The sequence below is a fragment of the Felis catus genome, chromosome D4 (assembly GCF_018350175.1).
Source record: "Felis catus isolate Fca126 chromosome D4, F.catus_Fca126_mat1.0, whole genome shotgun sequence".
Classification (NCBI taxonomy): Eukaryota; Metazoa; Chordata; class Mammalia; order Carnivora; family Felidae; genus Felis; species Felis catus.
The window spans coordinates 6,533,714-6,809,486 of NC_058380.1; the positions used below are offsets into that span (position 1 = coordinate 6,533,714).

Genomic DNA, 275,773 nt, shown 5'->3' on the forward strand with positions numbered 1-275,773 from the left:
TCAGACAAACTAGACTGATACAAACTTAAAACAAAGACTGTAACAAGAGATGAAGAAGGGCAATACATCACAATTAATGATATCAAGAAAAGCTAACAATTATAAATGTTTATGCCCCCAACAGGAAAGAATCCAAATATATAAACCAATTAATCACAAACATAAACAAATGTACAGATAACAATACCAAGATTGTAGAGGACTTAAATACCCCACTTATAGCAATGGACAGATCATCTAAGAAGAAAACCAATAAGGAAACAATGGCTCAGAATGACACATTGGACCAGATGGACTTAACACCCAAACTTCAGAACTTTTCACCCTAATGCAGCAGAATACACATTCTTCTGAAGTGTACATGCAACGTTCTCCATTTGTGGGTCACAAAACAGTCCTCAACAAGTATAAAAGGATTGAGATCATACCATGCATATTTTCAGATCACAACACTATGAAACTTGAAATCAACCACAGGAAAAATCTGGAAAGCCCCAAATACAGGGAGGTTAAAGAACATCCTACTAAAGAATGAATGGCTTAACCAGGAAATCAAAGAAGAAATTTAAAAATACATGGACGCAAATGAAAATGAAAACATGACAGCCCAAACCCTTTGGGATGCAGCAAAGGCAGTCCTAAGAGGAAAATGCATTGCATTTCAGACCTATCTCAAAAAGCAAGAAAGGTCCCAAACATACAACCTAACATCACACCTAAAGGAGTTAGAAGCTCCGAAAGGAGCAAAAAAAGCCCAAAGCCAGCAGAAGAAGGGAAATAATAAAGTAGAGCAGAAATAAACAATATAGAATTAAAAAAAATCAGTGGAACAGATCAATGAATCTAAGGGCTGGTTTTTTGAAAGATTGTACAAAATTGATAAACTCCTAGCCAGACTTCTCAAAAAGAAAAGAGGACCCAGATAGATAAAATAATGAATGAAAGAGGAGAGATCATAATCAACACCACAGAAATACAAACAATTATTAGAGAATACTATGAAAAATTATATGCCAACAAACTGGGCAATCTAGAAGAAATGGACAAATTCCTAGACACTCACACACTATCAAAACTCAAACGGGAGGAAACAGACAATTTGAACAGACCCATAACTGCAAAGAAATGGAATTGGTTATCAAAAATCTTCCAACAAATAAGAGTCCTGGACCAGATGGCTTCCCAGGGGAATTCTACCAGGTATTTAAAACAGAGTTAATACCTATTCTTCTCAAGCTATTCCAAAAAATAGAAATGAAAGGAAAGCTTCCAGACTCATTCAATGAAGCCAGAATTACCTTGATTCCAAAACCAGATAAAGACCCCATTAAAAAGGAGAATTATAGTCCAAGATCCCTGATGAACATGGATGCAGAAATTCTCAACAAGATACTAGCAACTCAAATTCAACAGTATATTAAGAGAATTATTCACCATGATCAAGTGGGATTCATTCCTGGGTTGCAGGTCTGGTTCAAATCAATCAGTGTGATACATCACATATGTGATACAACACAAATATTCTCAAATCAATCAGTGTGATACATCACATAGAAGAAAGGATAAGAACCATATGATCCTGTCATTAGATGCAGAAAAAACATTTGACAAAATACAGCATCCTTTCTTAATAAAAACGCTCAAGAAAGCTGGGATAGAAGGAACATACTTTAACATAATAAAAATCATACATGAAAGTTCCACAGCTAATCTCATCCTCCATGGGAAAAAAAATAACAGCTTTCCCCCTGAGATTAGGAACATGACAGGGATGTCCCCTCTCACCACTGTTATTCAACATAGTGTTGGAAGTCCTAGCCTCAGCAATCAAACAAAACAAAATAAAAGGGATAATCCTGTGAAGAAATGGGCAGAAGACATGAATAGACACTTTTCCAAAGAAGACATCCAGATGGCTAACAGACACATGAAAAGATGCTCATCATCAGGGAAATACAAGTCAAAACCACATTGAGACACCACTTCACATCAAATCAGAGTGGCTAAAATTAACTCAGGAAACAACAGATGTTGGCGAGGATGTGGAGAAACAGGATCCCTCTTGTGCTGTTGGTGGGAATGCAAACTGGTGCAGCCACTCTGGAAAATAGTGTGGCGCTTCCTCTAAAATTATAAAAATAGAATTACTCTAAGACCCAGCAATTGCACCACTATGAATTTATCCAAAAGAAACAGGAGTGCTGATTCGAAGGGGCACATGCACCCAATGTTTATAGCAGCACTATCAATAATAGCCAAATTATGGAAAGAACCCAAATGCCCATCAACTGATGAATGGATATATACATATACTAGAATACTACTTGGTGATGAAAAAGAATGAAATCTTGCCATTTGCAACAACGTGGATGGAACTGGAGGGTATTAAAAGTAATACTTTTAATAGTATTATTAACTAGCAAAGTAGCAAAGTAAATCAGTAAGGGAAAGAAAAATATCACGTATTTACTCATATGTGGAATTTGAGAAACTTAACAGATGACCTTAGGGGAAACGAAGGAAAAATAAGATAAAAAGAGAGGGGGAAAACCATAAGAGACTCTCAAATACAGAGAACAAAGTGAGGGTTGCTAGAGGGTGTTGGGGCAGGGGGTGGGTGATGGGCATTGAGGAGAGCACTTGTTGGGATGAGCACTGGGTGTTGCATATAAGTGATGAATCACTGGAATCTACTCCTGAAGCTAGATTCAAGCTAGTTAGAAGTTAGCTACCTTGAGAACAATAAAAAGAATAAAAGTACAGTTTATTAGCATACTGTTATACACACATGAAAAGTCTGAATTAGAAAAGTATGAGATTAATAACCAAGTGTGTTATTTGCATAGCTGTATATGTCCCTACTCACTTTAATATTTTGTATGTTAGAATGATTTAAATTTGTTCTTTGGTTTAATGTCTACCTTGTAATATTTATAATTGTGCTAGCAATGATTTTGTGCATTTGGAAGCAATACTCACATTTTTCTTACAGACTCCTTAGAACAATCTTGAAGCAGGAAAAAATGAATGGAAGCTGTGATACTTTGAGAGTAAGCAACTTTTTGAGGCTCCTTTATGTTATTTCCTAGTTAGTAGAGCTGGGTCAAGATTTTGATCCCAGCATCTTGTTCAATAACCCTCGGGTCAATAAAATCATGAGCTGAAATCATTCACACATATTTGTTTGGTGTTCATTGATTTGGTTTCTGCTTTGATTTCTACTTTGATTTGTTGGCTAGTAATTGTTGGCTCTCAGCCCTAAATCTCCTGTATTTTTCTGTGACGTTGTTACTCGGATCCTGTACACCACATTTTGCCTTTACTAGCTGGCTTCCTGTTAGATTCTGCCAGTGGGGCACTAGAGGGAACCCTTTCCTCTCTTGCTCCCTATTTCTTTCAAAATCACCCAGCAGCATTTCTACCCATTAGCAGTGACAGCTTTTTTCATTTTATCCTCAACTCCCACAACCAGCATCATCACCTTCCCTGAGAGATACCAATGCCAGCTGACTGCCACCCCTTCCTCAAAACTGTGAGCCCCATCTCTGTGGGGGCCCTTCCCCAAGCCCCTGTAGTACCAGCACCAGCTGGGCAGACAATACATTCTCCTCAGAGATCTGGGTCCCCACTCCATGGGTGCCCTTCCTCTAAGCTTCCATGTTCTGATAACCTTAAAGTCTTTCCTTTGTGTAGGCATGGTAGCTGCCTCCTAAAGTTTGTTTTATGTGTTTTTTTGTTTTGTTTTGTTTTGTTTTGTTTTCTAATCTCTGTGTTACTTTGCTATTTGACTTCTTTTTTGGTCTTCTAATACAAATCTAACTCTTTGTGTTAAATTTACTGTTCAAATACCTGATGTGATTCATGTTTTCTTGGGTGGGCTTGAGTGATAAAGCCCCTGAAATTGGTTTAGAAAGTGGTTTTGAATTGTTTTAAGGCAAGGATGGTAGTAAACGGATTTCATCTCAAATGGAAATTCCAAATGCTTAGTAGTGGCTTGCCCATTTGTAAGTCAATCCTGGCCCAGATTACCATTACCAGTATGGATGTCTTTCCTTTTGTAGAATATAAATGGAGTCATACAGTACATACTCATGCTGGGTTAATTTCACTCAGCATAAGGTTTCTCAGATACATCTGTGTTGTTGCACGAATCAGTAATTTGTTCCTTTCAATTTGGTGTAGCATTCCATTACATTAGGAATAAAGCTGCCATGAAATTCATGTACAAGTTTTACTGTGAACGTGTTTTTATTTCTCTTGGGTAAATCTGTGGGAGTGGCAATGCTGTGGCATATGATAAATGTATATTCAACTTCATAAGAAATTGTCAAGTGATTTTCCAAAGTGAGCTCCAGTTGTCCCACCTTTTCACCAACACTTAGTATTATCAGTCTTTCAAATTTTTACGTTTATATCTTTTACAAACCTGAGTTTTGAATATATTTAGCCATAAAGTGCAAAAGACTGGATCCTGACTTACATATGTCTTGACATTGTCTTTTCAATTTTAGCTACTGTAGTGAGGATGTTGTGCTATCTTACTGTGGTTTTAATTTGCATTTCTTCATGAGTAATGGTGTTGAGCCTCCTTTCATATGCTTATTGGCCATTCACACATCTCCTTTTATAAGGTGTTTGTACAAATATTTTGTGTCGTTTTAGTTTTTTTTTATGAATGAATTGTAAGAGGTCTTCATAAATTTTGTTTGCTTTGTTTCAGGAGTAGAATTTAGTGATTCATCCCTTACCTAGAATACCCAGGGCTCACGCCAACAAGTGCCCTCCCTAATGCCCATCACCCCACTCAACACCCCTCCAGCAACCCTCAGTCTGTTCTCTGTATTTAAGAGTCTCTTAATGGTTTGCCTCCCCATCTTATTTTTCCTTCCTTTCTCCTATGTTCATCCGTTTTGTTTCTTAAATTCCATGAGTGAAATCATACATTTATCTTTCTCTGAATTATTTCGCTTAGCATAATACATTCTAGTCCCATCCATTTGTTGCAAATGTCAAGATTTCATTCTTTTTGATCACCAAGTAATATTCCATCGTGTGTGTATGTGTGTGTGTACACACACACACCATATCTTCTTTATCTGCTCATCAGTTGATGAACATTTGGGCTCTTACCATAACTTGGCTATTGTTGATAGTGCTGCTATATAAACATTGGGGTGCATGTGCCCCTTTGAATTAGCATTTTTGTATCCTTTGGACAAATTCCTAGTAGTGCAATTGCTGGGTCTATTTTTAATATACTATTTTACATACTGTTTTTCAGAGTGGCTGCACCAGCTTGCATTCCCACCAGCAATGCAAAAGGGTTCCCTTTCTATGCATTCTCACCAACATCTGTTGTTTCCTGAGTTGTTAATTTTAGCCATTCTGACAGGTGTGGGGTGGTATCTCATTGTGATTTTGATTTGTATTTCCCTGATGATAAGTGATGTTGCACATCTTTCCATGTGCCTGTCAGCCTCTGGAGGTCTTCTTTGTGAAAGTGTCTGTTCACATCTTTTGCCCATTTTTTCACTGGATTAGGTGTGGTTTTTTGGGTGTTGAGTTAGATAAGTTCTTTATAGATTTTGGATACTAACCCTTTTTCTGATAACTTCATTTGCAAATAACTTCTCCCATTCTGTAGGTTGCATTTTAGTTTTGTTAATTGTTTTCTTTGCTGTGCAGAAACTTTTATCTTGATGAGGTTCCAATAGTTCATTTTTGCTTTTATTTCCCTTGCCTTTGGAGACATGTCCAGTAACAAGTTCCTGCAGCTGAGTCAAAGAGGTTGTTGCCTGTTCATAAATTCTTCATACAAGTCCTTTGTCAGCTATAGGAAAAGCAAATATTTTCTCCCACTCTGTGATTTGCTTTTCATTTCCTTGAAGTATCTTTAAAAGAGAAATTTTAAATTATGATGTTCAATTTATCAATTTTTCTCCTATAACTGGGGTACTCTGCATTTTGTAGCTAGCAAATCTTTGCAATTTTTTTTACAATATTCTAAATTTTCCTCTAGAAGTTTTATAGTTTTAGCTTTTATGTTAGGTCTATAACCCATTTGAGTTCATTTTTGTGTATGGTGAAAATAGAGGCCAAGGTTCATTTTTTCCAAGTGGCTAACCAGTAGTTCCAGCACATTAATTTTAAGACTGTTCTGTCATCCAGTAACCGTGGCATATCTTACAAAAATCAAATGACCATACGTATGAGTGGGTTTATTTATGATACGGTATTCCATTTCATTAATCTCTACATTTATTCTTATATTGACATTACACTGTCTTATTACTATGGCCTTATTTTAAGTCTTAAAATCAGGTAGTCTAAGTCCTCCCACCTTTGTTTGCTTTTTTAAAAATTGTATTGCCAGGGTGCCTTCTGTTTGGCTCAGTTGGTTAAGTGTCTGACTCCTGATCTCAGATCAGGTCTTGAGCTCAGGTCTTGCTTGAACTCAGGGTTGTGAGTTCAGGCCCCTTGCTGGGCTCTGCATTGGGCAAGGAGAGTACTTTAAATAAATAAATAAATAAATAAATAAATAAATAAATAAATAAATAAATAAATAAATAAATAAATAAAATTGTATTGGCTATTCTTGGTCCTTGCTATTTCCATATAAATTTTAGATTTGTTCATTTGTATAACTTTCTGCTGAGATTATGATTGGTACTGCATTGAACCTACAGATCATTTCGAGAATTGAGTTTTCTGATGTATGAACATGGTATGTCTTTCCATTTAGAAATAAAATACTTAGGGATACACTTAACAGGATATTTGTAAGTACTGTACACTAAAAGTTACAAAATAGCGTAGACCATTTTTTGGCCTTCAATTTCAACATGATTTTGTAGTTTTTAATGTACAGTACTTACAAATATCTTGTTAAATGTATCCCTAAGTATTTTATTTCTATGTTATTTTAAGTGGTATTTTGAATAATGTTACTTTTTAATTGTTGCTAGTATATAAAAATAGTAAATTTTTGTATTTTGGTCATCCTACAATATAATAAATTCACTTAGTAGGTCTAGTAGGTTTTTTGTTTTGTTTTGTTTTTGTTTTGTAAATTGCTTAGGATTTTCTACATAAATAATGTCATCTATGGGTAGAGGCAATTTTATTTCTTCCTTTCCAACATGAGGTCTTCTATTTCTGTTTTCTTCCTCATTGCATTGCCTAGGACCTCCAGTACAATGTAGACTAAGGAGTGAACATCCTTGCCTTGTTCCAGTCCCAGGGGGAAAGCATTCATTCTTTTACCACTAAGTGTGATATTAGCTTCATTTTTGCAGATGCACTTTATCCAATTGAAAAAGTTCCCTTCTATTCCCAGTTTGCTGAGGGTTTTTTATCATGAGTATTGAATTTGTTTACTGCTCTCTCTGCATAGGAGATGATTATATAGGTTTTCTTCTTTATCTTGTCAATATGGTGTATATTTCATTGATTTTTTTTTGAAGGTTAAACTAACTTTGTATTCCTCAGATAAAATCTAAAGTATCTGTGGTGACATATTCATATCATATTTTTTCCCTTTTTCCTGGATCTTTTTGCTACCCATTAAGGGTTTTTGTGTCAATACTCATAAGAAATACTGGTGTATAGTTTTCTTTTATCTTTTTGTTTCTGGTATTAGAGTAATGGGGGCCTCGTGAAGGTAGTAGGGAAGTGTTGGCTTTTATTTTCATAAAGAATCTGTGTAGGATTATCGTATTTCTTCTTTAATTCCTGAAATTTACAGAGACTTTGGATTCAAGTTTTTAACTATAATTTTTTTAATGTTTGTTTTTTGTTTATTTATAGAGACTGTGAGTAGGGAAGGGGCAGAGAGAGTGGGGGGAGAAAGAATCCCAAGCAGGTTCTGTGCTGTCAGCATGGAGCCTGAGGTGGGTCTCAATGTCACCGTGAGATCATGACCTGAGCTGAAATCAAGAGTTGGCCACTTAAACACTGAGCCACCCAGGCATCCTTTTAAGTTAAAAATTTTTTAGTCTATTTGGCATTTTTTCTTTCAAGAAATCAGTTGTGTCTAAGTCCTTAGTCATATTTATTGGCATAAAGTTCATATTTCCTTCATGATCCTTTAAATGTTAGTAGGGTATGAATGATAACCTCTTTAATTACCGATTTTGGTCATCTATGTCCTTTTAAACTTTTTCTCTTGATAATTCTACCTGAAGTTTATCAACTGTAGTGATATTTTCAAAGTAGCAGCTTTTGCTCTCACTTGTATTCCTTCATTTTTTTTTTTTTTTTTGTTTTGTTTTGTTGAATTATACTTCTAGCTTTAGTTCTTCCTCTTTACTTACTTGAATTTAATTTCTGGTGCAATTGGTGTCTCAGTTGGTTAAGCCCCTGACTCTTGATTTCAGCTCATGTCATGAACTCACATTGGTGGGATCAAGCCCCACATTGTGCTAGGCATGGAGTCTTCTTGGGGTTCTCTCTCTCTCTGCTCCTCCCCCACTTGTGCTCTCACTCTCAAAATAAATGAAAGACATTTAAAAAATGTCCTTTGTTTTCTTGTTTCTGATGTTATTTATACTTTTCTTCCTTATTAATAGAGGAATCTAAAGCTATAAATGTCACTTATCACAGCTTACCTGCATACGTATTTTTATGTTTTCATTACAATTATTTTGAAAGTAGGTTTTATGCCCAACATGAGGCTTGAACTCATGAACGTGAGATTAAGAGTCATGTGCTCTACCAACTGAGTCAGCCAGGTGCACCTACAAAATATTTTTTATTTTCTCTTGTATTTTTTCTTTGACTCAGTTTAAGTGTCCTGTGTTTCACAGCATGTACTGAATATCTTCCTTTTATTGATTTGTTATGTTGTTGACAGAGAAGAATATTAATCTTTCAAGATTTGTTGAGAATTGTTGTATGGCTCAGCAAATGCTTCATCTTGATGATTATTCTATGTGTACTTGATATGAATGTGTATTCTGCTCTCGTTGGGTGGAGTGTTCTATAAATGTCATTTAGGTCAAGTTGGCTGATTTGCATTGTGTTCGATGTTCTATATATTTACTGATCTTGCTCTCATCTTACTGTTTTGTCAATTATAAGTGTTGAAATTTCTAGAACTGTGTATTTGTTGATTTGTCCTTTTAGATTACTTATATTTCATGTCTTTCAAAATGCTGATAATACTAGGCGCATGCCATGTCTTCCTGACAAATTGCTTTTGGTTATTATGTCTCCCTTTATCATATTCCTGATATTCATATAGTCACTCCCAACTTGATTAGCATTTACATTGTATATAATTCTTCCATCTTTTTTGTTTGTTTGTTTTTGAAGTAGGCTCCACACCCAGTGCAGAGCCCACTGCAGGACTTGAACTCACAATGTTGGGATTGAGAACGGAGCTGAGATCAAGAGTCCAATGCTTAACCAACTGAGTCACCCAGGTACCCCTCCACCTGTTTACTTCTTACGTATCTTCATCTTTAACATTGGTCCCTTGTGAACAGCATGTAATTGGTTTTTGCCTTCTCACTGAATTTGACAATATGATTTGTATTTGGAATGTTTAGATCATTGATTAATTTAATTATCAATATGATTCGGGTTTAAATCTACGCTCCTGCCATTTTGTATTTGTCTCATTTGATCTTTATTTTTCTCTCCTTGCATTCTATTGGGGTGATTTTTTTTAATAATTCCATTTTATCTCCTATATTACTTAGCTATTTCTCTTAATTTTTGATATTTAGTAGATAATTTTGATATTTAGTAGTTGCTCTAGAGCTTACAATATACATCTTTATCACAGATTACCTTCAAATAATAATATATCACTTCACAGGCAGTTTAAGACTTTTTCAGCAATATATTTAATTTCTCCCTCCTGTCTTTTCTATTTGTTATATCTTTTACTCTACATCTATTACAAATTGCATAATAAATTTTCATTACTTTGTTTTAAATAATTTTTATTCATACATTTTTCATCATTATTGCCATCGCATACATACATCTATAACTGATTATTACATTAAGCCAATGTGTCATGTAGCCATCAAAAATCTCCAATCCAATTGATACTTTAGCTTCTTGGAATTCAGGTTTGTAGTCCAACCTAGACTTTAGCTACTCAAAACCAGCTACTTCTGATTGCTTCCATGAAGTCTTTCTATACTACTAACTCATGATCGGCATGAATTATAAATATGCCTGCTTCAGTGCAAACATTTTTCAGGTCTGCTCCATTACAGCCATCTGAAAACCTCATAAATGTTTCTAATAATCTATTTTATCATGCTTTGTAATGGTACCTCCGTAGATTTGGGGGATATCTAACCTTGCTTATAAATAAATGTATATTTTTTCTATTTATCTGGAGACAGCAAAGCAGAATCCACTGTACTTGTTGATAGCCGTGATCATTTTAACTATGCAGAGTATCACATCCATCCATTTGAGGAACTCATAAAGTCCTCTCAACCTATCAGCTGAAGTACTTCCAGGAGACCAGTATCCACCAATGGCATTTTTTTAAATCCATAAAAATGATGCATGTCTGATGATTCCTAATGTAAACATTTCTTTGATCAAATGGGCGCTTTCACCAGTGTACTTGTCTACAGTACAACTGTATACTACGATTAAGATATTGCATTCCAGTTGGCTAACAGCAGCTCTTGCCATTAGTGTTTTTCCTGTTGGCCCAGATAACAACCAGCCTTTTGGAGATATTATTCCTATACTGGAATAATTCTAGGTTTGTAAGAGGTACTTGTATTGCCTCTGAATTCTCTGATCTGTTCAGATAATCCCTCCACCTCAGAAAAAGAAATATTCCTTACATCCTTATGAGACATGCTGTAAGATCAGTGAATCTTGGCAAATATCGATGTAATCATATCCAAAGCAACTCTTGTTCCTGGATGCCGCTTTTTTCAAGCTAACCATGACAACTGACAATATATTTTGGCTTTTTTAACAACAAATTTTTCAATTAACTTCTAAGTACTTGACGCAGTTTGACCCGACTTGGGTGATTGTAGGTCCTTTCGGTCATTTTCAGACTTTTCATACTGATCGGTAAGTTCTTTCAATTGCTCCCTTAACTGTTTAAGACTGTTGTTGATCTTCTTGTGCTCCACCATCTTTTTTGCGACAGCACTGAAGCTCGGGATCTCTATGGTCTGCCCTGATGAGATGTCATCACTCATAGGGGATGCCAAGAATGGCCATGGCCATTGGGGTGGAAGAAGTGGAATGAAGGAGGAGAGCAGCACTGGAAAGTGGGGGATGGATGGCTCCGCTCAATCCAATTCTCTTTCATGGAAATCAGAAATAAAACATTTTATATTTGCCCTCATATTCACCAAAGGCTCTCTTTATTTCTTTGTTGTAGGATCAAGTTCCCATGTGGTGTAATTTTCTGTCTGAAGAATATCCTTTATTATTTCTGGGAGTACAAGTAAGTGGATAGATCTTCTCACCTTTGATTTTCTTTACATTTTATTTATTTTTGAGACAGAGAGAGAGAGAGAGAGAGAGAGAGCACAAGTGGGGGACAGGCAAAGAGACAGGGAGACACAGGATCCGAAGCAGGCTCCAGGCTCTGAGCTGTCAGCAGAGAGCCCGATGCAGGGCTTGAACCCACGAACCGTGAGATCATGACCTGAGCCGAACTCAGTTGCTTAACCGACTGAGCCACACAGGCGCCCCTAATTTTCTTAAAAAATCTTTAAGGATTTTTAAAATATAATTCTAAGTTAACAGTTTATAACGTGCCCTGATGTATTATGTTCATTCTGCTTAAGATTCATGATCTTCTTGACTTTGTAGGCTTATTGTTTGGAATTTAGAAAATTTCATTCTTTAAATCATTTTTAAATTTCCCTTCCCCTTTTATTTTGGGACTCCAGGGCACAGATGTTATACTGCCTGATAGTAACCCACAGGACAGTGAGACTGGTTTGTTGTTGTTGTTTTTCTCATTGTGCTTCAGTCTAGATACCTTCTATTGCTGAAACTATCGTAAGGCTCACATCATTTATTTCCCTTCCCTTAGGGATCACAGTTGAGCCAATTATCCAATGTCTGTATTTAGATGTTTCCTATTTGACCAGTTTTCTAGTTGCTTATAGGGGAAGGGCACATCTGGTTCAAGATCCTCCATCATGCCAAAAGCAGAAATTTTAGCTACATTAAAAAAAAAAAAAAGGTAATCAAACCAGACATGGGTGTACCATCAAATTACCAGTTTTGGCTAGTAATTTCACTTTAAACTTCAGTGAGAATAGAGTTAATCAGAGGAAAATGCTCTCGTGTTTCTACTACCAAATCTAAAACCTACTTGTATTTACCCCATTTTACCATCTTCCCTCTAGTTACAAATGGAGACGTGTCCTTGATGTATTAAAGACTCATTTTTCTCTTGTGCTCTGGATCCCATTCAAAATTTCACTCCTTTTAAAATTCTCACTCCATCGGTCTCTTTCTTCATGGCTCACCCCATCAGCATATAAACTTGATGTACTATCTCTCAAATAAAAATCAAGAATTTTCTCTTCTTGCCCACTATCACTTTATTTTCCCGTTCCCCTTCATGTAGAAACTTCTCAAAGAGTGATCTACAGTTACTGTCTTTACTTCCTTACCAACCTCATAACCTCTTCAACCTGATCCAGTCTGGAAGCTGTCTTCCAACTATACTGAATTTACCCATCAGTTCACTGTGGCCAATTCACAAAGCTCCTATTACTTGATGCTTCAGTAAACGCATTTAAAATGCCGGACCACTTTTTCCCACTTAAACCCATTCCTCTTGCTTTCATGAAATTCGACCCTGCTTGTTTTCCTCTTATTTCACTGACCACTCTTTGTCTTTCTTTGCTGACTCATCCTCAACCTAACCTCTAAATATTAGATTGTCTCAGGTCCCGATCCTCTATTCATTTCCTTTCTGTAACAACACTTCCTTATGTTACCTTAACTACATCCATTATTTTAAATGGTTACCTACATGACATCTCTACTTGGAAAAATAATAGACATCTTAACATGTCCCAAATGGAATTCTGTCCAAATTCCCTCCTCCTCCACATAAATAAATAGCTCATCCATAAACCAAAACCAAGGAAACATTCTTGATTTGTTCCTGTCATTTCTTCCATCCAATCCATCAGTTGGACCCATTTCTACTTTTTTCCATTTCTTTCCACACCTCCCTAGTCCTGAAAGTACAAGATACTTTCAGGGAATGAATGGTGAATAAACCAGTTTGGCTGGATTGGAAATTACTGTTGAGGAGTATTAAGAGATAAATCTAGGTAAGTCAGTTTGGGACTCATGTTGGAGGACTTGGAATGACAGAAGCCTAGTTTCTGGGAGAACAGAGGGAGTTATCCCTCCTGGGCATAATTCTCCTGAAAAGTGGTACTTTTTCAGTAATTTAAAGTATGTTGACATAACGGTTGTTAAGATTATGATTAAAAGATGCTAGTGAAAGCAGTGTGAAAGTAATATCAGGAGCCAAGTGGAAAAGGTGGTCAAAGGATTGTGTCTTTTAAAAAGGGGGGAAACACTTTCTTCCTCTCCGACCCACAGGGCAAGCCCTACACCTATTGATGCTAAACTATGGCTTGCCTCTAGTGACAGTCTGGGGTGCTGGACTTCATGCTCTAAGAAATGGGAAGAGGTGTAAAGCCTGAGCAGAAAAGGGATATGGTTAAAACTGTGCTATGGGAAGAAAGACCTGACAGTGATGTGCAGGACTGAGAATGTAGGAAGACTAATTAGGTTATTACGATAGTCCAGGTATGAAGTTACAGGGGACTGGTGAAGAAGACAGTGAGAAGAAAGAATGAAAAGAGAGTGCAAGAGATAAAAACCATAGTCAAAGGTTTTTACTCGGGGGTTCTGAGCTCTGATGACTTAAGAGAATTGTGTTGTCATTGTTAAGACTAAGTTAAGACTTAGGAAAAGAAACTCTTGGGGAGAAAATAGGATGAGTTCTGAGAGTTTTGAACTGCTAGGTGTGAACAGTTCGTAGTATGGCTTTAGCTGGTGTAATTCTCTGGGTCATTCAACATCATACAAAATAGATTTGCAATCTTGGTTCTAGGTTAACATTTCCCAGATTATTGATTTGATTCAAATATATTAAATACCCACCTGCTATATTATATGCATAACTGATGCTGCTTCATTTTTTACCTACCACTTATTTTCCTGTACTGTTCATCACAAGTAACATTGTTTTAGAGGTGTGTTGCTGCTTCATGTTCTGCTTTATTCCCCTGGATATATTTGCAAGTTGTCTTTTCAAAGCTAAGGATACAGGGGCACCTGGGTGGCTCAGTCGCTTAAGTGTCTGACTTCAACTCAGGTTGTGACCTCATGGCTTGTAAGTTTGAGCCCCGTGTCGGGCTCTGTGCTGACAGCTCGGAGCCTGGAGCCTGTTTCAGATTCTGTGTCTCCCTCTCTCTCTCTGCCCCTCCCCCCTGCTCATGCTCTGTCTCTATCAAAAATAAACATCAAAAAAAAAATTTAAAGCTAAGGATACTTCTTGGTCCCTCCTCAATTTAAAATCCCATATATCTGAACATATTTGTTCACCAACAATGTTTAGCATACGTCTCCATGGTAGGTCCTCAAAAAAAGGTTTGTTAAAAGATTAAATAAGTTTATGGTTTGCTTACAATCCTGGCTCACTTCTTTAAAAATAAGGTAATGTAGCATGTTGAGTATAAAAAGCATTAAATCAGAGGCGCCTAGGTGGCTCAAATCGGTTAAATGTTCAACTTTTGATTTTAGTTCAGGTCGGGATTCTCACGGTGCATGAGTTCAAGCCCCATGCTGAGCTCTGTGCTGACAGTGAAGAGCCTGCTTGGGATTCTCTCTCTCTTCCCCTCTCCCACTCACTCATGTGCATGTGTGTGCACTTTCTCTCTCTCTCTCAAAATAAATAAATAAACATTAAAAAAAATTTTTTTAAAGCATCAGTCAGAGCCAGAAGACCTGGGCTCTAGCCTGGCTCTGCTCCTGACCAAATCTGTGACATTTGCAAGTTAAGGTAATTTCCTTGGATTTGGCTTCTACAGCCATAATACGGTTTCATCTAAATGTTGGATTCTCTTACCACATTTCAGTAATACTTCTTCATGTAGCAATTATGGTCACTTTGGAAAATATGGTTCAGTTCTTCAAGCAACCAAAGATATGTCTTGACTTGAGAATGTACTATTTATTTACTTAATTTTTTTTCCCCTAAGTTTATTTCTTTTGAGAGAGAGAGAGAGAGAGAGAGAGAGCAAGGGAGGAGCAGAGAGAGAATCCCAAGCAGGCACTCAATCTCACAAACCATGAGATCATGACCTGAGCTGAAAGCAAGAGTCAGATGCTTAATGGAGTGAGGCACCCAAGTGCCCCAAGAGTGTTCAATTTAAATAATGCTTCCTTGTATTTTGGCAGAGTACTCTCACAGACAAAGGTCGCCTAGTCCAAACTTTTTAAAAATCCATTTACTTTCTTTCTTTCTTTAATTTATCCATTTGAGTGAGACAGAGACAGCATGAGTGCGGGAGGGGCAGAGAGAGAAGGAGAGAGAGAGAATCCTAAGCAAGCTCTGAGCTGCCAGCACAGAGCCCAACGCAGGGCTCGAACTCATGAAACCATGAGACCGTGACCTGGGCCGAAACCAAGAGTTGGATGCTTAACTGACTGACCCATGCAGGTGCCCCCCAAATTCACTTACTTTCAACTCTTTCATCATCCAGCAAAAAGTAGTATTATCCCTTATACTGCTCCTTCTGTAAAGACTTACTTTCTACAGCTTATCAAATTGTTGTCCACTTAAATTCCTTTGTTTGGAGCATGGGATGTGCAGTAATACAACTAAAAATATATTCAAATAACATCCACTGGGAACTGAAATGATTTTGTCCTGCTACCTGGGCTGTAGAACCATGGGTCACTGCAGAAAGCTTATCTATTTTTTTTTTAATGTTTATTTATTTTTGACAGAGAGAGACAGAGCAAGAGCAGGGGAGGGGCAAAGAGAGAGGGAGACACAGAATCTGAAGCAGGCTCCAGGCCCTGAGCTGTCAGCACAGAGCCCAACGCGGGGCTTGAACTCACAGACCGCGAGATCATGACCTGAACCAAAGTCGGACGCTCAACCGACTGAGCCACCCAGGCGCCCCAGAAAGCTTATCTATTTTATTGCTGCTTTATATGTATGCTACCAAAGCTGCGAAAGGCAACAGAGTGAAACGGTTCTAAACCCTGGCATTGGAGTCAGACTGCCTGTGTTCAAAATGCAGCACCTCTTCCTTCTACATGTGGGACTTGGAATTTATTGTATATTGCTAAACTTAAGTTTCCACACACTTAAAATGAGAAAAATAATAGTGCCTGCCTAAGAATTGTATGGATAAAATGAGATAATCAATGTAAGAGGATCCTAACTGTTCCCCAAGTGATACACAGATTTAATGCAATCCCTATCAAAATCCCAACATATGCGAAAATCTATTTTTTTTTTGCAGAAATAGAATAACCTAAAATTCATATGGAATTTCAAGGGACATCAAAAAGCCAAAATAATTTTGAAAAAGAACAACAAAGTTGGAAGTCTCACACTTCCTGGTTTCAAACTTACTACAGAAGCTACTGGTCATCAATACAGTATGGTACTGGCATCAGGGCAAATAGACTAAATGGAATAAAACAGAAATAAACTCTCACATATATGATCAAATGATTTTCAACAAGGGTGCCCCAAGATTACTCAGTGGGAAAGGACACTCTTCAACAAATGCTGCTGGGAAAACTGGAAATCTGTATGCAGAAAGATGAAGTCAGACCCTTACCTTACACCATGTGGAAAAATTAACTCAAACTGGATTGAAGACATAAATGTAAGAGCCAAAGCTATAAAACACTTAGAAGAAAACATAGGGAAAAAGTTTCCTGACACTGGGTTTGGCAATGATTTCATAGGTATGACACCAAAAGAAGAGATAAATTGGAATACAATGAAATTGAAAACTTGTGCTTCACAGGACACAATCAAGAGAGTAAAATGGCAACCCACAGAATGAGAAAAAGTACTTGCAAATTACAGATCTCATGAGGGGTTAATATCCAGAATATAAAAAGAACTCCTACAACTTAAAAAAGTTCAATTTTAAAACGAGCAAAGGACTTAAACAGACATTTCCCCAAAGAAGATGCACAAATGGCCAAAAAAGTGCACATTAAAAGATGCTCAACATCATCCATCATTAGTGAAATGCAAATCAAAACCACATTGCTGTAACACTTCAGACCACACCCTATGGCTACCAAACGAAACCAAACAAAAAGTGTAGTGTTTTTTTAATCAAAAATGAGTACTTTGACTTCTGGGTCAATTTCACAGCATACATACGATCTTTATTTGGCCTCGCTTCTTTCCTTTTCCCCTGTGGAAATTTCATTTTGGCTTTATATACAGTTACATGACATGGCTTTAATATCAAAAAGTACTTTCTTATTATCTCCGTGTATAACTAAGAAGCAAAACTGTTAATGCTGCATATGATCAAAATCTGCTATGTTAAATTAAGTTTTTAACAGGATTATTATATCTGATTGACTTATTGTGAGATGTAAAAGACAAGACAACAAAATGATACTCAGGGATTTATCTCCAACTGAAGAAGACCAAAGTTCTGTATCTGTTAAGGAAAATCTTTCAACTCAGGTTAAAATCACACGACTTTTTAGAAAGATCACATGCCAGCTAATTGTTAGTTCAGATACACTATTTGGAATATTTCTCCCTCATCTTCTCCACCATGAAATTTTAAAAGCACTGCATATGTTTATGTGCTGCATGTATCTTCTAAACTTAAAAAGAGTAAGACTTTTCATCTTCCAATACCAATATTCACCCTCTTAGAGGTGACAGCTCTTGAAAAAGCATGTTCTAAAGAGAAGCAGTATATGAAACCTTAACTCTCATACTAAATCCAGGCCCAAGATACCTTCTTATGGTTTCTTGCTATCTGAGATTGGGGCCACATCAAACTGGGTTCCCTGAAAACACCATGATTACGGATAATATCCTCAGAGCTTCAGCATCACTAAATTTTTTTTATCTCAGCTTTGTTTGAATGTTTATTTAACAGAGAATTCTAAGTTGATATACCATTGTGATTCATCTTCACATAAGGCTATCCAGGATTCCTTTGCCCATATCCATATTTTATTCTTTACTCTCAATACATGAGTGGGATTTAGGATTTTATCAAGTCACTTAAGAGGTGATGGCTTCACTACTACGACTATTAACATGAATTACTTGACGCAACTTGAAAGTTGTAGGTAGCTTGCAGTGTTAGTACTGATAAGTGAGTACATAGGTAGGGAGATCTGAAGTGATATACATGCTCACGCTCTGTGTCTCTCTGTCTCTCAGTAATAAATAAACGTTTAAAAAAATTAAAAAAAAAAAAAAAGAAATTTCTTCCTCTGTAATAGTAGTTTGGGAAAGACACGGGGCCTCTTTTAGGAATTACAATGGTATACTCAGAGTTTTGGAATCTAACATTCAATCCAAGTCCTTTAATTTTTTTTTTTTAATGTTTGCTTATTTTAGAGACAGACAGAGTGAGTGGGGGAGGGGCAGAGAGAGAGGCAGACACAGAATCCAGATCAGGCTCCAGGCTCTGAGCTGTCAGCACAGAGCCCGACACGGGGCTCAAACTCATGAGCCATGAGACCATGACCTAGCTGAAGTCGGATGCTCAATCAACTAAGCCACCCAGGCGCCCCAATCCAAGTCCTTTAATAAAAAGGCAGGATTCAGCTTCAGTTTTCCCTGTCAACAATACCTTTACTCATATTATCAGTAACTCCTACTCAACAAGTTGCAATGCACTTAACCAATAACAGAAAGGAAAAGAAGTGATACCAGCAGATTCATACTATCCTCAAAATTCCTGATTGAAACATGGATTTAAAACATTTTTTAAAGAGAGAGAGGCAGGGTGCCTGGGTGGCTTAGTCACTTAAGTGTCCGACTTCAGCTCAGGTCATGATCTCATGGTTTGTGGGTTCAAGCCCTGCATTGGGCTCTGTGCTGACAGCTCAGAGCCTGTAGCCTGCTTCGGATTCTGTGTCTCCCTCTCTCTCTGCCCCTCCCCTGCTCACACTCTGTCTCTCCCTCAGAAATAAATAAACATTTAAAAAAATTTTCTTTTAAAAGAGAGAGTCTGGGATAGTTTTCCTGGGTTTCTCCCATGTTTACAGGAGGTATACATGTTATTAAACTGTTGTTTTTCTCCTGTTAACCTTTTTTTTTTTTTAATAGTGGTGGGATCTCACCCAAGAACATAGAAAGGGAGAGGGAAATTCTTTTTCCTTCCCTACAGTTTAGTGACTCATGATGGGACATGCCCTCTGGAGCCTGCAGATAAGTATCCTGGAAAACTGGCAGAAGCTGTTAAAGGAAATGCTTCTTCTTATTTAAATACCTGCTTGCACCATGGAGGCCTGAGATTTCACCTGCGCCACCTCCTCCTGAAATGAGACCCAACTTTTTAACCAATCTAATCTATTCTCAAGACTGAGGAAAGCACTGCTGTTTGTAGCAGGCATCATGGCTTCAAGGTGCCGCCCAGGCCCTCAGGACTTGTGGTCCCAAGGGAGTCACCACAGTGTGCTTCGTGGCATCTGGAGGTGTTCCTACAGATGATGAGCAGGCTTCTAGGCTAGAGAGGGAGGTCATGATGGCTGCACAGAAGGCACTGGACCCATACAATATACTAGCCCCAAAGGCAGCTTCAGGCACCAAGGAACACCCTAATTTAGTCCCATCTATCACCAACAAGCATCTGTGAAGAGGACAACAGTGCCCTCATCTGGTTCTGGCTGCACAGAGGCAAAGCCCAGCAAATGCCCTGGCTGTGGAACCCCTTATAAGCACTAACTTATAGGTGTGTGCTGTGAACTTTTTTCTTTCCAATCAAGACTGGCCATTGCATTGACTCCTTCTCCCCCCGCCCCCGCCAAAAAAAGACTGAGACTAGTTCAGTGAAACTATAGAGCAATCTATCAATCAACTCAGCTTCTGGACTATAAAATGAATCTGAAATTTCAAAGGCAGACCCGAAAGGAAGCAGACTATGGCACCGCAAAATACGCTTCTTTGGCATAAGGATTATTTTGAGCTGATCATTTTTAAGAAACAGGATATACAGCAAAAGCTCTGGAAATCTAGTGAAAGCTCTTTTATATGGGAAATCTCCATTAGTAAGGGTATTTTCCTTACCAGAAAGACGAAGATGACTCTACTTCATAACAACCTTACTCCTGTTTAGCTGAAGAAGGTACTCAAGTGAGAGCCTGGCCTATTTGGGAAGTTACTCAGTTCTTTTGGGTATCTCACGTATACAGGAGGCATACATGTTATTAAACTTCTGGTTTTTTCCTGTTTTAAAAAAAAAAAGAAACGTTCTGGCAGGATTTCTAGGAAATAGTGACTGTTATTTTGTTCTTAAAGTGTTTTCTGAACAGTAGTCAGTAAGTGCAGTCATTTAACACAAACCACTTCCCATTCGGCATTTAGCTTTGGGCCACCAGCAGCTTGCAGATCAAGGGCTTGGACACCTTGGTTATGCAAATTAAAAGTGTTAGAGAGTTCAGTTATTTGTTCCTAAGAATCAAAATGAAGTCTTTGATTCCGTAAACAATCTTCCTTTTCTCTCCAACCAAACATTGAGGGGTCTTAAAAGTTACTAAGGACATAAAATAATAAACTTTGTTTTAATGTACTTAAAATTTGAGATAGCTATAAAGATTCACTGTTATAGCAACCTTCAACAAAACTATTATGCAGAGGAAGAAAGTATCATCTGTGTATTTCAAGTAGTCAAAAAAGAAAATTTCAAGTACATATTTTCACAACTGAGTGCCTTAAGGATTAGATTTATCTTTCTCATTTTATTTTCTTTACTACAATTTCCTTAATCTCTAATATTTTTAATTCTAGTGAATAAATTCTGACTCACAATATTATACATGCTACTGGAAAATTCACATTCAGAGATTCATATACACTCCAAGCATTTAAAAGAACCTAAGCCTTTTCATTAAAAATACTATCCACCTAATTATCTTTTGTGTGTGAAAAGCATCTAAACATTTTCATCTGTGTATACAGCTGTACTTGAAAGGGCCATTGACCAAAAAATGTTTCTACTGTATACTTTTCATTTGTCTTTCTAGCACTTGTTCTGATGATGTCTTCTCACGTGTGCTGACGATCTGCATTCTCACCTGCCTGCTGTCTCGGTAATATCCTGCTATATAGCATCTTTACCTTGTGACCTCGCTCTGTTTACTGTTATTTACCAAGAGTCATATCTAAAAGCTATGCTTCTGTTCACATTGCTCAAAACCGACCTGCTTGACCCCAGTAAATAGCATCTATCGGCGTGCTTCCTAGGCAAGTATTAAAATTAAAACCATTAACGCAATCTAAGAATATGGATAACTGGAACAGGCCCTCTTAAAGCTCTTCTAATGCTTATTTTATGAACCTGCTATAGTTACATTAAAAAAACAGGATGTTAAGCAATCTGTCCTGCAAAGAAAGGACTTATGATGGAATAATGATCATTAACAACTTTTAAAACCATATTAATAAAGACTGGTGTTTCAGTTAGAAATAAGGCATTTCCTTATAGATTTGGAAGACTGAAAAAGAACAGTATTCTAGGGCCTGCACCACCCAAGCAATCCCATATGGCATAAATACAATAGAAATTAACTTCTTAACCTAAAAAATAATACACAGTAATAAAGTAAAACAAAATTGATAAATCACAAAATTAGGTAATTTAATATTTAGGCTATAATGTGCATTTTACTAAAAATTTGATTCATATGAAGAGTTAAAGGCTATATGATATGCATATTACATAAATTTGATTAATATGAAAGTTTTAAAATTCTCTTCTCTGTCATTCTGAAATCTCTCTGAATGTTACTGTCAGCATCATAAAACACTTAGTGCTAGTTATCTTGAAATTAAGTACAACCAACCCAAATCTGGGAGTAAACGCCAAGTATTTTCTCAGATCCGTACTGTGATATTTTTCTCAAATAGAATGAAGCATGTCACATATAACCCACCCTTTTGTTTGGCTAATCCTGCTGACTTATACTTACTGTTATTACTTATTCTAATACAGAAAACCCAAAGGTCTGTAATAAGTGGTACTGAAACATTAGAAAAACTTTCATTGGAAATAATTTAAATACCAGAACTGGAGTGGATACAGAAATGGTCATAAAGAGCACAGAGTAGTTGATAGCAGTCTTAGGAAGTGCTTCTTAAAAAATTGAAAGATATGTTTACTATGATGAAAGGCTTTCTCTGCATATCCCTAAATCAGGGTGTGCGCCCCACTTCCTTGGTTAGGTGACAATACAAAAGAAAATAACTTCGGAATATTTATTACGTCGGTATTTCAGTTTTGTAGAAACATGCTAAACGCACGATGAAGAAAATAACACAGTCTCAATAAAGTGACCACGTAATGCCACCCCATGGAGAATGGCTCCCCAGGTATAGAACTGTAGGTGTAGGTATTTCCTTATGTCTACTCCATAATAAAACTATTTAAATAAAATTTAAACATCAGAAGTTATAGTTGTGATAAAAATTTCACTTGACTTTGAAGCAGAAGTCTTGAGTCATGAGAAAGCACTCTTTCACAGCAAGTTATAGTATTATGGCAGCATATACATAGGTGACGTGAAACAATCACTATTTCCCAAAGTAAGGAGCCATGGACACATCGAATGATTTATATAAAGACTACATAACTTAATATACTGCAATATTTACAGAATTGTAGAAATCTAAGAAAACCTTTATCCTAATTTCTTAAGAATATTCATTTGAAGAAACATTTTGGCATTAATTGGTACGATAATTACTTACCTATTTCTTGTGCAGAACCAACTGAACAGGTGCAGGTTAATTTCTCTTTATGTATAACCAGAATAAAAATTTAAACACTGCAAATCCTCAGTGAATAATAATTCTCTTGCAAACTCAGAATTTTATAATAAGGTAGTCATCCCACTCTAAAAAGTTCAGAATGTTTATATGGGATTACTCTCCCTAAAACTAAAAAAAGTGAAACATTAAGAAAGAAAAATTTAAAACAATCTAGTTAATACCTTTGTTTCTAAAAACAAACAAAATGTTATAAACCTTTAAAAATCCACTTTTCAGCACTTAAGTTTCCGAAATCAAGCATATTATACGATGTGCTACTTGTGACTTGTAAAGTAGCAGCATGGGGGATCTCTTAATTGCATTATGTACACAGGTCCTTGAGGAGTCTACAAATAAAAATCATATTCAACTTTCATCACGATATCAGAAATCTTTTAAAATCTAATATACTATCATTTTAGATGTTTTCTGCATTTGGTTACCACTAAAATGCTTTAAAGATCATGTAAAAAGCATTTCTTCCCTTTTCTTCCTTCCCACCAAAAAATTTCAAACTTTATGTATGAGGCATTTTCTTATATAATTTGCATTTCAAAGCCAGCTCCAAAAAATAGATAATCCAAAGCCTTAAGTACAAGTTTAAAAAAAAATAGCGTATACCACTGAAAATGAAGAAACTATTTTCTTTTTAACTGAAATACTAAGTATTTTAAACTTTGTATAAATAACACACACAGACTGCCCCTCTACCATACCACACTCCTTAGGTACAGCGTCTAAAGAGGAGTAGCGCTAAAACAAAGGACGACAACAACCAACACTTACATGTATACTCTCATTCTTCTTAGACACATACATTATGAATTTTCTACTGGCATTCTTGAATAAAGTTAACAAGCATACTTTTTCACCAATTTATTCTCATTTCTCCCTTGTATATAAGAATCTCTAACAAAAGGAAATGTCTTCAAGGATTTCTGAAATCCCTAAAATATTCTTTAGCAAAAAAAAAAAAAAAAAAAAAAAAAAAAAAAAAAAAAATCCTAACCTATCAGGCATCTCAATAAGCATATACATTTAAAAAACAATCTATTTTATGGCTTATGCTTCACTTTAATGCATGACCAAAGTCCCAGGGATTGAAGAATCTTATTAGCAGCCAAGAGCTAAATGGATGACAATATTCCTCACATTGTAATCTCAAAATTTTTAAAGAAAACTATTCACTATAGTCTTAGAAAAACTTGGAGATAATTCTATTTTAAAAACATACTTACCACAAACAAATACAAGGGAGACAAATAAGAAAATAGATTGTGTTGTATCTTTGTAAACTTGTTCCATTTCAAAATGTATTCTTTAGGGTCGGGGAAATTTCCTATACAAGTGAAACTAAATATTTGTTCCCTTTGCTTTGAAAAATATTTACAGTACATAGAACTACAAGCTAAAAGTGTACATCTGCTTATATTGCGGGCCAGTGATATAAATGAACAAGAACACAAGGTGCTTATTCAATTATCTGAGCATTATAATTTGTATAGTGATGTTATTGTAGGTCAACTATGGAAAAATTAGAAAACATTAATGAACACCAGCCCTTGTGTAAAACACCACACAAGATGCCAAGGTATTATACATTCACTGTGGTAAAAACTGTACATATGTATTCTGTGCATCTTCAGCATTGCAAAATTTACATTACAATTTTTTCATCTTTCAAAATTCTGAGTTCAAAAAAGTCTATTTTTTTCTTTTGCCAGAGAAAAGTGATGTTAACTGATTGATTGGGTCTGTGAAACTGCTTATAAAATTCTTTGCTAAGGTCTTTTCATCAATGTCTTTTACTGATGTCCTCGTGAAGAAAAACTAAATTTTGCAAGTTTTGAACGATATTTCCACATCTTTGCTGGCTAGCATCATGATGTACATAATAATTGTATATGTAATAATAGTCCACAGTAATGTGAAATACAAAACTTTGTTCTGTTAAGTCTATTTTGGTCTCAGAGCGAAGTTCATTTCTTTCATCCAGCCATGTTGTCCCTTATTTGATCAACTCGAAGAGCTAGGTCTCTAAAAGAGGGGCGCTGATTTACATTATTGTTCCAGCATTCAGTCATAATCAAATAAATCTATAAAAGAGAAAATAAACCAAAATTATAATGAACACAAGGTGCCATCTTTTAATTGATGAAGACATGAACGGAGAACTAACTTAATTTTCCTATGTAGGCTTATGTCATGGCTATGCCTAGATCCACAGTCATATGATTATCCAAAAGCTTAGCAAATTAAAGGTCATCAAGTGACGTGAAATCCTTGTGAAAAGGGAATGAAAACATCTGATGAATGTGGATAAAAAATGTTTTGTGGGGGGCATCTGGGTGGCTCAGTCAGTTAAGCATCCAACTCTTGATTTTGGTGTGGGTTATGATCCCGGGGTGTGGGACTGAGGCTGACTTCAGGCTCCAGGCTGAGTGCAGCCTGCTTAAGATTCCCTCTCCCTCTCCCCCTCCGCCTCTTGAAAACACGGGCTCTTCTCTCTCTCAAAAAAAAATGTTTGTTTTTTTTTTGTTACCTCATCTGGGCATCCATCTGGTCTTGGTAATCTTCCATTATTCTTTAGGAGTTCTATCAAATGAAACACAATCATCTGTCCTTGTTTGTCATTGCCAATCATACGCATAAATTCCTGCAATATAAATCCACTTTTCAATAAATTTTTTTTTTTGGTATATTTAATTTGAACCAGAATTCTTTCTCAACTTCTAGTAAATGTGAAAAATTCTGTATATGTATGTTTTCCTATATGCTTGAAACCTTTTAAAAACAGACTATTTTGAAGATCAAACCTTCCTTTTAGTCATATTTCAGAAAAGACAGTGCCATTTCCATAACTATAATATATTTGACACAAATTCCCTGAGAAGAGCCCAAAAGAAGTGAACTAAAAGATGTTTACTTTGGTTTTTTGATAGTTGTCTTAACACATCATATTATATTTCAGCTGAAATAAAATTTAGATTGTAAAAGAGAACATAATAAAAAGAACACAGAATGAATATTTAAGCATAAATGCAATGGAGATAAAATGCTCGTATGTACAAAATTCCTAAAATTAAAGTCTGAACTATGAGCTAGAGAAACATTTACAACAAACGCATCACTTATTTAAATACAGAGAATTCTTACAAGCTGGTAAGAAAAATTACTAACATAATAAAGGGCAAAAGCACATGAGATAATGCACACACACATACACTGATTTCAAATACCCAAAAACTATGTACTCAATCACACTAATGGGAGAAATGCAAATTAAAATCAAATAACTATAACTTCTATCAATTTGACAAAACTGCATAAAACACTAGCAAATGATAAAATGTATGCTCTTATGCACTGTTATTCGGAGTACAATCTGGTATAGCTTTTCTGAAAAACATTTCAAAATAATCAAAAACGTTTGAAAGAGTTCCTAATCTTTTACTTATAATTACACTTTTATTCTAAGGTGATAAGAGATAAATATTTATATATGACAATGTTCACTATGTTCATTGAAGTATTACTTAAAAGACTGAAAAATGGAAAAGAACTGAAAAATGGAAAAATGGAAAAATGGAAAGGAAGTATAGCATGGATATTTACTTGTATTAGTAAATATTTACCACAAATACAATTTCGAACTTTTGGATAGCATTTTATTGTAAGGATATAGTTTCTGATATTTTCCTTTTTTAATTATCCTTTCTTAAAAAAATATAGAATAGACAGAGAAAACTATTTTTAAACGTTTAACTTTTTCAATAACTTCTGGAATGAATCAATTAATTAGGTTTACTAAAAACATTTTGAAAATGCAAGTTAATTTAATGAACAAGTTTAGGGTTATTTTGTTGGATGTTGTCTTCAAATCACCAATAAGAGGGTATAAAATGAGTCCTAAGCTTCCTATTATTCTCTGGGAGAAGCTTTTCCCATGTTAAAAAAAGCCGACGGTAAATAAAAAGCACACTGACCGCTGGTGGACTTTTACTCTTCTCGATGTATGTGAAAAGTTCATACAGAACCACTCCAAAGCTCCAAACATCTGAAGCCACAGAAAACTTGCTCTCTGTCAGTGATTCTGGAGCATACCTATAATGTATGGAAAGCATTTGTAAGATGGTTTCTTGAATTATAATAGCACTGTATGGTGACAGATGGTAGCTATACTTGTGAGCACAGTGTCACACAGACTTGTCGAATCACTACGCTGTACGACGAATGTAATGAACTAGACTTCATTAAAGAAAAAAAAAATTATGTGATATGCCAACTCTTAATTTAACCTGAAAATCGTTGGATTAAAAAGGGTATAAAGAAAAGTTAACATAAGTAGGTCTAAAGCTGCCATCCTCAAAAACGCTCGCTTGCAAGGTTGACAAGTGACTGGCGCCTGGGAACTAGATTTCTGAAGGGCTGCCACAGCTCCTAAATGGCAAGGGAGGCTCACTGTGCCTGAAATGTTTCTGCAAACAATATGGTTTACAATGAACACCTGTCTTCCTTCTGGCAGTCTGGAATTGTGGTACATGCCAGGCAGAGATTTTGTTGGTGGAATTACATGTGTCCCGTGTGACTTTTCTGGGACAGGACCCTTGAAAGTTTGTGTTTTCCTCCAGGTGTTGCCTCAGATGGCTTTTCCCTTCACTGATTTTACTTTATAGCTGTTCTCTGAAACGCATCACAGCCATGAATATGACTGTATGCTGAGTCCTAGGAGTCCTCCTAGTGAATCATCAAGCCTGCGGATGGTCTTGGGAAACTGCCAAACAAAGACAACTAAGTACCTTCCTGGAACTCTAAAGTATCTGCAAAGTACCTTCCAGGTACTGAAATTTAAAAAAAAAATAAAATAAGCTGCTCTTTGCAAGCTAAAACTTGAAATGAATCGAGATAAGATTCTAACTGGAAAAAAAAAAAAAAGGCCCTAAACTGGAACAAGACTAAAAGCTATTAATATAAGCACCTGTTAATCAGAAGGGGGTAGGGAGGAGTGCCTGGGTGGCACAGTCAGTTGAACATCCAGCTTCTGCTCTGGTCATGATAAGATCAGATCATGATCTCACGGTTCCTGAGATTGAGCCCTGCATCAGGCTCTCTGCTCTTGGCACAGAGCCCGCTTTGGATCCTCTGTCTCCTTCTCTCCCCCTCTCCCCTGCTCACGCTCTCTCTCTCTCTCTCAAAATAAATAAACTTAAAAAAGTGGTGGGAGAAGGAAGCAAAGTCACTGGGGAAAACAGTGTCATTGTCCACTCAAGTCTCAACACTATCCAAGTATTTGGGCTAATGGAATGTGAATATCATGGTTCCATTGTTAAGTTATCCTTATTATAGAAGATAGTGACAAAGATCTGTTTTAGACTGGTGAGATTAACTATATGAATTATGCAAATTTAATACCTCCTTCAAAATCCGATTTAAGCTTCCTCACTTCCACAGATCCTTCTCTGACTACTCAAGGTCTTAATGAGCTCATGTTACTCAGTTTCTATAGTATTTATTGTCGATACTATAGAATTAACCATGCTTTTTATATATATATTAAGTTTTAAAAAAATTCTTATCTTTAAATGTATGTTAGTTTTATCCCACAAATGGAATAAAACATTCTTGAAGACATTCTATTTCCCCAACATTTGCGAAACAGTCTCTTCCTTGGTTTCATGAAAGCACTGTCTACAATTTCCTCCCTCCTCTCCAAGGCTGTTTTCCTCTCTCCCATCACTTACGTAAGGATAAATACAAATCACAAAGGAAAAAAAATCAATTCTCCCTGTGGAAAATGAGGGAAAAGACTCTTTCTCCTCTTAGAGCATTTACTTTAGAAAATTTCTCATTGTAAATTCTTTGTGTCTTTTGAAATATAGGTAATTTTTTTTTTTTTAAAGCTTTTGCTTAAAAGCCTCTTGCCAGCTGTATGATCCAAAAATGTTTCTCAAGAACCTGGGAACCACCTCTCCGGAACGTAATCATCAAAGAAATAGCACCCAACCTCCCAGTTTTTGTGGGACAGTAAGAGTTTAACTTCCGGCAGGTGCCTCCTTCCAAGTTGCAAAACTATCTCCTCCCATAAAAATATGAGAAGTCTATCTGTCCTGTGGGTGATGACAATTAGTTAACACAGACAGTCACTTAAGATAAACTATGTGTGATGTCAAGTTCTCTTACTTGAGGACTAGCTATTGTTTATCTTGACAACATGTACGTAATGGGTTGAATCTGCTCGGCCACAGAAGGAGGTGAGATTTCTTTCTTGTCTTTACAGTCTCTTAGCAGATCACTTGTGTGATGCACATGACGCTCAGGGTTAAAGCTTATTCAGTAATAAAACTTCTTTCTTTTCTATCTTTGTGCAGAGGTTTACTGAATTGGGAGGAGATTTCATTTCTAATTATATTTCCCCAACACTTTCCTTCTCCATTTTCTAAGTTAGGGTTTCCCAAGGTTCTATCATCAAACCTTTTTGTCAAAACTTTCCATTAGAAATATTCATCCACCTATATACTAATGTCTCCTAAATTTATAACCATATTTTTGAACTTTCTTTTGTGTTTCGACTTACTGAACATTTCCATATTAAATAAGATTCTTTAGGCAAAGAGAACTCCATTCCCACTTTTCCAAAACCTGCTGGTTATTTTACGTTCCTTATGCATTGAATGCCATCAACAATCTAGCTTACTTCCCAGGTGGAAATCTTAAGATTTTTTTTTTTCTTTTGATTTGAGAGCGAGAAAGAGAATGCACTCATATGAATGGGGGAGAGGGGCAGGGGGAGAGTGAAAGAATTTTTTTTTAATGTTTACTTATTCTGAGAGAGAGAGAGAGGGGGGGGGGAGAGGGGGAGAGGGGCAGGGGGAGAGTGAAAGAATTTTTTTTTAATGTTTACTTATTCTGAGAGAGAGAGAGAGAGAGAGAGAGAGAGAGAGAGACCAAGCAGGGGAGGGGCAAAGAGAGAGGGAGAAAGAGAATCCCAAGTAGGCTCTAAGCTGTCAACACAGAGCACAATGCACAGTTCAATCTCATGACCATGAGATCACAACCCGAGCCAATGTTAAGAGACGCTTAACGGACTGAGCCATCCAGGCACACCCCAGGAGAAAGAGAGAATCTTAAGCATGCTCCAGCTCAGCGTGGATCCTCCATGAATCCAAAAGCCTGCTTCAACAGAAAAATATTCTAGCAGGAGCATTTTTCCTTTATTTTTTTTAAATTTTTAATGTTTATTTATTTTTGAGAGAGACAGACAGAGAGACAGAAGTGAGCAAGGTAGGGGCACAGAGAGAGAAACAGAACCTAAAGTAGGCTCCAGGCCCTGAGCTGTCAGCACAGAGCCTGATGCGGGGCTCAAACTCACAAACCGTGAGATCATGACCCGAGCAGAAGTCGGATGCTTAACCGACTGAGCCATACAGGTGCCCCTCCTTCAGTTCTTAACACCAACACTTAGGACAAGCTAAAATTTGTTGTTAGCTTAAAACAAAGAGCACTTTTGAATAACAAAAGCAATGTAGATAGCAAGATTACATGAAATTATAACTGTTTAAAAGATATGATGGCTATATCTCATGTATAAAAACTGTATGAGTTCTCTTTAATACTTCAGATTTAGTGTTCATTACTCAATAAATTAGTTAAAACCTATTTTATCAACTCATACATCTGAAATATTTATACAAAATTTAGCCTCATTTCATTATATAAAACATTTAACACTTGCTAATATAAAAATAAAACTATTCCAACGGCCTAATTAGTTTTTGGCAGTATATAGCTTTCCATTCCATTAAATACACAGGAAAATTTTGATCATGATAAAAATGATGTTATTTCTGATTTTTACACTAACTTATTTAATGTTTCTCCAAAGTCAAACATCAGTTTGATACATACGTCTCCCCAACACAATTACTAAAGGAATAATAAACATTTTGCCGTATACATTACTTCATACATTCTAATCTTAGCTACATTTTATTCTGTATTATTTATTGCAAACTAAGTAATAAGAAAGGACTTATCTTATTTTCATAACAGTATAAGGTTAATTACACAAGATATGTATCATCTTAAGCTTATCTTGGCTGCCCTTGTGATTTATTTTTCCAGACATGCAGGGAGAAATAGAGGGCCCAAAGCTTACATAATTTGGGACCTTTCTTTATAACAAAAAATACAAAATTAAGTATGAAACTGAATATTTAAAATTAGAAAAGAAGGAATTTTGAAAGGAAGGTGCTCTGGTGAATATGCTTTATTATAAACATGCCTCCACACGTGTCCTGCAATTTATTTTTTTAAATAATATTTCACAGTTTTTTCTTTTTAATGTTTTATTTTATTTTTGAGAGAAGACAGAGCCAGAATGCGAAGCAGGATCCAGGCTCTGAACTGTCAGCACACAGCCTGACGTGGGGCTCGAACTCACGAGCTATGAGATCATGACCTGAGCTGAAGTCGGATGCTCAACAGACTAAGCCACCCAGGAGCCCCTAATATTTCACAGTTTTAACACACTTACTTCTAGAGTTGAACAATAAAGTCAGATTTTTAAAAAACTTTTAGTATACTTCCCAGAAATTGAGAAAAGGAATGACTTTAATGATTTCACTTTTGAAAATCAAGTGGTTTAATTCTTTACTTTCAATAAAATTCAAAAAAAGAATGGATTTAATGAAGTTGCCAGGTAAGAGATAAATTTTAATGGTACTTCATTGTATACTTTTTTGCTCCTTGTCTCAGAAAGAGTCACAGAAACGAATATTGCTATAACAAAACTCTTCCCATTCCTATATACTTATTTACACAACTTTTCTCAGTGTTCACATCTACAAAAAGGCAAAATAAACAGAATTTAAACTGAATCTGGTCCCATGATAGAAATTAATATTCATACAGGGATATATGAACTAATCGGAGGGGAAAATAGCTCCATTTATCTTATTAAGAAATACCTCCAGGGGCACCTGGGGCGCTCAGTCGGTTAAGCGTCTGACTTCAGCTCAGGACAGTTCCTGAGTTCAAGCTCCACATAGGGCTCTGTGCTGACAGCTTTCGGAGCCTGGAGCTTGCTTGGGACTCTCTGTCTCCCTCTCTCTCTGCCCCTCCCTCGCTCGTGCTCGCTTGCTCTCTCTCTCTCTCTCTCTCTCTCTCTCTCTCTCAAAAATATACATAAAAAAAAGAAATGCTTCCAATAAAAAACTTTAAACAATTATCCAATTTGTAATTTATTTATATTGCATTGGAACGCTGTATCCTGATAATAACTTCAATGATAACCCAACCCAGAAGAAAAATGTGAATACTTCTGAGTTTTGTGGTCACAGGAAATTTAAAAGTTAATTTCAGTTTACAGTAGCTCCCCCCCTCATCCACAGTTTTGCTTTCTTGGGTCTCAGTAACTAGTGGTTAACCACAGCCCAGATGCAGATGATCCTAACACCACGTCACAAGGCTTACGCCATCCACCTCACTTCATCTCATCATACAGGCACTTTATAACTCACAAAGAAAGGTGAGTTCAGTACAAAAAGATACTTTGAGAGAAAACAAGAGAGAACAATTTCACATAACTTTATATTGTTATAATTATTCTACATTATTAGTTGAAACAATGAGAGTGAAAACACAAATAACCTCTTAGTGTTATTATGAAAATACTTTTGACTTCCTGGACCCCCTAAAACGAGAACCTGGTGTCCCCACACTTTGAGAATTTCTGTTCTCCACCAAAAGTAGATCTCTCTTCCTAAAATATGAATCTCAACATGATATTCCCTTGGATGAGGAAGAATATAATTTCCTACCTACACACGGTCTACTGAATGAGGCTTGAACTCATCAACACGGCATACCAGGCTCAATCCCTTTCCGGCCGCCATCACTCCCCGTTTGCTCTGGGACTGTGCCACTCACTTCCAAGTCCCTGCCCCTCTAGTTCTGGTCTTCCTCCTCAGGGAACACCTTTGCTCTTCTCTACCTGGTAAACTATTAATCAATAATTGAAATGTCACTTCCTGGTTGTAGTTTTCTCTGATTAATTTAAACCCTCACGGGAAATATCCACATTCTTATGTTTTCCCATTATATTCTTCATTATTGCACTTACGATATAATGATTGCAATGACTGGCCACACTGCAATGACTGACCACACATTTGATTTTTTTTTTTTTTTTTTTATCTTATCTATGAGCTCTGAAAGGGAAGGGATAATACGTAGTGGACCTGTCGGCTGAATATGCCTGCCACATCAAACATTTCCTTTTTAGTTCGGTTTTCTTAGTAACCAGGCACAGTTGTTTGTTGTTGTTGTTGTTGTTGTTGCTTTTCTGATGCTGACCCTATCTTCATATCCCAAGCTCCTTGTATGGTGTTTGGAACAGTAGAAACTTAATAAATGTTTATCAGATTGTATTTATTAAGTATGCCCAAACTGCTTAAAATCCATATAACTAATCTTTATGGATTTCTAGTTAATTCCATTTAACTTCTTTAATTTCTCATCCTGGAAAAAAAGAATTAAATTCATGTATCAATGGACATGTCCAAAGCAGATAAGTATAGATGAGTCTTATTTTCTAGTTTCCTTATACTCTAAAAATAATTAGATGATGATATCACCAGGATATTCCTTAAAACTGTTATTATTATGAAAAATTTCAAACATACACAAATAGAGAACAATAGACATTCATTTCCTGCCTTGTTTTATTAGCCACCCCCCCATCTCTACCCCATTGAATTGATATGAAGTGAATTATGGACATGAGAGTATTTCAGTCATAATTATTTCAGTATGCATTTCTAAAAGATAAGGGCTTTTCTTTAAAATACTCACAATGTCATTAAATATTACTCTTCTGTATAGTAAGATTTTATTTTAATACCAGTTAATTAACTTACAGAGTAATACTAGTTTCAAGTGTAAAATATGGTGACTCAACATTTATATATAACACCCACTGCTCATCACAAGTGCACTCCTTAATCCCCATCACCCATTTAACAACCCCCACATCCCCCTCTGATAACCATTTGTGTGTTCTCTGTATATAAGAATATGTTTCTTGGTTTGTCTCTTTTTTTTCTCCCTTTGTTCATTTGTTTTGTTTCTCAAATTTCACATGAATGAAATCATATGGTATATGTTTTTCTCTGAGTTATTTACTTAGCATAATAATCTCTAGCTCCATCCACGTCTTGCAAACGGCAAGATTTCATTGATTTTATGGCTGATACTCCATTGTACATATATAATATATACCACATCCTTTTTTATGCACATTAATTTTATTTCCAATGACACTGGGGTGTATAAAGTGAAATGTGAAGTCTCTCCTAATCACATTCCTCAGCAGTAATCAGTATTTCTAGTTTCCATTCTTTTTTTTTTTTTTCTTTAGAAAGAGAGAGTGTGCCAGCAGAGGAGAGGCAGAGAGAGAGAGAGGATCTCAAGTAGGTTCCACACTCAGCAATAATTCATTTGTTCTAAATCACTTGTGTTTTCTTACCTAATTTCCTTCCAGACTAACAATTTGTAATAGCTGAGGTAAGTTGTAAAATTTACAGATACAAAATAAATGAAGATAACTAACAGATATGGATGGGCAATGAACTTAGCAGTAGCTAACTAACTAATCTATATATTTCTAATAAGTCTGATGAATCTCAAATTTTCATAAATGGACAGTTTTAGTGTTTATATTAGTAATTCTAACTTGCAAGTCAGAAACCCAAAATGTAAATAAAACATAAAAATGCAAATAAAACCAAAACAAAACCCATCCCTTAACAGAAACATCCGATTTAAACAACATAATCTTAATAGTATTATTTTAGCAGATAAATAAACCAGAATTAAAGTCTATTTAGATTTTATCACAAATCAAAACATTTAAATACATTTTCAGCGATTCATCCCTATAAAACAAAATGCACCATTAATGAACTAAGACATAAAAAAAGACCTTGCATCGAGGCACAAATCAATAAAAACAACAATGTACTCCACATAAAAAATCAGGTTTGTATGCTCCTCACAATTCACAATTTTAAGTGAAGATCAAAAATTACCTTTAGCTTTGGGGCACCTAGGTGACTCAGTCGGATAAGCATCTGACTCTTGGTCTCGGCTCAAGGTCATGATCTCACAGTTTGAGTTGGAGCCCTGCATTGGGCTCTGTACTGACAGCGTGGAGGCTGCTTGGGATTCTCTCTCTCCCTCTCTCTGCCCCTCCCTCGCTCACTTTCTGTCTGTATCTCTCAAAATACATAAACTTAAAAAAACTACCTTTAGCTTCAAATTGCTATAAAATGTTCAGTTAATGCTGGATTAAACACCATCATGGTTAAGAACGCTTAGGGGAGCCTGGGTGCCTCAGTCAGTTAAGTGTCTGACTTCAGCTCAGGTCAGGATCTCCCGGTTCATGAGTTCCAGCCCCACAATGGGCTCTGTGCTGACAGCACAGAGCCTGGAGCCTGCTTCAGATTCTCTCTCTCTCTCTCTCTCTCTCTCTCTCTCTCTCTCTCTCTCCCTCTCTCTCTGCCCCTCCCCCACTCACACTCTCTCTGTCTCAAAAATAAACACTAAAAAAATAAAAAAATAAAAAAAAAAGAAAACTTAAAAGCACAAATTCTGAGAACAGACTATTTGGGTTTTGAATCCTAATTCTGCCATTTGTCGGTCTTTTGACCTTGAGCAAGCTACTTAATCTGTCTACACTTCAGATATGCTTAAGATGGACAGAATACATATTCTCCAAGGGTTGTCGTAGAGATTAGATGAGATAATCCATGAAATGTATTTAGCCCAATGTAAGCATGATAAATTTTTGCTATTATTATAAATCTATAAATGATAAACTATGAATAATAGTAAATTTTCGCTAAAATATACTCACCAGAATATGGGACTTTCACCAGGTTCTTTCACTTTGTAGTATTCTTTGTCTTGTGGCAAGACTTTGGTTAAACCAAAATCTCCAATTTTAACCCTGTTTTCATTCTCCACCAATATATTCCTTGTTGCCAGATCCCTGTGGATATACCTTTTTGTACCAAGATACTCCATGCCCTATGGATGAAATAACATTTTTATTTCAGCTAAGTTTTACAAAGATAAATAATTTAAATGGTCTTTCCTCTATATGTTTCCTTAATTATCAAAGAAAAACTCTAGAGGACTTTGTAACAATTACTTTAGCATGTTCTCTTTACTTACAACAAATAGGCAGGATATTAAGTACCTTGCATATCTGAGATGTATACTGCAGAAGTTTTTTATGATCTATCCGTTCTTTATGTTTTTGGAGATAATCTCGTAAACTTCCATATGGTAAATATTCCATAATTAATCTTAAATTACGCCGGCCTTTTAACATACAAAGGGGAACACAATATTTTACTTTGTCACATTTTATTGTTAAATAATAGAAAACAAACATACATAAAAATGACTTAAAAATATATAAACTCTGAGTCTAAGGTGACAAAACTTGATTATAAATTAAGTGATGTAATAGTTAAGAACACAAGCTTTTTGAATCAAAAAGTTTTGAGTAAATTCCTATCAGTGCTATTGCTGGGTCATAGGGTAGATCTATTTTTAATTTGTTGAGGAACTGAGGAGGGCACCTGTTGGGATGAGCACTGGGTGTTGTATGGAAACCAATCTGACAATAAATTTCATATTTAAATAAATAAATAAATAAATAAATAAATAAATAAATAAATAAATAAAGTTTTGAAAACAAGCTTTAAAATAGTTATGGTTTAATCTTATGTAACCCTTTCTGCAAACCCAAATAGGCTGATGAAAATTTCCTTTCTCCTCATCTGTAATGAGCAAAAAGTATCTAATTTAAAAAAATATTTTCATAGAAGGGTGCCTGGTTGGCTCAGTCAGTTAAGCCTCCAACTCTTAATTTTGGCTCAGGCCCTGATCTCACGGTTTATGAGTTCGAGCCTGTCATCAGGCTCTGCACGGACAGGTCAGAGCATGCTTGAGATTCTCTCTTTCTCTCTCTGCCTTCCCCACACCCTCAAAAATAAACAAACATTTAGCCCACAATCACCAAGCACAATGTGCAGTGACATAAACACTTCTCTCCTTGGTCACTGGCATATTAGAAGTCCAGACCTTGAGACATTATAGGTTTCTATTACCCAGGATGCCAAGGACATACCTTGAGTTCAAAATAGGTTTCAATGGGCAACATACCAGCACTGTAGCACACTCCCTTGTACTTGACAATGTTGTCATGCTGCAGGGATTTAAGGATTTCAATTTCTCTTTCAAAGTCTCTCAGGTGCTCCTCAGTACTGTGCTGGAGCTTCTTCACGGCCACCACCTCCCCAGTGTTGTCTTGTAGAGGGTCATACCGGCACATCTCCACACTGCCAAAATTGCCCTAAATGGCACATCACAAGAGGACAGAAATCTCAAGTTTTCCAGAGAAATTACTAATAAAGTTTAATTAGGCGAAATTCCAGTAGCTAGAATTAGCAGACATATCTCTAAGCTTACATTAGGCAACTTTCAGAATAAGAAAAGGAAATAATATTTCAACAGGTAGGTAGTAAATCTATAAATTTGATTTCTTCAAAAGGAATTATAGGCTGAAACATAAACAACTTCAAACAAGCATTTAAGCAAATCATGAACATGATTTATTAAGATAAGCCAAGATAATTCCTAAATCTCTATCACTAATTTCCAGGATGATCTTTGCTTCTTCACAATATACCCTTTGATATCACTGTCAGTGAGCTGGATGGAACAAGGAAGGGTCTGTTACGGACTGAGTGTCTGTGTTTCCCCCAAATTCCTATGATAAGGCCCTAACTACCAGTGGGAGTGTACTTGAAGACAGGGCCTGTGAAGAGGTGATCATAAAGTAAGGCCTTACTCCGATATGGCTGGTGCCTTTGTAAGAAGAGGAAAAGACACCAGAGCTCTCTACCACATGAAGACACAGCCAGGAAGGTGGCCATATGGAGGGAGGCCAAGAAGAGAGTATGCAATAGAAACTGAACCCTGCCAGCACCTTAACCTTAGACTTTCAGCCTCCAGAACTATGAGAAATAAATATCTGTTGTTTAGCCCCCAATGTATGGTATTTTGTTACAGCAGCCTGAGCAGACTAATACAAGGTTGATTTATTTGCTAAAAGTGGAACTCGCAGTTGAAAGGATATGGACATTTCAAAGGTCCTTCATACACGCCGCAGCAGACACTTTTGAAGGGGTCACCTTCACTAGATTTAAGCTCTAATAAGCAGTGGAAAAAATGTCAATTTTATCGTATTCCTGCCAACACTAACCATTGTTAATATTTCTAAATCTTTGTCAATTTGATAGGCACAAATCAATCTCACTGTTTAAATTTGGAATGCCTCTACTTTCTTTCGGAAGAAGAAGGTAAAGGCAAACACTGTGTGGAAAGAAAGATTTAGGACAGGAAACCAGAAGAGAATGAAAACGTTTGGAATGGGCAGGCACCGCAGAAGAAATCAAATAAGGGAGAATAAAAGAACTATCAATTAAAACAGTCCTAAGTACCAGCTAATGTTGGAAATCAATTTGCAATGGAAACAATAAACATTTATATCTGATTTCTTTCTTAACAGTGTTCGAGAGTTGAAAACACAAATAGAAAAAAATAATTCAGGTTTTATTGTTCCTGCACCAGGAAATGACAGGGAAAGTTAAAACAGACAATCATGGGAGGGAAGGTGACAGCACTGTGGATAGCAGCGGAAGCAGAGTGTAACTGCTTACCAGGAGGTCTACCTCCTCTGGAAAACCAGAGTTGGATCTAGAAGGTGGCTCACAGGCTTCAGGAACAAGAAAGGGTCAAAGACACTGGCAATGACAAAGACACCAAAGGAGGATGTATGTGTTGGGAAGAGTCTAAAGATACAAAGTTATAGTCAAGAGGGAGATTTCAGGGTCTGAATTCCATAAGTAAGATTATTATAAGGGATTACAGAATTCAAAGTGCACTCATTAACATGTTCACAGATTGAGATTGGGAAATTTAAAAAGGTATTCAAATAATAGGAGGAGTAAGGTGAAGTAAGGTGAAGATGAAAACAAGGAGTACCAAAAGTACTTGAAATGTGGATTACCAACCAAGATGTTGGCCAATGATGAGGAGAGACTAACCATATTCACAAAGGACTATATATGATGCTGGAGATTTTAACTTTGGAAAAGTAGCAGCAAGGTCCAGATCTGTGTGTCCCAGATCTGCATCAGAGAGTAACAGGTAATAAAGAGGATTTCCAAAAAGCTAGGTTTTAACTGAGGTGACGAGTAAAGAATATAAGTATATGAGGACGTGAGTATAAAAGATCACAAAAATACTCATTTTAGAATTCTGATAGCAGAAGAAAGTTTTCACAGTATTTTCTTAACTCTTTTTATGAATATTAAAATATACCATTATTTCTGTTGGTTTAAAAAATATGGAAATAATCTTGAGTAAAATCCCTCCTTTGAATATTTTTACCATGCTGCTAATTGAAAAGAATAAAAGAATGAAGTACACCAAAAATTGTGCTTTTATAAAATGAAAAAGTGATACACACTTTTGTAGAGATGGTGTTTTAGATTGCTTCAATAAGGCAATACAAATAGCTAGACCACTGAACAATCAATTCTTTCAAATAAGCAAAGATGAAATTAATATTATATTGTCAAATGCAGCTAGAAAATATCTACATTAAAAAACTACCACTAGGGGAGTCTGGGTGGCTCAGTCGGGTAAGTGTCCAACTCTTGGTTTCTTCAGGTCACGATCTCAGGGTTCTGGTTCCTTGGCTTTGAGCCTGCCTGGGACTCCGTGCGGTCATTATGGAGCCTGCTTGGGATTCTCTCTCTCCTTACTCTCTGCTCCTCCTCCATTCACTTGCACACACGTGCTCGCTTTCTCTCTCTCTCCTCCTCTCTCAAAATAAACAAATAAATAAATAAACAAACTTTAAAACTGAAAAAAAAAATGCTACCACTAAGGACCATACCATTTTCCTTTAACTTCCTACAAACTAAATTACTGAGAAATACATACGGTTGTAAATATATTTTGAAAATGTCACCCTTACAGTCTCCTCAATTTACATTATGTTTAAAATAATGTTAAATCCAAAGAACTGTGTAAAAAACTAAAAATGTTATAAAAAACAGGGAGGGGGACAAAAGAGAAGAGACTCATAAATATGGACAACAAACTGAGGGTTGCTAGAGGGGTTGTGGGAGGGGGAATGGGCTAAGTGGGTAAGGGGCATTAAGGAATCTACTCCTGAAATCATTGTGTCACTATATGCTAACTAATTTGGATGTAAATTTTAAAAAATAAAAAATTAAATTAAAAAAAAAAACTAAAAATGTTAAAAATCAAAAGGAAAAAAACTCTAAGCTGCAATAATGGGGAATGTTGTAAATATATTACAGTATATTCACTTACAAAATTATGTTTCAAAAGAATATTAAAAATGGGAAAATCCTGATATAACATGAAAAATAACGAGAATTATATATATATATACATATATATATATTTTTTTTTTTAATTTTTAAAGTTTATGTATTTGAGAGAGACAGCATGAGCAAGCAGGGATGGGGCAGAAAGAGGGAGAGAGACAGAGAATCCCAAACAGGCCCTGCACTGTCAGTATGGAGCCCAATACAGGGCTCAAACCCACACAGCAAGACATCATGACCTGGGCCAAGATCAAGAGTAGGATGCTCAGCTGACTGAGCCACCCAGACACCCTGAGAAAATTGTATATATAGAATGATCTCCCTTCTGAAGCAAAGTTTGTGTGTATGTGTACAGAGACTGAAGAGAAAGAAATGCATCTGTGTTTTCCAATTACTCTGCAACAAATACATGTCGCTTTCATAACCGGAAAAAAGTCACTCTAAGAAAGAAAATATACTTTATAATTCTATAGTCTGATCTTTCCTCCTTGCTCATCTAAATTAGCAATGTTTTAATGTATTCTTTCTTACGTCTCTTTCTTAAATACTAGCACATATCGCTAAAATACGTTCATTATATTCATTATATCCATACACCAAGATCTAATAAACAACAAAGGACTGAAATTAAAAACTAAATTGTGTGGAGAGACAATGAATGTATGAATGCTATATGCTTCCAGAAAAGAGGAAAATTAATGACAGCTGGAGACATCTTAGGAAAATCTTTATGGCACAGATAACACTAATACGGCACTCACTATGTAAGGAAACACTAAACACAAATATTTCTTTCCCTTTTATTTAGGAGTATGCTTAGATTAAAAGTTTAAAGGTGTGTCTGTACATATTTTTACTTGTTTTAAGAAGAGAAAACTGGTGATTCACAAACTGGTGATTTGTGGAGACTCACAAATGCCACAGACAGAATCTAGGGTAAGGTAAGTTCTGATTCTAAAAATCAAACTTTAAGATTTATTGTATCACTTTATTTATTTTTAATTCTTTAATGTTTATTTAGTTTTGAGAGAGGGAAAGAAAGAGAGAGTGCAAGTGGAAGAGGGGCAGAGAGAGAGGGAGACACAGAATCCAAAGCAGGCTTCAAGCTCTGAGCTGTAAGCACAGAGCCCGATGAGGGGCTCGAACCCATGAACCATGAGATCATGACCTGAGCCGAAGTTGGAGGATAACCGACTGAACCACCCAGGAGCTCCTATTATATCACTTTAAAAAGAGATTGTGTCCAATGGTTTTAGAAAGCATTAATTTATTCTTTAATATTATTAATTACTTGCTTTATTTTTTACAAATAATCACTAAAAGTTCTTCACTAATTTGCTGTTAAAATCTTTTTGTTTTCAAAGGAGCCAAAGATAGTGAAGGTACACACTTTGCTGTCTGGAACATTCATTTTCCAAAAATGGTTGAAAGCTTAAGGGGAGGTGTCGCTGTTAGAATACTGCTCCATTACCTCCCAGTTTATACTTCCTAATTCATTTCTACCCCTAAATCAGTCTCAACCGCCAGCTATGAGAAAGCACATCAATATTTATAAAGAATAAATAAATAAAGGAGAAATACACAGTTTGGATTATATAATAAGGTAAATAAGAAGGGAAACACTATAATGATTTTTTAAGGAAGTTCAAGTATCTATTACTTTTAGAAAATAATGCAAGAAATCAGAAATTTAAATAAAAGAGTATAGTCTGAATAGGCAGAGAGTAAATCATAGGTAATTACTGAACTAACGTAGGCTTGTTATATTAACTTAAACTTTTTTTAAGTAACTCCCATCTATGAATATATGTAGATGCATTACATTTATAGGCCTAAGTGTTCTTTTATAAAAGTACATTTTAATAACATAATTTACATATATACTTAAATCTAGCTGAATTTGAATTAATGCAAATATTGAATGAATTGTGCTTAAATTAATGAGATTTTAGGGTAATTATGAATAATAAGGAATTGTATAAAAATCAAAACATACCCCAATAATGTCAGATAATATTACTGAAAATAATTTTATAATATTCTTTTATAGGTAATTATACTACAGTTCACTGCAGAACTGTTTGACTTAGAAATATTTATTGGGTAATTTTATTTTATTTTATTTTTTTAATGTTTATTTTTGAGAGAGAGAGAGAGACAGAGCACGAGTTGGGGAGGGGAAGACAGAAAGGGAGACACAGAATCTGAAGCAGGCTCCAGGCCCTGGGCTGTCAGCACAGAGCCTGATGTGGGGCTCGAATCCATGAGCCACGAGATCATGACCTGAGCCGAAGTCGGCTGTTGAACTGACTGAGCCACCCAGGCACCACTTTTCTGGGTAATTTTAAACAAATTCCAATCAAGTACTGAATAACAACATAGTGTTGTATCCTATTTTTTAAAAATTCTTAAAACTAATAACCAAAATTATGTAAGGGCCATATTAATAGAATTTTACATGAAAAAGCAATCTGTAATTAGAAAACTATGTGATATCTCAAATAATATTTGTATAGTTCATAAATATACATGAATTACAATGTTGACACTTATACCAATTCACACATTATGAAAATTTTAGAAGTTGTGATCAGTATGAAATTTAATTTAAATAGTGAATGTACTTTATCACACTGTTAGTTGCAATCCACCTCCTCCAGCTAAGCTATAAACTACCAAGACAATGGCTATATCCTATATCCATAGTGACCAGTCGGGCACCTGGAACTTAGTAAGAACTCAAATATTTGTATATTAAAGCCACATGAGGGGCACCTGGGTGGCTCAGTAGGTTAAGTGTCTGACTTCAGCACAGGTCATAATCTCCCAGTTTGTGAGTTCAAGCCCCGCGTCGGGCTCTGTGCTGACGGCTCAGAGCCTGGAGCCTGCTTCAGATTCTGTGTGTCCTTCTCTCTCTGCCCCTCCCCTGCTCTCTCCCTCTCTCTCCCTCTCTCTCAAAAATAAAAATAAACATTAAAAAAAACCCCACATCATTTCAGGAAAAAAACTAACAACTAGAAGTAACTCAGACCCTCCCAATGATGTCTGGTTCCTAGATTACCCTTTAGATTTTCATGCACCGGCTTAAAAATTTCTGACTCCTAAAGTGAAGGAATCTACAGTGGATTTTGGAATTTGAAACACTGTTTTCCTAGAAAATGACCTTATTATCATACAAATGTTCATATATTCATGTTCATATTGACACCTGGGAAAATACAGAAGTATAAGTATTAAAGAAGCTTATTAAAAATACCCACATCAACTGAAGATAATAAAATTTCACTACACATTGTTCCCTTTACTTCAAGTAAGTTGCATTTTATTTTCCGAAACTTTCTGTACAGTCTACCAAAAAACAATCTCTGGGAGATAAAATAATTCACATTAAAAGCTGGGATCCATGGATGAAAGAAATTAAGTGGCTTGTTCAGAACAACAGAGAAAAAATAATTTCAAGGTTTTCATGATTTTGTGACTAGTGACCATGTTACTAATCTATGACTAATACGTCTGGTCATGAAAATATTTGCATATAACTAACAATAAATAAATATGTATTCAACCACAAACATGTAAGTAATAAATATGATAAGTGAGCTTGGAGGCAGATATTCTGAGCCTGTCACTAACCATGTGAGCGAGCCTAGAAGTAGATCTTGCCCTTGTCAAGCCTTCCGATGAGAATGCAAGGCCTGGGTGACAACTTGATTGCAGTCTTGGGAGAGACTGGGAGCTGGAACCACCCAGTCGCTCCCAAATTTCTAATTCCTAAACTAGGGTGAAAATAAATGTTTGTTGTTTTCCTCTGTTAGTTTTAGGGTAATCTGTTACACAGAAACAGATAACTAACACACCCCAAATACCCACATCTTCTATTTCCAATCTGTAAGCCACATGGTACAGAACTCTATACTAACAAGCTTAGGGGAAGAAAGAGAGCTTACCACTTTAATTGGACCTGTAAAGAACTAAGCTTTTCCTGGTCTTACTTAAAATATGTAGGCTATGTATGACTGTGTGACTTTTAGCAGATAGAAGACTGTCTTGCTAACGAACATGGTCCAGTCAGACAGATTATTTCTTCCTGATACGACTAGAAAAGGAGATAGGTAGAAAGGCTTACTTAGTTATTCCTTTCTCTACTGCATAACTGAAGTGCCTCTACCAAGAAAGAGTTCCACGGTCAAATCAATAGGGGAAATACTAATTATCATCCTCTTAAAGATGTTCAATGCACACTACATGTAAAGTTCTGAGAGGTTCTTCAGTAAAAAGAGCTATTTATTGAACACGGCATTTCTCCAACATCTGATGACTAAGCCTTTTTTCTACAGACACTTCCTAAAATTTTGTGGAAAGTGAAAATTAGAGAATCTTTAAAGCCTTTATTTTCTGAATAAAATGTTCTGTGATTATACATTAACCCTTTACACTTGATCTTAGCCAAAAGGCCAAGAAGCGATATATACGTTAGCTATGTAAAAAAACTCTGACACCTCACCTTGCCAAGCTGCTGTAGAAATTTCAAGTGTCTCTCTTCAAACTGTGTCGGGTCTCGGTCTTCAAAAGCTCCAGAAAACCCAAGGGTGCCTATCCTATTTGGCAACATGTCATTTTCTGTTAATAGCTCGTAATCTGGAGAGAGAAAGTACATGAGTACTGTGGGCTGGCAGATTACATCGTCTGGGTTAAAAGGTATGTATACAAGCTAACCAAAATAATCAATGATCTCGAAACACTAAATACAAATTAATACAGGACAACTCTAATAGTTTAAACTATATTAACAAAGTCTTTATTACCCATAACCTAACAGGCTTTCAAAAAAGACTTTTGCAAAGGAAAATTACTTGCTAAAAACAGGCAGTTTTAGTAGTATTTTTTTTTTAATTTTTTTTCAACGTTTATTTATTTTTGGGACAGAGAGAGACAGAGCATGAACGGGGGAGGGGCAGAGAGAGAGGGAGACACAGAATCGGAAACAGGCTCCAGGCTCTGAGCCATCAGCCCAGAGCCCGACGCGGGGCTCGAACTCACGGACCGCGAGATCGTGACCTGGCTGAAGTCGGACGCTTAACCGACTGCGCCACCCAGGCGCCCCAGTTTTAGTAGTATTTTTAAGTAAGATTATATTATTTTGACTTCTGCGGTGCGAATGGTAAATAGTACCGGAACAGGAAATACCTATGGGTCAGATATATGTACATTTAGCTACATATTTTAAAGGCGGAGCGGGCAAATAAAAACAAACCTACTTCATGTTTAAAAAACCACTCAACTACAAAATATAGCTAAAAAAAAAAGAAAAATTGCTTTTAAAAAGTCAAATAAGCCAAATAAACTTATACAATATACTATTCATTAATTGGTAAAGTAAAACAGGGTTATTGAAGGGGCCTCTGTTAAAAATGGAGAGACTGCTGAATCAAGAAAACTAGAATATGTACGAAGTAGGAAAAGTCTTATGAACATAAGAGACTAAGACAGTCTAAAAGGCATCAATGTTCACTATATTGTACACTTGAAACTAATATAACACTGTATGTTAACTAACTGGAATTAAAATTAAGACCAAAAAAAAAAAAAAGATATCGAGGAACTTCTTGTAAGGGATTACAAGAAGATCTTTACAAATTAGTAAAGATTTGTTAAAACTATGAAGATAGAAAGGGGACCCGGAAAAGCAGTAAGACTATTCCATCAATACATACCTGGAGTAAACAAACTATTAAGATCTCGTATGATGGCTCTGAAAGAAGGTCTAAAATCTGGTTCATAATCCATACAGTTATTAATAAGATTTGCTAATTCTGTCCACTTTGGTGCAGGAAGCTGGTGCCTATCTTCATAAAACTGGAGCTTCTATAATGAAAGAACCAGATGAGAAATTGTATAATGTGATAATCAAGCTTTTTTTTTTTTTTTAAACATAAGATAGGCTAAAAAGTATCAAATCATAGGAAAGAAAATCAAGGGTCACAGAGTAAGTCCAACTTCACAGTGGATGTAAACTCACTCTTTGAGAATCCAAAGCACTCAGAGGCTTGTCTCCTCCACTGCAGATTTCCCACAAAGTGGTACCAAAACTCCATTTGTCTGTTGCCAAGTTTAGATTTTTAGGATTTTCAATGCATTCAGGTGGTACCCATGGTATTCTCTCCTGAAGAACTTTGAAATGATAGCAGTGAAGTATGGTTAAATAGTTCCCACAAGTAAATAATTCTTTAATATGCAAATAATTTCAAACTGATTTGGATAATCTGGTCTTTTTTGCGTGGCTGTGAGTTGTGTGCACCACACAAGCAAATGTACACATTTACGAGCCACAAGGGACCTTTGAGGGCATCTAATTCATTATCTCAGCTTTAACAATGACAACACTGAGACCCATAAAAACTGAATAATTTGCCTAAAGTCACAAAATTTGTTAGCAGCATGGAGAGAATTAGAATCTTAGACAACAAACTGTGTAGCAACTAAACTTCCTTTCATTGAGCCATAGTGTTTCAACTCGTGTCCAACTCTCTCTACCCTTCCTAGGAGTTGTGCATTCAATAAAATTTTTTTCCCATAACACTTGTCCTAAATTGCCTTTTGATTTTTGTATTTCTTTACAATGTGTAAATAGTAAAGGTAATGTTAACATCATTCTGAGCTAATGATTCAGGAGCAGTGGCAATTCCAACTTGTACACAAAAATACAAGGACCAACAGACAGATGAATTACTTAATTATCCCAAGATATTCTGAATACGGAATTGATACAGGTAGTCTCTGCTAAGATCATGGAATTTCACAAGTAAAGGTGCTATGGTCTTTTTTGACCTCATCAGAAAACCGTCATCCAAGGAAGGAGACAGCACTTTTAAATCCACCTTCTGGTAATCTGGTATGGATAAATAGAAAAGTAAATAAAACGATATAGAAGAATGAAGGATAATCTGTTGCATCTTTTAGTATATTTTGGTAAAGCAGTATGAATATTTTTGCTAATGAAGAGATTAAAGAGTACAGGTTCCTTTCTCTTTCACTGTATGAAGAAATTTTCTCCTTAATTTCCATTCCAAAAAATAAAATTTCCCTTAATATAGGTTCTAAGATCCTATAACATTTTCCACCTTATTGTCTGTCTTTACTGTCAGAGAAGCTATCAAGTTTCAATACTGTTGGCTCAAATAGGATACATCAAGGCACAAATGTTGATCAATTTATAGTCTACATCTAGTGCATTCAATTAGAGACACTAGCTAAGATAATGAAATACAGTTACAACATTATTTGTACCAAGAAAACTCCTTTCAACTATGTGACTGAAATTTTTACTTTGTCAAATAGAAAGCTAACAAACACAAAAGATTTTTTTTTCAAGTTTTAAAAAGTCAGAATTAGCTGAATAATTAAACGAAATAAGATCTCAAAGTAGGTAATAGGTCTTCTCAAAATTTTATTTAGTGACTGAAGGAAAGAAAAATTTAGATAATCTATTTGTGTCTCAAAGAATATATTAGAAAATTTCACATTAAAAAATTGATAAAATCTGAACTTCCATACAAGCAGGGATTAAAACTGTTTAAAAAATCATTTTACAGTCCATGATAACATGCATATAAGAAAGGAAAAATGGAGACTAGGATGTAACTATAACTTAATTTGGATTGCTAAAAATGGTAGTTGAATTTTATTATTAATCAAGAACATGTCAGTAAAAGAGTTTGAGAAAAAAATTAACAACATGCTTTTTGTACCACTGTCCAATAGAGACGTGCAATCACTATGTCGTTCACCTGAATCTAATGTAACATTGTGTGTCAGCTATACTCAAATAAAAAAAAATCAAAAAGAAAAAAAAGTTAAATGAGATTCCTGTCGAACTTACTGTCCTTTGGCAAAACTGTAATACTAATGCCAGGATCACTAAGTTTGATGAAAGGAGGATTTCCTGTCTTTCTGTCTTCTTCTCTGATAAGCAGAATATTTTTGGCACACACATTCCCATGAATAAGGGCTTTTTCTTCCTGTCAAAGTTAAATGCACATTCAAATATCAATCCACAAATATTTGAACACTTAGTATACCCAAAGTTCCAAAATGGATTTAAACGAAAAAAATAGGGCAGTATTAACTAATAAACACTAATTTGGAAGCATGCTTTGACATAAAAGAAAGTTTTACGGCAGCACTGTGCTTTTTGCTTTACTTTTCAAATGACACACCAATCTGCACCCATGATGAAACAAAGATCTTAAAAGTACTCAGTTCCACTTCATTTTCCAAAGCTGCGATTTTAAACGGTAATGAGTACCGTTCCTGTTCAGCGGCAGGACACGGGTGCACTCTGAGGGGTCCGATCACCGGCTGGCCCCCCTGGTATTCTGCTCCTCTGGCAATGCTGCTTTCTCACCACACATAAGGGCCGGTTGTCCGCAGGTACTATAACAAGGGGTTTTCTGCTCTCCGTAGCCGGCAGAACGTGTTTCTGCGTAATTTTTTATGAAATTCTCTAAACCCAACTGACACAAACTACAGATTGTCTACCAGCAATTTTAAGAGATGGGATGACAAATCTCTTTCAGAAATGATTTTACATAAATAAATATATGCCTAAAATAACCTCTTTCACCAACTAACAGATTCTTTAAAATGACTCAACGTTCATTCACAGATTTCTTTCCTGTTCCTGGGTCAAGATCCTTTCTACATTGCTTCGGAAGACAGAATGTTTTTGATAAAAAATTACACTTATTACTTACTAGAAAATGCATGGCCCATGCCAACTGTTTAGCCACTTCAAGTTTCCATAATATACTTATAGAATTTTTATTCTTTTTCAGGTATGTATCTAATGATCCAAATTTTACAAACTCCTGAACCAGAATATCTGCATTAAAATATACAAACAATAAGGCTCAAGTACAAATACAATAAAAATATGTGTAATTTTAAACTTTTATAAAATATATTTATATGAGTATTATAGGTAAAGAGATTAAATTATGCAAAATCTACTAATTTAAAGAAAACAACAACATACCATTGTATTTTTGGGTTTTAGTTTATTCACAAAAGCAAGATACAGGAATCTAAACAATTATGTGTATATATAATAATATATAATATATATGTTATATACTTTTCTTATAATGTTAATATACATATATAACTACTCCAGCATACCTCCATGTATTAGTACTGAATTATGGCTGCTTTTTTTAAACAAATGAAAGTTTCTCAGAGTTAACTTATCTTGCATGATACTACAGTAGCATCCCCAGTTTTTTTTTTAAGTTTATTTATTTATTCTGAGACAGAGATAGTGCCAGTGTGAGAGGGGGTGAGAGAGAGAGAGAGAGAGAGAGAGAGAGAGAGAGAGAACACTCCAAGTAGGCTCCGTGCTGCCAGTCCAGAGCCTCACATGGGGCTGAACTTAAGAAACCGTGAGATCATAACCTGAGCTGAAACCAAGAGTCAGACGCTTAACCTACTGAGCCACCGAAGTGCCCCAGTGTCCCCAGCTTATCTGTGGTTTTGCTTTCCACAGCTGCAGCACCCATGGTCAACAGGTTCAGAAACAGATGATCCTCCTTCCAACTTTCTGTCAGAAGGCAGTAGCCTAATGCTATGTCACAATGCCTACGTCACTCACCTCATTCCATCTCATCACATACTTATTTTGTCATCTCACATCATCACAAGAAGGGTTAGTATAAAATATGATATTTTGAGAGAGAGAGAAATCACATTCACATAAACCTTTATTACAGTATATTGTTATTACTGTTCTGTTATTATTATCTCTTACTGTGCCTAATTTATAAATTAAACTTTATTATATGCATGTACGTATACAAAAAAAACATAGTGTATATAGGGTTGGCTACTGTCCTCAGTTTCAGGCATCCACTGGGGGTCTTGGAAAAATATCCTGCAGATAAGAAGGGACTACTGTATTTAGACATCAAAACTTCCTCAAATTCTTCTTCTACACATAAAAATTTATAGCAATATCTATTCTATTACAGGCATTAAGGAGAATGTGAGTTTGAACTCCATTCATCCTTTTAATTTATGCTGCAAAAAAGCAAAAATTTGTTTTGCATGGCTTTATCTTTAAAAGTATATTTTTAAAATAGTATTAAGATATATTTTGCCAGAAAAACAAGGGTTTGCTTCTAAAAAACTCCTGACTGCCTTTAAGACATATAAAAATTTCCAGCCCTGTCAGTATTGACCAAGTTCCCCAAAGCCAAGACTATTTCTACATTAAGACATGTTATTTAATAATTAAACTGGGTTTAGGATTTATTTACAGTCATCTAGTACTAATTTGTAATATAATAAGCTCAGGTTCTCAATTTCAAATATAAATTTATTGAGATTATTTTATTGTTTCTTAAGCATAAACAGTAAGTTCTATAAATAAGAAAAAAAGGACTTCAACTTTTTAATCATAAAAAAGGAAAATTAAGATAAAATAAAAACCAAAAAAATTCAAGCAAAAAATTTCAACATGGCATCGTGACACATATCTTTAAAGAAATTCTGACAGACTTTCACATTGTAATCCATGTTAGCTCATGGTCCAGTGAGCAATTTGGGGCCTATGCTACATACAGGCCTATGCTTCACATTATTTGTTTTAAAATGCATACTGTAAGTCTTACCTCAAATTGTGATTCTGCCTGATCTGATATTACAGTTACTTAGTTCTCACTTGGTATACATCAGTTTTGGACCTTGCTGGGTAACTAAGACAAATTTAATGACTGTTTTGCTACCCATAGTTAATTTAGAAAACACAATCCATATACTGATAATTAAGAACTGACCACAGGTAAATTTATGTCACAGCACGTGTCAAAAAGAGAAGGAAATGAAAAAAAAGAATAAATATCTAAGAGTTACAATGAACAAAGCTTAATGAAACTATTTTATGCGGCACTAAAAACCTACTATGTTTCACAGATACCAACGGACTGTCATAAGTTCCACTGTTTTATGTGTCATAAAAGAAAAAAATTGCCAATTAAATAATGACTTATCATTGATTATATCACATATCCCAATTTCAGGTATTTTTAAATGTGAAAAAAGTGTTTCACAGGATCAGTGAAATATACAAGCAAGTGTAAGAACTGGAATTACATGTGCTGAAACACTGTTTTCCGACTTTTTAAAGAAATGTATTCTTTCATCCCGCTTAATGAAAAATTATGAGAAACATCAATAAAAAAAGAGATAAATTCAGAACCACTCTAGTCAGGGATAAGTGAGCAGTAGTCTCATTACTGCATTTAGATTTACTCTCACTTCATCAACCCCCTGAGGTACCTAAATACTTCCACAGAACAGATTTGAAAATCACTGTCTGAAAAGACAATCGATTTTCAAAAATATGAAGAAATGTTACATAAGCATGGATGCATATTTACTCCACATTACTAACAGAAAATAGAGAATTATGTAATTTTCTGAATGTAAACTTGGTTTTTATGAACAGTCTAAATTTAGCCATAAAATATATCAAATATCAACATCCAATCATTTCAGTCAGTTCCATTAAAATTTCAACCTATAGTTTATGTTTTTTACGTAATTCCAAATAAATTTGTGCTAAAATGGCCAGTTATTCCAATGACATATTGAACTAGCCACAATCTGTAATGGTATGGTTAACAGAAAAGATTATAAGACATGTTTACTCGAAGACTCTGCTGTTTAGACATTTTGACATAAGGCATGTTAACTGTTTTCTGCATTTTAATTTCATTCATTCATTTCCTTTTTTAGAAGACATTGCTGAACAGTTCTACGATGTTTTTGGTTTCAACAATATTTAATTCCTTTCAACATGGTTTATACTGATACTTAATTATGATCCTGAAATTGAATTTTCTTTTTTTTTTTTTTTAATTTTTTTTCAACGTTTTATTTTTACTTTTTTGGGACAGAGAGAGACAGAGCATGAACGGGGGAGGGGCAGAGAGAGAGGGAGACACAGAATCGGAAACAGGCTCCAGGCTCTGAGCCATCAGCCCAGAGCCTGACGCAGGGCTCGAACTCCCGGACCGCGAGATCGTGACCTGGCTGAAGTCGGACGCTCAACCGACTGCACCACCCAGCCGCCCCCTGAAATTGAATTTTCTATATACACAACAATAGATGCTCTGAGAAAGGCATGATATGAACATAAGGAAGCCCGTAGTTTTACTTACTTTCCTCTCCACAGACACATACTCCATAATTTAAAACCAGGTGCTTGTGAGAAAGCTGGCTCATCATGCTTGCTGCTTCAAAGAAAGACTAAGGAAAAGAAAAAAAACATACAAAAAATACAAAAGAATTATTGTTTGTGTCTAAAAATGTTCATAGGTCAGAGAGATCCCGTCTGTCATAAGAGAAATGCACTTTTTCCTTATTCTCAGGACACAGACAAGGCTAATGCACTGTGGTTCCCTTAGATGGACTTGACACTTCTATCAACCTCGATGCTAGAGTTCATTCAGAGAAAGCCCCTGAGAAAGCCTGGAATAAGAAAATATCAGTGAGAGAGAGCACTAGTGGTACAGGGCAATATGAATGATACAAGATCAGTAGCCTTAGACCCACAGCACCTGGAGGAGAGAACAGAGGCAGACGCCAGAGACACTAAGTAAATGGACGAGAGCTTCAAATAACTTCTCAAAGAATCAAGACTGATCACTGTGCAGATAAAAGATCATGACAACTATGTCAGGCATGTTATTAATATCACTCTAACTCAACTAACCTCTGACTAGACCTTCTGGGTACCGTTGTGAAGGATCACAACCACCAACACTGTGGTATTCTGGGTTAGAAAAACTTTCACTTGCATGTTTCACGTCACCTTCCGCTAACATCATTTAAGACATGTTACTCACCACAAATGTTTATTATGTCATGTTTGGTGATGCTTTGCTATGTAAAGGACCCTGACAACTGACAAGCAGGTTTCTGCTGGCTAGCATCTCCAGATCATGCCCAGAGGCATCCGCATTTCACCTGAAGCATTCCTTAGGACAGTGCCTTTCAAAATTTTTTTAAAAAATAGATTAAACCATGGAAGAAATCTGTAGAAACCCATAAAGCTCTGGAGAACCAAGTTTGAAAGCCACTGGCTTAATATATACAGAAATGTAGTAATACCCATAATACAATGTTATGAGTAATTAGTTTAGAAATAAGTTATTATTTAAAAAATCCTATAATTCTCTACACCCCTACCCCCAGAAAGCATCCTCAGAAAGGTCCTTGATATGTATACTTTTAAAAATTACAGTTTTGAAAAGCTGCATGCATGAATGTGCTGTGTCCATATGATTGCATATGTTTAAATGTCATGAACTACATGAGCTATACAAAGAATATACACACCTCTGAATAGTTTCTGTGTGCTTTATCCAGAACTTTTAAAAGAACTTCTGTTTCATGCAGTTGACCATAGTCTCCTACTTCTCTTCTTACACCTTTAAAAATTTTTGTAAAAGTGCCTTGCCCAAGGCTTTCATTCTTTAAAAGAAAAAAAGGAAAAATAAGCATCAGCAAAGATGAAGAAAGATACGGGAATTAGGAAATATGTTTAATGACAAAGGGTTTTTAAAAATCCATAAGCAAATATTAACTGTACTTTGTAATAAAAGACAGAACATAGGGATTAATGAATAAAGTGCATTTTGGTTCCACCATGTTCTTAAACCCCCTGAATTAGCTATAATTATCACTTTTTCATAGTGTCAGTGTTTACCTACATTTATTTACATACGAATATTTTTGTTTGCCTTTCATAATAGTGAAAGGAAGTACAGTCTGGTCGGTGGAGGCAGAGTGTGGAACTCCTAGTTGTATGACCTTTTGCAGCTATTTGGTCTCTGTGCTGCAGGTATCCTGGTTTCCTTATCTCAGGAATGGGGATAATCAATTTTCCATATTCTTGTTATGAACAATAAATTAATAAATACATGAAAGCACTTAGTACAGTCCATACCACATGGACTTGATAAGCGTTAGTGATTACTGCTATCACTAGTGTTTCTTGCTTATCCTTACAAAACAGTTGTTGAAAGACTGCACCCTGAAGTTGGGCTGTCGGTGTTCAAACTGAAGCTCTACTGTTACTGGTTTTGTAATGTTAGGTCATGCAGCAACTCTCTGCTTGCTGTTATTTACAGGAAGATTCAAGTCTTTATAATTCTGTATAATTCCATCTATTGTATCCTTACGGAACTCAGACATCAGTTATTCTTCCTCATTCCACTCTCTGTGTCCCTGAATCTCTTTCATAATTTCCATTTCTTTCTCCCTATCTGCTGCACCTGAAAATTTTTGAGATTTTGCAATTCACTAATTCTCCCTTCAACAATGGATAATCTGCTCCTTATTTTGTTTGAACGTCAATGAGCATATTTTTCACTTCTATATTTTCCTTTCTCCAAATTGTTCTGGTCTTTTTGATAATGTCTTGGTTTTTCCCCCATGTTTTCAACTCCATTTGTGTCTTTAAACATACATATATATTTTATAACCTCAATCTGAAACGTCTGTTACATGAAGTTCTTAAGAGGTCTAATGTAGATGTTCGTTGGTCTGCTGACTCTTGCCTAATTCTGAATTATTTCCTTGAATGTTTTACAATTTTTGATTAAAAGCTCATGTTTATTTTCTTTGTGGGGATTCTGGGTGGCCTAGGGTAAGAGTATGTTCTTCCAAAAAGATTTTGTATTTGCTTCTTCCAAGCATCACAGGGTAACACTTTTATTTTAATGTATTGGCTTAGGGTTTCTCAGACTGTGCAGATGGTATAAAGAAATCGAAACTGGAAAGCTTATAGTTACAAATTCTCAGGAGAGACTTTTTTTCTCTAAGAACCCAACAAAAGCAGACAACACGCCTTTTCTTCTCCTTTTCCTAGTGGATGAATTTTTCATAATCCATGTTGTTTTACTGGGGATGTATTTATTTGAGGGTCCTGGTTTTATTCTGAGATGGTCTCACTTTTAACTCCTGTTCTTGTGGAGGCCTTATAAGGCTTGGCCCTTCTTCGTGTTGCTTGTGATCTTAATTCCCTTGTTTAATGAAACAAATCCCAACCCCCCAACATCATCCTGCAGCCCAAACATCAGCTCTTATGCACACTTGGTTTTCAGTTCCTTCTTTATTTTTAACTCCATGCATTTCCCTTACTTTCTTGAGAACTTAAGAATTAAGACATAGGTCTTTTGTAGAAGAAGATTTTTAAGTTTTAATTTAAGATTTAAAAAGAAATATTTTTAATTTTTTTAAGTTCATTTATTTTTAGAGAGAGAGAGCATAGCAGGGGAGGGGCAGAGAGAGAGAGAGAGAGAGAGAGAGAGAGGAAGAGAGAGAATCTCAAGCCAGCTCTGTGCTGTCAGTGCAGAGCCTGATGTGGGGCTCAATCTCATGTACCCATGAGATCACAACCTGAGCCAAAATCAAGAATTGGACACTTGCAGTGCCTGGTGGCTCAGTCAGTTGGGTATCCAACTTTGGCTCAGGTCATGGTCTCACAGTTCATGAGTTCAAGCTCCGTGTGGGCTCTGTGCTGATGGCTCGAAGCCTAGAGCCTGCTTCAGATTCTGTGTCTCCATCTCTCAACTGCCCCTCTCTTGCTTGCACTCTGTCTCTCTGTCTCTGTCTGTCTGTCTGTCTGTCTCTCTCTCTCAAAAAATGAATGGGCATGAAAGAATGGGAGGGGAGTGGACACTTAAATAACTGATGCCCAGATGCCCCTTGCTCATTTCTAACTCAAGTTTGGTATCACATTTTCACAAGAAATAAAAATATTTAAACTGAGATAAAATTTTGATAATATAGGTTATAATAGGATAGTTCCAAATGTCACATGAATATAATGTGGGATAGGAAATCAAGAAAACAGTTGTTTTACAAGGACAAAAAGGACAATAATTAGCATCTAATGACTTACAAATATTAAATCTTCATTTCTGATTTTGTGAAACACCATTTGGTTCACATTATTATGCCTCTGTAATGTTGGTGATGTTGGTACATCAGAAACGCCATTGGTTCTAAAGACTAGAAGATTTGATTTATCTGTTTAAAAAAAAAAATTAAAAAAAAATATATAACCAAACACACTGAGGATATAAACTGTTCCAAAGGAGTAAAATAAAATGTGTTCTATGCATAAGAAACACTTACAACTTGTTCATTTCTCCAACAAAGAGAAATTTATTTTAGGAATTTATTCATCGGGCTTTGATGCATTTTACCCAGTTATTTCAAACATTCAAAACTGTAAAGATTTCCTTAATTAACATAATTTTTCAGGAATTTTAATAACAATTTTTAATAAACCTCTTATTCCAAGGGATTTATAATCTTACTATCGTTATTTTAAAAGTATAGAAATTAAAATTCTAAAAGAGTATGAAAGTTTTTACTTAGAACAACATACGAGATTTGGCAGAGGAGTCTTTCAGTAAGTGATTTTATACCAAGTGATTGTCATTTCTTAAATGTCATTTCAGCATTATGGAACTTCAAGCGACATATAGACTTAAATCAAACTGAATAATCCTATCTGAGGATCCTTATACAAGAGAACAAGACAAAATTAATTTGTGTTTGGAGCTGCTTCTCTCTTATTTCTTTTGTAATCGATACACTGAAGATGCCTTTTACCATATACACAATCCATGACTAGTATTTTAATACTAACTAGAAAATTATTTTACCTTTCAACTTTGGGGGGCAGCATTTAGTAAACTGGAAAATTATACTGTCTGAGCGAACAGTTTCCATCTGGTAGCAATTCAAAAGATCTTTAAGATTACTGAAGTTCTTCTTGGTCCCACTGAGGTTGTATTCTCCATTCTCATTTTTTGTAATCAAACAATGCTTATATTCGATGACATTATCTCGCTAAATAAGTTTAATTATAAAGACAGAGGGAAAAATCACAATGGTCGCCACAGTAATTATTGTGACAAAAATGTTATCACAGAAACAACCAACAGAACATTTAGACATATGAAGTGTGAATCCTAACACAGTGCTGGTATAGGGTGAGAGACGTGCCTGGTTCCTCAAAAAGGTATCTGATGATAATACAAACCTTACATAATGGCTCAACAGTTGATTTTCTTAAAAAGCAAGTAAGAGGGGCGCCTGGGTGGCACAGTCGGTTAAGCGTCCGACTTCAGCCAGGTCACGATCTCGCGGTCCGTGAGTTCGAGCCCCGCGTCAGGCTCTGGGCTGATGGCTCGGAGCCTGGAGCCTGTTTCCAATTCTGTGTCTCCCTCTCTCTCTGCCCCTCCCCCATTCATGTCTGTCTCTCTCTGTCCCAAAAATAAATAAAAACGTTGGAAAAAAAAATTAAAAAAAAAAAAAAAGCAAGTAAGAAAGCAATGATAATTATAACACCATCCTTAAAAACTTCCCATCATTTACAAGACAAAATCTAAAAGTAACTTATAAATAAGGACTTCCAAGAGCAGGCTTCAGCCTCTACCTCCAACCTCACCTTCTACCGGAGCCAACATATAACCTGTTCTAGCTGTATTAAGCGACTTTAAAAATTTCAAGCAAATGCCATGCTGTTCTCTACGTATGAATATACATCCTCTCCTTCTGAGCAATGGACTTTTAGACACTTCTTTTTTATTTAACTTTTATTCTTGAGACAATGCGAGAGACAGAGTGCAAGCAGCGGACGGGCAGACAGAGGGAGACACAGAATCCGAAGCGGGCTCCGGGCTCTGACCTGTCAGCCCAGAGCAGGACGCGAGGCTCGAACTCATGAACCGTGAGATCATGACCTGAGCTGAAGTCAGACGCTTAACTGACTGAGCCACTCAGGCGCCCCTAGACATTTCTTAACACTAGGGTCAAGTATCATCTTTTCTGTGAGGTACTCCCTAACAACCCTGACCCCATTTCATATGCAAAGATGATTACCCATTCACTGTACCACTACTGTATTTGCATAATTAACTCTCCTGGAGATTTTAATATTTTCAGTTTTTCAGTGTTTGTTTTATGTGCTATACTATGAACTTCTTTATTCACCTATTTTTTGAGCTACTTATTACCATATTCAACCTCCTTAAAACCACTTACGAAATGAAACTGACAAAATACCCCAAATCTTTCCTACTCCAAAAGCTCTTCTTTAATTGCAACCCTTTTTTGTTATTGTCTATGTTTGTCTATACTGACTAATTATAATGCTCAGTTTAGTACTTCTTTGGCATATCTTCCTATTTTTGTTTTCCCAAAAGATACATTTCTTAAAGCAGGGTTATGCCATACACTTTCTAGTATACAGCCCTCATATTAGGTTGAGCAAATAAAGTAAACATAAAAAAATACATTTTGAATTGATGGTTAAATATGTTGGACTGCTATATATTACAGTAAAAAGATACAATGAAATTAGGATAGATTATTAGTAATATTAAATGCTAAACGTATCAAGTAACCCACCTTATATACTTATGGACAATTAATCTACTCGATATGCTAAATATAAAGTGACTGAATTTTATAAAAATTAAAATAATTGAATAACCAAAACATTACTTTGTATACTTTTGTAAGTAAGAAAATTTTGGAAGCTGCTATAAAGTTTCTCCAGATTTATACTATGAGGGGCGCCTGAGTGGCTCCGTCGGTTAAGCATCCGACTTGCACTCAGGTCATGATCTCACAGCTTGAGACTCTGAGCCCCGCATTGGGCTCTAGGCTATGGCTCAAAGCCTGGAGCCTGCTTCAGATTCTGTGTGTGTCTCTCTCTCTCTCTCTCTGTCCGCCCCCTACCCCACCACGCTCACACTCTGTCTCTTAAAAATGAATAAACATTAGGGGTGCCTGGGTGGCGCAGTCGGTTAAGCGTCCAACTTCAGCCAGGTCACGATCTCGCGGTCTGTGAGTTCGAGCCCCGCGTCAGGCTCTGGGCTGATGGCTCAGAGCCTGGAGCCTGTTTCCGATTCTGTGTCTCCTTCTCTCTCTGCCCCTCCCCTGTTCATGCTCTGTCTCTCTCTGTCCCAAAAATAAAAAAAAATTAAAAAAAAACGTTGAAAAAGAAATGAATAAACATTAAAAAAAATTTTTTTAAAGGGAGGGTTAATGGGGGAGTGGGAGGGAGGGGAAAGTGGGTGATGTGCATGAGGAAGGCACCTGTTGGGATGAGCACTGCATGTTGTATGAAAACCAATTTGACAATAAATTTCATATTAAAAAAGAAAAAAAAATTTTAATTAAAAAACAAAAAAAAAGGGAAAAAGAAAAAAAAGATTTATACCATGAAACTGCCTTAGAAGTAAGAGTATCTTTTTAGATATTTGGGGTAGTAAACAATGTTAGATGAGATTCAAAATTACCTGTATTAACAGTGTGGTTTCATTGTAGTTTTATCCTTAAAACATATACATGGTAGATCATAATTCTTAATACAGGAAAACCACTAGTTAAACAAATTATGTTTATTTCTTATTGACCTATTTCATTCTAATTCTATAACCAATTACCATAAAAGGAAAATTTGCTTCTGATTCATTTGGTTCTGTGTTTTGGTAAAGATCTCCATTTTTGCAAAAAGAGACTTGAAGAGACTTGGTCAAATTCGACACGCCAGTAACATCCAAATGTCAAAAAATAAAATAAATTTCAGGGGCAACTGGGTCAGGTCATGATTCGTGGTTCGTGGGTTTGAGCCCCCCCGTCAAGCTCTGTGCTGACAGCTCAGAGCCTGGAGCCTGCTTTGGATTCTGTGTCTCCCTCTCTCTCTGCCCCTCTCTCACTTGTGCTCTCTCTCTCTCAAAAATAAATAAATAAACGTTTAAAAAAATGAAATAAATACCAAATGAAAAGACATTATAAATAATTTTATATAAATTCTAGGAATTATATCTTATTTTTTTTAAGTTTATTCATTTATTTTGAGAGAGAGAGTGACAGCATGAGTTGGGGAAGATCAGAGAGAGAGAGAGAGAGAGAGAGAGAGAGAGAATCCCAAGCAGTCTCCTCACTGCCAGCACAGAGCCTGATGCAGGGCCCATCTCACCAACCGTGAGATCATGACCTGAGGCCAAAATCAAGAAATGGACGCTTAACCCACTGAGCCACCCAGGCGCCCCTACATCTTGTTTATTGATACAGAATCTCTGAGGTTAACTAAGCATTATTATTCTAGTTATCATATCCAGAGCTGTCATTCTGAGTATTAAAAGAAAGAAAAAATGGTAGATAAACATGAGGGGGAAATTATACAGGCTAAATAAAGATGTTACCTTTGCCAGAGGAGGGGAGTGGGATGGGAAATGAAATTTTAAAAAAAAGTTACCATTTATTGTGAAATACTAACCTCGACAGCAAAAGTCAGAAAATATTTATTAAAGTCCTTAGGACTGCATCGAAGTACATAGAGTCCAGTCTGATTACCTGCTTTCTTCAGTTTACTGATGGCAAAATCCATTCTAAAGGTAAAGAAGTAATTTGAATAATATAGCAAGTCCCATGACACTAAGACCAAAATGTAATCTAAGAGATCAAAAGTCAAATCTAAAAGTCTCAGACTTTTTATAAGTCTCCTCTATTTTATATGCTTATCAATTACCTTGTAAGGAAAAGTATTACAGTACTTTTTACGATAAGTTCAAATCAATTTTTAACAATTTCAAAGCTATTTTTTGATAAGTTCAAATCAATTCAAGGGTTTTAAACACAAATAAAAGGTATAGTAAGATACAGAAAATCACTAAGAACATTTTGTTCATTTGAATTTTCTGTCTTATAATTAAAAATTTAGTTTTTTTAAAAACCATGTTCACTCCCAGAAAACTTCATTTAACTATGCAAACAATACATCATAAAACACTTATGTCTTTGCTACCATCGCAATTACTAGTATAAAAATTTATATGCCTTATTTTAGTATTTAATACCAAAGTATAATAGAAGACCTATGGCAAGTGACAAAGATTACTGATTTTCAAATTTTACTATATGTTTTATTGAAGCTGGATATCTTGAAAGAAAAGTCAAAAGGTAATCTATATGAAAGCAGGAAAAATCTGTTTCATTCATCACTGTATTTCTCATACACAAACCAGTGGCCCATATTAGGCACCCAGCAAATGTTCTATATAAATAAATGAAAGAATGCTTGAATGGATGGATGAAGAATGAATGAATGAATGGTAGGAGTTTTTAAATACTAAATACGTAAGTTATAGAATGTTCAAGTAGTGCAACTTTTTCATAACAACCATACTTACTATTAAACAGATTAGAGGTATAGACAGAAACAAGTCTTAAACATCAGTCCGGATACGTTTTTCTCAAATATTTAATTAAGGGTAGGTTAAGGTCAAGACACGTATGCTCACACTTCCAGACTATTTCTTCTTTACAAGTCTTTCAAGCCTGGTACCAATCCGAAAGTACATACAGGCTGAGCGATAACTAAAACTTGGGCTAAACAGATGCTGTGCGGGACACTTGGCTTTATCCAGTTCTACAGTCAGGGTCTGTCCCTGTGTGGATCCATATGGAGCCAGCAGCCACAGGGCACTGTTTAAGTACAAAGTTATTAAAACTGCATTCAGTTTCAAAACCCAGTCCCTCAGCTGCACTAGCCACATCGTGAATGCTAACTGGCCACAAGTAACTAGCGACTACTGTATTGAACAGCACAGAAACAGAGCGCTGTCACTTTCATCCCTGCACAAAGCATTGCACGCCACTCACTCATCTTCGAAACAGGGACACCACAACACATCTTGTGAACACAAGTTTTCAGTAAGAGGAGCTGGATTATCAAAAAATAATGATTACTAAATTTTGCACTGTGGTTCCTCTGCAGTATTTCAAAACTAATGAAATATAAATTGGATGGTTTTTTTTTTTTTTTAAAATTAACACTCAAGAGTTACTTAAACACACCTAGGCAGCTAAACACCAGGCTGTACAATTTAAGTCTTATAGGCTTCGATACAGAAAGCAAGTGACATCCTAAATAATTCTAAGTATTATACAATCTGATTGCAAATCAACTTTTGTTAAGGAAAAGAAAAAACTACTTCTGTGAAATTAAGGTTAGTATTTTGTTCGTAAACTCCTAAACCTACGTATATCACTTCGTTGTAAAAAATTCTTTGTCAGTATCTAATTGACTTTAAAAAAAAATTACTTTTAAAGTCTGTATTACTCACAAAATCGGGCCATGACAGTTGCTTTGTATATTTTCAAGCACCATCGGAGGAGCTACTTCTTTACAGAGGTAATGATGTGCATCCGCGGTTAATCTGTAATAGCCATCAATTAATGACACAAAGGATAAAGCTTCTCTTAATGAGCTTAGTTCAATTTCCTAAGCAGAGAAAAGAAAAGGAAATAAGTATCATTTAAAAGGTCAACTGCATGTTACCTATTGAAAATTCTCTCCACTCCATGTCATTAGATGAGTTCTCTTAAATTAATTTTCTTATAAATTGCTCAAATGTCTTTTATGCCTCCCAATTACCCAATATGAATTATAAATTCTTATGTATGATATTTTACACTCCTCAAATATGAGCTTATCACATCTTTCTAGTTCACTTTTATCCATAATTTTGCTGTATTTCCCAATACCCCAATTAGACAAATATGCCAGTCATCTCAATTAGAAATCTAGCTGGTCTGATATAAAAGTTGGTATTAATTAGAAATAATAAGTATTTATTTTTACATACCAAGTATACACTACTAAGGTTAAAACATTCATGCTGTAAACTCAAATGTATATACTATAAACTAAAATCATATATAGCTATGCCATGATTGTATCGTACATACGTAAGTGAGCATATAATCAGCCTAAAATGCAACATCTCTTACAATGGAAAAACCCTTATTTAATAGAAGCAACTTCTCCTAAAATCAGGAATAAGAAATAGGAATAGAAAGCCCAATACTTAATACTGTGTTGTACTGTATTTAGTTAACATAATTAGGCCATAGAAAGAAATGTAAGACTAGAAGTATCTCTATTTGGAGGTTATATGTTTGTGTACTTGGGAAACCCAGAAGAAGACAACTATTAAACTACTACACCACAAAGATAATTCACTGGGAGATAGGATATACAAGTCAACAGCTTTCACACATATAAAAAGTAGTCAGATTGTGTAATGAGAAAATAGGCCCATTTATAATAGCAACCCAAACATAAAATAGTACCTAAGATTAAACTTAACCCAAAAATGCACAAAATCAATTAAAAGCAGAAAAGAAAATTAGTCAAAGGTTATAAAAAGACAATCTGCAGAAGAAGACATACAAACAGCGGGTTTACAAACACCTAAGAGCTTGCTCAATCTCAGGTTCTAATTAAGCAAATTAAACATAGCACAGGACAACGATTTTTATCCATCAGTTTGGTAAAATATTTAAAACCTGATAACATTCAAGGAATCTCCAATGAACATGATGGTACCAATCTCTCTTCAGGGTAGTGACTTTGTGTCCTTTGGATACACACCCTGAAGTGGAACTCCTAGAACAGGATGCTAAATTTTGTGTGAAGTGTATTTCACCACACTTTTTTTTTTTTCAACGTTTTTTATTTATTTTTTGGGACAGAGAGAGACAGAGCATGAACGGGGGAGGGGCAGAGAGAGAAGGAGACACAGAATTGGAAACAGGCTCCAGGCTCTGAGCCATCAGCCCAGAGCCTGACGCGGGGCTCGAACTCACGGAGCGCGAGATCGTGACCTGGCTGAAGTCGGACGCTTAACCGACTGCGCCACCCAGGCGCCCCTCACCACACTTTTAAAGATAAAAAGAAAGATGGGGCACCTGGGTGGCTCAGTAGATTAAGTGACTGACAGGTGATTTTGGCTCAGGTCACGATCTCACGGTTCGTGAGTCTGAGACCCACGTCAGGCTCCACACGAGCAGTGCAGAGCCTGCTTGGGAGTCTCTCTCTCCTTCTTCCTCTCTCAAAATAAACTTTAAAGACAAAACAAAACAAAAATTTTAAAAAAGGGTCTCCTGGGTGGCTCAGGCAAGCGTCTGACTTTGGCTCTGGTCACGATCTCACGGTTCATGGGTTCAGGCCCCACGTCGGGCTCCGTGTGGATGGTGCGGACCCTGGAGCCTGCTTCCGATTCTGTGTCTCCCTCTCTCTCTGCCTTCCCCTGCTCACTTTCTCTCTCTCTCAAAAATATTAATAAACACTAAAAAAGTAATAACAAAAATAAAGCCAACAGGTCCAAATACCATCCCATAAAGTACATTATGTTACTACAGGATGTTCATATTAGCATCAACGAACTCTTCTAGAAATACTTATTCTTTTATAATTACCACATTTACAGAATGAAGGCATCCCCTGACAGAACCAGGTAAGCAATTTAAGAGCAGAGTATAAGGGAATTTAGTTGCTCCCTTTCAGTTAAAATAAGCAGGCTTTCTAACGACACTTATCATGCTGAGCACTGTGTGATGTACAGGATTATCAAATATAACATTATGTGTCAACTATACTACAGTAAAAAAAATGTTTTAATAAAAAACAAAATAAGTGGGTTTTCTGAAGCTGACCAAATAAAGAGAAAGGATCATCTTTTAGAACCAATCACGTGTTACAGCTTAGGTAGGGCTAACCTGGGACTGGTTTACGTTTTGTTATGTGAATCCCAGAAAGCACTGTTTTAATGAGGCAGCATGACTGGCATTATGCACATCCCTACTGATAAAAGGAATGTCGTCAGGACTGAGCATTACAACAGGGAACTGACACAGCCCCACAGCAGGGGAGTGGAGGAACTGCTAACTTGCCAATCATAAAAATGAGTGAGAAACACATTAATGCTCAAGACATTCTGGGAAGATTGTGTTGGTAGCGATACAAAAGCTAGCTGTACCCAAAAACTTGCTAAACTGATGTTTACATTTAGAGTTCTATTTAAAACTATCATCAGAATTCCTACAAGAAAATAACTCTGATGTTTACATTTAGAGTTATATTTAAAACTATCATCAGAATTCCTACAGGAAAATAACTCTGGTTTCAGGACTCTAAAACACTTATTTCTGACAACTGTTAAACGTAATCATTATGTAACTATAGAGCAAACTCACCAGATTTTTACCATCTTGCTTATGGATAGTTACAATTCTACTTTCATTTGAGCCTTCTTGGTTTCCTTGTTTAATAGTCACATCAATGATATCAGGAAAGTCACAATATAACTGTAAATCCTATAATTAAGAGCATTTGAAATTAAAAACAGGTAGAACTAAGGGAGCCATTTTAAAATAAGACTATGAAGGACATAACATTCATTCCAAATTCTTTAAAATAAAAAAGGATTGACAGCAACAGATCAGCATTAAATGGGATTCCCTCCCTCGACAGTCTAACCCTAAGACTTACTGTGTCTTGTTTACCAAGAACTATGCTACAGTACCCTTCAATCCAATCAACATGGATAGGAACTATTGTCAGAAAGTTGAAGTTTAACCAAGAAAGAATGAATGTAATCTAATAATAATCCAAGAACATAGATATGAACAAACTTAAAACTTGTAGTGTCAGACTTAAACAAATAACAAGTAGACATCATCTTAAAATCAATTAAAATTAAACTTTTCCAATTAAACTTTATGATTGTGCTTATTATCAATAACGGTAAAATTTTAAAAAGAGGCAAAACTACCTTAAAAATCACTTTTAGAATTCAAGCCCTTTTGGAGACTGTAAGAACACCATTACGAATATTTGTCATAAAAAATAAATAAAAAACCATTTAAGAACAATAAGAAAAGAATTATAGACATGACCTTGATGGTTTCACAGTATTAAAACTTCCACTTTTATCAATGAGAGAAGAGAATCGCAAGTTCATGTTTCAAATGAGAAAAATTACTTTGTTTCTATTGCCATTCACTTAAATTAACAAAGAAGGAGAACATATCATTAAGGATTACCTGTTCTGTCAGTGTCTCACTTTCTTTATGTTTCCCTCTTGACCACTGAATTCCACCGTTTCCAGTTATTACAATGGTTGCAAAAATCTCCTCACCTGAAGGACCTCTTCCAGGTTCTTTTACTTCAAATTGCTCTGTGTAGAAGGCAGACTGAAGTGTTTCCAGATTTATAAGATACTTAAGTTTCAAGTTTCTGGCAGTGGCTTTGCAGTGGCTGAACTGCTCAATAAATCTGCGAAATCTATACCTTATTCTCTTCCTTGTCAAAATATGATAGTCTTGGATCTTTGCTCGAACACATTTTGGTAAGAATGTCTTGTAGCTATGGATAAAGAACACACAGAGAAAGACAAAACAAACTGGAACACAAATCTAAAATGAAATTGAAAGAGAAATTAGCACCTTTCTCCACGACAGGTAAATGCAGCAGTGCAGGAAGTAGTCAAGTGGAGAAAGGGGACAGGGCTGGCACTGCTATAATATAAATCCTGAAGGTTTTGTCTGAAGACGTGAAAATATACAAAAATTCTGAGTTACCACAAATGTTTAGAACAGGATATGTTAATTTTCTTCCCTAATGAAATGAAGACTTAGTCTAGTTAATAATGGAGTCTCTAAAAATTTGTTTTCTCTGATCATCTTACATATCATTTTTTGGGCACTGTGTTGCAAGTATTTCCTATGATGCCATACACCAATTTTGGTGTATGTATCTGAATTCTGGAAACTGTTACATTTTGTTGGAAGCCACTGTTGTTCCTTATGCAAACATATTTCTTTGGTATACATTATTTTCTAGGTCATTTTCAATAACTCCTAATAATTCCTTTGCAATCAAAACGATTCCACTTAGAAATGACTCTTTAGTAATTCTGCCTCTATGTATAACACCCTAAAGAAGAGAGATAACTTCCCTCCTGCTCAAATATCTGACAAATGAAGAAAATTTTATTTCTGAAGGTACAACTACATTAAATTTCCATGCCTTCCCATGTGCTAATCCTTCTTCCCATCACCCGTCTCCTATTTGGTTGGCTCTTACTTATTCCAAAAGTCCCAGCTCAAGCATCATCCAATCCAGGTAACCTCTCTCAATGACTATATTAGATGGTCCTCCCTTTGTCAGACAGTATTCTATGCACCATAGTATCACTTATCACTCTATCCTGTACTTCAGTATTTATAGCTAGTACTTGAGCTGACTCATGCTGAGAGCTTATTATTACAACAGAAGACTACTGAGCTCACTGCTAAAGAGCCATCGTTAAAGTTTAAGTTATATAAGGCTATAAATAAATTATATTAAAAATATAGGTAATACTCAAAATGTATCACTTCCGAATTATTTTACATTTAAAATTTTATTTTACATTTTACTACTAGGCTTTTGAGGTTGTTTACATCTCTCATACATGAGGGGTGAAAAAGACCGGCTATTGTTCGTCTCTTCCCAATTCTACATTCTGGCACGTCAGGTTGATACCCTGAAACTGGCCATAGACAGGATTTATACCATGTATATCAGCAAAGACAACAAACAAATCACATCTTTGGTTTTTTCGAGAACTGGCAGTTACACATGGGCCAGCAAACCCCTGCTTTTCCCTTCCCTAGTACCTGAAGCTCCCGGAGGAAGACTCTGTTCCTTACTTGAGTAGCACAGCTGCTGGAGACTCACTGATGTGGCAGACAGGCCAGGAGAAACTCAGAATCACCAATTTCAAACATGCCTGCAGCATCACCATCAGTTTTACAACACTTCTCTGGTTCAACACATTCTCCGAAGTTCTTACAACTATGTCCACCCTCTGAAATTTCCCCAAACCGCCTACCTTTCGTCTGCCTGAACCCTCAGCTGAATTCCTCCTTACTTTCATCAAGCGACTTCATCTCTCTCCTAGAGGTAAAAAAGCTTCTTTAAGCAGAGCTCCCTCAATATCCGGCTGGCAAACCTACAGACATGTGCACTCATTCCCTCCTCCTTCGCACCTGCTACAATAAATGACGTAAAGTCCCTTCTTTGATTTGTATTTACCTGGAGCCTCTCTCTTCCTCTCTATACATCCACCCTCTGGGATGTTTTACCCTCTTGATCCTCTTCGATCCACAAAATACCAATGTCGGCCCCACCTTAAACGTAAAATCTCTTTATCCCACATGTCCCTCCAGCTACGGCCTATCTGGGCTGTTTTTTGGAGTTTATACAGCCATTTCCACTTACTCTTCAATTCACTCCAGTCTAACTTCTGATCCATCATTTCACAGAATATGCTTTTGCTAAAATCAAGAAAAACTTCCAAGTTGCTAAAATCAAATTCCCATATTTGTCTTATTTGTTATTTTTCAGTAGCATCCTACCACACTGTTAAGGAGCAGCACCTCTCCTTAAACTCTCTCCCCTTAGTTTTCCTGATTTTATTCCTGTCTCGTGGGATACTCCTCAATCTTCTTCACAGGTTCATTCCCCTTTGCCTGGTGACTAAATGTTAAAGTTCCTCAAGACTTTATTATGGGCCCTCTTCTCTTATTTATACTCTCTTTCTCTCTAGATTCTCTATATCCAAATGACTCTGATATGTGTCTGCAGCACTGACCTCTAAACTCCCTATCCGTATCTTCCAAATACAAGTCAATCTACACATTTAATTTCAATGTCCCCAAAACTGCTTAAACGATGTGTCAAACCAAACTCCTGAGTCCTGCTAATGCCCCTAAAAGATCCTCTTACAGCTTTCCTATCTAAGTAAACAGCACCAGTAAGCATCCTTGGTGACACATTCTCCTTCAATCCCCATTATTCCATTCATCACCACATTCCCCTGATTTACCTTCTAAATATTTCTCTTAGTTGCCCACTTTTCTCATTACCAACTCATTACGAACAGCATCGCCTGGAGGAAATACTGTAATAGCCTTACTCTCTGGGCGACCAGCATTTTCATTTACTCTTTCCACTGTCTGATTTGGTTTCTACACTGGAGTCATCGGGATCTTTTAAAAACACAAATTTAATCATTCCACCCTTGCTTAATCCTCTTGCATATTTTCCGAGTGTTATTAACCTTGTCAACATAGCTCTAAGGTCCTAGGTTCTGGTCTAGCCCCTGCTTCACCTCCTGCTAATAACTCTTTGGGTTCTAGCCATACTGATTCTCTTTACTCTTCCTATACTCCCTTCTGCTACAAGGCCTTTTCCACGAGTCTCCACACAATCCATCACTCCCCACTCTGCCCATTAAATTCTACTCTTTTTTCAGATTTTAAAAGTCACACTCTGAGGGCGCCTGGGTGGCTCAGTCAGTTGAGTGTCCGCCTTCAGCTGGGGTCATGATCTCACAGCTTGTGAGGTGGAGCCCCACGTCAGGCTCTGTGCTGACAGCTCGGAGTCTGAAGCCTGCTTCGGATTCTGTTTGTCCCTCTCTCTCTGTTCCTAACCCACTCACATTCTGTCTCTGTCTCTCTCAAAAATAAATAAACATTAAAAAAAAAAAAGTCACACTCCGTTTCTTTTCATAACAATTAATTATATATAAATAAGCAAATATATAAAATTTAATAAAAGTCTGGATAGCATAGAGGAGAGCCTCAGGAAGTACAGAATAAACACTGAAAAGATTTAAAAATAGAATCAGAATACAAAATGATTCTCACTTTATCTACTTCAGTAAAAAACATTAGTTACCAGGAGACTTACTAAATTTGGAATGCGATTTACATAAACATTTCACAAAAATGCAAAATACACAGCCATCAATGACTACTTTTTAATAAGGCTTTTGAAAACGTATTTGGATATAAAAAGAGGAGTTTAAAATAACACATACAACAAGGCTTTCTACTTTGATGCCTGGCATAAAGGACCCGGCATACATCCTGTGGGAATACCATAGGAATGTGTGATTCCTGAACATGAGGAACCCACTTCAGCGTCATACTATCAGAACTAGCTAGATTTGTTAGAAACATTAAAATTTTTTCAAGAGACTTAAAGCTATTAACTCTTGAAGCATAAAAACATTTTCCCCCATGCTTTTCTTATATTGAGTTTTTAGAGAATTCTAACCTTGAGGTTCCTAAAGGCTCTGAAGTTGAGCCTTGGCTTAGAAACGATACTATTTTTTGTACTATGAAATAAAATCTGCATCTTATTATTATAGTTGGAGTAGGATTAGAAACTTTATTATTCACTTAGTTTTTTAGGAAAGGGAGTCCAGTGAGATGAGCTGAGTAGCTCAGTTGCTATGTAAGTGGCCTTGATCCTGGCCTGATATTTACAAACTCAGCAGTCTCCTTTAAACTCTTTGCATTCTCGAGTTCTTTTCTTCCCACCCTTTAGAAACTTAGATTTTAAAGAGCAGATAAAGAATGAAAATACAAAAATCTTATGCATTTCCCTCACTTTCTACACTCTAACACCTAAGCCATCATGTCCAATTAGGAGTTGGCATACAAAACAGCATCTGACACACACACGCACAAAGAGCTGCACACACACGTACAGGTGCACATGCACACCCAGAGGCATGTGCTCACAGACAGGGACACATCTAACACACAGGTACAGACAAAGAGATGCACCTTACATGCATTTTTTTTTAAGTCTGGGAGGGAATATATATTTTATTATACTAATCAGAGATCCATATCCTAGTGGATATTTCTGAGAACAAAACAGTTTATTTCATTCTGTCAGCAACTTATCATTTATCTATTCTCCCACCAATCTTGAATAGTTTAACACTGAGTAGAGTTTCCTGATTATTTCTCAGAAATAAGCACTAAATGGGAATTCAGAAAACATCAGTTGAGTTAAACTATATTAAAAAGGCAAGCAATGTAGGAATGATTTGCTTAAGGACAGGCAGATAGTATTTATCTAATATTAACATGTCATGGCATAAGAAACAAAAGAAAAATCAATTAGACTACTTCAAAATTTAAACTTTTGTATTGGAAATGACGCTTTCAAGAAAGTGAAAAAATGATCCAAAGAATAGGGAATATATCTGCAAATCATACATATAGTAACTTTCATCTGGAAACTTGTAACCAGAATTATGTAAAGAACTCTTACAACTCAATAATAAAAAAAATACTGAGTTGTACATTTATTTATTTTTAAATATTTATTTATTTTGAGAGAGAGAGAGAAAGAGCATGCAGGAGAAGGCAGAGACAGAATCCACACTCATAGTGTGGAGTCCGACATGGACAGGTTCTGACAGGTTCCACACTCACAGTGTGGAGTCCAACATGAGGCTCAATCTCACGAATCGTGAGATAGTGACCTGAGCCAAAACCAAGAGTCAGATGCTTAACCGACTGAGCCACCCAGGTGCCCCTTGAACTGTACATTTTAAATAGGTGAACTTTATGGTTAAGGCCTAACAGTCATCTGAAAACAGAACAAGAATACTTAAAAACAAAGAGGAAACACATTAATTAATACCCTGCAAATTGGGTACGTAACTGTTTTTAAGTTACTTCGTAAAGGAGCGACCAAAACTAGTTATTGAGAGAAGGAGTTAAGAAATAAAGGGAGTTTTAACCAGATTCATAACACCCTCAAACTTTTAATCCTAAGTATGCAATATGTAAAACATAGATTTAGTCTTGAAATTAAAGAAAAACTCAAAGAACTGTTATAATAATATGTACCTTTAAGAGGAGTAGAAATTTTACAGCCATTAAAGCTGCGCTGGGCTGTAGGAGCAGTATTTCAACAAATCCTATTAGGCATGACTGTCAAAATTCAACATGCAAATGAGTAATTTGGAGAATGTGGAATGTGGATCACTTATAAAAGAGTCTGCTGGATCAGTTATAAGATGAGTAAGATCTAAGGATCTAATGTAAAACACGGTGACTCTAAATGATAACACTGTTGTAGAACTGAAATTTGCTAAGAACGCTTAAACATTCTCACCAAAAAAACAAGAAAAAACAAAAACACAAATAAAAAAGATAATCATATGAGGTGATGGATGTGAAAATAAACTAGATGGGGGGAATCCTTTCACAACATATACATATATCAAACCACCATGATGTACACACACTTTCAATCATCTTACAATTTTATAAGTTAATGAAACTTCAATAAAGCCAATATTTTTAAGAGAATCCCCTGGAGAACAGGTGAAGACTGATATTTGTGGACTTCACTTCAGATTTATGGAATCTAAATTCTTGGGTAGCACTTGGGGCACCTGGGTGGCTCAGTCAGTTAAGCATCCAACTTCGGCTCAGGTCATGATCTCATGGTTGGTGGGTTTGAGCCCTGCGTCAGGCTCTGGGCTGACAGCTCGGAGCCTGGAGCCTGCTTCGGATTCTGTGTCTCCCTCGCTCTCTGCCCCTCCCCCACTCATGCTCTCTTTCTGTCTCAAAAATAAATAAACATAAAAAACATTCTTGGGTAGCACTCAAAGATCTTCAAGTTCAACAAGCACCACAGGTGATACTAATTCAAGCAAAATATGGGTCAATATGCGAGAAATACTGCTTCAGAATTATGTACACACACAATCTGAGGATCTGCTATCAGAAATTATGCCTCCAGGTGTTCTTTTCATCCTTCTGACTTTACTCAGCCTTTTCAAAATAAATGAATCAAATAATTAATAGGTATCAAACCCCTGTGATACTTTGTGTAGTACTCCAACTCTTTCCATAATTTTTTTAAATTCTAAGATAAATCAGTACTTGGGATGTAATGTATAATATGATGACTATAGTTAACACTGCTGTCTGGTATACAAGAAAGTTTTTAATGGAGTAGATGCTAAGAATTCTTACCATAAGGAAAAAAAATTTCTTTTTCTTTCTCTTTATTTGGTACCTATACAAGATGATGGATATTAACTAAACTTACTGTGGTAACTGCTTCACAAATATATATAAGACAAATCATGATGCTCTACACCTTAAACTTATAAGTGCTATATGCCAATTATGTCTCAATAAAACTAAAAGAAAAGCCAGAAAAAAGAATTTCTTTTATCTCACAAAGTATGTGTTGTACACAAGGAAGAACAGTTACCCATAGAAGTTTTAATTGTGATAAGATCAAAAAGTATCAACACACAGAAAATACAATTAACTATAGAAAACTCCCAACTGTTCATATTGATGTATATGGATTTGCATAAGGAAACTACCTGATAGAGCTATAGATGTCCAATGGGGTTTGATCCTTCTCTTTGGCTAGTCTCATCATATCTAACACTGCCATTCCAAGACATTCTTCCTGCGTTTCATGAGTCACCGGTATTTTTATCCATCCATGTAAAAAATCATGCCGCCACTACAGGAAAAAAATTTAGAAGGAAATATACCTTAAATTTCACTATCACATTTTAATCTACTAATTTCTAGAACATATGCATTTAAAAAGAACGTCAACTCCTTCCTTGATGTTCAATTATTTTGCCATAAAATTTTAGTAAAAGTTTTGTCAATGGAAACTGATTTAAACTGGGTTCCCCATTATACAGTACATATGATGTCAATCTATTTCACTGCTTATATCTTCTCAAGTTATATCCCCTACATAAAAATTACCCAAATTAAAATAGACATTAATTAATTAAATATGTCCTGAGTTCCACATATGTTCAAAGCATTATACTAAGGACTGTGTGAGATACAAATAGAAGTCTCCCTCAAGGAGACTAAAATCTAGCAGGGAAGCTAAACACGTAATCAAAGTATTATAACACCAGATATCTACACTAAGTGCCACACAACACATGTTTCAAGGACTTGAAAAGAAGTTGAAATTATACCAGTTGAGATAATCAGAGAAGGTTTCATGGAAAATTCAAAATTTCATGTAGTCTTAAAAGATGAAGAAATTTCTCATATACAAAACAGGGTGATAAAATAGAAGGAATGATACAAAAACAAAGCACAAGGCATATTCACAGGTACAAACAAGTTTGGTTGGGCAGACAACTTATGTAAGGGAATAGTGTGAACTAAACCTTGGAACACTAAGTTGGAGTCAAACTGAAAGTACCCTTGAATGACTTGATCCTAACAAGTAATAGACAACCATTTTTTTAAAGCATCAGTTTCTCGCAGCACCTTTTCTTAAAGCATCATGCCTCTTCCACTGGTAGACATATCAATGATAATAAAAAAGTGCTTTAAGGAAATAATGTGTATTCAAGGAGACTCTGTAAGAGCTACAAATATGAGATAACAAGGATCTGATGTAGGGAACAGAAGACACTAAAAGAGTTTGAAAAAAATGATAACGTTATCATGATACAAAAAATGAAGAAAAAGAAAAAACAAAAATTTCAAGATTTTGGTCTAGATGATTTAGGAATATGGAAATCAGACTGAACATGTAATGGGAGAAAAGAACAGCAAAACATAAAAAGCACCAATATTCTAAAAAGTAATAGCAATTTTCCTGATAAGAAAGGTAAGAATTACAATATTAGCTGAAATACCAATGTTTAACCAAGGTTTTAAAGAAACAATATGGAGGGAATATACATTTTTTGCTGAGTATCTATGAATTCATTAAAGGTTGTCACAGGGCAGCAATTTATTTATTCTGAGGGGCTATAAGACAATCCTCAGAAGAAAATGAATTTAAAAGGGACATCTGGGGCGCCTGGGTGGCTCAGTCAGTTAAGCGTCGACTTCGGCTCAGGTCATGATCTCGCGGTCATGAGTTCGAGCCCCGCGTCGGGCTCTGTGTTGACAGCTTCTGTGTCTCCCTCTCTCTCTGACCCTCCCCCGTTCATGCTCTGTCTCTCCCTGTCTCAAAAATAAATAAACGTTTAAAAAAAAAACTTAATAAAAATAAAAATAAAAAAAAATAAAAGGGACATCTCATTTTTGGCTTTTATTGGCTTACCTTTCCCAAATCTATCTTTCTATAGTAATATCTTATGTACTTTATACTTTAGTGGCTGAACTTTTTTTAGTTATTTAAAAATCTCAACATATCTTATACTTTGATGATGGCACCAGTCAAATCTGCTTCATTTAGTCTATAATATGCATATAAGCTAACCTGGTATCAATATGAGCTGGATAAGTTAATTACTACCTTATGTATTTTCTGGGCACAGATTTAGAGAAATAGAAACATTAAGAAATAGAAAATTACATGTGGTATTTATTATCTAGATACAACTTAGGATTCTATTGTGAAATTATTTTGCTGTGCTAGATAAGAAAATTCTTCCTAGGAAGACAAAATTAGAAATCATCCACAATTTTTCTTGATCATAAGTATGAGATATCACAGTATTAATACTAGGGTAAAGCAGCTGAATAAACAGTTTAGGAAAATCGTCTTCTTAATGGGATTTAAATTAGCATGCCACCAAAATAAAACCCAGTTCTGCAGCACAGGTGACATAATCATAAAAGAACATAAAGTCATATCCTCATAGTATCTATTCTCAAAAGCCTATCTCTCTTTTCAATGGCTACTGAAACAAAGGTTTTAAAAGCTACTGAAGCTATCTAAAAGTTGGGTGGTGGTCAAATTATTTCTGACAAGAGCACCAAGATCACTTGATGGAGAAAGAAACAGTTTTTTCAACAAATGGTGCTGGAAAAACTAGCTATCCACATGCAAAAGAATGAAATTTGGCCTTTACCTTACACCATCAATAACAGTTAACTCAAAATGAATCAACGATCTAAACACAAGCACATAAGAGCTAAAACAATAAAATACTCCAAGAGAATATAGGGGGAAAGCTTCATGATACTGATTTGGTAATGATTCTTGGACATGATACCAAAAGCACAGGTAAATACAAGAAAAAAAAATCAGATAATATCAAAATTTAAAACTTTTGGGCATCACAAGACACATCAACACGTGTGAAAGGCAATAGACAGAATGGGAGAAAAGATTTACAAATCATATGGCAGATCGGGGATTAATACCCAGAATACATAAAGAACACTTACAGCTTGACAACAACCTGATTAAATAATGGGCAAAGGACACAAATAGTAATGTACCCAAAGAAGATGTACAAACCTCCAAACAGCTTAAGAAAAATGCTCAACATCACTAATCATTAGGGAAATGCAAATCAAAACCACAGTGAGATATCACTTCACATCCATCAGAATGGCTATTATCAAAAAACCAGAAAGTAAGTGCTAGTGAGGATGTGGAGAAATGAATCCTTGTGCAGTGCTGGTGGAATGTGCAGCTGCCACAGAAAACAGGGTAGCAGTTCCTCAAAAAAATAAAAAATAGATTTACCATGTAATCTAATAATTCTACTTCTGGATACATATCCAAAGGAATTGAAAGCAGGATCTCAAAGAGATATTTGTACACCTATGTTCTCAGCAGTGTTATTCATAAGAGCCAAAAGGTGGAAGCAACCCAAATATTAACAGATAAATGGATAAAATATGGTCTATATGATGGAATATTAGCCACCCTTAAAAAGGGAGGAAATTCTGACATGCTATGACATGGATGACCTTGAAGGCTTTATGTTATGACAAGTCAGTCGGTCATAAGAGAGGAAATGCTGTGTAATACCACTCACATGAGGCACCCAGAGGAGGCAAACCCAGAGACAGAGACAGAAAGCGAAATAGCTGCCAGGGGCCAGAAGAGCACGAGGCATTGAACAAGAGGCCTTGTTCAATAGGTATGAAGTTTCAGTCCAGGAAGATGAAAAATGTTCTAAAATGAATGGTGGTAATGGTTGCACAATAATGTGAATGTAGTTTAATGCCACTAATGTGTCCATGTAAAAATGGTAACTTTTACTAAATATATTTTACTAGAATTTAGAGAAAGTTTCTTGTTCTCATAACCCAAAAGAGAAATATCTTTCAGTTTGTTGCTCACAAACTGAACCAGCTTTCTTAGATATCTTAGAAATATGAGCTGTGAGCAAATGCACCCCAATGTTTATAGCAGCACTATTGATAATAGCCAAATTATGGAGAAAGCCCAAATGTCCATTGACTGACGAATGGATGAAAAACATGTGATACATATATACGTATACATACATACACACACAATGGAATATTACTTGGCAATCGAAAAGAATGAAATCTTGTCATTTGCAATAACGTGGATGGAACTAGAGTGTATTACGCTAAGCGAAATAAGTCAGAAAAAGATACACAATTTCACTCATATGTGGAATTTAAGAAATAAAACAGATGAACTTAAGGGAAGGGGAGGGAAGGGAAGGGAAGGGAAGGGAAGGGAAGGGAAGGGAAGGGAAGGGAAGGGAAGGGAAGGAAAAACAAGATAAAAAGAGAGGAAGGCAAACCATAAGAGACTCTAAAACACAGAGAACAAACAGGGCTGCTGGAGGGATGTTGGGTGGGGGTGTGGGCTAAATGGGTGATGGGCATTAAGGAGGGCACTTGTTGGGATGAGCACTGGGTGTTAATGTCATTGATGAATCACTGGGTTGTACTCCTGAATCCAAGACTACACTATATATTAACTAACTTGGATTTAAAAAAAAAAAAGAAAAGAAAAGAAATGTGAGCCATGAGGATCTGTGTAGCTATTTCCTATGATATTTGCAAATCGGATTCACAACTCCTTACTCTGACATTTTGGGAATAAGAAGAGCATACCTTTACTCAAGAGCACTAATAAATTTTTTCTTTAGTTTCTACTCCTCAGTCTTATGGCACATAAAAACAGAAGTTATTTAATGACATAACATTTCAATTATTGTTTAAATTAAGGTAACAATAAGAAAACATTATAAAATGTTCAAATACACTACAAAACTTTAATACAGCAGTATTAATGAACAAATAACTAAAACACAGCTCTCAGATCAAGTATTAACATCTAGCCATCCTCTTATGAGGAGCTAAACAAACTATTGTTAACTCACTTTTATATAGTTTCCTACTTTTCTTTACATTTTATTACTCACTATTTAAGTCTGAAATTGTTCAGGAATAAAAAAAATTTTTTTTCTCTAAATTAATTTCGCTGTCTTATATTCCAGACACTTATATCTACGTGAATCATGTGCTATAACTCAATCTGAACTTTGTGAAATCCTTAAAATGTCACAAAGCATTAAAAAAAATAAATAAAAAGAGCTAATTAAGGGAACCTTTATAAAAGATTTTATTATTTATAAGTTATAAATAATAAATTAAAAATTAGTGATAAAAAGATTAAAAACTAGTGATAAAAAGAGTCAATTTTGTTACCTTTCTGTACCTGCTAGGCAAGACAGAACATCAATTTTCCCATAGATGAAGATTTTCCTGATGAAGAGCTACAGAACACAGCAAGATTCTTATCATTTAACACGTATACAAGTAAGATAATATAATTATACCTGAGCAAAAAGGTAAGACATGACAAAGTCATCAAGAAGAGGAGCTTCAGCACCTCGAGACACTCCATGCCGATAGGTTCTGTTGCTGCCATTACAATACCAGTAAGGAAAGTAAAATCTACAAGACAAAACATTCAGTCAGCCTCCAAATAGTTCAAATATAAACATACTATGTACATATAACCACTTCCAGCATACTGAAAGGTATTATCCCATAATCAGAAAACACAGCTAACAGTGTTAAACACAAGGGAGGGACAAAAGAAAATCTGGGTAAGACCATGATAATAGTATAGACAGAAGATACAAGAAACATAAGTGTAAAATCAATATGCTTTTTGCTTTTTTTTAAAGTTTATGTATGTATGTACGTACGTATTTATTTAGAGGGAGACAGCGTGTGTGTGTTAGTGGGAGAGGAGGAAAGAGAGAGGGAGAGAGAATCCCAAGCAGGGTCCCACAAACTGTGAGATCACGACCTGAGCCATAATCAAGAGTCGGACACTTAACCGACTGAGCCACCCAGGTGCCCGTGAGCTGCCTGCTTCTATGCACAGAATGCAAAAGCAAGAGGAAACAGAAAAATGTAGAAACAAAATATTAACAAAAAATTGTTTTAATAGTAATCCAGTGATATTGGTAGAGGAATCTGAAAATGCTAACTGGTATGAAAACAATGGCTTCTTCTTTTAGGAAATGGAGGTTAATCACCACAGGATACCACTTCACACCTGTCAGAATGGCTAGTATCAAAAAGACAAGAAATAACAAGTGCTGGCGAAGATGTGGAGAAAAGAGACCCTCCGGGCACCACTGGAAGCATTGTAAGTTGGTGCAGCCATGACGACAAACAGTATGCAGGTCCTCAACATACTAAAAATAGAACACCGTATACAACCCAGTAATTCCACTACTGGGTATTTACCTAAAGAAAATGAAAACACTAATTTGAAATGGGACAGGCACCCCTATGCTTACTGCAGCATAATTTACAATACCCAAGATATGGAAGCAGCCCAAGTGTCCATCAACAGATGAACAGATGAAGTGTGGTATACATACATTATGGACTATTACTCAGCAATAAAAAAGAATGCAATGTTGCCAATGACAACATAGGTAGACCTAAAAGGTATTATGCTAAGTGAAAGAAGTCATACAGAAAAAGACTAATACCATATTTCACTTATATGTGCCAACTAAAAAGTGAAACAAATGAACTAAAATATAAAAAAGAAACAGACTATAGAGAAAAAAACTGGCAGTTGTTTTGGGGAGTGGAACACAGGTGAAATAGGTCAAGAGGATTAAGAGTTACAAACTTCCAGTGCCAAAATAAAGAAGTCATGGGGATGAAAAGTACAGCGTATGGAATATAGTCACTAATACTATAATAACTATGGTTATTGTAACTAATACTATAATAACTATAATAACAGATGACAAGTAGGCTTGCCATGGTGAGCATTTCATAATGTACGGAATTGTCAAATCACTATGTTGTATACCTGAAACTAACAGAGTATGTCAACAACACTTCAGTACAAATGAATGAATCAATGAAACAAGCTAAAAACTTGTCCTTCAAAGAAACAAAAAATATTCTCTATTGCTTCATTTACACCTTTACTGAGATATAATTCACATACCTTAAAGTTTACCCATTTAAAGCATGCAATTCAAAATGTTTTTTAGTATGTTTGAAACATTGTACAAACATCCCACAATCTAATTTTAGAACATTTTCATCCCCCCTAAAAGAAACTCCATACCTACCAACAGCCATACCCAAATCATCCCAACTACTCTCCACCTCTAAGTTACCACTAGTCTATCTCTATAAATTTGCCTGTTTTGAACATTTTATATAAATGGAATCATATAATATGTGGCCTTTTCTACCTCCTTTCATAAGCATAATATTTTCAAGGACTATCTACATTACAGCAAACATTAGTATTTCATTCCCTTTTTAATGCCCAGTTAATATTTGATCGTATGGATAAACCACATTTTGGTTCTTCACTCATCACACGATGGACATTTGGATTTTCCATCTTTTTGCTATTGTGGATAAGGCTGCTAGGAACAGTATGCACAAGGGTAAGTGTGTGTGTGTTTTCTACATCCATCTTTTTGAGGAACAAACTGTTAAAGTGGCTGCACTAGTTTACATCTTCAACAGCAACATGTAAGTGTCCCAATAGTTCAGATCCTTGACAACACGTGGAGAGTTTCGCTAAGTTAGTCTTTGGTATTGCTGACTTGGCGTCCAAGAGGCCTGCAGTGACCTTAAACCGACACTAGCCCCTTCATGCAAGTACACGCCCTACACAACAGCCCACTGAGTCACAAGCAAATGTGAGTTTCTGATAAAACTTCCCCAACACCCTTGTGATCAACAATCTCCCCTGTTTTCCAGCACCTAACCCTTAAAAGCCCCTTCAATAAGACTCCCATGTAGCTTACCAAAGACCAGCTCTTTTGGCTTGAACCGACCAAATTGGGCCTTAGGCAAGGAACCCCAAAGCACTCTACCCACAGACCCTAGGGAAGCCGTGTGCCCTGGGTCCTATGTCCCTCTCTGCACCCTGCCTTGATCTCTCCATGTGGCCCCTCAAGGCATGCTGGATACCTCCAGAACCTTTGAGTAATAAACTTTTCTATTTCAATTTCTCTTGTGCTCTGTTGTTGAAGCATGGCTCACCATCCAACACCCCGTGCCCTATTTCATAAGTAATAATTAGGCAAATTCATAACAACTTGTTATTGTCCATCTTTTATATCTTTGTCATCCTAACGGGTGAACTGGTGTCCTGCTGTGTTTCTGATTTACATTTCTCTAAAGACTAATGATGTTGAGCATCCCTTCATGTGCTTACTGTCTATTTGTATGTCTTATTTAGAAAAATGTCTATTCAAATCCTTTGTTCATATTTTCGCTGAGTTATCTGTCACTGTACTATTGAACCGTTAAGAATTCTTTATGTATTCCAGGGGTGCCTGGGTGGCTCAGTTGGTTAAGCATCTGACTCTTGATTTCTTTTCAGGATATGATCTCATAGTTCATGGGACAGAGCCACAAGTTGGGCTCCATTCTCTCAGTGGAGAATTCTTTATGTATTCCAGATGTAAGACCTTGATCAAATATATGAGTTACAAGCATTTTCTTCCATTCTGTGGGCTGTCTTTTCACATTCTTTTTTCTTTTAAAGCGTACTTATTTATTTTTGAGAGAGAAAGAGAGAGCATGCATGTGAACAGGAGAGGGACAGAGAGAGAGACCGAGAGAGAATCCCAAGCAGGTTCCGTGGTGTCAGCACAGAGCCCAAAACAGGGCTTGATCTCACAAACCATGAGATCATGACCTGAGCCAGTCAAGAATCAGATGCTCAACTGACTGAACAAACCAGGCACCCTTGTCTTTTCATTCTTGACAGCAACCTTTGATGCACAAACATACATTTTGATGAATCCCAATTAACGTACTTTTCTTTTGTCACTTGGGCTTTTGGTGCCATACTGAAGAAACCAATGCGTACTCTAAGTACACAAAGATTTACTCCTATATTGTCTTCTAAGAGTTTTATAGTTTTAGCTCTTAGATTTAAGTCTTTGATTCATTTTAAGTTAATTTTTGGGGGGCACCTGGGTGCTTCAGTTGGTTGAGCGTCCGACTCTTGACTTCAGCTCAGATCATGATCTCACCATTCATGAGATCAAGCCCTGCGCTGGATTCTGTGCTGACAGTGCAGAACCTGCTTGGGATTCTGTCTCCCTCTCTCTCTGCAAATAAATAAACAACCCCCCTCTCAAAATAAATAAACATTTTTTAAAAAGGCATTTTGGGGCACCTGGGTGGGTCAGTCAGTTAAGCATCTGACTTCAGCTCAGGTCATGATCTCACGGTTCGCAGGTTCAAGCCCCGCATTGGGCTCTGTGCTGACAGCTTGGAGCCTGGAGCCTGCTTCTGATTCTGTGTGTGTCTCTCTTTCTATCTGCCCCTCCCCTGCTCATGCTCTCTCTCTGTCTCTCAAAAATAAATAAATAATAATTAATATTCAAAAATAAACATTAAAAAAATTGATAAGGGAAAAAATTTGATAAGGGAAACAATTTTTAATTCTTGAGAAGAGATCAGCAAACTCTGGCCCATAGCCCCATTCTGGTCCACTGTGAGTTTTTATAAATAAAGTTTTACTGGAACACAGTCATGCCCATTCATTTACTTCTTATTCATGGTTGCTTTCACACTTTAATAACAGAGCTGAAGAGTGAAAACAGAGATAGTATAGCTTCAAAGCCTAAAATATTTACTAATGGCCTTCTCAGAAAAAGACTGTAGACCTCTCCTCTACAAACATTCTCAAATCAAAAGATACACTTACTAATTGCAGAAAGTACAGTCATTACAGAAAGTAATAAAAAAAATACTCCCAATAAAATATTGGTATTTTAAAAGACTGTAGACCTCTCCTCTACAAACATTCTCAAATCAAAAGATACACTTACTAATTGCAGAAAGTACAGTCATTACAGAAAGTAATAAAAAAAATACTCCCAATAAAATATTGGTATTTTGTCAATCTACGGAGCATGTTAACATGCTTCTTTTACATAATACAACTTTGGGGGCACCTGGATGGCTCAGTTTGTTGAGCATCTGACTTCAGCTCAAGTCATGATCTTGCAGTTTTTGAGTTTGAGCCCTGCATCGGGCTTGCTGCTATGAGCACAGAGCCCATTTCAGATCCTCTGTCTCCTCCTCTTTGTGCCTTGCCCCCACTCACGCTCTCTCAAAAATAAAAAAATTAAAAAAATAAATAAGTAAAAATAAAATAAATGATACAAATTTGTAAAGTCTTAAAACCTGCATAAAAGTCTTACTTTGGATAGATTTAACCCTAGGTACTTTGCATTTTTTGTTGCTATTAGTTGTTATCTTAAATGACCTCTTTTCTGTTTGTGGTGTACAGAAATAGTTGATTTCTTTTAATGTTTGTTTATTTATTTATTGAGAGAGAGAATGCACACACGCACAAGTGGGGAAGAGGGGCAGAATGAGGCGGGGGAGTGAATCTTAAGCAGGCTCCATGCCCAGTGTGGAGCCTGACATGGGACTCGATCCCATTAAAAATCAAGAGTCAGGAAAAAAAGAAAAAAAGAAAAAAACAATCAAGAGTGAGACATTTAACCAACTAAGCCACCCAGGTGCTCCAGGAATAGTTGACTTTTAACATACTGATCATATAGATCTAGCATTCTGCTGAACATTTATTACTGATGCCTTTACATTTTCTATGTTAACAATTATAGCATCTCCAAATAATGACTCTTTGCTTCTTTGTTCTCAATTACTAAATATTTTGTGTATTTTTTTGTCTTAACTGTATTTGTTGAGAACTCCACTAAAATCCTAAATAGAACCAGTGATGGTGGCTATTTTTGTTTTTTATCTTGTTTGTGATTTTAGAGACTGCTTCTGACCTCTTACCATTTGAGAATATTACTTGCTTCTTGCCTTTGGTAAATATCCTTTACCCTTTACCATGGTAAGGATATCTCTCTTGAATTTTAGTTTTTTAAGGCTTCTTTTTCTTTCCTTTTAAAAATCATGAATGAGTCCATGTGCATTTTTACTATGTAACACTGACTCTGCATGGAATGAATCTATTTCATAAGAGCCACAGATCAAACGTATTTCTTTGTTTTATCATTTTGAGTGGAAAATTATTAAATAAATTAACTAATAATTTGCGGCTGCAAATAACACTGGCAAAATCATACCTCTACTTTACTTCGACTCTAAAAAAAATATATTTTTTAAAGCTTATTTATTTTTGAGAGAGAGAGAGCACAAGTGGGGAGGGCAGACAGAGAGGGAGAGAGACACAGAATCCAAAGCAGGCTTCAAGCTCTGAGCTATCAGCACAGAGTCCGAAGCGGGGCTCAAACTCATAAATCGTGGAAGTTGGACGCTTAACTGAATGAGCCACCCAGGTGCTCCACTAAAAAAAATTATTAAAAAGAGATGGGAGATTACATTTTGTTGCACAAAATATTGAATTTCCTAGGAAACCAACAACATTCCAAATTTTATTTGGATTTTATTCAGGATTTTATTAGTAAAGGCCATTCACATCCTTTTTAAAATTTAATTATAATACTAAACGGTAAAGTAGCATCCCACCAGAAAAGCTCAGAGCATTCTAGTGAAAAAACATTTATAAACACTTCCTCTAGTAGAGAAAAAGTCTTAAATGAAGCTCTGGTCCCTGTTATTAAGTAACAACTTAACAACAAGTCCCTGCAATTTAAAGATATGTCTGGGGGCGCCTCAGTTGCTCCGTCAGTTGAGCGTCTGACTCGAGATCGGCTCAGGTTGTGATCTCGCAGTCCTGAGATCCAGCCCCAGGCTGGGCTCCATGCCAAGCGTGCAGCCTGCTTGGGATTCTCTCTCTCCCCTCTCTGTCCCTTCCCCCACTCATAATAAATAAACTCAGAAAAAATGTACATATATGTTTGATAATTTCTCTCACTTTGCCCTTTAACCACTAAATGAGTCACTTTACTGTAGAAAGTACCTTATTCTGTAGAGTACGTTGTGCCTGGTTGATTCATCTACATGGAAGACATGGTTGGGCGGATACCAGGTCCTTTCGGTTTCACTCATTAAAGCAAACATACTATGATACACGGGCGTGATTCCTAGGAAAGAGGTAAGCAAAGAAATGATTAACAGAGCGCAGCAAGTACATTTATGGAACATCTGTAATTTGTAACAGGATTGAAATAACAACTCTTATTCGGCACAAGTGCAGTAGCAATTGACATCTTTTGGTTCAGCATGACTTCCTGCATTTTAAAATATGATTGCTGGAACTCTTTCAAGCAGATTTTTAAAAACATTTTATCTAATTTTTTTTAGGTATCTTGCACAGAAAGGTTAATTCAAATCTGTGTGTGTTTTAATTGATAATGAGAGTATCAACTAAACTATTTGGAGATCACTGAATACTTTTAAGAGAACAGCACAACAGTTTTTTTTTTTTTAAATGTTAAATTTTACACAGTGCACCAGTAACTATATTTTCTGCACTTTTTACACTTACAAGGAAAGTATTTTAATGTCATCTTAAACTGCAGGGGTATACGATTTTTTTTCAAAGATATTTTCGAAGGTACATTAACAAATGTTTGAAGACTACTGAACTTTTTAAAAAGCATATGAAACAAAAAGCCACACAATTAAATAATGCACATTATCTCCCAGCACATATAGAACATTCACACATAGACACACACATACACATTCCAATCTTTTGGGGTCTAAGAACAAGTCTCCCAAAGTGCCAGAGAATAATCAACATGTTCTCTAACCACATTTCAGCTAAATCAGAAATGAATACTTAAACAAATTTTTTTAAATTTTTTAAAATTCAAGTTAGTTAACATACTTAATCCTATATATTTGAAAACATAAGCCTCACAAAAACAAACGTTATTTTTATTCTAGTAATGTTTTGATCTTTTCCACTGTAGACAAAAATGACACCAACTCAACACACTGACAATAAAGATATAAAATTTTCATCTGAATTATCAACACAACTGTTTACTCATAGATATATAATAATTTCAGTAAGTTACATATAAAAACAGTATTGAGTAACAACTTTTAAACTGTATCCTTGTATTCATTCTTGTATTTACACATACTTCTCAATATCTCAGAGATTATAGGAGAAATTATAACAGAAATTAAATAGTATTTATAATGAACAATTAATAACATGTATTAAAAATTATGGAATATAGCTAAAGTGATACTTAAGAGGAAAATTATAGCTTTAACCTGATTATATCAGAAGATAACAAAGAATGATCTAAGTTATCTAACTCAATACATTAAAAAATAACAGAATAATCTAGAAGACAGTTGAAAATGTGATAGAGCAGAAGTTAACAGAAGATTCAATAAAGAGAATCAAGAAAATAAAAGCTGATTATTTGCAATAACTAACAAAATAAACAAGCCTTTGTCAAATCTGATCAAGAAAAAAAACCACAGATAAACACTAATGATTTTTCAAAAGTATAACTGGCACACCTGGGTGGCTCAGTCAGTTAAGTGTTCGACTTCGGCTCAGATCATGATCTCACAGTTCATGAGTGTGAGCCCCATATAGGGCTCTGTGCTGACAGCTCGGAGCCTGGAACCTGCTTCAGATTTTGTGTGTGTCTCTCTCTCTGCCCCTCCCCAACTCATGCTCACTCTCTCTCTATCTCTCTCCCAAAAATAAACATTAAAAAATTAATAAAAACATTTTTAAAAGTATAATTATAGGTTATGGAGACAATAAGAGAATAAACAATGACAATAAATTTGAAAATGTAGACAGACAATTTTAAAGCCATATGTAATTTTAAAAAACGGATTCAAAAATAAAAAACTTCAGGGGTGCCTGGGTGGCTCAGTTGGTTGAGCGTCCAACTTCGACTCAGGTCATGATCTCACAGCTCATGAGTTCAAGCTCTGTGCTAACAGCTCAGAGCCTGGAACCTGCTTCAGATTCTGTGCCTCCCTCTCTCTCTGTCCCTCCTCTGTTCATGCTCTGTCTCTCACCCTCTCTCAAAAAAAAATAAACGTTAAAAAAAAATTTTTTTAAGAATCAAAAACTTCAAAAGAACTATAACCATTAAAGAAACTATCTACTTACAAAAATAAAGGAGAAGAAAGGAAAAGGAGGAAAGAGAAGAAATAAGAAGAAAGGAAAAACCACCATGAAGCCCAGATAAAATTTATATACTAGTTCAACCAAACATGAAAGACAATTCCAACCTTCAGTATATTATTACAGAGAACAGAAAAAGAGAGAACAGGGAAATTAACATACTTTGTGAGTTTACTTGGACCATGATACCAAAACCAGCCAGATATCATAATCAAATAGACTCACCAAAATAGGTACAAAAATCCTAAATATATTAAATTTTAGCAAACCAAATCCTGCAATGATTCTTAAAAAATAAAAAAAACTAAGATAAAGTTCATTTATCCTATAATAGCAGAGATGGCTAAACTGGAAAAATGTAATTCTTCATAACAATGAATCAGAGAAAAATCTGAAAATAGCAAAATGATATATTTGAAAAGCTGTGTGGTGACTGCAGTGATATATATTTTTCTATGTGAAGTATTACTTTGAATATTTTATAACAAAAAATCAGAATTAAAAAAGCAAAATAAAAAAAATGGCAAAAAAGTGGATATAAATTATTCACAATAGAGCAAATCCATGATTAATAATAATTAAAAATAATTAATAAACATGTGAGAGGATGGTAATACCTAGTGTTGAATAAAATGTGAGTTAAAATTATGTGATATCACTTTATATCCATTCAACTAGCAAAAACAAGAGGGATGACATCTAGGGCTGATGGGATGGTAGGGGACCATGTTACATAATTGCTAGAAATGTCACTTGGAATAGATTCTAAGTTGGCACAAAAACAGACACTCTGATTGATGGAAAAGAATAGAACAGAAACCGCAGTCATTTTTAACTCTTTCCCTACACACCCAATCAAAGTTATTTTTATTGTTATTTACTAAAAGCACCTAATTTGCTTCTTCTTTTCCAAACCATTATCTAAGTGTGATTCAGTTCCATATCATTCTAGAGCAAGGACAGTCAGCATTCCACTAATATTAACAGAGACTCTATTACATAATAAGCACAGAATGGGTACAGGAAATACAAAAAGGAAAAATAGTGCCTAACTTTAAGGATCTCACATTATAAGAGATGAACTCAGAGATGCCATTGGAGAACTATAATTCAAAAGGGGCAGTGCCATGATAGTAAAGACCACAAAAAAACAAATAAGTACAGGGGAGAAATGAAAAATATTCTTTGCTTGGCCAAATTTTATCAAGGCCCCTCTGAACCCTCCCATCCATGTTTTTCCTCGTAGAATCAAGTTTTAGCAAGAATCCTGCTAAGTCCATTTAGCAAACCACCTTAGATACCTAATCAAACTCCTCACCCCTATTATCCTGCAGGTGATATCTGATCACCTTGACCTGCCTTTAGCAAGAATCATATTAGGCTGGTTCACTCAGAATCCCCCCAGACTTGATGTCTACTCTTAGTAATTTTCCATTCACCAATGCCCTGTCAAACTTGTCCCTGGGCCACAAAACCCCACTTGTTCAGGCTGTATTCAGAGTCAAGCTCACTTCTGTAATGGAGTATCTCCCCTATTACAGTAGTTTATCAAGTAAAATCCATTTTCATCACTTTAACTTCTATTCGGCTCTGATTTTAACAGGTCAGATGAAGTAAAGACTTCAGTGAAAGCTTCTGAAGAGGTAATGCATAAGCTGAAGAAAGCACATGAGGATCTGGCCATTCTATGTAATGGCAAGCCGAGCACATAAAATATCGCACAGGCACGGACGATCGGCAGCAAATGCTCCTGAAGCTAAATTAGCTATGCAGAAAAGAGAGGTGCCATACAGCAGAGAGCTGCAGGCAGGATGAGCAGATCACCTGGCTGGACCAAGACAGGTCTGCTCTGTCTGCTGTCCCAGAATAATTATTAATAGCCTGTCTTTACTTACACCTCAAAAGTGTTCCAGTTTAAACAGTGATAATCTATAAAACATTAGCTTAAAATCTGATATGGGTGAAGTCTGAGTTCAGGTATTTACTAGCTAGGTAAACTTGTGGTAGTTAATCTCTCTAAGCTTATGCTTCATCTTCTAAAGGATAAGGACAGAAATCTGAGTTCAGAGGATAGCTGGAAGGAAAAAATGTGATAATACGGATAAAGTGCGTAGCAAAGTATGTGGCATATAACATAGGTTCTACTGTAAAGATCCCAAGGGTATATCCTATCTGGGCTTCGTCAACTGTATAAATAAACAGGTTTGGGTTTTTTTGTTTGTTTTTTGTTTTTATATTTTTTATTTTATTATTTTTTTTTATATATGAAATTTATTGTCAAATTGGTTTCCATACAACACCCAGTGCTCATCCCAAAAGGTGCCCTCCTCAATACCCATCACCCACCCTCTCCTCCCTCCCACCCCCCATCAACCCTCAGTTTGTTCTCAGTTTTTAACAGTCTCTTATGCTTTGGCTCTTTCCCACTCTAACCTCTTTTTTTTTTTTCTTTTTTTTTCCTTCCCCTCCCCCATGGGTTCCTGTTAAGTTTCTCAGGATCCACATAAGAGTGAAACCATATGGTATCTGTCTTTCTCTGTATGGCTTATTTCACTTAGCATCACACTCTCCAGTTCCATCCACGTTGCTACAAAAGGCCATATTTCATTTTTTCTCATTGCCACATAATATTCCATTGTGTATATAAACCACAATTTCTTTATCCATTCATCAGTTGATGGACATTTAGGCTCTTGTTTCCCCTAACTGAATAAGCTAGAATGAGGCAGATTAGTATTTTTCAAAATTTAACGTTCATAATAACAACCTGGAGATTGTCTTTTGGCTTCCACGGTTTTTGTTGAAAAGCTTGAAAAGCATGATTTTTGTTGAAAAAGAAAAGATTCTTATTCACGGATTCTGGCAAGGGGCCTGAGAGAGATACTGCATTTCTAAACAAGCTCCCTGGTATTACTGATACTGTTAATTCATGGACCAACAGACGGATTTAACAGGACACTACATACAACAGGAGATAGGATTAGTCAACAGAAGGCAAGTCAATAAAAAAAAAAAAACAAACAGGGGCGCCTGGGTGGCGCAGTCGGTTAAGTGTCCGACTTCAGCCAGGTCACGATCTCGCAGTCCGTGAGTTCGAGCCCTGCGTCGGGCTCTGGGCTGATGGCTCAGAGCCTGGAGCCTGTTTCTGATTCTGTGTCTCCCCCTCTTTCTGCCCCTCCCCTGCTCACACTCTGTCTCTCTCTCTCTCTCTGTCTCTCTATCTCTCTCTCTCAAAAATAAACATTTAAAAAAAAGTTTTTAATAAAAAAAAAGCTGGGATGGCTATACTAATATCAGACAAAACAGATTTTAAGTCAAAAGTTTACAAAAGACAAAGAACATTATGAAAATTTAAATCCTTAAGAAAATGTATATATAAACATATACATACGTAAGAAATTAGCCCCAAAACATGTAACATGTAAACCAAAAAATAAAAACTGAAAGGAGAAATAGACAATTCAGCAATAATACCTGAAAAGTTCAATACACCGTTCTCAATAAGACAGAAAAACGAGTGGTGCCTGGGTGGTTCAGTGGGTTAACCATCTGCCTTCGGCTCAGGTCATGACCTCTCAGTTCACGAGTTCGAGCTCCACTTCGGACTCTGCACTGACAGCGAAGTGCCTGCCTGGAATTTTCTCTCTCCCTTCTGTCTATGCCCCTACCCTGCTTGTGCTCTCTCTCAAAATAAATAAACTTAAAAAATTTTTTAAAAAACAGTAAAACGAGACTGAAGAACAATAAGAAAAAACAATAAGAAAAACTGAATTGTGCTATAAATCAACTAATAGACATATACAGAATACAACCCCACAAAAGCAGAATATACATTTTTCACAAATGTAAATGGAATATTCACAAGAATAGGCCATAAGTTAGGTCACAAAAGAAATATGAATACACTTATAAGGACTGAAATCATCCAAAATATCTTCTCTGACAAAAATGGAATGAAACTAGAAATCATAACGAAAGAAAAACCGGAAAATTCACAAATGTGTGAAAATTAACACACGAACAATGGGTCAAAGAATAAATCACAAAGGAAATTAGAAAATACATAGAGAAAAATAAAAGCAAAAAAACCAACATATCAAAATACTGGATTCAGCAAAACCAGATAGAGGGAAATTATACTGTAAACATCTATATTAAAAAAGTATAAAGATCTCAAATCAATAATCTCCCTAGATACCATTAGTAACTTTGAAAAAAGGAGACTAAACCCAAAGCCAATAGAAAAAAGAAAATAATAAACACTACAGGCAAAGAGAATAGAAAAGCAATTCAGGGAGAAAAAGAAAAGAATGAAACCAAACATTGTTTATTTGAAAAAAATAAATACTGACAAGCCTTTAGCTAAACAAGAAAGAAAGAAAAAAGATTCAAATTATCAAAATCAGAAATGAAAGTGAGGACAACACTATCAACATTACAGAAATAAAAAGAATGTAAGAAAATATGATGAAAAAATATTTGCCAACAATTAGATGACCTAGATAAAATGGAAAAATCCCTAGAAACACACAATCTATCAAAACTCATTTAAGAAAAAAGCAGAAACTACAAATAGACCTATACAAGATGAAGAGATTAAATCCATAATCAAAAACTTCCCAAGAAAAGCTCAGAACCAGATGGCTTCACTGGACAATTCCATCAAGCATTTAAAGAAAAATGACAACAAATCTTTCTCAAAATCTTCAAAAAAAAAAAAAATGAAAAAGTAATGGTTCCTAAACAACTTAATTAGTCCAGCATTACCCTGATACCAAAGCCAAACAAAGACACTACAAGAAAACTACAGACCAATATCCTTCATGAATATAGATGCAAATTTCCTCAACAAAATAGTAGCAAACCACATCCAGCAAAATATTAAAAGAATTATACACCATGTACAGGTGGGATTTATCCCAGGAATAAAAGGGTGGTTCCAGATATTAAAATAACCAATGTAATGAAAGAAAAAAAATGATCATCTCAATTTATACACAAAAAGTAACAAACTCTATACTCCTTAATGAGTTAAAAAAAACTTAAATAAGAATTGAAGGGTATTTCCTGAACCTGATAAATAGCACTTATGAAACACCCACAAACAATATCATAATCACCAGTGAAAGACTCAAGATCTATCCTTAAAATCACAAACAAGACAAGGATGCCTACCTTCACCACTTCTATACAACACTGCAATGAGAGTTCTAGCTAGAGCAATTAGGCAAGAAAATAAAAGGCACCCAAATTGGGCAGGAAGAATCAAAACTGTCTTTATTGGCCCATGATATGATCTTATATACAGAAAATAGTTAACAACCCCCCCCCCAAAATGTCAGAGCCTATAAATGAATTCAACACAGTTAAAGGACATAAGATCAACAAGTAAAAATCAGCTCTATTTCTATACATGAACAATGAACAATCCAAAAAAGTATAATAAAAACAATTCCATTTACAACAGCATCCAAGTGAATAAAATACCTATAAATAAATTTAAGAGGTAAGACTTATACATTGAGCACTACAAAACACTGCAGAAAAAAATTAAAGAAGACCCAAATAGACAAAAAGATATTTCATGTTCATGGATTGGAAGACTTACTTCAATGAGATAGTAGCAGTCCCCAAACTGACCTATATATTCAATGTAATCCCTATAGAAATCTCAGCTGTCTTTATTGCAGAAATTGACAAGCTAATCATAAAATTAATATAAAAATTAAAGGGACTAGGAAAGATCAAAACAATTTTGAAAAAGAACAAGAAAGTTAGAAAACTCACACTGATTACAAAACTTACTACAAAACTATAGTGATAAAGAGAGTATGGTACTGGCATTAAGACATATAGACCAATGAAACAGAATTGAAAATCCAGAAACAAACCCACTCATCTATGGCCAAATGATACTTTGACAAGGGTTCTGAGACTACTGAGTATGGGAACTCACAGCCTCTTCATCAAATGATGCTGGGATTTGCATGTAGATATCCATTTGATACTGGCTTCTTACACTTCACTCAATACTTATAAAGTTTATCCATATTGTATCATATATTTGATACTATTTAGCTGAATATCATTCATCCATAAAAGAATAATGTACTGATACATGGTACAACATGTATGAACCTTATAAACACTATATAAAGTGGGGGAAGTCAGGACCAGGTGTATATTCACATGCAAAAGAATGACAGTGGATCCCTACCCTCAACCATCAGCAAAAATGAACTCAAAGGGGCGCAAACCTAAAACTATGAAACTCCTAGAAGAAACTGCAGGGGAAATTCCTCATGAACTTGATTTGGTAATGAATTCTTAGATATGACATAAAAACACAAGCAACAACAACAAAAATAAACAAATGAGGCTTCATTAAAATTAAAGATCTTTGCTTCAAAGAACACTATCCAGATCCAGACAGTGAAAAGACAAAACATAAAATGGGAGAAAAGATTTCCAAATCATATAGTATGTGATAAGGGATCTAGAAAATATAACTATTAACAACTCAGTAACAAACAAACATTTTAGAAGTGGACAAAGGATATGAATAGACATTTCTCCAAAGAAGATACACAATTGCCAGTAAGCAAGGCAAAGATACCCAAAAGAACTGCTAATCAGAAAAAATATATATATCAAAACTACAATAAGATACCACTTTACACCCAATAGAATGGATAGAATTTTTAAAAGGTCATGTAACAACAAGTGTTATTAGGGATGTGGAGTAATCAGAACCCTCACACACTACTGGTGTGAATGTAAAATGGTGCAGCCACTTTGGAAAACAGTCTGGTAGTCCCTCAAAAAGTGAACCATAGAGTTATGATGTGACCCACAATTCCACTCCTAGGTATATATGCAGAAAAGAAATCATCTGTCCACACTGTACACAAATGTTCATAGAAACATTATTCATGACAGACAAAAGGCTGAAACAGCCAAAATGTCCATCAAATGATCAACGGTTAAACAATACGTGGGGGGCGCCTGGGTGGCGCAGTCGGTTAAGCGTCCGACTTCAGCCAGGTCACGATCTCGCGGTCTGTGAGTTCCAGCCCCGTGTCGGGCTCTGGGCTGATGGCTCAGAGCCTGGAGCCTGTTTCCGATTCTATGTCTCCCTCTCTCTCTGACCCTCCCCCATTCATGCTCTGTCTCTCTCTGTCCCAAAAATAAATAAACGTTGAAAAAAAAAAAATTTAAACAATACGTGGTATTATCCACACAACAGCATACTATTCAGCCATGAAAGAATTAACTACTGACAGATGTTACAATATAGGTGAACTGAGAAACTTAACAGAAGACCATGGGGGAGGGGAAGGAAAAAAAAAAAGGTTAGAGAGGGAGGGAGCCAAAACATAAGAGACTCTTAAAAACTGAGAACAAACTGAGGGTTGGTGGGGGGTGGGAGGGAGGGGAGGGTGGGTGATGGGTATTGAGGAGGGCACCTGTTGGGATGAGCACTGGGTGTTGTATGGAAACCAATCTGACAATAAATTTCATATAAATAAATAAATAAATAAATAAATAAATAAATAAATAACATGCAAAAAAAATATGGATGAACTTCATGAAAATTGTATGAGTTTAATGGTCTGGAGTTTCTCTTCAGATCACATAAATCTTTCACCTTTTACTAAAGATTTCCTTGGGGTGGGAATTATGAGTATAAGAAGCCAGTAATAAAAGGCCACATATTATATGACTCCATCTGTATGAAATATCTAGATAGACAAATTTATTGAGACAGAACACAGATTAGGGGATGCCTAAGACTAAAGAAGGAAGAGGGGGTGAGAGAGTGATAGCCAATAAGCACAGAGCTTCTTTTGGGGTGAAAAAATGTTCTAAAACCAACTGGGGATACTAAAAATTACTTTACCATACACTTTTTAAAAGTATGAAATGTATGATATGTGAATTATTTATCTATAAAGATTTTTCAAGAAAACCACAATGAGATACCACTTCACACCCACTAGTATGTCTATTATCAAAAAGAAAGGTAATAACAAGTGTTAATCAAGATGTAGAGAAATTGGGACCTTCATACTCTGCTATCGGAAATGTAAAATGATGCAGATGCCTTGAAAACATGAAGGCGGTTCCTCAAAATATTAAACACACAGTTATGATATGACTCAGGTATTCAACTCCTTGTCACAAAAAACACATATGGCCTGCATGATTCCACTTATATGAAACGTCCCAAGTGTACAAATTCTTTTTTTTTTTAATTTTTTTTTTCAACTTTTATTTATTTTTGGGACAGAGAGAGACAGAGCATGAACGGGGGAGGGGCAGAGAGAGAGGGAGACACAGAATCGGAAACAGGCTCCAGGCTCTGAGCCATCAGCCCAGAGCCTGATGTGGGGCTCGAACCCACGGACCGCGAGATCGTGACCTGGCTGAAGTCGGACACTTAACCGACTGCACCACCCAGGCGCCCCTCAAGTGTACAAATTCTTAAGAGTAGATTTGTGGTTGGGGGGAGTTGGGGAAGACATGGAAAATGACTGCTGATGGGTAAGAGGTTTCTTTCTGGGGGTGGTGAAAATTGACATGATTGTAGAGCTCTGTGAATACACTAAAAATATTGAATTATTTAACAAAAGAAGGAAGAAGGAGGAAAAGGAGGAGGAGAAGACGAAGATAAAGAAGCTCTCAAAGCAGCTAGGTAAACCACCCATTACCTAACAGTGCCAGAAAAAGGCCATCACTAAAGAATATAACAAAATCCAGCAGGCAACAATGTAAATTACAAATTTACATTATAATATCCACCCTCCAATAAAAAATTGTAGGCATTCAAAACAGCAGGAAAATATGACCCGTAACTAGAAGAAACATCGATCAGTAGGATAGCAAGAAATGACAGACATGGTAGAATTACCAACCAAGAAAGTTAAATCAGGTACCATAATATATTCCACTTAATAAAAAAAATGAGGAAAAAAAATGAACATGATGAGGTAATGGAAATTATTGAAAAGCATTCCAAATAAAACTTCTAGAGTAAAAACTGCAGAAGGTAAGTAGATGAGAAGATACGGCAATTGAAACTTACCATGTTGCCCTTGGTACCCCCCAAATTCACATCCTTTTCACATTAAAAATATATTCATTCCATTCCAACAGCCCCCAAAAGTCCTAATTCATTCCAGCATCAACTCAAAAGTCTAAAGTTCTAAGTCTCACCTGAATATCAACTAAATCTTACGTGAGTGAGACTCAAGGTACCATTCAACCTGAGGTAAACTGCACTCTGGCTGTGAATCAGTGAAATGGAACAAGTTAAATGCTTCCACATTACAAGCATAAAACAGACATTTCTGCTCCAGAAGGGAGACAGAGAAAATAAGAAAAGAGTGATAGATCCCCAACAAGTCTAAAACCCAACAGGGCAAGTTCCATTAGACCTTAAGCCTCTATGATAATCCTCTTTGACATGATAAGCTGTTGTCAAGGACCCCTAGGACAGAGGGCTTGCCTACAGGACCCACCGGGGCAATTCCTGTCCCAGCAGCTTTACCCGGCAGAGGCTAGGCCCCGAGGCTCCAGGCAGCCCAGTACCTAATGGTTTTGGGTGGCTCCATCCTTTGAAATCCAGGCGGAGGCAGCCATGTCCCATGAGCCTGTACACTCTCCCCTGCTGGAAACAATACCCTCCATCAAAGTTTGCTGCCTGCACCTTCTGGAAGGCAGGGGCTGCACCTGGGGCCGGCAGTGCTCCAAGAAGAGCCCTCAGAGTGAGGCAGCACCAGGCAGCAAGCAGGTCTCCAAGCTCTGGCAGCTTTTGCTTTGAAAGCACTCTGTTCCCCAGGGCGGGCCCTGGCACTAGGAGCTGTGAAGGGAGAGGCCTCTCCCATCAAAGCTCCTAGCGAATGCAGAAACAGCTGAGCTACACAAATCTTAAATGGTCCACTGGCCACATCCTTAGTGCTCTCTTCTAACCACTTTCTCACTTTTTGCAACATGGAAAGACTGAGAATTTTACAAATCTTTTCAGTTCGCCTTCCTTTTTTGCTTAACGGTTCCATCTTTCTGTTCGCATTTTACTAAAGCAGTCAGGAGGAGTCAACCCACACCTTCGAGGGTTTGCTTAGGTAAATACATCTGATTTCTTTGCTCACAAGTTCTATTTTCACCAAAACACTGAAACACAATTCAGGCAAGTTCTTTTCCACTATGAAAAAAAGGAAACTTCATTTAAAATGGAGTAGGGGGCGCCTGGGTGGCGCAGTCGGTTAAGCGTCCGACTTCAGCCAGGTCACGATCTCGTGGTCCATGAGTTCGAGCCCCGCGTCGGGCTCTGGGCTGATGGCTCGGAGCCTGGAGCCTGTTTCCGATTCTGTGTCTCCCTCTCTCTCTGCCCCTCCCCCGTTCATGCTCTGTCTCTCTCTGTCTCAAAAATGAATAAAACGTTAAAAAAAATAAAATAAAATGGAGTAGGAAAAAATAAAATAAAATAAAATAAAATAAAATAAAATAAAATAAAATAAAATAAAATAAAATAATAAAATAAAATGGAGTAGGAAGCCCTGAAGGGGAAGCTCCCCCACATTACTACCTGCCCTAAGAAGCCTACATCACACTCCCCGCAGGAAGAGGCTTACTTTACACACCCCAGCAGAAGGAAGACTTGCTCCTGCCCAGCAAAACCCAGCCAATAAGGACTCCGAGAAAACCGCTCCTCCCAGCTTCCTCCTTTCTCCTATAAAAGTAAGCCCTTTCCTCTGTTCTCTGAAGTTGTCTGTGGTTCTCTAGAGTTTGCTGGTCCCAAACTGCCATTCCTCTGCTTTTCCTAAATAAAGTCATTGTGCTGATAAAATAACTGGCCCTTTTGTTTTTTAAGGTCAACGCCACTTTACCAGGATTGCTTTTCCTCTAATTTCCAGTAACATGTCTCACATTTTTGTCTGAGACCTCATCAGAATGGCCTTTATCATACATATTCCTACCAACATTCTATTCAGATTACTTATGTATTCTCTAAGAATATTGAGACTTTCTCTACGGCTCTCCTCTTTTCTTTCTGAGTCCTCACCAGAATCCCCTTTAAAGGTCCGTTCACAGGAAGACAGGCTTTTTCTAACGTGTTCCTCAAAACCCAGTTCTGAAGCTACTTCTACATGTTTCGATATTTGTTACAGCAGTCCCCCACTTCTCAGTACCAACTTTTGAAGCAGTCCATTCAGGATGCTATAGCAAAAGTACCACAGACTAAGGGGCTTATAAACAACAGAAATTTCTCACAGTTCTGGAGGCTAGGAATTAAAAACTCTTGGTTGCCTAATGAGCACCCATTTTCTAGTTCACAGAAACCCTCTTCTGATTCATCTTCTTACTACGTCCTCACCTGGAAGAAGGGGTGACAGAGCTCTCTGGGGTCTCTTTTCTAAAGGCACTCATTCCACTCATAAGGGATCCACCCACTGACCTAATCACCTCTTGAAGGAACCAGCTCCAAATACCATCACATTAGAGCAACAGATTTCATCACCAACCTTAGGGAAACACAAACATTCAGTCTGTAGGACTAGCCCAAGGCAGATTTACCTTAAATGTACTCTAGTGACATTCTCCTTTTATTATGTATGTAAGAACATACCTGTCAGTCATATAAGCATTTTTAAACACAAAGAATAATACATTATACATGTACATTAGAGTAGTATAATCGAAACAATGATCTATTAACAAGGAGAAAATATATGTTTTTGAATATTTACCACAAGCTTTAGAAGCAGCAACACAAATTTCTTCTGCAACATACTCCCCAGTTGGAAACTTCAGATATTCTCCATCAGCCTTCTCAAGAGAATGATAAAGATACACCTGAAGGAGTGGATCTATTTGCTTCACAGAATTAGCATTTCCAGGAATATCACCATTCTGATGCACAGGAGATACAGATACTCCTTCCATTTCCGTCATGGTAAGGCAAGCCATTCCCATGCAGAGTTTTTTCAGAACATTTGCCTATTAAGAAAAAACAATAACATTACAAAAGAAAGTGATACTGACAAAGCATCCCTCATGTACAAAGAAGCCTTCCCTGAAAGCACTGACTCTGTTAAATTGGTAACTGAATAAATATCGGGTACTATGTACAAAGCACAGTGAGAGGCATTGAGATTATAAACTTCCTGTGGACAAGGCCTATAAACCTGAAGTTTACAACTTAACTGAGGAAACATAATACAGATATGTAATACTAACAAAATGAACAAACAAAATCAGTCACAGGTAACAGGAGAAGAGATCCAACTAGACCACATAAATTCAAAACAAACGAATTAGTGTGACAATTGCTTACTGGGGTCTGCAGGGGGTAAGTAACATTTCAAACTGGGTTTAAACTTACAAGTTTTATTAGAGGAGTTCATACACAGAGTTGACTCTGTACAACAGATTGGATTTATATGAACGGAGGATGTAGAATATTCCAGGAGAGTAGAACTGTGCTGAGAAATAGAAAGGTACAAGATACTCTAATTAATTGGGCCACAGTGCAGTATTTGAGCAGTTATGCCATTTAGGAAAGGACTAAAAGCACAGATGAATATTTGTGGCAAAATTGCAGCTACATACCCAGGATACATTTTTTTCCTTCTTGAGAGGCCCAATTTTTTTAAGGAGAGCAACATACCGCCAAAGAACTGTACTTCCCCACAGATGAACAGCCACGTGAACTAGTTTCAACAAATGAGATTTAAGTGGAAGTTGCTGGGTGGTACTTCCAGAACCATTCCTTAAAAGAAAGCAGACCTGGCCTTCTTTTTTGTTTTTTAATTTTTTTAAGTTTATTTATTTGAGAGAGAGAGAGAGAGAGAGAAAGGGGCGAGTACAAGCAGGATAGGGGCAGAGAGAGAGGGAGAATCCCAAGCAAGCTCTGCACTGTCAGCACAGCCCGACATGGGGCTCAAACTCATGACCTGTGACATCATGACCTGAGTGGAAATCAAGAGCCGGACGTTCAACCATCTGAGCCACTCAGGTGCCCCACTGGACTCCTTTTTGCTTTTCTCTCTTCACTTTCTTCCTACCTGCCTCCGAGCAGGGGAGGGCAGTCACCTTAAAACCAGGAAGAAAATGCCAAGAGAATAAAAGACCTGGCAAACTTAAGCACCTGAATCAGTGTCAAGAATCACCTTTCTACCACAAGACATCTTATTATTTATAATTGAATGCGATCCTAATGATAGAGTAAAGAAGAAAAGTCTGAATGTCAGATCAAAGAATTTAAGGGGCATCTGGCTGGGCTTAGTCAGTAAAGCATGTGACTCTTCTATTATTTTTTTTAATGTTTATTTATTTTTGAGAGAGAGAGAGAGAGAGAGCACAAGCCGGGGGGGAGGGTGGGGTGGGGGGTAGGGAGGTAGAGAGAGAGAAAGAATCCCACACAGGCTCTGTGCTGTCAGCACAGAGCCCAATGTGAGGCTCAAACTCACAAACTGTGAGATCATGACATGAGCCAAAGTTGGGCACTTAACTGAATGAGTCACTGAGGCTCCCACAAAGCATGTGACTCTCACTCTCAGGGTTGTGAGTTCAAGCCCCACATTGGGCACGGGGCCTACTTGAAAAAAAAAAAAGGGATCAAAGAATGTAAACTTTATCCTACAGTCAAATGATGAATTAAAAAGTGAAGTAGAAACAAAAGCTACAGCAATAGTCTACATAGTAGTAACATCCTTAATTGAAACAGCAATGGTTGAATGATGAATGGTAATATAACAGCAAGACTTCATGCAGCCTGGTAACTGACTGAATCCAGAGGAAGCCAGGAGTCCAGTCATGAAATGAATAAGTCACAGGAATAAAAGGCACAGCACAGGGTATGAAGTCAATGATATTGCAGTGAGCACAGCATAACACAGAGAGATGCTACTGATTCACTATTCTGTACACCTGATACTAATGCAACTCGAATAAAAGTATACTCAAATAAAAAATTTTTTAAGCCAGGGGTAAAAGACAATGGGAGGAATTCAAACTTGGAAGATCTATAATACCATTAATGGATATAAGGAAATGAAGACTTGCCTCTTGACATTGGACATTGGACAAAGGAATAGAATAAGGACTACTCCTTAACACACTTTTGTTTAGAAATGGAAGGACAATTACACCAGACTCTAGCTGGCAGCTAAAACATGAGATTGATATTTGTAAGATTTCCCCATAGACACCCATTTAAATCATGAGCAGAGCTATGTGAAGGGAGAAGGAGAAAATAATGACAAACACACTCACACAGCATTTCTGAACGTCACTGTACTAAGTGCAGACATTACAGGAAAGAAACATGATTAAGTGATGTGCAAGGTGAAATTTAGATCTATAACTAACTATAAGGACTTTATTACATTAAATACTAGAGTTAATACTTAGTTCTTCAAATATCATAGGACTTCTGGTGAGTAAAAACACAACAAAACAAGAAGCCGGCAACTGTTAAAACTGCAGTCCAAAAGCAACTGGATACACAAACTTAAACAATTTTAATTTGCTCAAAAATATAAAATTTTTAAAAATTTTCTTGTAACTTACTATACTCAAGTACTGTCTCTTCTATACTCAATTACTGAAATTCATCTAAAATGAACTCTTAGCCATTAAGGGGCAAATTTGCAAGAATTTCATCAATTTGTGCTCACCATTGTTTTGGACCATATGCTTTCCTTCTGGACTTTTTTTCTGCTGAAATGTATCTTTTAGCAGATCTCTCAGTGAGGCCTTAACAATTTTTAAGTTGCAGTCTTATTTGAAAAAAAACCTTTCCACTATATTGACAAAACTGTGAGATACTTAGAATATACAACATGATTGACACTGTATACACAGTGAAATGACTCCCCATCACTGAATCAACACATCCATCACCTCATGAAGTTACTTTTTTTAAGTTCTCTTAGAAAATTTCAATTATACAATACAGAAAAATTTCAATCATGCAATACAATGTTCTCAACTATAGTCAATGTGTTATATTAGATTTTCAAAACTTATCTATCTTATAACCAAAAATCTATAGCCTTTTACCAATTTCTCCCAAATTCCAGTCCTTAGCAAGACTTTTCTACTATCTGCTTCTTAGAGTTAGATTTTTTTTTTATTACACATGTAAGTGGTAGCATGCAGTATCTGTCATTCTGACTTATTTTACTTGCCCCTAAGGTTCATCTATGTTGTTGCAAATAATGTTTATTCCTTTTTTAAGGCTGAATAATATTCACGTGTGTGTGTGTGTGTGTGTGTGTGTGTGTGTGTGTGTGTGTATACATACTTACTTCTTCCTTTCTGATTTGGATGCTTTTGATACAAACCCATATGCTTTACTGATAACAATTATAAAGTCTAGGAAAAACATCTTAAAAACACTGAAGGCATTGCCAAGCAAACAAAAGCAGATACAGCAACTACAGGGGATCTGACCCCTGAGAGAAAGAAAAACAGTGAAGGAGGTCCTCATTTACCCATATATTTTTTTTAATGTGTATTTTATTTATTTTGAGAGAGATCAGGGGGCAGGCAGAGAGAGGGACAGAAAGAATCCCACACTGACAGCATGAAGCCCAACATGGGGCTCAAACCCACGAACTGTGAGATCATGACCTGAGCCAAAATCACAAGTCTGATGCTTAACTGACTGGGCCACCCAGGTGCCCCCACATCTATCCATCTTTTATCCTGAGGAAACTACACAGTCTTTATAGTATCCAATAGTTGCTGGAGAAAAGGACAGAGCTATTATACAAAGCTGTAGTCTTGCTGGCTGGAAGAATCAGGGAACAAACTCTGGAGGTGGTAAACAGATAGAAACTGAAGGCAGAAATCCTGGAAAGAAAAAGAGTCTTCTTTTTTTTTTAATTTTTTTAATGTTTATTTATTCTTGAGACAAGGGGTGGGAAGGAGGGGCAGAGAGAGAGGGAGACACAGAATCTGAAGCAGGCTCCAGGCTCCAAGTTGTCAGCACAGAGCCCGACGTGGGGCTCAAACCCATGAACCGTAAATCATGACCTGAGCTGAAGTTGGACGCTCAAATGACTGAGCCACCCAGGTACCCCAGAAAAAAAGAGAATCTTGAGGGGCTCACTCCTGTATTCCCATGCATGGGATGAAAATCCAAAAAGCCCAGGGAGAGGCAACAACTAAAAATCTAAAAGATATAGGAAGAGATTTCCATAGCTATCTGATTCTGGAGAATCAGAGTTTGGATGCAGAAGGAATTGGTAAATATTTCAGGCTTTTCACTGAACCTCCAGAAAACCACACTTGAGGAATAAGAACCACATATCAGAAATAAGGGCAAAACTGAAATGGACAGTCCTAACAAAGCCTAAAACTAAGTCTCCACAGGATCAAGGTAAAGTCCCTGCTAGAACAAAGCCCTACACTTCAAAGAAAGACTAAAATCCACACTGCCCAGAGTTTGTACAAGATATCATCCACAAGAGACAACAGTCAAGTGAAATCTATTTAACATAAAGAAAAATGTGATGTAGAGTCAAGAGATAAAATATATAGAAATGGGACTGACAGCAAACCCAAATGTTGGATTTTCTAAAATGTGTTTACTATGATACACATGCAAAAGAATCAAAGATAAATGCATGAAGACATAGAAATCATATGACCTATACAATATTGAGCAATCTAACACATGTGAACAAGACAGAAGATAATATTTGGAAAAATACTGGCTAAGTTTTTTCTAAATTTGAAAAAATCAAACCATGAATAAAATCGTTCATGTAGCTCCATTCAGTAAAATCCCCATATAGTCATATCATAGTCAAACTGCCAAAAATCATACAGAAAAGTCTTAAAAGTAGCCACTTACATACAGAAGAGCTAAGATAAGACATACAACTGACATCTCATCAGAAATAGAGACCAGAAGACAACATGCTGCTAGGGAGGAAAAGGAGCTAAAATTTGAACCTAAAATTCTATAGTCCACAAAAATAACCTTGAAAACTTAAGCTAAACAAACATATTTTCAGATAAATGGATACTGGGAGTACACATCAACAACGACAACAACAACAACAAAAAACTTCAAGAAATGCTTAAAAAAAAAAAGTCCTCTGGATTACAGGCAAATGATAAGTGATGCAAATTCAGATTCGTAGAAAGGAATGAAGAAGTCAAAAACAGTAAATATGTGGGTAACTATAACATTCCATTTTTCTTCCCTTTCTTGAATTATTTAAAAGACAATGAACAACTGTTTAAAAGCATAATGATAATAACATATGGTAAAACTTGTAATAGATGTAAAAGCAAAAGATATGACAACGGTAGCCAAAAGGACGGAAAGGAGTAAAATAAAAAGTTTATGTGAATAAATTCATGATAGCTTGGAAAAATAAGAAACAGTGCTATCAGCAAAATCAGAAAGAATTTTGAGGAACTGATGGAAGATAAAAAGTAGACAGGAACAGATGGCAAAGAAAACAAAGTGTAGGAAATAGATTCTATTTAAAATACACACAGAAGAAGGCTTTTAATAAGCATTTAAGTTTTCTGCACACACATACAAAAAGAATAAATATGCCAAGATAATCAAGGATGACCACACACTGGAGGTGAAGGGGGATAGGAAGAAACCATAAAAGAGGAGGACAAAAATGAACAGCAAAAACTAACACCAGAAGAAACAAATACAGGGAAGAGAATATTTTGAAAAATTCTCCTTGGGGATTGCCTAGGTGGCTCAGTCAGTTAAGTGTCCAACTCTTGAGTTCAGCTCAGGTCACGATCTCAGGGTTGGAAGATCAAGCCCACATTGGGCTCCGAGCTGGGCTGGGCATGGAGCCTGCTTGGCATATTCTTTCCCTCTCTCTCTCTCTCTTTCTTCCCCTCCCTCCCTCTGCCCTTCCCCCTGCTTGCAGGCACACGTGCTCTCTGTAAGTAAGTAAGTAAATAAATAAATAAATAAATAAATAAATGATGAAATGAAATAAAATAAAGTAAATAAAAATTCTCCTTGGTATCCTCAGAGAGATTCAGAATTTTTGAAAACATAAAGCATCATTAGATGATCACTAAAAAGGAGAAGAGAATGAAAATAGTTAAGTTTTAAAAAAATGACAATTCAATGGAAACACTGAATAACACAACCGGAGACCAAATAATTTGGAAGACAAAGTCAAGACAAACTCCCAGTTTCCTAGATCAAGAGAAAGAAATATGAGCAAAAACTAAATAGGGAGCATCAATCCAGGAAGTGTAACTCCAAGAGCTCTAGACGGCAGAAAAAAGAAAACAGACCAGAATAAAACATTTAAGAATAAAAGAAGAAATTTCATTGGTGTTAGAGATGCCTACATTCATATTAAAATAATCTTCTGAGAAGAGATAGCTTAGTTTTAAGAACGCTTAACTCATAGAAGTCAAAATAAAGGGTCAGAACACCAAAGATGGTAAGGAAACTCTAAACCAGTTCAACATGTGACTCAATACTCAGAACCTCTGCCTATATATATAAATACAGCTGATGAAGACACACATGCACTGAGATTGGTCTATCTTGAAACCCATAAACTCTAAATTCAAATGGGCCTTTAGTGCTGTGCACCTACAATCTACTATTTATTACTTTATTTCCTTAATCTATTTACTCTCCCACTTTTCTAATCAACTACCTCGTACCTTATCCTTACTCCTCTACCACCAAAGCTGCCATTCCAACTCTTACTTTCCACTCCCTATATTTCACTGAAAAATACAATCAAAAGAGGACACCAACAACGCATCCTTTTCAAATGCACCTGGAAAATTGCTGAAAACAAACATGTTCTACCATAAAGCAATTGCCAATAAATACTAAAGGAATATATTAAAAATATGAACAATGGAGCAAGCAACCATTTTATCTATATAAGACCCATAATGCTGGTTTAATGTTGCATATACTATGATTAATTTATGTAATTCTTTTTTTTTTAATGTTTATTTTTGAGAGAGAGAGACAGACAGAGACAGAGAGACGGAGCACAAACAGGGGAGGGGCAGAGACAGAGGGAGATACGGAATCTGAAGCAGGCTCCAGGCTCTGAGCTGTCAGCATGGAGCCTGATGCGGGGCTCAAACTCATGAACCATGAGCCAAAGTCGGACGCTTAACTGACTGAGCCACCCAGGCGCCCCTAATTTATGTAATTCTTAAAAATATTGAAGAAATAACAACATTAGAGGGTAACATAAAAAAGTGAAAGCGACCTTAATCACTACCTACTCTTTATTCTCTGAAACAACACTCTTAGTTTAATAAGAATTAATAAAGAAGTGCTTTCAACTGCAAAATAGGACATAAGATAATCAGTAACACTCAATACTCTGTAAATTCATGTTATCCTTAATAACTTCAGTCAAAAAGAAAAAATATATTAAAAAATACAAAGCTCTGCACTTGAACTGATGTAAACTTACTAACAGTATTCAAATCAAAAATCTATTATGGAAACTATGACGACTTACAAAAGTATCACGACGTGTACTTTTTTATCTTTATTTATTTATTTTGAGAGAGAGAGAGAGTAAGAACATCCAAGCAGGAGAGGGGCAGAGACAGGGAGCAAGACAGAGAGAATCCCAAAGAAGCATCCTGTTGACAGCAGAGAGCCCGACATGGGGCTCGGTCTCATCAGTCGGGGCTTGATCTCATCAACCGGAGCTTGCTCTCAACCCTGAGATCATGACCTGAACTGAAATCAAGAGTCAGGCACTTAAGTGACTGAGCCACCCACGTGCCTCCACAACATGTACTTATTAACCAGTATGTTCTCTTATCACAATGGGATTAAACTAAAAATCAATAACAAAAATGATTAGAAAATTCCCACATATTCAGAAATTTAGCAACACACTTTTAAAGAGCAAATGTTGTAAAGAAGAAATCAAAAAATACTTTAATTTAAAAATGATAAAAATATGAAAGAAATGCAATAAAAGTGTTTACTAGGATATTTAGTATTAAACTCATATGTGAGAAAAGAAGGCTAAACAAAATATAGAATGAGCTTTTATACCAAGAAATTAGGAAAAGAACAACAAATTAAGCTAAGAACCATAGAAGGACAAATATTTAAGAGCAGAAATCAGTGGGGGGGAACAAAAAGAAAAACAAAAAGTTGGCTTCTAAAAAAAGCCATTAATAAAATTGCTAAAACACTAAAATGATTGATTTTTTTAAAAGAGAGAAAATAAAGGGCCAATATCAAGAATTGGAAAGTAGACATCATTAGCAGAGCTTACAATACTAAAAATATGTTTTTTTAAATTTCTTTTAATGTTTATTTATTTTTTTGAGATAGAGAGAGACAGAGCATGAACAGGGGAGCGTCAGAGAGAGAGGGAGACACAGAATCCGAAACAGGCTCCAGGCTCCGAGCTGTTGGCACAAAGCCTGACGCGAGGCTCAAACTCACAGACCGCAAGATCATGACCTGAGCCGGAGTCGGACGCTCAACCGACTGAGCCACCCAGGCTCCCCAAAATATATAGGTTTTTTAAATTTATTTTTATTTATTTCGAGAGAGAGATGGAGAACAAGCAGGGAAGGGGTACAGAGAGAGGGAGACAGAATCCCAAGCAGCTCCACACTGTCAGCTCAGAACCCAATGTGGGACTCCAACTCACAAACCATAGTAAGATCATGACCTGAACCAAAATCAAAGAGTCAAATGCTTAACTGACTGAGCCACCCAGAAACCCTGAGATTGACATTATTACTATCAATGGTTGCCAGTAGGGGAAACCAAGGTAGAGAGAAGTTAAGGAAGGTAACTTGAACCCATGAACCATGACATCATGACCTGAGCCAAAATCAAGAGTCAGATGCTTAATCGACTGAGCCACCCAGGTGTCCCTAAAAATATGTCAATATAGGAACATCCTCCAATAAGCTTGAAATATTTGAAAAAAGGTTTTCTCAAACACACAACTTTATCAAAATGGACAAAGGAAGGAAAAAACACTGAAAAAGGAAGAAAGATATAATTTCAAACTTTTAACATTTATTAAGTAGATTGAATATTTAACTTAAAACCTTTCCACAAAGAAAATTCATCGCCTATTGACTTTCTTGGTGAATTTTTCCAGACATCTGAAGAATCAAAAAAGAGCTTACACAAACTATTTCAGTAAATAGAAATTACAAAACACTTTTCCACATATTTTAAGAGTACAGTATGAACATAATACCAAAATGTAATAAAGTTGTGACAAGGAAAGAAAATTATATGTAAATATCTCCTACAAACATATATGAAAAAAATAATGAACAAAATACTAGCAAATTAAATTTAATAATATTTTAGAGACTAACAAATCTTAACCGGGTTAGTGTACCCCAAAAAAGCAAAGCTATTTTAACATTAAAATATCAATCAACAGAATTTATCATATTATTAGAATACATGAGAAAGTAACATATGATCATTTCGATAAGTGTAGAAACTAACTCTAATAATGTTCAACAATGGTTTGTGATTAGACACTCTCAGCTAACTAGCTATAAAAGCAAACTTCCTCATTCTTATAAAAAATAACTATAAAAGAACTTAAAATACTTACTGGTTAAATATTGATCTCATGCTTCTTGAATTCAAAAACTTAATTAGCATGTCTAAAATCATGACTTCCACTCAATATTTTATTTTATCTTCATTTTATTTTATTTTATTTTTTGGAGAGAGAGAGCACAAGTGGGAGAGAGGGGCAAAGGAAGAGAGAGAGAATCTTAAGCAGGCTCCATGCTCAGCACAGAGCCTGTTGTGGGGCTCAATCCCACGACCACAGGATCACAACTGGAGCCAGAGCCAACAATGAAACACTCAAGTGACTGAGCCACCTAGGCACCCCTAAAAAAATTTTTTTTAGAGAGCGAGCACACACATAAATGGCAGAAAGTGGCAGAGGGAGGGAGAGAGAGAAGGAGAAAGAGAATCTCAAGCAGGCTCCACACTTAGCACAGAGCCCAACTTGGGGCTCAATTCCACAACCCTGGGATCAACCTGAGCTGAAATCAAGTGTCAGGTTGCCCATCACTCAACATTTGAGTGGAGGTACTGGCCAGCACAATAAAGCAAGAAAAGGAAATAAAAGGTATAATGATTACAAAGGAGGAAGTAAAACTGATATATTCACAGATGATATGACTATGTATGCAGAAAAATTTTAAGAATATAACAATTACTAAATGAAGTTAGAAAGGATAGTGCATACAAAATCAATATGCAAAATTTAATTGATTTTCATATACCAGAAACAAATTTAAAAATGAAGATGATTAAAAACAGCATCATTAACAATAGTAACAGAGAGTCAAGTGTTTAGGAATAAATCTACTAAAATATCTGTAAGAACTCTAATAAAAACTATAAAACACTGCTAGAAAAAATAAAGGCCAGTTAAATAATGGAAGAATAGAACATACAGATATAAGAGTATAGAAAAACTGGGGGTGCTTGGATGGCTCAGTAGGTTAAGTGTCTGACTTTGGCTCAGGTCATGATCTCCCAGTTCAGAGCTTGAGCCTCCCATCGGGCTCCACACTGCGGGTGTGGAGCCTGCTTGGCATTCTCGCTCTCTCTGCCCCTCCCTCACTTGCACTTTATCTCTCAAAACAAATAAAATTAAAAAAAAAAAAAAAGACTATAGGAAAACTCAATATTGCTCAGGTAGCAACTCTTCTCCAAATTGATATATAGAGTCAACACGGTCCCAATTAAAATCCTAGCAGCTTATGTTATGGGAATTTACAAGTTAATATCTGCATGGAAAACAAAGGATTACAAGAGTCAAAACAATCTAGAAGAGCCAACTGGAAGGATTTACATTACCAGACATCAAGATTTACTGTGAAGTAAGTATAATTAAGTCAAGTTGGTATTGGCATAAATACAGAAAAATAAGAGTCTCTCTTAAAAACTGAGAATAAACTGAGGGTTGATGGGGGGGGGGGAGGGAGGAGAGGGTGGGTGATGGGCATTGAGGAGAGCACCTGTTGGGATGAGCACTGGGTGTTGTATGGAAACCAGTTTGACAATAAATTTCATATTTTAAAAAAATATAGAAAAATAGACCAAAGGAACAAATAGAGCTGAGAAAAATATCCTCACATAAGATAACCTAACTGAAAACAAATATGGTCAACTGCATTTTGGTGGAAATGTCAGTCTTTTCAGTAAAAGTATGTCAGTCAATGGCTATTAAGTGGCAAGAAGAAAAAGCAATCTTGACCTCCAACTTACACCAATACCCAAAAATATTAATTTGAGATAGATAACCGACCAATAAGTAAAAGGTCATATAATATTCCAGAAAAAAATATCTTCATGACAGCTTTTAAAACAGGACATTAAAAAAAAAAACTACAATAAATAGATGTATATATTAGACTTCTCATATGCATGTAATAATAGTTTCAAGTCACATGAAGCAAAAAAGTAAAGAAAGAAATAGGCAAAACAACTCTAATAGCTAGAAATTTTAATACTGCTCTGTCAGGAATTAACAGAAGTAAAACAGATGAAAAAAATAAGAATATTGAAGATCCAGGGGCATGGGTGACTCAGTCAGTTAAGCGTCCAACTCTTGATTTCGGCTCAGGTCATGATCTCCCGGTTTGTGAGTTTGAGCTTCGCACTGGGTTCTGCACTGACAGCACAGAGTCTGCTTGGAATTTTCTCTCCTCCTCTCTCTGCCACTCCCTCATTCATTCTCTCCCTCTCTCAAAAAGAAATAAACTTAAAAAAAAAAGAATACTGAAGACCTGAACATCATTAACCAACTAAACATTTACATCACAATACACTTAATAACTGCAGAATGTACATCCTTTTCAAGTGTAAATGGAATACTAAATTATATCATATGCCAGTCTAGTCTATAAATTAAGACTCCGTAAATTACAAGAGATTACATTTGAAAAGCCTGAATTTGTAAGAGTTATGTTCTTGAGAAGTATACAACACTGATGAAAGAAACTGAAGACAGCATAAGTAAATAGATACATCATGCTCATAAATTGGAAGAATTAGTAATGTGAAAATATACATATTAGCCAAAGGAATCTACAGATTCAATGCAATCTTCACCAAAATACCAAAGGCAGGGGCACCTGGATGGCTCAGTCAGTTAAGCACCTGACCTTGATACCAACTCGGGTCTTGAGAGTTCAAGCCCTGTGTTGGGCTCCACACTGGACATGGAGCCTACTAACTAAGTAAGTAAGTAAATAAGTAAATAAGTAAGTAGGTAAGTAAGTAAGTAAGTAAGTAAGTAAGTAAGTAAGTAAGTAAATAAATAAATAAATAAATAAATAAATAAATAAATAAATAAAATACCAAAGGCTTTTTCACAGAACTAGAACAAAGAATTCTAAAATTTATATGGAAAAATAAAGACCCCAAATAACCAAAGAAATTTTAAGGAGAATAAAGCTGGAGGTATCACTCCATAAAGCTGGAATAAAGCAGATTTCACACTATACTACAACGCTATAGTAATCAAAGGAGAATATGGTACTGGCATGAAAACAGACACATAGATCAATGTAATAGAAAAGACAGCCCAGAAACAAACCCACACATATATAGTCAATTAGCCTATGACAAAGGAGGCAAGAATATATAATGGAGAGTTTCTTCAATAAATTGTGTTGGGAAAACTGGTCAGTTAAATGCAAAAATATTAAACTAGACCACTATCTTACACCATACACAAAAATAAATTCAAAATGGGTTAATAACTTGAATTTAAGACCTGAAATCATAGAACTCCTAGAAGAAAACAGAGGATGTAAGCTATATGACTTTGAATAGACATTTTGCCACAGAAGACATATAGACAGCCAATATGACCATGAAAAGACATTCAACATCACTAATTATTAGGGAAATGCAAATCAAAACCACAATAAGAGGAGCACCTGGGTGGCTCAGTTGGTTAAGCATCCAACTCTTGAATTCAGCTCGGGTCATAATCTCACAGTTTGTGAGTTCCAGCCCCATATCAAGATCTGCAGTGGAAGCATGGAGCCTTCTTGGCATTCTCGTTTCCCTCTCTTTCTGTCCCTCCCCCACTCACGCATACATGTGCTCGCTCACTCTCTAAAATAAATAAACATTAAAAATAAAAACCACAATGAGATATCACCTCACATCTGTCAGACTATTATCAAAAAGACAAAAAAAAAAATGAGTGGTGTTAAAAATGTGGAGAAAGTGAACCCCCGGTACACAGCTGGTGGGAATAAATTGGTACAGCCACTATGGAAAACTGTGGCTATACTAGTTTGCATTCCCACCAACAGTACATGAGGGTTGCTTTTTCTCCACACCCTTGCCAACACTTGTTTCTTCTGCTTTTGATTTTAGCCATTCCGATGGGTGAGGTGGTATCTCACTGTAGTTTTGATTTGCATTTTCCCTGATGACAGGTAATGTTGAACATCTTTTCATGGGTCTGTTGGCCATCTGCATGTCTTCTTCCCATTTTTTAAATGTTTATTTATTTTGAGAGAGAGAGAGAGAGAAAGAGAGAGCACAAGCAGGGGAGGGGCAAAGAGAGAGGGAGAGAGAGAATCCCAAGCAGGCTCCGTCCAAGCTGTCAGCACAAAGCCCAACTCAGGGCTGACCTCTTGAACCATGTGACCTGGGACGAAGTCAAGAGTCAGACACTTAACTGACTGAGCAACCCAGGTGGTCCCATGTCTTCTTCCCATTTTTTAATTGGGTTATTTGGTTTTTTGGGTGTTGAACTGTATAGGTTCTTTACATAGTTTGGATACTAACCCTTTATCAGATAGGTCATTTGCAAATATCTTCTCCCATTCAGTAGGTTGCTTTATAGTTTTATTGATCATTTCCTTTGCTGTACAGAAGCTTTTTTTTTTTTTATATATAGTCCCAACCGTTTATCTTTGCTTTTCTTTCCCTTGCCTCAGGAGACATATATAGAAAAATATTGCTACAGCTGATGCTGGAGAAATTACTGCCTGCGCTCTCTTCAAGGATTTGCACGGTTTTAGGTCTCACATTTCGATCTTTAATCCATTTTGAGTTTATTTTTGTGTATGGTGAAAAGTGGTCTGCTTCAGTCTTTTCCATGTAGCTGGCCAGTTTTCCCAACACCATTTGTTGAAGACACTGTCTTTTTCTCATTGTATATTCTTTCCTTCTCTGTCAAAGATTAATTAACCATATAATTGTGGGTTTATTTTTGGGTTTCCTGTTCTATTCGATTGATCTATATGTCTATCTTTAAACCAGCACCATGTTTTCATTACTACAGCTTCGTAGTATACCTTGAAATCTGGGAGAAGGATGCCACCAGTTTTGTTCTTTTTCTTCAAGATTGCTTTGTCTATGCAAGGTCTTCTGGGGTTCCAAAGAAATTTAAGAATTGTTTATTTGAGTTCTTTGAAAAATGCTGTTGGTATTTTGATAGGAGTTGCATTAAATCTATATATTGCTTTGGGAAGTATGGACATTTTAACAATATTTGTTCTTCCAACCCATGAGCATGGAATATCTTCCCACCTCTTTGCATCATCTTCAATTTCTTTCATCAGTGTTTTACGGTTTCATAGTACAGATCTTTTACCTCTTTGGTTAAGTTTATTCTTGGGTATTTTCTTACTTTTTGGTGCATCTATAAATGGAATGTTTTCTTAATTTTAGTTACTGCTGCTTCATTATTAGCATATAGGAACACAGCAGATTTCTGTCCATTGTTTTTACATCCCGTGACTTTATTGAATTTAGTTATCAGTTCTAGTAGTTTTTGGTGGCATTTTTAGGGTTTTCTATACATAGTAGTAGCATGTCATCTGCCAAGAGTTAGAGTTTTGCTTCTTCCTTAGCAATCTGGATGCCTTTTACTTCTTTATGTTGTCTGACTGCTGTGGCTAGGACTTCCAGTACTATGTTGAATAAAAATGGTGAGAGTGTATATCCTTGTCTTGTTCTTGATCTTAGAGGTAAAACTCTCAGTTTTTCACCACTGAGGTGGCTGTGTGTTTTTCATATAAAGCCTTTATTATGTTGAGGTATGTTCCCTCTAGACCTACTTTGCAGAGAATTTTTATCATGAATGGATATTGTATTTTGTCAAATGCTTTCTCTGTGCCTACTGAAGTGATCTTACGGATTTTATCCTTTCTCTCACTAATGTAATATATCACACTGGTTGTTCTGTAAATATTTTACCACCCTTACATTCCAGGAATAAATCCCACTTGGCCATGGTGTATGACTTTTCCAATGTATTGTTGGATTCGGTTTCCTAAAATTTTGTTAAGGATTTTTACATCTATATTCATGAAAGATAGTGGCCTGTAGCTCTCTTTTTTGGGGACGTCTTTTTCTGGTCTTGGTATCAGGGTGACAATGGCCTCAATGACGTTTTCCTTCCTCTTCTTTTTTTTGGGGAATAGCCTGAGAACAATAGGTATTAACCCAAAAAGTTTGACAGAATTCACCTGTGAAGAAATCTGCTCCTAGACTTTTGTTTCGGGAAGTTTTTTGATTACTGAATCAGTTTCATTGCTGGTAACTGGTCTGTTGAAATTTTCTATTTCTTCCTGCTTCAGTTTTGGTAGGTTATAGGTTTTTAGGAATTTATCCATTTTTTCTAGATTGTCCAATTTATTGGCATAGACAGGTTTTCATAATATTCAGTTTTCATAATATTGATATTGTGTTACAATTCTTTGTATTTCTGTGGTGTTGATTGTTATTTCTCCTCTTTCATTACTGTTTATTCAGGTTCTCTCTCTCTCCCTCTCTCTCTCTCTCTCTTTTGATGATTTCTGGCTACAGGCTTACCAATTTTGTTGATCTTTTCAAAGAACCAGCTCAGGTCATGATCTCACAGTTCAAGAGTTCAAACCCTGCATCAGGCTCTGTGCTGACAGCTCAGAGCCCAGAGCCTGCGTCGGATTCTGTGTCTCCCTCTGCCTCTGCCCCTTCCCCAGGCTCACTCGCTCTCTCTCTCTCTCTCTCTCTCTCTCTCTCTTTCAAAAATAAAAATAAACATTAAAATAACAATTGAAATTTCTCAATAATTTCTCCAAAGAAAATGGAGAAAACAATTTTATACTTTATTTCTTGGCTATTGGAGAAATAAATAAAAATGTTATTACATAGTAAAAAAAAATAAAAGAAGAAAAACTCTTAAAAAATAAAATTTTTGAAATACAGCTAATGTGATGTTTAAAGGGAAATGTGTATTTTAAGTACTTATGTTAAGAAAGATGATCTGGCATCAATGATCTTCCTAAGTAACTAGAAAAAGAAACCAGAGAAAAGAGAAGAAAGTAGTAATGAAGAGCAGAGAAAACAGAGAAAATCAATAAAACCAAAAGTTAGTTTTAGAAAAAGATTAATAAGATTTATATCTCTAAGTAGATATAAATGATCAATAATGAAAGGAAAAAAAAAACACATGAATTATCAATAGCAGGAATAAAAGCCAGAAATCACTACAGATCTTATGGATACTAAGTGGAAAAGGGATTACAATGATTTATACCAGTAATTTTAACAAAACTGATATAGGAAGAAACAGAAAACATGAATTGTATCATACATATATCTGTTCAATAAATCAAATTTTTCATTAAAAATCTATCCATAAAGAAAACGCCAGGCCAAATCACTTCACTGGTAAAGTCTGCCAAAATTTAAGGACAAAATAATACCAATTCTATACAAACTCTTACCAAAAACAGAGAAGCAGGAAATACTTCCCAAATTATTTTATTTTATAATCATTACTCTGATGTCAAAACTAGATGTGAGTATCACAAAAGGCAAATGTTTCTCAAGAACATAGCAAAACAATAGAACATGGAACCAATAACACATAAAAAAGTCAGAAAATCAAGACCAAGAGGGGTTAATCCCAGGAATGCAGTTGAGAATGATATCTAAATACAATTTCTCACTATTCCCATTCACACAGATTCTAGTTTTGCTTCTTCAATTTAAAACAAAAATGTATGGTTAGGGGCAAAATGTACAGTATGTGAATTACATCTCAATAAAACTGTTTTTTTTAAAGTACATCTATTCTTAGAAGAAACATAGAAAATGTAAAACAATTCCCCCAGATAGCTGTTAGCATCAAAACAAAGTTTTGTTGTCTTTACCTCTTCTCATTCCTACTTTAGTTTGATCAGTTTCTACCAGATATCTGGCTACCCAAACATACTTTTAAAGTTCACATTTGGCCAATTATATCTAATGCAATACCTCCCTAAACCATAATCAAACATCCAAGTATAGCGACAGCCAAGAAAAGTTACATAACATGAATTGCACAAGGGCAGAGAAAGTCCAATTTGAGCTTCTTGTCAATGGTATTGGGAACATCATGTCTTCAACAGAAATCATCAGTTAGTAAAAATTTGGATCTACTTATCAGCAACTATTGTTTAAAAAAGGGCTTGGATATTTTTTATCAGACAGAATTTCCTATGGTAATGACAAAGAAACGTTGGCTAAGAACTACGGTAGGAGGATGCTTCAGGCATAATGTACCTACTCTTCTGTTTCCCTACATTCCTCAAAGGCTAAACTAACATTTGAGGAAAGACAGCTAAAAAGGGAACAGCAAGAAGTATCAATTATTTTTTAGTCTCATCTACTTTTAAGTTATCTATCAGTTTAAGAAATTGGCTTTATTATACACTCCCATCTAAAGTAAGAGGGCCTTTTTCTAAAAACCCATGTTTTGGTGTCAGTATTATTTCCCTTAGTTTTTGCTTCTATCACCTCTTTCATTAAGTAGGATTTTTCTTTGATATGATATTATTTAAAAAATAATTTTTTTTTAAAGTAGGCTCCGTGCCCAATGTGGGGCTTGAACTCACAACCCTGAGATCGAGAGTTGTATGCCCTACTGACTGAGCCAGCCAGGTGCCCCTAAAAATGTCTTAATTAGCCTCTAGGCTAACGTTAAAACCACTTTGATATACATTTCATAAAACATTTTAGTACTGATTGCTAATTGCTAATATCTGAAATATATTTAATTAATCTGTTGGAAGTTAGCTATATTTCCTTTAAGTGTATGTTGGTTTCCATTATTCGCTATTAATTATAAAGAATTAAAAGTAGAAAAAAATCACTTAAAACTTAAAACCAATGTTCACAGAATGAAGACGATTTTGGAAAGTATACCACAGTAATCTATACCTGTCATAGAAATTTTCTGGTGATACAGTAAAATATAAAATTCTACTTTATGAATCCTTAATAAAAGAAGATAAAATGTCATTATACTGCACTTACTCATATATTTCCCTTCTCTTTACAAAGGTATTTTAGGAGTAATTCAGCCAAAATGTAGATAAAACAGGTATGTATTAGATTTGTTAACTTAAGAGAAATTCTGGAATTTTTAAACTTGCTCGCTCATGTCAAATTTTCTAGTGTAAATGTATTCCATCACTCTTCTGTTTACATATTATTGTATCACCTGACTTTATCGCAACTTACTTAATACTCATTTACACATTCAACGTTTTCCAAAAGAAAGAGACAATCCTTTGCCTTAAATAAAAGCTCTTCATCTGAAGGGAAAGGAAATAATGTGGACAGATATAAAACAATACATAAAGTGTTGCAGGAACTGTAATATTCGAATACACAGGGGGAAAAGGACAGGACTGTGTACCACATAGGTTTACCACATAAACCTACCTTAATTACCAACTGGACATTCAGAGAAAGGGAGGAATCAACCTGAATTTGAGATTTCCAACTAAGCAACTAGGTATAAAAAAAGTAATGCTACGCACCAAGATAGATAACAAAAATAAGTTTGAAAGGAAATAGGATTTTTTTTTATTTTATTTTTGAGAGAAAAAGAGAGAGAGAACGAACGTGTGAGCACACAAGCAGGGGGCGGCAGAGAAAGAGAGGGAGACACAGAATCCAAAGCAGGCTCCAGGCTCTGAGCTGTCAGTGCAGAGCTTGACGCGGGACTGCAACCCACGAACCATGAGATCATGCCCTGAGCTGAAGTTAGACATTCAACTGACTGAGCCACCCAGGCACCCCAGGAAAGTGGATTTTAGATATCTGGAATATGAAGCACCTATAAGACAATTAAAAGGAAGATTCGCAGTAATCAGCTTCATATATGAGGAATTAAGAATAATTTCTTGGTTTGGGGTTTGGGAGGCTGGGTGTCCAGTCTTAGAATTCACAGAGTAGGACATATGGAAGAAAAATAGCTGTGGAGGAATGATGAATTCAGTTTGGCACATAATGAATCTCAGTTACCAATAAGACACCCAGACTGAGATATCACATAGGCAGCTAGATTTCCAAAGGCTAAGAAAAACATTATGTGCTTTTGTGAGAGATTCCAAAGTCATTAAGCATAAAGTATACATGATGCCCAGATGTAAGATATATAAGATAAAAAGAGGGTTGGATATCAAATTCTTAAACCCAAACATTTAGGAATTATTTATAACTGTCAGAAATGGGAGAACATAAAGAGGAATGTAGCAGATTCTTGAAACAGTCGAGAAGTAGGAGAAAAGCTGGAAGTGTTCACTTTGTGCCATTTGTATACTTCTGATTATTGTGCTTTTCTGTATAAATTTTAATAAAAATAGAGTTCCTTTTAAAAAAAGAAAGAAAGGGGCGCCTGGGTGGCGCAGTCGGTTAAGCGTCCGACTTCAGCCAGGTCACGATCTCGCGGTCCGGGAGTTCGAGCCCCGCGTCAGGCTCTGGGCTGATGGCTCAGAGCCTGGAGCCTGTTTCCGACTCTGTGTCTCCCTCTCTCTCTGCCCCTCCCCCGTTCATGCTCTGTCTCTCTCTGTCCCAAAAATAAATAAACGTTGAAGAAAGAAAGAAAGAAAGAAAGAAAGAAAGAAAGAAAGAAAGAAAGAAAGAAAGAAAGAAAGAAAAAAAGAGTATCACAAGACAAATTATCAAATATTGTGAAGAGGTTAAATAAGCTAGAAGAAAGGGAAAAAATCCACTGAATTTAGCAATTAAGAAATTAGCAAAAGACTACCATAGATAAAGGATGGGAAGGGTAAAGACCCCTCCCACAAAGCCTTTTCCTTTCATTCTATACTATTATTTTGAATCTTCTAATCTCATGCATGGTGTTCAACTTAGAATTCTTACCCAGCAGAATAAAGTAATTTTCAAACGTCCGAATATTCAAAGTTTACCTCAAAGGCAGCATTTCAGAAGCTACTTTCTTAAGACATACCAACCAAACCAAAGGAGTAAATCAAAAAGATGACAACAGGTCCAGAAAATAGATCCAACCCTGGAAAGAAGTAGTTAAGTCACATGATGACAGACAGCTGGGCAGCAGGCCTGACGCACACTCAGCCCAGCGAGAGGACTCTGGAAGGAAGACTTCAGAAAAAAGTGGTATCAGACTGCTTGCCATGAAGCACTTAAAAACAAACAATACAAAACAACACAACACAACACACCCACAGAGGATATAATAAAGGAAAATAACAGGGGAAAAAAAGGGAAAAAAAGGTAATTCCAATGGAAGAAAACTTGACAAGAATGGGAATGAAATTACAGTATGCTCCTGGCTCAACAACAAATAATCCTCAATATAACACTGTTACTGTTTTGCAAATTTGGAATCGCCTACAAAGAACTAAAGTGCCCATTAACGTTACTAGACTCAATGTAAATGTTCATTTTGACATAAAAATACAAATGCTTAACGCTGAGAAGTGAAAGCAAGAGGTAGCTAAAGAGAATCTTGGTAAAGGTACATTAATCCTAGAAAGTAAGAAATCAACAAATATTGTCTACGGTTTCTGGAACAAGAAATAAAGTTATACTACCTTAAGTTACAAAGACATCAAATACAGTGAAATGAATAAATATGAGGAGAAGGGGAAGGAAACAGTGGTATAGGTGAAACAGACTGAACTACAAAAAGTTAACAGTCAAAGCTAACTTTCTCTGGGAGAAAAGGACTGAAGTCAGAAGAATAAAACTTCTCATTGTAACTGTTTTTGCATTTTAAGCTCTTCTGTGTGATCTGATTTTTAAACCAATGTATATGAAATATCTGGGGAACAAATTAAGAGAATAATTAGGAAATAAGGAAATCAAGGTGGCATGGCTATTTTTAAGAGTGAAGAGCTGGGGCCCTTGGGTGGTTCAGTCGGTTGAGCGTCCGACTTCGGCTCAGGTCATGATCTCGCGGTGAGTTCGAGCCCCACATTGGGCTCTGTGCTGACAGCTCAGAGCCTGGAGCCTGTTTCAGATTCTGTGTCTCCTCCTCTCTCTGCCCCTCCCCTCTCATGTTCTGTCTCTCTGTCTCTCAATAATAAATAAATGTTAAAAAAAAAAAAGAGTGAAGAGCAGAAAAGAGAAAGGGTAGCTGTTAATGGTCAAAGAGCAGAAGAGAACAAATCATAATCATAATCATAATCAGCTAAAGCATAATTCTTAAGCTACCAGAGGGGGCAAACAGTGATAATACCAAAGTAAGAAAGGGAAAACAAAGAAGCAAGGTGTTAGCCCTAGGATGGACAGGGACAGGATCAAGAGCACAGGTATGCAATATAAAAGACCTAAAAATACCGGAGAATATGAGCAGAGATTGGTAACATTAACAGTTTACCAATCTGAGATAATAATAAGGTTTAATTCAAATGACGACATGAGAATGCAGTACTGCTATAAAATGTGGATGACACTGCAGAGTCAAATATATACTAAGAAACCTTAACATGTCTTTAGGTGAGTTCTTCACCTGGATAATAATATAACCTCATGAAAATGTCAGAAAAAGGAGTATAAAGGAAAACCAAGTTAGATGTCAAAAATTCTCAATAACACAGGAATAGGCAAGAAAAGAGCAGCAAAGGATAACAGGAGGGACTGAGGATATAAGCTGTATCATATTAATCTCAAAGGATAAGATTTTTGTTTTTTGTATCAGGATAATAAAGAGCTATGGAAGTAGCAATGTAAATACTTCCTCTAGACCCTAGGGTAGATGTGATGTAATACCTTTAGGAAAGACAACATTCAATGAAGGTAAAGAATGGAAGGAAACATGCTATAGAAAACCCAATTTACAAGGGAAAGGGAAATTTGGAAGGATCCTATAAAAAGGACTGGAAGGCAGTCAACTGAAAAAGTAGAATTAATAAAACAAGAACATGTAAGAAAGTATTTTCTGGCAGTATGAAAATTTTGAATACAATCAAGTCTATAAAATACGAATTTATAGGAAATGCAGAGAACAGAGGACCACAGTACACTATACCATGAAAAGGTTATCAGCAAAATCTACATTGTGGGAAATTATAACTAGTGGAGTTAAAAATAAAGAAGAGAAGAGATGTAGGAAAAATATAGATTGAGACTATAAAGTCACAATGTGTGGACCTTATTTGGATCCTAGTTTAAAAAAATACCCAGTGCCATTTGAAAAAGCCATTTATGACATATCAGACAATCAGAAATTTGGTTGCTTGCTGAATATATAAAGATATTAAGGAATTGTAATTTTTTATATGTAAAGCTTTTTTAATTTATTTTTGAGAGAGAGAGAGAGAATGTGTGTGTGAGAGAGAGACAGAGAGAGAGGGCAGGGCACTGGCAGAGAGGGAGACAGAGGATCCAAGCTAGCTCTGCAGTGTCATTGCAGAGTCTAGTGCGGGGCTCGAACTCATGAACTGTAATATCACGACCTGAGCCAAAGTCGGAATGCTTAACCGACTGAGGCACCCAGATGCCCCAGGTACTGTAATTTTTTAATTTAAAAAAGCGTTCTTATATTGTAGAGGTGAACACTGAAATAATGGAAGAAATGATATGGTGTCTACAATGTGCTTTAAAATAACACCATAACAGAGAAAGCAGATGGCACAGAAATGGCTCAGGTAATAGGGCTATTGAAGCTGAGTGATTAGTATGTAAGAGTTCATTTCACCATTATGTCTACTTTTGTATGTTCAAAATTCTCCCTAAGAAAAAAGCTTTTTTTAAAGGATGTTTGCTGTCTTTCACCTAGCATTTCTTTTTTTTTATAATTTTATTTTGTTTTTTTAATATACATCCAAATTAGGTAGCATATAGTGCAACAATGATTTCAGGAGTAGATTCCTTAGTGCCCCTTACCCACTTAGCTCATCCCCCCTCCCACAAACCCTCCCATAACCCTCAGTTTGTTCTCCATATTTATGAATCTCTTCTGTTTTGTCCCCCTCCCTGTTTTTATATTATTTTTGTTTCCCTTCCCTTAGGTTCATCTGTTTTGTCTCTTATAGTCCTCATATGAGTGAAGTCATATATTTGTCTTTCTCTAATTTCACTTAGCATAATAACCTCTAGTTCCATTCACATAGTTGCAAATCTAGCATTTCTTAATAAGAGTGTTTTCAGGTTATTCAATCAGAAAGTTTCAGGAAATGAAATCCCAGATTTTGTTTTGTATTTTACAATTCATCTCTCATGTACACTTGAAAGCAAAAGTTGCTCATAAAATTTATTACAGATTTTTTTCTTTTAAAGATTCTGATCTCGGGGCGCCTGCGTGGCTCAGTCGGTTGGGCAGCCGACTTCGGCTCAGGTCATGATCTCACGGTCCATGAGTTCAAGCCCCGCGTCGGGCTCTGTGCTGACAGCTCAGAGTCTGGAGCCTGTTTGAGATTCTGTGTCTCCCTCTCTCTAACCCTCCCCCGTTCATGCTCTGTCTCTCTCTGTCTCAAAAATAAATAAACATTAAAAAAAAAAAAAAGATTCTGATCTCTAAATATAGTACAAGTAGTATTAGGTACTGACAGGTTTTTAAAAATGAAAAACTTAAAAAAGAAACATGTGAAACTGAAATTTTAGCTGAGAGTAAGATGACAGAGGGTGTTTGATTCCTCCTTGCCTGTTTTGTAGAAGAAGTATGCTAAATAACTCTGTGCTTTTTCATAAAGTGAATATTTAAGTATTTATGTCAAAAATTTTTAAGTTAGCCATTAAAAGAAAAGACTTATAAGATCTTTAAATCTATAAGAAGGCAGAAAAGAAGGAAAAAAGTAAAGAAAATTAAAAGCAAAATAAGACAACAAAAAATTTTTAAGTCCAGATGTCAACAAGTACAATAAATGTAGATTAGCCAATTAAAACCACTTTCTAGAAGACAAAGAACATCAGACTGGATTTTCTCTTTTTAATCAAGGTATACAGTGCTTAGAAGAGACACAAAACCATACAGAAAAGTTAACCAAAAAAAGGACATTTTTATCAAACTGACAGGTGCCAAATGGTACTAACCCTTGTTGATCAGAAGCCAAACTACAAACTAAAGGTAACTACAAAATATAAATCAATAAACAAAAGAAACCCTAATGAAAAAAAGAACGAAAGACATGAATAGACCAATAAACATAGGAGAAGATGGTAGATCTCACTTGTAATTAAGTAAATGCAAATTAAGGTAGGATATCGAATTATACCCATCCGGTTGCCAAATTAAGGAGTCCAAAGATACCAAGTGTGAAGGAGAAGATACAGAGCAGAAGGACCCTTCAAACACCTGGTTTTAGAGAGCAATTGGGCTACATTTAATTAATCTGAAGATATAACTATTCTACAAACCAGAAATTCCATTCCTAGTTATAACCCTAGAGAAATGAATGTAGTACTGCATCATGTTCATAGTAGCATTATTTATAAGAACAAAAAAACCACAAATAGTGCTTCCCTTTGACAGCACAGATACTAAAATTAGAACACTACAGAGAAGATTAGCATGGCCCTGTGCAAGCATGACATACAAATCTGTGAAGCACTCCATATTTTGGGGAAAAGAAGAGAGAGAGAGAGACAAACCAAGAAACAGACTCGTAACTATAGAGAACACACTGATTATTCCCAGAGGGGTAGGTGGGTGGGGAGATGGGTGAAATAGGTGAAGGGGATTGAGAATATACTTAACATGATGAGCACTGAGTAAGGGATAGAATTGTTGAATCACTATATTGTACATCTGAAACCAATATAACATTGCATGTTAACTATACTAGAATTAAAATGAAACTTAATAAAATAAAATAATAAAATAAAACAATCTAAATGTTCATCAGTAGAAAAAAAAACAGTATATAAATTGGAGAATCTTCATAATGAGAATATTATACATCAATTTTAATGAATGAACTAGAGCTATATATATGAACACACAGATACATGAATGTCATAAAGATAAGTGAGGTTTAAAAAGCAATTGTAGGGGCGCCTGGGTGGCGCAGTCGGTTAAGCGTCCGACTTCAGCCAGGTCACGATCTCGCGGTCCGGGAGTTCGAGCCCCGCGTCGGGCTCTGGGCTGATGGCTCGGAGCCTGGAGCCTGTTTCCGATTCTGTGTCTCCCTCTCTCTCTGCCCCTCCCCCGTTCATGCTCTGTCTCTCTCTGTCCCAAAAATAAATAAAAAACGTTGAAAAAAAAAATTTTAAAAAGCAAGTTGTAGATTGATATTTATGTGTGATGCAATCTGTTTAAACCCACAGTTTAATACTACTATATTCTTTATTTATATATTCATAAATTATATTTAATATATAAATGTTATTTATTTATATATTTATAAATTAGTTATATATTTCTATTTATTACTATATCTTTTATAAATTACATTTATAAATATTTATATTTATATGATATAGATATTTATAAATTATATTTATATATTTATAGGTATTACTATATATGAAATATATACTTAGTATATACATATATATAAAATAAAAGTTTAAAATAGGCATGAAAATGATACTAACTTCAGGCTAGTGGTTAGTTACCTCTAGCGAGGTAAACAGGGGAGAGACAGGAGTAGCAATAGGTAGATGGGCTTCGACTGTATCTATAATGTTTATTTCTTAAAGAAAATAAGATCCAAAGCAAAAAGTAACAAAATATTGTTAAAAGTGGATGGCAAATACAGACAATTTTATTTTCCTAATTTCCTATATGTTAAGAATATTTAAAAAAATATTTTTAAATACTGAAATGAAAACAAAGAGGAAGAATATAGCCTTTGGTTTGGGACGCAAGTTTGAAATGGAACTGGGTTTGAATTCTGTCCCGTGTGATGTTACTCTGAAGTCAGTTTAATCTTTCTGCACTCAGTTTCCCTCATTTCTTAAAACAAAGAATAATAATAATGGCTATGACTTCTGAGGATTGTTGTAATGATTAAACGCAATAATCCACCTGAACTAACCTCATCCAGAGACTAACACTTCCCTTCTCTTCACACTTTATTAGACAATGCTAGAGCTTTTCTTTTCCTTTTTTTCTTTTTTTTTTTAACATTTATTTATTATTGAGAGACAGAGAGACACAGAGCGTGAGCAGGGGAGGGGCAGAGAGAGGAGGAGACACAGAATCGGAAGCAGGCTCCAGGATCCAAGCTGTCAGCACAGAGCCCGACGCGGGGCTCGAACTCACAAACTGTGAGATCATGACCCGAGCCGAAGTTGGTCACCCAACAAACTGAGCCACCCAGGCGCCCCTAGCTTTTCTTTTTCTTTTCCTTTGTTTTCTTTTTTTCTCTTTTCCTTTTTTTCCCTTTCCAATAATATAGGCAGCGAGGATGAAAAAAGTATGGCAATTCATATATGTTGAAAAATAAAACTGCTGAAAAATGAAACTTCTCATTGAAGTTTGGTCACACTATCCCCTAAGAGATGATGTCTTAGTTTAAATATTCCTGGAAGCAAAACCTCATACAGGATTCAAAAGTAAATTAGTTCTGAAATTCAGGAAACTACGACAGAGAAACAGAGAAGTGGTATAAGAAAGGGAAGGCAGCCTATAAACTGCACTTTCAAACCAGCTACCAGAGTGAGCCTAATCCCTCAGAAAGGCTCTAGAAAACAGTATAAAAAGCATAATATCTCAGAATTATCCCATCCCAGGGATGAGCTGTAGTGTTTGTACAATAGCAACCCCTGAAGAGTTAAGTGGCCGAGGGCTACACACAGGAGTGTTAATTTCACAGCGCTTCCGGCCTGGCCGCCAGAGCTTTGGAAGTATGGCTTCCTACATTTTCAAGAAGAGTCAGCTGGTCGGAGATGCAAACACTAACTCAAGCACACTGAAGCTCCCAGGGGATAAAGGTGGATCACTGACAGCACCAACTACAGCCATGCTATAGAATGATGCTATTATTAAAGAGAACAAAAGGAGAAAAGGAGACAATGTGGTCTAGGCTCTACTGACTAATTGGTCCAGAACTTGTTCTTCCCTCAACTTCTGCTTGAAAAGAGTAACACTAATTTTGATTACATTAATTACATGTAAACTGATTTAATTTTGTATGTTCTTTAGAGACTGACCATTCTTCTTTGGTCAAAAATGGAATGTCCAGGTAACATGACATAAGAAAAATGAATTCTAGATATAAAATTATTCAAAATATAGGAAAATTAATTTAGGAAAAAAGCTTTAACAGAGATTGCTTTTTAAGTATTTTTATCTCATATTCACACCATCTAATCCATCATGCTGCTCATTTTGTTTGAATATAAACATTACATTAAAAATGTTATAAAGTCAGAAGTGGTAGACACTATCACAGTAAGCACACCTAGTATGAAACCATGAGTTCAAGCCCCATGTCGGGCTCTGTGCTGACAGCTCAGAGCCTGGAGCCTGCTTCAGATTCTGTGTCTCCCTCTCTCTCTCTGTACCTCCCCCCTCACACTCTGTCTCTCTCTCTGTCTCAAAAATAAATAAACATTAAAAAAAAATTTTTTTAAACGTAATAGTACAAAAGGACTAATGAAGACGTGTCTGGGATAACACAAGAATCTGACTTATTAGATAAGACGTGTGTATCTCCTAAAAATGCAGATCCTATTAAATTCTGTGTGAATGTATTTGATAGGCATTTAAAAGTTCTTACGATTAAGGATGGGATTTTTTTTTTTTTTTTTTTTTTTTTTTTTTTTTTTGCATAGCTTGTAATTCAAACTATCCGCTAGAAACAGTATATGGGCAAAAAAAAGAGAAGTTAGTCCTTATTTTTAATTGAATTCTCCTTATTATTGGTGAAGATAGCTAGGTATATTTGTTGTCCATGTGTATTTCTTTATGAATTGTGTCTGGTTTTTTCCTATTTTTCCTTTGTTGTATTTGTCATTTTTATAATTTATCAAAGTTCTTAACATATTTGTCAGAAAAGTAATAAGAAGAAATTTACCCATCGTATATTAAAATTTACTATAGGGGTGCCTGGGTGGCTGAGTCGGTTAAACATCTGACTCTTGATTTTGGCTTAGGTCATGATCTCATGGTCATGAGAATGAGCCCCGCATCAGGTTCATATGCAAATTTGCATATGCAAGTTTAATACAGATAAACCATATTGTTAGTTTTTAACAATTTAAATCCAAAAATAGATTAATAAGAACAGACTCAAAGTTAACAAATACCCATTCATCAAGTACAAAAAATAACACCTCACAATAAAGCCAAAAGAGTAAAATAAAAACAGAAAACCAAGGTTAAATCCAAGTGTAAAATAAGAATAAAGAAAGAAATTGAATAGAATAATCAACTTAAATAATATGCACAAAGATCTGCTTATATCCCTAAGCTGTTGACTTACTCATTTTATTTTCAAACACTGGGATACCTTCCATATGCTAAACATTGTACAGAACTTCAAAATAAAGAAACTGATAGAACTATTCCCTGACCTAGAAATCACAGTAGTTTCACAGAGGCCACTGTCGGAACAAAACAAAGGCTGGAAACAGACTGAACTATATACATAATTTAAAATATTAGTATTTCCCATAGCAAAGATAGATTATTTGAGGCCAGTGTTAGAACAATCATCTGAGGGAAAAAAGTTGGATCCCATTTTATACCTTGCACTAACACAAATTCCAGATGGATCAAGAAAGCATGGGGAAGTTTCAAAATATAATTTCAGAGTAGAGAAGAGATCTAAGTATAATTTTTTAAAAAGATAATAAAAGCAATGACTAACAGAAAGAATAGCATAAAAACCAAAAATGGGGGTACCTGGGTGGCTCAGTCAGTCAATTAAGCATCCAACTTTGGCTCAGGTCATGATCTCACAGTTCGTGAGTTCAGGCCCCACATTGGGCCCACTGCTGTCAGCACAGAGCCCATTTCAGATCCTGTTTCTTTCCCTATCTCTCTCTCTCTCTGCCCCTCCCCCGTTTGTGCTCTCTCAAAAATAAATAAAACATTAAAAAATAAATAAAAAAATAGAATTTATTTTAATAAATTGATGCTGCATATATTGCTCCATTTCTCAGAAAAACTCCAAAGATATCAGGGACAGATCAAATATGGCACACCAACAAAAAAACTGCACAGCATAACTACCTAAGATAGGCAAGGCTAACAGCTACTGTCCAACCTTCAGCACACAGCAACTCTGTTCCCAAGACTGTACTAGACCCATCAAGAAAAGCAGTGAACAGCAACATCATAGACATAGCATCATAGATTCCTGTGCCAATCCCTGTTTTATTTTATTTTATATTTTTGAGAGAGAGCACCAGCACAAGCAGGGAGAAGGCCAGAGGGAAAGAGAGAGAATCTTAAGCAGGCTCCACGCTCAGCACAGAGTCCAACACAGGACTCAATCCCACGACTCTGGGATCATGACCTAAGCTGAAATCAAGAGTCAACCAACTGAGCCACCCAGGTATGTCCAAACCCTGTTTTAAATCAGTGATTCTCAGTCTTGTCCTCAAACTAACACCATAGGCATCACCTGGGAAGTTGTTAAAAATACAAATTCTTAGGTCTCATTTTAGAACTGCTGAGACAGAAACTCTGAGGGTGGTACCCAGCAATGCATGTTTCAATCAGCCCTCTAGGTAATTATGATAAAACCACCAGGTTAGGGAACAATTCTAGTACAGCCAAAGAACAGATGAGGACCCTTCTTGTATTCACATATTTAAAGGGCACTGAGGAGACTTAATGAAAGCAAAAAAGCCTTAACAAGGCTGTCCACAAGGGTTTAAAGGCAAGTAAGGAAAATGCTATTGAAAACTCAATAAAAGGATACCCTTGTTATATAGTAAAGTGTGGCAAAACTAGCACCTACAGTAACATGGGAAATGTAAAATATACTTAATGAGTTAAGGAAATTCTAGGTAGAATGTTGAAGAAGCAGCTGGCTTCTTCTAGCTGCCTTTATAATTGAGAGATTAGAGAGGTAAACTAAAGAACGAGCCACTTTTTGAGTGCAATTTCAAGGAAGGGTTCAGAACATCCTTCCCAGACAGCAGACTATTCTTAAAGTAAGAAAGGGCTTCCCGACAAAGATAACCTACAGTGGGACTATAAGATCCACAGTTAAAACCTCAGAAAGATCTGGGGCACCTGGGTGGCTCAGTCGGTTGGGCGTCCGACTTTGGCTTAGGTCATGATCTCACGGTGCATGGGTTTGAGCCCCAAGTCAGGCTCTGTGCTGACAGCTCAGAGCCTGGAGCCTGCTTTGAGTTCTGTGTCTCCTTCTCTCTCTGCCCTTCCCTACTCACGCTCTGTCTCTGTGTCTCTCAAAAATAAATAAACATTGAAAAAAAAAAAAAAAACTTAGGAAGATCTAAGCAGCAAATTGATCCTTTCAGACAAAAAATTTTCTAAGGATCATTTAAGGGAATTGTTCCACAGCAGCCTCACAGTTAGCCGAAGATAAGAAAAACCTCCTCTTAAAAAAGATTTGTAGGTATGGCTTTGTCTGACGGAGCAGATTATGAACTAATACACAGGAAGTCCGTGAATTTTTTTTTTTAATTATTTTATTTATTTATTTTTTATTTTATTATTGTTTATTTATTTCTGAGAGACAGAGACAGAGCATGAGTGGGTTAGGGGCAGAGAGAGAGGGAGACACAGAATCCAAAGCAGGCTCCAGGCTCCTGAGCTGTCAGCACAGAGCCCGAAGCAGAGCTCGAACTTACAAACAGTGAGATCATGACCTGAGCCTAAGTCAGACGCCAAACCAACTAAGCCACCCACGCGCCCCTCCATGAACTTTTTTTTTTTTTTAATTTTTTTTTTCAACATTTATTTATTTTTGGGACAGAGAGAGACACAGCATGAACGGGGGAGGGGCAGAGAGAGAGGGAGACACAGATACAGAAACAGGCTCCAGGCTCTGAGCCATCAGCCCAGAGCCCGACGCGGGGCTCGAACTCACGGACCGCGAGATCGTGACCTGGCTGAAGTCGGACGCTTAACCGACTGCGCCACCCAGGCGCCCCTCCATGAACTTTTTAAAGGAGCTACATCAGCTTAGAATGAAAGGGGCAGTAACTATATAAAATAAAAGGTGGCTTTTGGACCCTGAAGGACTACAGGCAGGAAGCAAGCTCAGATGGTTACTAAGTTGCAAAGACAGATCAGTTCTTTTGGTGAAACAGAATGATTCAGAAGTGAAATCAATGACCAAAAGAAGCAGTCATGGCCCACAAAGAACAACCTCCAGACAGCAGGATTGCACCCTAGTCCAGAAACTGCCAACGTGTTCCCAGCCAGGTTTCAGAAATGCTATATACTACCATGTGTCTCCTTTGTCCCTCTTTTTGAGCAGGAATGTCCACTGCAATTAACACGTGCCTTTCCCGTCTTGTAGGTTAATTATGTGGAGGCATATAACCTACAACTTGTCTCTTCAGAGGTCTTTTGGTTAAAGAGCAATCACTGTCAAGAAACCATATCCGAGGTTCCCAAGGAACCTCAACAGCATCTGGACCTGACTTAGAAGATGAGACACTAAATTTTGAGCGGATGTCCTGGTAGGAGTGAATTAGAGGTCTCTTAGAAGGGGGTTGGTGTATTTTTCATGTATTTTGGATGTGGGAGGCACATGAAGTGCAGCAAAAAAAAGGCAAACTATGTCCAGAGATAGCCATAACAATCTCTCTCATCCTGCATGTTTTCTTTCACATGTGACCTTGCCACTCTCCAATTAACAAGTGGAGTTTAATATCTGTCCACACTGTGTTCACTGAAACGTTCGCTTTTAAATCTCACCTCACCATGTAAGAAAGCCAACTACATGGAGACTCCCGTGTTGTAAGAAAGTCCAGCCCGCATGAACATGCTCCAGTTAAGAGCCCCAGCTGAGATCTCACTCAACAGCCAGCATCAACTACCAGTCTTGTAAGTGAAGATACCTCTAGATGATTCTAGTCCCCCACCTTCAAGATACCCTTGGCCAGCAAGTCTTCCCAACTGAGGTTCTAGACATTGTGGAACAAAAACAAGGCATTCTTACATTAACAACTCAGGCAACAACAGGTGTTGGCAAGGATGTGGAGAAAGAGGATCTTTCTTGCACTGCTGGTGGGAATGCAAGCTGGTACAGCCACTCTGGCAAAAAGTATGGAGGTTCCCCAAAAAACTAAAAATAGTTTTAGTTTGACCCAGCAATTGCACTACGAGGTATTTACCCAAGGGATACATGTATGCCGTTTTGAAAGGACACATGCACTCCCATGTTTATAGCAGCACTATCAACAATAGCCAAAGTATGGAAAGAGCCAATGGATGAATGGATAAAGAAGATGTGGTATATAAATATACAATGGAGTATTACTTGGCAATCAAAAAGAATGAAATCTTGCCATTTGCAACTACACGGATGGAACTAGAGGGTATAATGTTAAGTGAAATTAGTCAATCGGAGAAAAGACAAGTATCATATGACTTCACTCATATGAGGACTTTAAGACACAGAACAGATGAACATAAAGGAAGGGAAGCAAAAATAATATAAAAAAAGGGAGGGGGGACAAAACATAAGGGACTCTTAAGCATGGAGAACAGAGGGTTACTGGAGGACTTGTGGGAGGGGGTATGGGCTAAATGAGTAAGCGGCATTAAGGAATCTACTCCTGAAATCATTGTTGCACTATATCCTAACTAATTTGTATGAAAATTTAAAAAATAAAATTAAAAATAAAATAAAATAAAATAAAATAAAATAAAATAAAATAAAATAAAATAAAATAAACCAAGGCATTCTTGGTGTATCCTATGTGAATTACTGACCAGTAAGATCTGTGAGCCTAATAAAGTGCTGCTTTACATCACTACGCTTTGAGGTGGTTATATCACACAGCAATAGCATCTGGAAATGAGCCAGTAGACGGGAAAATTAATAATGCAGGAAAAAGAGGGAGAAATACAATAGTAAAGTCCTTGAAGGTAAAAGGAGATGGGTTTCTATACCCAAGCACGAGAAGCTTAAGATGGGATACTGAGTTCATTCATTGTAAATTTTTTTTAATGTTTATTTATTTTTGAGAGAGAGAGAGAGAGAGAGAGAGAGAGAGAGACCAAGCACGAGTGGGGGAGGGGCAGAGAAAGAGGAAGACACAGAATCTCAAGCAGGCTCCAAGCTCTGAGCTGTCAGCGCAGAGCCTGAAGCGGGGCTTGAACCCACGAACAGTGAGATCACGACCTGAGCTAAAGTTGGACATTTAGCCAACAGAGCCATCCAGGCGTCCCTGAGTTCATTCGTTGTAAAGGAGAAAAGGGCAGAGTTTAGGCACAGATACAGGATGACAAGAGGTGTCACTGATGGTAGATTACGTTATTGAGAAATATGGAGATAAATACCAAAAGACACTGTTAAGAGATTTGAAAGTGGTTTACTGGGAAACAGGAATCAGAGATGGGGGAGGAGCAAGACGTTGCTGATTTTTGTTATAAACCATAGTACACAGTTTACCATGTTTATTCGTGTTTCTAAAGTAAACAAAGTTATTTTAAAAAGATTTATTATAGGGGTGCCTGGTTGAGCATCCGACTTCGGCTCAGGTCATGATCTCATGGTTCGTGAGTTCGAATCCTGCATCAGGCTCTGTGCTGATGGCTCAGAGCCTGGAGCCTGCTTTGGATTCTGTGTGTCCCTCTCTCTCTGCCCCTCCCCCACTCGCACTCTGTCTCTCTCTTTCGAAAATAAACATTAAAAAAACTTTTTTTAAGATTTATTTTATTCCCTCATTTTCCAAATGAGGAAAAAAACTAAGGCTCAATGATCACGTGACTGGCTCAAATTCACGCACTAGGTTGACAGCAGTTAGTCCCCGATGCCCTTATTTCCAAAACAGGGCACTTCTTCACATCACACTGCCTTTTATATTACAAAATATTACCTAGTGACAATTAATTTTGTAATCAGAATTTATTAAAGTCATTTAGTAAGCAGTAATGAATACACTATTCCCAAGGACTGACAGCAAAAAAGCAGGCCAAAATATGTCCTTGGGAAATCAAAATAAGCATTCAAGCAAAACTAACCATCCAGGGACTATCTGAACCTAGTCCACCTTTGATAGCTATACCATATAGGCTTTAAAAACAGATAATGCTTCGTTTTGCCCTCTCCAGCTCTCCTAATCTAAATACTTTTAACCATGCTACATTCACTTCAATAAGTTATCTACAAGGATTTCTCTTCCTTTTTAGAAAGTAATGCCTTGGGGTGCTTGGGTGGCTCAGTCAGTTGGGCATCCAACTCTTGATTTCAGCTCAGGTCATATCCCAGAATTGTGGGATCAAGCCCTAAGTCAGGCTCTGCACTGAGTCTGCTCAATGATTCCCTCTCTCTCTCCCTCCACCCCTCTCCCCTACTCTCTCTCTCTCTCTCACTAAAAAAAAAAGGAAAGAAAGAAATTAATACCTTATCAGTTTATTTAGATTCTGCCAGTACAAATGCATCCAGAGATCACTTGTCTAACCTGCCAGGCTACTGAATGTCTAATAAGAACCAATGATGGGAATGCAAGCTGGTGCTGCCACTCTGGAAAACAGTATAGAGGTTCCCCAAAAAACTAAAAATAGAACTACCCTATGACCCAGCAATTGCACTACTAGGTATTTACCCAAGGGATACAGGTATGCTGTTTTGAAGGGACACGTGCACCCCCATGTTGATAGCAGCACTATCAATAATAGCCAAAGTATGGAAAGAGCCCAAATGTCCATTGATGGATGAATAGATAAAGAAGATGTGGTATATATATATATATAATGGAGTATTACTCGGCAATCAAAAAGATTGAAATCTTGCCATTTGCAACTACGTGGATGGAAGTGGAGGGTATTATGCTAAATGAAATTAGTCAGAGAAAGACAAATATCATATGACTTCACTCATATGAGGACTTTAAGAGACAAAACAGATGAACATAAGGGAAGGGAAACAAAAATAATATAAAAACAGGGAGGGGAACAAAACATAAGAGATTCATAAATATGGAGAACAAACTGAGGGTTACTGGAGGGGGCGTTGGAGGGCAGATGGGCTAAATGGGGAAGGGGCACTAAGGAATCTACTCCTGAAATCATCGTTGCACTATATGCTAACTAATTTGGATGTAAATTTAAAAAAATTAAATTAAAAAAAATGTTTAATTCAAAAAAAAAAAGAACCAATGAATGTTGGGGCACCTGGGTGGCTCAGTTGGTTGAGCATCCGACTTCAGGTCACGAACTCGTGATTCCCGAGTTCAAGCCCCATGTCCAGCTCTTGTGCTGAGAGCTCAGAGCCTGGAGCCTACTTCAGATTCTGTGTCTCCCTCTGTCCCTTTCTCCCTTTTTCTGTCTCTCTCTCTCTCTCTCTCTCTCTCTCTCTCTCTCTCTCTCTCTCTGTCCCTCTCCAGCTCACACTCTGTCTCTCTCTCTCAAAAATAAATAGACATTAAAAAAAAAAACTCTCTACTCACTCAAATAATAAGTACAGGGCTAATTCCCATAAGGAACAGCAGTACGTGTATAGTGTGATATAAAAGGACACAGATGAATGGCAATCACTGTCAAAAATACATCCCAGTCTTTATTATGCCTAAAATTCTCATCTTTAGTCCCAGTGATGAGATCTTTGTGTAGAAGTCTCCATTATTCACCCAACTGTCAAATCCAAAGGTCATCTCTTACACTAGAGAGAGCAAAATATTAACAGTAGCGATGTTTGCATGGGAAAACCATAAGTAATTTTCTTTTTCGGCTTTTCTAGATTTCATGTTAGAAAAAACATTAGTATACACTTCTAAGGCCTTTTTTCAGTTCTGATTCTCATTTCTTAGCAGTGATCAACAGTGATCCACATGATAATCATTCCCACCCTCTTAACCTACCCACCCACCTTCCTCTCAGACAGACTGCTTCTTTGTCTCTTTTGTCAATTCCTCTCCTTTCATCCCGTAGTTATGGGCAGTTCCCAAGCCTCAATTTCAGGTCCACTGCTCTTCTTTCTGAGCACTACAATTCCAGCCTGAAATTTCTCTACCAAGTTCCAGCCATCTAGCTGTCTATTTCACTTGACTATCTCACTGTTACCTCAAATTCAACATCTCCAAAATCTAAGTCCAGCTGTCTGTATCTCTTCAACCAGCTACTAATATTTTCATACCTATTTTTGTCAGGACGGCCATTTAAAAAATTCTAGTTCTTTCTCTATCACTAACTAGTTGAGTAATTTGGGACACATGTTTAAATCTCTCTGGGTCTCAGATTCCTAATGCACAAAATTCAGAGGCTAGCCCAGATGTTCTCAGACGTCCTGACATTCCAACACTCTTGAATTTCTTATGGCACTGAAGATCAAAACTTCAAAGTCATCTTTGATGAGTTGTCTTCCTCCCTACCCCCAAACCCCACCACATCCTCCTTTCTTATCCAGTCTATAATGAAGTCTTGTGTGACATCTCCCCAGTCCTATTTTCACTAAATCCAAACACTAGGCCTAGATTATCTTCCTCGCTCTATCACTTTTCTTTCCAATTCATACTATACCTAGCACTGTGCCAGTCTGTTTCAGCTAAGATACTTTTAGCAAGCTCTTTCTCAATCTAAACTTTTAAAGCTTCTCAGCTGCCTATGAGGCAAAGTATATTCTTCTCATCCTAGCACTCAAGGTATCTGTATTCTGCTTCCAATCTATATTATCAACCTCATTTCTTACTACCCTGCCACACAAACCTTCATTTCACTTAAGTTACTTTCCGTACTGTTCTCTGAAAATGTCATGCAGATTTTGCCTCTGTTTACCACCTATACAAGGTCTTTCCTCTTACACAAAATAAAATCCTGCCTAGTTTTGATTCTACTTCCTCTCTGAAGCCTTCCTTGCTCGCTTCAACTCTAAGTGGTCTCAAATATCTATAACTTTTATTACTTATTTCCCAGTTACATTTTAAGTTCTCAGTGAAAGGAAGCTATTTTATATCCTTCTGCATCTCTTTTGGACATAGCAAAGTACCTTTTATATCGTAGGTATTAACAGATATCTGTTTGGTAACTGACTAGAGTTCCTTTTTAATACATAGCATTTATTGAATGCTCCCCATCTGCTCAGCACTCTGTGTGTTCCTCAAAGCATACACAATCAACTTGAAAAGATATGGTTAACACTAGAGAAATAATCATCAAACAACCCAAGCATAATATATAATTAAACTATGAGAAGATTCTCTAGGACTAAAAAACAGTGGAAATATAGAAAGGAAAAAACTATATTTAGTGAGAAATAGTTTCAGAAATGAGGCAGAATTTTAACTGGGAGTACAGCCATAGTAACAGTACTAATAATAATAGTGGTGATAAATAATTATAATAATAAAAGCTAAAACTTAAGGTGCACTTAATGTGCTAGGCACTGGTCTTGAGGACTTCTCATGTATTAATTCACTTCTTTCTCACTACAACCCTATGGAAAAAGTACTAGAGTCATTCTCATTTTTTTCAGATGAGACTGAGACCTGGCTTAGTTATTTCATACGTAGTGAGTAATGCAAACAGATACAGAATTGGGCTTGGTGGAAGAAGGATAGAAAACATAAATGAAAGTTAAAAGATGAAATAGCATAACTATTATTAGAAAATGTGGAAAGCGGCTTGAAACACTACAGCAGAGAATGCCTTTTGAGGGTCCTTAGACCAAAAGACTGAATAAACAGGGCAGGGAGTAATGACAGAGTAGAGTGAAAGCCAGGAAGAGGAAGTTAAATTTAAGAGGTAGAAAGTGGGAAGCCACTGAAGATTTGGGGACAAAGAAATGCCACAATAAGGAGTATTAGTGACACTTCTATTGTGGATAAACAGAAGCTGGACTCTGAGAGGTTGCCATGGCTTTCAATATTGTAGGCTGAAGAAACAAGTCCTGGGATTCAGGTGGTAAAGTGAAGTAAGCAGAGATATAAGGGACAAAAGAAATATGAACAGGACATGTTGAATAGGTTAATACAAGAGGTAAATGAAAGATGAAAGCTTAAAGATGATGCCTAATTTAAAAGCCTATTATGACCAGGAGAGAAGGAAATTACAGAGGGGTATAAAATGATGATTTTTCATTTAGGGCATGGTGACTTTAAAAAGACTTTAAAAAGACAGTCAAGGGACGCCTGGGTGGTTCAGTTGGCTAAACGTCCGACTCTTGATTTCAGCTCAGGTCATGATCTCATGGTTTGTGAGATCGAGTCCCACATCAGGCTCTACTCTAAGAGCAGGTAGCCTGCTTGGGATTCTATCTCTCCCTCTCTCTCTGCCCCTCCCACACTTGTGCTCGCTCTCTCTCAAAATAAATAAAAAACATTAAAAAGAAGAAGAAGAAGAAGAAGAAGACGATGACAACACGACGACAAGTCAAAAACACGAGCCCAAGAACAGGACTGGAAAAACCAGGAAGTGACTAAAATGACAAATAAGCAACAGGATTAGTTTTAAAATGAAAACACTAGGAAGAAGCTATAAAGATATTAAATAGGAGAGGAAATATACTAAGCCATGATCAGCTGGTACCAGCAGGATATCAATAATTTTATCAATAACTGTATCAATACTTGTGGTGGGAAAGGGAAACAATTTGTGACCAACACTTAAAAATGCAGTTTTTCCATTTAAAAAGACTTTTGTGTATATCAGAAAAGCCAACCAAAAGCTAAGGCAAAGGTTCCCAAACTGTCCATTCAGGGAGTTCTTAGTAATATTTTCACAGCACCCCCGAGGCCAAGAGAAATACTTCAGGAGGCAGATTCAAACCTTTTAATGTCCTTACAACTTAGTGCTTGTTCAGCCTCGTACAACTTCTTGGAATCAAACTGGACAACATCACACTCTCATTTCCTCTGTCACACTGATTCTCATACAGTAGTTGCTTTTTATGAGAGCAACCTCCAAAGAAACTGCTTTGCAAAGACAGGACATTGTAGAAAGGACTGTGCCAATTTAATGACACTGTGAACTACCTCAAGCTAATAGCTCAAGCCTAAGTTCACTGGTGCTCCGGGGCACCTCAGCACACAGTTTGGGAAACTGGGAGCAAAGGCAAGGGGCCTCAAAAGACCGAAGGGGGGGGGGGGCGGGGGTGCGGAATGTGATGGGGGAGGAGCAGAAGAAAGTTCTTAGCACACTTAACCACAAGAGGGCAGCACAACAGTCGGGAAGGAGGCACAACGGTGGGGGCAGGGGGTGTCAAGAAGAGAGAAGAGTTAACCTTTCCATGAAAAGGCTTTAAGACCTGTTAACCAGTTCCAGATTTAAAAGTCCTTTATCTCCTTCTACTAAAGAGGAAGAAACACTGGTCCCTGGCAGACCCCCTCGCGCAGGGTCACTGTGTCCTTCTCTGAATCTCCTCTGTCCGCCCAGCCATGAGTAGCGGAGCCTTTAATAGTAGCCAAGCGATGTACTATTTTGCATGCATGATCTTACTGAATCGTCACAACAACCTTCTAAGAAAAGCGGGGCTCAAGGAGAGTTTAAATAATACAACTATAAAGTGGCAGGAACAACCAGGATTCAAACCCAGATCTGACACCGGGGCCAGCGCTCTTTTCCTATTCTGCCTCCAAAGCATCCCGCCTTTCAGCAACAGCCGGGGGAAGGAGACACAAGATATCACGTTTCCTTCCCATACCTGAGGCACCTGCCTCGAACCCGAGGAAACACCAGTATAGGAAACAAACTATTCTGCAACTGTCCCTAAAACGCGGGCCATTCAGCTGGAGCCAACGCAGGCATTCCCGCGTATCCAGTGACCAAGGGCTGCGGCTTTCCTCTCCAGGTAAACACGCCCACTATTAAGGCAAGTGCCGGGCACATCCAGTTTGCAGACATGTCGCACATGCAAGCTAGTGATTTTCACACTTGTGCTAAAAGGTGGGGGTGGGGGGGTGCGGAAAGGGAGTCCAAAGGTTGATTATTCATCTTCACATCTGCTGGGTGTCACACAAGACTATTTGCAGTAGCCCAACAACTCGCTTGCACACACTATTAAGAAACCAAAAGCAGTCGTCATCGCTCTTATTCCCACTTCTAATTTCCTTCTCCACATTTCCCCTCCCCTCTGTGACATATTCGGCCGCTCCTGGCCTTTCATTCAGAGAAAAGGAGTTTCTCCTGACAGATTAATCACCACCGGAAAGCAAACTGGGTGAATTCAACCGACGCACCAAACTTAGGCAGATAAAACCATCCAGGAAGCATTCAATGTGGTAGCAGAAACCCCAGCACAACAGCTAACGTGTTCTCCCAGTAGGTATCTCTGAGTACTTGAAAATGTCCCTCCTTGAAAGATTACCGAGCTCTGGCTGCTGGAGGAGAAAGGGTTAAGGCGCAAGGCTCCCTCCCCCCCCCCCCACACGTAAAGCCTCGTTGCTCTTCTAATTCGCAGGAAAAGAAGCAATGAATGTTTCTTAAAGGATCCAAGAGCAACACTAAACACCCCCCGAACTACCCTCCCCGACCCACATTCTAAGTCCAGCACTGCCATTTTCAGTGAGCCCTGCCTGTCTACACACGTTCCCACCCTTCCTACGCACGCAGTCCACACTCGCCTTCACCGCCGCCACGGAGCACAGCAGCCGGGATCTCAAACCCACCTTCGCGGGAAGGGCAGCGGGGACCTTTTTCTTCCGAAGAGCAACAGTTCACATCTTGTTCCCTCGCCTGCTTCTGAAACCTAAAAAAAGCAAGCAGCGGTTATTACCGCAGAAATCCTGGGGAAATAGATGCTCTTCCCTAGGCGGTTCGGACGTCTACAAAATTTTAAAGAGGTTTAAGAGGAGGGGGAAGGCGGCTACGAGGCACACATGGATGCAAACAACAGGAAAACACGCCGTTGCAGGCTTCCCCCACCCCTTCGAGAGGGAAGATTTTCTTGCCGAGAAGTTTACTGGGCCACTAGCAGGGGGGACCGCGGGCATCAGGAGGTGGGAGGGATGCGGACAGACGACTGCGGCCCCCCAGCCAGAGGCCACGCAGCAATCGCACGCACCAGCTGCACCGATCCCGCGGCGAGGACGCGCCCCCGGGGCCCGCAGGGGCCGCTCCGCCCCGGCGCCCGGCGCCCGCCGCCGGCGGAGATCCGCGGGGCCCCCGGAGTGGGCAGGGGTGCCGGGGTCCTCCAGGCTGGGCCCTCCCGGGCCCTCCCGCGCGGGGTCGGCTCCCACTCACATCCCTCGGCGGCGAGCCCCGGGCCTGGCCCCGCGCTGCCGCAGCAGCTCTCCGCCCCGACGCGCGCCGCGAGTCCGGGCCCAGGGGCCGAGCGGCAGAGGCGGCGGCACCAACTCCCGAGCGAGCCGGGCGCCGGCCCAGCCTGTCAGCGCGCAGGGAAGCCCGTAGGCGGCCGCCGCTGCCCCCTTCTGCTCCTCTTCCTCTCTCCTTCCTCCAGCCCACACCACTCCCACTTCGGGCGGCCGGGAAGCCCGTCACAGGCGTCGTCTCCACCCTCTCCCGGGCCACACCGGCTTCTCGGCGCCTCAGGCGATACTGGCCCGGACGCCCTATTTGCGTCGGAGTCCGCCTGCAGTCTGGCGGCCCGATCACTGCCGACCGAGACGGTCCCGCGGGCGGGGGCGGGGGCGGGAGTCGGGCACGCGCCCCGGGACTGCGCGTGTGCGCGTGCGCCGAGCGCCCGGGCCGCTCTTCTCCGGGCGCGCGCGCCGCGGGGCTGGCGGGCGGCGGCCACGCACGACCCGGCTGCTCGGCCAGGCGGCGGGAGCGCGCGGAGATTCCCGGGGCGTCCCCCGGGCCTGAACGGGCGGGGAAATGGAGCTGGAGCTGGCTAGCCGAGCCGCGGAGCCGGCGGGAGCCGGGCGCCGGGGCTGGGCCCGCCCCTCCCCAGATGGGCGTGTGTGTGGCGCCCGCCCGCCGTGGAGGCGGCTGGGAATGAGTCAGCCCGGCCGGGAAGGCGCCCCCTGCACGCAGCCGGCCACCACACACGTTATCCTCCCGGGCACTGTCGTTCGTTCCCCTTCTGCTTTCGCTTCCACGTTCCTCGTGCCGCGGACCTGTCCTTCCCCAGGCCGGGCCTCTCGGCCCGAGGGGAAGTGGCGCCGAGAGTTGGGGCAGCGTTCACACGCGCAGTTCTGTGCAGGTGCGCCCGACTCCAGTCCCTCACCTCTACGAGAATAGGGTGAGGGTGGGACGAGGCGCCCAGCTGCCTGCGGACTGGCGAGTGAGGACAAACATAGCCCACCGTCCCCCAAAGCCCCACTCATTCGTTCAACAAATATCCGCATACCATCCACCAGGTGCCGGACCGTAAGGCCCCCAAGGATGCTATGTAATCACAACGCGCGTTCTACTTGCTCTACCGGAGCGTGGATTCTGATAAAGTGACAAACATACTTGAAACGCATGATGTGCCAGTGTGTAATTGCCACTAAGATAAATAAAACAAAGTAAAGGGATAGAAAGCGAGGAGGCAGTATGCTATTTTAGCGAGGGGTGGCCAAGAGAGACCTCCCAGAGTAAGTGACATTTGAGCAGAGATGTGGGGAATGAGAATGCACCAGTCCTGCAACTATCTGGGAAAAGAGTTTCAGGCGGAGGGACTAACAGGGGCAAAGACCCTGAGAAAGGAGTGTGCTTGGTAAGTTCAAGGACCTGGAAAAGAGGTCACCGTAGCTGGAGGACAGTGAAGGAGGCAGCAGTGGGTAAGACATGAGGCCAAAGGAGTAGCCTGGAACCCAACTGTGTACGGTCTTTTTCTCATATTAGCCCTCTTTCAATCTGAAACACTGGATGCATTTATAGCCCCTGTTTCCCCACTCACAAATGATGCTGAGCTTCAGGTCTAACTTGTATTTAATGATTTCTCTAAATCAACTCACCAAAGCAACTCCCCCATTTCTTCTTACATAAGACCCATTGCAAAAGGTCTTTCAGCAAATGATAGCAGGATAGGAAATGACTTGAATTCACACTGACTCCTTTAAAGTAAATAATGAACTACAGCCCTCCTTTTGTCATAAGAGGGAGGGATTGACAGGACAATTGCATTCCTACGGTTACTGTTCTGCAAGCAAAATACGCAAGCAAAATACGCTGGAGAGTCCTTATTTTTAATTTCTAAAAAGGAACTGGAACCGGTTGTGACTCAGTGGCAAATCGAAAATCTTGGAATATAAAGGCTGAAATTACAAGCAGCAACTATCATGAGAATTCCCTTTTTCTACAAAAGAAAATTGTTACTGGAGTAGAAACCGGAACCCAGGCTCACACAAAGAAGACAAAATGGCCAAGTCGTCTTTAATATCACAGCTAAAGTTAAAATCATCTGAACTGTGGACATGGAAACATTCTCTTTTGTGAGGAAAAAAAAAATGTCCCTTTTAGAACTCTGAAACAGAGCAGAAGCATTCCATGCAGTAAGTGATCTTTCTATACTTTACAATGACATGTTTGTTCAACCAGACATGGTATCTGTTACTGTCCACGGCCTGTTTGCAGGGGGGAGGTCGTTTGTAACAGTGGCTATTGAGGGTTTCTTGTGAGGAAAGGGACTCTTTTTTTAGAAAAGTGATTTGGATATGAAAAACAGGTGGACTGGAAAGGAAATACATTATTCTTAAGTTTATGGAATTGAGAAATCTCTACCTACCTGCCCAGAAAGTGACTTGCCCAGGGTCATCATTCAGAGAGTGCAAGCCTCTCTTGTCACTAAGGTAGTATGATTTTGAAGTCAATACTGCCCTGGAATGTTGGGCTCTTTTCACATTGTCACATTGTCTAGCTCTTTGTGTGATCCCTCGTAGTGGCATAGCTAGAAATTTGCTCCCAGAGCAAATATTTCAGAAAGATTCCCCTATTTTTTTTTAAGTTTTTATTTATTTTAGAGAGAGCACAAGTGGGAGAGAGAGCGAGGGAGAGAGAGAATCCCAAGCACAGGGCAGAGCCAGACACGGGGCTCAAACCCATGAGCCATGAATGAGGTCATGACTTGAGCCGGAATCAAGAGTCAGCCGCTTAACCGACTAAGCCACCCAGGCGATCCAAGATTCCCCTATTTTTGATAAGGATAAAAAAGAATTCCATGAGAACAAACTGGACCAAGTCTTTTGTGCCATTCTTTCACACAATATGGAGAAATAAGAAACATGGGTTGGAGAATTACACATTTAGATTCAAAACCGATGATATGGCCATATCTAAAAGTAAAAACTAGCAGCTAATTGTTACCTCTGGGGCGAAGCGTATGGCAAACAGCAAGATCCTGCCGTTGGGCTGGAGCAGAGCATGGCAGCCGTGGTCCTTGACTACCACTCCCCAAACCCACCCCTGCAACAAGACTGTGACAGTTTTGTGAGATGGGGCTTTGGCTGCTATCACTTTCTAAAGTACTTAGGTGGTTTGATGCAACGCCAAGGTTGCAAATACACAGCCAAGGGTTTAAGAACTTAAGCTTGAGAGGCTGGCAGACCCAGGTTAGATTTTCTAAGCTTCCATTTCCTCATCAGTATAATGGGGATAATAATACCTTCCTTGAAAAGTCATTTTGAAGATTAGATGAAAAAGTATTTTTAAACCCTTTGCCCAGTTATTAAATGTGTATTATAGTTGTGATAAGGACAATTTACAGATCTCACCAAGCTGGGAGGTATAAGAAATATGTTGGATTTTATTAGTAATCCTGAAGCATTTGTCACGATGCGTCACATTACACAGAACTGTGTGGGCTGGAATGATAAGGGCTGAGTTGTAACAGAGATAAATGGAAAGACTTGCATTTGTAAATAAAACAAACAAACAAACAAACAGGGGAGCCTGGGTGGCTCAGTCAGTTAAGCGTGTACTTCGGCTCACGTCATGATCTCATGGTTTGGAAGTTCAAGCCCTGTGTCAGGCTCTGTGCTAATAGTGCATAGCCTGGAACCTTCTTCCGATTCTGTGTCACTCTCTCTACCCCTCTCCTGCTCCCACTCTGTCTCTATCTCTCAAAAATGAATAAACATTAAAAAAATAAAAAAAACAAACAACTATGCCATTAAATGATGAAATAATGAAAACATTAATCTTAAAATGAGCAAAAAAAAAATGTGACAGCAAAACAAACAAACAAACAAACAAACAAAACAGGAAAGTCCTTGGAAAGGGAAACAGATTCAAGCAAAGGGTTGAGGATAGACAGAGAGTTACTTTGTTTATTTCCAACACAGGGAAGATATACTTTTCTGAAGGCAAGGGAAATAGCCATGGAGAGAGGCTGATTTATTCCAGGTCTAATAATATAAACCAAAAAGCAAAGGCGGGAGTGTGAATCGGGTAGACAGAAAAGCAAGCAATGTTTTTTTGTTTTGTTTTGTTTTGTTTTGTTGTTTTGTTTTTTACTTTGAATCATCCCGATATTTTAGAATCATTCATTTCAAAGTTTGGTTAGATATGGAAGGAAAAACAAACAGTCCAATACCTCCTCTGCACTTCAGCAGATCCCTGCTGCTACCTCAGACCTCTCATCCTTCCTTATAGTCCCAAAGATAGAGGTGTTCCTGGCACACAGGTCCTCCTTGAGATAACCAGATAAATTTAATTTTGATGCATGAAAACCAAAAGTTTTCCCCTCTGTAAACCAGGAATTAATAGCCTCCTTCGAGTGAGAATAATTATTTGGTGACATATGCAAAATGTCTGTTATAATTATGCTCTACTTTGCAAAAATTTTGTATTCAAAATGGAGGTATAGTTACAAATTCACTAAAAACTTTATAAAAGGATTCATACCATGATTCACTCTTAAAAATAGAAATCCCCCTGGCATAATTGTTAGTTTATTTAGAAAGATTATGGACTTATTTATAAAGTTCTTATTTATAAAGATTATGGATTCTGCCCTCTTTCTCTAGGAGTGGTCCTACTTCACCCAGAGCAGCCAGCCAACCTCTAGCCGGTGTTATTCTTCATGACCCTCCCCCACCCCACCAGGCTTCTTAATTGCACCATAAGTTGTCACGTGAATCAAGCTGAGCCAATCAGGGTCCCCCTCTTGGGGAAGCCCAAACTGGGATTCAAAGACAGTTGCTCAGACTTTTCTGTTCACTTGAAGCCACTCATGCTCTAACATTAAATCTGCTATTGTGGTGTTACTATCTTTCTCCCTGTACGTGGAGCTGCACAGAAAGTTAGTTTGCTGTGGGGAAAGAGTAATGCAGATGTAAGAGAGGAAAGAGAAAAAGAGAACATACCAAGAATGAGTCCTCATAATGTTTCAGTTTCCTCTTCCTTATAAGGCCCAAAGAAACTTCCTGTATTTGGTATCTTGAAAATATTTCCTTATGACAAATTTGTCCTTTTTACTTAAGCTAGATTTACTTCCATCAGACTACTTGCAGTGAAATAACCTGAAGGAACACAGATATATAGCATGCTGATGAGAAAAGGAAAAAAAAAAACCTCTCAAGTTATGACAGAGAAGATGTATGTCCTTTAAAAATCCAATTTACTCACAAATTTGCAAGGCTATCTTCAATTATGAAGTCAAGAATAACGATAGAAGGTATTAGTTACAATCTGAGACATTACATAGAACCCATAGGTTAGCCAGAAATAAGCTGCCCTTGAGTATGGTGGCTATTTCCTGCAAGGAAATTTTCATCACCTTCACTGCCTCCTCCCGATCATCACTCCCTCTCAGGGCTGTTGGGTTTTCTTTTCTCCCTTGCTTCACCCAACTTTGTCTTTAACTGAGTTTTGTGAATCTTCTGGGCCAAATCTATAGTAATTGCAATGGTCAATCCACTTTAGCTACATTACTGATCAAAAGAAAATCTAATGTGATATTCAAGCCTCATACTGTTGTCTTTAAACACTGTGTATTTCAATTTTACCTGTGAAATACACAGCTGGACCAGAAGATGCTACATACAACAGTTCTCAACTTCTAACCCTACAAGACTACATACCTCCAATGTTTACAATTTGTCCTTGAGTGTATTTGCTCAACAAGCAGACCCCTCCCCACGCCCAGTCTCTCTCTCGATGCCTTCTCTTTTTGAGGTTTGGAGGCTGCACCTCCCTATCTCTCCATGATGAGAGTTGGCCAAACAGAAAGCCAGCATTTTCCTCCCAGCAGAGGCAGCTGGTGCTGAGGGAGCACCTGCTTTAGGGTGGTCTTACTTTCTCCACATTTTTATCTTCTCATTTCTCTTTTAGACCTGACACCCATCACAGTGGTATATGCCTGAATTTGCTGACTTGAAATTTGTTTTCTTAAAAAAATACACCTAGGGGTGCCTGGGTGGTTCAGTCGGTTAAGTGCCCTCTCGATTTCGGCTCAGGTCATGATCTCACGGTTTGTGGGTTCGAGCCCCACATCAGGGCTCTGTGCTGACAGCGTGGAGCCTGCTTGGGATTCTATCTCTCCCTCTCTCTCTCTGCCACTCCCCCCAACTTGCATGCTTGCTCTCTCTCTCTCCCTCTCAAAAATAAATAAATAAACATTAAAAAAAAAAAAAAACCACCAATGTCATTCTGGACTTCTGTTGAGATTATTGTAATTGAATGACTATGAAGTATTTTTTTTGAAGTTATTTATTTATTTATTTATTTATTTATTTATTTATTTATTTATTTTGAGAGAGAGACAGAGACAGAGACAGAGACAGCAAGAGCAGGGAGGGGCATAGAGAGAGGGAGAGAGAATCCCAAGCAGGCTCCACATTGTCGGCGCAGAGCTCGAAGCAGGACTTGAACTCATGAGATCATGACCTGAGCCAAAATCAAGAGTTAAATACTTGGGGCACCTGGGTAGCTCAGTCAGTTAAGCATCTGACTTTGGCTCAGGTCATGATCTCACAGTTGGTGAGTTCAAGCCCTGCATCAGGCTCTGTGCTGATAGCTCATAGCCTGGAGCCTGCTTCAGATTCTTTATCTCCCTCTCTATTCCCCTCCCCCACTCATGCTCTGTCTCTGTCTCTCTCTCTCTCTCAAAAATAATGCACATTAGAGGGGCACCTGGGTGGCGCAGTCGGTTAAGCGTCCGACTTCAGCCAGGTCACGATCTCGCGGCCCGTGAGTTCGAGCCCCGCGTCAGGCTCTGGGCTGATGGCTCAGAGCCTGGAACCTGTTTCCGATTCTGTGTCTCCCTCTCTCTCTGCCCCTCCCCCATTCATGCTCTGTCTCTCTCTGTCCCCAAAAAAATAAATAAACGTTGAAAAAAAAATTTTAAAAATAATGCACATTAGAAAAAAAAAAAGAAAGAGGTAGACTCTTAACCAACAGAGCCACCCAGATGCCCCAGTACTTACTTGTCTTTTTTAAACAAGGAGTTTAGTTTTATTTTCTCTGTGCATTTGTAAAACATTTAGGAGCAACACAGAAAAAAATAAAATAAAACCTCTTATGAAAAAAAAATTACACTAAAAAACGTCCTGAGAGGAATTAGTGCCTTAGCCCTAGTAAGTTACAGCAATTCTGATTGGTCCAAGGAATTGAGAAAGATATTGGGACCATAGAACAGGAGGCAAGAGAATGAGAAATTACTGAGGAAAATGACCTGGAAGTGGGCCATGAGGGGAACTGGAGGCCGGGAGGTGGGTCTGGGTGGAGGGAGGGGCCCCCACTGGTAGCCATGCGCGGGGGTCTTGGCAGCCCAGCATATCCACAAGGGGGCATGAGTGGAGGAGGCCCAGTGTATCCATGTGGAGGCAAAGACCCGGGTGATCCATGGGAGATCCAAACAGAGATCACTGGAGGGACATGTCCATTGGAGGAGGTTCTGGATGAGGCATTCCAGGGGACAGTCGGGTGGTGGCTGCCTCCCAGAGCCTGGGGCCCAGCATGGGGGTTATTCTAAGCCATGAGAGTATGATGGGCCAGTTGCATCTGAGACATCCCTGGATGAGGCATCCCACCTGGTGGAAATGGGTGAGGATAGGAGTGTCTGTATCCATGATGTCCGGCCTCTGGGGTTCTTGCTGATGGTGGGCCTTGTCCTCCAGCCCCAGGAAGCATAGGTGGTGAGGGTATGGTTGGAGGTATCCCAGGTGGAAGGGCTCCAGGGGGCAGCAATGGGGGTGGGACGGAACTGAGGAAGGGGCATGCCTGGTGGAGGAAGCCCAGGCCCCAGTGATGATACCACAGAATTGGGGGGGGGGGGGACGAGGGGAGTGGGATGCATCTGCCAACAGCTGATGAAGGCAGTCAGCCTGGGAAAGTGGGTTCTGGGTTGCCAGAAGTTGTTTGGATACTGAGCTACAGTGCTTACACTTGGAGTCCTTTTTGAAGCCATAGAACACAGTGATAGGGTTGTTACAGAGATACTGCCCTTCATGGCCTCAACAGCTGCATCCAAAGCATCAAATGAAGCAAAACTAATAATGGCATAATCTTCCGAGTTGCCTGTGTGAGCATCCCACATAATCTTAGGGGTTTGCAAGATCACTCCAAAGGTGCTAGAAGTTATCATAAAGCAGCTTCTCACAAATCTCTGGGTCCAAATTGCCAATGAAAATGTTAGCCCCAAAATCCAGGTTCTTGTGAGCCTTGTTCACCTGTATTGGTTTCCCACTGAGTTTGACCATGTTCGTGAGTTAATGGCATAGTTGGTATCTTCCTCACTCAAAAATTCTGTAGCGTTTGTGCTGCCCTGACTCTATGCTTTGGTATGTGCCTGGGTGGCTCAGTCATTTGAGCATCCAACTCTTGATTTCAGCTCAGGTCATGATCTCATGGTTCGTGGGATTGAGCCCTGGCATCAGGCTTTGCACTGACAGCATGGAGCCCACTTGGGATTCTCTCTCTCCCTCTCTGTCTGCCTCTCCCCCTAAATCTCTCTCTCTTTCAGAATAAATAAACTTGAAAATAAAGAATTATGCATCTATTATTCTTATTATTCTATTATCTATTATCCATATCAAAGAGCTAAATACATTTGTTGAACAAGCTTCTTTTTTCTGTTTTGATCTCATAAGTAAATGTTCATACATACTACTTGTGGATAATCCAAATAATACACACTATATAGTGTACAAAGTAGAAGTTCCACTTGGTCCTCTTCCCCTAGCCCTCTTCACTTGCCAGAGGTAACCATTGATGACTGTCTGGTGTGTAACTTTTCAGACTTTTTTCTACTACATACCTCCTACAAATGTAGTTTTGAGCCCCATAAATAAAATGGATAATTCTACCCATTTTTCTGTTACCATTTTTTCACTTATCACATATTGGAGATCTTTCATTCAATATGTATTGCTTTCCTTCACGCCTTTTAACTCTTATACAGGGTCCAATGAAATAGGTGACTTATAATGTATTCAATAATTCCAGCATTTATCAACATTTAGGTTTGTAATTTTCACAATTGAAAGCAGTGCTAAATTTGCACATCATTATATATACATTTCATGGGCACAAAGGTATTCCCTAGGATAGACACGAGACTGTCTGGGCCAAAGGAAATACATATTTAAATTTGGGGGGGCTATTGCCAAATTGACTTTCAAAAATCTCAGAGTAGCATATCATGCCCATTTCTCTATAATCTCAATGACTCTGGATATTATGAATCTTTAGTTTTAGGTGATTTTAATTCCAAATCACATTAATTCCAATAGTTCAACAAATATTTACTAAACACCTCTTATGTGACAGGTACCTCGCAGAGTATGTATGTTATACAGCCACTGTTCTACCTCTCCTTGTCTTCCTTTGTCTTTAATATACTTAAAGTAGACATAATAATGCTAGATCATAAAATTCACCAACCATCTAACCAAGCAAGTAATTATTCAATCACATTCAAATATACTTCTGAAATGAGCAGCCTTATACCATTTTTCTTATGGGAAAAATGATTCCTTTGGGAAAATACTGATGACATACAAAGACCAGAGATTTTTACTCTGGTAAAAGTCCTGGGGGACCTTGATCAGTTATTCAACCTTTCTGAACTTCTGTTTCCTAATCTTCCCTATGAGAATAATAGGGGTGCTTACCTTTGAGGACTGATTTTAAGTTATAATGAGATAACAAATAAAAAACACTCAACAAAATCCTGATAATAATAATAGGTGACATCAGACTGCTTGCAACACACCAGTCATCCGTCAAGGGCTTTTTATGTATTAAATCACTTGAGCCTCACAACAACTCCGTGAAGTGGTTCATTTCGTTATCTTCGTTTCAAAAGTAAGAAACCGAGGCACAAATAGTAACCTTCCTAGGGACTTCCTTAAATCCTGCAAAGTCAGGACTGAACCCTAGAGGGTCTGGCCTCAGAGCCAACCACACTCTACGGTCTCCTGAATAGGCAATCTAGCAATAAATACTATTTCTTTATTCTTCTCTTCTTAAGGCAGAAGCTGTACACAACCCTATTTAAAGAATATAAATATGATGATGGAAACTGATTCATTAAATTCTTAAGGAATCAGGTAATATTATTTACATATAGTGTATAACAAAGGCTCCTACCCAGGGAAGACTCTTGTTTGCTGGAACAGCTCCAGATGCTCGTAGGTTGTAGAGCAGTGATTCTCCAAATGTGGTCCCTGGACCAGCAGTATCAGCACTGCCTGACTTGTCAGAAATGGAAATACTTAAGCCCAAACTCAAAACTCCTGTATAAAATTATGGAGATGAGGGGCGCCTGGGTGGCGCAGTCAGTTAAGCGTCCGACTTCAGCCAGGTCACGATCTCGCGGTCTGTGAGTTCGAGCCCCGCGTCGGGCTCTGGGCTGATGGCTCAGGGCCTGGAGCCTGTTTCCGATTCTGTGTCTCCCTCTCTCTCTGCCCCTCCCCCGTTCATGCTCTGTCTCTCTCTGTCCCAAAAATAAATAAACGTTGAAAAAAAAAAATTAAAATTATGGAGATGAGGCCCAGTCACTTGTGTTTTAACAAGACTTCCAGATGACTCTGATGTATGTAAAAGTTTAAGAACCACTGTTGTAGGAAATCCATGATATGGGTGAAGTGAAAACAAAAGAAATAGCCTAAGAGCTCAGAGTGACTTTCAAAATAAACAGATGTGCAGAGAAGAGAGGGAAGGGGGAAAGATGAAAGACAAGTGAGGCTCAAATGCCTTGAAGGATGAACAAAAAGAATTTTTATTTCATGTTGTGGCAGTACGTGTAGGGAAATAAAAGATGGATGGCAGAGATCATTTTAAAACATTTTGCTTTGTGTTATAAATTAGATGCACTTTCATGCCCTTAAGAAAACAACTCGATTTTCAAGATGGCAATGGAATAGAAGGCTCCTTGCATGTCTTGTCCCACAAACACAGCTAGATAACTATCAATCATCCTAAACACCCCAGAATTGACCTGGAGGCTGATGGAACAAAACTCCACAACTAAAGAGAGAGAAGAGGCCACATTGAAGAAGGTAAGAAGTATGGAGAACTGCTTCAGGAGAGAATTGGATCACTATTGCTGCGGATAGGAGGGAGCCATGGTTGTGGAGAAGGGTGAGAGAAAGAGAGAGAAGTACACACAGAAACAGACAAGGAGAACACTTCCCCAAAGCCATTGGCTTGGAAAACGAGAGGGGCTGAATTTTGTGCGTTCTTGTAACCAGGCTTACAGCCTGGAGGGTTTTTTTGTGTTTGTTTTTTTTTTAATTTAAATTTTAGTTAGCCAACATTCAGTGTAATCTTGGTTCCAGGAGTAGAATTCAGTGATTCAACACTTACATACAACACCAGTGCTCATCACAGCAAGTGCCCTCCTTAGTACCCATCGTCCATCTAGCCCATCTGCTACCCACCTGCCTCCATTAACCCTCAGTTTTTCTCTATAATTAAGAGTCTCTTGTGGTTTGTTTCCCTCTCTTCTCTTTTCTTCCTCTCCCTTCCTATATGTTCATCTGTTTTGTCTCTAAAACTCTACATATGAGTGAAATCATATGGTATTTGTCTTTCTCCGATTGACTTATTTCACTTAGCATAATATATTCTAGCTTCATCCACATTGTTACAAATAAAGGCTGACTTTTAAAGGTCACTGAACTTGGCTGGGATAGAGCCTGGAGGGCACTTCCCTGTTCCTGGAGAGAAGGCAGACAAAGAACCCAGGAGCAGACAATGTGGAAACAGCATCTGAAAAATGCCTGGGGCACACAGTGGGTAGATTATTCACTCTCAGTCAACACTGCCTCAGTCCCAGCACAGTGGGCCCCTCCCCTAGAAGACCAGCACAAACCCCTGCCCACACCACATCTTCTGACCAGAGAGCTCTTCAGGGCTTCAGTTCTGGTGGAGGTGGTATCAGGTCTCATTTCACAAGCAGACAAGAGAACACCTATTTAACCTCACCACATTCAGGCCAGGGACCAAACACTGCCCACAGCAGTCAAGGAGAGCCTCTGCAGATGACTGGCCTGAAAGATAGAGCAGCCAAAACATGCAGCACACACCAGAGAAACTCCCTGAAGCACCTGGGCACTACTTGACCTATTCTTCATAAGACCATTACTTTCAGGAGTGGGAGATATAACTGGCTTTTCTAACACAAAGTAGAAGGCAGATACTTAGACAAAATGCAGAGATGGAGGAATTATCCCAAATGAAAGAACAAGATAAAGCCAGAGATCTAATTAAAATAGATATAGGTAACATGCCTGAAGGAGTGTTTAAAGCAACAATCATAAGGATACTCACTGGGCTTGAGAAAAGAATAGAAGACATCAGTGAGACCCTTACCACAAAGATAAAGGAGCTAAAAAAAAGAATCAATCAGAGACAAAGAACGCAATAAACGAGACTGGAAACAGGCTTGATTCAACGGACAGTAGAGGAAAGAATTAGTTACTTAGAAGACAAAATAATGGAAAATAATAAAGCTGAGCAAAAGAGAGAAACAAGAATTTTGCAACATAAGAATAGATCCAAAGAACTCAGTGACTCAATCAAATGTAATTAACATTCATATTATAGGAGTCTCAGAAGAAGAGGAGAGAGAAAAGGGGGCAGACAATTTATTTCAGGAAATAATATCTGAAAATTTACCTAATCTGGGGAAGGAAACAGACATCCATATCCAGGGAAGCACAGAGAACTCCCATTAAAATCAACAAAAACAGGCCAAAACCAAGACATATTATAGTTAATTCTGAAAAATATAGAAATAAAGAAAAATCCTAAAAGCAATATGACAAAAGACATCTTTAACTTATAAGGGAAAAATCCATAAGGCAAGCTGGAGATTTCTCAGTAGAAACTTGGCAAGCCAGAAGGGAGTGGTATGATATAATCAAAGTGCTGAATGGGAAAAATCTACAGCCAAGAATACTCTATCCAGCAAGGCTATCATACAGAATAAAAGGAGAGATAGTTTCCCAGACAAGCAAAAATTGAGTGTGTTCATGACAACTAAACAAGCCCTGCAAGAAATATTAAAGGGGACTCTGAGTGCTTGCTTCGGCAGCACCTGTACTAAAAAGGGGACTCTGAGTGCAAAGGAGAGACCAAAGTGGTAAAGACAAGAAAATATCAGAGAAAATCTTCAAAAAAAATGACAAAACAAGTAATAAAATGACAATAAATATGTATCTATCAATGATTAATTTGTAAATGGACTAAACGCTCCAATCAAAAGATTTAGGGGAGAAGTATAGACCAACTTCCCTGATGAACATGGATGCAAAAATCCTCAACAAGATATTAGCCAACCAGATCCAACAATACATTAAAAAAATTATTCACCACAACCAAGTGGGGTTTATACCTGGGATGCGGGGCTGGTTCAATATCTGCAAAACAATCATTGTGATTCATCACATCAATAAAAGAAAGGACAAGAACCACCTGATCCTCTCAATAGATGCAGAGAAAGCATTTGACAAAATACAGCATCCTTTCTTGATAAAAGCCCTCAAGAAAGTAGGGATAGAAGGATCATACCTTGCGATCATAAAAGCCATATATGAAAGACCCAGTGCTAACATCCTCAATGGGGAAAAATTGAAAGCTTTCCCCGCTGAAGTCAGGAACAAGACAGGGATGTCCACTCTCACCACTGTCATTCAACCTAGTATTGGAAGTCTTAGCTTAGCCATCAGACAACACAAAGAAATAACAGGCATCCAAACTGGCCAGGAGGAGGTGAAACTTTCACTCTTTGTGATGACATGATACTCTATATGCAAAACCCAAAAGATTCCACCAAAAAACTGCTAGAACTGATCCATGAATTCAGCAAAGTCGCAGGATATAAAATCAATGCACAGAAATCGGTTGCATGCCTATACACCAAAATGAAGCAACAAAAAGAGAAATCAAGGAATCGATCCCATTTAAAATTGCACCAAAAACCATAAAAAACTAGGAATAAATCTAACGAAAGAGTTGAAAAATATATACACTGAAAACTATAGAAAGCTTATGAAAGAAATTGAAGAAGACACAAAAAAATGGAAAAATATTCCATGCTTTTAGATAGGAAGAACAAATATTGTTAAATGTTAACACTACCCAAAGCAATCTACATATTCAATGCCATCCCTATCAAAATAACATGAGCATTCCTCAAACTAAAACAAACAATCCTAAAATTTGTATGGAACCAGAAAAGACCCCGAATAGCCAAAGCAATCTTGAAAAAGAAAACCAAAGCAGGAAGCATCACCATCCAGGACTTCAAGCTGTATTACAAAGCTGTAATCACCAAGACAGTATGGTACTGACACAAAAACAGACACTCAGATCAATGGAACAGAATAGAGAACCCAGAAATGGACCCACAGACGTATGGTCAACTAATCTTTGACAAAGCAGGAAAGAATATCCAATGAGGAAAGGCAGTCTGTCTCTTCAGCAAGTGGTGCAGGGAAAACTGGACAGCGGCATGCAGAAGAAAGAACCTGGACCACTTTCTTACACCACACACAAAAATAAACTCAAAATGGATGAAAGACCAAAATTTACAGGAAGCCATCAAAATCCTCAAGGAGAAAGCAAGCAAAAACTTCTTTGATCTTGGCCGCAGCAACTTCTTACTCAACACATCTCCAGAGGCAAGGGAAACAAAAGCAAAAATGAACAATTGGGACTTCATAAAAATAAAAATTTCTGCACAGTGAAGGACACAAGCAGCAAAACTAAAAGGCAAACAACGGAATGGGAGGAGATATTTGCAAATGACATATCAGATAAAGGGTTAGTATCCAAAATTGATAAACAACTTATCAAACTCAACACCCAGAAAACAAATAATCCAGTGAAGAAATGGGCAAAAGACATGAATAGACACTTCTCCAAAGAAGACATTTAGATGGCCAAATGACACATGAAAAAATGCTCAACGTCACTCATCATCAGGGAAATACAAATCAAAACTACGATGAGATACCCCATCACCCCTGTCAGAATGGCTAACATTAACAACTCAGGCAACAGACATTGGTGAGGATGCAGAGAAAGAGAATCTTTTTTGCACTGCTGGTAGGAATGCAAACTGGTGCAGTCACTCTGGAAAACAGTATGGAGATTCCTCAAAAAATTAAAAATAGAACTACCCTATGACCCAGCAATTGCACTACTAGGTATTTATCCAAGGGATGCAGGTATGCTGTTTTGAAGGGACACATGCACCCCCATGTTTATAGCAGCACTATCAACAATAGCCAAAGTATGGAAAGAGCTCAAATGTCCATCGATGGATGAATGGATAAAGAAGATGTGGTATACATATACAATGGAGTATTACTCGGCAATCAAAAAGAATGAAATCTTGCCATTTGCAACTACATGGATGGAACTAGAGGGTATTATGCTAAGCAAAATTAGTCAGTCAGAGAAAGACAAATATCATATGACTTTACTCATATGAGGACTTTAAGATCAAAACAGATGAATAAAAGGGAAGGGAAGCAAAAATAATATAAAAACAGGGAGGAGGACAAAACATAAGAGACTCTTAAATATAGAGAACAAACAGAGGGTTACTGGAGGGGTTGTGGGAGTGGGTGTGGGCTAAATGGGTAAGGGGCATTAAGGAATCTACTCCTGAAATCATTGTTGCACCATATGGTAACTAACTTGGATGTAAACTAAAAATAAATAAATAAACATGGTTAAAAAAAAAAAAAGATGTAAGGTGTCAGAACGTATAAAAAAAACAAGATCCGTCTGTATGCTTCCTACAAGAGACTCATTTTAGACATAAAGACACCTGTAGATTGAAAATGAGGAGATGGAGAAACACTTACCTGGAATTTAAACAAAAACTTTAAAAAAAGAAAACATGTATCATGCAAATGGTTATCAAAAGAAATCCAGAGTAACAATACTTACATCAGACAAAAAGGACTTTAAAACAAAGATTATAAAAAGCAACAAAGAAGGACATTATATAATCATAAAAGGGACAGTCCAACAAGATGATCTAACAATTATAAATATTTATGAACCCAACATGAAAGCACCCAGATGTATAAAACAATAACTAATGTAAAGGAACTAATCATTAGTAATACAATAATAGTAGGGGAATTTAACACAACACTTATATCAATTGAAAGATCATCTAAACAGAAAATAAACAAAGGAACAATGGCTTTTAATGACACACTGGGCCAGATGGACTTAACAGATATATGCAGAACATTCCATCCTAAAACAGTAGAATATACATTCTTTCAAAGTGCACATGGAACATTCTCCAGAATAAATCACATATTAGTCACAAAATAGGCTTCAAAAAACACAAAAAGATTGAAATCATACCATGCGCCTTTTGGGACCACAGCGCTATGAAACTAGGAGTCAACCACAAGAAAAATTTGGAAAGACCACAAGTACATGGGGGTTAAATAGCATGCTACTAAACAATGAATGGGTCAACCAAGAAATCAAAGAAGAAATAAAAATAATTACATGGAAACAAATGAAAATGAAAACACAATGTTCCAAAATCTTTGGGATATAGCAAAAGCAGTCCTAAGAGGGGAAGTATAGCAACACAGGCCTACCTCAAGAAATAAGAAAAATCTCAAGCAACCTAACCTTACACCTAAAGGAGCTAGAAAAAGAACAACAAATGAAGACTACAGCCAGCAAAAGGAAGAAAATAATAAAGACTCGAACTGAAATAAATGATACAGAAACTTCAAAAACAGTAGAACAGATCAATGAAAACAGAACCTGGTTCTTTGAAAAAATTAATAAAGTTTGTAAATCTCTAGCCAGACTTATCAAGAAAGAAAAGAGAAAGGATCTAAATAAATAAAATCGCAAATGAGAGAGGAGAAATAACAACCAACACCACAGAAATACAAACAGTTATAAGAGAGTATTATGAAAAACCATATGCCAACATATTGTACAAACTGGAAGAAATGGGTAAATTCCTAGAAACATATATATTACCAAAACTGAAACAGGAAGACATAGAAACTTGAACAGATTCATAAGCAACAAAAAAAATTGAATCAGTAATCAAAAACTCCCAACAACCAAAAGTCCAGGGCCAGAGAGCTTCCCAGGGGAATTCCACTGACGATTTAAAGAGTTAATACTTACTCTCAAATTATTCCCAAAAACAGAAAAGGAAGAAAAACTTCCAAATTTATTCTATGAGGCTGACATTACCCTGATACAAAAACCAGATAAGGACTCTACTGAAAAAGAGAACTGCAGGCCAATATCCCTAATGAGCATGGATGTGAAAATTCTCAATAAAACATTAGCAAACTGAATCCAACAGGACATTAAAAGAAGCATTCACCATGATCAAATGGGATTTATTCCTGGGCTGCAAGGTTGGTTCAATATTTGCAAATCAATCAACATGACACATCACATTAATAAAAGAAAGATAAGAACCATATGATCCTTTCAATAGACACAGAAAAAGCATCTGACAAAGGAAAACATCCATTCATGACAAAAACTCTCAACAAAGTAGGTCTAGAGAAAACATACCTCAAAATAATAAAGGACATAAATGAAAAACCCACAGCTAATATCATCCTAAATGGGGAAAACCTGAGAGCTTTTACCCTACGGTCAGGAACAAGATAGGGATGTCCACTCTTACCACTGTTATTTAACATAGCACTAGAAGTCTTAGCCTCAGCAATCAGACAACAAAAAGAAATAAAAAGGCATCCAAATCATCAAGAGAAGTAAAACTTTCACTGTTTGCAGATGACATGATACTACATTTAGAAAACCCAAAAGACTCCACCAAAAAACTCCTAGAACTGATACATGGACTCAGTAAAGTCACAGGATACAAAATCAATTTACAGAAACCTGTTGCATTTCTGTATGCCAATAATGAAGTGGTAGAAAGAGAAATTAAGAAAACAATCCCAGCTACAATTGCACCAAAAACAACAGAATACCTAGGAATAAACCAAACCCAAGAAGAGAAGGACCTGTACTCTGAAAACTATAAAACACTGGTGAAAGAAATGGAAGATGACAAAAAGAAATGGAAAAAACATTCCACATTCATGGATGGGAAGAACAAATATTGTTAAAATGTCTATACTACCCAAAACTACACATTCGATGCATTCCTTATCAAAATACCACCAGAATTTTTCACAGAGCTAGAACAAAGAATCCTAAAATTTGTATGGAACCACAAAACACCTCAAATAGGCAAAACAACATTGAAAAAGAAAGGCAACACTAGAGGCATCGTAATTTTGGACTACAAGTTATATTACAAAGCTGTAGTGATTAAGACAGTATGGCACTGGCACAAAAATAGGTATCGTGATCAAGAGAACAGAATAGAAAATCCAGGAATGAACCCACAACTATATGGTCCGTTAGTCCTCAATAAAGCAGGAAAGAATATCCAATGGGAAGAAGACAGTTTCTTCAACAAACGGTGTTGGGAAAACTGGACAGCTACATGCAAAAGAATGAAACTGGACCACTTTCTTACACCAAACACAAAAATTAATTTAAAATGAATGAAAGACCTAAATATGAGACGTGAAACCATAACAATCCTAGAGGCAAACACAGGCAGTAACCTCTTTGGCATCGGCTGTAGCAACTTCCTTCTAGATATATCTCCTGAGGCAAGGAGAAAAAAAGCAAAATGAACTATTGGGACTTCGTCAAGATAAAAAGCTTCTGCACAGTGAAGGAAACAATAAAACTGAAAGGTAACCTGTGGAATGGGAGAGTATATTTGCAAATGACACAGCTCATGAAGGGTTAATATTTGAAATGTATAAAGAATTTATAACTCAATACCCAGACAATGAAAAATCCAATTAAAAAATGGGCAGAAGACAAGAATAGACATTTTCCCAAAGACATACAGATGGACAGCAGACACATGAAAAGGTGCTCAGCATTACTCATCAGCATGGAAATGTAAATCACACTACAAGGGGATGTCACCTCAAACCTGTCAGAATGGCTAAAATCAACAACACAAGAAACATCAGGTGCTGGTAAGAATGTGGAAAAAGGGGAACCCTCTGGCATTGTTGGTGGGAATGCAAACTGGTGCAGCCACTGTGGAAAACAGTATGAAGATTCCTCAAAAAAGCAAAAAATAGAAGTATCCTATAATCCAGAAATTGCACTACTAGGTATTAACTCAAAGAATACAAAAACACTAACTCGAAGGGATATATGCACTCTGATTTTTATAGCAGCATTATCTACAATAGCCAAATTATGGAAACAGCCTAAGTGTCCATCGATTGATGAATGGATAGAGAATATCTGAGATAGATATGGTATACATTACTCAGCCATAAAAAAGTGAAATCTTCCATTTGCAATGACATGGATGGAACTAGGATGTATTATGCTAAGTGAAATAAGTCAGTCAGAGAAAGACAAATCTCATCTGATTTCACTCATATGTGGAATATAAGAAACAAGGCAATGAGCAAAGAGAAAGGCATACCAAGAAGCTGACTCTTAACTATAAAGAACAAACTGATGGTTACCAGAGGGGAGGTGGGGGGAGGGGATGGGTTAAATACACGATGGGATTAAGGAGGGCACTTGGGATGAGCACCAAGTGTTGTATGGAAGTGTTAAATCACTATATTGTACACCTGAAACTAATATTACACTCTATGTTAACTAACCGGAATTTAAACCAAAACTTTAAAAAAACAACTCAAATTTTCTCTTCAATTATTCGTGGGTATTAAACTCATGATATTTGAATGCAGTTACTGTATAATGCCTAGACTATTTGGGGGTCCCTAATTTTATTAAGGTTATGTTGTTACAATGCAATGAATCGAAGTCAGATAGTATTGAGTACATTTAATACAAATCAAACAAATTCTAAAACCACAAAGTGTTGGTGTAGAAGAACCTTACTGATCATAGGGATCACTGACTAGATACAGTCATCAAGTCTAAATACCATGTTCTATACAGTACAGTGTTTGCAAAGATGATGTAGCCTAGGCAATGCACCTGTTTCTTAGGTAGGTGTAGGTGTAGGAAGGATAGGTGTAGGAAGAATGCATTGCATAAGAACACAAAGACACCCTTGTAGCTATGAAGGCAGAAATATCTGTCTCATTCCCCATTGCATATCCCGTACCAATCAAGGTTTGACACACAGCAAGTGCTGAGAAATATTAATGTATGAGTGAATTAATGAATAAGAACCCTAGTAGGACAAGATGAGGGTTAGTGACCCCTGTACCAATAATACCTCTAATCTATCGAAAACAAATTACCACTTTAACTCCTTGGGCAAAGGTCTGACTATGGAAGTAATGTACCTTCAGGCAGGAATCTGAAGCACAGAAGTTTGGCCTGAAGAAAATGAGTACCAGGGCACCTGGGTGGCTCAGTTGGTTAAGTGTCCGAATTCGGCTCAGGCCATGATATCGTGGTTCATGGATTTGAGCCCAGCAACAGGCTCTGTGCTGACAGCTCAGAACCTGGAGCCTGCTTCGGATTCTGTGTCTCCCTCTCTGCCTGACTCCTGCTCATGCTCCGTCTCTCTCTCTCTCTCTCTCTCTCTCTCTCTCTCTCTCTCTCAAGAATAGTAAACATTAAAAATCTTTTCTAAAAAGAAACAAAGAAAGCAGCCAAAGATGACTCCAAGATTTTGGCCTGAGCTACTGTAAGACCACCCTTAACTGAGTTGAAGAAAACTGGGTAAGAAGCAGGTATACAAGCTCAATTTGGGATATGTCAAGTATAAGAAGTTCATTAGGTGTTCAAGAGGAGAAGTCACATAAGCAGCTAAATATACTAGACTGAAGTTTAGGAGAGAATATCTGAACTGAAGATATGAATTTGGCACTCATAAGTATAGATATTATATGTATTTTTACATATTTATTTATTTTGAGAGAGAATGAGAGCAGGGGAGGGTCAGAGAGAGGGAGAGAAAGAATCCCAAGCAGGCTCTTCACTGACAGCAAAGGGCTTGAACCCATGAACCATGAGATCATGACCTGAACCAAAATCCAGTCAGAAGCTTAACTGACTGAGCCACCCAGGCACATCAGAAATTATATTTAAAGCCATGGGATTAGGTGATACCACCAAGAGAGTGAATGTGGATTTAGATAGAAAAAGAGAAGAGGTCCAATGACATAGATCTAGGATACTCCAGGGTTCACAGTTTGCAGATATTAGAAGGAGCCAGCAAATGAGATTGATAAGGAGGGACCAGTAAAATAGGGGAAAAATCAATATAGTACAGTGACCTTGAAGCAAATAAAGTATTATAAAGAGAAGCTATTCACAATTGCATCAAATGTTGTTACATCAACTAAGGATGGAGAACTATCTATTGTATTTAACAACTGGAGGTCATTGATGATGACCTTAACAAAAGCAATTGCAGATTAGTGAGGCAAAATCTTGATCTAATAGCTTCAAGAGAGAACGGGCAGAGGATGGTAAATATAGACAAGTATTAGGGGAAGTTTTTATTAAAGAAGAAGAAAGAAATGTGGCAAGTACTGGAAGGGGAAGCAGAGCCAAGAGAAGAATGATTAATTAATTAATTAAGCAATTCTGAGAAATAAGAGCATGTATGTAATCCAGTGAAATGGTTCAGTACAAAGGTAATAATTCATAATGAGGGAAGGAGAAGGGGAATTGTTGGAGCCATGTCCTTGAATAGGAAGGGGAAACAGATCTAGATCACAAATGAAAAGTTTGACCTTCCATGGGAGCACAGAGCATTCATCCCAAATACATTACATTTGGGTCCTTTGAGAAGCAGATGCCAGGATGAAATTAGATGTGCAAGAGATTTATCGGGAGGAACCCTTGTGAAGGATAAAAGAGAAAGGTGGGAAGGTAGGTGGGAAGAGCCTTCAGACCATGATGCAAGTCTGAGATCTGTGAAAGAAAAGAAGAAATAAAAGAGGATTGGGTAGTTATGTGAAAGTTTAAAAACAGAGTTGCCCATGGACCCTACTAGGAATATACCCAAGAGAAATGGAAACAAATGTCCTCACAAAAACTTATACACAAATGTTCACAGCAATATTATTCATAATAGGCAACAAGGAGAAACAACCCAAGTATCTATTTACTGATGGATGGATAAATAAAATGTGGTATGTCCATATAACAGAACATTGTTCAGCAATAAAAAGGAGGTAATGATAAATGCTACAACATGGATGAGCCTTGAAAATGTGCTAAGTGAGAGAAGCCAGTCACAAAAGACCATATATTACGTGACTGTGTTTAGATGAATTATCCAGGAGGAGAAAAAAATCTATAGAGAACAGAAAGTAAATTAGTGGTTGTCCAAGACTGTAGGGGATTCGCAGTTTGGACAGTCAGAGCTAACAAGCATGAGTTTCCTTTGGATAATGGAAACATGCTAAACATGTTTGGACAGTCTGAGCTAACAAGCATGAGTTTCCTTTGGATAATGGAAACATGCTAAAATTAATTGAGATGTTGGTTGCACAATTCTGTGACTATAATAAAAACTATTGAACTGTAACTGTAAATAGGTGAAGTGTATGGTATGTGAATTATATCTCCATAAAGCTTAAAAAAAATAAAGGAAGAAAAAGAGGATCGGGTAAGAAGAGACTCAGACTGCAGGGCTACTCAGAAAGTCTTGGCTGGGTCAAGAGGAAGTCTTCGAGCTGACTGCCTGTCAGAGGAATCACATGTGGGGCAAAAAGGACACGGCTCTCGTACTCTCGCCATGCTCAGTCACTGCTGAGAGAGACTCTAGAAGGGAGGTAGAAGTAGGGGGAAAGGGAGGCCTCTCTATGTAAACTCTGCAGTAAAACCATAAGTATGTCAACTGGAAGCCATCAGCCAACTACACGCTTCACGGTAGGTTCCCTTGAGCGGAGAACGTCCATGGCTGCCGAAGAGTAAAAGAGTCAGGTTACATGGCTACCATACTGACAGAGGAGTCTTCTGTGATTTTACTTTTTCTCTATGCATAGGAAATGAGGTCATCAACTGACAGTGAATCTGGGTGAGAGTGGGTGCAGATGTTGGGGTTTGAAGATAAAGGTGAAAGGTGAAGTCATCTACAAAAGCAGAAGGTTGAAAGGACCAAGAAAATGTAGCTGGACAATCTGGCGGTGTTAAGAGCCTGCTAGATTTCAAGAATTTAAAATGAGACTCAGAAACATGGCTGTGGGGTTTTCTCCACCCACGTTCAGCTGCTCAGGTCAAAGCTCAGAATGAAGAAAGTTCAATTAAAGCAGGGTTGGAGTTTTCCAAGGTGAGTAAGAGGAAGTGAAAACAGGGCAAGGAAGTTGAGGGTGTGTGCAATAACTGATTATAATGGTTGATCATTGAATTTTAATTGGGTAAGCACGGAAGAGAAGATATGAGGTCAGTGAGGGCAACAGAAAAGTATTAATGGCTTGTCCAGTAGGGGATGGTTGAAGGACTCTTAGTGTTAGGATACTTGAAGGAGTGATCTAGAAACAGAGGAAGTGGAACAACAGAAGGCAGCAGGGTTTCAGGGAAACTTTTGTTGCCAGCTTGCCTACCCTACTCCTATTAATCCAAACACTTTTTTGCCTTTCAAATCAAGGTATGTCTCATGCTCTGGAGAACTATCTTCTGCTGAGTAGGTCTGAGCTCCACAGCCGCAAGGATTCTTCTCTCATACAGCCCCTCGTATATTGTGGTTCACAATTACAGGTGTCTCCTAAGTTGATCAAAAATGGTATTTACATTTCTGTTCTCATCCTCCTTATTGCATTTGGGTAATTACCAAGGCCAAGAGGAAACTGCTGTCTTTTAACTCTGACTCATTTGGTCTGGAAAGAAGCCCAAGCACTGGTGTTTTTAAAAAGTTTCCCAGTTGATCCCAATGGACAGCTAGAGTCGAAACGCAACTGTACATGATGCTGATAAACCCATTCTTAAAGTAAGGTGAAATTTATAATATTGGATTAGAATGAATAAACTGCCCTCACCCCCTCTTGCCCTTTAAGATATAGGAATCCAGCAGGCACTGGATATTTAATTTCTGGGGCGTTGCATAGCCAGCCATACCCCTAATCATTTCTTCTCTGATGGAGATCCGTAGCTGTGCCATATAGTTAGAGGGGAGCCTGATACATTTAGCAGTCCTTGAAAGGACTCAGATAGAGGCCACCAGCTTATTTAAAGAGAGCTACTCCATTCAGACAACTTTTTTCCAGAACCTCCTCTGATGAAGACCTCCAGCCTTTTTCTTCACCATTCAGCACCTTGCCTCCCTCCACACAAGAATCCCCAGGAACCCTGCATGTACCAGTCCAGGTCTATAAGGCAAAAATTAGGAGTTGGAAGAGGAGCTACACAATAATTAAAATAATTAAAATTTCTGCTATACAAGAAAGAAGCAGAACCTTCCATGGAATCACTGACTGAATTTTAAAATAGAGCAAAAAGTATTCTTACCTTCATTTATCCCCAAGCATGAGGGATGAGTCATCCTACATGGAACTCTAATGCACCAATACCATACCAGCAAATTAACACACATTAAGGGTGTGACTCTTAATATTGACTTGACCCTGAAAACTACTTCCAGATGCAGTTACTTATATTTCTTCACATGTTTAAAATACTTGATCTTAATACTTAATCCTCAGGGAGCTAGGCAATTTGACTACCAAACAAATAACAACTGTTATACCATGCTTGTCCCAGAGCTTTCTAGATAGACTATTAGCAAGGAGGAGAATGGAATTAATATCAGAGCCTCATTCGATGGTGTGTGTGTGTGTGTGTGTGTGTGTGTGTGTGTGTGTGTGTGTATTTTGCATTCATTAAAAAGAAGCATAAGTTATGGGCTAAGAAATGTTACTCTACAGAGGGATCTGTTTACCATTGCAACATAGTGGTTGGCCCACTTATAAAATGCTGAGTATCTAAAGACCACTATCTCTTTCTCTCTTTTAAGTTTATTCATTTATTTTTGAGAGAGAGAGAGAGAGAGAGAGAGAGGCAGAGAGAGAGGGAGACAGAGAATCCCAAGCAGGCTCTGCACTATCAGCACGGAGTCCAACATGGGGCTTGAACTCACAAACCGTGAGATAATGACCTGAGCCAAAATCAAGAGTCTGACACTAAACCGAATAAGCCACCCAGGCACCCCTTAAATTTGTTTAGAATAGCAATAATCTTTAAAATTTGCCTAATGAAAAATAAAGTTATTTGTGAGCATCTATTTATTGTGGGAAGAACATTCTTAGGCATATTTGTGTTACTATGTGAAATTGCTACCGAGAAATCCACGATACCAAAGAGACCTATGCGTTTGATCAACAAAACTGAAAATGTTGCTTATCTATCTAGATAAAAGATCTACTAAGGGGCGCCTGGGTGGCGCAGTGGGTTAAGCGTCCGACTTCAGCTCAGGTCACGATCTTGTGGTCCGGGAGCTCGAGCCCCACGACGGGCTCTGGGCTGATGGCTCAGAGCCTGGAGCCTGTTTCCAATTCTGTGTCTCCCTCTCTCTCTGCCCCTCCCCCGTTCATGCTCTGTCTCTCTCTGTCCCAAAAATAAATAAACGTTGAAAAAAAAATTAAAAAAAAAAAGATCTACTTTAACATTAATTTTACTATCAGGCTGCGGACACCTTACCTCTGTAAGAGAGAGACTCTACAACCTGAATTTTTAGTCAAAACCACAGGTACTATCCCTAGTTTTATTTTGTTTTTGTTTTTGCTCTTCATTAATATCATTAACAACCTTGCATCCTTTTCCTTTTCTTTGATTTAGTTTAGACAATTTTGAGAGATTACTTTCTTTGGGACTTTTTTTTCAGTGACATTTCTCAAACTTGTTTCATTTTTAAAACCCAGTAAAGGCTTTCCCACTTCCTTTCATATCACAGCTTAAGCCTCAAAAGCCTTAGTACTCGAAGTGGGATCAGACCAGCAGCATCAGAACAACTTGGGAGCTTGCTAGAAAAACAGGAACTTGGGCTCCACCCCAGATGCACTGCATTGGGTACTACATTTTAACAAAATCTGGTGTTATTTTTTATGCACATTGTAGTTTGAGAAACACTTTGTTAAGTTAAAATATATATTACTTCTCAGAAGAATTTTGTCATTAACAGATCCACTGTAGAAAAATTCAAAGTTTAAAATTACTTATGAGGTTGAAGTACAAATTGGTACAATCCTTCCAACATTCTGGTAATAGCATTATAATTTTTTTTAAGTTTTTGTTTATTTTTTAGACAGAGAGAGGCAGAGCATGAGCAGGGGAAGGGCAGAGAGAGAGGGAGACACAGAGTCCGAAGCAGGCTCCAGGCTCTGAGCTGTCAGCACAGAGCCTGACAGGGGGCTCGAAACCACGAACCGTGAGATCATAACTTGAGCCGAAGTCAGGACGCTTAACCGACTGAGCCACCCAGGCACCCCTGTAGTTTTTTTTAATGTTTATTTCTGAGAGAGAGAGAGATTATGTGTGTGTGTGAGTGAGCAGGGGAGGGGCAGAGAGAGAGAAGAGGACAGAGGATCCAAAGCAGGCTTTGTGCTGACAGCAGCGAGCCCAATGCAGGACTCAAACTCATGAACGGTGAGATCATGACCTGAGACAAAGTTGGATGCTCAACCAACTGAGCTACCCAGGCACCCCACATTACGAATGCTAAAATGGTTATAGTCTCAGACCTCATAATGGCACTTTGGAAATGAATCCTAAAGCAAGAATCCAATGAAATGCTAAAAGCTTTACATACAGAGAAGCTCCTTGTAGCCTTATCTAAAATAGCAAAAAATTATAAATGAGCTAAATATTCAACAATAGAAAAATTGTAAATAAATCATGATAATCCACCAGATATACTTTTATTCAACAACCAAAATTATGGTCATTAAAATATATAAAATGAACTGAAAATAGTGGAGTAGAGAATCCAGGGCTCTGTCCCTCTGCAAAAGCAACTGATGAGCTGGCTCAAAAAACTTTTAATTTCTTAAAAGTTAAGAAATTAACTTTCGCACAGCTCTGTAACCTACTCAAAAACTTACAACAACCAGAAGATCTAGTAATGAAAGAAGCTGAGGGGAACCTGGGTGGCTCGGTCTGACTCTTGATTTCGGCTCAGGTCATGATCTCAGTGTCGTGGAATTGAGAGCCCCATCAGGCTCTGTGCTGAGAGCATGCCCCTGCTTGAGATTCTCTCTCTGCCCCTCCCCCTTCCCTTCTCGCATTCTCTCTTTCTCTCAAAACAAATAAACATTAACAAAAGAAAGAAGGAAGCTGCTGCTTTGTGCTAAGAGACCACTGCAGTGCTTTAAATTGCCCACCCACTACCCGCCATGCCTCAGATTAACAGTGACAAGTAAGTGAGGTTAAGTAGGAAACTGAGAGAGCCTCCCTTGGTAGGCTAAGATGTGCATTTGGTGATCATCAGCCTCTGTGGACAGGATGAGATCCTGCCTACTTCCTCACACCCTTCTCTCACATAAAGAAAAAGCATCAAGCTTTGAACATCTGAACATCTGAAACTAAATATCACTAATAGAAACTTACTTGGAAAATCACTGACAGTTTGGAAATTAACCAACACAATTTTAAGTACTTCTGTGGATGAAACAAACAAACAAGCAAACAAAAATCACAAGGGAAATTAGAAAATACCCTAATGATTGAAAACGAAAACACAGCATATCAAAATTTTTAGGGCACAGTTAATGCAATAATTAGAGGGAAGTTTATACCATTAATTGATTACATTAGAAAAAAAGAAAGGCCTCAAGTCAAAAATAGAAGGTTTCATTATGAAAATAGAAAAAGAAGAGCTAATTAAAACCAAAGCAAAAAGAAGGCGAGAAATAATAAAGATAAGACTAGTAAGCAGTGAAATTAAAAACAGAAAGACAATAGAAAAAGTCACTAAACACAAAAGCTGGCTATTTTTAAAAAATCAACAAAACTGATACACTTTAGAGAGACTGATCAAAAAAGAGAAAACACAAGACAAAAACTGCCAATATTTTTATAAGAAAAGGGGCATCACTGCATATCATATACATATATATATATATATATATATATATATATATATATATATATATAGTTAAAGGAACATTAAGAAAATGTTATGAGCAGCATAATGCCATACTCTGGATAATTTATATGAAACAGAAAAACTCCTTGAAAGACACTACCAAAATTCACTAAAGAAGGCGTAGGTAGGGGCACCTGGCTGGCTCAGACAGTAGAGCATGTGACTCTTGATCTCAGGGTTGTTAAGTTTGAGCCACATGTTGGGTGTAGAGGTTACTTAAAAATAAAAGCTTTTTTAAATGTCCATTTGTTTATTTTGAGAAAGAGAGAGAGAGAGCATGAGCAGTGGAGCGGTGGAGAAGAGAATCTGAAGCAGGCCACTTTCAGCACAAAGCCAGATGTGGGGCTCAAACTCATGAACCATGAGATCATGACCTGAGCTGCAATCAAGAGCTGGACACTTAACTTACTGAGCCACCCAGGTGACCCAAAAATAAAATCTTAAAAAAAAAAAAAAAAAAAAAAAAAAGAAGTAGGTAAAATGAATAGCCCAATGTCTATACAATAAGTTTAATTCAGAGTTCAAAAATCTTTCCACAAAGAAAAACAAACAACGACAATGAAAGTGGCCATGAGGGTGACAGCCTGCAACCCTTGTGCGGGTTGCTAGGGCCAGAGGGAGCAATATAAACCTCATTCTCCAAGTCATGTGGTTATGGGTCTCCACCTCTCTGGCAGCTCCCTCAAGGAACTACACAAAGGTTTCCCTTTGTTCCATCCTACTCAGAGCATTCCCAGGGCTGGGGCTACTTCCGGGTAGCTTTTGCTGACGGCATTTAAAGGTAGAGGTATGAGACACAGCAGCCTGGATCAAAGGACAACACTTGAGACAAGAAAGAGACAGACTAGAATGGGAGGGATTGAAAAGCAAATACATGGGGGAATAGGGATTTTAAAAGCTCCCATGTATACCAGGGAATCAAGAAGGTCATGAACATACCCAAGGCAGGACACCCGCTTAGGAAAAGCCCAAGAATACCCAAATCTTTCACATCTAGCTGGCCTGCAAATTCTGTGCAAGCAAAAGTAAAGTCTAAGGCCAAGTTCTGGCAAGGCATTGAAGGAGTGCCCCAAAGAAGAACCAACCTACAAAAACTGGAAGAGGGTTCTTTTCCTCCTTTTCTTTTCTTTTGTTGGTTCCAGGCACTTAAAGTAACTGTCAAAATATGACCTACAGAACAGACTTCAGTAGTTACACATGACAAAGAATACACTTCCAAAAAATAGTTTAGAAAAATGACATAACAAGCAAACAACAACCCACGACAAGAAAAAACAACAAACCCTAGGGAGGGGGTAGAAGCATATTTCTATAGTCGCTGCATTACAATATTCAAAACATCCAATTTTCAACAAAAAATTATGAGGCATGTAAGAAATAAGTAAGCATGGCCCCCTCAAGGAAACAAATTAATAAAAACTGTCCGTGAGGAGGCTCAGGACTTACTAAACAAAGACTTCAAATCAACCTTTTAATATGCCCAAAGAACTAAAGGAAACCAGGAGAATAATTTCTCACCAAATAGAGAGTATCAACAAAGAGACAGAAAAAGCATAAAAAGGAACTATCTTAGTCAGTTTGGACTGCTATACCTAAGTACCATACACTGGATGACTTATAAAAAACACGTTTATATACACAACAGTTCTGAAGGTTGGAAGCCTGAGATCAAGATGCCAATACAGTCAGGTTCTGATGAGAAATCTCTTCCAGGTAGCAGACTGCCATCTTCTCGTTGTATCCTCAACATGGTGGAAAGTGAGCTAACTGTTTGGCATCTTCTAAAAAGAGCACTAATCCCCTTCATAGAGTTCCACTCCCATGACCTAACTACCTACCAAAGGTCCCACCTTTAAATGCCATCACACTGGGGGATTAGATTTCAACATATGAATTTGGGGGGAGGGGGGACACAAACATTCAATCCATAGTGGAAATAGAAATGCTGTAGCTAAATATTATAATAGCTGGAATGAAAAATTCCCTAGAGGAGTTTAACAGCAGACTTGAACTGGCAAAAGAATTAGTGAATTTGAATAGGTCATTTGAAAGGATCTCTCTTAGGAGCAGAAAGAGAAAAGAATGAAGAAAAGTGAACAGAGCCTCAGGGACCCTGGGGATACCATCAAGTATACTAATATACACATAATAGGAGTCCTGGGTGAGAGGAGGAGAGAGAGATGCAGAAAGAATATCTGAAGAAATAATGGCGTAAAAGCTCCCAAGTTTGATGAAAGACACATATCTACACATCCAAGAAGCTCAGAGATTCCAAGCAGGATAAACCAAAAGAGATTCATACAGAGACACATTAATGTCGAATTGCCAAAAGCCAAAACTAAAGGGAAAATCTTGAAAGCACCAAGAAAGGAGGAACTCGTCATGCACAAAGGATCCATAAGGTTAACATCTGATTTCCAGTCGCAAATCATGGAGCCATGAGGCAGTGGGGTGACATATTTAAAATGTTGAAAGAAAAAAAAGTCAACCAAGAATTCTAGATCTAGAAAAACCTCTTTGAAAAATGAAGGAGAAACTTCTAGTTTCTAGTCCGGCTTGTAAGGAGTTTGGACATCATCACCCCATTCCAACAACAAATAAAAAGCTGAACAAACAAACAAAATCAACAACTCTTCTCTGATCCATCATAGAAGTGAGTTCACAGGGCAAACTACCACCCAAAACACGGGAGAGACAGGCAGGCAGACAGATACAGAGAATCAAGACTTAACTAGAGCCGGAACTCTCAAGCAGAAACCTTCAAAGGAACCAGTGTCCGGGGAAGAAAACCTACACTGTAACCGACTTGGTTCTCAAGGAATATTGGAGAGAAATGCCCTTTACCATCTGGCAGGAGGAGGGGAAAAGGAACCATTTTGAAATATGGCACAACATTCCATTGTTCTTAATAAGAGCTGCCTCAAGAGAAACTGCTTTACCAAAGCCTCGACTATTGGGGTTTTATCAAGGCCTAAACAACCTAGAGGAAGGGAAATATGCGACTCCTGCCCACTCTAGCCTTACATGTGGGAAAGAGGAAATAACCAATTTTAGCCCTTTTTAGCCATCCAGTCCCACCTAATGGGGAGGGAGAGGGAGAAGTTCACAGCCCAGTGGCACAGACTCGCTAAAAGACTAATCAAATATGCATAGAATGCTTCCCCTCTCTCCATCCCCTACCACCACACCACTAAATGCCTATTTACCAGATACTCTTTTATCCATTACACTGTGTCTGGCTTTCGACAAAAATAATTTCAAGCCATATTAAAAGGGAAAAAACAGTTTGTGGAGATACAGCATCAGAACCAAACTCAGATATGGTAGGGATGTTGGGATTACCAAACTGGGAATTTAAAAGAACTGTGATGAATATATTAAGGGCTCTAATGGATACAGATGGGCAATGTAAACAGAGAGAAGGAGATCCTAAGAAAGAATCAAAAAAGAAATGCTAGAAATCAAATATACTGTAAAAGAGATGAAGAATACTTTTTTTTTTTACATTTTTTTACATTTATTTTTGAGAGAGAGAGAGAGAGAGAGCAGGGTTGGGGCAGAGAGAGAAGGAGACACAGAATGCGAAGCAGGCTCCAGGCTCTGAGTTGTCGGCACAAGGTCCAATACAGGGCTCAAACCCACAAACTGTGAGATCATGACCTCAGCCAAAGTCAGATGTTCAACTGACTGAGCCACCCAGGCGACCCAAGAATACTTTTTTTTTTTTAAGTTTATTTATTTATTTTGAGAGAGACAGAGACAGTGCGGGTGGGGGAGGGGCAAAAAGAGAGGGAGAGAGAGAATCCCAAGCAGGCTCCACACTGCGGGCACAGAGTCCAAAGCAGGGCTTGAACTCCCAAAACTGTAAGATCATGACCTGAGCTGAAACCAAGAGTCAGATGCTTAATGGACTGAGCCACCCAGGTGCCCCAGAAAATAAGAATGCTTTGACGGACTCAGTAGTAGACTGGATATCGCTGAGGAAGAATCTCTGAGTTTGAGAATATGTCAGTAGAAACCTCCTAAACAAAGAGCAAAAATAAAAAAGACTGGGGTAAAAAACAGAATAGAATATCCAATAACTGTGGAACAACTATAAAAAGTGTACATGTGTGGGGGCGCCTGGGTGGCTCAGTTGGTTGAGCGACCGACTTTGGCTTAGGTCATGATCACATGGCTTGTGAGTTCGAGCCCCACGTCAGACTCTGTGCTGAGAGCTCAGAGCCTGTTCAGATTCTGTGTCTCCCTCTCTCTCTGCCCCTAACCCACTCTCATTCTGTCTCCGTCTCTCTCAAAAATAAATAAACATTAAAAAAAATTTTTTTAAGTGTACATGTGTGAAATGGAAACACCAGAAAGAGAAGAAAGAGACAAAGGAACATAATGGTTAACAATTTCCAAGTTCATGTCAGATACCAAACCACATATCCAGGAAGTTCAGAGAACACCAAGCAGGATAATGCCAAAACAAACAAACAAACAGAAACAAAGAAAGAATCCTACACCTAGGCATATCATATTCAAAATGAAAAAAAAAAATCAAAGATAAAAAAATCTTGAAAGCACCCAGAAGGAAAAACGTACCTCATGTATAGAGAAGCAAAAATGAGAATTACATCTGATTCTCCAAAGAAACCATTGAAGCAAGAAGAGAGTAAAGTGAAATACTTGAAGTGTTGAGAGGAAAACAAAATATCAGCCAAGTTTTGGTACCCTGTGAAATTATCCTTCACAAGTGAAAGAAAAATAAAAACTTCGCACACAAACAAAAATTGAGGGAATTTGTCACCAGGAGATTTGCCTTGCAAAAAATGTTAAAAGTTCTCCAGAGAGAAGAAAATGATATAAGTCAGAAACTTTGAACTACATAAAGCAAAGAAGAGCACTGAAGAAGGAACAAATAAAAATAAAATTAAAACTTTTATTTTTCAATTCTTAATTGATCTAACAGAAAACAATTTGTTCAAAATAAAAATAAAAGCAATGTATTTGAAAATATGTCCATATACAATATAGAGCATATAATATTATATATATATCCTTATGTATGTTTATGTATAAGTGAAATGAATGACAGCTATGATGAGAGGGAGGAATTGGGATCACTTTATTATAAAGTACTTATACTGAGCATGAAGATGTACGATGTTATTTGAACTTGGATTAGTTGTAAATGTATATTGTAAACTCTAAGGGAAACCACAAAACAAAGGAAAAAAAAAATAAGAAGCATGATATATGCTAAGAAAGCAAGAAATGGACTCACATTAGATATGCAATTAAAACCACAAATGGCAGAGGGGCACCTGGGTGGCTCAGTAGGTTCAGTGTCTGACTTTGCCTCAGGTCATGATCTCATAGTTCATGAGTTTGACCCTGCATCAAGCTTTGTGCTGACAGCTCAGAGCCTGGAGCCTGCTTTGGATTCTGTGTCTCCCTTTCTCTCTTACCCTCCCCAGGTCACACTCTGTCTGTCTATCTGTCTCTCTCTCACACACACACACAAAAATAAAATAAAAACATAAAAAATGTTTTTAAAAAACCACAAATGGCAGAAAAAGAATGGAAGACAAAATAGGAACAAAGAACAAGGGCAATGAATAGAAAACAGTAACAAATACTGTAGATATTAATCTATATCAAAACTTACTTTCTTATTTTTAAAGCTTATTTGTTTATTTTTGAGAGAGAGTGTGTGAGCGGGGGAGAGGCAGAGAAAGGGAGAGAGAGAATCTCAAGCAGGCTCCGAGCTGTAAGCTGTAAGCATGAACTCAAACTCACAAACTGTGAGATCAGGACCTGAGGCAAAATCAAGGGATGAAACCTAACCAACTGGGCTACCCAGGCACCCCTATCAATAATTACTTTAAACATCAGTGGTCTAAAAACCCTAATTAAAAGTGAAGGATATATTAGGACATACCCAGATAAACAAAGACTGAGGGAGTTTGTCACTAGTATACCTGCCTTACAAAAAATGGTAAAGGAATTTCTCCAGGCTATAATGAAAGGGCACTAGACAGCAACTTGAAGCCATACAAAGAACTAGAGGACAATGGTAAAGGTAGCTACATAGGTACACATAAAGGTGAGTAGTATTGCATATTTGGTTTGTACCTCCTCTTTTTTTCTGTTTGATATATATGGCAAGTGCACAAAGCAGTAATTACAATGCTATGTTAATGGGCACTCAATAGATAAAGATGTGATTGTGACAACAACAACATAAAGAGGAAAAGGATGAAGTAGTAAAGAAACATAGTTGGGCTGCCTGGGTGGCTCAGTCGGTTGAGTGTCCAACTTCAGCTCAGGTCATGACCTCATGGTCTGGTCTGTGGGCTCGAGCCCTGCATCACGCTCTGTGCTTACAGCTCGGAGCCTGGAGCCTGCTTCAGATTCTCCCTCTCTCTCTCTCTCTGCCCCTCCCCTGCTCACACTCTGTCTCTCTCTCTCAAAAATAAATAAACATTTTTTTTAAAAATTTTTTTAAAGAAAAGAAACATAGTTTGTGTATATTGTTGAAACTAACTTGGTATAAATTCAAACTTCATTATAGATGTTCATAAAGTTGTAAAGAAGTTATAAAGTTAAGATATTCATTGTAATCCCCAGGGTAACCATGAAGGAAAAAAATTACACAAAAAAATAAATGAAAAGGAAATCAAAACAATAAAATAGAAAAAAACAAGCAAAGAAATGGCAGTAATGGAATAATTGAGGAACAAAAAGGTATAAGAGATGTAGAAAACAAATATTTCCTTATCAGTATTTTTAATGTAAATGCATTAAAGTCTCCAATTAAAAAGCAGAGATGGGCAGAATGAATTTTAAAAAATGATCTGACTATATACTGCCTTAAAGGGACTAACTTTGTATCCAAAGACATAAACAGGTTGAAAGTAAAAGAAAGCAGGGCGCCTGGGTGGCTCAGTCAGTTAAGCATCCGACTTCGGCTCAAGTTATGATCTCACAGTCTGTGAGTTCGAGCCCCGCATCGGGCTCTGTGCTGACAGCTCAGAGCCTGGAGCCTGCTTCGGATTCTGTGTCTCCCTCTCTCTCTCTGACCCTCCCCGACTCATGCTCTCTCTCTGTCTCAAAAATAAATAAACGTTAAAAAAAAAAAGAAAAGAAAAGAAAGTAAAAGAAAGCAAAATGTGATTCTACGCAAGTAATAACCAAAAGAGAAATGGGATGGCTATGCCAATATAAGGCAAAATACACTTTAAGACAAAAATTATTACAAGAGACAAGGAAGGCCATTATATATTGGTAAGTCAATCCATTAAGTAGTTGTAAAAATTATAAAATCATATACACCTACAACAGATCCCCAAAACTGACAGAATTGAAGGGAGAAACACACACAGGTCTACAATAATAATTGGACACTCAACAGTCCATGATCAATAATGGATAGATGAACAGACAGAAGACCCATAATGAAAACATTGAAAAACACTGAAAATAGTGAAAAACACTACACTCCAACTAGACCTAACAGACATATGTTAATGGAATGAAAACGTTCCACTCAACAACAGCAGAATACATATTCTTCTCAAGTGTACATGGAACATTTTCCAGTTAGAGGGTAAGTTAGGCCACAAAACAAGTCTCAATAATTTATAAATATTGAAATCTTTCAAAGTATCTTCTCTGACCACAGCGGAATGAAATTAGAAATTAATAACAGAAGAAAAAGTAGAAAATTTACAGATATGTAGAAATTAAACAACACGCTCTTAGACAATTTATGGGTCAGAGAAAAAAATCACAAATAAAATTAGAAAATACTTTGAAGGTGGTCAATTTTAAAACATTAAAAATTTTGTCAAAAGGTACAAACTTCCATTTATAAGATAAATAAATACTGCGGAGTAATAAGCAACATGATAACTAGAGCTAACACTACTGTATGATGTACAGAAAAGTCATTAAGAGAGCAAATCCTTTAAATTCTCATAAGGAGAACATTTTCTTCCTTTCTTCTCATTGCATCTATATGGTGTTATCATGTCATACAATCATGGTAATCACTGCGATATATGTAAATCAAGTCATCACGCTGGTGATGCATGTCAATTATTTCTCAATGAAACTGGGAGAAAATAACCATTTAGCTCAAGAAAAAAGAAAATACTTTGAGATGAATAAAAATGAAAACACAACATACCCAAACCCATAAGAATATACCAAAAGCAATGCCACTAGGGAATTTATAGTTGTAAATGCTTACATTAGAAAAAGAAACCGAGGTGGGGCAACTGGGTGGCTCAGTCAGTTAAGCATCAGACTCAAATTCTGATCAAGTCATGGTCTCATGGCTTGTGGGATCAAGCCCTACATTGGGCTCTGTGCTGACAGCATGGAGCCCACTTGGGATTCTCTCTCTCTCTCTCTCTCTCTCTCTCTCTCTCTCTCTTTCTGGCTCTCCCCTGTGCATGCTCTCTCTCAAAATAAAATAAATAAACATTAAGGAAAAAAAAAGAAACCGAGGAAATAAGTTGGGGAACACCTCGTAACGTTGAACAGCTACATATGTTTACCATGCCATTACACTCCAGGTTTATGCCCTACAGAAACACTTAAGTATTTTCTCTTACAGATATGTACAAGAATGCTCAGAGGAGCAGTATTTGAAATCATAAGAATTTAGAAATAATTAAAATGTCTACTAGCATAAGAACAGATGAGAAATTTTAGTATATGCATACACGGGGGCATTCTACAGCTCTGGAAATGAGCTGTACAGAGCTGAATGAATCACCATAATGATACAATTTAAATATTAAAACAAAACAATACTATATATTGCTTTAATTTAATTTGTATACATATATAACGAAGTATAAAATAAATAAAATTTGTAACCACTATTTCAAATTCACAATGATGATTAACTTTGGTTAGGAGGTTGGAAATGAGATCCAGAAGGATTAGGGAACAGTTCTCTGAATCGAATATTTTCTATTTTAAGCTGGATTGTAAGTATGTTTCATATTGCTATTTAATATATAATTCTCTCTTCCTCTCTCGATTTCACTCCTTTTTGAAATCACTTCATGATAAAAATAAAATGTATAGATATATACTCTAATAAAAGAAGGTTACCAAATCAATAATAGAACTTTATGTGTTAACAAAATAGTGGGGGGGGGGAGCAAGCTAAACTCAAATCTCGCAGAAGGATGGAAATAATAAATATTAGAACTGATACAAATGAAATACAGAATAGAAAAACAATAGAAAGTATCAATAAAGCCAAAAGTTGTTCTATGAAAACAGTGACAAACATTCATCAAAGTTGACCAAGAAAACAACTATCTGAAAGCACTAGAGAGTAAGCTAAGGAAGGTGGAAATTGACGGAGGTCTACAGGTGGACATAGGCAATATCACCAGGAGAGTTTCCTGGTTTTATAGTTCTTGGCCTGAGGACAAGTCTCAGTCAGGGCCAAACTGGGCAGCCAACACTCCGATATAAGACATGCAGTCTTGCTGGTTTAAAGAATTGGGTGAGGGGCACCAGGGTGGCTCAGTTGGTTAGGCAACTGACTCTTGATTTTGGCACAGGTCATGATCTCACGGTTTGTGAGTTTGAATCCCGCATCGGCTCTATACTGTCACTGAGTGGAGCCTGCTTGGGACTCTCTCTCCCTCTCTCTCTCTCTCTCTCTCTCTCTCTCTCTCTCTCTCCCTCTCTTTCTCTCCCTCCCTCCCCCACTCATATATGTGCTCGCTCTTTCTCAAAATAAATGAATAAACTTAAAAAAAATTCTTTTAAAGAGTCAGGAGATATGGTTTTGGGCAAACATGGCAGCTGGAAATGAAGGGACAAATCTCAGTAAATACCATATAAACTTTGCCCAAATTCTCTGTTGACCTCTGAATTACACATGCACAGCACATACTCTAAACAACCCAGCTAAGCTAACCGAGATGATTCAGAGCTAAACTGTTTCCCATGACAGGAAAGGCAGACTTTAGAGTTTGAGTTCAGCCAAGTAAAAGTAAAAAAGAAAAATGGGAACTATTCAAAGGAACGTAACCGAATTTAAGTCTTAATGTATTATTTACAATGTCCATAATAAATTCCAAATTACTACACGTACAAAGAAATAGGAAAATGTGACCCATCCCCTCCACCCCCCAAAAAGGTAATCGATGGAAACCAACTCCGAGATGTCTTGGCTGTAGGAATAAACAGTATGATTCAAGGCAGCCATCATATGGAGGAGCTAGAGAGTATAATGCTAAGTGAAATAAGTCAGTCAGTCAGGGGGCACCTGGGCACTTTAGTTGGTTAAGCTTCTGACTCGTGATTTCAGCTCAGGTCATGATCTCTTGGTCGTGAGATCAAAGCCCTGCATCAGGCTCCGCGCTGGGCATAGAGCCTGCTTAAGATTCTCCCTTCCTCTCCCTCTGTCCCTCCCACACTCACACATACATTCTCTTTCTCTCTCTCTCTCTCTCTCTCTCTCTCTCTCTCTCTCTCAAAATAAATAAATAAATAAATAAATAAATAAATAAATAAATAAATAAATAAATCAGGAAAGACAAATACCATATAATTTCACTGACGTGGAATTTAAGAAACAAAATAAGCAAGGAAAGGGAAAAAATAAGATAGAGAAAGAGACAAATCAAGAAAAAACTCTTAACTATAGAGAACAAACTGATGGTTACCAGAGGAGAGGTGTGGGGGAGGGGGGGAATGGGTTAAATAGGTGATGGGGATTAAGGAGTACACTTGTTGTGATGAGCACAGAGTGATGTATGAAAGTGTTGAATCACTATATTATGCACCTAAAATTAATAATACACTCTATGTTAACTAACTGGAATAAAAATGTAAAAAAGAGAATAAAGCAGCCATCATAATAATGCTCAAGGATGTGAAGGAAAATATCCTCATAATGAGTTAATGGATAGGATATCTTAAAGGAAAAAAATCAAAACTGTTAAAAAAAAAAAAGGTGGGGCACCTGGGTGGCTCAGTTGGTTAAGCATCCAACCTGGCTCAGGTCATGATCTTAAGGTTTGTGAGTTTGAGCCCCACATTGGGCTTGCTGCTGTCAGTACACAGTCTGCTATGGATCCTCTGTCCCCCTGTGTCTCTGCCCCTCCCCCACTTGCACTCTCTCAAAAGTAAGTAAACATTTAAAAAGAAACTATAAAAAGAACCAAATGTTCTATTCTAGAAGTAAAATATTCTTTACTACCATACTATTTCCTATTTTAGCATTCTAAGAAAGTATTCTAGAAGCAAAAACACACTATGTGAAAAAAAAATGAAATTTCCCTGAGTGGGTTTCAAAGCATATTGACAATGACAGATGAAAGAGGCAGTGACCTTGAAGATAGATTAGTAGAAATGATTCAAACTGAAGAAGAGAAAACAAAACTGGGGGAAAAAATGAAACAGCCTCAGGGACAAGGGACAATGTCAAATATTTTACCATTTATCTAATTAAGTCTCACATGAAGAAAACGAGTGGAATATGAAAAAATACGTTTGATAAAATAATGAGTGAAATTTCCCCATATTTAGTAAAAACATAAACTTACATATCCAAGAATACCAAAAAATTCCAAAGAGGATAAATAGGAAGAAAATGACAGCTAGGAACATCATAGTCCAATAGTCCTCAAAAGATGAGCCATGGACGTCTAGAGACATCTGAGATATTTTGGTAGAGTCTTGCAAGGTCAAAACTCTTCAGAATAATATGAAGAGAATACGTACCATTTTCACTGGTTGACATTTACACTAATGAGGCAAAAGCAATAGTTGGTCAAACTGCTGCCACCTTACCACGAATCGAGGCAGTGGTACCAGACTGTAGTACCAGTCATTATCCTCTACACCACCAGAAACTCTGATTTAAAAAACAAGAAAAGAAGAAAAAAAAGCCAGTTTTATTTTATTTAATTAAAAAAATGTTTTTTAATTTTAAATTTTTTATTTTTAATTTTAATTTAATTTAATTTTTATTTTTCTATATTTATTAAAATAAATACATTTATTTTTTATTTTTATTTTTATTTTAAAAAATTAAAAAAATTTTTCAAGTTCATTTACTCTTGAAGGAGAGAGATAGAACGTGAGTGGGGGAGGGGCAGAGAGAGAGGGAGACACAGAATCCGAAGCAGGCTCCAGGCTCCGAGCTGTCAGCACAGAGTCCAATGCGGGGGGCTCGAACCCACAATCTGTGGGATCGTGACCTGAGTGAACTTGGTTGCCCAACCGACTGAGCCACCCAGGCTCCCCAAAAGCCAATTTTATTTAAGAATGTGTTGATGAATCAGGAGGTGCCTGTCTTGATGAATCAGTAAAAATTATTAACTTGACTAAACTTTGACCTTTGTGTATATATCTTTTTTAAATTAATAGACTGGATTTCTTACAGCAGTTTTAGGTTTACAGAAAAACTGAGAAGATGGCAGAGTTCCCACATACTCTCTTTTCCCTACTCACAGTTGCCCTATTTTTAGCATCTTGCCTTAGTGGGATCCATTTGTTATAAATGATGAGCCAATATTGATACATTATTATTAACTGAAGTCCAGAGTTTACATGAGAGTTCAGTGCGTTGTAAAGTTCTATGGATTTTGTAGGTCATATAGCCACATTGCAGTATCACACAGACTAGTTACAGTGCCTAAAAATACCCTGTGGTCCACCTATTCATCCTTTCCCCCCTCCCTCAACCCCCTTGGAAATAACTGATATTGTATTGTCTCCAAAAGTTTGCCTTTTCCAGAATGTCATATGGTTGGAATCATCCAATATGTAACCTTTCATTTCAGATTGGTTTCTTTCACTGATCAATATGCATTTAATGCATTTAATGTTCCATGTCTTTTCATGGCTTGATCATTTCTTTTCATTGCTGAAAAATAAATATCCCATTCTACTGATCTACCAGTTTATTTATCCCATTCACCCATTGAAGGACATCTTGGTTCCATCCAAGTTTTGGCAATTAGGACTAGAGCTGCTATAAACATTCATATGGACATTTTTTCATCTTATCTGCATAATACCAAGGAGTGTGATTACTAGATTGTAAGGTAAGACTATGTTTTGTAAGAAAATGGCAAAATAGGGGCACCCGGGTGGCTCAGTCAGTTAAGCCTCTGACTCTTGATTTTGGCTCAGGTCATGATCTCGCCATTCGTGGGTTCGAGCCCTTCATTGCGCTCCACACTGTCAGTGCAGAGCCCGCTTGGGATTCTCTCCCTCTCTCTCTGCCTCTCTCCTGCTCACACACATATTCCCTCCCTCCCTCTCTCTCTCTCTCTCTCTCTCTCTCTCTCTCTCTCTCTCTCTCTCAATATAAATAAATAAACCTTAAAAAAAGGTAAAAATTCAAACAGCCCAATAGAAAACAGGCAAAGATTTAAACTGAGATTTCACAAAGGAAAATATAGGAAGCCACAAACACATGAATAAGGGCTCAAAATCACTAGTTAGTGAGACAGTGCTGTAAATGCATCAGAGTGGACAAAATAAAAAGACTGACAATACCAAATGTCAGTGAGGATGCGCAACAATAGTAACTCTTAAATACTGCTGCTAAACTAAGCTGTGTGGAAAAACATGGAGGGATGGGTATGTGGGGATTGTCTGGGAAGGAGTATGAGTGAACTCTCTGAAGTTCACTTGTCATAGGGTTTTGGGTTACCCCAATATATTCATTTGCCAAAATTCATTGAATGGTACACTAAAGCTTGTGCTTTCACTGTATGTAAAGCTTACCTCAGAAAAACACGTAAATAAATATTGACCTCTAATGAATGATAGGCACACTAAATATTGAATGAAGTATACTGATGTCTACAACTTATATATTTTAACTTACGTCTTTTAAAATGCATTAAAAAATAAGACGGATTGATAGATGCATAGAGGGATCAACAGGTGGTTGGATGACTATGTGATAAAGCAAATTAACTGCTAATTGTAGAATCTAAGTCACGAGTATACATGATTCACTGTACAGATACTTCACTTTTTCAATATATTTGACAATTTTCAGAATAAAATGTTGGGGAAAATTATGCGTAAAAGGAAATACAATTGACTTCAGATGTTGAAACTCTGGAATATTTTTCAAGTTATTTTATTATTTTTTTTAAATGTTTATTATTTATTTTTGAGAGAGGGAGAGAGAGAGACAGAGCGCAAGCAGGGGAGGGGCAGAGAGAGAGGGAGACACAGAATCTGAAGCAGCTCCAGGATCTGAGCTGTCAGCCCAGAGCCTGATGGGGGGGTTGAACCCACAAGCCATGAGACCATGACCTGAGCCAAAGTCAGACGCTTAACCATCTGAGCCACCCAGGAGCCCCAAGTTATATTTAATGGTGCAGAATAACTTTACAAAGAAAAAAATGCACTTTATGTTTTTTAAAAATTCCTACAATTTCCATGAAAGCAGAAAAAAATAGGTGTTTTTTCCATCATAAATTAATCAGTGGAAGATAGCTTTCTATATAAACATCCATTATAAGTGTAAACTTTAAATTATTTTAATAAGGATAAATTACATGAAGCACAGTTTCTTTGAGCATTCATAGTGCATTATATGGATTGCATGAGTCCAATTTTAGATGTCCTCAAAAGCTTCATAGCCTAATTACATCATAGCCACTGAGTGGTTGCAGGACTTTATTTAGAAAATGTAACCTCACTATTAGAGACATCTTTAAAAAGGATATTAAAATGCCTGACTCGCTTCAGAAATACTGTGAAATAAAATAAAATGATGGATACAAAGGCACCTTAAAAAATTAATGATACGAAGTCTGCTGAAATGTTATTAAAACATTTTCCTCTCTTAATCCATGTTGAATGCTGGCCTTTAGAGCGGCATGAATATTCCTCGAATGCATTGGTCGAAGAACTGATTAAATCTGTTGCGGTCTTTGTGATTATAAAATCATTGCTCTTACGCACTTAATTTCCCTACTTTTGTCTATTCAAGAAAAAAGGAAAAAAGCTCTTATAGCTATAGGGATCTTGCCTCACTTGATTGCTTCCAGAGGGCCAGGCAGTAAAGTACTGAAAAATTGTGCTTTCTTTATTAATTGGGGATAATTAATGCTGGTTAATCAGAACGTGCAACTTCCTTTTTCTTTGTAAAAAGGCAACTAGATGCTGGGCTTCAAAGTGACAGTTCCATTTCAGGGGAAGTCCTCTAAGCTGGGACACAGAATGCTAAACTCTCATGCTTCACTGGTCCCATTTGCCCATCTAGGCAAAGCTAGATGAATTTTCTGAAATTGAAATTACCCCATCCTTCTCTGTTATTGACTAATTCCCTGATCGCTCGTACCTATTCGACTTTTAACCTGACTCTAAAAGCCAGAAAAATTTGGGGGAAAGACTGCTAACTCAAAAATCAAACAGAAAAAACAAGTCGTAACCAATTTTTCCGTAAATCCATTACCTGACTTTCTTCTGAGCCACCAGCTCTCTTTGCTAGAGTTTAACGTTGTTCTCATAAAAAAAAAAAAAAAAAAAAAAAAAAAAACTACCAAGCTTGAACTCAGATTTTATTTTACCCCTTGCCTTTATATTAAAAGAAATAGAAAATTTTCCTAAGAAGTGTTCTCATTTTTAAAAATTAAAACAGAAACCTCTAGTTTAAAACTTTTGCCTTAAATCAGCTTATTTTTATAAAGGAAGTCCTATTTTTGTAGAGACCTGTAACATAATCAAGTTTAAAACCACAAGGAACTTCTTTTCTTGAGTCACTTTTTCTTACCAAATAGTGGTTCTTACCAAGTGGTTTCCTTTCAGGGCACATTTTACTCACTGATTACAAACTCCTAAAAACAAGTGGTGTGTGTGTGTGTGTGTGTGTGTGTGTAGCCCAACATTATTAACTCACCTGCAATTAAACCGGTTCCTACTTGGCTAAACACCCAACATAGTCATAACCAGGAACTGTCATTAAAATATAGTGATGTTGTATGTTCTTTTTAAAAATATATGGTAACTGACTTTTTAAAAAGTTTTTATTAGTCTAATTAGAAAACGGGATATTTTCCACACATGGACATAATCCTACTTATTCTGTAAATCGGTAGGTACTCCTTTTGAAGTATTTGAATTAATCTATTTATACATTATCCCCTATGATAAATTAGAGAAGTGTTCTAAATTATTCAGTCCCTCCCTCTGCCACGTGAACTTCTAATGAGGATTATTTCCCCATCTCATTGATCTTGGGCGCAGTAATGAATCAACTTGCTTTGGCCCACTGCATAATAGCAAATGTGAGTACAGGCCTTAAATAAGTGGCCTGACTTGGCTGCTTATGCGTGGTGGTCCACCAGGAAAAGAATGTATCTCAGGTAGTTAACGGGATTATGAAAACACATGGAGCACAACTGATCCCAACCTGAAGCTTTGATACAAGCCTCGCTGACCTGCCATGGAAATAGAGCTGTCCTAGCTCATCTACACACCCATGAACAAGGGAAAATAAATGCATGTTTTTGTGACCCACTGAGTTTGGGGGCTATTTGTCACTCAGATCTTACACAAAAGCTGACTAATATATTCCATAGTTTTGTGTGTTCAATGGCATAGACATGGTGATAAGCGACTGACACAGTCATATCCTTATATTAACTCTGGGTCCCCAAATCTGCAATGACCAGGAGCTTTGGAGACTCAAATGATCATGCAGGTCCCAATAACCAGTGTTTCTTGCCACCATCAATGGGAACCCTAGGCCAATTGGAAATACTAGCTAATCTTCCATAACGAAGTTGGAGAAAAAGAAATAGAGTAAAGGAGGCAGCAAAAATGTGTGAAAGCTCCAAAGATTCTGTAAGAGTTCAAGAGAAATAGAAAGAGCGGAGAAGAAGGTATGTATTTAACCAGGTAATCCACCTTCCACTCCACTGGCCAAACAATCAGTGATACAGTCCAGCTCTGAATTCTCTCTGAAAGTCACGGGGCCTGAAGTGTTCCCCTCTGCCAGCGTCTCCTCTCTCTTCCTCTCTCTGCAACCAGCTACATGAGTACTTCTTCCACCCAGAGCTCAGGGTACTGGGAACAGGTATCCCAGAGAAAAGGAGATGGGTTTATGTAGTATCTTTTTAATACTTCAAAAATCTGCTTCTGGGAAGCTTTTCTTCTCTGCAGTCTCTCTCTGATTTTGTTAGAGGAGCAGCACAGGAAGGAATAAGAAGTTGGATACATCCCTGAGATGCTTATTTTCAGAGAGGGGCTATTTACTTTCACATTTGCATATTCTAGCAATAGATCTGTTTCTATTGGTCAAGGTTCATGATGCAGTTCTTGGCAACAGTCTAGAGGAAAATTAATTTATATAGTTTTAAAGTAAGGCATTGGGCTACTATCTTGATTAATTATCAAAATGTTCTCCCATCTTCCTATCATAAGAATAATTTCAATGTATTTCACCTATAAATAATTTTTATGTACTGTAAGAATTTTTCCTATGCTTACAAACTAGTGAGTCTCAACATTTTTCTCTGTTCACACTAATGACTTAAAGCTATTTCCACGAGGGCCATCTAGATTACACAGTGTTTTTTTTTCACAATCATTATTTGTAATGGCCGCCTAATCTCTCATTGAGTGGATGTACCATAATCTGATTAACAATTTTCTCTTGTTGGATTTTTAAAATTTTTTTTAATTTATTATTTTTGAGAGAGACAGAGCGTGAGTGGGGGAGGTGTAGACACAAAGGGAGACACAAAATCTGAAGCAGGCTCCAGGCTGTGAACTGTCAGCACAGAGCCCGATGCGGGGTTTGAACCACGAGATCATGACCTGAGTTGAAGCTAGACCTTTAACCGAGTGAGCCACCTAAGCACCCCTCTCTCGTTGGGATTGTTAAGCTGTGACCAACTTTTTTGCTATTACAAATAACTTTCCTGTAATGGATTATGAACTTATGTCATATATTTTTTTAACCTTTTGATTATTTCTTTCGTACAAATTCCCAGAAGATTCTTTGGGGCCAGAGGATATGAATACTTTAAAATCACTTAATAGCTATTGCTTAAAACCACTTCTAATAGACTTTTGTAATCCCAATGATAATGTATGAGAGGACTTGTTTTACTCTTTCCTAACAAATATTGAATATTATTAGGAATGTTGCTTTGTTTCATAGCCAAATGAATGGAAGAAAAAAAGAACTTTATTGTCATTTTCATTGTTACTTTTAATTTATTATTTATTCTTTAATGCTTATTTATTTTTGAAAGACAGAGAGAGAGTGTGAGCAGGGGAGGGGCAGAGAGAGAGGGACAAACAGAATCCGAAGGAGGCTCCAGGCTCTGAGCTGTCAGCACAGAGCCCGACGTGGGGCTCAAACTCACAAACTGTGAGATCGTGACCAGACACTTAACCGACTGAGCCACCCAGGTGCCCCTTCATTGTTACCTTTTAAATTAAAAGTGAAATGGGACATTTTCCCATGTTGGTTAACTAGATGATCTCCTCTTCTCAATCTGTAAATAGATACTATATTTTATTATACCACAAAAGTACTGAAGTAGCTTTCAGGTAGTGCCTATCAATAATAAAACATATGCTTATTGTTTCTTTTTATGTGGATCTCTATGTGTATTATTCTACAGATTTGTATACAAACCTATTCTCACAGAATGGGTATGTAAGTTGGGAGCATTCTTTAAGAAAAAAAAAAACAGAGCAATGGCAAAATCTTTCTGAAAAAATAATTGCGAGAACATTTTATCAGCCATTTACCTTGATCCAAAAGCATTGAGTTTATAGAGGGATCTAATCAACTTAGCAAATCAGCCAAAAACAACAGTACATGACAGATCAAATTCCATTTGAACAAACACCTCACAGAGGGCACAAGTGGGACCAATGGAGAAAGGCTGAGAGGAGACGAGATTTTTGCTAACGATAGGAAGCACTTTCTAGCAATTAGCTCAAACCCAGATCATGCCCGGGCTGCCTGGTGAGAAGCAAGCTTCATATCACGCTGCTCCAGCAAAGACGGTGTGAGGTAGTTTGGGATAGCGCACGGGTACGAGGGAGGCCTGGCGCTGATAGGATGGATGGTGTGGAAGTCCCTTCCGGCTCTATTTTCCCTAGCACGGCCTGGCCCTCTGGGGCCCAGGAAGAGGGGACCGATTGGTATAGGACAGAGAAAGAGGAAGAACCTGTCCTCCTCCTCTTAAGGCGGGGCTTCCCCTTGCCAGCATTTTGAAATAGACTTTATCTTGGGCATCTTCCTACTTCCCTTCCTGTACTTTAGCTTTACCATCTCCTCCACACCTCGGCTGCCCCCATGCCGAAGGGGCCCTCACCACCAAGCAGGACCACTCCCACCACATTCCTCCACCCTCTCCAACCATTTCCAAAGTCCCATTCTTTTCACACAGGTCGCCTCAGCTAGGTGTGGACCACTTCACTCTAAAATGTGAATGACCGATAGCCCCTGACCTTCCCAGCCAGACAGGAGTTTACAAAACACGCTGTTTCTAAAACCAATGGCATCTTTACCGGACAACACGTAGTAAATTAAACTCTAATTAGTAGCCCTCCCAGAGTTCGAATCCAAGCTCCATTACTTACTGTATGGTGAACTCGAAGAAATCACGAAGCTACCCTGTGCGTCAGTGTTCTCATCTGTAAATGAGGAAGATTTATTGTTAAGGGAAGTGTTGGTTGCTATTCTCCCCTTGGGCCATCCTCCCCACAGATGTGTGCACAATCATGGATTTCCTGCTGTCTTCCTTCTGTCTCCATTTCAATGTCCATAACCCACAATCTGTGGACTGGAAGGTGAGTATCTAAGCCAGAGTTCGGGTGGCTGAGATCCCTGTGTAAACAGAGGGCTTCCACAAGTTCAGCTACTCCTATCATCCCTTTCCATTTCATGGTTTCCTGCCATTACATTGTTTACGTTTTCCCCTTCTATTTTTTTTTTAATTTCTTAAACCTGTTTAAATTTATTTTTGAGAGAGTGAGAGCAGGGGATGGGCAGAGAGAGAGGGGGACAAAGGATCGGAAGCAGGCTCTGCGCTGACAGCAGAGACCCAGATGCGGGGCTCAAACTCACAAACCATGAGATCATGATCTGAGTCGAAGTCTGAAATTTAACCAACTGAGCCACCCAGGCGCCCCTACATTTTCCCCTTTTCTTAATGTTCCTTTTGTTATTTTTGTTTGACTGATGGTTGGACTGGGGTGTTATATTTTTATATGTAAGTTTGCTTGACTTATTTTCAGTATTTCTGATGTTCTAGTACGTACATTTAAATACCTTTCCTGTTGGGTAGCATGTAGACTATAAACCACAGATTTTGTAAAGGCATACTTCTGTGTCCACTCATCCTTACATGGTTTTTAACTTCCACTTGATTTTCTCCTTAACCCAAGAGTTATTTAGTAACGTGTTTTTAATTTTTTTTTAAATGTATGACTTTGGTGGGTATTATTATTGATTCAATTTGTGAAATCTGACTGCCTTTGTATTCTTTAGGCACTAGAAGGCCAGCAGCCATGGGGTTGGGGTGGGGGGCGCCTGGGTGGCTCAGTCGGTTAAGCGTCTGACTTTGGCTCAGGTCATGATCCGGCAGTTCCTGATTCAAGCCCCGCATCGGGCTCTGTGCTGACCGCTCAGAGTCTGGAGCCTGCTCGGGATTCTGTGTCTCCCTCTGTCTCTCTCTCTGCCCTTTCCCTGCCCTTCCCCCACTTAACGCTCTGTCTCTTTTTCTCAAAAATAAACATTAAAACAATTTTTTTAAAAAAGAAGGCCAGCGGCCATTTGGTGGCTCTGTCTTCTCCAGATCTCCTGTCTCTATACTGGTATCTCTATAAATGACGCTAACTCTCAGAAGTTTATACGAGGTGCAGATGGGCTATAAATGAAGGGATGTTTCATTATACATATTTAAAAAATTGATAACACAGTACAGTGCTTTCAGTAAACGACAGCAACAGGTACCCATTTAAGCGATATTCCACCACAACAAACCAACTGTGTTCTCTTAATATGGTGAAAACTGATGGAACCTTAATTAAAACAAAAGAATGCTAAACGAGAAAAATAAAAATCATCGTGTGTGTGTGTGTGTGTGTGTGTGTGTGTGTGTAATGCAACATCTGTGCAGGTAAAGCACTTATCTTCACACACTAAATTAAAATTTGGCAATGTCTCCTACTGGTTTAAGCAAGGGAAGTTTAATTATGTAACTGTTGTTACTTTTATAACCGCATTTGGGAGTTCTCTGCTGATTATAAGATTGCCTTATCGTAATGAGAGAACAGAGGTGACATCCTCCCCAACTGGGCCAGTTGTTTACTTATTTAAATATTTATCTTTTTCCCACAGGTACCAGAGACCAAGTCAGCAGTCGTGTTACTGTTAAGATTAAGAGAACATAATCAACCTTATAACTGGGTCTTAAAAGGTGCCCAGAAACCACCGGTCTGGGGGTTTCCCAAGATTCAGAACTTTCAGGGCTAAAGTGGGGACAGTCCCAGACTAACCAGGACAGTGGGCTGCCCTAATTCTTTCCCAAGAGTAAACTACAGCATTATCCCGGGCCGATCTTAGCAGCCAGCAGACTAAGCTAACTCCTTGGCTTTGTATGATTTAAGGGCCACCAGAAAGGCCATTCTGCCCTTCAAATAACCCTCAAACTCTAACAGTGCTGTCTTTCCTGACCTGCCATTTCCACCATCCTCCTAAGTTATTCCCTCACATATTTTTCTTTTCAGCTGGAATTAGACATCAAAGACCCAGGCATTAGCTCTAAAGGCCTTTGTTGCAAAGCCCAAATCTGGAAAAGAAGATGTTTTTAAGACTCTCTTCTCATCTCACAGCCCAAGGAGCCCTTCGAAAAGCATTAACATCCAGGGTGGTGCAGGTGACACAGAATTAATTCCAGGTTTCCCTCTGTATCCTCAGCTTCCTCGCTTCTGTATCCTCCCTCAGGCCATCAGTCCCTTTGTTCTATCACCGCTCCCCCACCCTCCCGCCCGCCCTCGTGTAACAAACCCTCTCCCAGAACTAGAGGTCATAGGTGGATTTACACTACAGCGTAAGGTGTAGAATAAGGTTTAGGCCTTCATAAAGTTTAAAGAGTTACTTCTTCGGAGGACACATGCTTTTCAAGTGGGCGTAAAGCCTCTGTTTGTCCTAAGTCAAAGAAAAGAGGCACGAAGTAGGAAATTCCAGCAACAGGCATGAACAGCAGAAAATCTGCAATGGCCACACAGTCACTTAGGCAAGTAATCTCCCTGGCCCGCAGTCATACAGACAGCGAAGTAATCTCCCTGCCCATCCAACATTGGTTGAGCACTTACTACGAGCCAGGCACACTGGACTACTGAGATCAAGGAGACAGCGATTCTACCCACAGGCCCCGCTGGTCCAGCACGGGGGAGACACATGTGCAATAGGTGTGTGCTATATAGATGTGTGCCTGAGGTGTGCTGGGAGCAGGCAGGGGGAGCCCTGGGTGACGGTACTCAGGGGAGTCAGGGGTTGCAGGGACAGGCACGGCGAACACAGAGTTTAAGCCCACAACACCTGTGCTCCTAAAACCTCCTAAAATTCTCCCTTGACCCAACCTCCCTCTGAAACTGAGTTTTTGAACACAAAATATCTTCTCTGACTGCTAAAAACCTCTAAACATAAAAGTTGGAAGAAAAAATATATAAATTATGTACAATATATAAAATTGAAGTAAATTTCATAGTGTAAATAATTTATGCAATTGTAAAGGAATCACTAACTCAATAAAAACTACTTTTCTGGGGGAATAATGATTCAAAAACCTAAATAAAAGGAAAGACTTTAGCTTTTGTAGATAATGGGCTTGAGGTTTTTTTTTTTTTTTCTTTTAAGTTGCTTGGCTTTTATCTCTTTCTGTTTCATTTCCCAGAAATAAACAGTTTCCATTCCATTATTTCTACTTTCCAATTATATGACATACTAAGTGAATCATCTTTCATGCTTTGTCTCACAATTAAAGCTTTCAACCCACATTCCCCTCTTCTGATTTTTATAGATCAGAAATTTAACTAATTGAATTAAGGGGAGGGCCTAAGTTTGTTACTACTTTTTTCAACAGCAGAGCTTGGCACCTTCTTTGAGAAGCACTCCACATTTTCAAGGAGCTCATGGAGATGAATAAACCTGACATTACCCACCTCCATGGTATCAGTGGACAAACCAAGACTCATCAAAGGTCAGCTGTGAATGGAAGTCTTGGGTTGCAAGAAGAATCACTCAGGAAAGTTGGAGACCCTTCACCAAACCTCTTGGTCAGACACTGTCTCCATATGTTTACTCAGATGGCAACCCTGAGCACAAGGGGCTAATTAAATCAAAAAGAAGAATTACTCATTAGGGAGAAGTGAAAGGTGGCGTCACCTCTAAGGTCCCTCGCAAGTCTAAGATTCTGTAAAATTATTCTTCGGGAAGTTTGAGAACCTTGATTTGATGGTTCTTGCCTTCTGCCAGTGAACCATGGATTACGAGTAGGTGCCTCCTTCCATCAGTTGTCCCGCAAGGAAACAAAGGACTGACCCAACTCTTAAATCTGGACTCCCCACTACAGCTGCCACCCCAAACCAGAAATCAGCCCAAAGTTTAACAAACACTGAGTGAGCACGTTACGTATACAGGCTTGTAAACTAGGTCCTCAGCGAGTTTTTAGTAGTTGGGAACACTGAAAAATTTAAAACACCATGAATGTTAAAAAAAAAACAAAACTTTAATGTTTACTTATTTTTAAGAGAGAGAGAGAGAGAGCAGGCGAGGGGCAGAGAAAGAGGGAGACACAGAATCTGAAGAAGGCTCCAAACTCTGAGCTGTCAGCCCAGAGCCCGACACGGGGCTCGAACCCCCCAACTGTGAGATCATGACCTGAGCCGAAGTCAGACGCTTAACCAACTGAACCAGCCAGGCGCCCCTAAAACACCATGAAAGTTTTAAAAAAAATACGACAAAAAGATGTCATCTGAAAGTCTTGGACAGTGATAAGATGAACAGATAGTTTACAAGTCCAGCACTGTTTACTAACTGTGTGACCATGAGCCATTATCACTAATCCTTTACCACATCCGTAAAAGGGGGCATTAATAATTCTTTCCTCATAAAGCTGCAGTGAGGATTCAGTGAGGTGCCCATGCTACATGCTGAACAGGGCCTGGCATAGAGGAAGCTCAACTCCTCCATTTGACAGTCTGGACACCTCCCTTCTCTTCTCCACCTCCCTGGGGGCTGCCTTCTGCTTGGATTTGGTCACCTGAGGGCACCAGGGAGGCAGGAGAGGGAAGATGAGATATATATACTATGGCTCTCTACCTGGAGGGTCATCACAGGGCTGCAGAGGTCTCTCGACAGGTAACCTCAAAGCCGAGATGAGGTGACCGTGCCTGCCTTGGGTTGCCCCTGTCCATGGTTTCCTACGCACTCCCTGTGGCACTGTGAATAGTCCCTTTCTTGACCTCTCCTCAGGTCACCCTGCTGGGGTGCACCATGGGATAAAGTAGCTGTACAGAGCGGCTGTGATTTTTCTTTTTTGGAGTAGAAGTTTAAGCACCAAACAAATTATAATACAGACACTGCGAAATACATACTGTAATGCAACTAAACTCCCCCACCCGCAGACGGTGGTTGGGATGCTTCAGACCATTCCCTGCTTCTCAGACCTCTTCATTACACGCCTCAGGAGTAGCTTTCTCTTTGGGAAAAAGCCTCCGGTCACTTACGGTTTCCCCAATTTGGAAAACAACAATAACTGGGGCGCCTGGGTGGTTCAGTCGGTTGGGCATCCGACTTCGGCTCAGGTCATGATCCCACAGTTCGTGGGTTTGAGGCCTGAGTCGGGCTCTGTGCTGACAGCTCGGAGCCTGGAGCCTGCGTCAGATTCCGTGTCTCCCTCTCCCGCTCACACTCTGCCTCTCGCTCTCCTTCAAAAATAAACATTAAAAAAAAAGAAAATAACAAAAACAATGAGAAATTTTTTAGTGCACATACGTCACTAACACTGATGTTGCTTATCTGAAACGTATTCACCGCCTGTATTCAAATCTAGCTGGATAGCCTGTGTTTTATTTGGCAACCCTACCGGTCATGGGAGGATTTGGACCCTTTCACTCATTGTTTCGTAAGTGCATATTTAAGAAGACACTTGCCTTTAAAACGGGGTGGGAAAGTCAGGCTTCGTGATGAACCCGTACCTCCTTATGGAAAAACACGTTCACTACCCACCTGAGTTCACAAGAGCGTACAGAGAGGCCAACTCTGGGTCACATTCTATTCGAGACACGCCAGCTGTGTCTGCCCTTCCCTCCATCCCTGCCACGTGCAACTTGTCCTACACACCACTCCTGCCCGAGGAGACTAAGTAGTCCAGCTGGTTGGACCAGGAGAAGGACCACTGCCTGACGGTGACCGAAGTTACCTGGTACAGAAAGGTGAGCTGAACCAATCAGATTTCTGGTACCTCCAGAGAATTTCGACTATGACAATGCGGTCACCAGCAATGGCAGCTGTGGGAACTGAAAAGATGCCCTGATAAGCCTTGTGCAAACTGAATTTGTAAGAAGCAGAAGTTGGGGTAGAGGAAATAGAGTCATCAAAAAGAAAGAATCCAACTGCAGAGCAGAAATCAGCAGACTTGCAAAGAAGAGCTAGGGTCCGTTAATGAAGGAGCACCATGGGAAAGCTCCATTCACTCAAGGTCTCCAGAGCGTCTCAGGCTGCAAAACCAGCCTCTGGTTCCTGTCTCCTCAAGGCTCAGTTGTGTTGCTTTCTCTTGCGTGGTGAAGGATGCACATCCCTTCTATACTTAAAATACTTCCTTCTCGGGGCGCCTGGCTGGCTTAGTCAGTTAAGACTTGACAACCTTCATTGTTAGGAAGGTCCTCCATATCCAACCACATTTTCATTACCCATATTTCTTCAGCCTAATAAAACATGCCTCCAAGGCTCTCCCTCTATGGCCCAGATGCTTTCATCAGCTACTTTGGATTATTGAATATTTCTTATTACCACTTCCACCTTTGTCTGATTTCTCACATTCCTGTAGAGGCAAGTATGGATATAGAAATATCCGTTTAATAAGCTAAAGTGACTTCCACACCTTGGCTGCAGTACACAAAATACAACAATCAACATTTCAGTGAGACCTTGTGCCTGATAATTCAGGAATAACTCATACAAGATCTTGACTGCTTTGACACCGATGACAAAATCATTCCCTTTCCCAATATCAAGCAGTAATAAAGTTGGCAAAGCACATTTGAAACTCCCAAGGAAACAAGTTACAAATGATTCTATGTAAACAATTCTATGTAAATAAAATGACTTCAACCCCCACTTTTGTTGACAGAGATGCAGAAACCTCAGGTTCCAAGGGGTCCTAAAGAAAATGGACAAGGACTCCAGTAATGAATACCACCAGGAATTTAAGTATTAGAAGCCAGGGATTTGAGAAACTCATCGGTGAGGCATCTAAAAGACTTGGTAAGTGGGTGTTATTACGACAGGCGGTTCACTTTTGGCATCAGCTTGCCAGATTATATATAAAATAAGAAACACAGAAAAGGAATTTCAGAGCTTCAATCTATTTAACATTTTTAAAAATTTTTTATTAAAAAAATTTTTTAATGTTTATTCATTTTTGAAAGAGAGACAGAGACAGAGACAGAGACAGAGCATGAGTGGGGGAGGGGCAGAGACAGAGAGCGAGACACAGAATCCAAAGCAGGCTCCAACCTCTGAGCTGTCAGCACAGAGCCTGACGTGGGGCTCGAACTCACGGACTGTGAGATTATGACCTGAGCTGAAGTCAGGTGCCCCAAAAGAAATTTTTTTAAGTTCATTTTCAGTAATCTCTACATTCAACGTGGGGCTCAAACCCACGATCCCCAGATCAAGAGTCACATGCTCTTCCAAAACTGAGCCAGGCAGGTGCCCAGCGTTTCACTCTAAATTCACTTTTGCTTGAAGCTAGTACATACAATGCTGTGCCCTGCTTAACTGGCACAGTCCATCTGGAAAATACATAGTTCCAGAGCCTCAAAAAGTTGGTAAACTTGTAATGTGCAGGAGTAGTGAATGATAGCAATGTACGTGTAGGAGAGCATACAATCCAAAAGCAGTGACGGGAGCAAGAGAAGAGATTTAAACCAATTGAGCAAAGATTTGTGATAATAATTACTCAAAATGTGGCTAATATAAGCAAACTCATGATGCCATTTTAAGGGTTCAATTATGGTGTCTGGTCATGTCAATTTTATAACAAAAAGCATTGAGAGACAAACAGTTACAGCAATAAATAGGAACATCTTATTAACAGAAGCCATAATAAATAATGATAAAAATAATAATCTTGAATTTATGTTCCAAATATAGCAATAAATACATAACATAAAAATGTATAAAAATGAGGTAGAAATGTAACTACAATGAAGAGATTTTAATCCTCTGCTTTCAGAACACTATCAAAAAGAGCATTAATAAGGATACTACAGATCTGAATAATTTATTATATTGCTCAGTACCTCTTAGATAAAGATCTGCAGGCAATCCCTCTCAGGGCTCACAGCCAAGACGGAATTTCCTCTCCTGATGAAGAGATACTCTTTTTTAGCTCTGCAAAACTTTGAAAGTATTTAAGAGAGATTCTGAAATATAAAGCCCATGTCGTTTCTATTTTGTTGAGGATGCTAGAAAGCGCAGGGCCAGACTTTGCTCTTAACAATGTCATTTCCTTAAGCCGTGACTTTTTAATATAGTGTTAATTTCCTCCCTCTCTGCTTGGGTTTCCGCCTTCTAACATGTATTCCTGGTGCTGATCTTAGTGTATCTGTGCTTTTATTCTAAACCACCTGAAATCCTTTTTTGAAAGTAAATCATGAAAAATAAATCAGTACAAATGCAGTCTGAACATGGCATCTAATGACACGGAAAAGCGGTACAGACCTGTTGAAAATCCTTGGTCGTCCTTGGAACGGGCTTTTTCAAGCCTGCACAGGACAGACAGGCTTCCCTGGGCCACGGCTTTTAAAGGACTCCTTACCATTTGCATAGACCAGCATTAAAATACATGGCCAATCCTGGTTCAGATGGAAGATCCTTTGGCTATCATACCACCTCTGCTGCGCTTGTTGGAATCTGTGTCTCTGACAAGCCTTATGTGCATGGTCCGTCTCCTCCTGGTTCCTGGCTTGCTGTCCCCGTGTTGGCTTCCCCAGCACTGATCTTTCTCCAACATTTACTGGCATCCCTACTAAGAACCATTTTCACCTAGCAAATCCAGCAAGCTGCCTAATTCCTCCAAGAGCCAACTCTTGTTTGAGCCCAGCTCTGATCAAGCCTGCCTTGGTCCTGGCACCGTGGGGGACACCATAAGGGTCACATGCAATCAAGGGAATTCAAAACACATGCTTTCTTTCCAAGTCTCTCTATCAATATACAGTGAAGATTACAGAATGAGAAACAACCAGAGAAGCACTTTGTCATTATAATAAAGTATCAATTCCACATATTAGTGCTATAAACTTGAAAAAGACAAAGGCAGATGGAAATGTTAATTACATCTCAAAAAAATCTCTGCAAGAAAAATTACAAATATCTTAATACCTTCAATACCTCTCTTCAAGTAAAAGCTCAACTTTCCACGTTTCTTCTAAATATCTCACTCATTGACTCATCAGCTAGCTATTGGCCATCTACTGTGTGTCAGGTCTGGGTTGAGCACTGGGGAGACAAGAGTGAAGGAGAGATAGTGAGCTTATGGTTTAGTAGAGGGGCAATCTGGCTCACAACAGGGGTAAGCACAGGGTGTTGTGGGCGCACAGACTGGCTGTCCTGGGTTCCCGGAGTAGGGGAGGCCTGAAGATGAGGAGGGGCAGGACTAGAGGTTGCCTCCCCTGGGGGTGAGAGTAATGAGTAGAGGTGGTGCGGGTGGACACAAGAGGAATGCACAGGGGAGAGGATTTGATGAGGGGATTTGATGAGAAGGAGGGGAGAGGTGTGGATAATAGCAGGCCCTGCTTTCAGCAGAAGAAGGGCACCTTCACTGTGATGGGCCACACAGGACGCTTGACGGAAGAGGGGAGATGATGCCTGGGGTCAGTTATGCACGTTAGGGGTGGGGGGGGGAAGAGAAAGGGAGTGGGGAAAAGTGGGGGTTGGGGGGAGGTTGAAGACTGATGATCCCACAACTACTAACATCTCCACTGACCACAGATGCTGGAGCAGAAGGTGGAGATGACCGTACACACTTGCCCTCTCTCACTAGCTGGGTCAAGTTGACTCTACAGCCTTACACCCACCAACTCGGAACACATGGTATGTGTGCTGGAAGGATCCCATTTGCCTGGGCTAGAAGCAAGCTGAGTGCCTTGGAGAAAAATCTGGTAAAATCATCTTTTTTTTTTTTTTAAGTTCAATGCAATTCTTTTTTTTTTTTTTTTTTAAGTTTATTGTCAAGTTAACTAACATACAGTGTACACGATGTAGTCTTGGCTTCAGGAGTGGACTCCCGTGATTCATCAATTACATATAACACCCAATGCTCATCCCAACAAGTGCCCTCCTAAATGCCCATCACCCATTTTCCCCACTCCCCCAGCCCCCCATTCCCATCAACCCTCAATTTGTTCTCTGTATTTTAAGAGTCTCTTATGGTTTGGATTCCTCTCTGTTTGTAACTTATTTTTCCTTCCCTTCCCCCATGGTCTTCTGTTAAGTTTCTCAAATTCCACATATGGATGAAAATATGTGATATCTGTCTTTCTCTGATGGACTTATTCACTTAGCATAATACCCTTCAGTTCCATCCATGTTGTTGCAAATGGCAAGATTTCATTATTTTTCATCACGGAGTAGTATTCCATTTTATCTATACACCACATCTTCTTTATCCATTCGTCATTTGATGGGCATTTGGGTTCTTTCCATACTTTGGCTATTGTCGATAGTGCTGCTATAAACATTCGGGTAAATATGCCCCTACGAATCAGCACTCCTGTATCCTTTGGATAAATTCTTAGTAGTGCTATTGCTGGGTCGTAGGGTAATGCTATTTTTAATTTTTTGAGGAACCTCCACTATGTTTTCCAGAGTGGCCAGACCAGTTTGCATTCCTGCCAACAGTGCAAGAGGGTTCCCCTTTCTCCAAATCCTTGCCAACATGTGTTGTTCCCAGAGTTGTTAATTTCAGCCACTCTGACTGGTGTGAGGTGGTATCTCAATGTGGTTTTGATTTGTATTTCCGTGATGATGAGTGATGTTGAGCATCTTTTCATGTGTGTGTTGGTCATCTGGATGTCTTCTTTGGAAAAATGTCTATTCGTGCCTTCTGTCCATTTCTTCACCGGATTATTTGTTTTTTGGGTGTTGAGTTTGGTAAATTCTTTGAGATTTTGGATACTAACCCTTTATCTGATAAGTAATTTGCAAATACCTTCTCCCATCCCACTGGTTGCCTTTTAGTTTTGTCGATTATTTTCTTTGCTGTGCAGAAGCCTTTTATCTTGATGAAGTCCCAATAGTTCATTTTTGCTTTTATTTCCCTTGCTTTCAGAGACATGTTGAGTAAGAAGTTGCTGCAGCCAAGGCCAAAGAGGTTGTTGTCTGTTTTCTCCCATAGGATTTTGATGGTTTCCTGTCTCATATTTTAGGTCTTTCATCCATTTTGAATTTATTTTTGTGTATAGTGTAAGAAAGTGATCCAGTTTCATTCTTCTGATATTGCTGTCCAGTTCTCCCAGCATCATTTGTTACAGAGACTGCCTTTCTTCCATTGGATAATCTTCCCTGCTTTGTAAAAGATTAGTTGGCCATACATTTGTGGGTCCAGTTCTGGGTTTTCTAGTCTATTCCATTGGTCTATATGTCTGTTTTTGTGCCAATACCATACTGTCTTGATGATTGCAGCTTTGTAGTAGAGGCTAAAGTCCAGGATTGTGATGCCTCCAGCTTTGGTTTTCTTTTTCAACGTTACTTTGGCTATTCAGGGTCTTTTGTGTTTCCATACTAATTTTAGGATTGTTTGTTCTAGCTCGGTGAAGAATGCTGGTGCTATTTTGATTGGAATTGCATTGAATGTGTAGATTGCTTTGGGTAGCATCAATATTTTAACAATATTTGTTCTTCCAGTTCATGAACACAGAATATTTTTCCATTTCCTTGTGTCTTCCTCAATTTCTTTCATAAGCATTCTATAGTTTTCAGCATACAGACCTTTAACCTCTTTGGTTAGGTTTATTCCTAGGTATTTTATGGTTCTTGGTGCAGTTGTACATGAGATAAATTCCTTGGTATCTCTTTCTGTTGCTTCATTATTGGACCATTTGTATAGAAATTCACAAAATCATCTTCTTGGCCCAATTCCCTGGGGCCTACAACTTTTGGAAAGGAGGAACAATAAAACCTGAGAAATAACTTAAAAAGAGGGATTCTCCAAAAGCCCTAGAGTTGCAGTCCAGAGGCCTCTTTTGCTCTGGTTCTCACTCAGCTTTCCAAAGGTAAGTGCAGGGTGCCCTTCTTCCCAAGTAGAAGGCTCAGGTCCTCTCAGGGTAGCAGCATGTAGGTGACCACGTGACCAAGAGTCAAGCCAAAGTAGATTAATGAGCCACAAATAGGCTGGATGAAGCAAACTACTGCCAGGAGCTCAAGACAAACTGTGGACTGGACTGAGCAGGAATTTTACAGAAGAGAGAATGAACATTGATCCTCACTCCAAGTACAGGGAAAGGCCTTCCTGATCTTTGATGTAAACTTGTCCCGATATATGTGATTCTTGGAGTAAAACTAGGTAGAGCATAAGAATGCTCAGTCCTTGGAAGAGTTTGACAAATCACACAAGTGGAAAGGCCAATCGTATTTCTACTTTTGATCTGCTAATGACTGACTTAGGCAGTTGGAAGTATGGTACCTAATTCAGAGCGACCAATGACCAACCAGAGTCCCACAGTTAAAGGTCTCAGGAGAGATGATGGAGTGTTATTTTTTTTTAATGTTTATTTATTTATTTTTGAGAAAGAGAGAGAGACAGAGAAAGAGAGAGAGAGAGAGAGAGAGAGCAGGGGAGGGGCAGAGAGAGAAGGAAACACAGAATCTCAAGCAGGCTCCAGGATCTGAGCTGTCAGCGCAGAACCCATGAACTGTGAGATCATGACCTGAGCCAAAGTTGGATGCTTAACCCACTGAGCCACCCAGATGCCCCTAATTGGGTGTTTTTGAAAGGAAGAGGAAGAAAACCAAAGATGTAGCCTTTCACCCAGACATGGGGACAAAGTAAATTCAAAGTAGATGAGGATAGAGAAATATGCTTTTTTCAAATATACACATACACACACACACACACACACTCACACACACACAACCCACCACCTTCTGAACTATGAACAGATTAATCTAAATTCTTTTTAAAATTATTCCCTTTGGGGCGCCTGGGTGGCGCAGTCGGTTGAGCATCCGACTTCAGCCAGGTCACGATCTCGCGGTCCGTGAGTTCAAGCCCTGCGTCAGGCTCTGGGCTGATGACTCGGAGCCTGGAGCCTGTTTCCGATTCTGTGTATCCCTCTCTCTCTGCCCCTCCCCCGTTCATGCTCTGTCTCACTCTGTCCCAAAAATAAATAAAAATGTTGAAAAAAAATTAAAAAAAAATTATTCCTTTTGAAAGTAAAGGGATGGAGACATGCAGAGGAAGGAACCTGGACCACTTTCTTACACCATACACAAAATAAACTCAAAATGGATGAAAGACTTCAATGTAAGACAGGAAGCCATCAAAATCCTTGAGGAGAAAGCAAGCAACAACCTCTTTGACCTTGGCCACAGCAACTTCTTACTCAGCACATCTCCAGAGGCAAGGGAAACAAAAGCAAAAATGAACTATTGGGACCTCATCAAAATAAAAACCTTCTGCACAGTGAAGGAAACAATCAGCAAAACTAAAAGGCAACTGACGGAATGGGGGAAGATATTTGCAAACGACATATCAGATAAAGGGTTAGTATCCAAAATCTATAAACAGCTTCTCAAACTCAACAGGCACTTCTCCAAAGAAGACATCCAGGTGGCCAACCGACACATGAAAAAATGCTCAACATCACTCATCATCAGGGAAATACAAATCAAAACCACAATGAGATACCCCTCACCCCTGTCAGAATGGCTCACATTAACAACTCAGGCAACAACAGATGTTGGTGAGGATGCGGAGAGAGAGGATCTCTTTTGCATTGTTGGTGGGAATGCAAGCTGGTGCAGCTGCTCTGGAAAACAGTATGGAGGTTCCTCAAAAAATTAAAAATAGAACTACCCTACGACTCAGCGATTGTACTACTAGGTATTTATCCAAGGGATACAGGTATGCTGTTTTGAGGGGACACATGCACCCCCATGTTTATAGCAGCACTATCAACAATAGCCAAAGTATGGAAAGAGCCCAAATGTCCATCGATGAATGAATGGATAAAGAAGATATGGTATATATATACAATGGAGTATTACTCAGCAATCAAAAAGGAATAAATTTGCCATGTGCAACTATGTAGATGGAACTAGAGGGTATTATGCTAAGTGAAATTAGTCAGAGAAGGACAAATATGTGACTTCACCCATATGAGGACTTTAAGACACAGAACAGATGAACATAAGGGAAGGGAAACAAAAATAATATAAAAACAGGGAGGGGGACAAAGCATAAGAGACTCATAAACATGGATAACAAACAGAAGGTTACTGGAGGGGTCGTGGGAGGGGGGGATGGGACTAAATGAGTGAGGGGCACTAAGGAATCTACTCCTGAAATCATTGTTGCACCATATGCTAACCTATTTGGATGTAAATTTAAAAATAAACTATTAATAAAACCCACAAATAAAATAAAATAAAATAAAATAAAATAAAATAAAATAAAATAAAATAAAATAAAATAAAATAAAATAAAATAAATTCCCTGACCACTAGAAGATTCAGATTGCAGAACTCTTTGATGAGTCAATGAATACCATTTCCTAGAAAATTTACAGATTGCATCTATGTAGAAACTATTAGCTCTTGCACAGGCTTGGGCATATGTCTGCATGATAGTAAGGGTTAAAGCTGTGAGCATATGGGCACACGGAGTCAAGGGCAAGTCACAGGTGCCCTCTGATTTAGTTTTGACATGAAGAAAGTAGATTTATGGCCTGCAAGCTTCTGACAAGTGTTTCTGTAGCTTGTTCCTAGCACTTCTTTGTGCAGTTTACCCAACACAGAAAGAGAGTCCTTTCAAGATGAGCTTCCAGAGAGGCCCTTCAGGTGATCACTTTCTCAGAGCAAGTGTCCTTTGCCACCTTTCCTTAAAAGCATATAATAATCTATTTCAAGGAAGCCTAAAAGATAGCTCTTTTCCAAGGAACAGTGACTTTTCAAGACCTCTGGGGCAAGAAGCGGAGGGAGGAGGGCCTTTAAAGTAGGTCTGGACTCAGAAGGCTTTCATCTTTCCCGAGATTGGTTTTCTCACCTAAATGTCTGCAATAGCCTCCTGATTTGGGGCCCATGGAATTGCATTAAGCAGTGGCCCTGGATGAATACTGTTGCTGTAAAAGAGAATAAAATCTGACTCAGCTTCTCGGAAGCCAGTGTAAAGAGGAAAGTTCAGTAAGAATTGTGTGTAGTTAGCTGAGACAAAGAACTGTAAGCATGTCTGATGGGAAGGAGAGGTTTTCCTGGTACTGAATCCTCAAAGTCCTTGCAGGGGGTCCTACTCAGGAACATTGAGTGATTTGTTGGACAATGTTTTCAACAACAGTTGCCTTGTAAGTGCAAAAGCTGAAATAAATTGTTTTATCTTGTAGTCACCACTCACCAAAATAGAAAGCATAATATTCAGATTTAATTCAATGACGATTTTGTTTGGAGGTGACCTGAATTGGGTCAAGTTAATGGTCTTCCAGTGATTGAACTTCACTCAAAGACAGAATCTAAAATTAATAGAAGAGTGTGGAGATGGTAGGTCCTGTGAGTTATATTTCCTAAATTCATTTCTCTCTGGGGATTTTTTTTCAAATTAAATTCAAGTTAGATAACATACAGTGTCGTCTTGACTTCAAGAACAGAACCCAGTGGTTCATCTCTTATATATGACACTCAGTGCCTATCCCAACAGGTGCCCTCCTTAATGCCCGTCACCCATTTAACCACCCCCCCCCAGCAAACCTCAGTTTGTCTGTATTTAAGAGTCTCTTATGGTTTGCCTCCCTCTCTGTTTTTATCTTATTTTTCCTTCCCTTTTCCTATGTTCATCGTGTTGTATTTCTCAAATTCCACATATGAGTGAAATCATGTATCTGTCTTTCTCTAACTGACTTAATTTCACTTAACATAATACACTCTAGTTCCATCCACATTGTTGCAAATGGCAAGATTTCATTCTTTTAATTCCTGTTAAAATCCCCTTTGATTTGATGAAAAAGAATGAAATCAAAGGAGATGATAAGGATCCAGATTATTCTCTCTAGAAAGGTGTGGAGTGTTTATGGTATATACCAGAGGATCAGCAAAACCATACCTATGGGCCAAATCTGTCCGACTATATGGTTTTGTATAGCCCTTGTAGAAAGAATGTTGGGTGTTTTTTTTTTTTACACATTTTTTTCTAATGGTTGGAAGAAATCAAAAGAAGAATAATATTTTGTGACATGTGAGAATAACATGAAATTCAAATTCTAGTGTTTATAAATAAAGTTTTAATTTTTTTTTTGAGAGAGAGAGAGAGAGTGAGAGTGAGTGGGAGAGGGGGCAGAAGGAATGAAAGAATCTTAAGCAGGCATGACCTGAGCCAAAATCAAGAGTTGGTGTCTTAACCAACTGAGCCATCCAAGCACTCTGTCTATAAATAAAGTTTTATTGGAACACATTTACATTTCGTCTATGAAGGATTTCATACTGCAATAGCACAGTAAAGTCATTGTGGTTGAAAAGTCAAAAATATTTACTATGTGGCTCTTTACAGAAAACGTTTACCAACATCAGGAATTTATTGCTGATTGATGGCAAACCTCAAAGCTCTTGAGACCAGACAAATGGATTCCCTAGTGGGATTCCATTCCCACTAGGATTCCCTAGTGGGAGCCACACTTAGATTATAGGCCCAAAATAATTTAGAAAGAGAGTCAGAATTTCCTTCAGCAAGTCTCATTTAATCTTTTAACCATTTAATGGTTGGCTTCCCTCCTATTTGTATAGATGACAAAACAGATTTCCAGGTACATGAGGTAAAACAAAGCAGGTCTGTAGAATCTTCACTGGCAATGTCACCAAAATAAACAAACATAGAAGAAAATCCAAAAATTTACCAAATACGTAACCGAACATGAGAAAGCACTGTGGATACCTTTAACCTTATTGAAAATTGATCTTAGGCCATAGACTTCAAAACTTGATTGGTAACCAAGGAAAAAAACAGAAGCAGAGCCCTGAGGAAAAGTAAGTCAACAGTGTCCTAAGAACTCTCAGTAATTATGCTCAATTTACAAATGAAGTGAGAGATGAGTCAGCAGCCCTAGAAAAGTCAAAGTCAAGATTTGCAGGGACAAGCAGGGCAGCTGAGGATGTCAGTTTCCAGGGCATTGTGCTGAGTCGGAGAAATGAATATGAGGCCTTGGAGGTGGGACCTATTATTGGCTGAGTGGAGAGAGATTTTTCCTCTCTTCTGAGGTTCCACATTATTTCAGCAAAGGAACCCAGCTGAAGACTGCACTCAGCCCAGACCAGCTATTTCCTCCCTCGCACCCACACCCGTATTCTTGGTTTACAGAAAAGCGGATAGAAACCAGCATGGTGCTCTTAAAAGGCAGAGAATGGGAAAGATACTCTATTCCTGGTGAAAGTGGAAACAGTGACGATTTGAACGGATGGCACGAGGGAAATGTAAGAGATAATTAGTTAATGCTGAAGAAAAACACAAAGAAATTAAGGAAGTTAAGAGGATAGATGATACATAAGGAGAAAAATAAAGACAATCTTCTATAAGAATTATCTATAAGGATAACTGGGACCTTTGCAAAAGCTGATGGAATAGAAATAAATATTCAGAAACATAATTCCAGAGATTTTCCCGGAAATGATAGCAGAACTGATTGGAAGTAGCCGCAACACTTTTTAAATGAAGGTTTAACATTAAAAAAAGTATCAACATTTGTTTCCAAGTTAATGAGCTTCAAACATAAAGAATATTTCAGGCACATAGAGAAAACAAGATACCTACAAGGGGGGATAATCGATCAAGTTAGTCTCAAAAAGCTCTTCAGCAATGTTAAGAGAAAAAGACTTTCGAAGTTCTGAGGAAAAAGGTAACCCAGAAATATTACAGACTACGAAGTTGTTGTTTAAACAGGCAGGTATTATTTCTCGAAATTTTAGAGAACTCAGGTCACATAGAACCCATAAAGCCTCTTGGAAAAGCTACTTACCTATATAATCCAGCCAATCAAATCCACTCAGGAATGGGACAGTCACGGTAAAAGGGCTGATGGTGATCACAGAAGTCTTTTAAATTTTAAATTAAGACTGAACAGCTGGGAGAAACAGAACTCATAAAGAATGCAAACGTCACAATTCCTGGCAAGTTTCAAATATATAAGCAACAAAAATCAGGAGGTGAATGCAAAGGGAGGTAGGAGCACAAGTAGGAGTTCGTATCACCTCTGTTTTCCTAAAAAGGATCCATCTGTACTGTTCAAAATTAAGCTTGCTTGCCTGCTCGCTTGCCTCCTTCCTTCCTTTGTTTCCTTCTTTATTTTTAATTTACATCCAAGTTAGTTAGCATATGGTGCAATAATGATTTCAGGAGTCGATTCCAGTGATTCATCCCCTACAACACCCAGTGCTCATCCCAACAAGTGTCCTCCTTAATGCCCCTTGCCCATTTAGCCCATCCCCCACCTAAAACCCCTCCAGCAATCCTAAGCATACTTTCTTTTAAAAATTACCAACCCCTTTTATTAAACAAATTTTTAAAAAATATTTATTTATTTTTGGGAGACAGAAAGACAGAGTGCAAGCAGGGGAGGGGCAGAGAGTGAGGGAGACACAGAATCCAAAGCAGGCCCCAGGCTCCGAGCTGTCAGCACAGAGCCTGATGTGGGGCTCAAATTCATTAACTGTGAGATCATGACCTGAGGTGGAGTTGGATGCTCAACGGACTGAGCCACCCAGGTGCCCCCCAAAAAGTTACCGTTAGTGACTTTCATAATTTCTTTTCTTAACCCTAGAAGGATAGTCTATAAAATATCTCTGGTGGTGAAAAAAGCATTATTTGAAATTCATCCACCCCTTCTGTTTCTATTGCTTTTGTCCAATTCAACTACAATGAAATTTACAGTAAATTTATACTGTGATTTTATATATAATTCAAGCAAAATTAACAGGATTATTTATAGCACAGTCCTATGTGTAGGTAAACCCCCGGGAACATTATATTTATCTATTTCTATCCATTTCCTTTTCATCTGTGTGCACAGAGAGAGAGATCTGGAAATAAGATCGGGAAATAATGCTGCCCTCATTTGGAGATATAGAACTTTGGGTGATTGTTGCTTTTTCCCCCCCTTCTTATAGTTTTCTATTTCTTGAGCTTTTTTGTATTGTTTTAGTCACTTTCAAAATGTATACACAGTAAAATTCACTCTCTCTGGTATATGGTCATTTGAATTTAGACACATGCATAGTCAAGTAACTTCCACCAAAATCAAGCCATGGAACTGGTCCATCACCCCAGTCTTAGCTTGTGCTACCTGTTTGTTTTCCACCCCTCCCCCCCACTCCCTGCCCCTCAAACCACTAATCCCTTCTCTCTTCCTATAATTTGGGGCCTTTTCCAGAATTTCATACAAATGGAATAACACCATACGTCTAGCCTTTTGGGTCTGGCTTCTTAGCACAATCCATTTGAGATTCATCAGTGGTTCTCAATGTTGGCTGAATATTAAAATCATCTGGGGAGATTTAAAAATCCTGATGGCCAGACCAGAGGTTAAATAAAAATGAGAGTGTCCAGAGACCCAAGTGTCAGTATTTTAAAGCTTTCCTACGTGATTCCATGGACAGTCAAGGGTGTGGACCACTCGAGTTCCAAACTGTTCCAAACCCCTTAATTTTGTCAGCTTTCTCAAACCTGTTTTCAGTTAGGTTCGCTCTACTGGAGCTGGTTCACCCTTGGCTGGGGGCCGGGGGTGGGGGCTCACTTGTGCATCGTAGGGTGTTGAACAGCACCCCTTGCTTCTACCCACCCGATGCCAGCGGCACACCCCCAGCCCAAGTTGTGACAAACCAAAATGTCTCCAGACTTTGCCAAATATCCCTTTGGGGACAAAATCACATCTAGTTGAAAACTGCCGTTCTGCTGCAAACCGCAGCAAACCAAACATAATTCAGTGGAATGTAGATGCTCTTATAACACGCCACAGTTTCTTTTGTGTTTATCCTATCTGCTCATGTTTCCACTCCAACTTCATTAAGCAAACTAGGAACAAGCTATTTCCACTTTAATTTTGAGATCAAGTTGCCAACAACCAGCAGAGGGCACCTCTAAATATTGACAGGCTTCTAATTTCTTCTGGGCTCCTGTGGAGTGGTGATAAGATAGAGGGCACAGCTTGGCCCCACAACCCCTGGGCGTGGGACTAGGGGAGAGTAGGGAGGAAGACGGGACCGAAGACTAATGAATGATCCGGGGAGAGAAAAGAGAACAAAAGGGAGCCAGGCGGTCAGAGATGTGGGCCACTGAACTGGTAATTAGTTCCAGAAACTAATAAGGATTCCTTGGAAGAAGTAAGGCTGCCTCCAGTTCCCTGAAAGGGGTATGGAGAAACACCTACCTAGACTTTCCTCCTTTCTCCTGGTCTAACCCAACTGCCCCTGAAGAAGAACACATGACAAATGCATGACATCCTTTCCCGCCCCCTCCGTGACCTTGTGAGGGAGTCTGAGATAGTGTATTGCAATGGCCTGAGTGCATCACAATCTAAAACTGCTATAATGTGTTCCACTTAGGGTATGCCATCTGGTTCTCTGGAGGGGGTCAAAGTTCCATAAGTCTTGCCTCTAGGCTTCTGTCAGGCAGCCTTTGTGATTATACTGAGTAAAATATCACCACTCCACTCAGTCTTCTTAAGAGCCATAAACTCTTCTAAAAATAGGTCTTCCAAAGTCAGCTTTGATTACGCACTCCTTCTCATTTACCAGCAGGCTTGCCCTTCCCTCTGGTTTGTTTCTTTTCTGATGCCAGCGTATATCTCAAACTCCTTTCACAGGGGGCTTGGTCTGATGGTTCAAACAGTTCTAGCCTGACACCTCTCTAGACGTTTGCCAAACCAGAGCGGTGCCCATCTTAAGAGGAGAACAGCCACCTAAGGGAGCATCCTATTCTTCTGCAAATGTATTTTACCATTTTAAAATAACACACATATGTAGAGGAAACTTAAATGCACCTGACTAAGTGAAAGAAGCTGATCTGAAAAGCCTACGTACTATGTGTGTCCAACAATAGGACATTCTAAAAAAGGACAAACTATGGAGATGGTAAAAAGATCAGTGGCTGCCGAGCATTAGAGAGGAAGGAGGGATGAGCAGGCGATCTTGGAATCTTTAGGGCAGTGAAACTACTTCGTATGATGCTCTAATGATGGATACATGTCATTATACATTTGTCCAAACCCACAGAATGTACATGAAGAACAAATCCTGAGGCCCCTGGGGGGCTCAGTTGGTTGGGCATCTGATTCTTGGTCTGGGCTCAGGTCATGATCTCCCAGTTTGTGGGTTAAAGCCCCGCATCAGGCTCTGTGCTGCTGGTGCAGAACCTGCTTGGGATTCTGTCTCTCCCTGTCTCTGCCCCTCCCCCACTGATGTGGGTGCTCTCTCTCTCTCTCTCTCTCTCTCTCTCTCTCTCAAAATAAATAAGTAAACTTAGAAAAAAATCCTGATGTAAACTCTGGATTTTGATTGATAATAATGGGTCAATGTAGGTTAATCATTTGTAACAAATGTGCCACTCTAAGGGGATGATAATGGGGGAGAGTGTGCATGAGTTAGGGCAGGGGGCCTATGGAAAATCTCTGTATCTTCTGCTCAGTTCAGCTGTGAACCTATTACTTCTTTATTTTTTTTTAAGTTTATTTATTTTTGGCACAGAGAGTGAGCGTGAGCTAGAGAGGAGCAGAGAGAGAGGGAGACACAGAATCTGAAGCAGGGTCCAGGCTCTGAGCTGTCAGCACAGAGCCCGACGTGGGGCTTGAGCTCATGAACCATGAGATCATGACCTGGGCCAAAGTCAGACACTTAACCAACTGAACCACCCAAGCGCCCCGTGAACCTGTTACTTCTTTAAAAAGAAAATTCTGTTTCTTTTTTTTTAATGTGTATTTATTTATTTTGGAAGAGAGAGAGAGCACAAGCAGGGGAGGGGCAGAGAGAGAGGGAGAGAGAGAGAATCCCAAGCAGGCTCCATGCTCAGGGTTCAGTGCGGAGCCTGACGCGGGGCTGGATCTCACAACTGTGAGATCGTGACCTGAGCTGAAATCGAGAGTCAGATGCTTAACCAACTGAGCCACCCAGGCACCCCAGTAAATTCTATTTCTTAAAAAAAAAAATTATACATACTCAGTACAAAAAAAAAATTGCAAAGTACAGAAGAGTAGAAAAAAAGAGAAAATTATCAAAGTTGATTTAATTTGAGGAACAAGAAAATTTTCTACCAGTCTGATATTCCATCATTCTAATTAAATCATTTGCACATTCAAGAGTCCCCATTCAAACATAATTATCTTTGAAGCAAAAGGTTTTAAACTGCAATCGAAATTATTCTTTGGAATACAGGTTAAGAACCTGGGCTGTGGAACCCAGCAAGCCTGCTTTGAGTGCTACTATTCTGGCCATGTATGAGCTGTGTGACCTTGGGCAAATTACTTAAGCTCTTCAGGTGCCAGTTTCCATCAGCTAAAAAATGGGGATGACAATAATAGAACTTAACTCAGAGTTGTTTTATAAGGATTAAATGAATAATGCATGTAAATTCTTTAGGAAACAGTGTAGGGTACTTAGCAAGCAGTTTTGAACCCTCTATCTAAGAACTTTGTAATAACATCTCTTGAACATACACTGGGTTTTAAGAGTCCTAAGCTTTTTTTTTTTAATTTTTTTAATGTTTATTTATTTTTGAGAGAGAGACAGACAGAACATGAGTGGGGGAGGGGCAGAGAGCGAGGGAGACACAGAATCCAAAACAGGGTCCAGGCACTGAGCTGTCAGCACAGAGCCCAATGCGGGGCTCAAACCCACAAGCCGTGAGAACATGACCTGACCCGAAGTCAGACGCTTAACTGACTGAGCCACCCAGGTGCCCCAAGAGTCCTAAACTTTCAATGAGTATTATGGGCTTTGGAGTATTTCTATTTGCCAGTTTCAAAATATACTCAGTTCAGTATAAGGTCCCTAGAAAGCATAATAAAATTTTCAAATAGGTCCTCTAGTCCAGCACCCTTATTTCACAGATGAATAAAATTGAGCCTAGAGAGATGAAGTGCCTGACCCAGTTGATCTCAGAGCTGGGATTCTTTAGAGAAAATAGACGAAGACTGGTTCTATATCCACTTTTAAACCAATTCCTTATTCCAAACATAGTTAATCCCAATGTAATAATGTTACTTGTTTCGTAGATGACATATCTTGGTAAGTTATAAACTGTAGAAATGTTAAGACCATATGGGTCCAGGTCAGAAAGTTGTTTCTGTCTCTTAAAAGGTGAAAAAGACAACCGTGACCTAGGCATAGTTCCTGGCATATAGTTAGTGATTAATAGGGATTGATAATACACAAGTTAATATTGTGAAAAATTACATTTTTTAGTGAGAATGGGGCAGAATACAATTATGCCCACTAGTGAACTATTTATGCCCAAAAGCTTGAGGACATTGGAGACCAAATTTACACTTTGAGACAAAAGCTGGGGAGAGACCTGAAAGATAGCATACATGAATGATTATGTCATCTGGGAGGGATACAGACTAGAATTTATTAAGAGGTTAGAAGACACTCTGAATCCACTCTGTGAGAACAAGCTGAGAGAGTTATATGACTTAGCAGGATGGTGATTCATTCAGATCGGAATTTACCCAGAACAGGAATTTAAACATGTGGGGCAATTTTTATCTTCTCTTGCCATTTTGTTTTCCTCCAAGGTGATCTAATGGATGGCGTTACCACATCACACAAATTGAGCAGACTCCAATCAAGAACAACAGAATGGCTAACATGGAGACTACTGATGGCTCCGATATAATGTTATGTCATATTTAAGAAAATTGAAACTCACAACAATCACATACAGATTTAAGCAGGCTTCCCCTTGAAATCCCTGCTCACAAACTTTGCCGGTTTGGGTATTTGGGTTTTCACTTCACAGTAACTTGTTTCACACCAAGACATGAGGTCGTCCACTAGACATATGGTGGCGGGAGTCCATACACTGCTTTCACAGGGCTCGCAAGGAAACCTCTACCGGAACCAAACACCATCAACAAAAAAGAGCGGGAGCAGAGTGTTGCACACTTTTGACTTCACAAGGTTACCTTGACATGGGACTGGAGAGTCCCTCCCTTCATTTTAAATTAAACTTAGCCTCTTGTCCCAGCTTCCAACCTAATCTTACCTTTTCGGTGTCACGATGGGTCAGAGAGCAATATTAAGGCTTGGAGTATATTTAAAGGGAAAGTGACGACTTATTTGGTCTAGCACACGGTCCATCCTCATTAGATGAGGGTTCTGACTTTACAAATTCACCTAGTTGCTAAAATTAATTTCGGTACCGGTGCAGCTTTGGGGGTCATTTGCAGATATGCACAGGACAGCAAAAAATTGAGACATCTGACAGCATACATTCACAGCTGAAGTATAAGAGCAATGCTCTACCTTCTTGTTTCAATTCTCAAGCTGTAAAAGAGAGTCCTTCTGTGGTCCATTTAGTGCCATGTCTTTCACATCTTTTGTGCTTTTTCCTAGTGATTTTGCTGCTTAAATGACACCTGAGCATGATCCTGAAGTGCAGTCTAGTGTCCCTAAGCTCAAGAAGGCTGTGACGTGCTTTATGGAGAAAATATGTGTGTTAGCTAAGCTTCATTCAGGCATGATTTATACTGCTGCTGGCCATGAGTTCAATGTTAATGAAGCAATTGTATATATATTAAGTAAGGTATCTAAACAAAAACACACATAAAACTAGGTTATGTATTGATCAACTGATGAAAATGTGTGACCAGTGACTTGCAAGAACCTAACCCTGTATTTCCCCTGGAGGCAACGGTTCAGCATTTGCTAACTCAGTGTTCACAGCAACATTATAGAACATACCTAGTGCAAGTAAGGAGAGTCAACTGTCTCTCCAGGATAGAGATCCCCAAAGATAAGCTAGTAGTTGGATCAATCGTGCTATGCCTTGATCTGAGACATCAATGACATCCCTCCTAACTCTTGACCCCTAAGCTACCACTGAGTAATAGTAGAGGTGATTTGTGCAGGTGGCCTGGCAGTGTGGCCTTTGAGACACAGAAGGAACAACAGGGAAATACTCTTTCCATTCTATGTTGTCTAAGGCTTAGCAGAACTTTGCTAAATCAGAAGTCTGTCTCCTAGAAGTATCAAGTCAGTAAATGGGTGCTTAGAAAATTCAAAACTATGTCAAGGAAAAGTAAAGTCCAGCAAGCATAAGCAAATACATAAATTTTAGTTTATGAAGTTATGGGAAAATGTTTTCTTTTAAAAATTTTTTTTTCAACATTTATTTATTTTTGGGACAGAGAGAGACAGAGCATGAATGGGGGAGGGGCAGAGAGAGAGGGAGACACAGAATCGGAAACAGGATCCAGGCTCTGAGCCATCAGCCCAGAGCCTGACGCGGGGCTCGAACTCACGGACCGCGAGATCGTGACCTGGCTGAAGTCGGACGCTTAACCGACTGCGCCACCCAGGCGCCCCAGTTATGGGAAAATGTTTTGATACATTTCTTTAATTTCTATTAAAAATGCATTGGGGTGCCTGGGTGGCTCAGCCGGTTAAGCGTCTGACTTTGGCTCTGGTCATGATCTCGCAGTTCATGAGTTCGAGCCGCACGTTGGGCTCTGTGCGGACAGCTCAAAGCCTGGAGCCTGCTTCAGATTCTGTGTCTCCCTCTCTCTCTGCCCCTCCCTCACTCACACTCTCTCTCTGTCTCTCTCTCCCCCTCAAAAATAAACATTAAGAAAAGGCATTATAATCACAGAGAAAAGGGGATTTTAGCAACGTTTGTTTCAGTTCTCCATATGATGATTTTCAGATTATTTTAGTCCTTGGGAAATATGACTTGAAAGCCCTCATTTGCCTTTTGGGGCTTGGTATGTCAATTGCAGTTTTGAGCTGTAGACATCCCCAAGACTACCTAGGTTTAATTTACTTGGACCTTGTACAAGATGACAAGATGCCAGCTCGAGTTCTTACAGTCTGTTGTCACACAAGAGACATAAGGGCCTTCCTAAACCAGATTGCATGAGTAGGGACATAGCTCTGTCATCAGGCTATCAATGGAAAGCTGGATTGGATATGGGTGTGGGTCTAACTGGGAGGCTGGGACATCAGTAAGGAGAACTGAGGAGCGCCTCTCATTTAAAGAAAACAAAAAAGGTGTGTGTGTGTTGGGGGTGGGTATTACCAGCAATATCAGTCAAAGGAGGGGGGGGGCACACAGGTGGGGAAGAGTTATCCAAGTGAGCACAAGTGAGTAGATAGATAGCAGATACCCGCAAATGGAAGGCTTTGTTGGTGCAAACATTGACATATTGAAATGATTTGTATTTGGTCTTATTTCCAGTATGTTTTTCTCTTTGTCTTGCAGATACTTGGGTCAGCCAAAAGTGACATCTTATTCTGCCTTTGAGAAGAATCTCAAATATTTTAACAAACCATTTTCAGCTGCTTTCTACCACAGCCTGACTAACCAGGCCAGCCGAAAGTCTGAGCTGAAGCACCAGGGGCATCACCAGTCACAGCACGAAAAGAGAAAATATGCCTGGGCTTCTGGTTAATTTCATCATGGCACATTCAGACAATGTTCTGCGGCCTTTAAAAAGAATGAGAGTGGGGCACCTGTGTGGCTCAGTCAGTTGAGTGTCCAACTCTTGATTTCTGCTCAGTTCATGATCCCAGGGTCATGGGATTGAGCCCCACATTGGGCTCTGTGCTGAGTATGGAGCCTGCTTGAGATTTTCTCTCTCTCTCTCTCTCTCTCTCTGTCTCTCTCTCTCTAAGAAATAAATAATAAAAAATAAAAAGAATGGTAGAGATCTATGTGTTACTATGGGAAGATGTCATGTTAATAATGGTGCACGTGCCACACCCCCTCAGCCCTGACCTCAGGTGCAGCCATGGTGGACAGTTCCCATGCATGATGAAGGTTTCTCGATGCAAGTGCCAGCTGCGGTCTCTCAGATTTTCTACCCCAGGACTTGCTCCAAAGCGGAGGCGCTTTCTCAGTGCTCCCAGAGTGGACTGCAAGTACAAGGAAATTAAACTTTCAGGAAACCCTCAGCAAATGGGGCTGCCTCCCATCCTTTGGAGGGACAATTCTCAGGTGAATTCTACATTATTTCTTAGAGTCTCCATGACATTGGTCCCATAAGCCCCACTGCACTATTCAACTTAGTGATTCTGCCTTTTTTTTTTCCCCTTTGGTTTTCTTTCCTCTCCCGCATTACTCTCCTGAAGATTTCATTCCAAACACCTCGGGATTACTATAAAGAAAAGAAAAGGTATAAATACAGCTACCTGCCTCCCAGGTCCTTTACTCAAATTCTGCTTTTGGGCAAACCCAAACTAAGAGGATATCCATTCAAGGGAGGCATGACCCAAGTTGCATAATTGGATGTATGGTAGTTCCCATTTGTGCAAAAACAAACAAAACACCCACAACAAAACTGTAAGTGATGTGTAGGTATGTTCATATATACCTAGAAATAAAAGCTGTTGAGGGAATCATACCACAGGTGGTGGTTTCCATGTTCTTGAAGCATCCGACTTCCCCTTTAAGCTGTGAACTATATTGTAGAAAAATGAGTAACCACACAGAAATACAACTACTTGTTTTTAAAACATAGTTGGTGATCATCCCAACCCAAACCATCTTCAGAGAATTAACATACAATAAAGTGAACAAATCTGAAGGCTCAGTTTGATGAGTTTTGACAATCATATATACACATATACTCACCGTCCAAAACAAGATAAGAACATTTCTGTGTAAGTTCCTGTGTGGCCCCATTTCAGTCAACTGCCCTCCCCACTCCTAAAAACCACTGTCTGATTTCTATCATCATAGATTACTTTCCCCTATATTTAATTTTATGTAAACAAAGCCATAGAGTATGCACTGTTATTGTGTCCAACCTCTTTGCTTCACATGATGCATTTGAGATCTAGCCACATGTGGATACACCAAGATTGGCTTTTCCCTTCTCTTCTTTAAGGGCATTTAGGTTGTTTCCAGTTTGGGGATAGTATACATAAAGCTGCTATTTTTTTTTTTTAAGTAGCCTTTATGCCCAGCAAGGAGCTCAATGCAGGGTTTAGACTCGTGACCCTGAGATCAAGACCTGAGCTGAGATCAAGAGTCAGACATTTAACTAAGACACCTAGATTCCCCAACTGCTATAAATACTCTTGTTCAGGTCTTTGTGTGGACATATATGTTCATTTCTTTTCAGTAAATGCCTTGGAGTGGATCTGTTGGAACTTAGGGTAGATGTATAGCTTTATAAGGAGCTGATAAACAATTTTCCAAAATGGTTGTACCATTTTACACCAAATAACGAATGCTCCAGTTCCTCTATATCTTTGCCAGAATTTTCTGTTGTCTGTCTTCTTTCTTTAAATGGTCAAAATGGGGTTTCATGTGCATTTTGCCCTGATAACTAATGACATTTGAACCTCTTCTCATCTGGCCATTCTTGTATCTCTTTTGGGAAGGTCTGACCAAGACTTTGCCCATTTTTAATTGGGTCATTGTTTTCACTGTGAATTTCTAGGAGTACTTTACATATACTGGATACAAGTCTTGTCAGATATATATCATGCAAACATTTTCCCCCAACCTATGGTTTATTTGTTCACCTTCTTACTGGTATCTTTCCATGAGCAGAAATTTTTTATTTTGATAAAGCCCAATCTATCAATTTTTTATTTTATGATTTGAAAATATCCTCCTACATTATTTCAGAGCATTTGTTTAGGCTTATGAGTTATCCATCCATTTATATCTATTCAGGTTATCCATCTTAGTTTATGTATAAAAAGCTTGTTCTGGGGGCACCTGGGTGGCTCAGTCGGTTAGGCATCTGACTCTTGGTTTCAGCTCAGGTCATGATCTCATAGTTTGTGGCATCAAGCCCCACGTTGGGCTCTATACTGACAGTGCAGAACATGCTTGGGATTCTCTCTCTCTCTCTCTCTCTCTCTCTCCCCGTCTCTCCTTGCCCCTCCCCTGCTTGTGCTCTCTCTCTCTCAAAATAAATAAATAAACTTGAAAACAAAAAAAAGAAATTCGCTCTAGCTCATGCACCTTGGCAACTCCCATCAGAACGTGGCCAGGCTGCTGACAGGTACATGGAGCACATGTCATACTGGCCTTAAATTACCCCAGTCATCCTGGCCTAGGACGAGCTAGTAGACACCTACACATGTGAGCAACCTTAGGCAAGGTTACCTAAGCTCAACCTTAATCAGCTAAACTGCACACCCCCCTGGGCTAAAGAATGAATGCTATGAGATTTTGTCATCATGGTTCTGAAGCACAATTGTGTCAAGAGAGAATTCATAAGTAAATGATATCTAGAAGTGTAATACAGCTGTAACAAAACCTAAAATTTATGGCATTTGACCTTTAGACTGGGCAATGAATGCAGGCTGGAAAAAGGGTCAGGAAATTACTAGGAGAGGCAGGAAAAATGGTGACCCGTGTTTTTCTGTGGAAAAATATTTGGTAAAAGCATAGCCTGCAATAACTTAGAAGACAGAAAATGTGCCAAATGAACACTTGGACATGAGCAAAGATTTCCAGGAAGAATGTTGACGGTATCATTTGGCTTTTACTAACTACTGCATAAGCCACCTCAAGAAAGAGAAGAACTCAGAAAAGAACAGGCCAGTTTGTAGGCAGAATTTTCACAGAAAATAGAGGGACCAGAATTTGCCAAGTTGGAAAATAAAACTAGTTCTTAAATCCAGCCTCTCAAGGCAGTAGAGTTCTCAAATTAAGATATGGCCTCCAGATATAGACCAAATCAAGAGTGTAGGTGTGAGACCTTTGTTGAGACATCTGGAAGATTCCAGGTGGGACAGAGTAGATCCATCTAGTGGGACAAAAAGGCTTCTGGGACTCACAGCAGCCTGGCATTTCCAAATTAGCACTGATTCGGTCCAAAGAGAGAGACAGGTTCCCCCAAAATTGGAGGGGATTTTTTCAGCACATGGAATTAAGTCAAAATTTGTTTTGTTTTGTTTTTTAAATTTTTTTAACGTGTATTTATTTTTGAAGGAGAGAGAGACAGAGTGTGAGTGGGGGAGGAGGAAGAGAGAGAGAGAGAGAGACAGAACCTGAAGCAGGCTCTAGGCTCTGAGCTGTCAGCACAGAGCCTGACGTGGGGCTTGAACTCATGAGCCATGAGATCATGACCTGAGCCAAAGTTGGATGCTTAACCAATTGAGCCACTTAGGCACCCCAGGTAAGTCAAAATCTGTATAAAACTCACAAATCATGGAGATAGCTATAATGGCAAAAGTAGCCAGCCCAAACTAAGAGGGAGAGAAACTGTTCAAAATGTAAAAAGGCCTCTAGGCTTCCAACCTTCTCCAGAAAGGAAGCAGGCAAGAGAAAGTTGCTCAGAGGGCATACTCTCTAATGCCGTCTTCACAAGAGGTCAAGGAGATATCAGAAGGCAGAGCCAACAACAGCAGAGAATGGAATGACAAATCATTCCCAGGTAGCAGAACTAGGGTCTAATTAGAAACATTTCCGAGCCCAGACTGCAGGAATCTGATAATATTTGCCCAGCAGGATTTCAGAACTACATGGACATCCCATTCTTCCACTTTGGGAATGGGAATGTTCATTGCATTTATATTGTTCCTTTTCACCACTGCATGTGAGGTGTGTGGGAGCAGATAACTTGGTTTTTAGTTTTTAAGTCTCTGCATCAAGAAGAATCACATCAGGGGGCACCTGGGTGGCTCAGTCAGTTGAGCGTCCAACTTTGGCTCAGGTCATGATCTCACAGTTCGCGGGTTTGAGCCCTGCATTGGGCTCTGTGCTGACAGCTCAGAGCCTGGAGCCTGCTTTGGATTTTGTGTCTCCCGCTCTGCCCCTCCCCCGCTCACACCCTGTCTCTCACTCTCTCTCTCTCAAAAAATAAATAAACATTTAAAAAATTAAAAAAAAAAAAAGAATCACATCTGACATTGTGAATCATGAGAACCTGGATTTTAAGCCTGCATCTATAATTGGATGAGACTTTTGGTGTCCCGGGATGGGCTTCCCATATTTCACATGTGGGAAATACTTGACTAATTTTGGCTGGAGGGAAAATTGTAATCTTGTAAAAACCATCCTAATTGTTCACCCTCCCTTACCCACACCCTTTGCCTTATAACTGGGTAAAGCCCTCTCACGGACTCTGACATCAGTAAAGTGAATTGATTTGGCAATGAGATATTAACAAATGAGACACAAGCAAAGGCTTGAATTTGCTTGCGTGTTTAGGTTTGCTCCTCCTCTCCTCTACCTTGGCTCACTGAAGTTACCCTAGTAATCCCAGGAACCCCAAATGAGACCATCCTAGTTCAGCCAATAGCCAGCCAACCGCTACAAATGTGAGCATGCCCAGCCTAATCAGCAGAGGCATCTAGCCAACTTGCAGTTACACAGATGTATAAGCTACAGATGTATAAGCCACAGATTTGTATAAGCGTGCCCAAGTAGGATCAGGTGGATGCAGTCCAGGTCTGCAGAAATCCACAGACTCCGAGCTAAGTAAAGATTTTTGTCGTGTCAGTCCACTAGGATTCTGTGATTGTTATGTGCCATCACTGTGGCAAAAGATGCCTGATACCGATTCTTAATAGGAAAACTCAGCAGTAACTGGCAACTTTCTAAAATCAAATATATAGAGCCATTTACTTTAAGGAACATTTACTTCCCTTCTTATCACTTCTCATTCTCAGGAAAAGGCTTATTTAGCTCATATAATAAAGTTACATGTGTTGGAGGCTATAAAGGTTTGGACAACTGTAGAACAAGTTAGCATTTTTGTATCAGTTTTTCTGGTTGTTTGGGGCTCTATTTTATTCTACCTTGGGTATATATTAGAAACGGATGCAGACTTTGGCTTTTAACTGTACTGTGGTCATGGGCAACATTTTACTAATATGGCTGTTAATTTCTAGACTCCTGTTTCAGGAAAAGGAATTACCTGGGGTTGAGTATGAATCCACGGTGTTCAGAGAACTTCTCTTTGTTCAAGTTCTTGCCTCTAACTCAAGAGATCAATATCATCATCATCATCACCATGACCTACCACAACAACTTCCTGTGTGTTTAGCACGTAAGAGGACTCTGTTAAGCACTTTACATATGTATCTTAATTAGTCCTTGCAAAAGTCCTATATGGCAGGCATTATAATCCTCATTTTGTGAATGAGAAAATTGAGGCTCCATTCCCCACCCTCCCCTTCAACATCACTAATTCAAATTCTTCCCTCCTGCTTCCTTGCCTCAGCCTTTACTTCTGCCACGAAGTCATCCTTGAGCCCCAATTTGAGTTGGGTGGTACCTTTAAATTCCTGTGGTAGCTTTTGCATGTGATTATGACACTCATCGTGTTGTAAAATCTGGGTGATGTCTTTCTACGTCTAATGGCTGCTCTAGACTCAAAACTCCTCTTAGAGGGCACAGAGCACATCTTACTCATCTTTGTAATCCTGTTGCTGTGCACAGATCCTGGTATAAAGTAGGTACACCATAGAACAACTTTGCTGAAAAGGAAAGAGATGACTCGGAGAACGAGTAGGCTCAGAGCATGCACGCACATGCACAAAACCACAAAATCCATGAAGTACCAAACAACCTTTGGTCTGATCAAAGAGTTTCCAAACAACTGATTGATGCCCTTTGCCTCTAGCTGGACAGCAGGGATCTCCAGAGGCTGACCAACTTGGATCAGAGACCGTGGTTCCTGTACTGCACCTGGCTGGAAAACACTTAGACTTTATCAGACAGAGTCTCTCTTGGTACCCTGGCGATTACCTGTGTCCCCAAAGAGCTGAGGGATACTACACCTATCTAAAGACATCCTCTTCCCTGCATTTTGTAAGTTCAAGAGCTTTTAATAAAATTAAAAGTGGCCAGGGGTGCCTGGGTGGGTCAGTCAGTTAACCGTCCAACTTAGCCTCAGGTCATGATCTCGCGGCTTGTGAGTTCAAGCCCCGCGTCGGGCTCTGTGCTGACAGCTTGGAGCCTGGAGCCTGGAGCCTGCTTCTGATTCTGTCTCCCTATCTCTCTGCTCCTGCCCTGTTCACGCTCTGTCTCTCCTTCTCTCTCAAAAATAAATAAACATTAAAGAAAATTATTTTTTCAAAATAAGATTAAAAGTGGCCAGATTGTCTGTTTGCCACTAAAAAGGGGAAAGAATCTGAATCCTGATTCTGTGCCAGGCACTGTCCTACATTTTTTTTTTTAATTTTTTTTTCCTCGTTTTTATTTTATTTTTGGGACAGAGAGAGACAGAGCATGAATGGGGGAGGGTCAGAGAGAGAGGGAGACACAGAATCGGAAACAGGCTCCAGGCCCTGAGCCATCAGCCCAGAGCCCGACGTGGGGCTCGAACTCACGGACCGCGAGATCGTGACCTGGCTGAAGTCAGACGCTTAACCGACTGCGCCACCCAGGCGCCCCTGTCCTACATATTTTTATTTCACTTAAAGACAAGTACTGCCACCCTTCCTTGGAGAAAAAGCTCCTTTATTAATTGTAGAGAATAGGATTGTTTTCCAATTTCTTGTTAAAGCCTTCTTCTGGCCTGGCATTTTGCGAAACAGCTTGTTTGAGAACAATTTATAACAATGATAGTTCATTGGACAATAATTCTTTCTCTGACTTCACCCTCATACTCAGTTTGGTTTTAGGTAGGATTTTGACATTTTCCTATTTACACTCATTTTTATATATTTTTAAAATTGATATATTCTGTGCAAATTTTCTCTGAATCTAAGTTAGAGATACCTTTCCTTTGTATTTTAATTTGAGGAAAGAGAGTTTTTGGTATTAAAAAAAAAACAAATTTGAAATGACTTGGCTTTTTAGGATTACATACCTGCAGATCGTTTTATTTCTCCTGGTTTAATTTCTCAAGTCCAAATTCATTTGGAACTAACTGCACTTCTCAGATTGAAGTATTTCCCAACACCTCACACGGGTCCTTCAGAGTTTGTTTTGTTTTTTTCCTGTAATCTTAGATCCTAGGTAATTTTCTCTTTGAGCTGCCAAATTGGTATAAGAAAGTTCAGAAGTCAGGGTCATAGTATATTAGGATCTAGCTAATTCCTTTGGCTAACTGGATCCAAAGTTGCCCTGACTCTTTCCTTTGTAACAGAAATCCACCTGGTGTGAGACAAGGGCAATGATAATTCAGTGGAAATTTAACCAAGAATATCTTTTATTCTTATACCTAATAATTCTTCCCTTGGATTTCTGCCTTTTCACTATTTAACAGACATGTAAAAGACTATGTGTCATGCTGGAGGGAGGTGGTAATATCCAAACGAAAATACCAAATTCATTGTTCCTCCCCCCCAGATAAAAGACCTTTACAATTTTTAAGTCTGGCAATTTATAGGAATGGAGGTTAAACAGGGACAGATATCCGATGTCCTCAATTTTCTTCCAAAGCCAACGCAAGAAACGTCATCTTATCAAAAAATACATAAAGAGAACAAATGAACCTTTATTTATGTTTTCAGAAACTTTTAGTAAGATTCTCTATCAAAAGCCATCTTTCAAACACAGCACTTAGAATTCTCAAGCAAGTTACATCAGGGATAAGGAACTGATATTAGACATGAAATGAGTAAGTGAAATGGTTCTTTTATTGTGGAAAGTGCGGAAGTTTTGGAGCACCTGGGTGGTCAGTCAGTTGAGCATCTGACTCTTGATTTCGACTCAGGTCATGATCCCAGGGTCATGGGATGGAGCCTTATGTTGGGCCCTACACCGAGCATGGAGCCTGCTTAGGATTCTCTCTCTTCCTCCCCCTCCGCTCGTCCCCTGTTTGCACATATGCACTCTCTCTCTTAAAAAAAAAAAAAAAGAGAGAGGTGGGGAAGTTTCAATACCAGCTACATCCTACAGATCAATACCATGATTGATTGCTTAACATTTTATATATTAATTATATACAGCTCTTCCAAGTGATGAAGTGCTAACTAGATGGGGACACAGTGCAGAAAGTGCTCTCCAAGCTATGAATACTGTTAAGAGGGTGGCCTCAAAGGTATCGACTATAACCTCAAAAACACAGAATCTGCCTCTTTGATTCTTCAAAAATTCAGCTGAAAATTTTGTTTCTCAGGACAAGGAGAACAATACAAAAAAATAAATAAAAGAGAGAGAGAGAGAGAGAGAGAGACTATTATTAGCTGTTTTCATAAAGGTATTGAAAATAAAGCAGAGAGTATAACCTTCCTGCCAAACCTGAACAGAAAGTTCTCCACAGCTGGATTCTAATGCCATCTGTATTCAAATCCTGGCTCTGCCACTCACAAGCTGTATGACACTGCAGGGTCCTGTGAAGATAATAAGAAATCTGCCTCGGAGTGAGATAATACATGTCAAGCAACTAGTATAAAGCTTTGTACATAGGAGGTTTGCAATAGATATTAGTGAATATTATTTTATAGCCTCCTGGCTGTGGGGGGAGAGGACATGGAGATACACTCGTGGTTCAGAAAAAGGCAATGAAGCAGTGTTCCCCGAGGGAAACAGGAACTAGTAGAAGAGGCCAAGGCAAGAGGTTGAAACAAACTGAAAAATCTGGGTCCGTTCCAGGTCACCTGGAAGGAGAGACAGGAAAGCAGAATAAAAATGCAATTTCAGAAATGGTCGAGCTAAGGAGCTGGGAGCTGAAGGCAGAGATCAAGGGTGACGGTGCTGGGTGTTGTATGAAAACCAATTTGACAATACATTTCATATTAAAAAAATAAAAAGATAATGGCAAGTCATGTCTTTCTTAAGAGCCCAAGGCAAGGAGTTAGGACTTAAATCTAGGAGAAGGCGCATGCACAACTTCTCTGAAGGAAAGCAGCACCTCTGAGGCGGTTCAACACTTACTGCTGTTGAAAACACCAAACTCTGCTAGCTCTGAGGTCCTAACAATCTTTACACTGAGTTGTTTCATTTCACTGAGGTGACACAATCGGGCCAAGAAACATTAGAAAAAACAACAACCAAAAATGATTAGACATCTTCAGTCTGCATAACAGATGAGAAAAATATAGCCATGAGGGTATCTACGAATAGGGTAAATAAAGCTACTTCCCAAATTGAGGATATTCATATTTGGCACATTGGACTTCTCAAACTTTCTGTGATGCAGGGCCAGATTTTGTTTATCAGTCAGATGCTTTGTTTTTCCAATCAATTCTGGACTACGATGTAGCCTGGCCACGCGTGACTAGTAGGCGGTTCATGCAAGAGAATCCAGTTACTCCTATGGCTGTCTCTGCACTGTTCGAAAAGAAGAGTCCACTGATTACATGTTTGATGGCTCAGAAATGTCACTTTTTAAATAAGATTTTCTAAATGCTCATTCCAATTTTCTATATTTGCCTTGTTGAAGACTTGTATCAAATGGTTAACAGACCAGCAACAGTCTGTAGACCAACATGAGAATAAGCCCTACTTATGGAGAATTTTAAGCCAAAGAATTGGGTCACGTAGTAAGAAATAGGAAAATTTTGATAATTTAGAGGTATTTTGACCTCCAGTTCAATAGGGCCTGTGTTGCTTCTCACTCCCAACATCCCATTAGAATGATAGAAGAAATCTAAACAGAAAAAATAACTTCAAGGCATACATGGGATAGGAAAGAGAGTGTTTCCAGACCCTCTGAAGAGTGAAAAAATATTGGAAGATATAAAGCAGATTGACAGTGTGAACCACACAGCCTAAACTATAAAAGGCACACACCCCCTCAAAAAAAATGAGTTTCCCAAAAGAACACTGGAATGACTCAAGGTTAGAGATACCAGGATGGGAGAGAAAGAGTGGACCCTTTCTGAGCTACCAGCTTGGAGATTTATCAGCAGTGGTGTAGTAAATAGTACTGATTGCCTCCCAGCACTCATCTGTCCCTCCTTCCTGATGGAACCACAGTTCTGTTTCACTCCTCCCTTATATGGAGCATATGCCTCTGGGAACACCAATCCTCTCAGCTTCAAGGGTGGCCAACATTGGTCTATGTGCAACCTCATGCCCCTTGCTGGTGATTTTTTCAGGAAGGGGCATATGACTCAGGACTCGTCAGCAAGATACATGAATATCTGCTGGGTAGAAATGAGAAAGTACCTAGTCCTGATTGTCGGAAATGGCCAACCTACAACAGAGGGGAGCCAGCCAGCTGGAGGATGAAACCAACACTGTATACAGAAAAACTGAGAAACCAGTAGAATCTGGGGCTTTGATGACACCGTTGAACCTCTCAACCAGCTAGTTCTGGGGCCCATCCTCTGGTTGGGTTCACTCCTAGTGAGACAATATACTTCCTATTCTTTAAGCCAGTTTCATTTGAATGCAGTATATTTGCAGACATTCTATCTAATATTTTTTTTCTCACAGTGATCATGGCCTTTGCTCCAGAGTTAAGGACTCAGGGTAGAGTTTTGGAACATAGAAACTCCCAGAGAGGATGGTGGTACCTGAAAAGTACAACAGTGCCCCAGCCAACCTGTGGTGTCCACCTCTGTACCTCTGCAGAAGGGAAGGTATTACACACTCCAAAGGGGAATCTTGCCCCCAACAGATGTCCCTACCTCCATACCCTCAAAGCCAATGGAGCTGGGGAAAATATCTGCAAACCATAGATCTGATAAGGGATTTATATCCAGAGTATATTTAAGAAAACTTCCACAACTCAACAACCACAACGATCCACAAACAACCCAATTCAAAACTGGGCAAAAGACTTGAATAGATATTTCTCCAAAGATACACAAGTGGCCAATAAGTAAATGAAAAGATCCTCAACATTACCAGTCATTAGGGAAATGCAAACCAAAAACACAATGAAATGCCACTTCATGCACATTAGGAAGGCTATAATCAAGAAAACAAATTTAACGGAAAATATCAAGTTTGGGTAAGGATGTAGAGAAACAGAACCTCTAGCGCATTAAAAATGGGAATGCAAAATGGTCCAGCCACTGTAGAGAACCGTAGAGCTGTTCTTCAAAAATTTAACATAAAGGGGCACCTTGGTGGCTCAGTCAGTTAAGTGTCTGACTTCAACTCAAGTCATGATCTCACAGTTCATGAGTTCGAGCCCTGTGTTGGGCTCTTTGCTAACAGCTCCGAGCTGGAGCCTGCTTCGGATTCTGTGTCTCCCTCTCTCTCTGTCCCTCCCCTGCTTGCTTTCTGTCTCTGTCTCCGTCTCTCTCTCTCAAAAATAATACACATTAAAAAAAATTCAACATAGAACTATATGATCCAGGGATTCCACTTCTGTGTATATACCCATGAGAAGTAAAAGCAGGGACTTGAAGAGATACATACACACCCATATTCACAGCAGCGTTACTCACAACAGCCAAAAGACTGAAACAACTTAGTGTCCATCAACAGATGAATAAATAAAGTGTGGTTTATACATACAATGGGACACTATTCAGCCTTAAAAAGGGAGGAAATTCTGAAACATGGATGAATATTGAAAGCATTGGGTTAAATGAAATAATCCAGGCACAAAAGGACAAACACTGTATGACTCAGTTTATATGAGGTACCTATGATAAGTAAATTTATAGAGACAGAAAATTTAACAAAGGGGACCAAGGGCTGTGGGAAGTGGAGAATGGGGAATTATTATTTAATGGATATAGAGTTTCTGTTTGAGACAATGAAAAAGTTCTGGAAATGGGTAGCGGTGATGCTTGTACAATATAGTATATCCCCCAATCCTGCCTCCAACCTCAGCTGTAGGCAGCCACTAATTATTTTCTGTCTACAGATTTGCCTATTTTTGACATTACATACAAATGGAATCATACAATATTTAGTCCATTGTGACTGGCTTCTTTCACTTAGCATAATGTTTTCAAGGCTCATCCATGTCATAGAAGTACTTTCTTTTTATTGACAAATAATATTCCATTGTATGGATATATAACATTTCATGTGATAGACTTTTTTTAAAAAATGGAGTCATTCATCTTGTAGATCTGCCCTGTAGATTTGATTGGCATTTTGGATTTGGCTAAGTGCTTCTTCTTGATGTGTGTGTGTGTGTGTGTGTGTGTGTGTGTGTTCTGGGGTAGGGGCTGGGGGAGGACTGATAAATAGGGTTGATTAGATTAAGTGTTAATATTATAGACAAGAATATTTTGGGTAATGCTGTATATTTCCTATCCCACTGTGTCATGAAACATGTAATGTCTGGTTGTTCCTTCTATGGACGCCAAAGTGATGAGAGAATTTGGGTGACATCACCTTGATCCCTCCATCACAAAATCCTCCATTAACTTTTTACTTTAGGACTCTAACATTCATTGACCAACATGTTGCTTAGTTCCAGTAGGTGGGAAACTGGTGATTTTCTATTTCTATCATCCCTTCTGCATTTATTACTTGGACTTCTTCCATAAAAAACTTTCATCAATTTTTTGGTTACCCTGAAATGAAGTTTGAAAGGCAAAATAGGGGCACCTGGGTGGCTCAGTCAGTAAAGCGTCCAAGTCTTGATTTTGGCTCAAGTCATGATCTCATCGTTTGTGGGATAAAGTCCCACGTCTGCACTGTCAGCACAGAGACTGCTTGGGATTCTCTCTCTCCCTCCCTCTCAGCCCCTCCCCCAGTAGTGCACGTGCATCCAAGTGCACACCTTCTCTCTCTTGCTCTCTCTCTCAAAGTAAATAAACATATTTTTTAAAAAGGCAAGATAAATACTTGATTCTCTTTTTTTCTAATGTTTATTTATTATTTTTGAGAGAGAGAGAGAGAGAACACACGCTTGCGAGCAGGGGAGGGGCAGAGAGAAAAGAAGACACAGAATCCAAAGCAGGCTCTAGGCTCTGAGATGTCAGCACAGAGCTCAACACGGGGCTCGAACCCTCGAACCATGAGATCATGACCTGAGCCCAAGTCAGAAGCTTAGCTGACAGAGCCACCCAGGCGCCCCTTGATTCTTTCCTGTTAATTTATTAATTTACTGATAAGCTGGTGCCCTAGTAACCTTCAGTGGTGGCCATGGAGGTTTATTTGCTGTTTTGCATTCTTATTAATTTTACGTATCTGATGTGATTTGGTAAATTACAATCACTGTTCTTTTCCTGATGTCTAGATTTTTCCCATTAGTCTTTGATAGTTTGGTTATTTTCTGTTGCAATAAGATGTCCCATGTTCATCTTATTACATTTCTCATCTCAAACTGCAATTGGCCATTATTCCAAGGAGCCCAGGTTCCTTTTAGTTGAAAATCCACAATTTGGATACTAGGGTGCTTACTGCTACAGTATTGTTACTGCTTTTACATCTTCTCAGAGTTGGAAAGGTGAGGACAGAATTAGGAAGTATGTACTGGTTTTTGAAAGAAAAAAATAAAATATTATACTGGTGTTTCTATTTCAAAGTTAAGATTACAAAGTATTTACCCAACTTCTCTGATTTTATGTGTCTCTTTTCTCCTAAACTGAAAATCTTGGTTCTAACATTAACATAATTACTTATTTTCTTTATCCTGTGATAGACCTGCAAAAGTTTAAAACTAGCAATATCAGTATTATTTAAAACAGTAAGACTACTTGGACGCCTGGGGGACTCAACCGGTTAAGCATCTGACTTCAGCTCAGGTCATGATCTGACAGTTTGTGAGTTCAAGCCCCTCGTCAGGCTCTGTGCTGACAGCTCAGAGCCTGGAACCTGCTTTGGATTCTGTGTCTCCCTCTCTCTCTGCCCCTACCCCACTCACCCTCTGTCTCGCTCTCTCTCTCAAAAATATATACACATTTTTTTTTTAAAGTAAGACTACTGAATACAATTGAATATTTCTTTGTGGGTTTTGTTCTTGGGCTATACCTCACTAGGGATGTGAAATCAAAATACCACATATTTTTAAAAATACTGCATATTAAAGTCACTTCTAGTAATGATTTTGTGTAGTTTTAGTATCTTGACATACAGTTGATAAATGGGTAGGGGCATTTGTTTCCAATTCTGGGTTTTTCTCTTTATTGCTTTTTAATTTATATACAAAATATTTACATGGGTCCAAAGTCAAAACTACAACAAAGTAAGTTGATAAAGTGAGTTGGCCAAAACTGAGCTTAGTCCTGCCCAAATCCCCCAATCTTGTTCTCCCACAGAGACAATTTTATTAGCTTTTGATTTGTACTCTGATTGATTCTCTGAAAATACAAGGCATACATATGCATGCCTCTCTTACACAAAGGTTGGCTATTATAAATAGTGCTAGCATAGGGGCACCTGGGTGGCTCAGTCGGTTAGGCATCCGACTTCGGCTCAGGTCATGATCTCACAGTCCGTGAGTTCAAGCCCCACGTCAGGCTCTGTGCTGACAGCTCGGAGCCTGGAGCCTGCTTCAGATTCTGTGTCTCCCTCTCTCTGACCCCCACCCACCTTTCATGCTCTGTCTCTCTCTGTCTCAAAAATAAAGAAACATTAAAAAAAATTTTAAAAATAGTGCTAGCATCTTACTTTTTTCATTTAAATTATTTCCTACAGATATCATCCTATAATGTACACAAATTTTCTTCATTTATTTGCATAATTGTATGGTTAAGAGACATCTTTTTAAAACACAAATCAAACCATGGGATTTATCGGCCTAAACTTTTAAAAAGACATTCCATTGCACTTAGAATAAAACCTAAATTCCTGACCATGGTTCTCAAAGCCTTGTCTTATCTGGACCTACTAGTAACTCCAAACTCACTTCACCCTCTGCTCCCACTAGCCCGCTGTTTCCCAGCCCTGCTTGTATATTAGAGTCATCTGAATGACTTTAAAAATATTTTTTTTCTCCAGTTTTACTCCAGACAAATGAGAATCTCTGGAGGGCAGGACTCCCGCATTAGAAGGATTTAAAACAGTTGTTCACAAACTTTAACATCACTTGTAGGGCTTCTAAAACACAGATTCCTATGTCCCACACTGACATAACTAAATCATTGAATAACTTAATTAAGAAGACGAGACAAATCTCCCTTGCAGAAGAATTCAAAATAAATCGTGTGTGTCCGTACTCCACCCTCAAGAGAGGCGGGGCATAAACCCCCACTCCTTAAGTATGACCTGCACGTGGTGGCCTCCTTCCCAACAGAAAGGGGGATAAAAGAATCACTTTACAGTTGAGAACCCTGACACATACTACGTCAGCCAGGCGGTCAAGGCGAACATCAGTAGTGGGAAATGATGCCAATGACGGACACTCTTGATAAGATGTCCTGAGAATGACACTTCAACTTTGCGGTCCTCCTCCCCAAAGCCCATAACCCCAGGTTGATCATGAAAAAAGCATCAGACAGGGGCATCTGGGTGGCTCTCAGTTAAGCGTCCAACTGAGGCTCAGGTCATGATCTTGCAGTTCATGAGTTTGAGCCCCACGTCAGGCTCTGTGCTGACAGCTCAGAGCCTGGAGCCTGCTTCAGATTTTGTGTCTTCCTCTCTCTCTGCCCCTCCTCCACTCGTGCTCTCTCTCTGTCTCTCAAAAATAAATAAACATTAAAAAATGTTAAAAAAAAAAAAACCAAGGAATTCTGAATAAAATCAATTAATATGGACTTTACTTAATAATGATGTATCAATAATGGCTTATTAACTGTAACAAATGTACCTTACTAGTGTAAGATGCTAATAATAGGGGGAACTGAAAAAATGTATATATATATTAGGGGAAACTAGGTGGAGAGTATATGGGATTTCTTACTTTCCTTGCAATCCTTTTGTAAATCTAGAACTGTTCTAAAAAAATTATTGAAAATTAAAAAAATGTTTTCTATCTATATAGATAGAAAATTTAAATATCCTTCTAAATAACTTTTGGGGCAAAGGAGAAAATGGAAGAAAAATAACAAATAATTTAAAAATATATTAATATAAGTGCATTATACCTAAGAAATTCTGTAATATGGATAAAGCAATATGCAGAGGAAAATTAAAACTTACAGCCTTACAAGGGAAAAAAATAAACTATTGGGACTTCATAAAAATAAAAAGCTTCTGTGCAGTGAAGGAAACAATTGACAAAACTAAAAGGCAGCCTTTGGAATGGGAGAAGATATTTGCCAATGACATATCTAATAAAGGTTTAGCATACAAAATATGTAAAGAACTTACAAAAGTCAACACCCAAAAAGCAAAGAATTCAGTTAGAAAATGGACAGAAGACCTGAATAGACATTTTTCCAAAGATGATATGCAAATGGCCAACAGACACATGAAAAGATGCTCAACAGCACTCACCCTCAGGGAAATACAAATCAAAACTACAATGGGAGGGGCATCTGGGTGGCTCAGTCAGTTAAACATCCAACTCTTGATCTCAGCTCAGATCTTGATCTCAGGGTTGTGAGTTAAAGCCCTGCATTGGGCTCGACTCTGGACATGAAGCCTCCGGTAAAAAAAACAAAAACAAAAAACAGGGGTGCCTGGGTGGCTCAGTCGGTTAAGCGGCCGACTTCAGCTCAGGTCATGATCTCACAGTTTGTGAGTTCGAGCCCCACGTGGGGCTCTGTGCTGACAGCTCAGAGCCTGGAGCCTGCTTCGGATTCTGTGTCTCCCCCATCTCTCTGTTCCTCCCCTGCTTGTTTTCTGTCTCTTTCTATCTCCCAAAAATAAATAAATGTAAAAAAAAATTATTTTTAATTGCTGCAGATCATAAAAAAAGAAAGAAAGAAAGCATGCTATTCAATAAGGTTAGCATTGCCCTATTACCAAAACCAGACAAAAAATAACAGAGGAGGAGAGGAGAATTATAGACAAACTTCACTTACGTGGATAGATATAAAAATTCTTCATAAGATGTCAGCAAACTGAATTCACCAAAGTATTAAAAGAATAATACAATAGAACCAAATAACATTTACCCTAATATACTTTGAATTTATTTTAATATAATTCACTACATTAACAGATTAAGGGAGTAGAACCATTTGATCATTTCAATAATTTCCAGCTTGTTTTTATTAAATTCAACACTCATACATGAGGTTTTAAAAAGTTCTTAGGAAGTTAGAAAACGAGCGACATTTCCCTAATTTGGTAAACAAAATAGAGTAAACATCATATTCACGAGAAGAATTTCTTTTACAGAAACGGGAAAATGTACTCTGTCATCGCCCTCATTAAACATTGTACTAGAGACCACAGTCAGTTTAATAAGGAAAGAAAAAGTAAATACCTTAGCAGAAAACAACCTGATATTAATGACAAATATCTAACTTTTAAAAATCTAAGAGAATCAACTGAAAAAGCATGGCACTGATAAAACAGCTTAATAACATACCAAGATTCAAGACAGGCAGTACAAAAATCATTCCTTTTCCTACACTAGCAATAACCAATATGAATAGAAAACGAAATCAATGCTCAGGACTCAGGATTGGCCACCAAAACAAATAATACAGAAATACGCGTTTTGTGAGAATTATGACTTGAAATGGCGCCATGTAAACCTCTACTAACCTCACCACCACCACCATCAAGATCTCTTTCCCCACCCCCCACCCTGTCTTATCGCCAAACCGCATTGTGAATTGGCTTCTGAGAGTGTTATCCTCTTTGCTAGGGAGAGATCTCTAACAGCACGCAGAGTAGAATCCACCTCTATTTAACTGTACTGTTATTTTTTTGTGTCAAAATTATCTGTGTGTGTATCTTACTCCCTTACTAGATGAGCAGTGACTTCCTCTCTGTACTCCAACCCCACCATGCCTTGGGCACAGCAGGTCTGATGACTGACTTGAATACAGTCAGGGGTATGGGTAAGGGAAACGAAAGAGGACCAAGTAAAGTGGAGGGAACACTAAGAGGTCATTAAAGGTGGGCTCACACAAGTAAGATTAGCCTCTCTCAGCCTCTCTTTTCCATGGGTGAATCATCATTATCCGAATTCCTTACATTTCAAAACGGTAAAAATTCTAAAGCAGAGTATGTAGTATTTAGGAAACTTTTAGTGAAAAGACAAGGAAGTATTTTCCCATATAAAACAGCCGAAGTTGCACAGGCAGTCGGTGGGGGGATTCCCGATCTTTTGCAGACTTGACTTGTTTGTTTTTTAAGTTTATTTATTTTGAGAGAGAGAGAGAGAGCATGCATGAATGGGAGAGTGGCAGAGAGAGAGAGAGAGAGAGAGAGAGAGAGAGGGAGAGAGGGAGACAGCATCCCAAGCAGGCTCCATGCTGTCAGCACAGCTCCCGATGCAGGGCTCAAACTCGCAAACTTGAGTCATGACCTGAGCCAAAACCAAGAGTCGGACGCTGAACCAACTGAGCCACTGAGGCACCGCACAGACTTGATCCTTAAGTCTTTCTTTCCCATTCTTCACAAATTCTCCCGATATCCCTTGCTCTTTCTTTGGCCTCATCTATGCTTTGCTTCTCTTCGTTTCTGTTTTCCTCCCCTCCTTCTCTCCTTCTCTCCTAAGACTAGACGGTCCTCCTTTCTCCTCTGTGAAACCTGGTGCAGGAGGAGGGCGAGGAGGCCCCGGGCTTCGTGTCAAACTCAGCGTGTCCCCTGTGGTGTGGGAATGAAGGTCACAAGTGGTCAAAGAGCGAACCTTTAGGAACTAAATGAAACTGGGTTGAGATGAGGCTCCACATTTATCACCTCCGTGTTAAGCATCGTCCTCAGGAAAATGCGGACAATAACAGCAGCTTCCATACACCATTCTTGAATGGATCACGCAAGATCTCGTTTGCACGATGCCTACTTCAAAGCAGGCATGTAACGAATAACGTCTATTAGGGAACTATGGCTGAGACACAGGGGAGTAGAAAGGCCATACTCCCCTGTTTTCCCCCACGTTCCTCCCCTCTGGTCTAAAATCATAGGGATGGGGCGACGGGAGAAGGTGGGGATGCAAGAGGAAGGGCAAAGCAATACACTAATCTTCAGTCTCAATCCCCGCTTGGCTGCCAGATCTACATCAAACACATTGGCATGACGGTTTTTATTTCATATATCTGATTTTATGCTTTATTCCAAAGATCTTGCCTAAACAACTACTTTGCATATCTGAAAGAAAAATGCTCTTAGACTGCACTGCCAGCGAAACTGACCCAGACTGCTCACTGGCCTCTCCAGAGAAACCAACCCGCTGATGGCAGTCCTTCCCTGGCTCCCTCCAAGAACAATACAATTTCAAATGCTCAGAAGGTAATGAATGTCCTGGTAAACAAAGCAAATCCCCCCAAGTTCATGAGGTATTGTGCTTAAGTGAGCAAGGGCAGTTTTCTCTAATAGTGACTTTTCCAAATATTTCAGTTTTCTGCATAAGAAATATGAATGCCTGCTGTAGATCGTTTATTCCTAGGGGTAAGTAATTGCAGCTCACCTAGAAAGTGTCTTCAGCGCAGGTAGGCACATTTTTCAGAACACCTGCTCATTGTATAATTATTGCTGGACTTATAATCATTCCTCTCACTTAAAAAAGGGAGCTAGGGGCATGGCACCTGGGTGGCTCAGTCAGTTGAGAGACCAACTCTTAATTTTTGGCTCAGGTCATGATCTCATATCAGGCCTGGCATCAGGCTCCACACTGGCATGGAGCCTGCTTAGGAGTCTGTCTCCCTCTCCCTCTGCCCCTCCCCAGTCGTGCTCTCTAAATGAATGAATGATAATAAGTAAATAAATACACAAATAAAAAGGGAGTGGGGAGCAAGTTGTACCATAATCCTCTAAGAAAATGCTTCACTTCCCTGTGTTGTCATTCAGCCTTGGCCACATCCAATTTCAGTGTTACTGAATCCACTGCACTCTTAGGTAATAAGGAAAAGAACACACTCTTGTCACTGCTAAGAACATATGTGATCAGTCTTCCTGTTAGTATGAATCACAACAGAAGAATTGGATGATTTGCAATAAGAAACCACAGTCTACTAACAAGCACTCTAACCCTTCAGGCCACAGAAGCATGGAATTAACAACAAATTTGACTCAAAACTTTCCTTTGAGCACCTACTGTATACTAGCACTGTTCCAGGACTTGTGAGTACACTTAAAAAAAAAATACAGGACAGAGGCACCTGGGTTGCTCAGTCGGTTAAGCGTCCGATTTTGGCTCAGGTCATGATCTCACAGTTCATGAGTTCGAGCCCGTATCGGGCTCTGTGCTGAGGGCTCAGAGCCTGGAGCCTGCTTCAGATTCTGTGTTTCCCTCTCTCTCTGCCCTTCTGCCGCTCATGCCCTCTCTTTCTCTTTCTCTCTCTCTCACAAATAAACATTAAAAAAATTTTTTTAAATACAGGATATAGTGTCTGACCTTAAGGAGTATTTAACCTGAATTTTTCTTTATAAGAAAATCAGTATTCTTTTCATGAGTCCTGTAATGTTGACTTTAAAAAGCTGTCCAAAGAGCTCAGCCTTCATTCACCTTTAGAAGAAGGATAACAAAACATTAACACCCAAACTTCATCAGCTCCCAGCCTCTCATTTTCTTGATCACGGGAAGTCTAATCTTTCAGAATCTCTCCTTCCAGGTTATTTCCTGCAGCTTGCAAAAGTGCCTACAAACATCCACAAACACTGAGCTGCAGACTCAGGAGGGTAAGAGACTGCAGCGAAATTGCTTGAGCCTCAGTGTTAAGTGGTTCATCCAGCAAATTTGTTCACCTGCCACCTTATTAACAGTTTAAGCACTGACAGTTCACCCAGAGGTCACACCGTCCTGTGAATGCTAGATATCTAGTCACCCAAAACTGACCTTGAAAATGAGGAGGGTCTAGGAACTTCCACGGTAAAGTTGCTCAGGCCCCATATTGACCTGGACGGCTCACTCACGGGTTACAGACCGCCATTTTCTTTTGGGTCCTTACTCACCACCAGATTGGTAAGGTCAGGACAGATTTCAGAGGCAATCCCTTTGGTACACCAGGAGCAAGCACTCCAAGAAACACGACGGCCTTGCTGCTGGATTTGACCTCCTTCTTTGTGGTGAGTTAGCTCTCGGGTGCCCCAGTCATTTCTCCCTGTTGTTTGCCCTCCATGGGAGCTATCTCAGTCCATCAGGCATACCGTCTGAAGCCAATATTGGTCAGCATCCAAGACTTGTGTTCCAGGAGGCTCCCTGGCCCCTTTAAAAGTCAGTGCCCAGCTCTCTCACCGGAATCACCTGAGCCCCAGCTGTAACCCAGCCCAGATGCTCTGTTACACCAACACTGGGAATATCACTACCAGGTGAGTGATCACACATGATAGACCAAGGTTCTGGTAAGCACTCTGAAAATGTAAAAAGCCTTCCTGGTGGAAACTTATTTTCACCTATCAATTCTGCAGTTCAGGGGGACATTGGTGTGATTAGAAGGCTGTTTAAAGTGACCAGCCCTTGGGGCACCTGGGTGGCGCAGTCGGTCAAGCGTCCGACTTCAGCCAGGTCACGATCTCGCGGTCCGGGAGTTCGAGCCCTGCGTCGGGCTCTGGGCTGATGGCTCAGAGCCTGGAGCCTGTTTCCGATTCTGTGTCTCCCTCTCCCCCTGCCTCTCCCCCGTTCATGCTCTGTCTCTCTCTGTCCCAAAAATAAATTAAAAAAAACGTTGAAAAAAAAATTTAAAGTGACCAGCCCAAGAGAAATTCATACTAAGTCTACAGTAATGAATGTTTTAGATGCAGCTTTTCTTTTCTCAAAAAGTTGCAAACATTTTATTTCACAATATTATGTGCCCAGAACCAGAAAGCAAGCAGCAATACACCTGCGATAATCTGCCTAAGGGATCTTAGAGATTGAGTACAGCAATTTGGACATAGTTCAGTTCCCAAAGCCCCAGAAAGACGAAGAACATGACAGATAATATTTACTGGGCAGTTTCTATGTGCCAAACATTGTGCTGTTATATCCATGCATTGTTTCACACGATCAAACGTTGCTTTGAGGTAGCTGCTATTATGATCTCTGCCCTACAGATAGGAAAACGGAGGTTAAGAAAATGTCCCAAGCTCCTGAGCTAGTAAGAGACGTGGCTGACATATGAACACCAGGCATCTGCCTCTGACATCTCTGTGCTCATTGCCTCCCATTGGGCTTCATAGTGGGGTTTGGGTTCTGCCACATTTGGCTTCTAATCCCATTACTCCCTCTACAGGACCACTTAGCCTCACCACCTTGACTGTAAAATGGGGGAACAAAGTCTAGTTCCAAGGATGTGGTGAAGATTCTCTGAACTAACATTTACAAAGGCCCAATGCAGGGTCATCATTACACGAGAGGGCGGAGTTCAGCCCTCATAAGCATGGGGGTGCAGAGGACCCTCCTCCTGCAGAATCCAGTTCTGGGGCACCATCAGCAATCCCAGGTGCATTCAAAGAGGGGCAGCACTGTTACCAGGTGTGATAATGCAATTTGAGGCATGAAAAGAATTCGGGTACTCTATCCACACTGCTGACCTCACCATCACTGACTTCCTTCCGGAAAGGAGGCTCACACACACTGGACTTACTTTAATTCCTACCCAGGCTCTTTCTGTCTTTGTCCATCAATGACCAAAGCTGAGTATTTTCTACAGATGCACTCAGGCTTCTTACCACAGTGACTCAGAGCACGAAAGCTCAGAGCCCCCACACCCTTACAGGAATTTCTTTTCTAAGACTTGGGTTCTCCTTTAAATGATAAAGATACAGCCAGTCTATGAAATACCTATTCTATTCTTGGTTTGCAATTCTTACGGAAGGTTTGTTTTCAGTTTATACAGGCAGCGGGACACAGAACTACCACGGGTAGCCACTTCTGCAGTTTTGTGCTTAAATTGAAGTGTAATAAGGTGAGAGGAAGAAGGGAAGGGGTTGAGTCCTCGGCAAAAGGACCGAGCCTTCCAGCCAGCTGATGTCCTGGTGTCATTTCCCCAGAAAAGTGACTGCAATGGAAGGGCCATCTACTACAATCTGCCAGTTTAAGAAAGCCAAACCTCTCTCCATATCCAGTCTGTTCTGGGTTGAGCACCGATACTGAATTTTTATCACTGAGTCCTTACATGCTGATTCATAACTGAATCTATCATTTGTTAATTGAATGCTATTCTCATTTCTCTTGTAAATCTGCATAAGTAATTTTCATATAAGGGTTTGTTAGCATCGTACGCATGCCCCACAGACCTGGAAGTCAATGGAGGCCAAGTAGAATCCCCTCTTTTCACATGTAATTGTAGGTAATTTCCATTGGTCTCTCCTGGGTCTTCAGGGTTCTGGCCGCAGGACTGCCTCATTTTCCCTTGGACTAGACTTCCCTAATGGCCACCATCATCATGATGTCAACATATATTGAGTACTTACCATGCTTAAGATATTGTGAAACTAACAGACATACTTCATGTGAATGACCTTGTCCAGTCCATGCAACTCTGTAAGGTTGTTGTTGCTGTTCCCCCATTTTATAGTTGAAGTTGAGTCATAGAGAGGCTTCTTGCCTATGAATCACACAACTAGAGAGGGCTGGAGCTGGGATTTATAACCATGTCTGTGTGACTCCAAATCCTGACCCCTCGACCGTCCCGCCATATAGACTCTCCCCTGACTAGGTCCTGAAAGATACTACATTTACATTGGTTTCATTAAAACTGTGGCCCAACAAATGGCAAGTTACAGACTGTTTACCAAATCATAAGAACATGAATTCGGTCTATAGTGGATGACAATACCTGAATGTGGTGAGTCCAAGCGATTGTCTACATTAATCAGGTTCAGAAATAAGTGAGCTGCATTCTGAGGAAAAGCAATAAGTGTGGGGAAATAGGAGCCTCTCTTTTTTATTCTTTTCTGTGTGCCTTTGGGTAAGTAGCTGACTAGCTTCTCTGTGCCTCTGTGCCTCTGGAGTTGTACTAGATACAGTTGAAGGCAGTGTTTTTCAAAGTACATCTCACAAGCCACTAGTGGGTTATAAAATCAACCATAATCTTTAAATTTTAAGGAATTTGGGACACCTGGGTGGCTCAGTCGGTTGAACATCTGACTCTTGATTTTGGCTTAGGTCATGATCTCACAGTTTTGTGAATTTGAGCCCTACATCAGGCTCTGTGCTCCACAGTGTGGAGCCTGCTTGAGATTCTCTCTCTGCCCCTCCCCTGTTTGCATCCTGTCTCCCTCAAAATAAATAAATAAAACAAAAAAAAAACTTTAAGGAATTGAATAGAATAGTAGAACATAAATATATTTATAGTATCAATGCTATACTATTTATAGTATCAGAATAATAAGGAATAAAAATAAAGCTACTCACATGTAGTAAAAAGTACTTTTTTAAACGTTTACTTATTTATTTTCAGAGAGAGAGAGAGAGCATGAGAGCAGGGGCGGGCAGAGAGAGAGGGAGTGAGAGAATCCCAAGCAGGCTTTGTGCTGTCAGCCCAGAGCCTGACACAGGGCTTGAACCCACAAGCCATGAGATCATGACCTGAGCTGAAATCAAGAGTCAGCACTTACCCAACTGAGCCACCCAGGCACCCCAGTGAGAAGTACTTCTGATCAGTGTTTTGTTTTGGGTGTGGTGTGTGTGTGTGTGTGTGTGTGTGTGTGTGTGTGTGTGTGTGTGTGTTAGGTCACAATGTAAACAATATTCCTTATGGAGGATCATAGTAAAAAAAAGTTTGAATAGCACTTGACTATGGTTCTCTACCTCAAACTGGAAGATTCTATTTAAGAGTTATGATACTTAATAGTAATTCAGGTCATGGCACAAATTCTTCTAAATGGACAGCCAGAATTACACATAGAATTGGGTGAGTCAATGCTAAATTTCCTCCTACTGAACTTTTAATAGAAAAAAAAAAAATCCTCGAGAAATAAGATGTCCACCAAAATGTAAACCCTATAAGAGCCGGATCTATGATCTAACTTCTTTTTCTTTTTCTTTTTCTTAATGTTTATTTTTGAGAAAGAGAGAGACAGAGCATGAGTGGCAGAGGGGCAGAGAGAGAAGGAGACAGAGAATCCGAAGCAGGCTCCAGGCCTTTGGGGCTCAAACCCACAAACCATGAGATGAGATCATGACCTGGGCTGAAGTCGGATGCTTAACCTATTGAGCCACCCAGACTCCCCCATGACCTACCTTCTTAACTGCTGTAACTTTAGTATCAGCAATATTGGTAGGCATTTGAGATTTATTGAACAAAAAATACATATAAATCTGTAAATGAGTAAAGATGAATGAATTCAGATTAAGAAAAAAGAGTTATAATACTTAAGTGACACTCAAATTTGCAGACTGTAATTCTCTACAGTTGATTAGTGGACAGCTCATTGACAAAATTCAGCAGAAAAAAGGAGAGAAAGAGTCAAACGGAATCTAATGATGTTCAGTGTTTTCTTGATACCTGAAGGCCTTTCCCCAATAAGTAAGAAGTTAAACATAGTCTGATCGTGAAATAATGTTCTCCCTCTTTAACTCATGACTATTATCAGACTTTCACTGCTTTAACGTGTTCACAAAAGAGACATCTGTTCCTTTCTTCGCTCAATATGGTATGATTCCATGAGGGATACGAAGCCAGGGTAACAACACAATTAATCTCCTGATACTGGCTCTGCATGTCATGATTTGTCAATATTTAGGCAAACCCCTCATGGAACACTTGGTATATTCCTCAGATTCCATTTGCTTCTCAACTGCACTCCTCTTGTTCGATCCAATATGACAATTTAGTTTAAAAACATGACAATCTAGAGTCCTAAGTAAACGTTGCCACACCTACCCCTTGATCCATCCATCTCTTGATATAGCTGAGAATGTCCATTTCTGTACCAGATCAGACTTTGGCAGTCAGTGTAGTGGAATGCCCCTGGAGTTCTCTAGGGTCTCCATAAGAAAGCCCTAGTGCACTAACAGTCTCCACAAAGACAAAGACCCCTCCCCAGCACCAAGGAGATACAGGTCTTGGGAATGAGAAATAACATGCTGTCTTCATAAAAGCAGCAGTTCCCCAAAACTCAAATCCAAATCCAGAATCCCCAGGGAGCTTTTCAAACACAGATTCCTAACCGCCTTATGTAGACAGTTACATTAAGTACATATTCTAATTTGGTAAGCCTGAGATAGGGCTTAGAAATCTGTATTTTTATTTTTTAAGGACAAACAGTATACATAAGGAAAAAGGTAAAAATCATACCTGTATGATTGAAAAGTTTTTACATAGTGAACATACCCAGCTAATTGATCAGATCAAGAAATAGAACATCCTGGCAGCATATCAGAATCCCTTTCATGTTCTTTTTCGAGACTCTGCCTCTTCTCCCCCCTCCCCACCGCCAAGGTTAGCCTGCATCTTGACTTCGAACAGCACAGGTTGGTTTTGACTTTTTTTGAACTTGATACAAATGGAACTATACAATACTTACTTTTCTGTGTCTGGCTTTCTATGCTCAATATCACGTTTGTTAAGTCTATGTTGTCACTATATTCGTGGCTTGCTCATTCTCACTGCTGTTCTGTGGATAGACATTGAGGTTATTTCCAATTAGGGGCTGTTGCAAACAGTGCTGCAATGAACATTCTTATACATGTCTTTTGGTGCACATGTATATGCATTTCTGTTGGATGCATATATAGGAAAGAAGGTGCTCACGGGTCAGAGACGAGTCCTATATTTAGCTTTAGTAGACACTGCCAAACGGGTTTTCAATATGATTGTATCAAATTGGAATATTTTAAACTATTTCCCAGTTGATTTACCAGGTGTGGTAACCACTGAATGCATGAGCATTTGAAGGCAGCCACGATGTTGACCTCTTTCTACTGCCCCCAATGTACTGGACAGTACCTTACATACGGTAAGAGATCAGCAAATATTGATTTAAATTTGACTTAAATTGATTGAATTACATTTTCCCCAAGTATTAATCAATACATGAGGAACCACAAAGCTCTCACTTCACTTTATTTTCTGATCAGCTTTTCTTAGTTTTATAGAAGAGTATTCCTCTTAAATGAGACAGTAAAAGGAGATATGACCCCAACCAGAGTGGTCATCTGTTTTCCCTTCACAGAGTTTCCCCGCCACCCCCAACCAACAGAATTGAATTCCGTCAGATGCATCTAGAAAAAAACCCTTAGGGCTAATCTTGGCTCAACCACAGACACATTCTACTATGGATTGAATGTCTGTGTCCCCCTAAAATTCATATACTGAAGCCTTCACCCTCAGTGTGACTGTATTTGGACAAGAGCCCTCTAAGGAAGTAAATGTAAGGTTCTATGAGGTCATAAGAGTAGGGCCCTGACCTGATAAGGTTAGGGTCCTAAAAAAGAGCTTCCTCTTCACTGCCCACCCCACCACACACACACACAGGCACACAAAGAAAATGTCATGTGAGGACACAGCGAGAAGGCAGCCAACAGCAACCTGAGGTGAGAATTCTCACCGGAGAACGACCACGTGGGCACCCTGATCCCAGACATCCTTCTCCAGGACTGGGAGAAAATAAATTTCTGCTGTTGTTTGAGCCACAGTTTGTGGTATTTTGTTATGGTGGCCCAAGCGGACTAATACATACTCCAATGCAATTTACCAAGCATTTAGTGAGCCTACTGGGTTGGAATGCCACCTTGATCTAGGTGTAGATCTAGGTGTTGATCTAGGTGTTTGTAACTAGGTTCCAAAAGAAAAATGGAAGTTAACTTTTGGAGGAATACTCTAGCAAACTATTGCAAAGCATCCATTCACTGATTTCCAGGGAAAAGGCCTTCTCATTTCTGCCTCCGTCCAGGAGCTGGACCCTTCACAGTTGGGTTTAGGTGGGTCCAACCAAAATCCACAAGTTCCAACCCAGAGTTGGCAACAGCAGTGGATGACGCAGGCGAGAGCTCCCCCAAAAGAATGATTCTATACAGAAAAATCCGTGAGTGAGGACCAAACATGCTTATGTCTAAAATACTAAAGGGTGATTTCAAAACAATACTTACAGTACAATCCCCAATTTTTCTAAAAGTCCATTATCTGTGTATATCCATATACTCATACCTGTAAATAAGAAGAGAAAAAAATGCCTGTATGGGGAAGCAGAGTCTCACCAGATACCAGTAAGACTGGAAATCAGTGGGGCACCTGGGTGGCTCAGTCGGTTGAGTGTCTGACTTCAGCTCCGGTCATGGTCTTGTGGTTTGTGAGAGTTCCAGCCCCACACTGGGCTCCCTGCTGTCAGCGCAAAGCCCACTTCCCCTCCCCACCTTGCACTTCTTAAAAACAAATAAACATTAAGAAAAACAGACTGGAGATTACTTAAGCCTTAATGGAAGACAATTTGACACATAGCTTTCACGTTTTAAATGCATGTGCCCTTTGACCCAGTAATTCTAATTCTTGGATTCTTCTTACAGATGTATGAGCATAGAAGCCCAACCTCAAATGTACAATGATGTTTATTGCAGTACTGCTGTTAATGACAATAATAATAATAAAAGAATCTAAATGCTATCAATAATGGAATGGTGAAAATAAATCATGATATACAGTGGAAAACTGCACAGGCTTTAGTGAGAATGCAGAAGGTAGTTCTCTGTATGTACTAATGTGAAAAGCTGCCTATGATGTATTATAAATGAAAAAAGCAAGTCACAGATCAATATTTATAGTATGATCCCATCTGTATAGACAAACTCCCTGTATATGACTCTGTGTGGGCAAAAGCACAGGCTATAAGTCTGGAAGAACAGTGCTGGTTATGGTAACCTTTGGAGAGAACAGTGGGGTAAGGGGTAAAGGGTATGTATGAGTTTGCTAGGGATGCCCTAAAAAAATACCACAGGCTGGTGGCTTGACCAACCGTATTCATTTTCTCAGTTTTGGAGGCAAGAAGTCCAAGATCAAGGTGTCCACAGGTTTCTTCTGAGGTCTCTTTCCTTGTCTTGCTGATAGCTACCTTCTTGCTATGTCCTCATGAGGCTTTTTCTCTGTGTATGTCCCCCTGGTGTCTCTCTGTGTGTCCAAATCTCCTCTTCTTCTAGAGATACCAGTTGGACTGGATTAGGGCCCATCCTAACAGCCTCATTTTAACTCAATCCCTTTTTTAAAGACCCTATGTCCACACAGTCACATTCAGAGGTACTGAGGATGAGGACTTCAACATCACGATTTTGAGGGAGACACAATTTAGCCCATAATTGTGTGAGTTCCACATTTCGTCTATCTTGTCTCCATTGTTTAATGATGAGCATATATTTCTGCTGTAATTTTTTATAAATAGGAAAAATTGACTGGAAGACAAATGTTAACAGCAAAATATTAATAGGATTTATCTCTAAGGACTATAGGTGATCTTTATTTCCCCCCGCCTATGGTTTTTAACATTTCTCTCTAATGCTCTTGGATGAACATGTATTACTTTTTAATTAGGAAGCAGAATAAGTGTTATATTTTAATGAAATAAATAAGCCTAACAGCTTCCCCCTTCCAAAGCCTGGGAATTAGACTTGCTCAGAGAAAGTAACCACCTTTGGAAGTGGCTAGTGGAATTTAACAACTTACAGTGACGCTTTGGTCACGATAAGCTATTTGAAACATGCGATCATTCAGGGATGGCGTGTGATTCCTAGGTTGTGCACACCAGCATACCTTCTCTCAATTTTCTCGGTTCCAGAAGCAAAGTATATCTAGTCTTCAATTAGTAGCCTTTTCAGGCAATTACTCAAATTACAGATTTTCCAAATGAGTAGTACATTATGCCCAAGGTGGAAATTGCACACTTTTTCTTAATTTACTAAATTTGATTCTTAATCCCAACTCTGATAATGTCCTATTTTTTTCCCAAGAGATGTACAACATAGTAATGAAATAATCCCATCACGCTGTGAGATTACCTGCAGAGGAATATGTAAAGAATGAGAAAATAAATAGTTGTGACTCCCCTACTACCTGCTTTGCCTCAGGGTTTAAAGCCCCGTCAGAAAGGCCCATGGGATGTGCTGACTTCTGAGTTCAGCAACTTTTCCTCGGAGTTACGGGAGCAATGTACTGTCAGGTGATGGGTGCAGCAGTCTCTCTCTCAGGGAGCTCCCGTCTATGTGCCCAGGCTTTGAGCAGAATCTCCTAACAAGGAAATTGCTGTATGTTTCCCATGTGGTTATTTGAAGGATGAAGCAATGATGTCTTCCAAAGTAGCATCTTCTTTTTTTCTCCTTTTTCCCTTAGAAGCTGCCTCTAGTGCTGGTAAGAGTGGATTTCCCAGAGATGGAAAACAATCTAAAATAACAAGTAACTGGAAATTTTGAAATTTGTCTTTTTTGTGGTCAGGAATACTGACAGTTTTCACCCCATGGGGGAGCCACTCAGAATTCCTGACTATTCATTCATCCACTGGAATGTAGCAGACTTGGAAATTCCCAACCTCCCATCTTGTCAGAGATCCATTTCGTCAATATACCAAGTCTTGTCAGCCACAGCAGTTCACGTCTACCCATGCCTTTAGAAATGGGAAGATCTCTTTGCCCTTCACATTTTTAGTTGTGGTAAGTCAGAACAAACGTTTTGGAGAATGACTGTGAATGGAAGATGAAGGAATGAATGGCTTCCAGAATTACATCACCAAATACGATGTTCCACAAACTCTTTGGCAATAGCAACACTGCATTTACAAATATTTCCTTCCTGTAAAACTAAGCTAAAAGTTGGCTTCCATTAGCAATTTCCTAAAGGCCTATTCCAGTTCTAACCCAACTCTCTCCCAACTCTATCCAAGCTGCGAAAATTAACCATGTTTATTTACCTGCTGGGTAAAGAGTGGGAGAGAAAGAAAAATGGTGGGTGGTCAAGTGATGAAGACCTACTTTTGTTCATTCTCTTTTCATCTTTCACGTGTAGAATCTATGACACTTTGTCCCTACAGAATAAGAAGTAGGCTCTTTGCTGACTTCTTTGGCAAGACTGGGAAGGTACCTTGTGCTGCAGGATTAGCTGAGGGGGATCCATGCAACTGAGCGGCACAGTTTAAATGAAAGAAGACAAGGGCGCCAGGTGGCTCAGTTGGTTAAGCGTCTGACTCTTCATCTTGGCTCAGGTCATGATCTTGTGGTTTGTGAGATCAAGCTGTGCAGCTTGCTCTTTGCTGTCAGTGTCAGGCCTGCTTGGGATTCTCTCTGCCTCTCTCTCTCTCTCTCTGAAAATAAATAAACATGAAAAAAATTAAAAATAAACGAAAGAAGACAGAGTGAGAAAGGAGAGAGGAGGCTGCGGGGAGGCATGGACTGGACGCTGGCTACTCTTCCTTGTCCCACCCTGGCAAGCAGTGACGTGAGGCCCTAAGTAGTTCTTTCCAGTTGACCGAGCACTCACACACGCAAGAACTCGTCTGGCTTTCACAGCACCGTGTGTTGAAGAAATGGCCGGTATATACAGTAAATACTATTTTGTAACATATCCCATTAGGTTTTCAGGCTTTGGAGTCCCACATTTGGGCCTCAGATCTTAGCTCAGTCACTTCCTGGCTGTGTGACCTTAAGTAAGGTAATTCACTTCCCTGTGCCCGGTTTTTCTCATTCATAAAAGGGTGATAGTAATCATACCTACTTCACAGGATTGAGCTGCAGGTTAAATGAGATAACACAAGTCCTCAGCACACAGTAATCCCTTAATAGAGGTTATCTATTATTTGAAATCAGTGTTTGCTTGTATGGTTTCTGTCTTAGGTATCATGCCGAGAAAGTTCTTTCCTTCCCTAAGATTATATATACACTCGTATTTCCTTTGATGATCTCATGTTTTACATTTAAGAATTTTTAAATTTTTATTTTATTGTGCTAAGAACATATAACATGAGATCTATCCTATTAACAAATTTTTAAGTGTAAATGTAGTATTCGTAAATATCGGTACAACGTTGTGCAGTAGATCTCTAGGATTTATTCATTTTGCTTAACTGAAACTTTATGCCCACAAATTAGCAACCCCCATGTTCCGCTCCCTCTTGCCCCTGGCAACTGCCATTTCACTCTTTGATTCTATGAGCGTGACTATTTTAGATACCTCATATACATGGAATCATGAAGTATTTGTCCTTCTGAGACGGCCTTATTTCATTTAGCCTAATGGCCTCAAGGTTCCATGTAATAGTCATGTTTTACATTTAAATCTCTGAATTTATTTGGGCATATGGAATAAGGAAGGAATCTAACTTTACTTTTTGCCAAATGGTTATAGGGCATAATATTTTAAACAAAACCATGTAATACACAATTCACAGCAAAAGTAAGGACAAGGCAATTCTTTCATAATGAGATCAGATCGATTTTATCTTTTTAAAGATAATTTCTATATAGAGTGCTCTTTACAAAGGCTATGAAATTATTAGATTTTCTTAGTTCATCTTAGTTTCTATCATCAAAAAAAAGCCATATTTATGGATCTTCTCAAAATATTAGCAGAAGAATATTCCAACAGAGAATGGAAATAAAATGAGAAAATTATGACATGCTGGTGACATGAACTAATTCCCGTCTATGGCTGGCAGGAAGGAGCTGTAAAAAATTGATACTCCCAAACAAATAAATTAGAAATGGACAAGAAAGATGAGGTAAAAGGAAAATCAGAGTAAAAGCATAAACAGGAAGCAGGAATGAAGCTAATCTAAAAATAACACAGTATTTTGTGCATTCATGATGAATGGGCCACAAATTATCTGTTTAAGTACAGGCTCAAAAAACATAATCTCAATCCCAAAATGTAAAGTATTGATTAAAAAAAGAGAGAGAGAGAGAGAGAGGCACCTGGGTGGCTCAGTTGGTTAAGCATCTGACCTCAGCTCAGGTCATGATCTTCACGGTTCGTGAGTTCAAGCCCCATGTCAGGCTCTGTGCTGACAGCTCAGAGCCTGGAGCCTGCTTTGGATTCTGTGCCTCCCTTCTCTCTCTGCCCCTCCCCTGCTCATGCCCTGTCTCCCTCTCTCAAAAATAAATGACCACTAAAAAAACATTTTTTTCTAAAGAGCAGGCAATTTCTTAGAACATAATACACAGAGGTAGATATTTTGGTTGTCTTGCCAAAAATCCATTCTCCCCTTCATTCTTCTTAACAGAACCTCAATTTTGTTCAGGTCTGTACCCCTTTGTCATGCAGCACTTGTAACTGAAGGAATCTGATCCCAGAGGAGAACTGATAAGTACAAGCCAACCAGTGATTGGCTCAGGAATGAGTACACGATTGCATTTCAGACACAAGGAGATGGTGGATGAAGACTTCTGGGAAATTTCTTTCTTGGCGTTGATAGAGGCCAATGAGAGGCCAGTGTCTCTTTCCTGCTAAATGTGAAAAGAAGCTGCAGGTGCTGCTGGCATCGGTCTTCAAACCATGAGGGAAACAAGACTGAGGACAGACCAAACATATGAGAAAAAAAGAGCCAGATGGTTGAAAAGAAGTGGATTGAAAACCCTGATCACACTCCACCTGAAGCCTACACTCCTCTAGACATCTACCCATAGAAGCTTCATTGCTTACCAGTTTGATCCTGGTGTCTGATATTTGCAATCCAAAATGTGTTGATACATACTCCCTCAAGTGTATGAAAAGATGTTCTTTTTAGGGGCACCTGGGTGGCTCAGTCAGTTGAGCTCGGATCATGATCTTGTGATTTGTGAGTTCGAGCCCCACATCAGGCTCGCTGCTGTAAGCCTGTCAGCACAGAGCCCACTTAGGATCCTCTGTCCCCCTCTCTCTGCCCCTCCCCCACTTGTGCTCTCCCCAAAATAAATAAATATTAAAGAGAAAGAAAGCAAGCATGCTCTTTTTCCTAAACTAGTCCTCTAAGTCAAATTGAGAGTGTATAACAACATGTTCTCTCCCATTCAACCATCCGTACCACACAACTCTTGAGCACATATTTATTATCTGCCAGCCTACTGTGCTAACTTCTGGGAATGGAATGATGTAATGGTGACATAATAAGGGCTATAAAGACTAATTTCTACTGTGGGAAGGAGATCTAACCTATTCTGGGAGCAAGAGGCCTCCCTAGGGAGATCCATTTAAATAGACACATGAAGAATGAGGAGACATTTGCCAGGAGAAAGAAGATTGAGGGGGAAGGATATTCCAGGCAGAGGGGAGAGCATATGTCACACATACTGGGAGCAAAACGAGTCCAGTAGAGCTGGGGCTGAGATAACCAAGTGGAGAACAGGATGACATGAAGTTGAGAAACAGAAAGAGGTCTCCCAAGCCACATGAAGACTTTCGAGCCTCAGCCTTACAGTTATGGGATAACCTAAAAGAATTTTAAGCAGGAGTGATGTAATGTACTTGCACTATGGGGCCCCTGGGTGGCTCAGTGGGTTAAGCCTCCGACTCTTGATCTCAGCTCGGGTCTTGATCTCAGGGTCGTGAGTTCAAGCCCTGTGTTGGGCTCTGCACTGGGCGTGAAGTCTGTTTGAAACAAAGCAAAACAAAACAAGTATGACAAGAGGTGGACAGTGGATTGAAAAGGGGCAGTGGCAGATGCTAGAAGCCATGTTAGGAAGCACAAACAGTAGTCAAGGTGACAGACGATGATGGCTGGGAACAGATCAGCAGCTATGATGGAAAAAGAAGTATACTGACAGGAGAAATGTATAGGAAATGTAACCTATGATATTTTCTGATAATTTAGATATGAAGGATAAGGAAAAGAGAGGAGTAGAGAATGAACCCCAGGTTTATGACTTCTACAACTCAGTCAAAGACAGTGCCATTGGATGGAACCACTAGGCTTGAAGGGAATAAGCGATAATGAGTTCAGTGTGGAGTCTGTTTTGTTCAATACTTTGTTAAGGAAATGTTCAAGTATACAGAAAAGTTGAATGAAGTGCACATGTTACACTCATATATCCACCACCCAGCTCCTCTAGTTAATGTTTTGTTATGTTTTCTTTACAACATCACATATCAATCCATCTCATCTTTTGATACATTGCAATGTAAATTGCAGAAATCAGCACTTTTAACCTTAATCCCTTCAGCATGCATACTATCAATAAAATATTTGTTTACGGCTCTTGATTTCTTTTTTTTAAAGACAGACTTCCATGTGCAGCAGCTCATTTGGATGTGTCTGGAGTCTCAGAAACTTGACTACCCTACATTCTCCTACAAACGGACCTGGAGAGTTTACTGGGAGGTTCTAGCGGGGGATCGCAGCTACCCGCATACCCTTGACCCAAGAATGGTGCTTCTCTATTGAGGAAGGTCATCCTCTTCGACCCAGTGTACAGCTTTGAGAGGGACACACACGGAGTGGTGAGGGAGGAGGAGGACACCTACCTAGCCAGCCACATCAGCTGAATCAACCCTGGCAATCAATGGGGTGACAGATGTTGCAGCCAGAGAGCTCTCACATCCTATGGCTCTTTTTGAGGCAAATTTACATGAAGTAAAATGCCCATATCTAAGTGTACAATTTGATGAGTTTGGTAAATACACACCTGTGTAACCTAAACCCTTATCGTGATACAGAACACTACCACCACTATGGAAAGTTATTTTATGCAACTTCCCAACAGTTTCACCCCCCAATACTCCAGAGGCAACCACCATTCTGATTAGTGTTCACTATGGATTAATTTTTCACCTGTTCTAAAATTTCATTAAAATTCAAAGCACAGTATTTAATCTCTTGTGTTTGGCTTCCTGCACTCAGTATAATGTTCTTGTGATTCATCCATGTTGGTACATGGATCAGTAGCTCATTCCTTTTTGTTGCTGAGTAACATTCCAATTGTACGAATATTGCTATTAATTTTGTTTGCCCTCTCTGTCTAACGTAACTCTTGTCCTCTATTCTTGCCCTCTTTATGTTAATTGGATGGTTTTTAGAATTCCATTATAATTAATCTATTGGCTTCTTTCATATACCTCTTTGTATCGTTTCCTTAGTGATTGCCCTAGAAATTAAATAGACATCTTAAACATCTCTTAACTCTATTTAGATTTAATATAGTATTATTTTATGTAAAATGTGCGAATCTTATACCTCTTAATGTCCACTCACCTCCTTTGTCTTTGATGTTATAGCTGTCATTTGTATTCATCTGTGTTGACAATTTTTTTTTCTTTCAACACTTCAAGAACATCATTGGCCTCCGTGATTTCTGATGATGTGTCCACAGTTATTGGAATCTTTGTTCCTCTATATGTAATGTATCATTTTCTTCTGAAGGCTTTCAATATTTTCTCTTTATCTTTGGTTTTTAAAGTTTGACTATGATATGGCTAGACATGATTTTATTTGTATTTACCCTGACTGGGGTTCTTCTTGAATCTCTAAATATGTCCTTTAGCAAATTTAGGGACATTTTTGCTATTTATTTCTTTACATAAATTTTAGGCCCCATTTTCTCTTTATTCTCCTCCTGGGGCTCCAATTACATATGTCAGACCTTTTGATATTGTTCCACAGGTACCTGTGACTAACTCACTTTAAAAATATTTTTCCTTTCTTTTCTTCAAATTGGATAGTTTTGATTGCTGTATCTTCAAATTAACAGAGTCTTCAGCCATTTCTATTCTGCTGTTAAAATATCCAATACATTTTAAGATACTGTATGTTTTAGTTCTAGAAGTTCTATTTTGTTTTACTTCACAACTTCTTATTTCTACTGAGATTTTCTGTGTTCTATAATGAGAATGTTTTCATTTGTCTCCATGAGTTACTATAATAGTTATAATACCTATTTAAAAATATTTATCTGCTAAATCCAACATCTGAGTCATTTTAAGGTTGATGTCCATTGTTTCTCTTTTTTTCTTAATATAGAATCACATTTTCCAATTTATTTGTAAGTCTAGAAATTTTGGATTTTATGTGGACACTATGAACCTTGCAGAGGCTCTAGATTCTGTTATATTCCTTTGAAGAGTGTTGATCTTTTTTGTTTTATCAGGCAATTAACTTAGCTGAGCTCCATGTCTAAAGAGTGCCTTTCCTTCAATGGACAATAGCTGAAATCTCTCTTCAATACTTCTAGCCTCAGCTAGTCTTCTTGGAGTCTATCTCAAGTGAGGATGTCAAGAAGGTATTTAGTTGAATACATGGATTTGGAGCTCAGGAGCAAGATTTGGACTGGAGATGAAACACTGAGAGGAATAAACATATAGATGGTAGATGAATCCAAAGGCTACCATAACACAAACTGGGTAACTTAAACCACGGAAACTTATTTTCTCACAATTCTGGTGGCTAGAAGCCCTAGACCAAGGTGTTGATCACGTTGGTTTCTTCTGACATCTGTCTCCTTGTCTTATAGGTGGCCATCTGTGTCAAAATTTCCTCTTCTTATAAGGACACTAGTCAGATTAGGGCCCACCTTAATGGCTTCATTTTAACTTAATTACCTTTTTAAAGACCTTATCTCCAAATACAGTCACATGATCATGCACTGGAGGTTAGAATTTCAACATAGGAATTTGGGAGGGGACACAATTCAGGCCAAACAGAGTATATTAACAAAGGCCAAAGGAACTGCAACATTTGAAGTTCAGGAAGTGGAAAAAGACAGCAAAAGAGACTTGAAAATTTTTGCCAAGAGAGAAGGAAAGTAATCAGGAGAGTATCCCAGGTGCCAAGGGAAGAAACAATTTCCAGGAGGGCACGGTCAACATCAACCACTGCTATGAAGTTAAACTAAAAGCCATCCAATGGGTTTAGTGGAAGACAAATCACGGGTGACGTTGGTGAGAACTGTTGCAATGGCATGGTAAGAAGTCTGATTAAAATACATTGAGGGTGAACAAGAGAGGAGCCTGGGTGGCTTGGCTGGGTGAGCATTCGACTTCGGCTCAGGTCATAATCTCACAGTTTGTCAGTTCAAGCCCCTCTCTGCTGTCAGTGCAAAGCCTGCTTTGGATCCTCTGTCTCCCTCTCTCTCTGCTCCTCCCCCACTCATGCTATCTCTCCATCTCTCTCAAAAATAAACATTTAAAAATAAAATAAAATACATTGAGTAGCGAACAAGAGAGGAGCAAACAAAGGCATCTAACTTTCCCAGGGTTAAAAACCGACAGGAGAAATAAGAAACATGTTGGGCTTCATTGTGGCATTTACTGCAGATTGGCTCATTAAACCCCCACTCCAACTTCCTTTCTGCTTCCTTTACTGTACTACATTTATGAATTCATTGCATCAATATTCACTGAGTGCCTAATAAAGAGCGTGGAGTACATCTATGAACAAAACAAATACCCCTGCTCTCAGGGACCTTACATTCTTGTGGAGAGAGACTAGAAGCATTAAACACAATAATAATAAATATACTGTAATTAAACACAAATGATTAACTATAATATACATAGTATATTAGAAGGTATAAGCACTGTAAAAAAAAAGTGATCAGACTAAGGGGAATGGGAATTTCAGGGGATGGTGAGGGGAGAAAAGTTGCAGTATTAAATACAAATAATGGGAGATAAATTTAATGGAAAATGTGCATGATTTCTATACTTAGAACCAACTTAGAAATTTTAAAAGAGCAAATGCATGGAGAAATATACCATTGTGTGGGTTTTTTCCATACTAACAATAAATTCTGCAACTCTTTACATAACAACTGGGTGTCCAGTGATTCAATACAATTCTGACACTAAATTTACAGAGTTAGCATTAGACCCCACGGCTTAATGGCTCAGTCTGCTCCCATCTCAGACACTAATCAAAGTCCCCGGGCTCCCATACCTATGACTGATTTGCCACAAATTGGTAGTTCCTACAGGTTTGATAATTTGCTAGAATGGCTCACAGAACTCAGGAAGTCACTTTTCTTATTATCACTGGTTTATTACAAAGGATACAAATGGCCAATCAGATGAAGAAGTACATAGGTCACAGTCCAGAAGGGTCCTGAGTAAAGGAACCTCTGTCCCCAGGGAGTTGGGAGTAAGGCACACTCCGGGTACATAGATGTGTTCACTAACCTGAAAGCTCTCCAAACCCCATAGTTTAGAGGTTTATATGGAGATTTCAATACATAGGCATGACTGATTAAATCATAGGCCATTGGTGATTAACTCAGTCTCCAGCCCCTCTCCCTTCCCGGGATGTCTGTTAGACACGGCGGGCAGATGTCCAGGAGACATGGTGTGGGTAGGTGGAGAAGGAAATCTGCAACCCTCTAATCATGACATGGTCTTTCTGGCAGCTTATCCCCATTCTGAAGTGTTCTGGTGGCCCCCAGCCACATATCATTTCATTAGCATACAAAAAGATACTTTTGCATAAGTTCTTGTGACAGGAACCAGAGTGAAGACCAAAATCATATCACAATATCAAAATCATGTTCATGGATTGGAAAACTCAACATTGTTAAGGCATCAGTCCTCCACCAAACTGGTCAACAGATTGAGGGCAATCAGAACAAAAATCCTGGGGAGACTGGGTGGCTCAGTCGGTTAAGCTTCTGATTTCTTGGTTTCTGCTCTGGTCATGATCTCGCAGTTTGTGGCACTGAGCCCCGCGTTGGGCTCTATACTGACAGTGCAGAGTCTGCTTGGATTCTCTCTCCATCTCTTTTACTGTCTCTCTCTCTCTCTCTCTCTCTCTCTCTCTCTCAAAATAAATAAATCTCTACCCTACGACCCAGCAATTGCACTACTAGGCATTTATCCACAGGATACAGGTGTGCTGTTTCAAAGGAACACACGTATCCCCATGTTTATAGCAGCACTATCAACAATAGCCAGAGTATGGAAAGAGCCCAGATGTCCATCGATGGATGAATGGATAAAGAAGATGTGGTATACACACACACACACACACACACACACACACACAATGGAGTATTACTTGGCAATCAAAAAGAATGAAATCTTGCCATTTGCAACTACATGGATGGAACTGGAGGGTATTATGCTAAGTGAAATTAGTCAGAGAAAGACAAAAATCATATGACTTCACTCATACGAGGACTTTAAGAGACAAAACAGATGAACATAAGGGAAGGGAAACAAAAATAATATAAAAACAGGGAGGGGGACAAAACAGAAGAGACTCATAAATAGAGAGCAACCTGAGGGTTGCTGGAGGTGTTGTGGGAGGGGGGATGGGCTAAATGGGTAAGGGGCACTAAGGAATCTACTCCTGAAATCATTGTTGCATTATATGCTAACTAATTTGGATGTAAATTTAAAAAAATAAAAAATTTTTAAAAATTATAAATAAATCAGAAAAATAAATAAATCTCTCAAAATAAATAATCCTAACAGACTAATTTTTCTAGAAATTGAAAATCTAATTTTAAAATTTATATGAAAATGAAAGTTGTAGAATAGCCAAGATGATCTTGAAAAAAAAGTAAAATGAATTGGAAGATATCAAGTACTTAATTTTAAAATTTATTGTAAAGCAAGGGAAACATTTCCCTTATGTGCACCTGAGGCCTGACATCTGTTCCCCACACAAAGGTATTTTTTGTGCAGTAAGAGAACATCATAGAGATAACCTAAGTAAATCAAAGCCTTCCCAAAGATACAAGTTGTGATGTTATCACATCATCCATAGTAGAGAACACAGCAAAAGCAACAAAAAGTTCTTGGTCTCAGAAGAAAATTACTGGCCTACTGTAGATTTATTTTCAATTCTGTTTACCTTAATCCAATATTTCTCAAAGTGTATCCCTTGGTAATGATGTTTCACAAAAAGAAAAAGAGGGAAGAAAGAAGGGAAGGAAGGAGGAAGGGAGGGAGGAAGAAGGGATAGAGGGAATTCTTTTATTTTTTTAATTTACGTCCAAGTTAGTTAGCATATAGTGCAACAATGATTTCAGGAGTAGATCCCTTAGTGCCCCTTACCCATTTACCCCATCCTCCCTCCCACAACCCCTCCAGCAACCCTCAGTTTATTCTCCATAGTTATGAGTCTCTTCTGTTTTGTCCCCCTCCCTGGTTTTATTTTATTTTTGCTTCCCTTCCCTTATGTTCATCTGTTTTGTCTCTTCAAGTCCTCATATGAGTGAAGTCATAGATTTTTGTCTTTCTCTGACTAATTTCACTTAGCATAATACCCTCCAGTTCCATCCATGTAGTTGCAAATGGCAAGATTTCATTCTTTTTGATTGCCGAGTAATACTCCATTGTATATATACACCACATCTTCTTTATCCATTCATCCATCGAGGGACATTTGGGCTCTTTCCATACTCTGGCTATTGTTGATAGTGCTGTTATAAACATGGGGGTACATGTGTCCCTTCGAAATAGCACACCTGTATCCCGTGGATAAATGCCTAGTAGTGCAATTTCTGGGTCGTAGGGTGGTTCTATTTTTAACTTTTTGAGGAACCTCCATACTGTTTTCCAGAGTGGCTGCACCAGTTTGCATTCCCACCAGCAGTGCAAAAGGTTTCCTCTCTCTCCGCATCCTCGCCAACATCTGTTGTTTCCTGAATTGTTTATGTTAGCCATTCTGACAGGGGTGAGGTGGTATCTCTTTGTGGTTTTGATTTGTATGGGAAGAAGGGAATTCTTAACCAAACAAATTTGTGGCAGTAAATCAAAATTTGTTGGACTCAGGACTTCTCAGAACCTTTCATATGCTAATGTGCACTGTAAGTCTCCAAGATGGCAAAGAGTAGAACTTTATGTTTGAAACCCTTTTAAAAATTCACCAGTGTTCAACGGAACAACATACTTTGTGAAATGCTATCTCAGGCCAATGGCAAAATGCTACAAATATAAATTTATCATTTTTTTCTGACTCGAGAATGAAGAGCTAATCTTTAGGCTTATGAAGGCACACTTTACATTTTAGTGATATGAAGCATCTACTTTTTAACAAACAACAACAACAACAAAAGCCATAGGCTGAGCAGCTAGGAGATGTGCTTTCTTCTAAATATCTGTGTGAAGTTGGGCTAGTATCACGTTAATCCTCTCTAATCCAATTTCTTCCCTACAGCTGTAAAAGCAGAAATCCCCTAGTCACAGAGTTCTTTGTGTTGGCCAAATATAAATGTATTTGAATGACATAGAATTAAAGAGAATACAAATGTTAGGATGGAAATCCCCAGACTGTCTGGTTAGAAATTCCCTGCAAATGTCCTGGTTCTTATTCTTTGAGTACTGACCACATTATGACCTTGGGCTTGGTTCCAGTGCCCTACAGACAGAATGAGCCCAAAAGTGCACGTTGCTGGGCAAAGCCACCAGAGATGGGGCAAGTCCCCAAAAACAAAGAAGCGTCCACTTTGTGGGCCTTCCCACCCACAGCTGGCACTGGCTCAAAAGTTCCCTCCTCAAACAGGCTGATGGGAATAGTTGTGGGCGAAAAGAAGCAAGGAAGGATCTTTAAAGAATCTACAATGATGAGTCACTCGGTTAAGCATCTGACTTTGGCTCAGGTCATGATCTCATGGTTCATGGGTTCATCGGGCTCTGTGCTGACAGCTCAGAGCCTGAAGCTTCTGTGTCTCCGTCTCTCTCTGCCCCTTCCCTGTTCATAATCGGTTTCTGTCTCTCTCCCAAAAATGAATAAACATTAGGGGCACCTGAGTGGCTTAGTTGGTGAAGTGTCTGACTTTGACTCAGGTTATGATCTTGCAGTTTTTGAGTTCAAGCCCCATGTCGGGCTCTGTGATGACAGCTCAGAGCCTGGAGCCTGCTTCAGATTCTGTCTCTGTCTCTGTCTCTGTCTCTGTCTCTGTCTCTCTCTCTCTCCTTCTTTCTCTGCCCCTCTCCTACTCACACTTTGTCTCTCCCTCTCTCAAAAATAAACTTTCAAAACAATGAATAAACATTTTTTAATTAAAAAAAAAAAGAATCTACAGTTATAACCCCCTCCCCCCAATCCAGATGATTAGCCCTAGAGGGAAAATTTGAAAAAAGACCTTAGAGTTGGTGAGAGTCCATGCTCCGAAGTATCTTTCAACATATATTGTTTTCTTCTTCTCTTGATAGAGTGAATTCCATGAATTAAACATTCATTTAACATACGTTCATTTTAGAAAATTGGAAATCTCTCTAGTAAGGCTAATCAGCTATTTAACCTTCGTCTGGAGTGTGACTTTACTCAATCAGGACACTTTTCTCTTAACAGCTGAAATTATTTGCACACAGAATAGGATCATGATGGGCAGTACAGGGAGGGTAAGACCCTTGGGGGAGGACTGCAGTCACTGGAGGAGGACATGGCAAAGAACATGTATGTGACTCATACAATCACAGAGAAATACAAAAGTGGAAGATGTAAAAAAGGAAGATGTTAAAGACAAACTATCTAATTCCAAATGGCTCCTAAGGCCTATCCTCCTTCCTTTTCTTCTTCCTCCCTCCTTTATCATATGCTGTCCTCCTCAAGGGAATGAGGAAAGCTAGGGCTAAGGTTAGGCTAGATTGTGGATGAACTTGGTTTTTATAAGCTAGTCTGACAAGCTAAAAAACACCTCCTATTATGATGGCCAACCACATTCCAAATTCCAAAGGGCCTCCTTACAAGAGAAATCTCTTGGGACATAATCTGTTCATGAGCTGGGACCTTGCAGTAGCATCAATCAAAACATATTTACTAGGCGCCTACTACGTGCAGGCCTTGCTAGGTGTTGAAGATGCAACAGAGACTAAGAGCCATCGTCTCTGTTCTCACAAAGCTTAATGATCATATTCGTATTTCAAAGGTCACTCAGAAGTGCAGAAAGTGGGTTGGAGGGAAACAAGATTGGAGCCAGAAGACCAGCTGGGAGGCCCCTTCAGAAATGCAAGGAAGGGGTTGGTCCTCAATCTTCATTTCTGAGTGGAAGGGAATTTGCAAGACAATCATCTTGTGTATTTTCAGCACATCTTATATATTTTTAAAAGAAATGTGTTATTATTTTTTTTTAATTTTTTTAACATTTATTTTTGAGAGACAGAGAGAGACAAAGCATGAGCAAGGCGGTGGGGCAGAGAGAGAGGGAGACACAGAATCTGAAGCAGGCTCCAGGCTTTGAGCTGTCAGCACAGAGCCCGACTTGGGGCTCGAACCCACAAACAGCAAGATCATGACCTGAGCCAAAGTCGGATGCTTAACCAACTGAGCCATCCAGGCACCCCTGGAACTTGTATTTTGGTTAGTGGAACAATAGGCACTCTGCACCGCTAGGATTACAATGAATAATTGGTTTGGTTTGAATAGTCTACACCAACACCTGTTGGTCTTTGGCCAAAGACTGCTCCCTCTACAGTGGGAGGGACCACAGAAAGCCCTCAGGCAGATCATTAGGTGCTAGCAGTTGGAGGTTCCGTCCTATAACTGAGTGATAAGGGCGAGACAGTACGGTTAGGGCATATATATCTACTACCCCCCACTAGGGTAAGCAGTGACTTCTAGATCTCTTTGTAGGTTATTGGAAGACCACAAAACAGGACAGTGTCTTGGGCCCATCCACTTAGATAGACACATCTCTCAGCCATTTCTAACCATCTCTCTGGGTATTCCACATTTTGAGAAACACACCTCCAGTCCTTTGCAATGCGTCTAGTAAAGAGTAAAAATTGGTTGAAAGAACAGACATAGGCTTTGTGGAACAGCATGCGTTTGTATTCCCCACAATGTCTGTCTTCATTTCATAGTTTTTCATTTTCTCTCCTGTTAGTACTCATGTTTCTATGCTTAAGAAGTCTGACTTCTTTTAGTGAGTTATTACTTAGCCATCCTTCGTGGAGGTTCCTAACACCTTAATGGATCACTGATACTTTGATTCAATTTAGAAAATAGTCCTGAGCATCTACTCTGTGTAAAACTCCATCTTGACTGCTGTGGGGGCCACTGAAATGACTAGGACAAACCCAATGGGCCCCTCCTTCAAAGAGTATTTTTTCTGACCTTTCCTGATATTTACTTTAATCCCGTATTAGCTCCCTAGTTCTGCCCACTGTAGCTCCCCATTGCCTCTGAAACATAAACTTCCGGGCTATGATAGATTGTTACATTAATGGCCCCAAAAGAATCACACTCCCAGTGAATCACGCCATTCCCTAGGATACCCCCTCCCACACCGAATCTGACTGAGCTTGGTCACGTGGCTTGTTTTTGGCCAGTGGACATTAGCAAACGCAACACTAGTGGAGGCTTGATAAGCGTTTGGGCATTGCAGTTTTCTCTCTTGGGATATTGCCACTGCCGTGTGGGGAAGCCACATTTCAACTCCTTAAGAATAAAAGATCAGGGAGAGAGAAGCCCAGCTGTCCCGGCCAGCCCCGCTGAGCCCAGCACGCAGGGCACCTGCCAGCTGAATGCAGCCTCATGGGAGAGCCCAGGAGAGACCGACAGAACCACCACCCAGTGCTGCCAGAGAATCATTAAGAGAGCATTGTTGCATAAGCCAAAGTTTGGGTTGTTTTGTTATGCAGCAAATGGTAACTGAAATGTAGGACTCTGTGTCTTGGAAGAGTTATATTTAAAAAAAAAAAAGTTTTTTTTAAGTTTATTTGAGAGAGATCATGCAAGCAGGGGAGAGGCAGCGAGAGGGAGAGAGAGAGGAAGAGGGAGAGAATCCCAAACAGACTCCACACTGTCAGCTCACAGCCCCACTCACCGCTCAATCTCACCAACTGTGAGATCATGACCTTAGCTGAAATCAAGAGTTGGACCCTTAACCGACTAAGCCACCCAGGAACCCCAGAAGAGTTCCCTTTTAGTCCTGAAGGTCTGTGGCCAACCCTTTACATTGGCTATGCTTAGGTCCACTGTGCAAGAAGGAGAAGTGTGGGCTCTGGAACCCACCTTCTGGCTTCAGAGCCTCCTTGGCTTTGTGGCTTTGGAAATTTACTTGACCTCCGTAAGCATCAGTTTTCTGCCTTGGAGCCGTGTTTCTCAAAATGTGGTCTACTTGCATCAGAATTACCCGGGGTTTTTGTTAAAAAGTAGGGTAAGCAGCTATTTTTATAATTAGCCCCAAACTGGAAACAATGTTATCGTCCATCACCTGGTGACAGGATACTATATATTCATACAAACAAATACTTCTCAGCATTAAAAAAAAAAAACAAAAAAAAAAAAACAAAAAAAAAAAACCACCTCACTGTTGATACACTGAGCATTGTTGGTTTCCTGTCTGCAAACTTGAAATTGGGCTAGTTCCTTGAATGAAGATCAAAACTTAGGAGAGTGAAGGGAACCACTTTCTTCCCACAGGGTAGACTAAGAAGCAAAAAAAAAGGAGGATTTCATGGGGCACCTGGGTGGCTCAGGCGGTTTGAGCATCTAACTCTTGATTTCAGCACAGGTCTGGATCTCAGGGTCGTAAGTTCAAGCCCCGCATTGGGCTTTGCACTGGGCGCCTACTTAAAATTTAAAAAATAAAAAAGGATTTCTGGGAGAAGAACACAGCTTCTCAGGATTTCTGGGAGAAGAACACAGCTTCTCAGAAGAGAGAAGCTGCCTGGGCCTCTACAGTTTCAGGCTCCCTCTGGAAACCCTGCTGCAAGCCTGCCCTGCATTCCTCGAGACACCCCTGCATCCTTATAACAAACTCCACCCCGTTCTTCTTTAAACTGCTTTGAATTATACACTGGATTGTAGCAGCTGTAGTGTTTGTCTAACAATGTATTGCCCTACTCCCTTCTGTAGACCTCCTTGAGAAGTTCATGCCCCAATTTTCATGAGGTTCTAGTAGGACAAACCACCATGGACTTTCCTCCCATGGGTGAGCATATGATCCAGATTGGCCAATCAGGGGGCCCCATTCCCTTGGCCACAATGATTGGTTTGTGCATGGACACATGACCCAGGCAAAGCCAATCAGTGTCTTCCCTAGAATTCATGCAGGAAGGTGGAAAGGAGGTCTTTTTTTGCTAAGGTGGCTAACCCGAGAACATGTGAGTGTGGGACACTCAGTCACCATTTGACCCTTTGTGAAGAGACTTTGAATGAAGGGAGGGAGAGGGGGTGGAGGAGGGAGAGGGAGAGACTCATCTCTGAAGACATTAAGCCTTAGATTCCATCCTGCCTAAAGCCAGATCCATTCCTAGATTGTCTGGTTATGTAAGCCAATAAACTTCTTTTCTTTGTTCAACCCGGGTGGAATTGGGTGGCAACACAACTGTTTCCGGCTTCTATAAGTTCATTTCTATTACTTGCCACCAAAATCCCCACTAATGGAACAAAACATACAAAAACGGGATTTTATCAACTCTTCGGGTTTAGACAACCGTCCCTGTAGAATTAACAAGACCGTGGTTTTGGCGAAGGCTTCCAAGTAACCCCCATGAACTCCTCCAGGTACACTTGCTTTTGGTCTCTGTTGTGGGTCAAACTGTGTCTCCTCCGCCCAAAAAAAGAGACATGTTAAAGTCCTACTCCGGTACCTCACAATGTAAGCCTATTTGGGAATATGATCATTGAAGATGCAATTGGTTAAGATGAAGTCATACCACAGTAGGGTGGGTCCCTAATCCGGTATGACTGGTGTCCTTACATGAAGACAGGGACCCAGGGAGAACACCATGTGGACACAGACACATCTATAGGCGAGGAAGGCCTAGGACCACCAGAGCACAGAGAGAGGCGCATGGAAGGGATTCTTCCTCAGAAGGGACCAAATCTGCCGGCATCTTGGTTTTGGACTTCTAGCCCCCAGAACTGTGAGTAACTGTGACTTACAATAACTGTCTGTTATTGTAAGCCACCCAGATTGTAGTACTTTGTCACAGCAGCCCCGGGAAATGAATACAGTCGCCAGACCACAGAGTGCTGTCTGGATGACGGCTGCAAGTACAGAAGGCACCTCCTTGCTTTAGGTCAGAGCAACTGTCCTTAGACCACCCTCCTGCTCCACTACTCCCCTTTCAGCTTGTTTTCTTCTTGCTCTAGGGTAACTGGAGACCTAGATGGAAACTCTGATAGGATGGCCCACAGTCAACACCGACTGAACTGAGCTCCGAGCCCAGTTTCCAAAGGACTCAAGCATCTGAGGAAGATGGCATTCAAAACCGGCTGCAACACTCTCAACAATAGCCAAATTATGGAAAGAGCCTAAATGTCCAGCAACGGATGAATGGATAAAGAAATTGTGGTTTATATACACAATGGAGTACTACGTGGCAATGAGAAAGAATGAAATATGGCCCTCTGTAGCAACGTGGATGGAACTGGAGAGTGTGATGCTAAGTGAAATAAGCCATACATACTGAGAAAGACAGATACCGTATGTTTTCACTCTTATGTGGATCCTGAGAAACTTAACAGAAACCCATGGGGGTTTCAACTGAGGGTTGATGGGGGTGGGAGGGAGGGGAGGGTGGGTGATGGGTATTGAGGAGGGCACCTTTTGGGATGAGCACTGGGTGTTGTATGGAAACCAACTTGACAATAAACTTCATATATTGAAAAAAAAATGAAACTAAGAAAACTCTGTAAAAAAAAAAAAAAAAACTAAAAAAAAACAAAACCGGCTGCAAGGTTGGAGATGGGGACCGTGAGAACCGCATGCGTCGGCCCAGCCAGCGGCGAGACAGGCACCCAACAGCTGGCACCCTAGGCCCCATTCCCAGCCTGTGTCTGGGGAGTGTATATGGCAACCGTCCCAAAGAACATGGGAACCGTCCTTCTCCTTTCCCAACAGCCCGCCCCACAGCCCAACACTTCCTCTGGATGGCCAACCCAGAGCACAGGAAAGGGATCGGGACGGGGAGGTGGACGAGAAGCAAATCACACACAAGGCCTGGCATCTGCCTCCCGAAGAGAGACGCCTAGGACAGAAGAGCCCAGCTGGCTGCTTCCTCTCTGCTGCGAACTAACGGAAGATGGGGGCGATTCAGCACAGCACCACACAGGACAAAAGGGCCCAGGCTAAGGGCTACACACTTCTGCTGAAAACGGAGTCTCGACACGCTGCAAGAGAGCTTCACGGGATGAGCAGGTGATTGTTACCCGAGTATTTTTTCCTCTAGAGTTTTTCTTCTGAAAAGGGCATAATCTCCTTTCTCATTCACGCACTCTTCACGCTGTGTGTTGGGAGGACAGTTCTGGCCCTCAGCTAACCGTGGGAGCAGTGGCTCGGTCCAGTTTCAAGCCTCGTCCAAGGATGGGCGGGGGGGGGGGGGCAGGATGGAGAGCCATTTTTCCTACCAAAAGAGAATAACCTTAAGAGCAAAAAGGAGCAAGTTTCTCATTTTAGAAAAAAAAAAAAAAAAAAAAACAAGAAGCGTCCTCCTCGGAGATGTCAGATACTCGATTCCCAGCAACGGCTCCATTAAATGGGCATTTATTGATTTAGTGTTCAAGCGAGATCGGTGCCAAGGAATAGAGCAAACTGTTCCTATCCTTTAGTCCACATGGGTTTTGTGGACTAAAAAATCCCACAGGCAGCAAGTGAATCGAGGTCAGCCTTCTCCATATGACGCAAGCTTCCCCCAGGGATACTGTCGGTGACCAGCAGCTTTGTCCCTTCCTCCCTCACCCCACCCCTTGCCCTGTCCCTGCCTCACTGCCCTGTCCAGCCCCCACTCTTACCTAAATTCACCTCAGGCCCAACCTGAGCTCTCAGCTTCCAGAAACCTCTGGGCATCTGTATGCAGGGAAGATGTGGAATAGGTCAGATTCGTCACCAGCTTAAGAAAGGTCGGGATATCCAAGGCCACCAAAGATGGTTGTTCAGTGGAGACCGTCGTGGACGAGAGAAATGAAATCCTGGGCCTGGGATTTTTTTTTTTTTTTCTCACTGCTTTCAGTTTTAGATATAGCACTTAAAAATGTGTCAAATCTTGAAACTGGAATGATCCTTAAGGACAACCCACTCCCACACCATACCGTGTGCCAACATCGCTGTGGGCCCAGGGGGAATACCGTCAAAAGACTCCAAGGGAACACAGGGTATTGTTGCCCAGACGCTCTTTCCACAGCTTGCTGCTGCCCTCTTTTGCCCTGTCCCTGCCCATGTGGGCATCTCCTCCTAATGCCCATCCCTTGAAGGTTTAGAGTCTCTTCTTACTTCAGGTATATCTCTTTTCCACTTTCCTAAAGGGTTTTGCTTATGTTGATAAGAGCAAATAGGGGGGAAAAAATGACTCCATTTTATCCACCTTCACGATCTGTTCTCTCTTGTAGACTCAGTAAGAAACAACTCTGGCCCAGAACTATAGTGTCCAGGTATGAATGATCCAGAAGTTTACATCCAGCCACCGCAGATTTTACTTAGTGCAAGAGAAAAAGAAGAAACAAAGTAAAGGTGGGGACAGAGCCAGGCCCCCATCTGGGAAGCAATCAGCAGAGGGAGAAAAAAGCACGAAGGGGAGTTCCAAGTACAACGGGGGGCCACCAGTCAGTCAGGTCAGTGGGGTGAAGGGCATCCCTGTTTATGCAAATGAACAGCATCTCACCTGGGAAGGTGAGATCCTTAGTTCAACAGAGAAGCCCTTTGTTATAAATACTTAGGAAACTCTATGTTGCCTTTAGGATTTACACTTTATTATTCTAGATGTCCTCAGCAACAGCAAATCCTTTCAGGACATATCTGACGACAGGAAGGAGTCTAAAGTCATTTGGAGTAAAGCCTGGCTAATAAGCTGGGTGATTACCTTTTAGGCCAAAATCTAGGTGACCTAAAAGGTGAAGCTAGGCCGGTTCAGTCATTATTTTTCTCTTGTGCCCTGTAAAATTGCCCAGAAGGGAGGCCAGGGATCACCATGCTCACTGATCAATGGGTTAGATCCAGTGTACCAAGTGCCACCAACTAGTAGGGTCAGTGTCACAGGAGAAAAAGTCCTTGTCCTCTGAAGACCTTAACTTTTCTGGGTCTATGGCAGCCTTGTGTTTGGGTCCTAAGTCTTCTTTCCAACACCCCATCTCCCACCAGCTCCCCATCAGAGGTACTTTGCCAGTCTCCCTCCAACCTTGGGATCGAGGCCAAGAGTAATTCCCCCCCGAAATGTCCCCCTGCAGCTCAGAGGCCCCCCTCCTTTAAACGACTCCAACAACAGAAAATAAATGAAGCAAAATGAACATCCCTTCCCCAATCTCACATGCCTAGGCTACTCCAGACAGCTTCTCGGGGGGGGGACTCTAAAGCATGTTCTTTTACCTAAATCGATAAACATATTTTGAATGCTAGACACAGTCCACTGCAGTGGCTACACCTGCACACCCTCCATAGAGCCTAAGTAGGGTGTAAATGCCTCGGGTCAAACTGCCTTAAATCCTAAGTCTAGAGATCCCTTGGTACAGCCACGACCCATACCAATGTCCTTCCAGGCGGGACCCAGGTGGGCTATGGGACAAGCAAAGCTGTACTGCTGGGCTTGCCCAAGCGTCAAGCGGCAGGGTCAGCACTCCTTACTGGCTCCAGCAAGCCAGCAGCCCAGGGCCAGGATGTGGTCTGAACTCTACTCTGTCCTGGGCTGAGTCCCTCTGCTCTCCTCCCTACTCACCTGGTGAAGACAGAGTTAGAATAAGAGGGAGCCAGTTGGGAAGGTGCCCAGGGAACCAATCTATTATGTAATGAAATAGGGGAAATTGTACTGATCAGCACTCTGCTCAGGCACAGCCCAAATGTTGTTTAAAGGAATATTCTGATAAGCTGTGAGGCGCTAGGGGGACATGAGGACATTTCTGTAGTACGTATCTGTTGGCTTGGGCTGCCCAGCATCCAGGTCCTTGCCTTTTGGCACCAAAAATCATAATTTCCTTGGGGGACCCCCTCCCCACTTTCAGTGCATGTGGTTTGGGGGCTGGACCCCACCAGGTTGGAGATGTTGGCATGTGACCCAAGCATGGGCCAATCACAGCAAGCAATCCCTCTGGTTACAGTAATTGATTACTGGTTGTGCAAAAGACCAAAGTCAATTCCATGGTACTCAACTCTTTGGGGATACTTTTGAGAACTGTTAGACTCTTTCTTTGGGGCGGCCAAGAACTCCTGATGGCCTCTTGCCTGCTAGAGAATAGAGCAGGAGAAGGACTAGAGATACGGTACAAAAGTGACAAGTCTTAATGACATCATTTAAGCCTCAGGATCCAGTGAGGCCCAAAGTGGGATGCAGCCCCGGCCTTTTCCTTTAAATGTGTCAATATATTCCATTTTTGCTGAAGCTTGCTTCTTTTCAGCCACTTACACTCAGGTCAAACAAAACGTCCTGGTGAGTAGGACTTCTTAGGGAATGCTTAGGCAACAAAGATGATAAAGCTGGGCTCTAGTTCTATTGGGCAGACGTGAAAATCTGAGAAGCTCCTTTTCTACCCTCCCCTCACAGCAGGTTCGTTCTCTTATCTCTGAATAAATACCGAGCAAATATTTAAATAATGCCCATTTGAAAGGGCACCAAGGTACGGCCTGCTGGAGACACTCCTACATCAGGGTTCAGAGCTAGGAACCAAAAGTTCTGTGTTCGGGTTCCAGCTCTCCACTCACCGCGTGGCCCTGAGGATGTCCTACAGCTCCTGTGAGTTTGGACATAAGTGCCCAAGAGGCCAAAGTAAGTTTGGAGAAGGGTTTCGAAATCCATGTGACAGTGACAATTGTGAGTCGAGGCCTATCTGAACACTTGACACCTTGGGAGGCTGAGGCTTTGTGGAGGAAAACATCCTGAGAGAAGAAAGTAGCACTCTACCTCAGCTTGGACATCTCAGTACCAGCAGATCAGTGATGCCAAACGCCACGTCACCTTGTTTGAATGATGACGGAGAATGGCTCAGTAACTGACCTCCAGGCTTCCCCCTTCTCATCTACTCTGACACAAGCAAACATTCCAGAACATCCCAGAGTGATCACATGACCAAAGCAGGTGACCAACAGGAGACTACTACTGGGGAGAACGTAATTCCACAACGTTAACAGTCATTCCAGCCTTTTCAAGAAAACATGGGGACCGCGGCTCTTAAACATCTAAAATTTCCACGTACCGGTTTCTACACGATGGGATCTGCGGGTTGAGAAGGTGTTTAATGGAACAAGAATGAATTTACCAGAATGCTCTACAACCGATTTGTGTATTATTCTGAACAGCAGAAGTGCTTAGCATTTGGGGAGTTGCACAAGAATGTGCCAGTCGTATTACGTGTTCAGTGTTCGCAGAGCTCTTGGGGCTGCAGATTCCTGGTAAACAGATAAGACACATAGGATGGCCCCTGAGGCACCAGGGCACTGCTGTTCCCCCGTCAGCCCCCCCCCCTCCTCCTCCTCGTGTTCTGCCAAAGCTGTTTTGTCGGCATCATTTACAAAGGCACTCACCACGCACTCCTGTAGTCTGAGGTTAGGCTGTTCTCCGCTTCCTCCTCCTCAAGTAAGTGGATAGGAAGTTCAAGTTCTCTTCATTATCTCCTACCCTTGGATCAAATTCAGGGCTGTGATTGAACCTTTGCTGCTATTTCACCTTCTGAACTCCCAACAGACAAAACTCAGGACTGCAAATAGCACCCGCTCAGGTTGTCAAGAGCTACAAAAGTTTATCGTTGACACACAGGGTCAAGCGCTTTCAGAAACATCCACGTAAGTTCTACATCTCAGAGAGGACCCTCAGAGAGGATCCACGCGGGCTCTTTTCTGGAGAGAGCCCATTGGCAGAGGAGCCGGGCTGGCAGGGCCTTATTTTAAGTGCAAGCGTCTCTTTTTTAAAAGCCCACTTAAAAAGCCCAAGCTCTCTCTCCCCATTCCCAGGCCCACTGCCTCAAAAACTCTCTCTTCACACCTGCCGGTAGGTGATGCCCCCATCAGAGTTCTCTGAAAATCCAAGTGCCCGGGGGCTCAGGCTGGCCTCAGAGCATGGCCAACCACTTCTCCATGGTGCCCCCTCCCTGACCCTTTAGCGAGACTTGTGCTAACCAGCCACAGGCTCTGGCACTCTCCCCGAACCCCACAAGTAGAACTTCGACACACATGTTCTGACCTCTTCCTCCTGAGGGCTAAAATGAGCTCTATTGCCATGTTAAGGTTCTGAGCCAAGAAGTAAGGAACAGTCAACGTTCTGCTCAAGAAACCAAGGATGTCGTAATTATGACAGGATGGAAAAAAAAAAAAAAATCCCAGCCTATCCACATACCTGACACTTCCAATACCTCGGAGCTTAGACAAGAAGAAAAGATGGTATCGGAATGGGTGGGACTGCTGGCCGCTGCTTTGAAGTTCACGTGTGTGGGTGACTGAGGCAGTAAGGCTGGGGCAAGAGTGAGACGTGACTCTGGATTTCCCACCGGGTTCCCAAAACTGCTCAGCTTCTCACAAATACTCCAGTCAAGAATGGAGGAGTTGTTTTTTGTTTTCGTTTTAAGCTTATTTATTTGTGAGACAGAGAAAAAGTGAGAGCACAGCGTGCACGAGGAGGGACAGGCAGAGAGAGGAGAAGAGAATCCCAGGCAGGCTCTGTGCTGTGAGCACAGGGCCAGATGTGGGCCTTAAACTCATGAACCGTGAGACCCTGACCTGAGCCAAAATCAAGGATTGGATGCTTAACCAACTGAGCCACCCAGGCCTCCCCAAGAATGGAGGAGTTTATTTTTTTCCTGACAAATATCCCACTAGGCCAGAAACACCCAAAATATGATCTGCAGAATAAGAGCACTATGTGTAATACTTTTATTTATTTATTTGGCAGGTATGGAAAGTCCCACAGTCAAGTCAGTCTGAAAAGAGGTAGGTTAATAAAGGCAGTTCCAACCGCCGGATTCCCAGAGCTCCGTTAATGAACATTGTGATGCTCCAAGCCTGGGCTGGACATTATGGCATGGTCGACACCTCTAATAAGCGCTTTCCAGGGGGAGCATCTCGCGATGCCAGTGCACCGTGGAACATGCTCTGGAAAGTACTATAATGGACCAGATGTGGTCAATCAAAGCATTCTGGAGTCAGCAGAGGGAGGCACGCTTCCATAGATTCTTTTCCTCCCTCCCTCCCTCCCTCCCTCCCTCCCTCCCTTCCTTCCTTCCTTCCTTCCTTCCTTCCTTCCTTTCACCCACTAAGGTTGCAGAGAGAATAGACTATTAAAGAGAACGTCTGCAGGAGAAGGGAGTGAACACTGAAGAAAGCAGAGCGGAGATGGGAGACAGCTGAATTCTGATGACATTGTAGTTCCTCAGGGGGGATGGGTATAGGTAGTAGCTCTAGGATCCAACAGCCCTGAGGCAGATCCCACCTCGTCAGTTCGCCCGACTGGACAGATCCTGCTGTTCGGCACTGGAACAAGGTGAACTTCATGGAGATGCCTGCGGGCCTTCTTTTTAACTCCAGCATTTGTCATGGGGCAGTCTGACCCTGACCCGCACGCAGGTGCCATATCTCATCTCTGTTCTTCTAGCCGAGCACATCCAAGTACTAGATGTGAAGATAAACCCTGTGACTCATGCTGACATTTACCAGGGAGGGCGAAGCCTGCTTTGAATCCTTCCCAGGGATCAAACAGCTAGAAAGAATCCTAAGCATTTAGTACCTAACCATTATGTGTACAAACCCTCTCCAGACCAGGGTAGATGGTAGACAATTCCCATTTTGCAGATGAGAAAATTAGCCTCAGGTGCAGGACCCACCCAATGCCACGCATCGGCGGACATAGCTGGGATTCACAAAGGTCTCATTCCTAATCTTGTGTTATTTGACATCGCTCTACTGAAACCCGAGAAACTAAAAGCTTTCCTCAGAAATTACTGAGGGGCGCCTGCCTGGCTGGGTCAGTAAAGCACGTGACTCTTGATCTCAGGGATGGGAGTTCAAGCCGCACGTTGGGTGTGGAGTCTACTTAAAAAAATTTTTTTAAGAAATTACTGAGTTAATGTTTTTAAAAAATAAAGGCTTTCAAAAATAACATTAAAAGCACAGCCACATCAAACCTTAAAAGACGTGGGGTGCCTGGGTGGCGCAGTCGGTTAAGCGTCCGACTTCAGCCAGGTCACGATCTCGCGGTCCGTGAGTTCGAGCCCCGCGTCGGGCTCTGGGCTGATGGCTCAGAGCCTGGAGCCTGTTTCCGATTCTGTGTCTCCCTCTCTCTCTGCTCCTCCCTCGTTCATGCTCTGTCTCTCTCTGTCCCAAAAATAAATAAACGTTGAAAAAAAAATTAAAAAAAAAAAAAAAACCTTAAAAGACGAACCCACTCCAGACCACCACGGGTTAACAGGGAGGAGAATTCGTGAACCACTAAGCTACCCACCACCCTAAATAAACATGTACGAGAATGGGGGAGTGTTAGAGGGGACGGTGAGGCAGTGATGGGCATCTTTCTCATTTTTCTGGCACCATGTCACACATCAGCCTCAACTGCACAGAGGAAACCCAAGCGTGGGGAGGTAAATTATGAAACGTCCTAACAGCTGAAGCCACGCTGAACCAGAACACAAGTGTGCCACACTCACCTCCTGAGATTCCATACCCTCCCCTGCACACCTAACGGAAGGGTCTCAACAGAGCAGGGGCCACACCCAGAACCACTAGCATCAGAAGGACCACAGAGGGCCCATCCGCCAAAACTCTGACCTGGTCCCTTCAACGGGGCCAACCCAAGGCCCATGCTCAGGCTTGGGGTCACGCTGTCTGACAAATGTGGACTGGATGTGACAAGGAATTGGAGCAGCCCCAGACAAAATGAAAGCTACTCTATTTGCTTGAGTAAAGGAGTGATGTGGCTTGGCCTCTGTAAGATGCCAAACACTGATAAATTCTCTACTCCAATGGCCTCTCAGACCTAGTCGACTCAAGTACCAAAAGACCTGGCTTGCCACATTCCCATGAGCCACTAGTCACTTGTGAAGAACAGGCCAGGGTTGTCTGGAGTGCGGGCTGCTTCTCCTCCACCCTGGAGTCAGGTGAGGAACAGTGGAGGTCTGGGTTGGGCATCCGGTTGGTGGTCCTGCTTTCCTATTCATCACGGACTGGAGAATATTGCCCCCTGGTACATCCACGGGTCTCCAACCAAGTACCAACAGGCAAAGTCAATGGAACCCCAGGTTCTAATCCTCACACCATGACCAAAACCCCCAGTAAATCCATTTCATCACCCTATCTTGGCCCCCTCACCTCAACCAGGTGAGTCCCACCCCCACCTTGGGCACGGCCAACCCTGTGGTGATTCCGTATTTCCTTGGTGTTTCCTTTTCTCCATCTGCCTTTGATTTTCCCACTTCTTCCAACCTCCTCTACTCCATCCTGCCTACTCCTTCCTTTACTGTTAGCACTTTGCAGTTCCACTCAAGTCAACATAAAACTGTCTGCCAGCATGGGCCTCACTGAGGATGCTCCCAAAACAGACAACTTAGCAGAAAGTGGCCACCTTGGCTCAGTCAGTTAAGCATCTGGCTCCAGCTCAGGTCATGATCCCACGGTTCATGGGTTCGAGCCCCATGTTGGGCTCTGTGCTGACAGCTCAGAGCCTGGAGCCTGCTTCCAATTCTTTGTCTCCCTCTCTCTCTGCCCCTACCCCACTCATACTCTGTCTGTCTCAAAAATAAACATTAAAAAAAAAAAAAAAAAAAAGGAAGTGGCCACCTCATGGGCTTTTGTGATCGTGAGAATATAGGCACATGACACAACTTAAGCTTTTGGGTTGTTTTGTTGGGTCTGTCATTAGTTATGTCCTTCACCACTTTCTTATCAGAGAAGATTGAAAAACCAAACAAACAAACATGAAGTTTAGCTGTCCTATGAGGGCAACTTGAATTTCCATACAGCCTCCCGTTGCTCTTCTCCCATCCGCAGGTCTTGCTACAATAGCCCAGCTTCCTCCCACCCCTTATCAACTGCCTTGATGAATACGGTAGAGTAATTATGAAGGACGCTGGCTGGGGCTTACACAGAAGTAGTTGAAGGGTGTTTTTAAAGACAGAAGCAGGGCCTGGTAGATGACAGAAAGGCAAAAGCAATGTTCTGCCATGACTCCCAATAAGGTCACAGGTGTATCTGCCCTAAAAAAAATATCACTAGCCTCCCTGAATTCAGAGTGGTCTGACTTCAGACAGCGAACAGAAAGACCAAGATAGAAAACCAAGTCTAAAATACTAGAATCAACAAACTACCCCAGGGGTAGCTGGATGCACCAGGAGCTAATCTAGGAACAAGGCAGAGACTGGAGGGGCTGAATGTCACTAAGATGCACCAGCACCTTGCACAGAATGGCTTCTGCCCAGTGAGTAGTACTGCTTCTCTGGAGCATTTAAGAAGGGGCTGGGAACAGGCTATACCAAAATGAAATTTCTCCTTTTGGGCAAGATCGTCACCACCGCCACCAGAAGTTCCCAGTGCAGAAGCAGCTACGGCAGAAGGAGGGCTGGAAACCACCAGATTCTTCCACGTTCACGGCAGATAGCAGCACACACCCCTTCTACTGCACGCTGTGATCTGCCTGGAGTCCACTTGTAACCTAAATTGACCAATAGCATTTCCAGAGCTTGCTGCAAGAGATAGAAAGCCCCACAGGGTAGTTATCTGTCGTGTCCAGAGCAACGTGGCCCCTTAGTTCTATGTTTAATCATGGACGGATCTGAGTTCAAACATCAGCAGCACTCAGTAGGACTGCAGCATGGGACTGATGAACGGATTAAGATGTGGTATATACACACAATGGACTACTACTCAGCAATCAAAAAGAATGAAATCTTGCCAGTTGCAACAATATGGATGGAAGTGGAGGGTATTATGTTAAGTAAAATAAGTCAGTCAGACAAAGACAATCATATGATTTCACCCAGATGTGGAATTTGAGAAACAAAACAGATGAACATAGGGGAAGGGAAGGAAAAATAAAACAAAAAGAGAGGGGGACAACAACTGAGGGTTGCTAGAGGGGTGTTGGGTGGAGGGATGGGCTGAGTGGGTGATGGGCATTGAGGGCACCTGCTGGGATGAGCACTAGGTGTTGTATGTAAGCGATAAATCACTAGATTCTATTCCTGCAATCATTATTACACTGTATGTTAACTAAGTTGGATGTAAATTTAAAAAAAAATTGGTTAAAATGTAGTATTTATGTTATCAATATTTTACTACAATAAAAAAAATCCATTTTTTAATCATAAAGGAAAAAAAAAAAAAGACCACAGCATGTGCGGTAGGCAGAACTCTCAGATGACCACCCAAGATTCCTGGTCCCTAGCTAATCAAACACAAACCTAGGTACCGTCGTGATCAGGTGACCTTAACACTGATTACCCAGGTAAGCCTGTGATAGGAGTCATTGAAAAGCCATCAAAGCAATGAGCCATTTAAGTTTCCTTTAGCTGGTACCACAAGGAAAGGTCAGATTCAAAGCACAAGAAAGATTCAATGCAACAGCACCGCTGCTGGCTTGAAGATGGAGGGAAGCAAGTCACAAGGAACACGGCCGCCTCCAGAAGCGGAAGGACACCGCCAGCTGACAGCCAGGCAGAAACAGGAAGCCCAGCCCCACAAACCTGAGCGAGCTAGATGCACATTCTTTCCCAGAGCCCAGCTCAGCTGACACCCAGACATCAGCCTTGTGAGACTCTAAGCAGAGTCCAATCAGGCCCACCAGGACGTCCAACCTGGACCACGCACGCTATTCTAAGATAACGCGCACGAAGACACACGCACGCTATTCTAAGATACATGCACGAAGATACACGCACGCTATTCTAACCTGCTAAGGGCGTGTTCATGTCTTACGCGTAAAAGAAAACAATCACGGGAAGCTCTCCATAAGTGCCATGCCACGGTTCAAAATGGCCTGGCTTTCTTCAACATCAGGCCTACATGGAAGACGACTAGGGGGCAAAGCCCTCTCCCTACTTCAAAAGCCGCCCGCCCCCAGCTGGAGAATAACACTGGGAATCCGAGTTGAAAGAATTAGGTCTGCTCTGGCCTACCAACCGTGACCCCGTACACACACCAGATGTAGACTCTGTTCGTTGTCAGGGCCATCCTAGCACGGGCCGGGTGTTCCTGCACGTTCTTGCCAGGGAAGCTTTGCAGGACCAGCAATCCTGAGGGGTGCAGATACGTCCCCATCGGGAATGAAGAGCAGGCTCGCCGGAAGAGGTGGAGCCTCCAGGCTCGCGGACCTCACTGGCTGTGATGCAAACTGCTGCTCCCATGGCATCTGTCTACCTGGGTCCCTCCACGTCAGCAGGG

The 275,773-nt window shown here is 39.0% G+C and overlaps 1 protein-coding gene, 3 long non-coding RNA genes, 1 other non-coding gene and 1 pseudogene across 12 annotated transcripts; 1 reads left to right on the top strand and 5 right to left on the bottom strand.

Moving 5' to 3' along the window:
- Positions 1-22,460: 22,460 nt before the first annotated feature.
- Positions 22,461-141,102, bottom strand: JAK2 (Janus kinase 2). 8 transcript variants are annotated; one of them, XM_045043877.1, is made up of 25 exons: positions 141,070-141,100; positions 140,496-140,575; positions 99,316-99,565; positions 85,415-85,538; positions 78,831-78,948; positions 73,656-73,801; positions 66,499-66,820; positions 65,650-65,769; positions 62,736-62,893; positions 60,887-60,998; positions 57,258-57,444; positions 56,486-56,613; positions 53,917-54,051; positions 52,737-52,824; positions 49,275-49,402; positions 48,401-48,539; positions 46,541-46,692; positions 46,236-46,386; positions 45,026-45,159; positions 37,259-37,448; positions 36,285-36,409; positions 35,940-36,112; positions 27,013-27,130; positions 25,569-25,682; positions 22,461-25,122 (listed from the first exon to the last, which is right to left on the bottom strand). In XM_045043877.1, the coding sequence occupies exons 3-25, from the start codon at positions 99,539-99,541 to the stop codon at positions 25,015-25,017; spliced, it is 3,396 nt and encodes a 1,131-aa protein (XP_044899812.1). In that variant the 5' UTR covers positions 99,542-99,565; positions 140,496-140,575; positions 141,070-141,100; the 3' UTR covers positions 22,461-25,014. The 8 variants fall into 8 exon arrangements, with proteins under 8 accessions (XP_044899812.1, XP_023099046.1, XP_044899813.1 ...); XM_023243278.2 differs by lacking the exon at positions 141,070-141,100 and adding an exon at positions 140,891-140,916; XM_045043878.1 differs by lacking the exon at positions 141,070-141,100 and having other exon boundaries at positions 140,451-140,575.
- LOC111557708 lies at positions 124,310-124,416 on the top strand. Its single transcript, XR_002737936.1, has one exon. It is a non-coding gene; the product is annotated as a U6 spliceosomal RNA (small nuclear RNA).
- A 7,058-nt stretch (positions 141,103-148,160) lies between the features above and the next one.
- LOC101099087 lies at positions 148,161-168,556 on the bottom strand (annotated as a pseudogene).
- An 11,828-nt stretch (positions 168,557-180,384) lies between these two features.
- Positions 180,385-198,785, bottom strand: LOC123381791. The gene is made up of 3 exons (XR_006589225.1): positions 197,283-198,785; positions 188,909-188,962; positions 180,385-181,184 (listed from the first exon to the last, which is right to left on the bottom strand). It is a non-coding gene; the product is annotated as an uncharacterized LOC123381791 (long non-coding RNA).
- A 16,841-nt stretch (positions 198,786-215,626) lies between these two features.
- On the bottom strand, positions 215,627-246,903 carry LOC109493690. The gene is made up of 5 exons (XR_002148006.2): positions 246,726-246,903; positions 243,758-243,815; positions 242,194-242,283; positions 216,335-216,421; positions 215,627-215,876 (listed from the first exon to the last, which is right to left on the bottom strand). It is a non-coding gene; the product is annotated as an uncharacterized LOC109493690 (long non-coding RNA).
- A 23,726-nt stretch (positions 246,904-270,629) lies between these two features.
- On the bottom strand, positions 270,630-274,348 carry LOC123381620. The gene is made up of 2 exons (XR_006588859.1): positions 271,771-274,348; positions 270,630-271,527 (listed from the first exon to the last, which is right to left on the bottom strand). It is a non-coding gene; the product is annotated as an uncharacterized LOC123381620 (long non-coding RNA).
- Between the last annotated feature and the right edge of the window lie 1,425 nt (positions 274,349-275,773).

What these genes read in the sequence shown, in the direction of transcription:
- JAK2 (XM_045043877.1), bottom strand. Translation starts at nt 99,541, where the DNA reads ATGGGAATGGCTTGCCTTACCATGACGGAAATGGAAGGAGTATCTGTA. An exon ending in AGCAAGATGGTAAAAATCTG is followed by an intron (nt 62,894 to 65,649) that starts GTGAGTTTGCTC and finishes TTCTCTGCTTAG; the next exon opens with GAAATTGAACTAAGCTCATT. An exon ending in GGTGAAAGTCCCATATTCTG is followed by an intron (nt 27,131 to 35,939) that starts GTGAGTATATTT and finishes CATACATTATAG; the next exon opens with GTATGCTCCAGAATCACTGA.